The 284,219-nt window shown below is 39.4% G+C and overlaps 22 protein-coding genes and 2 long non-coding RNA genes across 35 annotated transcripts in view; 10 read left to right on the plus strand and 14 right to left on the minus strand.

Annotated features, from left to right (window-relative positions):
- Window positions 1–947: 947 nt before the first annotated feature.
- LOC146470555 (MAM domain-containing glycosylphosphatidylinositol anchor protein 2-like) lies at window positions 948–9,704 on the minus strand (the record flags this gene model as incomplete). The annotated part of the gene is made up of 5 exons (XM_085121874.1): window positions 8,779–9,704; window positions 3,799–3,936; window positions 2,462–2,712; window positions 1,762–1,915; window positions 948–1,082 (listed from the first exon to the last, which is right to left on the minus strand). Coding segments are annotated over exons 1-5 (832 nt in total), but the record flags the coding sequence as incomplete, so codon positions are not given.
- Window positions 9,705–9,760: 56 nt separating this feature from the next.
- Window positions 9,761–14,793, minus strand: LOC146470556 (uncharacterized). The gene has a single exon (XM_085121879.1). The coding sequence runs from the start codon at window positions 14,787–14,789 to the stop codon at window positions 14,085–14,087; it is 705 nt and encodes a 234-aa protein (XP_084978005.1). The 5' UTR covers window positions 14,790–14,793; the 3' UTR covers window positions 9,761–14,084.
- A 2,636-nt stretch (window positions 14,794–17,429) lies between these two features.
- On the minus strand, window positions 17,430–26,514 carry LOC146470557 (GDP-D-glucose phosphorylase 1-like). The gene is made up of 11 exons (XM_085121876.1): window positions 26,378–26,514; window positions 24,391–24,528; window positions 23,310–23,426; window positions 22,758–22,865; window positions 22,479–22,619; window positions 22,299–22,357; window positions 21,425–21,527; window positions 20,984–21,087; window positions 20,170–20,339; window positions 19,766–19,849; window positions 17,430–18,846 (listed from the first exon to the last, which is right to left on the minus strand). Exons 1-11 carry the CDS (start codon window positions 26,471–26,473, stop codon window positions 18,725–18,727), a joined length of 1,242 nt encoding a protein of 413 aa, XP_084978002.1. The 5' UTR covers window positions 26,474–26,514; the 3' UTR covers window positions 17,430–18,724.
- Window positions 26,515–28,047: 1,533 nt separating this feature from the next.
- LOC146470558 (GDP-D-glucose phosphorylase 1-like) lies at window positions 28,048–37,494 on the minus strand. The gene is made up of 11 exons (XM_085121878.1): window positions 37,408–37,494; window positions 35,781–35,941; window positions 35,529–35,645; window positions 34,341–34,448; window positions 33,725–33,853; window positions 32,811–32,869; window positions 31,934–32,036; window positions 30,799–30,902; window positions 30,162–30,337; window positions 28,954–29,034; window positions 28,048–28,645 (listed from the first exon to the last, which is right to left on the minus strand). The coding sequence occupies exons 2-11, from the start codon at window positions 35,886–35,888 to the stop codon at window positions 28,506–28,508; spliced, it is 1,125 nt and encodes a 374-aa protein (XP_084978004.1). The 5' UTR covers window positions 35,889–35,941; window positions 37,408–37,494; the 3' UTR covers window positions 28,048–28,505.
- A 1,737-nt stretch (window positions 37,495–39,231) lies between these two features.
- LOC146470559 (prostasin-like) lies at window positions 39,232–60,610 on the plus strand. 3 transcript variants are annotated; one of them, XM_085121880.1, is made up of 9 exons: window positions 39,232–39,392; window positions 40,290–40,326; window positions 51,489–51,605; window positions 53,317–53,589; window positions 54,288–54,515; window positions 54,739–54,945; window positions 55,358–55,519; window positions 56,271–56,472; window positions 57,128–60,610. In XM_085121880.1, the coding sequence occupies exons 1-9, from the start codon at window positions 39,336–39,338 to the stop codon at window positions 57,366–57,368; spliced, it is 1,524 nt and encodes a 507-aa protein (XP_084978006.1). In that variant the 5' UTR covers window positions 39,232–39,335; the 3' UTR covers window positions 57,369–60,610. The 3 variants fall into 3 exon arrangements, with proteins under 3 accessions (XP_084978006.1, XP_084978007.1, XP_084978009.1); XM_085121881.1 differs by having other exon boundaries at window positions 39,234–39,392; window positions 54,754–54,945; XM_085121883.1 differs by lacking the exon at window positions 39,232–39,392 and adding an exon at window positions 39,977–40,195.
- A 632-nt stretch (window positions 60,611–61,242) lies between these two features.
- On the minus strand, window positions 61,243–69,045 carry LOC146470560 (meprin A subunit beta-like). 3 transcript variants are annotated; one of them, XM_085121884.1, is made up of 10 exons: window positions 68,544–69,045; window positions 68,080–68,250; window positions 66,278–66,395; window positions 65,591–65,766; window positions 64,863–65,084; window positions 64,683–64,727; window positions 64,229–64,360; window positions 63,640–63,902; window positions 62,673–62,793; window positions 61,243–61,506 (listed from the first exon to the last, which is right to left on the minus strand). In XM_085121884.1, exons 1-9 carry the CDS (start codon window positions 68,674–68,676, stop codon window positions 62,692–62,694), a joined length of 1,362 nt encoding a protein of 453 aa, XP_084978010.1. In that variant the 5' UTR covers window positions 68,677–69,045; the 3' UTR covers window positions 61,243–61,506; window positions 62,673–62,691. The 3 variants fall into 3 exon arrangements, with proteins under 3 accessions (XP_084978010.1, XP_084978011.1, XP_084978012.1); XM_085121885.1 differs by having other exon boundaries at window positions 61,245–61,492; window positions 62,689–62,793; window positions 68,544–69,044; XM_085121886.1 differs by having other exon boundaries at window positions 61,246–61,506; window positions 62,706–62,793; window positions 68,544–69,044.
- Window positions 69,046–72,634: 3,589 nt separating this feature from the next.
- LOC146470561 (uncharacterized) lies at window positions 72,635–76,863 on the plus strand. The gene is made up of 2 exons (XM_085121888.1): window positions 72,635–73,191; window positions 76,229–76,863. The coding sequence occupies exons 1-2, from the start codon at window positions 72,769–72,771 to the stop codon at window positions 76,706–76,708; spliced, it is 903 nt and encodes a 300-aa protein (XP_084978014.1). The 5' UTR covers window positions 72,635–72,768; the 3' UTR covers window positions 76,709–76,863.
- Window positions 76,864–80,284: 3,421 nt separating this feature from the next.
- Window positions 80,285–84,087, plus strand: LOC146470562 (uncharacterized). Its single transcript, XM_085121889.1, has 2 exons — window positions 80,285–80,849; window positions 83,344–84,087. The coding sequence occupies exons 1-2, from the start codon at window positions 80,427–80,429 to the stop codon at window positions 83,662–83,664; spliced, it is 744 nt and encodes a 247-aa protein (XP_084978015.1). The 5' UTR covers window positions 80,285–80,426; the 3' UTR covers window positions 83,665–84,087.
- A 1,238-nt stretch (window positions 84,088–85,325) lies between these two features.
- LOC146470563 (uncharacterized) lies at window positions 85,326–88,451 on the plus strand. Its single transcript, XR_014866995.1, has 2 exons — window positions 85,326–85,827; window positions 86,187–88,451. It is a non-coding gene; the product is annotated as an uncharacterized LOC146470563 (long non-coding RNA).
- Window positions 88,232–113,924, minus strand: LOC146470564 (putative ATP-dependent RNA helicase DDX43). The gene is made up of 23 exons (XM_085121739.1): window positions 113,327–113,924; window positions 112,608–112,663; window positions 110,557–110,689; window positions 108,364–108,397; window positions 107,756–107,841; window positions 106,765–106,846; window positions 106,127–106,230; window positions 105,538–105,593; window positions 104,814–104,867; window positions 103,092–103,156; window positions 102,799–102,909; window positions 97,272–97,345; window positions 96,621–96,688; window positions 96,190–96,290; window positions 95,137–95,224; window positions 93,915–93,974; window positions 93,350–93,417; window positions 92,302–92,370; window positions 91,883–91,990; window positions 91,023–91,097; window positions 90,859–90,946; window positions 90,211–90,322; window positions 88,232–89,316 (listed from the first exon to the last, which is right to left on the minus strand). Exons 1-23 carry the CDS (start codon window positions 113,790–113,792, stop codon window positions 89,135–89,137), a joined length of 2,340 nt encoding a protein of 779 aa, XP_084977865.1. The 5' UTR covers window positions 113,793–113,924; the 3' UTR covers window positions 88,232–89,134.
- A 17,457-nt stretch (window positions 113,925–131,381) lies between these two features.
- LOC146470565 (cytochrome P450 1A2-like) lies at window positions 131,382–135,492 on the minus strand. Its single transcript, XM_085121722.1, has one exon. The coding sequence runs from the start codon at window positions 134,112–134,114 to the stop codon at window positions 132,579–132,581; it is 1,536 nt and encodes a 511-aa protein (XP_084977848.1). The 5' UTR covers window positions 134,115–135,492; the 3' UTR covers window positions 131,382–132,578.
- A 4,662-nt stretch (window positions 135,493–140,154) lies between these two features.
- Window positions 140,155–153,410, minus strand: LOC146470566 (ankyrin repeat domain-containing protein 66-like). 4 transcript variants are annotated; one of them, XM_085121752.1, is made up of 4 exons: window positions 153,217–153,410; window positions 148,757–148,913; window positions 143,477–143,705; window positions 140,155–140,722 (listed from the first exon to the last, which is right to left on the minus strand). In XM_085121752.1, the coding sequence occupies exons 2-4, from the start codon at window positions 148,899–148,901 to the stop codon at window positions 140,584–140,586; spliced, it is 513 nt and encodes a 170-aa protein (XP_084977878.1). In that variant the 5' UTR covers window positions 148,902–148,913; window positions 153,217–153,410; the 3' UTR covers window positions 140,155–140,583. The 4 variants fall into 4 exon arrangements, with proteins under 4 accessions (XP_084977878.1, XP_084977880.1, XP_084977879.1 ...); XM_085121754.1 differs by having other exon boundaries at window positions 148,757–148,903; window positions 153,217–153,396; XM_085121753.1 differs by lacking the exon at window positions 153,217–153,410 and adding an exon at window positions 150,170–150,530.
- An 886-nt stretch (window positions 153,411–154,296) lies between these two features.
- LOC146470567 (E3 ubiquitin-protein ligase MIB1-like) lies at window positions 154,297–173,198 on the plus strand. Its single transcript, XM_085121723.1, has 23 exons — window positions 154,297–154,592; window positions 158,244–158,415; window positions 159,278–159,387; window positions 159,698–159,825; window positions 160,046–160,112; window positions 160,585–160,715; window positions 161,299–161,375; window positions 162,438–162,696; window positions 162,934–162,987; window positions 163,371–163,467; window positions 163,741–163,877; window positions 164,655–164,762; window positions 165,616–165,813; window positions 166,709–166,860; window positions 167,554–167,686; window positions 168,014–168,100; window positions 168,687–168,815; window positions 169,358–169,539; window positions 170,155–170,356; window positions 170,598–170,676; window positions 171,365–171,451; window positions 171,942–172,039; window positions 172,773–173,198. The coding sequence occupies exons 1-23, from the start codon at window positions 154,394–154,396 to the stop codon at window positions 172,911–172,913; spliced, it is 3,027 nt and encodes a 1,008-aa protein (XP_084977849.1). The 5' UTR covers window positions 154,297–154,393; the 3' UTR covers window positions 172,914–173,198.
- Window positions 173,199–176,073: 2,875 nt separating this feature from the next.
- On the minus strand, window positions 176,074–188,935 carry LOC146470568 (uncharacterized). Of its 2 annotated transcripts, none has more exons than XM_085121737.1 (14): window positions 188,530–188,935; window positions 188,007–188,377; window positions 186,856–186,946; window positions 185,597–186,445; window positions 184,988–185,079; window positions 184,765–184,833; window positions 184,520–184,627; window positions 183,422–183,562; window positions 181,416–181,467; window positions 180,032–180,870; window positions 178,886–178,957; window positions 178,543–178,633; window positions 177,475–178,014; window positions 176,074–176,775 (listed from the first exon to the last, which is right to left on the minus strand). In XM_085121737.1, exons 1-14 carry the CDS (start codon window positions 188,753–188,755, stop codon window positions 176,765–176,767), a joined length of 3,552 nt encoding a protein of 1,183 aa, XP_084977863.1. In that variant the 5' UTR covers window positions 188,756–188,935; the 3' UTR covers window positions 176,074–176,764. The 2 variants fall into 2 exon arrangements, with proteins under 2 accessions (XP_084977863.1, XP_084977862.1); XM_085121736.1 differs by having other exon boundaries at window positions 188,019–188,377; window positions 188,530–188,926.
- A 136-nt stretch (window positions 188,936–189,071) lies between these two features.
- On the plus strand, window positions 189,072–193,902 carry LOC146470569 (inositol monophosphatase 3-like). Its single transcript, XM_085121747.1, has 2 exons — window positions 189,072–189,355; window positions 191,158–193,902. Exons 1-2 carry the CDS (start codon window positions 189,095–189,097, stop codon window positions 191,962–191,964), a joined length of 1,068 nt encoding a protein of 355 aa, XP_084977873.1. The 5' UTR covers window positions 189,072–189,094; the 3' UTR covers window positions 191,965–193,902.
- Window positions 193,903–196,695: 2,793 nt separating this feature from the next.
- On the minus strand, window positions 196,696–198,078 carry LOC146470570 (uncharacterized). Its single transcript, XM_085121749.1, has one exon. It carries the CDS (start codon window positions 197,984–197,986, stop codon window positions 197,141–197,143), a length of 846 nt encoding a protein of 281 aa, XP_084977875.1. The 5' UTR covers window positions 197,987–198,078; the 3' UTR covers window positions 196,696–197,140.
- Window positions 198,079–200,746: 2,668 nt separating this feature from the next.
- On the minus strand, window positions 200,747–214,630 carry LOC146470571 (uncharacterized). Its single transcript, XM_085121724.1, has 10 exons — window positions 214,542–214,630; window positions 213,434–213,543; window positions 211,051–211,494; window positions 210,349–210,375; window positions 209,557–209,717; window positions 208,841–209,060; window positions 208,439–208,551; window positions 207,968–208,026; window positions 202,958–203,154; window positions 200,747–202,382 (listed from the first exon to the last, which is right to left on the minus strand). The coding sequence occupies exons 2-10, from the start codon at window positions 213,531–213,533 to the stop codon at window positions 200,881–200,883; spliced, it is 2,823 nt and encodes a 940-aa protein (XP_084977850.1). The 5' UTR covers window positions 213,534–213,543; window positions 214,542–214,630; the 3' UTR covers window positions 200,747–200,880.
- A 3,048-nt stretch (window positions 214,631–217,678) lies between these two features.
- LOC146470572 (peroxidasin homolog) lies at window positions 217,679–246,785 on the plus strand. The gene is made up of 18 exons (XM_085121725.1): window positions 217,679–217,971; window positions 226,733–226,804; window positions 227,162–227,233; window positions 227,634–227,705; window positions 232,808–232,879; window positions 233,108–233,179; window positions 233,508–233,668; window positions 234,572–234,856; window positions 235,456–235,728; window positions 236,145–236,420; window positions 237,086–237,355; window positions 237,674–239,332; window positions 239,713–239,950; window positions 241,008–241,216; window positions 241,688–241,992; window positions 242,978–243,112; window positions 243,635–243,724; window positions 244,055–246,785. Exons 1-17 carry the CDS (start codon window positions 217,772–217,774, stop codon window positions 243,695–243,697), a joined length of 4,434 nt encoding a protein of 1,477 aa, XP_084977851.1. The 5' UTR covers window positions 217,679–217,771; the 3' UTR covers window positions 243,698–243,724; window positions 244,055–246,785.
- On the minus strand, window positions 221,910–223,668 carry LOC146470573 (uncharacterized). Its single transcript, XR_014866993.1, has 2 exons — window positions 222,639–223,668; window positions 221,910–222,535 (listed from the first exon to the last, which is right to left on the minus strand). It is a non-coding gene; the product is annotated as an uncharacterized LOC146470573 (long non-coding RNA).
- On the minus strand, window positions 230,255–232,624 carry LOC146470574 (uncharacterized). The gene is made up of 2 exons (XM_085121726.1): window positions 231,681–232,624; window positions 230,255–230,420 (listed from the first exon to the last, which is right to left on the minus strand). The coding sequence occupies exons 1-2, from the start codon at window positions 232,465–232,467 to the stop codon at window positions 230,398–230,400; spliced, it is 810 nt and encodes a 269-aa protein (XP_084977852.1). The 5' UTR covers window positions 232,468–232,624; the 3' UTR covers window positions 230,255–230,397.
- Window positions 246,786–248,500: 1,715 nt separating the features above from the next.
- Window positions 248,501–250,665, plus strand: LOC146470575 (uncharacterized). Of its 2 annotated transcripts, none has more exons than XM_085121853.1 (2): window positions 248,501–249,078; window positions 249,733–250,665. In XM_085121853.1, exons 1-2 carry the CDS (start codon window positions 248,775–248,777, stop codon window positions 250,398–250,400), a joined length of 972 nt encoding a protein of 323 aa, XP_084977979.1. In that variant the 5' UTR covers window positions 248,501–248,774; the 3' UTR covers window positions 250,401–250,665. The 2 variants fall into 2 exon arrangements, with proteins under 2 accessions (XP_084977979.1, XP_084977978.1); XM_085121852.1 differs by having other exon boundaries at window positions 248,938–249,078; window positions 249,351–250,665.
- Window positions 250,666–256,557: 5,892 nt separating this feature from the next.
- On the plus strand, window positions 256,558–264,733 carry LOC146470576 (eukaryotic translation initiation factor 3 subunit E-like). The gene is made up of 13 exons (XM_085121728.1): window positions 256,558–256,691; window positions 256,860–256,919; window positions 258,239–258,296; window positions 259,102–259,219; window positions 260,043–260,085; window positions 260,262–260,366; window positions 260,757–260,885; window positions 261,296–261,420; window positions 262,068–262,287; window positions 262,866–262,975; window positions 263,479–263,581; window positions 263,695–263,835; window positions 263,960–264,733. Exons 1-13 carry the CDS (start codon window positions 256,602–256,604, stop codon window positions 264,002–264,004), a joined length of 1,347 nt encoding a protein of 448 aa, XP_084977854.1. The 5' UTR covers window positions 256,558–256,601; the 3' UTR covers window positions 264,005–264,733.
- A 10,821-nt stretch (window positions 264,734–275,554) lies between these two features.
- On the minus strand, window positions 275,555–281,525 carry LOC146470577 (syntenin-1-like). Its single transcript, XM_085121732.1, has 8 exons — window positions 281,353–281,525; window positions 280,894–280,935; window positions 279,726–279,860; window positions 278,386–278,747; window positions 278,125–278,232; window positions 277,479–277,542; window positions 277,166–277,257; window positions 275,555–276,693 (listed from the first exon to the last, which is right to left on the minus strand). Exons 1-8 carry the CDS (start codon window positions 281,407–281,409, stop codon window positions 276,639–276,641), a joined length of 915 nt encoding a protein of 304 aa, XP_084977858.1. The 5' UTR covers window positions 281,410–281,525; the 3' UTR covers window positions 275,555–276,638.
- Window positions 281,526–281,625: 100 nt separating this feature from the next.
- LOC146470578 (uncharacterized) overlaps window positions 281,626–284,219 on the plus strand; it is a 9,467-nt gene continuing 6,873 nt past the window's right edge. For all 3 annotated transcript variants that reach the window (XM_085121729.1, XM_085121731.1, XM_085121730.1), the window contains exons 1-2: window positions 281,626–281,872; window positions 283,393–284,219. The exon at window positions 283,393–284,219 is cut by the window's right edge. In XM_085121729.1, coding sequence (XP_084977855.1) covers window positions 281,752–281,872; window positions 283,393–284,219 — 948 coding nt within the window. In that variant the 5' untranslated portion in view covers window positions 281,626–281,751. The remainder of the gene's footprint in view (window positions 281,873–283,392) is intronic.

A 284,219-nucleotide genomic window follows, 5' to 3' on the forward strand; every position in this document is an offset into this window, starting at 1 on the left:
CCTCATCCTTTGGTACCACCTTGTAAACGTCATTTCCGCCGCTCCCATGTATTGCAACATCCTCCATAATATAATATTGTAATTTCATTTATATAATTTAGTAACATCTAAACCTGAAGAAGGCTGGTTTGGCCAGCCGAAATATTGTTTTAAAATATATTACGTTGTGTCAGCTTTGCAGTAGTCTTTGGACTTCTCATCGTCTATTTTTCAAGTTTGGCTGATTAGATCTCCTGTGAGATCCAACGTACAAGCAAGCAGGATCTTCGTTCGCGGCTTTTGCAGTTTTTAAAATTTTGCAGAACTTCGAAAGCAGAATACAGAGAGGGTGTAAATTTCGGATTAGGGCATCAGTTAGGGCGGAACGGCAATATATTTGTATCTACCAAGTCATCGTTTCGGATTGAAGAAGAAGAAGAAGAAGAAGAAGAAGAAGAAGAAGAAGAAGAAGAAGAAGCAAAAAACACTGTAAATGTCTTCATGGCTACACCGACACATACATGACATGGATTGCTTACAATAATATCTTTTACGAGTCAAATGAAGCTTGAGTCATGTACATGTCCAGATTGGTCTCCCTTAGGGGTTTAATTCAAAATTCGAATTTTCAGACGAGCACCCCTCTCTTTTCACATGGAAGCCCCCCATCTCCACCCCAGGTTCACAACTGGAGACATATGATGCACTATTAACGGTTTTGTTGTAGTTCTTGTTCTCTGCAGCTTTCGCGTTCAAAAGGAATTGTAATATTGAACCTTTCTTCTCCTTTGTTCACTTTTCCCTGGTAATTCGCAAATCATCGCATATTAAAAAAACAATTTTTTTCTGGATAATCTCGTTGTAGACGAGCTCGCAGCCAGCTCGATGCTGCACGCCTGGATGGCTGTAATTTCATATATGATGTAAAATCTATGAATGATTGTTAATTTTAAGGTCGGCTATCATACCTTGATAACCCGTGTGATCCGCAGCCGGTCCCGTATGTAACGTTCCTGTGGCTCCACTGTTTAGTGTCCAGTCAAACTGATCACCCAGAGGCAAGTTGATCCACTCGCAGAATCCACCGTCAAAATTGCATGATCCTGACGAAAAGAAAGTTTACAACAACAAAACATTTTATAAATTACGATTTTTATTCTATTAGTAATAAATTTGAAATTTGAAAACATAGAGATTACGAAAATTATCCGAATTTCTTTCTCATTGTGCAGACTCGTTTTGATTACGAGGCATGATTACAGCCTCCTGAACTTTTATTGATGATTAATTTATTGAGAACTGTAGAGCATATTTTCAACAAACATGGTACATAGTATGGTTTAAAGCCCGGGGATCCAACAGCCTGCGAAGACAGCCGTATAATTCTGACACGTGACGAGGAATGAGCCCACGTGTCCAGGAACTGCAAAATCGAGAACTGAACTAACGGCAAAATCGAAACTGAACCGCATTTGCGGTGAAATCATTTCGGATCATTTCGAGTGAAAAAGAAAACGACTAGACCTTAGAATAGACCTTAAAGATAACAAGAACTTGGAGAAATGTTTTGTAGGAACAATTTCGAGACTGATAAATCGTTAAAAATGACACAACAGAAGCACTTCTAGTCAAACCTGGCGTTCAAGAGTGATGAGAGGGGCGCCTCCATTCCCAAGTGCGTTGTACGATCCGTCGACGGGATTTGCGAAGGTTAGCTATAGTCAAATTTTACAGCGCGCCCAAACCTTATCAAGCAAATAAATTGTCTATGTCCTCCATTACCTGGCTCTCCTTTTAATTCCTGGGGAAGCGTCATGTTTTGAAGCCTAGCGACGTAGTTGAGTTCCTTTCCATCACAAGTTCCGTTAACAAACGTGATATCGTCTATTGCGATGTCACCCTGATATGACGTGCCGACCCTAGCCGAGAAAATAATCTAAAAAAAAAAAGAATGTTTGCAATCAATTAATGTAAAGTCCTTTTACTTTTTAAGTTGGTTTTGTTTAAGAAAACGGGCCGTTTTTTAAAGTGGACGCCATTGCACAGCCGAAATTCTCCGCACTCGGAAAAATCCCTACTATCATTAGGCATATACATGTATAATTTTTAAGCTCGGTTTGAAGTATTCAACATTTGAATGGCACACTATTTTGAATACAACTTTATATGATGATCAAGTCTAAGAGTATCTAGGACTGACTACGAGTAGTACCTTGTACCCGAGCGCAAGCGAAGATGTCCTCCCCTCGCGCAATTTTCACTTACGTTCACGTGTTTTGCTTGGTTTACTATCCCTGGAAATAATAACAACTATTTGTAGTCTACGCAAGCGTGCGGTAGCTAAGTGCTTACTGAGCATTCGATCGGTGTGAAGGAGGACATCGGTTCACCTCCACTCTGAGATCCAGATTTTTCTTTATTTCATACTCATGACATAATCGTGAATACTACTTCTTTCTTATCAAAGTACAGTCTTCCTTACTGTATAGTTGTTGCCAAACACTGTAGCGTTGCTATATCTCCACACGTTCCCTTGGTTCTTATATCGCCCCCATACATAGTTTTCCATTCCAGTATCAAGATCTCGCATGTAGATTTGTAGGTCCGCAATATGCCTTCCGTACATATGGTAGTAAAATCGCATGCACCTGATGCCTGAAAACGGACCACCAACCAGCCGAGAAGTCTCACCAGGCTTCCGCGGCCAAGATGTCTCGATGTAAACGTAGTATCCTTGGGAAAAAAATAATAACATTGTTCTTCAGTAAAATGACCTAGCTCGCTACTGGTCTTTCTTTACTTTGGTGGTAAGAGCATCCTATGAAATGCAAGGCTCATTGGTCGAACACTCAGGTTACTTCCTTACTTCGTCCTCGCGACTTGCTATAGACATTGCTTATGATGGAAGATGCCTCTGAATTTACAAATAATAATACCTTTATTGACTGAAATGGCAAAAAGATTTGAAAAACTCAAGTTTACAAAATTAGAATAAGACGCATGTAGAAAAGGTAAAAGCTAAAAGGGTCAAAGGCTACGATATTACTATAGTTAAACAGATAAAAAGGAATAAAAGCTAGAAAGAGTCTATAATTAACTATCAATACAGAAAGGAAAGGAAAGGAACACGAAATTAAGTGCAATCGTCTCAGCGTCTCACTGCCCATGATTCAAAGGGATGGCTAATGCTATTATACAACAGCTTAAGACCGTGATTCCAACTCATCCATTTATCAATTCCGTCCACCTGTCTAATGAAAACTGACATTTTAGTGCGGGTGTACGGGACTTTGGGTACTCATCACGAAGGTAACGAACAATCCGAAATCTCTTAAATTTTTTACTCCTAAGATTGCTGCCTTGAGGGAGCGAGATGGTTGGGAGCGCGTGCGTGATGGTTTCCTGCAATGCTCAAGTAGTCATCATCTAGGAATTGACCGATGATCGATCGCGAAGGATTAAATCTCTTTACGGTTAGAGCCCTTGTCTCACACTAAGTGCTTTTTATTAGGCAATACAAGTAGTAGTACAGCCGGTGTAAATGCAAAGTAAGCTTCTTTACACTGAGAAGATAAATCAATATACCGGCTAAGTGCCGGATGTGTTCAAGAGCCATTGAGGACACAGAGGCAGTCTCATCGCCACGCCTACATGGCTCTTTAGGTATGCCGGCCGGTCACATTGAAAAAATCATATGTAATGATGTAACATGAATCTAAGAGAATAGGGATACTTCTGGACGCTTTTTGCTTAGGTTTTTTGGCGCTCGAATAGTTTATGCTTTTCCCCGTTTTCCCATAAAACCCCAGGCTCGTGTACCTTCTCCTCTTCGGTCTTTCCATGGACCTGTCTTGCTACTTGGCGTTTTTCCCTTTCTTCGTGTCCAGTCGAAGTCATCGATCTTGCTTTCATTTTTCCAGTTGCAGAAATCAACGTCAAAATCGCAACCGCCTGGCACTGCAAATAGAGTATGTAAGCACACTTTTTCAGATTTCAGCTTAAACAACCCCACCATAGATCAATTTTTAAATGAGGCTTAACAGGAGCTTTTCCTGTTCCTCTCCTGCAACTGAACCGGGAGCATCTCTGAATGGTCTTCAAGTACCCCAGTAATCTAAAATGTTAGCTGCCTCGGGGGTAAGGGAGAGGAGACGGCTGACGTTTGAGACTAGTACTCTTACTCGGGCATTTGCGTTGATGGGTGATGAATTGATTAGGCGATCGGTCATCGATAGGGTCAGCATTGACTAGTCTTGGTTGTGGTGTTTCTGGAGATCAATTTCTGTCGGTTGAATTGAGTACATTCACTGTCATTACTGTCAGAAATTTACACAAGAGGCCTGATGCATGTTTCCCTGTCTGGTTGGTAACATAACACTCATGTTGATATATTCCTTGTAATCATTCACAATTAGATTAAATTAAAACCTCCACAAACAGGAAACTGGTGAAACTGAAATCCTCTTAACCAGCTGGAACTCTCACGTTCACTTTAGTTTACAAAACCGCCGTTCTTAAAAAACAACTATTTCCGTCATTGCTTCACTGATGAGCTAAAGCATTGCTACTCTTGTCAGAAGCAAACAAAGAGGAAATCAAGGTGGAAGACTTAAAAGATATTAGGGCATTTTGAGTCATGCTGCTGTAAACTAGCACAGGTCGATCTGTCTGGGTTATTTTGATGAAAATTAAAGCTTTTGCTTGAAAACGGTATCTCTTGGTTTTTCTAGTCAGCGAGTTTTAATGTTTCCTGCCATCATACCAGTTACACGTGCCGCTGGGAGAAAAAACGAGAAACAAATTCCTCTCACGGCCGCAGTAAGCTCGTCCATCTTCGTTTCTCAGCAAAGGGGCCAATTTAACCAGAACTGCTCTGAGTTCGTTATCATGTCATAGTCTTTGTGTTGAGTTACTCAAGATATGTTTTAGACCGACCCATCAAAAACCGTCTAAAGCATCGAAATTCCGCCGAACCTACTAATTAATTCAGGTGTTTTTTTTTTTTTTTGTTCTTTTTTGTCAAGCTACAGTCGCTCGTGCATTGGGCCGCCATCTTGGATCTCCAAATGAAGAGAGTCTTTCGGCCACGTTTTGCTACTCTCCCAAGTCTTCTTCTCATCATAATCCAAGATGGCGGAAAGGAATCCGGGAAGAAAACTACTGAACGTTGGTTCGCCTCCAAAGTACGACTGCAGGCTAGTCTATGATATGGACGCATCGCTCAACAAAAAAGGAATTTCATTTAATTCTCTTTCAGTATCAAGATATGTATAAAATTCTGCAAGTATGACCTTTGGGAGTTATTTTTCTCCCAGATCAGAGTGGTTTATATTCAAAGCAAACAAATATCTAGAAGCTTATCTTGATAACTGCGAATTCTTGGCATGATAGAAAGGTTATTGACTTTCGTTCACTTATTATGTCGTGAATTTTCAGACTACTTGTCGCCAAAATAGTCTAACAATATTTTTTTGTGAGCCGATTAAGAATACCTTTTCATTCTTAGACTGTTGAAAATAATTCCCCCACCTCCCGGTGATTTATTCCTCGGATTTTTGACTGGGAGTGTCCTGGTCTCATGAACTATCTGTATTCATATTTTAGCCCGGAATTTTACCAGAAAAAGAACGAGGGAAAGCAATCAGAGAAAAATGAAGGGCAACTGTTTCTTATTTCGTTTGATAGTTGTTTCAATAATGAAGTACATCAATTTATACTTTTCATCAAATTATATATGCTGTCCGCTTTAATTTAGTTCAGATGGTTAGTGGTCCTGACAACTACCTCAGTAGGTAGAGAACAATAATGACAGTATCACTGATCGTGAAATTGCCATTAAATACTGATACATTTTGGACACACAACAAAAAACAATCACACATGCCAGTAAATTAAATAAATGCTCCCGTGATTTCATGGAATGATTGTTAAAATTCAGCAAGGCTTGTGCTGCGAGCCTTAAATTCATTCTGGGTCTTTCTGCTCCACAGGAGACGATGAAGCGAGAATTTGATTTCATTGAGTAACTCTGTTATTGCATTTTCAGGTTTTACGGGATTTCAAGTAGAATAAACTCCATGAAAGAATCAGTGCTCGTATTCTCTGGTCGATAAACATTACTCCACTAATGGCATTGGTAAAAAACAAAGTCTACATGAAATATTCATGAAACAATGAAATATTGTCAGAAGGAAGCCATCAATCAGCTGACTCAGAACATTACAGTAATTGTCTTGGGTCATTAGTAAATCAGTTATCAGTTGAAGTCCTCACGAAAACCGTGAGAATCAAGACATTGCATGACTCTCTAATTGTATCAGATCGATTGTCAATCACAAAAATACGATGATTGTGCAGATAAAAGCGTCATAAAATAGAGACAATCATTCAAGTGTAAAAGGAGAAACAATCTGTGACCGGTTTACTCGTCGTATTTGCAAGAAACATGTTGTAATCGGGTACATCCCAAGCTACAAAATGTAATGAAACTGGGAATGAAATGATGACAAAGACAGGTCTGCTGCTGTGATAATGTGATAGCTATACGGATCAAAATAAAAAAGGGCGGAAAATTGTGCTTGGTTTTGTTTTGTTTGGTAACTTAGTAGTAACTTAGTAACTTGGAAGTGTTCGGGGAGGTGGTATTTAGGCCAGTTCAGTTTCTACTGAGGAAAAGTACAATTAGTCCACAAAACCCACAGCTAACAGGAACTGTCCGAGATAGACCTTAGTAGAGTAATCGGGGCAACACTGAAAATTAGAATAAAGGTTGGTGTGAGAATTCAAATCCCAAATATGTATACTTCAGTGAACATATTTGTTTATTTGTTTGTTGTTGTTGTTGTTGTTGTTGTTGTTTTTCATATCGAACCAAACATGTAAGATAAAGAAACCAGAAACCGATGCCATTTATTTGTATATTTCCAGACTGTTTTATTCTTTATTTATTCCTGTAATTTCAGATATACGTAAAATGTATGGGGAAAACACATTTGAGAATAAAATTCAAAGGAACGGCTACGGTGCCGAAATACATCCTGTTGCTTCTGTGGATTCGTATGTTAGGTTCCGAATGGAGAAAGTTACAAACAGTATATATTTCGAGCATAGATTTTTTGGCTTTACCATGATAAGGTGTAGATCGGTTTCAATTGAATGCCAAAGTAATTACTAGCTCTGACCAATTACAACAGACACGAAGAGCGCAATGAACCAATCAGAACTCGGAGAAAATGCAAGTGACTGGCGTCAAGCGTCGGAAAACACGTGCGACCAAGTCATGGTTGGTTTTCGGTTTCCTTCTTCTTTGTTGAAAAACTGGCGCTAGTTTTGCCAACGCAACTGACGCAATGAAACGCAACGCAACGCAAATTGCTTTCGACACAAAATTGAAGTCCGCTCTCAGTTGTGATGTGGCAAGTTTCGAAATTTAGACAGAGAACATGGCAGGAAATGATGCAATTCAAGAGAGGATGAGCTTGTGCAATTGTAATGGAAGGCCCTTGAGACTCGAACTCAACTGAAACTTTAAGGTATGTATGCTTCTCTAAATCTTCCAGCTGCTACGCTTTGAAGTCAAGCTGCAGCTTCTGGAAACTTCTTCTAGTAACTAAATCGGCGGCAAGAGAGGATGACGTCGGCGGATATAAGGAGATTTCAACGAAGCCTGTTTCGTGCGTGGTGCGAGTCAAATATTTCAATGAATGTCCTTGACTTATTGACAGTATCTTTCATCTCACAGCTTTGGCAAAACTTCACCGCACTTATTACTTTTGTGGTCGTATGATCACGAGAATTACGTTTTTCCATGGCCGTAGAGTATTCAAAACGAAAAACTAATTTCCGATTTTGTAAAATGCTAAAAAAAAAAACAAAAAAAAAAAAACAGGATCCTTGGGAAGTGCTTGTACTCAGTAGCTCTCATCTAAAGAGGAACGTCTTAGGAATTACCCAGATACAGTATAATATCCTGAAACAGCACCAACACGGGAAGCTACGGCAATTGCTTGCGGCTTATCCCCCAAAGTTTCGTTGCGGATGGCCTCTTGAAACAAGCACCCATTTTCAGTGCACATGCAATATGTGATCCCTTTCCATTTTCAAACCATAAAATGCAATTTTCACTACCCATTGTAAGTCCCGAACACTAAACGGATACTCTAATTTAGACATAAGCCCTGACTCGAACCGTGAAGACAGGCAAATGGGATATAGATAACCTGACTTAAGCCGAAGTGTTAAGGAAATACTTTTGACGCGTGAAGAGCAGTGAAGTGCTTGTTTTTCTTTTTAATTTTGTAACACGCGATTTCCTTACCAGATGTACAATGTGCGTTTTGAGTTTGTACAATTTGTACATATGGCATCAGTGATTTTTAACGAGCATAACTTTCCTTTAAGACTTTCCCTTTGCGATGTTGATTCTTCAAACAAAATGACCTCGTGTAATTACGCTGGTGCGTCTAAAGCAGGAGAAATTAAGAACACTGCCAATAATGTTGGCACAAACGAACCTATTCCGTTATCATATTTTGACAGTTGCGCTCGATTTGAAGAGTTCATAAGTTGTCAGGCGCTGCTCTAAGTGACAGGTAACAGAGTCAGCGTTGAACGAATGATACTTTGATCAAGTTTTTTTCGCAATCACCAGTCACTCAATTTGTTGTAATGGTTCTACAGGCCTGTTAGAAAACAACAAAAACGTTTAAATAGGAAATGCTAGTTTGTACCCACAACGAGCACATTACCCAGATTGACGCATTAGGTTCATGAACGCATACACTGAATTACCGTACTTACAAAACTCGAATTCTGTATCCACTCGCACGTCTGTTGCGTTTTCCTTGGAGCTTATGGCATTACTGTCCGTGAAGTTGTCGAAGCCTGACACAGAGTGGCTTCCAAGTAGGACGAAGGCAGTCGTGAAAAAAATCTTCCACGGCGAGAGATGCATGGTGAGACCTTCAAGCGTTGTGCTGCTGAGCTTCCTGACGGGTCGGGCATAAACAATGATCACGGTCTCGCCCGATCCTCTCAGTGGGAGCTGGCCCTGGAATGAACACTATGCGTGATTTCCAAACGGAGTGGGAAGCCGTACACGTCAATAACCGATGGAAAACCAAACGTACGTCAAACGTGGAAATGGAGGCGAATTAGACGTAATTATAAACAGCCGCGGAATACGTGTGGCAAGACATTACATGATCGGGTGCATCTTTTGACCTCAAAAGGGTAAATAAATCTAATATAAGAGGATTTGAGTGAAAGTAGCGACGCAGCAGCCAAATCGATGTTGACGCATCGTGTAACAAGCCCGGGGGGGATACTTCCTTATAAGAGGCTAATGGGGATATGCCGCTGGATGGGGTCGCATTTTCACGACTGGATTGACTATAATGGGGTTGCATATTCAATAGAGTTACTAGAATGGGGTCGCACATTTTCGGATTTTTGGGTTATTACGAAAGGATTCAAAATGGTCTCGGCTAAAAAGGTCAAAAAGTTGTTGTTTATTAAATTATAACAATCACCTCGCATTACATTCCGTTCTTAAAACCACAACTTCAATAAACCAGTTACACAATAGTACAAAACCACCGGTCCAGAACAAAGTAGATTCATAAATAGAAAGTGACTGTTGGGATCGCGAAAATTGCATTTTCCCAAGAGTGACTAAGATGGGGTCTATAACTGGCCACAAAATAGACTATAATGGAGCAGGGGCTATGAGAGCCCAGCGGCACATACCCAGCAAAACTGAACCCAAGTACCCCCCCCCCCCCCCACCCTCCGATGTAACAAGAACCTTGATCCTCTCGTATTATAAGGTGTCAGTTAGGTGATTAGAACGTAGAAATTGGCCTTGAAATTTAATTTAAAACCAGTTTTGCTTTGTTTACAAAGACGGAAAACATACAAGCAAAACGAAGGGAACAGCTGCTTCAAAAAGGAAGAGATTGAATGGTCATTGCAGTCATTGCAACCATCCCCTGAAGAAGAAAAGCCGTACCTTTTGAAATATTGAAAAATTTACTTCCCTGACCGTGAAATCAGCCTTGCTCTTTTTTTAGATTATTCGTTTTACAATTTTTTTTGCTGCGGGGAGTTAGATCCTTCACTACAGGATCCGGTACTTCTATTTTGTCGCGGTGGCCCTTGCAAACACAGTTAATTACTGCTTTTTATTGCAACCATCACGCGTTTGGCTTGGATGGAAATCAGTTTTGCGTTACTTTGCAAATAAAGAGCCGTCTTAATTCTCATAGTTCGTATTTGCAATAAAACAGATATTTCCTCGATTCCTACTAATTGTCTTGAACGTGCATCTGTAGGTCAAACTATTTTGGGGAAAATGAACAGAATGAATTGTAGTTTCAGGTAATTACAAAATGATTTCAGTTCAGGAATCTAGCACCATGGTAAAAGGATTTTAATGATTTTAACTGTCAACAGTTACTTTTTAAGCGTCAAATTCAAATTAATTAACAAAATTTCATAGTTTAACCACCAAACGATAAAAGAGTACATTTGAGGACGAGCATGGTTTGTGGTGAAAGCTGCCCTCTATCACTAATGTCACTAATGCCGTGCCCTTGGGTTTGAATTCCAGACTCGGCCTCTTTGATATCGATTTTTTTTTACGAGTTGTTCCTTCCTCCTCAAAAACTCGCAAACAAACTTGATACTCACTGCAAACTCAGGAAAAAACCTCTTTCAGGCCCTCAAATGACGAAATAACCCTAGTGCACTGCATTATTTGTGGAGCCATACCACAATTCAGCAAAAGGTCCCATCAAAACCATTACAGTCCGGGCTACCCTGGAACTAGCACCCAAGATAATAGAAAGATAAGTGAAAGGATTACTGTTGATTGGCTAGGCGCAGGTGAATTAATTACATGTTTCCTTGGTAACAGCGGCAACGAGGAAAAAGCAGAAATGAGTCTAGACAACTGAAGCCCCATTTACACTACAGAAAATTTTTGGCACGGCTCGGTAAAAATGGCACGCGTACCCAAAAAAAAGGTTCAGCTCGGGTAAATTTTGTAGTGTAAATGATTTTGCCGTACCAAATTTTATCCCTGCCGACCCAAAATTTTACCCGTGCTCGGCCCTTCTGAAAAGGTAGTCCGAGCAAAAGTGAAATTGGTACGCGTTCCCAAAAACTCGGCCCGGCTCGGACGAAATGTGTAGTGTAAACGATTAGCCGTGCCAAACCAATTTTTTCCTGACGAGCCTTCGTAACTGTGGTCAGCACCATCTGTTGGAGCATGTGTAGTAATTCCATTCAACATGGCGGAATCGGCGCGCCCTGCAACAAGCAAGTCACCAAGAAAATCTCACGGTCACTCTAAGAAAGGAAATGAAGCAAAGGAATACACTCCTTGTCCCTGAATACTGTTTCTAGCAACTCAAATCAGTGACCATTACGTGTTAACATCCAAAATCATTGCTCGATAGGACAGTTACAAGCCAGCATTGCTCCTATGACAATGAACATATTTGTATCTTCACGTCTTTTCTATTATTCTGGAAAGAAGAACAGGAAGAGACTAATTTTCGACGTCCCTGCGACAAGATGTGTGGCCTTTTTAGAAGTAGACACTCCCAATACTTCTCACCCGCCATGTTTGAATGAAATAAGCCATTGGCTGCATGCGCCCTATGGAATAATCGCGTACGCTACCAAAGATGTTGAGCCTTTTACCTGTACCAAAACATTTTCTCACGCCGCTTAGCACGGCAGAAAAAAGGACGTGTAAACAGGGCATCAGTGCTATAGTTTTTGGTACGTGTACCATTTTTATCCGAGCCGTGCCAAAAATTTCCTGTAGTGTGAATGGGGCTTGATTCGCCAAACTGCGTTACTGAAAATAGCCGAGTAGCCTTCTATCCACAACCGGGAATGCTTCAGAAGAGTCTTAGTGAAAAACGAAAACGCAAATGTGTCGTTTATAAAAGTGCGAAATTAGGCCAGCTAACATTTTCGGAAACAACGAGCAGCTCGGAAATTCGGGTAACAAGATTCGGTTCCCTAAAAGTTTCAGCGACTTAAATTTTCCAGACAGAAATCCGAACAAATTTTGTTTGCTTACATAAATTTCCTTTCAAAAAAGTGACAAGACGATCTGGGAATACGGGAGACAACATAGCAGGCAGTATTTTTCTGAAATGTTCTCGCTGGGTTATTAATTGCGTTACTTCATAGTTTTAAGCCGTCATGTTGATATTGTGATTCAAGGTCTAGGTCAGCGTTTTCCGTGTTGTCAGTGGCACCCAACGGATCGTCTCGGTAAATTATCTGTTCGGAAGGCCCTTAATCCCCTACAATTTTCTAAAAATAATTTTCGCCTCGAACTTTCGTGATATGGAAAATTTAAGGCCTGGTGTTTTCGGATTGATAAAAATGTCGTTTCGGGTACCCAAAAAAGGTCAGCTAAGATTTTCGGAAAGGAAATAAGACCTACGTTTTTCGGGAAATGGACATAAAAACCCTACTAATTTCGAAAAGACTCAAGTTCCCCTAGAATGACCGAACAGATAAAAAAATTATAGCGCAACTTTAGATGAATCTACAGAGCTTTAAAGGCACTCCAGATAGCCTAAAATAGCGTTTCAAAGGATCTGAGAGAAAACTCCCATTGGGTGCCCCTGTGTTGTCGCCTTCTTGATTAATTCAGTTAAGTCTTAAACAATAGTTCTCAGAATAGACGTGCTTATTAAATAACAGCTCTTGTTGACCTTGGCTTGGGCCACCGTGAAAACTGCTGTTCTTAGGAGCACATTGTACAGTTGGGTGCTTATTGAGCTAGCCTGAGCGGAAGCGATGCTGGAGACGATTGTTGTTTGTTCTACTATATACAATATTGTGGGAGAGGCCGGCAAGTCGTTTAGTGTTTAGATAGTTAAGCCGGATAGTTTTATTTAAAATCACCTCGCAGCCTAAAGGCTGAATTATGTAATTATTTACAAATATTAAAAATTAAACCTGATTACAGAAATAATAGAAAAAATAGAAAAATGTAAATGTGTCTCATCAGAGATGCGTACATTAAACTAAAACTAAAAACTAAAAACTAGAAAGCACTGCCCAGTTAAAGTTTAGCTAAATCTCAAGTTAAATTTCCTCGACATAGCAAGTATAAACGTATTCTTAGTTCTATCAGTACGAAGCCGTGGCATATTAAAATGGTGCTGTTTCCTAAGGTTATAACGTGAATCATCCTCAATGGTGGAAGGATTGCCCTAAGCATGTGGCATGGGCATGAGTATGGTGTTGAAAAGCTTCTGGCACAAAAGCTTATAATGATCTAACATAGGCCTTATGCCCTATGTGATCTGGAGGCACTTCCTCGTTCATGGAATATTCAGTACAGTTTCTTCGCAAGAATTTAAAGTGGATGTTCTCATCATGGCTCATTAAACCCACGGACACTGCGAGTGGTAACGAGTACCAGGTCTATATACAATATTGTGGGAGAGGCGGGCAAGTCGTGATCTGGAGGCAATCCTTCGTTCATGGAACATTCAGTATAGCTTCTTCGCAAGAATTTAAAGTGAAATATTCTAATCATGGCGCCAAGGTAACTCATTCAACCCACGGACACTGATACCAGGTGTTGATTGTTGTCCTACTATATGCAATATCGTGGGAGAGGCCGGCAAGTCGTGATCTGGAGGCACTCCCTCGTTCATAAAATATTCAGTACAGTTTCTTCGCAAGAATTTAAAGTGAAATGTTCTCATCATGGCGCCAAGGTAACTCATTAAACCCACGGACACTAATACCAGGTGTTGATTGTTGTTCTACTACATACAATATTGTGGGAGAGGCCGGCAAGTCGTGATCTGGGGGCATCCTCGTTCATGGAATATTCAGTACAGTTTTTTCGCAAGAATTTAAAGTGAAATATTCTTATCATGGCGCCAAGGTAACTCATTAAACCTACGGACACTGTCACTGGTAACGAGTATCAGGTGTTAACGTTTTGGCCGAAATAGAAGATGGAAATGATAACTACGCTTTCTACTGCAAATAAGGTATTGCATCCTAATCAAATGTTTTCGGGTGACGTCGTCATTCTCTTCGGTATCAATGTATTAACCTTATGACAGATCATCTCTAAGCCAATTGAGAAAGGCAAAACACGGAGCTACCAGAGCTGCGGTGGCTGTAAGTTTACCGATGAGGAAAACGGCAATGGTGTCAATCAACAATAACGTAAGAGAGTGAAAAACTATCACACAAACAATCCACCATTTGTAACTTACCATGAAGAAAGCAATCGCAAATACACGACTGGTCACCATAAATATATGAGTTACAAAGAGAAGGAGTTTGTCAGGTTTCAGGTCCAGAACGCCGATTTCAACATCGTGTAGCATCTCATCAAGAATCACGAAAGCCAAACATAAACTTAGGATTGATACAGGTAGAGAAATCATCTGAATGATCTTCACGGACTCTTCTTGAACGCTTATGGCGTAGAGTTGGATTATTATCTGAGGGGCTGATTCAAGAAGCGCCTCAATCATTGACGCTAACTTTCTGTGAAGAAGGAGTGCATCAGTTTTGACATCGGCCCAAGCCGGCCGAGGAGGCGGTTCACTCTTACTGTATTTTCTATTCCAGAGGTCTTTAAGATTCTTGAAGCAGAAAATAAACGCTTGTGATCTCGCCAAGGCGGGAGAGAAAGGGTGGAAACCGAACAGCAAATCCTTCGCCCTAAGCTTAAATCCACTGTTCAATGCAGCGTTCAAATCTCTCCGAGTCGCACTCTCAGTTGAGAAACAGTGGACGAACCGATACATTAAGGTTGCTTACTACTGTTTTTGTACTGTGCGAGTCTTTGATATGCGCGCGCGCTGCCTAAAGCACGCGAAAGCATAACGCACGAGCAAAATCACGCGAGCTTGCTGAGGAAATCCCGCGAGCACAAAAACAAAATGGCGGCTCTCGGAAAAATTTTCTGGTATTCCAGGTGGGTTTCAGAGGTGTGTTTACAGTAGCTAGATCGTGTTTGCGCTTGATAACTGAAAAAACGTGTTGTCTAATGGTTGCCGTTCCTTAACAGCCTTAAACACTGCACGAAAAAACGCCTTTGCGCACATCAAATGTGTGGTCAAAGATTGTCACAGGCCGCCTTTGATTACCTTTGATTCGAATCAAAGGTGGCAAAGGCCGCTTCTGATTCACGGTGGAGTCAAATTTGTTTCGAATCAAAGATATCATATATTTGATCCACCTTTGATGCGCGTCATAGACGGAGTCAAAGTTGTTTGATTTCAATTTGACGCGCGTCAAAGGTATGGTCAAAGTTGTTAATACATTTGAACTCACTTTTGATTCGAGTCAAAGGTATATGCAAAGGCGTCACATATTTGATGCGCATCAAATGTGTTGTCAAAAATGTTATTATATTTGACCTCATCTTTGATACGGATCAAAAAAAGAGCAAATCCAATTTTTCGTGCAGTGAAAGCCTTTGCAGAGTTGTGATTTTGCGCCAAATGTTTGAACACGACGGCAGCATGCACTCACCAGTTGGAGCGCGCGCGCGCGCTGGAACCCGGGTTTTCCCAGAACAAGCATGCGCAATGGTCTTCTCACCGTAGGTCGCAATAATTATTTTTTCTCGCTTAATTTCTCCAAATCTAGCCGTACAACCTATGTTCAAATTTTTGCTGTTGACAGAAAACACTAAAACGGAAACGTGAACATTTTTTAAAGAAAATCTGTCAGAAAGTTTTTTAGGAATTTTCAAATAAGGCAAAATTTCCCAATTTTGTCATTTGCCAAATTTCTCCCTGACAAAATTTTGTCTTCTTCCCTGTAAATACTTATTTTTGCCCACTTTCCAAATCCTGAAATTTTGAAGTGGGGTCGTACGGCTAGATTTAAAGCCAGACAACTCTAAAAGGTGTAGTTTCCAGGCCCCCACTAAGACTTATTCTTCTGTAATTAACACTTTTTGAGCATTCGAAATTTAATTTCTGACTCAAAATCATCTCTATTGTATTTACTGTTCTAGAAAAAATGCCCAAGAAAATTCCTCTTGCCGTTTTTCTTAAGTTTGATTTAAGGCCTTCCTTCACTCCAGAAAACTGTAGTAAGCCACCTTAAGCATGGCAAGGTGACAAACATTAGTCCCACACCAAACCGGGTATAGTGCTCCGCTCGGTAGAATTCGACCAGTGTGAGTATGTCAGTAATTGGATCCGCAAAGCTCAAACAGGCCAATACAAGAAACAGGAAGGTGTCGTACCAGCGAATGCGGTACAGCTCTTTCAGAGTGAGCTCGAAAGATTCAGACATGGCGGCGTTACACAGGCCCCCCAGAAACAGTCTTTGGTTGGAGAGTATTGAATTTGAATAAAATTGTACACACTGTAGTGGTGCTTCAAAGTGACAACTCTAGAACAATCAAGTTACATTCTTTAGATTACGGGATTATTGAAGCATTTCAGTCATTGAGTGATTACAAGTTCCGTTGAGTTTAACTGAGTCTTGTTCCTTTTACATACGTCTTGAAAGACTACAAATTTCTTCCCGAGTGACTGCATTTTAGTCCTCACCGGTATTAACTGCTAATAGCACGGAGGGCAAATCATAGAGACCAACATCGAAATGAGTTTCCCTTTCAGAGTGAAATGATCTTTCAGAGTAGTCAAATATTTCCCCATTTCTTGAACAAGAAAGGGAACGTAAAATTGCACTACGGTCAGTCCTAAGTGGCCGACATGGCCGGGCCTTAACCCGGTTTCTGTAGCATGAAGCAACTAGGAGTATTGCTACTCCACCCTGGATGGGATGCTAGTCCATTGCTAGAGTTATGAGCGTGCACCACTGCGAATGTCTCCTCTGCTATAAGCGGGCTTTTCAGTATGTCGCGGTACCCATGTATACGCCTGGGTGAAGAGACTGATTGCAGTGTTCGTTCAAAGTTTTAAAATAAACCCGCTTTCCAGACGAATTCGTTGGTAGTAGTCGTACTGACAATGTCAATTCTGGGAATTGCTTGTAAATGGTGTTCGGCATTGTGATTGTTGATGCCACCATTCGAAGTACGTCGTTTGTGTTCAGCAAGTCGAATGTTTGAATTTCTGCCAGTTTCTCAATAAGTAGTCTCCTGTAGTCGCAGCATTTGATCGCGTAAACTGCTCCCTGTCTGTCGCTCGGTTCTTCTCTACCCTTAACGTTTGCCGGCAGTAGTTGTCGCAAGGTAGGTCTGTGATGTTGTAGGGCTATAGGATCCACGCGATAGGTTTATAAGTCCCTTTGATGTAAGGTGGAATCGCTATGATAACAGGTATCGGGTTACTACTACTACTACGAGCAAATTTCGTATTGAGGCAGGTTCCCTTCATAAACAACAACAATTATAAAGAATAAACACACTATCCAAGCTACAAATGTAACTATGTCATTGACGTAAAAAAATTATTGGGAAGTTCTTGAATTTACTAAAATTACCAGCGCTTTTATTCAACGTCAAATATTGTTTTCACAATATACATCATCTAGCATTAAAAATTAAAAATTCCAGTCAACCTGAGTTATTTACCATTTGATGTGGTATTTGGCAACAAAAATTTACCCTGTTCCCCCTAAAGTCGGCGACACACTAGGCGATATGGCACTTCAACCTTGTTCCCAGGCTTCAAGTATTGCTGATATCCGCCATTTTGAAAAGTCATGTGATAAGTCGCCCAACCCGGTTGGTTGACTTTAGTGGCGATTCGCATCGATGAGCGTAGAAAATCGCGGGAACGGGCGAATGCCGGCGAATTTAATCAGCGATATCTGACATGCCATGTATTGGCGATTTTATACGCAAATCGCGGCGATGGGCGAAAATCCCAATCGCTGCACCGGGCACACTTGGCAATTTTCACCGACCGCGGCGATCGGCGTATAAAATCGCGTAGCGTGTCACCGGCTTAAACGTTCCTCATACACTCGATTGAAAGAACATTCTCAGATAAAACCATGAACGATAATATCCAGCAACTTTCTGGAAAACGTCTTCCTGGGAAGTGAGGTAGCCAGTACTCCCATTATTTGTGTGTTACATTGTAAATGCTTTTTTGTAGATTCTGGGGTAAATAAAGTTTGTTGTTGTTGTTTGATCTTTGATCTTGTTTACGTTCCTCTTTTTAGGAAATTAAAGCACATACGGTATTTGGCCTTAAAATTTACATTTTTTCTCGCGAAAAAAAAAAAAAATGAAAGGCGGATATGTGCATATTAATTAGATCGCCCCATAATTCCACCAGGTCGCATCGTTTACGATTTGCACTTTGCACCCGACAACGTTTCTTCACAGTAAACCTGCACCCTTTAAAAGCTCTATTTTCATTGGACCCTGATAACCTGCAGCTGCACTGTTTTTTGGGGTTGGGAGCACAATAAAGAAAGTTTGTTCTGTTGTTCGTTCTTTTGTCCTTTTGACAACCATGTAAGACGTTGCAAATGGTGCAGGTCGCCTGTGTCTTCAATCGAGTGTATATACGCATACGATACATGCTTAATTCACCTCACAGTTCTTGATATTTACCGAGCAGCAATTTCTAAGAAATAGACTTAAGATATGCATAAATAATAAATACATACACTAGCCATTTCAATAGCCATAAATAACAAGGCTATATACCTACCATGGTCTTTCTTGTAAGCTTGTTACAAAAAACTGACCTTAAAATTCACACCCTTCTGCGGGATACGTCTGTAAAATTTAAAAACCTAACTAGTTATTCAGTAATCCCTCTACAGCTTCCCTGTGCTTGAGAAATTCTTCTCCTGGTAGGGTAGCTCGTCTCATGTGTTCACAGAACTGCTCCTCAGTGAATGAGTCATAAGTTTCCCTTGCTAAAAGGGAGAACAAAAATACACTGAGCAACAAATCAACAATAGGGAATTTAAGGTGTAATTGGAATAGGACGTCTGTAGTGAGTCCGCCCATTAGGTCCTCTTGTATTCATTACCCCCTAGCTACGATTACGATCAGGGAATTCTTTTACGCGCAGGAGGCGGAGATGTGAACACTATAACCGAAAGAAAATGCACCCGGTGGGTTAGGTTCATGCAAATCTATATATCACGAGTGTATTGCGGTTAAAACATGAACTTTTTTGTGTGATAAATGTATGTGTAATAAATTGTGCAATGAAACTTCGGGCGCATTCTTTTGGGAAACACCAGGGGTGTTTACGCAATCTCCCGAGCCAGAGGCTCATTATAAAGAGTTTGACAACAATCCAGATAAAACTGGAATTTAGAAATGTTTCTATGCTTTTATGCTGCTGATATGACAATCTCTGCTGGACGATTCTGGCTATTCTTATTCCAGTTCAGGAATAACAGAATATACAAAATATGTTACTAAAAGAACGCAATTCGTCTGATTTCCATTACCCTGAAAAATTTTCCAAAAGAATGCAATTTTGCCTCCTCTGAGTAAACTGTATTCCGTTCATTCACCAGGGGCAGAATGAACGGAATACTATTCCGTTCATTCCGAGAACAGGATACGTTCCAAAAGAACATGAATACCGCCTTTTCCATGTATTCCTGTTCCAGAATAGTTTCAAAAGAACGTGCCTGTTATTAATGTTAAAAAGCATTAAAAGATACCATTAATTCCTATTCTCCTGAAGAATGCCCAAAATTATAACGCTGGTTTTTTTGCTGAAATGATTACACATTCACTTAAACGAATGATTTTTGACACTAATAAAAAATTATCTCCTGGTAATGGAAGGCAAAAGGTGTAGAGACAGATTCTTACTTTCTACGGCCACAAAGCCACCGAATTCACAGACAGCCATGGGTCGCTCATCTGACCCAGCATAAGAACTCTTCACTTCAGAACCTATAATTATTAAAGAACAGAACAAATAATTGTTAGAAAAAGTCATGTTTCTAAACAATTCTATGAAATACGTTCCATTTAATTCAAGTTACAACAACAACAACAACAACAACAGTAGCAGCAACACAGCAACAAGAAGAAAATATGAATTTGTACCAAGGACAACAGCTGATTTCATATGATATGAAAAAGAGTAGCACATGTACAATGGGGCAATTCGAGTACGATTTCCATGTATCTTAAGAAAAAGGGGAAAAAGGTAAAAAGATAAAAGAAAAAGATCATAATGCTAAATTCCTTCTTGAGTAAGTTGTACTTACCAGTCACAGCAATTCGAGGCCAGAGGAAGACTCTAAGAACGGAATGTTCATTTTCACTGTGAACAAACCCATTTTTCAGCCCTTTTGAACTGCATCTATCTCCCCGCATAATAACACAGGTATGAGCTACCTCGTTGTTTATGAAATATGACGACACTTGGTGTATTTTTCTGCAAGCGAAAAGATTCATCACAAAGCATGAGGTAACGCAAGATAACGAAAGAGTGTGTTAGGGTGACGATGACAAAATGTAATGGCGAAGGTTCTGAGCATTTGGAGAAGATGATTTCAAGCAACGAAAACCATGTTGCAGCAAAACTCTAGCCAAGTTTCAAAGACACCGAGTCATATCCGATGTCATTGACGTCGTCGTCGTCGTCTACATCTCCTAGTAGTGGAGAATACGACATTTTCATTATAGCGTCACTTTACTACAACTACCAGAATCCTTCTGGTTTTTCTTTTCTAATGCTAATTAGAGCTATTGTTCTTTGCTGTCCACTGGGATTACAAAATTTACATTTGAAAAGGAAAACGAAATGAATTCTGGTAGTTGTAGTCAAATGACGCCATCATGAAAATGGCCTATTGGGCTGCATAGCCGATGTGTCACGGTCAATACGGTCACGGCCAGTTCTAAGTCTGTCTGTCAGTCAGTCCGTCTGTCTATCCATTTGTCTGCCAATGAATTTGGCCAAACAGCCATTCAGTCGGTCAGTTCCTCTGTCAGTAGTCAATTTTTCAGCCAGTTAAACAGGTCATATTTCCTAAGCGCTTTCTGAATGTTTGCTTGCTTGATTAATTGTTCCCTTACCTTGCTAGTAAATGAGCATCAGTTTGCGGTCCTAACTCAAAGACAAATGCAGTTGTTGCGTAGTCCCTAACTTCAAACACGTCTTCACAAATAGGAATGACAGGCTGTGTCAAATCATCAAAGTGAAAAAGCAATCCGTGTGAGATTCCAGTGGAGAAATCGTTATCTATATAAAAGCCAATTGATCACGTGATCATTAACTCCTTGAGCATCTTACAAACGAAAACTGTGACTGTTTATTACTCAGTCAGCAAAGGTGACCACTCATCGCCTAATTCTTGGATTTGTTTCGTTTTTGCATGACCACTCATCGACTAATTCTTGGAATAGGTTCACTAGGTGGTTAACTCGTATTGCATCACTGGAGTTTATGAACTAATAAAATTATTAAAACGATTGTCAGGGCAGAACATGTTCAGTAATAACCCCTTGTGAACTCACCGCTGTTTCCAGATAGGAAGGGAACTTATTGTACCACATATGGAAATGTAAATGATTCACTGAGCAAAAAGCACAAAGGCTGTTGAATCCCACACGAAAACCTCTGCAAGAGGAACAAATCATTTGTGTCACAGAATGCATCAACTACTGTGCACAGTACATACGTAATATAACAAACTGTCTATTGGTCAGGTTCTACTCTTAAAAGCTCTGTTAATTCCCTGGGGAACTTACTGACTGCACCTCCTTCTTTACTGCAGAGACTTGATACATTTCTTAAATTGTATAATAATTTCTACCAATTCAATTCTGACCACTAAACGGGAGGAATGGGGTGGGACTTTAACGGCCACCTATAGTTGTATTACCAAGACTGATCTAAAGAGGAGGGAGCTGTCTTTAAATCAGGAACGAAGGACTCTATTACAAATCTGACCCTTTCAAAATTTTTTGTAGCTGTAAGAAGCAAAACAGAATAGTCTACAGTGTAGGCAGCAAGGCCAAGTTGCCACCCTGTCCACAAAGGTTATCCAGTGTGAAGGAAAGTGGCAAATACACAGTAATACAATCGACTGTACGCAACAAAACTTGTCAGCTGCTGGCACATTTTGAGAGGGACTGAGAACAATACAGTTATTTATCTGAAACCTCAATGATATGATTTGTAGTCTGGTTTGAAAGAGACTGTTATGCAAAGGTATCTTGATTAAGAATAGTAGTTGCAACCAGAACTAATAACAGTTGAAAAGTACTGACACCTAACTATGTTACAACTACACAGTATGCCTCCTTTGACCAGTGGCAAACTCATTTATGTAGACATTATATATGTCTTGACAGAAATTTTCTTAAACATGTTTAAATCTTCATTTACCTGTGATTACTCAACATGGATGTCTCCAGAGCAAGTAATATTGCATTTTCTGTAAGGACCTACAAGTGAACAATATTCCCATTAAAAAATATTTATTAACAGAACAAACGATCAGGAAGTCGAGAGTAAACAACTGAAAAAGAGATTTCACATGCAGAGTTTGAGTATACATCACTGCACCTGTGGGAGACAGGAATTAACACTTGGAGCCAGTAGCGAGTGTCCATATTCCATGGGGCTGACATTGATTATCATGAGATGGTGGTCATTACTTGAGGTACCTGACACAGTTCTGTGTGTTGGACACAGTTCAAACAAAACCTACAAATATGGAAAGAAAGTAGTGTTAACTGATGGAATAGGAGTTACTATAAAAGATTGAAGATAAGATTTACTGTTTTATTGAATGTTTGGTTCAAAATTAATGTGGGGTGCGAAAAAGAAACATTTAGAACCCACCTCTTTGCTTTGAACTTTGGTGAAGTTAAACTTTTCAGGGTTGAATGGCTGACAGACACTGTTCATTGGATCTGGCTTTCTACGCTTGGTGAATCGCAGCTCATTTAGCTTCCATGAAAACAGAGACAATTTAACAATTTTTAATTTGTTTATTACAACCTTTTATAAGGACTGTAATTTTAATAAATTATAATTATTACAGAATGTCCTGTAAAAAGGCACAAATTAAAGGAAAATGGTTATTTGAAAAATAAGATATAAATACAAACAAAATAAGAGAAGATTTTGGCAGTACAGAGCTTTCCCAGACAAGTTGAAACTTTACATCCATTTTAAGATCCTATTGTACTATATGTGTGGGATTGATTCTGTAGGATCCTTTAAAGTTACCCAAACAGGTTAATTAGTAAGATCTCCAAAAGGACCTTTCCTATAAAATCCCAAACACAAACTTCCAGGATAATGAAAAATCCTGAACTTATATACTTGCCAGACAGAATTTAAAAAACATAAATATTAATATAGATTTATGGTGAAGTGTACGCTAAATACCTGTATATACAAAGCGTATTTTCCAGGTGCAAGCCTTCCTTCCACATTATCAAGTTTGTAAGTGAAATAACCGGCATCTGCAGCAGCATCCCAAGTTTTTTGAAGTTCCTTGTCAAACTAGAGAATTTAAAAATTTAGTGTAAATACTACATTTACATGTATATCACATTCTACAATCATGTACCTTGTACAGCTGTAACTTGATCACACAATAATTAGAGTTTCTAAAGAGCAGCATGCTATCTGGGGTATTCAAAAGTGCTCAGGAGGGTTAATGATTCTTTTGGGTTTAAAGTCTGAGAATCTGACTAGTTATTAGCATACATCTAACACTGGAGTTACAAGAATGAATTTTGTAAACTATTAAATGCATTATTCCTGTTCACTAAATAGTGTTAAAACGTTTACGTATTACTCAAATTTTGTTGTTTTTAGATACAGGAATTCATAAGTTGCAGTGAGCAATACTTTTTTAACACAGCTGGGTTGTTTCTCCTCTTCTTCCCACGGGGTATGTTGAAGCATTATCCCACAGAAAATTTTAAAAAATTGACTCCTAAAAAATTATTCGACCATTTTAAAATAGCAACTTAGATCCCTAATTTCCCTTTTTAATGGGCTATAAAAATAAACAACTTCTCACAAAAATTCACAAAATTCACCTTTATGTAACAAGGCTGCTCAGCTATATTTAACAATTATTCCACGAGCGCGCGTTGGATATGAGATGATAGATAGGCAACGAGGCGCGTAGCGCCGAGTTGGCTATAATCATCTCATATCCAACAAGCGCAAGTGGAATAATTGTTTTATTAAAAACAACCGAGAAATATTGCTAGATCTTACTGATTTCGCTGTGCAAGAACGACCAGAAGGCAATTTAATGGTCGCCATTTCTCGGCCATGGTATAATTGTTCATATACCATGGCCGCTAAGCCAATCAAATCCCTCGAATTGCATTATACAATGATGCAGTTTTTAATAATGTTTTTTACCTTATCTTATTCGAGATTATTACTATAATGTGCATTTATCTAATTAAATGTGAGATGCTAAAATATTACAGGCAGAAGTACTCACATTGCTCAGCTCAAGTTGAGATTTTTGATTTCCACTTGGCCAATGGAAATCTTCTGAAGTATAGCAGAATTGCCGTTCCGATGCTATAATCTTTGAGGAAGGCATGAGAGTGGCTTGTTTATTTTCTAGATGGTTTACCTAAAGAGAAATATTTCAGAGTTAATGGCAACTGTATGTGTGCTGCCGAGCACTGCAGGTGCTCTCATCTGAGTGGGATTGGAGGCAACTTATAATACAGATTTACGAAACACAAGTTGACAAACATTTAGCAAAGGAAGATGAAATGACGAAAAAGCATGAGGCTTAAGGATAATTAGGTTTCCTTTCAAGATTCAAGATTGATTAAATTTTGTGCTTCTATAAAATAAATTAATGTGGGTCAACAAGAAAAAAAAGGGACAAAAATGGAGAAAACAAGATTGATAAGATGAAAACATAACCACACTTCCATACCATAACAGCTACTCACAGGTAGAACTTAAGGTGATTCCGTTGAAAAAGAAGGAGTATTAAAAATTGTCTAAGACTTGGTCCAGTTCATGACTATGTTATGAGCATTACAAAAATGCAATAAAAAATGGGGGTCACCGTGCTCGTTTTTGTGCAACCTGGATGGCTATTATAGTAAATAGATGACCCACGAGGTTTATATTAGGAACGCTAGTAATCAGAAAAGGGAACTATCATATCTATAAAAATTAATTTCTTGCATTAAAATATCGAAGCAGTTCAACAAAATTTACTTTAATCTTACACAACAAACTATTTTAATTGAACTGGAATAAAGATTATGAAAGAAATTAAAGATTTTGCTGCGTGTGCACGTAAGCAGCACTACCCAAATACGTGCTTTTTAAAGCATTCAAATAAAAATATCTCAAAGTAGAGTATTAAACTTTTCTTTAAATCGCGATATATAGTGGTCAACCGTATGACATTTAAATTGATGCATTAAAAAATGGGGGTCACCGTGCTCGTTTAGAAGAAAAGGACCATTTATTTTCCTGCCGAGCTTAACCTCAAGGAAATCCTGTAATGTTGTGCGTGCGCGCGCTCGTGCGCGCGCTAAATGACGCAAAAAAATTATGCGCAGCAAGGATGCGCAATGCAATTCAACGGAATCACCTTAACTGCAGAACATACCAGGCCTATGGGGCAATATCTACTAGCCTCACACAATACCACACCCCTTTAATTTTCCTCTTTTATTTTTCTATATGGTAAAACATGCCCACAATATGTTCATCTTACAACCAAAAATGCCACAATGTCACCAATACCTGCCCGCTCCTCCTCCTTAAATAGAAAGGAAACAATAATAGTTTTCCTTTTTATTTACCCCCACCCCCCACCCCCCGCCACAAAAAAGGAAGAGAATAAAGAAAATCAAACACCAGAAGTAAACAAACCAACAAGATCATGAACGTCTGAACCAAACAAACAACACCGACAACAAAAACAATTATACACAACTTTCAGAGCTTACTGTTTCACTGTACTAGACATACTATACAGCCACTAACAGAATTTCTGTGCCCCCTTGCAGCCCCACCACAAAGAATCATCTGCTCAACACCGTCACAATGGCAACTTAGATTCTGTTGTGATCTCCCGGTTATCGTTTTGGCATTTAAGCCTACACTCACGGCCATCGATTATAAGTTAGTTCGCATGCGAGTTTCCAATTCACAGCAGACTGCAGAGCCCTCCTGTCTAGATCTCTTGAGAATACAATTCTTAGGACAGCTGAAGTTTTAATTTTGTGGCAAAAGCAACGCATAATCCTTCCTATTAAAACAGTAATTCTTCATCCACTGGCACTTCTCTGCCCCCAACTCATCAACCATCGCTAGCATCTTTGCAATGCAAGGATTATCGTCGCTCAAATATCTTTTATTTAGTGCCACGTACGTAACTTAAGTAACTTCTATAACTTAAGCTTACGTAACAGGAATCAAACAGAAGTACCAAGGAGAAAATAACTTACCGTTATCTTATCATTACAACTTTTCAGCCTTTCAAGTCTTATTCCATGAGAGAAGCGGTATTTTGTACAAACAATTCGGCGAAACCCTACAAGCATACCTAAACATCAGGCCGCCATTTTGAATACCGAGAAGCCGCTCGGTCGCTAAGCGGACGATTTTTGTGTTTTAAAAAATGTCACGCAATTGGAAAGTAGAAACAGTGGACTGCAGACTACGGACTACGGACTGAGTATAAAATACGGACCAGGGTATAAAACCCGGACTAGGATATAAAAGTCGAACTAGGGTATAAAACACGGACGAGGGTACAAAACGCGGACTTGGTATAAAATGGCTAAATAAAAATTACAGGTTATTCGAGGTCCCATGTAAGTTTATCGGTTTTTCTAACAACCACCAGAAACGTATAAGATTACGATTATTTTCACAAATAATAATTCTTCGTCCAATTTTGGGGGCAGTACTTTTGACTGGTCCATCTATCAGCCAGCGAATCCCTTTTTTTGCGTCACTTGTTTGTTTACTTGTTTAACTTTTATTTTAGTCAATTCAGTTGTAAACACCAAATGTGTTTGTATTTAGTTAAGTATAAACATACCTACCCGCCTCGACTAGCTTCAGCTATTTGCGGGTTGGTATATAATTATAAACACCTTATAACTGTCTATTTTTAATAAAGTGTTGTTGTTGTCCATGTTTTAGTGACTTTCAAGATACTAGTAGCAAATTTCTCACCTCAGCAAAGTTTCCGCTGCATAGGCTTCTTTGAAAAATATTTTTAACGAACAAGGTGAAAACCTCGGTTAACCTTTAATCGCGGATTAGTTTTGATCGGCTTTCAAACAACCGGGCCCTGGCTTGTAGGTTTGCAGGCGCATAAGAATAATTGCGACTGGAATAAGCTCATGCACTGTACAGCAACCAAATGTACCACACCTCGAATTCACATATCGTACGTAATAACCAAAAACGCGTTGCCTTGAATTATGCGAAAACTTTGAAATAAAGACGTTTGCTTATAAATCACTGTTAGACGGGGTGTATTAAAGTGGTTAAAAATTGTTTGATAACCCTTACCCTCCATATAGTCATCCTTACCTTACCATGAATTATATGCCTAATAGTTGCTTTACATGACCTCAAATGCCAAGAGGCCGAACCCTGGGCCGCTAAAAAATTAAAATGTCGGACACTTATTCTTATTAGTGCGACCTTAATCCAGGGCCCAGTTGTCCAAAGCGCGATGAAGCTAATCCTGGGTTAACGTGAACTTTGGTTCAAGTCTAATTACTTATCAATAAAGATATTTTCATCCCTTTACAGTATTCACTTAAACTTTTCCTTGCCATTAACTTGAAATTAGCTTTTTAAAAAACATTTGTAACCGCAAGCGAAATGAAAAACGCAGTTAATTTTTCATCGGGAATTAGCTTTAAAGGGCTTTCGAACAATTGGGCAGGTGTTTTGGGGGGATAGGCGGTTATGACTAAAGCGCGTCGCATTTTTAATCGCCGGTCGACTTTCGTCGGAAGATCGGACTTTCGGTCTGATGATCGGAGGGTTGGTTGTTCGAGGTTAGGTTCTCAGTCACTCCTCACCCAGGTACATAATGGTACATATTGCTGGCTTCGAGGGTCACTTTGGCTTCAGTGCGACTTTACTATTTCAATAGTCAATTACCAGTAATTTATTTCGGAATCATTCAAAAATTCATTTTTCTTCCGACTACAAATTAAATGAATTGCTACAAAATGTGCCACAATAATAAATAAACCGTTCAGAACCCCTTCACTGCCCACCAAAAGGTTTTGCAGTAACAAAAATAATTTAGGAACTGTGTAAAGACCGTTTTAAAATAACCCTTAGAAAAAATGGGCAGAACTCGTGCAGTCGCCACCAGGAATTCATAACCATGACGATGTACACGCTACCTTTCCCACGCTTAAGTATCCAATTGTAAATTGTAAATTGGCAATTGTAAAAAATGAGAACAAGAATTTTGACAATGGCTAGTTCTTATAGCTTTAAAGCAAAAACCGACGAGTCAGTATCAAACTTATTATTCACATTTCAGTCCTTGTTACGGATACTCCACGTTAAAATCTCAAAGCACCAAGTTTGTAAAGTTCATATTCGTATCCAGCTCTTCCCTTTCAATAATTCTCGTATCGCCTTCTTGTGCTTTGTAAACTGGTCTTGCGGTAACGTAGCTCGTTTCAAGTACGCACAGAAATGTTCTTCAGTAAAAGAATCATACGTTTCCCTCCCTGGAAGACAACGGTAAATAAGATAAAAAAGAATTATTGATCTTCATCTTCGTACTTTTTTAAGACAACAATAGTGTGTGTAGGGGGGAGGGGGGGGTGGGGGGAAGAAGAGGGGGACACTTTACTCTCACATTGTCTCTCTCCACCCAGGAGTACAAGTGTGTACCGGCGAACTGTCAGGGAAATTTGACTTAAGTGCTGGAGAGGTAACTTACGATGGGCTAGCATCCCATCCGGCAGTAGTAAACAAATAGGCTAATTAATTTATTAATTAATTAATAATTAGTTGAAGTGTACAATTTCCTTACTTTCTATCGCCAACGAGCCAGCAAACTCGTAGACAGCAATGGGGCGCCTTTCAGACTCGTAGGAATTCAAATCTTTTGCACCTGTTTGGAAAAAGATTAACCTTTAATCCTGATATCAAAGAACAAAATCTCCTATCTTGTCCTCATACTTTTCTTATAAAAGTACTGGAGAGAAGTTATTAAAATATCAAGAAAATTCACCTTAAGGTGACCATATCCTTAAATCTCATGACTGTAGGAGTTGATAAAGCAATTACAAGGCAAAATTTGATGCTGATAATTGTTGGGGATTAAAGGGTTAAAAGAACTGAGTAAGTTAACGTGTAAAAGCAAGATATAACGTACTATGTAAAATTCATGTTAAAATAACTGACTTGTAAACAATGGTTCACCAGCAGCCCATCCTTGCTAACATACACGTTAATTACTTGATGATTTAACCCTGACTAGTAGTCTAAGAAACAACTGAGAGATAATTCGTTCACATGGCTGAATCACAGACTAAGAGATAGATAAAATGATTTTCATTACGGGTCGTGTGACCGGAAACTATTTTTGTTTTTGGTTTGCATGGAGAGCGTGCGACAACATGCAGTAAGGGAACGATGCCTCGATCAACTGGAAAACAATCCATATTTTTTGCTTTGGTCCATCGTTGGTCCATCATGCAAACGCAGTCTGGAATGATGAGAGACGTTTGTTTTTCTCGCCTCCCACCTCCTTCTGGTGTGGGAGGTTCGCACGCGAGAATCCGCGCATTTGAAGCATCAGGCCTCGCGAGTTCGCGTGTCCAGCGATTCTCGTCTTCCTCTGAGAATTTTATAAGAAAGAAAGACTGTTTTGAAGTCTAATGTCTAGACTGTGGGCGATTTTCCTGTCCTCGCGTGGGCGAGTTAACTTTTATCGTCTGGGCGGCGACTTAAATGTAACTGATATCTTTTCTCGGGTGGGGCATATCAAACGTCGCCCACGAAGGGATGTCGCTGGCGGGATATTAATAAGTAGTTGCAGATGCAGTTCTGACGGCGATATCGTCCATTGCGATCGGTGTTTACAACTGTTATCTTTACTCGTGTAGGCATATCATACGTCGCCCACAAAGGGATGCCGCCAGCAGGTTAATAAATCGTTACAGATGCCTTTCTTACCACAGGCAGTGTTTCTAGGCCTATCGTTTGGACGTCGCAGAGATAATATGCCGCTCTTACCATGTACAGGGTTTCTAGGCCAAAGAAACACTCGAAGGACTGAATGTGGTCCACCATTGTCTTGATGTGTATTTCCATTCACTTGGGAGCTTGACAGGCATCTCCTTCCACGGATGATGCGGAAGTTGTGTGCTACCTCATTTTCTATTAAATATGACGAGACTGTGTGCATCTTTCTGAAAAACAAGAAAATGAGAGCAATGAATATACATACACACTATTATTAAAAATTGGATCATTGTATGATGAAATTCCAGGGATTTGATTGGCTCAGCGGCCATGGTATATATGTCATTTACCATGTCCGATCCGAGAAATATTGATCATTAAATTGTCTTCTGGTTGTTCTTGCAAAGCGAAATCAGCATCAGTGCTTGTTGGATATGAGATGATAGATAGCCAACGAGGCGCGTATAGATCTCAAATCCATCGCGCGCTCATAGAATAATTGTTAAGTTACACCTGTCCCGAGGGTTTTTCTTCGGTTTCTCAATTCTCTGTAACACAAGGAAGCCACAGTTCGTGTAGGTTTTTTTTTTTTTTTTAAATTAAACAAGGTATTTTATGGTCAGAAATACGTGAATTTAATTTTGTGGACTTGGCACTTGTGGGGGAGAAAGTATTAAGGACCACTTACTTTGCAAGACAGGAAACGACGGTTTCTGGCGCCAGCTCAAAGACAAATGCATTTGTTGGGTAATTGTTCACTTCAAAAAGGTCTTCACAAACGGGACTAACCTCCTGTTATCGCCGGATAAGAAAAAATATATATTTTCAATAACAATTTGTTTACCAGTACATTTTTTTTTTGCAATGTTAAGTGCAGTGGAAATAACAGAATGTTGGCAACAAAACTACAACCTGCTGAGATGTTTGACAACACAACACATGCACTGAGGGCATAACTTGCAATAAATTTGAATAGCAAAGTCACGAAATGGGAGCGCACTTTGTAGTTATTGCAAAACTGCAATTGTCTTACTTTGGACTTTCAGCAGCTATGCGTTTTTCCTTGAATGCTATGTGCAAGCAGTATTAGTTTCGTAAATTCGTGTTGTTTCTTAACACACTCTTCTTCTTACATAAAAAAATTACCAAGCAAAAGAAACTACTGGTAGTCTACATGTAGCGTAACTTCTTATGCGAACACTGTTTGCCAATATTTCCTAGTGCCTAAATAAATAAATAAATAAATAAATCACTTTATTTAAGTGTCAATGTATTTAGCGCAGAGCACTAATTGGGGACACTTTTCAGATCGAATTGGAATTTAGAAATGTTGGGTTTTGAGGAGAGGGAAAAACTGGAGTACCTACCCACTGCTCAACACAGTCCGAAAGGAATTACTAAAAAGAGTGGAAATGTGGACCTTCTCGTGGTTAATTTAATCTGTATGATATAAGAATGTCACAGTTTCTAACACCAGTGACATTTACAAACTTTGTTTTAGCCGGGTCTCTAAATAAAAGAGGTCCTGCCATTGTTATGACATCTACAAAAGGTTAAACCTTCACACGTCTTGGACAAGGGCAGCCCCATATTCAATTTGGGGATGAAAAGACCACTGACGATGGAACAGAATCAGACTGTGAACAGTCAACACTCTCACATCCTGCCTCACAGAGGCTCTTTAGGGTCATCATATGACTAGCCTGCGAACGAGACAGAGAGAAGCGACAGCCAGAAATACGTCTACGTTTGCAGGCTATCACGTGACAAGATGGGGAGGAAGTAAACTCTTTGAATGAGTGCAAGCTCCAACACTGACTCACCGCTGTCTCAAGATAGGATGGATGCTCACTGTACCACGTGTGGAAATGCAAATGGTTCACTGAGGCATGCGCACAAAGGCTGTTGAAACCCACATGAAATCCTCTGAAACAAAGAAAAACAGGCACATGTGCATAATTGTCACTGGTGAAATCAGTCTGACTAATTTCATGTCAATCAGAAAAAATGCTCTTAATTACTTGTACGAAATTAAGTCCTGCATTATTTTCTGTGCTACCTGTCTCGATCATGTGTCTTCTCAGATAAGGACGATAAATTGTGGGTCCTGTCTCACAACCCTTGTTCATGATTACTTTGTGGGACGATAAAGAACCCACACACTGTTCGCAAGAGTAGGGGACGTAGTTCCCAGTGTTGTGGTCTGGCCTTCTGTCTTTCACACTCATGCTTGGGTTGAGTGGGTGGGTGGGTGAGATCTAATATGGACCGATAGTGGATGCCAGAGGCGCCTTCACATGCTGATTGCCGATCTCACCCCATAGAATTCTAAACCACAATGAGACTTGGTGATATGTGCGGTATATAAGAACTCATTCAATCATCCATTCATCCATGGGTGTGTCTCATGTTGTGATTCTCAAGGTTGCTAACTGATGCTTCAGTGTAGTCAACTTGTATGTAACCTAGCTACACTGTAAAGGGCTGAGAAGAGCCCAAACAAAGAATGGCCAGTACTCCTCCAGGTTGGTAAATTGCAGTACTTCAGTAAGGAATGACCCATTTACCCCCTGCTGTAAAATTTTCTAGACTACAAGAATCCCTACAAGATCCACTAACAGTTCATGCCTCAGCATGAAGTTTTTGGGCCTGCAATATGAGCCATGTAACACTTTGAGGCTAAGTAAGTAAGTATCTTACCTGTGATTACTAAGCATAGATGTCTCTAAAGCCAACAATATTGATTCCTCTGTAAGTATCTAAAAACTCATCAAGACAAAGCTGTTTACAAATTATGTAGAATTTTCTGTAAACTACATGTATAACATTGCAATGAAATAAAGTGTTCAGACAAATAAAAGCTACAACAAAATAGTAATACAGTTTAACTTTAGTTAATAGTTTGTTTTAAATTAATTGAGTGTCATTAATTTAGCTGAGGAAGTGCGACTCTTCAAGTTCCCACAGTTGATTCCCTACCTCATCTGTTAAGAGCACTGCAGTGTCTATTACATAGCCTGCAAACAAACTCTCCAATCTGGGGTCTCAAGCGAGGGTGCGGGCAGCGAGCAACCCCACTCACCCTGCAAATAAATGTCTTGCACTAGACCCCAATTGGAGAGCTTGCTTGCAGACTATGTGTTACAAGGTGATGGGTTTGAATCCCATTCAGTCCCTTGGGATACAGTAATAGAAAAAAATCACTGTCTTGACCTCAAAAAACATTTTGTAAAGTGGGCATGCACAGGGCCATATGTGTCACTGACAATGTTACAAATAATAATTAACAATTATTCCACGAGCGCGTGTTGGATATGAGATGATAGATAGCCAACGAGGCGCGTAGCGCCGAGTTGGCTATAATCATCTCATATCCAACAAGCGCAAGTGGAATAATTGTTTTATTAAAAACAATCTAGGAATATTGCTAGATCTTACTGATTTCAATGCGAGAGAAGAACCAGCAGACAATTTAATGGCCACCATTTCTTGGCCATGGTATAATGGCTCATATACCATGGCTGCTCAACCAATCAAATCCCTCGAATTGCATTATACCATGATCCAGTTTTTAATAATATGGTTTATCCAGTATAATAATATTATTAATATACCTGTGGAAGACATGAATTCACACTTGGAACTAACAGTGAGTGTCCATATTCCAGAGGACTATTATTAATTATCATGAGATGCTGATCATCTGTAGTTGTTCTGTGTTTTGGACAGAGTTGAAATATCACCTATACAAAAATTAACGTAAATAATATATTTATTTCTAAAAGTGAACTTGGTGGGGTTATTCCTAGGATACTGTATTTTCTGGGTTTGTCTATTCTATTACAATTTTCATGTTATGTTCACACCATTATGTTCCTCTTGAACTGATACAAATACCATACATGTACCTAAATTCTGAAAACCTGGAGACATTACCATAAGAGATTTAGGGTTTCAATGCTCAAAGCATAAAAACTGCAACACTTCAGGGCCTACATGGAAAAAGGAAGAAAATTTGGGATCCCAGGGCAATCCATTCCTCAAGGTATTTTTGTTCACAGCAAAGAGAGTTTGATTAATTGCCCTATAACAAAGAGAAGTCATAACATGCAGAGGGCATGTTATGAGATTTGGGGGGAGGGGGTGGGGGTTAATTGTAACCAAGAAAGACTGGTCAAGAATAAGCTAAAACTTGATAAAATTCTAACAAAACATAACAGCTATACTCACCTCTTTGCTTTGTACTTTGGTAAAATTAAATTTTGCTGGGTTGAAAGGTTGGGAGATACTGTTCATTGTTTGGGGCTGCCTTCTTTTGTTAAATCTCATTGCATTCAGCTACAAGTATGAAAGAATAATATTAGTGACACAAAAATCAAAGAACATTCCATAATGAATTTAACATTGATTATAATTTGTTAAATCTCATTTCATTCAGCTACAAGTATGAAAGAATAATATTAGTGACACAAAAATCAAAGAACATTCCATAATGAATTTAACATTGATTATAATTTATTGAACATGAAGACATATTAGAAAGTTAATAATATGGTGCAAGTAGTTGTAGTCAGCATCAGTGGTGAAAAGATATCAAAAAGAAGAAAAGCTGACACTGGCTAAAATATTTTTAAAAGGTTCCAGATGTTCTGACAATGTAAAGCTGCATTGTTCAATTTCCTAGTTAAAGAAGACAGCAGTACATTGCTGAAATGTCCGAGACCTTTTTAAAATGTTTTGGGCAGTTTCAACTCGTTTACTTTTTAATATACATGTATAATTATCAGAAATTTCTACATTCATCTTAATGTAATAGAGCAGTTTTCAATCTAGTGTGAAACCAAAACCAAAGTAATTACTCTGACCAATCACTGTAGGCATAAAAGGGAAATGAACCAAGCAGAATTCAAAGCAAATACATGGACATGTACCCAGCATCAAGCATGCAAAAACACATGCATGCAAGTCATGATTTGTTTTGGTTTAGATTCCCATTGGTTGAGAAAATGGCGTCAAACTTTGCCAACCAATCACAAAGTACAGTAGAGCAAAACCAGAGCAAATGGCGCTCAGTAGAAAACTGCTCAAATAATAACAATATTGTATTACAGTGTAGTGCAAGGCCAGAGAGATTGAGGGAGCAGTGACTGGGCAACTACATGAGTACGCTTGGTCAATGAATCCTGTATGGTAAATTATAAATGTAACCTGGAGGTACATTAAGCAGTCAATCAATGAATACAGTGAAGTGTAAAACAACATTCATTTTATATTGAGCTGATTAGTAGTTTGAAAAGTGAATGAAGGGGTTCACATAACTGCTAATATATGAATTTCTATTTACTACAAAACAGTAACATGTATTTCATGGTACCATATCAACTTAAAATAGTACCATGCCAACTTTAGCTATTTTACCTGAACAAAAATGTGATATTTTCCAGGAACAACTCGCCCTTCTATATGATCCAATTTGTATGAAAAACAACCAGTATCTACAGCAGTATTCCATCTTTCTTGCAGTACCTTATCAAACTGAAATACAAAACAAATGAATTTACACAATGGTTACCCTGATAAAGTTAGAACACTGGCATCTCATTTTCAGTAAGAATAATTATTGTAATCTTTCAACCTAAATATTTAATCAAAATGTACAGTGTACAATACCTTGCTCAGTCTATGCTCACTTTCTTTATTTCCTATGCACTGCCATTTGAAATCATCTGAACTATAACAGAATTTTTGATCTGATGATGAAAGCTTGGTGACTGACATAGCTACAGCCACTATGGTTACTAAGGAGTCACGTCTACTTCATTGATGCCATGCTAAAAAATGAAATGAAATCTTCATCAATATACATGTAACACCAATCTGATATAAAATACCAAAAAAAAGCCCGAGATTCTCGATGCTCTTGGTGAAAGATCTTTTACAGCATCAGCCCCACAGTTGTGGAACTCACTGCCACCAGCCACAATGAACTTAAGAAACAGCTGAAGACTCTTCCATTTCGTAAAGCTTTTTCATGTTGAGTGATATTATTTTAGGCATGTTTGGCATATGAGTTTATTTTTAATATACCGACTTATTATTGTTGTAACAGCACATTTGATCATTGTTATGCCAAAATGTGCTTTACAAATGGATAATTTATTAAAATTTGTTCGAGAAATCAGAATCTTGAAAATGGAATAATTTTTATCCCGGGACGAGTCCCTTCTTGGAATGAAAATTCTTTATTGCTGACATGAGTGATTTCATCCTGGGATTCCAGATGAACCTCCTCCCACCTATAAACACTTTGAACAAAATCTCATTAATAATTCATAAGCCCGTTGACCTATCAAATGGTTGATAAAAAATCACATGCAGTGGTTTTAAAACCCGATAAAACCACCTCCTTATTAGTATGGGGTGTCTCGTATGCTAATTTCCAACGTTCACAAAAGCATCATTGTTATGAACTCTCTTGAAACATGCTTTTCCAGAAACGTTTTGAAGCCATTCAAAACACTCCCAGCACGTGTTATATCGGGTGTAAAACCACTCGGCTGCACCTTGTGGTTTTAAATCCCGATAAAACAATGCTGCTTATGTTTTAAATAATACTAAGAAGTTAGTAACCAGACACCAAGATGAAACTCATCCCAGGATGAAATCACTTGTGTAAACAGGCCCTTAGTGTTAAAGTTGACTCTACCCTGTAATTTTACAGACAAAAGCCTTAACAATTTCAGGGATCAGGAAAAACTGTTCTTAAAAATTGCAGGGATAAAATTATAAGGGATAACCCAACCACGTCACTCCGAACAGGGTCTGACACTTTTGCATGTGATATGAACAACGCAGTCATCTTTTCAACCACTATTAAAACTAACAGTTTGTAAACAACAAATTTTTACACCTAACTACAGGATACGTCCCATGATCACCCGATCGACAGGGACCTTTAGATTTCAGTGCGAGATTGAGTAAGAAAGTGTACAGTCCATTTTCAAATTTCAAGCAATCACGTTTCCGGAACTTTTGTCCTTCCCTGTTGTTTACCAGAGAAGAAGGAGACTCTAGTAACAAGATAGATTCGACAAGTGATTATCTGAAACGCATGACCTAGATTTGAAAAGTCGTTATGGTACTGGAGCTGAAATGTAAAGGTGCCTAGCCACGCATGAGTGACAAGGTCACTTTATGTTAAAAATTAAGGTTTTAACACAAAAAAAAAATAAAAAATCTTCATCCACTACAAAGATGATGTTTTTAGGCGCATGCGATTGATATTTCGAAGCGATACCTTCAATCTTAGACATCTAATCCGGCGAGTTCTCTGAAAAGTCCAAAAATCTCCTCAGCCAGCCGCCATCTTGAAAGTCGCGAAGAGGCTGGAAACGGGATTTGCAAAAACTGCATGGTTACAAAGCAGAGTTGTTTGGCGGGTTGTCCCGAAAACACCCGCACGAAGCAGGCAAGGCAAGATCTCGAACTTATCGAGGTTTCAATTTAAGTTTGATCTTTAAACTACTGTATAGAAGTCAAAGCATAACACTCTGAACATGGTTAAAGTTGTAGTCAGGATCTCGGTCGATTAAAGCGTTTTTTTTGGTTGTTGTTGTTGGCAAACCCCATTTCCTGCACCTCAACTGACTGTCCCCTGGTCGACGAACACACTTTTCTTTGATAAGAAATAATCCAACGTTTCGGCAAGTGAACATGACGACAAGGAGCACTAGAGACGGGTCAGAGGCCTTTTGAACAGAGTGTAATTTCTCCCAAACATTAATCAATACGTTGGGAAATCATCAACTTTTGCCAGGCATACAAAGTTCAGTTTCCATGACGAGCTTTAACCCTTTCAGTACTACCCAGCGGTGTGCCAAAGTATTTTTATTCTTTGAAGAAAATGGTTCTGGACTCTGTCATAACGAGTTTAAGTGCACGTTCTAAGTGGTCGCGTGAGTCCTCAAGATTGGGTCACAATACATAACAAAACGAAGGAAATTTGTCAACCTCCGAAACGTCTAAATTCAGGCACTGAATTAGACATCTTTTTACTTATAAAGTTTCTTTCCCTTAGCGTTTTTTTTTTCTTTTAATAGCACAACTGAAAGAACAGATCACTAGCGTTCAATTGAAAGATCACAAATCCAGTAGATTCTAATGTTATTGACAATGCCGGCAATATTGACGTGAAAGGGCCTGTCGACTGAAAGTGGGCTGCATTCCAGTCAGTATAAAAATCGGGCTTTTTAAAATGACAAGCAAGACGTGAGTAAGCTCACCACCGGGCAGAACGCCTGGTCTAAAAACAGACAAGTTTAACGCTAATTTAGTGGAGTGATGTTCCATGATGTACTCGAGAAAGCACTAAAGAAAACATATAAATTAATTACAGGAAACCTTGGTTTCAGTATCAACACAAACTGACTTCATAACTTGACGAGCTCGTACAAATATCGTGGTCTAGCCTTGAAATGCTTTTAAAAAAGCCGGCACACAACTTGTGAGCATATAAGCCCGAAAATGCATTATTAAATAAAAGGAACTTAACTGGTGACATTTTATTACACAACTGCATGTAAGACATTTAAATCTTTAATAACTGATGGGGAATTTTCACATGGGCTTATGCCTTTATAGGTTTACAGCAACTTGTAAAGTCAAGATGAAGTTTTCTTCGCTGATCGTTTAGACTTTGAAATATGAGAGGCCACAAACGCAGATACTTAGACCTCTTTTATGATATGTTGTTCACAAGGCAAGCTGCCAGGGACCAGAACTTTCAATTAAATGAAGTTTACTTAGAATTCTCTCAGAGCTGAGAAGGTTGTCATTTTGAGTAAACATTTGTTTAAACAGGAATGTGTAAATGAATGGAAAATGTTCTGGGGTTTCACAACATACCTGAAATGCTCTGAAAATTTGTCCGGGGCAAGACTTTATAAATGAATGTGATTTTTTTTCTTTGAGCAACCTAAGCTAATGAAGGCATTCAGGGGAATGGGAATGTAACCGCTTCTAAATAAGTCATTATTTCGGACTGAGAAGCGGTTAATAAAAATGTAAATATATTGGATGTATGCCATCTAGGACAACTTTAAACTACACACAAACGTCTACTCACTTCAAACGGTGTGCAATTAGTTTCACTTTTGAGGCTACCTCTCAGTTTTGATCGCTTGGATGCCACATTAGACGACCCAAAAGAGAACTAATGGTTATTCAATGGGTATTGGAAAATTAATGTTCCGAAATATCATCGTGTTTGACCACATTTACCAGGTTTGCATGTTTAGCTAAAAAAGTTTTTATCGTTAGTGCTGCTCTAATGAAATTCTTTACTAAGACGACTTTATTGGAACACTTTATTTGCAGTTGTATACATTTGTATCGACAACTCAGTATAGCAAACATGCGGTTTTATTGCACTTTATTGAAACCACTTGAGAAATTAAGAAACATTGAATAGCTCTTCTCGACTTACAAAGGCGGGACACCACCGGTTTCTGCCCTTTCATTGCCTCAAGTTCAAAATAACTGTTTTTTTTACATGCATTCGTTTATAATCGATAGAACAAACTACCCCTCGTGGTTCGTACTCGTAGAAAGGGACAATTCGAGTTGAACATCGCCAGAGCCTGTTGGAAGATTCGTAAGAGGACTTCGATGACGAATTTCCCTAGCAAAATATTTGCATCAGTCTAATGGTGATTAATATTTACAGGAGAGCTAGATTAGATGTTCGATGAGCATTAATCAATCAGCTAGCTATCAAAATGCACCTGCTCTATTCCGCTTGCGATCTGAAATGTCATTGGTCGACGAGAGATTCAGGCATAACGGCTATTTATAACCGTAGAAATATGCAGTCCAGATACTTTGTATTCCCTTCACTCCAAGATGTGTGTAAGCCGTTTTTGGAGCGTTTGTCAAATGGATTTTTCGTGCTATCCTTCACGGGAATTCGGGGACTGATTTCTTAACAGCGGTTAACGCTAGTACAATATCATTTGTGACGAAACCAACGGAGAATTTACACTACAAAAATGCGAGCGTTCGGAGGAACTCTCTTTCTTGCTCTCCAGGTGCGATTCTCCTTAGTTTAACACCAGATATGATTTATCAGTGTAAAACAAGACATTTTGATTGTTCTAACGGAAATATTCTGTTTCGATACAGAGTCTACTGCTGTTTGCGGGCCTTGCTGCTAGTGTTGGTAAGTGTCAATTTTTTTCTTACCTCGTAGGTATAGTCACGTATACGATCAAAATGAATAGCGCGGCTCCAAGCGCAAAGTTTGTATTCGAAGAACAATGTGTGTAGTAAATTGTCCGTCCATGTTATGGTCTGGTTGATTTAATGGCACGATTTCAAACAGATGCGTGAGCTAACGTGGATCATTTTCTTGTTGCATTGTTGATGCGTTTACTGATTCTACACACGAGGAAACTGCAGGAGAAAAGAACCCAGGAGTTGAATCATCGCTACAAACAGCTATTTACTGTTGCGTTTTAATTGCCCAGAGGAATCATTACCTCATTCAAGGCAGAACTTTCTTACCTTACTGTTATATATGTATAACCATCGTCTTTTAAATAGTATGCTTAGTGCTTGTCGCGCGTTTAAAATGAAATGTTATGAAAATAACCTCCCACGCAATGTAAAAAGCATTGTTTTATCGCCACCCTACAGTTATGTTAAGTTTCCGTTTGTAGTTCGTCTTTTTCTTGCAAGTGGATGAAGCCACTCTCCTCGAATTTAATTCGATCTTCCTAAGTAGTTGTCTTAATCTACAGGAAGTCATAACTTTTTTTCTTTCTCCAGCGCTCAGATAGTTGGTGACATACGAATGTATCAATTTATACTTTCATTTGCTGTTACGCATTTACGCAATTTGCTCAACAATACATTAATTTCAACGTTCGTAAGTGCACGAAACCTCCCCAAGTCAGATGGAAAATGATAGAGATTCTTTGGGAAAAATTGGAGCGAGCAAAAGTTTTATTAAGTAAGCTCTTAGTTGATTCAAGAGTTGATTCAAGGTGAAGTGAAAAAATCAGAATTGTAAGATGCGAAAAATTAGTTTTCGATGACCACATATTTTTCAAGCTAGATAACGTTCCCTAGGAATATGTTCCAAGTCACACACGCGAGTAATAACTTAAGATATCAAGACGATTTGGTTTAATTTTGGTCCGAGGCAAATCGAAAATGGATATCTATATATTTCGACTTAAGAGTCGCGTCAGTATTGAATCAAAATAACTTTGTCGTAAGGCTAAAAGAAGGAACTTTTTTATAACGTCGTTTAAATCGATCGCGTTTTTCATAACAGTGTGCTTTAAATTAAAATCGACGCATATATTGCCCGTAACAACTTTCGCCGAGACAATAAATTACTGTTGTGATGAAATTGGTAATTACACCCTTTTATGATTCCAGTGAAATGATATAGGTTCTACGGCCGTTACACCGTATATTGCAGGTCTGAATTTTTAAGTATAGGATTATCAAATTGTGTAAATCGGGAGCGCGCAATATAGTTGATAATGAAAAACACTAAATCCTCGTATCAAGGATTGGCAGCCAGCGAAGTGAGACGAGGCACGCTTTTAAAAAACCGGAAATATCTCAATCTACTTGGATTAACAAATTCCTTCTCATCTGGAGACGATATGAAATTAAAAGGCGGACATATTTGCAGATGCTACCGGCTTGTATTTCGAGCTGTTTTGTATTTTCTGCGCTTATCGCGCGTACATAGCCAAGTCGTTAATAACTCTATGAGTTAAAGACCTTTCACATTCATTTTTCTTTTACAAACTACACGAATCTGCAAACTGATTTGTTTTCTACTCTGATATGCGCTTATATTGTCGGCCAATACCCTAATACTTATATTCACAGGAGAGCCCTTAGCTCTTACCATGACCAGAGTCTTAAATTCTCTTTACAACATCATTGAAACTCCAAGAAATAGGTTAAGAGAATGGAATACGTTATCAACTATGCGTATTATAGCCACGAGATTATTCGTTGCAGACTTCAATATAGATTTTTATCTATCCTACAATACTCTCCAGGCTTTCCCGGCAAAGACCCGCAAAGATGAATTGGCTCAAAGCACGATTGATTTTGTACTTCAGTAGTTCACCAATGTAAAATAACACTCTAGTGTCCCGCCAGTAATCAAAAAAGATAGAACTTAAATCTTAGACGTTTACCTGCGACTAAAATGTTATTCTTGTGTAAATGTGCAACCAATTTTACCTGTGGAAATGATTTTATTAGTAAAACGAGATAAGATGCGATCCCAGTGATATGATTAAGTTACGGCTTATCTCTTTTCATTATATACAAGTCACAGGAAAGCTCCAGAAGTTAATTACTGAATCAGACATTTCCATGATTTTTTGCGTTCCTTTTTCTGTTTTCTCAGCTAGCTCAACAACGTGCCAAAACTTAAGCTAATCAAGGTATTAACGAATTATCAGCCTACATAATGTTAAAACAATTTTGCATTCCTTTGATCTAGTGTTAAGCCATTTTGCGAGTTCGTTGCGACACAACTGCACGAGATCGAGTGCAAGATGCCCCGAAGTGAACATGTCCCGAAATGGTTTGTTTACCGCAGTCGTGGCTACTTCGTGCAACGCTGCCTGCAATAAAAACGTTGCGAAACATTTTTGTTCCAGGACATGTTACACTTCGCAGCGCTTCGTACAACTTGTGCCGTAACAAACGACGCAGAAAAATATTGCGAGATAAGTTGCCAGAAAGTTTGCTTAGTGCAACAGCTTACTTCAACACAGGAAAATGAAAAAGATACTGATTTCAGCTGGAACTTTCTGTCTAATTGGAGCAAACTGGTTTTGTGATGAAGGTTTGAATCAACACAGCGTACGTGCTTGCTATGATCTGCCGATTGTTTGAGAACTTTTCAATAATTTATAATCTTTCTTTAATTTGGATATTAACAACAATTTTCAGGCATTTTATCTTATTCTCGGAATCAGGACGCCGAAGGAGCCAATTAGATCGTTTAAGACGGAAAACATGTTTTCGCTTTTGCAAGAAGTCGATAAAAAGATAATCCAATTGTTTCTTAAGCATATAAGTCGACCACAAGCGGCCTGTAAAATACTCGCGAGGAACGTGGCCACTCGCTGCGCTAGGAGAGTCCATTACTTCCATTCCTCCTCGACAAGAATCAGCGACTTTAAAGTAACAAAAAATGCACGACAAAGAAAAAGACAAGTAATACTGGCAGCAATACGAGAAAAAAGAAAACAAAACAAACACGCAGTATCATCATTAATGGTTGCCACCGGCCGTTTTAGTATTCTACAGTACCACTATTAAAGCTAAAAAAGTTTTGATAGTGTTTAGCATATTCTGCACTAGTCAAATATTACATGTAACGCTGCTAGACTGTTCAACGTTCGTATTCACCAATTATTTCCCTGAATAAATTCTTAACTATGTGAATATGGAGGACTTTAGTGCCGGGAGCGATGAACTTGACCTTAGATATATATTACTTGGGTCAAAAAGGTTGTTTTCCCTTTTTTTCTTCTTACATAACTTGAGCATTTGCTCACGTGCCATCAATAGCCACTCGCGAAAAGACGCCTGAGCAATTTTCCAAAATTTTCACAACAATACAACTCAGGATTCTGGAAAGGTCGTTTGAATTTCGTTCAAGTTAATGCTGTTACGTGGTCAGTAAACAAACCGCAATTCGCATCACATGCACATGCAAGTTTCTCAGTACTAAACAAGACCGCAGGAATAAAAGCTTCTGACTTATTCTGAAGAGCTAGAGCGAAGGTACGCAGAAAGGGAATACTTGTCTAAGAAAACAACATGACAATGCAAAGACAAGCTACTTACACCAACAACCCTCCGGGGATCTGGCTAGCTGGTCAACTCTTTGTTTGTAGCAGCTTTTTTAGTTTCGTCATTTTAACGTGTGCGCGGCAGATAAGTAAACGAATCAACAAGTGTTTTTCTCCCCCAACTATAGACCTAACTGTTTAAACCCCCAGAAGTGACGCATTTATTTTCATCTAACAACGTCACTACTTCATCAATCATGTTGGGTAAAGGGAATAAAGTAAATGATCATCAAAGATAAAACGTCTTGATTTTAAAACAAATTCTTTCAAGCAGAACTATAAAAAACTATAGAAAACAGTGAGGAGAATCTACACATTGATACAAGGAAACTTGCCACTATTTATCATCATGACTCAGAAAAATGAATTTTCACACAAACAGTAACTATGTTTCGTAGGAACACAGTCGATTAAAGTCAGATACAGCAATGTAATCTGCCCTCTGTATGACTTTTATGCCATTCAATCTCAAAGAAAATTTCATTATAAACCTTACTTAGGCTTGAATAACAATGGAGTGGCATTACTGAAATGATTTTATTTAATAGGACGTCAGAAAATCACTGTACATATGGAGTTTCAGCGCTGCATTATGATTTAGTGAGAAGATACAGTCAGGGCCTGAGGGGTATCATTCAACGAGAACATTTTGGAAAAATAACTCAAATACTTTTTCTTTTGTTTCCCAAGATCGCTCTTGGGCTTTTAAAACTACAGGATATTTGTGTGCGCTAACATAGTAGATCTTTTTGGATTCTTTGACTCAATCTTTTAGTTACAGAAAATTTTAAAGAAAAGTATACCATCTCCCGAATTTCAGAGCGGCTCTTCACTTTCCGAGGATATTGCGTGGCCCTTTTTTGCTCTCTTAACAATATTTTGATTTAATTTTCCCATGTTACTAAAGTTAAAGGGTGACGTTACACCAAAAAAACGCCAGTTTTACATCACAATTAAATCCGAATTTCTGTGACGATTTATGCCTTGCAAACAGACTGATACACCAAAAGGAACTATTGAATATCTCTGATACAGTGACTTATTCTCTTCAAGAATGTTCAGGAGCCACAATCACTTTTTCCCATGCAAATCTCTTAAATTTGTGTGGTGAATAGCATTTTTGCATAGCCTAAAAAATAAAACACTCGAATGTCCTGGAATACTGACCTTATTCATACTATATTATTCAACACAAAACTACCTAATCAGATTTCGCCAACATGGCGGCGCTTTCCAGAGTAAACTTTTCTATGACAAATCTCTTAAAATTGTACGATCCATAACTTACGGGCAAAACACCGAAATTTTTCTCTTATACCAAATATTGTGATGTGGTTTTGATTTCTTCGGTAAACCGCCAAGCAAAACAATAAAAGCCGAGGCGACAATTTTAAGATAAGATTTACAAACGAGTGGACAGAGGGATGCTCAAAGTTTATGTGTTTTTATTTTCTCCTTTGCTTATAATCTTTACATATGTACTCGTTATTTTAGACGAGCCAACCAAGCATTTTCCGGCGTTTCTGTCGTTTCAAGTCTTTTCTGTTTTGTTATAAATTTTCCCATATTGTTTCTCAGATTTCCAACAAATATTGAGACAAACTTGAGTATATCCGGACTGACGGCACGCTTTCATGTACTCAAAGACACTTCACACTTTGAAACGAAGTTGCTAGTACAACTAACAAGTGAGCGGATACTTGTACCGCAAAATGTGCGGATGTTCAAAGACGTTTGTATCACCTCTATGTTCGGCATTTTTGATGTCCTACACAGAATAGCTCAGTTCGTATTTGCTTTTTTGTTTTGGAAATTCTGCTTTCTGTTTCTGGTTTTTTTTTTATCCTATACTGTTTCGGGGAATCAGCTCTATTTGTTCGTTTCCTTATCATAAACTGCAGTGAACACTTTTTGAAAGTGACAGAATTTTCGAACCAACGTACAAAGCGACATTTTGCTATTAAACTGAAAACTCTAGCTTAATTATAATTAGGCATAGTTTAATGTCAATATCTGAGCATAACTTTCCAAACATGCAGACACTTCCTGCCGTTGAATGTCAAGGGTCTACCGAACTTTGGCAGATAGTTTTTAAGCTGCATATATATATTTGGTCACTAGAACATTTTGTTAGTATTATATTCTTTAATCTGCTCAGTAATAATAATAAAAATATGACATTATTTCACTCTTATGTCCTGAATTCGGCGAGCCTTTTTGTGAGTTATGTCTGCCCGTTATCCAGGAATGGAAGAATACCTGGCGCATATTCCGCAAACTCCAGGTCGAAATCTGGCTAAGAAAGGCGAGCTCATTGGGAGAAATTAATCACAAACGAAAAGCTAGCCAGAAAATAATATTATCGATCCTGTTGACTATTTCTTCGAACGCGAAATAGTAAATATTCCAAATAAAAGACGTTTAGTCAGTATTTTGTCTGTGTGTTACAAGAACAAAACCACAACGATTCTCAGATCTACATGCAAGGGGTCACTCTCTCGGCAACTAGAACAAGAACTTCAGCATCAATAGTCTATGCTGATTCCTGCATGTTTTCATATTCAGCTGGAGATTTAGAGTTTAGGTTGTTTCTTCTTTCAAAGTTACTTCATGTTTTCGTGACATCGTTATAAGTTTTGGATCTGACTCATATTTACGATTGTAAATATAAATATACATATTAAAGGCCAAGTTTATCTCGTAGATGCCAAGTTTAGACCAAGCCGAGTTAGTATTGGTGCTTAAAATCAGTTCCTTTGTTACATGGTGTAATGTTTTCCCATCCTATCGTAAGGCCAAGTTTAGGCCGAATCACTCCCTACTGCTGTTCTGGATGATTACAGACCGAATTGGACTCCACTCAATCCTATTACTATTATAAAAAGCTATAAACAAGATTTAAAAAAAGCATCTTGGAAGAAATTAAGCTTATTTTAGCTTGTTCCAATGATAACAGCTGCAATGTTTATATAGAAAGTGTTACGTTGTTGGACATTTTTGGTCAGTAATGACAATTATCAGCGGCATTTACATATGCTTCAATGACGTCTGCTATGTCTAGGTCTGCCTGGTTTATAATTAATGACTCCATTTTACTGACATTCTTTTATTACTCAGCTATGAGTTAAAAATTCGGAAAAACAAACCACTCAAATTCTTGCAATTATTTATACTGCCCATCTTTGGTTACCGCCAGATATTTTAGATATTTTATTTACATGCTGACGTCCGATCTCACCCCACAGAAGAACTGTAAACCACCATGTGACAATGTGATATGTGCGGTATATAAATACATTACCATTAAATGAATTATTATTAAGCAAAGTTTGATGGAAATCCTTAAGTTGCCCTATTTGGTAGATGACTTGATTTAAATCCCACCTCTTCACCACAACAGAATTGAATGAATGCTCACAGGTGTTGCCTTTATAGATAAAATCAAAAGTTTAATTTACCGTTAAAAAGTGGAAAAAATAATGGAACAAAAATGACTGAAATAGGGAAAGATTTATTGAGGCAACTTTTTAGTAGAACCTTCATTGTCGTGATCTTTGTCATTCTTTAGATTAAGGTCGGCAAACACCAGGGGACAAGTCCGCGGAATGGGTTTCAGGGACTGGGTCTCGAAGAGTGGCGCTATCATCTAAGCTACTCATTTTCGTTACGAAATCTAGTCACATGAACCAGGTTTTGCCAAGCTCGAGTTTTTGATTCTGCGGATGAAAAGTTGAAGAGTAACCTTCCAAATTTTACTGTGTATTGGTGTATTGTTGATAAAATCCTAAAGAGTAACCATTCAAATGAACGCTTCCTGTGGTTCTAACTATTGACTCCGATGACAAAACCCTAAACGCGACCACTCAAATGAAAGTTACTGAGCAATGCTACCCTTGAGACCTTGTTATATGCTGTTCTACGCGTGTACCTAAAATTGCTGTAATCGTCCAAATGAAAGCTATGGACAGAAATACATTCCAGTGGTATTTCATGCATGTTATTTTAGGATGTTTGTTCCTCAAAGAAGCATCTGAAATAGGAAAGGAAAGCACACTCTTAGATCTATGAAAACTAGTCTCGGAGTAGTGGATACTAAAAGAACGTCAAAGACAAGACCACGATGGATTAAATTGAGGTTTAGATCAAAGGATGGCAAGTTCTTCACAGCTGCGTCGACATTATTCGTGAGGTCCGTCTATGGCACGCTTCAAAGAATTCCTTTGATCTGCCAATATGGCGCTCTCCTTCATGCATTAAACACCTGTAAAAGGTGCATTTTTTACGGATGAAACGTTGATGACCGTCACGTTATGGTTCTTGCTTCAATTGTCTTGCATAGCTTGTAACTTGAAAAGAACACAGAAGTACTATGGATCTTAACGATCACAGCACATCAAACTTTCTACTCTCACACCAGAGACGTCTGTGATTGCACAAACTCGTCAAGGACCATCGGTTTGTTTTTCTAAAGACACTTACGTATCAGTAACAGAGTGGAAAAGCCAGAAAAAGCGACGTGAAAGTTAATTGTCGAGTTCTGGTGTTTGGATAAGTGATTAGTTTGCGAACTGTCAAGGTTCAAGTGCCCAATTCAACTCAAGAAGATAAATGATACATTAGTGACTGACTCCAGACAGTGGAGAATATTGTCAAAGTATCTTCCTTGCCGTAGGTGATGCGTCAATGTTAAATTGGCAATGATCGTTTAAAATGTTCCGAATTTTTTAGGTATTAAGAAAAACATCGGTTAGCTAGCTGTTATAGTTTTGTGTACGTTTATTTGGGATGTTTTGTTTTAAGATCACCAAAATCAGGCCAAATGTGAAAGGAAATTTCTCCTGGGTTTTAGTAAGTTCTTTTGGGTCTTAAATTTATAATCCCATGGCTTAAACACTTAATATATTTTACCCATTTCAGCTCAATGTTAACCCTCTAAATGTTACGTGTAAAACCTCATGTGTCACAGATAAACCTAATTTAAAATAACCAAGAATGTCATGAGCAGACTCCCTCTAGCTGAATCGGTCATGCAGTATGATTTGCGGAAGTTTGTGGTCCTAGGACGTATTAGTAACAACTGTGTTTAAACAGGTATATTTGTATTTATTGTTTTCAATGAAGAAAGAAACAGATATCCACGTCAGCGACATAATATTGTAACTAAAAACGCTGAGTCACTCAAAATTTTTTTTTTTTTTACTGAAACTCGTCGCATTCCTTTTTTACGGAAATTGTACTTGCAAATTTTATCATGGGGCTACTGGACACAACGGAGATTTATAGCCTTCACAAAGTTTGAGAGCCGCGACGCGAAAAATCGATCACACACACAAAAAAGTCAGGGATTTCGACTTAGAATTAACAGCTTCCCTCTCTATTATGTTTTTTTATTCCGTGTTTATTGTTGTTTGAATTTTTTGGTCTTGGTATGCATACAATATAAGGCCCCTTTCTCAAATTCCTGGAAGTCAAAATGATGGAAGAAATACTGCAAACACGAAAAAGTTATTCGTGCTCCTCGAAACTAAACGTTTTTAAAAATAGCCTTGTTTCCTTTCCTGTCTTGTTTATTTGTTATCATTGTCAAAGAAATATCATTTAGGAACAGTTGTTAGTTCGATATATGCGAACTTGTAACACTGATCGTTTTCAAGTTTTCTGCTTTCGCCAAGAATTTGAAACTGGATGAATCATTGTGGTCTGGCTCAACGCTTCACTTCACAGTCTCCTACCTTACTTCGTAAACAAAGTAATAACACGTATTTTCAGACATACCTCATGGCAATTAAAAAAATACACATATACCTGGTTAAAAATAGTTATTAATAATATGTTGATTTGCGTATCATTTACGTCAAGAGACCAACATCGAGATGACTGTCATAGTTCAGATATCAAAACCTGAAAAGATTAAGGCAAGAATTTTAAAATTTTTATTGGAAGTTCGCTTCATAGTTGGCAAAACACCCACATCTCAAAGAAAGTCGCTTTTGTTATTGTTTAAAATCTCTCATTTTCACAAGTTGAAATGAGAACTATCAGACTATTTTCACGTGGTGTTATTTGCTTGAAACTATTAATTGCTCTATTAGTTAAATGCGCGCCACATAAAAGCGATTGTTATTATTAGTTACTAAAATTGTAAATAAATGACATTGTTTAGCTTGAACAACTTGTTTCTACGTATCCAAATGTCATCTCAAAATATGATTTGTAATTGAAAAATGCCGTGATTTATTTTCGATTTATTATCAGTCTGCTATTTTTTCGACTATTTATTAAAATAATTTACTCTGTTGCTATGAAATCAATATTTACAAATACTATGTAAGCTATCTATTTTTCGTTATTCCTATGACGACTATTTGTTTGTTTAATTTGAGCGTCGTTTGATATATTATTTGTTCAATTTAGGCTATTTCTGAAACATACGAGATTACGGTCTCCGCGTTGGGCAAAAAAAGTAAAAAAGCGGCATGATGCTGAAACAGTTTTCAATTAAAGCAAATGAACTGAAACTTTGCAACAATATAGAACACGTCATTAACTAAAATAGCATGTTTTCAGTTTTCAGATTTTGGCATTTTTCATGTTACAAAGCTGGTGCCAAATATTGTTTTAAGTAGATGCATGATGAGATATTTAGTTACGCATTCTGAAAGAGCTTCCACAAAAACTTTTAAATATTTCTCTCCACTCCTGTGAGCTAGGGTTTTCCTTTCCTCTTCCCTTAAAGCTCAAGCTATATTGACGTATTCAACACGGGGTGACGTCACGAGGACGTATGAACAACGTTTTCAAAACGATGGCCGTCTTGTATCTGCCATCTTGAATTTCTTGATTTTTCAAAATCAATCACCGTAACTTAGCAAACCAGTAACGCAAATCAATATAAACACAAAACTGATCCAAAAATCTCAGGAGCCAACTAGTGAATGAAAAGGAGTATTGATGCATAAGTTAAATCGTGGTTAAATTGCCATAAAGTCGTCAAAGATTGTGTGTAAAAATGAGTCACTTAAACGAGGATGTCTGAGCTGTAACTTACGTTTAACTTTACTAAAACAATGTGGCACAGACCGAAAATAAATTAAGTCTATAGACTATCCAGCGCTTAATTTAATATGTAACATAAAAAGGTATTATCTTAACAACCGATCGAGCGAGGGGTTAAGTACCATCCAAGCCTACTTCAAAAACTCGTCAATTCATTCACAAGTTATAAAGGACAATTCAAATAATGTGAGAAATTGCCTGTCAACATATGGTTGCAATGGTAACGTCAAATTTAACGAGGAATGAATGATAGCTCAAATTAACTTGTCTCTAGATAAATTTTCGATTAAGTCTCAAAGTGTGGTAGTTTTGCTTTTATGCTAGTCTGAAAGAAGTCTTTGGTATATAAAGTACGTACGTCTTTTGAGTACATTCAGTAGGAAGCTGTATCTATCGTTCTGATTAAACGTCTTTTATTTCACAGATCACTGTCCAGCCTCGGTACATCCATTGGAGGGCAGATGCAAAATCGACTGTTTGTTGGATTCACATTGTGAAAAATGGCAATACTGTTGCAAAGCTGGCTGCTGGCAAACATGTGGTGAGGACTTACATAATCAATACATAATCACTTGTTTTAAGGACACCAAGTCCGGAACTTTTGAATGAAATTTATTTTACCCGTGGAGAAATAAAAGGGTAGTGTGACTGCATTCAAATGGTTTTGAACTGCAGCTGCAATTTGGCCACTGGAGATTCCCGGGATAGGAATAACTGATGAAAGCATCTTTAGTCAAAACGGCTTAAGTCAAAACAGTTTAAACGCCCCAACCACACCGAGTGAATGGGTTCAAGTCGAGTTGACGTTTCTCGATCGATGATCCCGAGTTCAAATCGTCAGCCACGCTTGTAACTAACCAGCTGGTCTACCTCCTGCAATCTTTGATTCTTAACCTTGTTGTGTTCTCTTTGAAATGTTTGTTTCTGTCTTGTTTGTATCATTGTCCCTAAATAGCTCCCCCTGGGCAAGATGATAATTATCTTAAGTCGTGAGCTTCCTAAGATTTATCTTAGGAGATGTGTGGTATTTAAGAAGTCCTATCAAGAGGTGTCAAGGATAAGAGAGTGCATCCACATACATGTCCTATTCCATACTAGACAATCCGTCTTTAAGCTATTTTTGGAGAAACCCACAGACAGCAAGGTAACTAGGTGGCCATAAAACGGCCAGTGTCATAGGAATTATGTATTGTCTTTTCTTAACTGAATTTGTATTTGAATAACTTGTTCATACATGGATTGCTTCTACAGTGCTTGACAAGTTTAGTTGAGTGTGACACTTCACAACCAAGCCGAAAATCTCCCTCTCCTGCTCCTCTATCCCCTCTCAATGTTGTTTTTCGCAATTCTTCTAGTCAATCTTGTGAACCAACATTGAGAGGACAGGGTGGCGTGATCTGTCCCATCTTATGTGACTTGCACTGTAGGTCACCAATGGGACGAAATCAACTGAAGTGTCAAACAAATAACGTCAAACGGCGATACGCTATTCCCAGTTATTCCTAGGGCGAAAGGGGAGAACGTGGAAACGTCGGGACAGACTCTAACTTGCTGGCTGCAGTTAATCCAAAATAGCTCGAGACGGTTTGCCTATGGAATAGGACACGCGTAGGGGTATACGCGTTTCTCTTCATCCATCAATTTCTTCCCTATATCGGAATTTCTTTTATATTGTCAATTTAGATTCGTAAGTTGTTAAAACTCTCACAACTTCAGACACTTAATATCGATAGAAGATGGCCTTTCTACGCGACTGCCAGTCACTGCCAAAACAATCTTTTACATCAAGAACTAAATTATTTTCTAGCCGTCTTGGTTACTAATGAAATGTTTCCAATATTGCTACAGATAATTTAGTCTGTAGACTTAACGACATTTTAACTCCAAGTTTCCTAGCCGATGTGGCCTCTCTTATAAGCCTGGTGGTTTCCTGAGGTCTCCTTTCCATTACCTTGACTTGTAAATTGAATGATTCCTTTTTTTTAGTAAGGCAAATAAATGATGATGATGATGATGATGATGATGATGATGATGATGATGAATTTTTTAGAGCTCCCCTTTCCCCCAGAAGACTACGTTAAACAATTCATTACGGAAACTGTTTTAAATGAACAAGTTAAAAACAGCTTGACCCACCAAACCCTGATGATCCCTGGGCTCATAATCTGGAGAACGTAATTTTGTGGGGCTTGGAATGGGTTATATTTGAAATTTTAAGGTATACCAATTTTAATCTTTGGTCTCCATGCTAGTTAATTACACCTCATGTCAGCTGCAACAAATTGAGGCGTCGTTACTGAGAAGACCTTTCAGTCCCATTTGCAAGTCGGACGGAAGCTTCAGTGTAATCCAGTGCACAATGACTCCAAAGTTAAAATGCTGGAAAGTGGACAGGAATGGCAGAAAGATTGAGGACTATGACATTACGTTCAACTCCAAACCTCACCCTCAACAACCATCGGGGGTTGGAAAGGAAAAGGAAAAGAGAATCAAGCAACAGTCTACCCTGGATGATGAGGAAATAGGTACGCAAGCTGTAAAACACCAGTAATGTAAAGGAGATTTCACCTGACTGCTTTCATCGTATAATCTTGAGAAGTACCACAAAAAAAAAAAAAAAAACTACCGCACAATTAGTACCCTTCGCGTTATCGTTTGTACTCTATAAGGCCACTATTGAAAGCAGTAGCTTTGCTGTAGATTGGGTTACCCTGTTTATATAAAGATGACCTCTTCTTTTTACACACCGTAGGATGTCATCCACAAACTTAAAGCCCAATAACTGCTATAGATCTGCAGCTTTAGGTTTTCCTTAACGGCATTTAATTCAATTTATTTTCTAAAACCATTTAGTGTTGTTTTAATAGTTTTTATTATCTTTTGATCAATTTTGATGGTTTCCTGTTGCTATTGAAAGATCAAGAAATACGAAATGACGGATTCAAACTGGGCGGCGTTGGAAAATCATGACCTGAGTTCCACGTCACGTAGCATTGTCTGTTTAAACTGCGGACGATAAAATAAAAACTTTTGAATGCAGTTTAAAACCTCTTTTAAGACGTTAACTTAAAAGACTGTCACTATCAAATCTTCAACACTCTTGGAGCTATGAAGATGAGGAGTAATACTTCCTCGTGCCCCAAGAAGACGAAAAAATGCCTGGTCTAAATAGCTGGTTGTGGTTATTACTCGGTAACTGAGTTGTTTGCTGTTCTTTCCATAGACGAAACAACGGAGCCAAGAGGAAAGACGCGTTGTGAAAGAGCGCGTGAACGCAGACTTCAGAAAAGGAAAACACGCTCAGGCGCTTTCGTGCCCAGGTGTAAAGCAAACGGCGAGTTTAAAGCAACACAATGCCACAGAAGAACCAAGTACTGCTGGTGCGTGGATCGCGAGGGAAAGCAGATACCAGGAACAAGAGTGAGGCACAGTAGGCCCAGCTGCAGAACGGGTTAGTAGCATTCCTGTTTCCCCACCAATTAGCATGGACAAGAGTTGATGTGGGGTTCCGACTTCGGGGATGTTCGAGAGAACTGGGAGATCGCGCCCTTTGTGCGCGTTCTGGATACCCCACACTATTCTTGACCTGCTAGGAGGAGGAATAAAAAAACATAAGTTTAGCAGTGATAAAGGAAATTAAATGGTGGCATTACTGACTTAGTCTCTGATCTTAGGAATGATTTCTTTAGTTTCAAGTGACTGTGGACGGCGCTCCCTGTTGTACCCCAGCATACGGAGATCACGCAGAATTGTGGGTGGCCGTGAGAGTGTACCTAATTCATGGCCGTGGATGGTTGCTCTTTTCTTCAACCAAACAAAACTCAGCTGCGGAGGATCCATTATTAAATCTTCTTGGGTCATCACTGCTGCACATTGCTTCAGTAAGCCAATAAAAAATTACGTTTAATTTGTAGCAACCAGTTTGAACTTAGACGTCGCAATAGTGTATCTTGTGTATACTAACTTGGACAAGAAACTAGATTGGCTCAGAAAGATTGTCGTTGTTGAGTACGGCTCAAATTTCAAAACCTAAAGGGAATTCATCTCCAAGTGACCGGTCAAGGGCTTAAGATTAAAAGACTACTACAGACTTCTTGTTCATCTTCTTGAATGGAATTTCTGACAGGACGTATTCAAGCCATTGTTGAAAACCGTTTACCGTCGGACCCTATGGACACAACGAAAGTAGTTCGGGCCAATTATCTGTTCGAAAATAGATGCATTCGCGTTTTCTTTCCTCTATTTAATTACAATTGGGACAGTTCGAAATTAAATGATTTGTACTCTTCCCAGGTGACACCACTTCGAAGAATCCGGCAGATTGGGATGTTCGGATTGGAGAACATTCATTTAGGACAAACGAGGGAAGAGAGAAAAAGCTTGGAGTCAGACAAATAATCATTCACCCGAATTACCGACCAAGTAACACTTCACATCCCGGAGACAATGACATAGGTATGATGACTTCATCTTGTTATCAAGCAATAAGTAAGGCTCTTCCCGTTGGCTTTGACGCCTTACAATGTTGGCTTGGACCACCAGCTTTTTCCTCCCTCCTCTGTCCAAAAAAGGTGTCAAGACAAAAATAGATAAATAAATAATAGGAATTTACACTGACATATCCACAGCGTAGCTCTTCATTCTGTTTCCTGGTTGAATTGGAATTTAGAAGTATTGGTTGTTTTGAATGAAAAAAAAAAAAGGAAAACTCCGAGAGACAACCTCGGAGGCGGTACAAAAACAAACAACACTCAATCCGCATATGGTGTCAACTGTGCCATGCCTGGTCTTCTGCAAGAGGAACCCCAACAAGGGTGTTTGAATAACTTATAAAAACCTGTTGGCAGGCCGGGAAGAGAGAAAATTGTCTCATCTCAGATGATTTTGTCCTGGGGCAAGGACTGGTTGAACCGTTGGCATTGTCTTCTTCATGTTCGTGCACATAAGTTTATATATGAATGGAAAGTTAATAAGTCGTGACAGAGTCATCCTATGATCATAAGTTATGGAGCGGTCTCTGGTTGTATCCATGTGTTTCTGGTGTATTAATTAATAATCAGACTGTAATCATAACTTCAAGGTCTTCCTTTAATGACCAAAATATTGATTGTGCAAAATACTGTGGAATGAAGACCAATTGGAAACGACTCCGTGTGTACGCCGCGTTCTCACCGTTCTTATCTACATTTACATATATCCCAATCAGCTCTAGTGCGTCTGTCCAGTCCAGTACAGTTTGGACGCCATATCAACCAGATCTGCGTGCCAGACAGTTTCTCCTACTTCAGCCCCGGGAAACGCTGCCGTGTTACCGGGTGGGGTCACACGTCATGGAAAGGGAATTCATCTCAAGTATTGAGAGAAGCTGGGATAGATTTAGTATCTAAGCCAGTCTGCAACTCTGAGAGGTCAGTGATTGTAAATGAGTAAGACATTACTATTTGCTTCACCTTGCTGACCAAAATAACTAGCGTTTGACTTCTAAAATAGAAAAGGCTATTAAAAATAAGCAAAGTCCTCTTGCAATCCAGGATAACAAACTTGGTTTACTAAGTTGTTCAGCAATATATGTCTTTAACCTGACGTAGACTTTGCCAAAGTCTGTTATACTTAAGAGTAAGCGGGGCTTCAATATAGTTCTGGTCCCAGTTGTTCAAAGAGCGGATAGCTTTATCCACTGGATAACTCGCTATCCAGCGGGGCGAATATACTCCAACTAATGCTTTTGGCAAGTTTTCCACACAATCCCATTCTTAAATTGACATATGGTTCTAATCTATTCACAAGTTATAGGACTATCCGGAAAATCTTGCACACATTTTATCTGCTGGATAGCGAACTATCCAGTGGATAAAATTATCCGCCCTTTGAACAACTGGGGCCTGGTCAGTTTATGTGAAACACCAATAACGCCTAGCTGATTGAATGCAACTGAAAAGAGTTGGGACAGCAAAACGTCCCTGCAAGTTCTTGGTCTTATTGCCCGCAGCTCTAGCAGTAATGAGAATATAAGTGCAGGGAATCCATGGTGTAAATTAAACCGCGTTTTTCTACTTTTCGTAGCTCGTACAACGGAACAATTGGACCACATTTCCTTTGTGCCGGCTTCAAGGAAGGAGGCACTGACGCATGCTATTATGACAGTGGAGGACCGCTGGCCTGCCCTGTTCCCGATGGTCGGTGGATTCTTGCCGGTATTGTGAGTTGGGGGGAAAAATGTGCTTTACCACACAAATATGGTGTATACACGAATGTTTACGAGTACACTCAGTGGATGAGACAAACCATGAAAATAGATAGATAAAGTGTCAGAGAGCACTGGTAAAAGTATTTAAGGGGGCTAGCTATCGCTCTTTTCCGCGATTAATTACGAGCTCTGAGGTGAACGTAAGAAGGAAATCCGTTCCATGACGATCTTCTCGGATACTAGGAAGAATTTCCTTACATCTCAGACCCTGTTCTGGTCTCATAAAATCTTCTTAAACTTTATATTAAAACCCATGTTACAACGTTTGGAATCTTTTATAATTTTCGACCATGATACACTTCTTCACATGAAATTTAGTTTGCATTTTTCTACCGTTTCAAACCATGTTGTTTAGATGATTCATTTTAAAAACCTCGTATATTTCTTACTTTTCGCCCGACAGTGATCCAAAGATGATTTTTCTATCTCTCGTCCTGTTTTGGTCTATAAACACCTTTTGGTCATTTGGCGTCTTGTATTTACCCTTACTATTTCAACGGGTTTTAATCCTTTTTACAGCTAGCCAGTGTAGGAGTTTAATACATAATTAAATGTACTCTATCAGAACGAAGGGAAAACAAACAAACTTTACAGACTCAAAAGTTGGAGCCATCTTGTACAGCATAATAAACATTACCACGGTGAAGTACTGCTCAGTTGCTTTCATTTGAATGGTCACACTTTAGGATTTCATCCGCACACTCAAATGTTAGAATCACCAACCAGCACACACACACAAAAATTAATACCACACACCAGAGTAAAGTACTACTCGAAAGCTGTCAACTTCTCAGTCTGAAGGATTTCATTCAAAGATACAAAAGTTAGAACTGCACTGAATGACACGAGAAAGATTCTTTTGTAACAGAATCGCCTGAAAGAGCGTTTGCGAGCAATCCCCCTTCATCAGTCGCCACTCGACGAGAACAGAAGAAAGAGTTTTCTTGTGCCGTGAAGGGTATTCACTACAACATCATGGCCTAAAAGGTCGTGATTTTTGCATTTAAAGAAGATACAATCTGTAAATACAAAATACGTTGATATCTATAGAATGCTTGATAATCAAGAATGAAAATGGCTCTTTAGGGCTAAGCTGGCATAACTGAGAAAAGTTAGTGCTTGTAAGGTAATTTGATATCAAATATCGGGATGTGTAGTCTTAGTACGCCACTGTCCAGGTCTGGCCGGCTGGACCACTCAGTTTCTGTCACACAGACTAAAATGGTCTTCTATTTCCCATTGGGGCGACAGCCACCATTAGACAAGTCTTCTATTCCTGCACAAACGACGGAGGCTTCCTTTAATAGAGGAGCTCAAAAGACAAGAGTATTAGATATTCTTTCTTACCACACGATGCAAGGCCAAGTTGCCAATCGCTTCTGCCGGCCAGGTCTGGAATTTTGAAATCGCCCTTAATTCGATTGCGGCTTCCATAATAATCAATTTATATGTTCATAACTTTTCATTTTATACGTTGTTATATGATTTCATGCATGATTTATTAATCTAAACAAACCTGTTTGCTCTCGCATATATGATCTTTCATCCGAAGACCAGCTGGTTCTGCCGCAAGTTTAAAGGAGTCACAAAGTCTGATTTAAAACAAAGGTGTATCTACTGAAAACAAATTTATCAACATTAAAACTGTGAAAATCGTTTTGGATATAGCCACAAATGAAATCAAACCAAATCAATCCAGTGTTTTTTTAGTCCAGTGAGAAAACTCCATTGACACAAAACGTCGGCTGACTCTAGGCGTTGAGCCCACGTAGCACTTCTTTTTGTTAGCGGTTTACTTGACAAAAAAAACTGAGAGCATGATCTTGACATCGCGTTCCTTGTTAAGTCTAAATCATTTTTTATCATACTTTTTCAAATCAGACTGAACTTACCTCATTTATGCTTTGGCACCATTTACCTGGTCTGAAATGAACAGCAGCTTTTAGTAACGATGGTAGAGGAAAGATTGGCTTGTTCTTATAAAGCTTTGGAACTCTTCACTGTTCCTTATTGATTACATATTAATAAATGCCATCAATCATTCATTTATATCATATATTTTTGCAAATAGTTGCGCAGATTAACGCTTTCTACTTGATTATATTTGGCTGGACTTTATTCTTAGTCAAACGTCTTTGTCAGTGCTAGATTTTACAACTGATATAAAATTGAGTAAATAACAAACTATTGTGCTAAGTCCGTAAGTATAAACTTTTGGCTTTTTGTTAATTCAGAGTTGATAAGTTACCATATCTTGACATAGTGACACTTCCCTTGCGTGGACACCCATGGCACCATACTCAATAAAATATTTGTTGTAGAGCTCTCTTTATTGATGGAAAGCCAGAAATATAGTGCTCGTACGTAGCTGAAAGCACGACTAAGTGCTCGCTTAAGAGAGATGTATGTCCGATTGTGGGAGGTGTATGCACCTAGCCATGAATTTGGGTACTTCACATAAAACAGACCTTTCTGTCGTTTTCATATGACTTTACGTTTGACAGAATTATTTGTGTTTTAGTAAGAATTAAGGTTAGGGGACACCTTGTGATGTCTATCATACGGTTTATGAATCTCATTAGCGTGCATTTCTGGACATACGGGAGGTGAGAAGTTTGTATTTAACTGGGACCAGGAGAATGGGTGTTCACATGCGGAAAGTGTCTAAAAGCAGAGGTTCGATTGTACTTAACTACGGTATACCATATTGTGTTACTTTATCCAATAAATAGATACCGACGCGTATCCACTAATCAATTAACTGTTAAGCTGGGATGAAAATGCTGACATAACGCGGCTATTGTATCGTTGATTTTCTTCAACAATTAATACATTGTAATGAGGTATGTTTGACGAAGAATACTTACGATGAAAGATGTACAATATATATTCAAGCTGTTAGTTGGCTGAATGCATGCGTTACTGTGCTGATGATGAAACCGTAAACACATTGATTTGGCTTCAACGAGCGAAGCGGCCAAACGCATGCGTGATGAGGTCACATGAAAAGCTACAACAGACGGTTGACCGCAAAAACACTTGGCTTCTTTTGACTGACCAAAAAAATAAACACTTGACCTATTTAATTTGTCTATGCCATTATTTCAAAGTCAAACTTAAGTGTTCACGGTTTTTGAATTGGCTCAGTAAACGCGCTACAAAATATCTTACTTTTGGCGACTGAGCATCGACTTTCAGACCCTTATCTGTAGTCAGAACGCCAAGAAATTCATGGATTATCATGCATAAGTTGAAATGATAACATAATAAAATCAAGCGTAACATGCATTCTCTAACAATTTTGCGTTCTTTAATCTCTGTTGAAGGGGAAGTGTCTTCTGCTGTAGTGTGTTAGGTTTGAACAGTGACTTAAAATACTTCAGCTGGGAAAAGTTGTACAAACCGTTTCGCAGCTGTCAAAAGGAAGCCTGAAAAACTGTCAGAATTGAACGGGATTCGAACCCATGACCACTGCGATGCCGGTGCAGTGCTCTACCAACTGCATGAGCTATCAAACCAGCTGGGAGCTGTTCACATGCATGTTAATTCGAAATTTACTCGTAGAGATGATGAGGTGGAAGCGAAATATATCTTGAACTGCGGATGAACGAGTGAACAAATGAGAGACGATCGCAGTTCTGTACATAACATAAGCAGCTGCGAAAAGAAAGCATGAAAAATTTCAGGTTTGAACGGGATTCGATCCCAGCGTGACTTCGGCCATACCGGTGCAGTGCTCTACCAACAGGGAGCTGGTCATATTGTGAGATCGTAATATAACCGTAGAAATAGCTCCACTTCTTGAAGCCTAAATTTAGTATAGTGGGAATAAGAATGTCTTGTTTTAATTTTTTTTTCATTGACTTATTGATCCAATATATTTGGTGTATTTAATAGATATTTGTCACCCTGTCCAACCAGGGCAGAATTAAGGTTCAACAATTAAAAACTTGATCGATTTGAATCATTTTGACCATAGCTTTATTTGATAGTCGTACTTGAATACCAGATGAGAACGCTCACTAGCAAAATATGGCGTTGTCGTGACTGACAACAATTAAAATTGTTTTTCCTTCCTTCTATATTTTACTGACGGTCACTTCGGACAGTCTTCGTGGGTTTTTCGTCTCTCATTCGTGCTCCTTTCGTGTCTCATTCGTTATGCTTTTCGTGGAATTCGTCTCTCTTCGGTTTTCTGTCATAGTGACAAATACAAAACAATCACTCGCGTTAAAACCTTCAAACAAAACATTAATTACATGACTTTTGCGGCCAGAAAAGAACGAGAACACTCTTGATATCTTACAAACTCTTGCTGAGTTAGAAATTGTTGTTAACTAACTGGCTAAAACCAGGCCTGTCAAAGCAACAATCTTCTGCTCTTTGCTTTCCAAGACTACAATAACTAGCTGTACCGAGGTTTTCCGTATCGATCGGTACTGATAATATTATTCAATTTATTGTTTAGAAAATCATAATGTGAAGACGATACCGCTTAACTCGTCACCTGTACAGTCAGTACTCGATCGACATAAACAGTTTCATCCTCATCTCTTGTCTTTATGATACACTGATTTATCCCATGCCATAGAGAATACAGCCAATCGAAAGCTAGAAACCCATTGCATATTCTGCGGTATGCAACGGGTAGTATTCCACGAAAAAATCCCGGCGTTTAACGTGCCCTATAAATTTTTCGTGAATACTTAAAGCATTAAAGAGTGACGTTTGTGTTAATTCAATGGGTGGCATGGGATCATTATGCAATGCTGTTTCGTGGTATACCGTGAAATACCCCACGAGTGACTTGATTTCTTTTTTGTATACACACTCGCCTAAAGGCTCGTGTGTATACTAAGAAAAATCATTCGTGGCATATTTCACGGTATACCACGAGCAAACATTGCATAACTATTATATATATTCGATTGAAAAAACGTTGTCCAGTGCAACGAGTAAATCGCAAGGACCAGGCGGAATTATGGTGTGATCAATTAGCATACGCATATTTCGTCTTTTTTTCTCTTTGTACCTGAAGCAATCTGTAAAAACCGCAAGTACTTTTATTTTCTAACAAAAGAATGCAAATTAGCTGAGAAGTCAAACACGTCCCAGAAAGCTGTTTGGTCTGATCATTCATGGTTTATACTTTGGACCTGACAACGTTTTTTCAATCCAGTGTATATGAATGCATACAGTTGCCAATCATGTTGGTTAAACTGAAATTAGTGTACAATTTATCATACCATCACTGGCAAGCAAATAATGCCGTTTATTATCTTATAACAAGTTAAGGATAGTCTTGAAGATGTGAAACAGGCGATGTCAGTTTGAAAAGGTCACTTTATCGCCAAGGAATACCTTCAAAAAGCGAGACTATTTAGTCGTACTTACAGCGACAAGTTCTTCTCTGAGCAACACACACTTCATCCAGAGCAACAATTCCAGTTTGATGTGGAGTTTTGATTCCCTCAATATAGATCTGGAACAACAGGGACTGGCTCTTTACCTTCTATTTTTCATAAACGACTACACTTATCTTGTTGGACCAGTTGTTATTGCTGTTACTGGCTTCGTTTTCGTGATAAAACTAGCAAGAAGTCCAGCTCAAACGTTCCTAAAATGATGGTTGCTCATTACATGATTAAAGCATTCATGCATTTTTATTAGATTTTATTTGACCTCAATTCATAACTGTCTTACAATTGATTTTCATTTTCATTTTGACTAATTTTTTTCACGGTACCAGGTCATTACGTCATAGTTAATGGAACGGGCAGTATCAGTTTGGCTAAGTTCCCGGATGTAAAGTTAAATTGACTGAACATAGACCTGATGGACAGCCACTGAATTGCATGTAAGAAATGTTCTCAATTTTTACCAAAGAAACATTCAATTTGCAGCTTATGTACTCAGGGAAGGTCGAAGCGTTTTTAATGGTAAACAAGCAAGAAACCAAATTTGAACCTCCCCCCTCCACGCTTCCCTTCCCCGACTCAATGTTGTTTTCTGGTTCATGAACAGTTTCTTGGCAATTACCACTTCCCAAATCACATTGTGCAAAAGATGACCAGTTGGCCAAGGAAATTGCAAACCTTAAGAAAACTTGGTGTGAAATTATGAGATTGATTTAAGTACGCATCCCTTCATGTCCTCAGACAAAAGAAGAGATTTGGCCATTGTAATGAAGGGATACTGATGGTAATGATATCGATAATGATAACGATAATGACGATGACAATGACGATGACAGTGATAGTGATCATGATAGTGGTGGTGACGGCGGAACTGTGAACAACTAAGTTAAACAAACATTAATCTAACAAACCTTGTAAGGTTTAATTGCACCTGTAATCGATTTTTCCATCTTTTTCCAGCTGTTACCTTGCGGACCCACTTTTTCCCAAATTAGCACATAAGGGTTCCTTCTCTTTGACTCTGCCTCATTTATAAACACTCTCAGATAGCCGCCAGCACTCATGTGATAGTAGAATCGTAAACAGCATGGTCCAGTGAAGAAACCACTGTACAGCACACCGCTGCTCATGTACTCGGCATGGGATGACGGTTTTTTGAAGAAGATGAAACTCCCTTGATTGAATGAGACAAAATGTGTAAAAAGATAATGATAAAGAAAAATTTAATGTAATCTCGTAGATCGGATATCATAATTTTATTTTGCGTAGCATAAACGTACGAAAACTTAACAAGCCCGAGGTTCCGAGACTGTTACATGGTTTAAAGGGACAACATTAGGCTTGACGCATCATTTCTGGAAAAGCGTTCTACACCTCTCTGGAATATAATTGTTCCGAAATGGAAGTATATTTGTCATATCATAAAATGGAAGAACATCACTGCCCAGAAAGATATAGCATGTGACGTTTGCAACAGCATGATTTTTTGTTTGCTCTTACCGCAAGGTTGTACGTGCGTATTTCCAGAGTTAGACTCATCTCTCAGTCTTCCTATCTTCCAGTCAAACTGGTCTTCCACTTTATTTTTCCAGTTTTTCCAGTTACAAAATCCTCTTTCAAAGTTACAGTCTCCTGTATTCACAGTAGAAACCAACGTCAAACAGAAATAAGGTAAAGCTTTGAGGCGTGCCTACTTGTTACATCACTGAGAACTGCAAATGAGGCGCTGCCGATTGTTAATGTCAGTGATAGCAGCTCGCAAAAATTAGTTTCATGCACTCGTGTTGGAATGTATCAGAAATTACTCTACACAACTGTGTCTTCTATTTGAAGATCACTTCTCATCTTCACCTGTCACTTGCTACATTTTCGTGTGTCTTAATTTGTTTTTATTAGTTTTAAGTCTGGCCTTTTATGAAGTTGTTGTTGTTGTTGTTGTTGTTGTTGTTGTTACCTGAAACTATTTTCACCGTTTCCTTTGTTGGTGCCGGTTTAGGCTCTGTAAAAACATGGAAAAATCAGACAAATCATAGGTTAATAAATCCGCCACATTCTAGAGCAAGTGATAACAAATGATTTAATTGATTAACTAAATGATCAAAATATCACTCAAGCAAAATAATGTTACACCTACTAATGTACTTTTTGCAGTTGTATAACTTGTTGATTTTTCTTAAGTCTAGATCAGAGAATCCTTTCCGCTGACCGATTTGCGGGCCTCCGGGTTTTAGCTTTATTATCGTTGGTATCTTGGGATCGAGGCTAAAGAAAAAGTTCCCATAATGCAGCACGGATCCGTAGTCGTAGGGTTCTCCAGTGGTGTAACCATTCAATTTCTGGAACTCATTTCTTGCTTCTAGAAGAAAAAGAAACAATTCAAGCATTTTGTTTTACCACTGGAAATGCTACAGCAAAACTGTCAGAAAAATCAGTAGTTCACTCCATAATTTTTTGCCAAAAATAAACAAAAACAAAAACAAACAACAACAACAACAACAACGACCAAAACGCTGAGGCAAAAGAATATTAGAAACGGCAGATTGGTAATCCCATACTTTTTGCGTATATATTTATCTTTTAAGTTTACAAGACCTCTTCAGAGTAGTTACTGCTTTTAAAATTGAAATTTTCTTCTCTAAACACCAAGGAAGACTTTCTCTGAAAGCTTCTGAAAACTTGGTTAAACTGTTTGTATTGATTAGTGCAAACGTTACCAGGTCTGATTCGCTTTGTCCCTTTACTTCTTGTAATGTGTTTTCTCACAAAATTCAGTGGCGTGAACACTACGTGGGAACTATAGTCAGAGTCAGATTTATTTGATAATCAGTCAATAAGAACATCTTATTGACCAACTGCACTTACTTGGTTTGATGTTTTCAAAGTTTATCCTGATGAACTGGTCCCGGTCTGCACGGCAATGCTCATGCATCATACCGAGAGCGTGTAATAATTCGTGTATAACCACGCCCTTTCTGCGACATCCTTTACCCAAGGAGAGCAGCTGTTTGCCACCAGACTTACCAGTGGTGGAAAAGCACCTGAAAAAACAAACAAAAAAAACAAGAAAAACAAAACAGCATTCAACAGTGAGAGGAGCGCGCTCTTCACCGTCCTTATGCTTTCGCTCTTTCATCGTTTCAGCGAGAGGCGCTACTGGAAGAGTCACATCTCTAGGCCAAATAACTTGTCGTTTCCTTTCTTATCACACAAATGATTTAAAAAAAAAAAACATTTACTGTTACGAAAATATTTATGAATATCTGTGATAGCCATCACGTGTTCCCGTTAGTTCACATGGCAGCATTTCAACAAAAAATTCTGAATTTCTTTAGAAGCACTTTGTTTCCATAACAAATGTCGATTGCACCGCGCGCATGCAGTGAGCCAGAGGAAGTATTTTCTTTATCAGAGTCCTTTCGACAAAAAAAAAAAAAAATAAATAAATAAAAACACGTTCCGTGATATTGTCTCTCAGTGCTCTTCACTCACTTAACATTTTACTTCATTCAGTTTATCGAAGATATCAAATCACAAATGCATTTAACCTACCCTGATCCACGATGAACCCAGATGTAACTTGTCTCGTTGGTGTGTTTGATGAATCGTATGCAAGTGTTCTTCTCAAAATCGTCAACAGCAGCCTGGAAAGCCTTTCTTCCTGTCACTCCTACGATCACAATCATAATTACTTGAAATTAATGACATCCTTGGGCTCAACTTATAAATCGAAGTTACACATAGACCTGGTAGGCTACAGTCCTGCCTGACATGGTGCATTTAATAAAAAAAACTTGGTCAAATCGTTCTTCTTTCTCCATGCACTCGGAGGGTCGACGTCTCTTAATTTTAGAATGTTCTAAAACACCAGAATCATTCCAAAGTCTGTCACACAGGCATTAGGGGGTTGACTTTAGCTGGGTGTTCAGTCCAAAAACATCTGGTCATTCAGTTGTACATAAATATTAAATCCCTAACTACAGTGGAACCACTCCTTGCGGACACCTCTCGATTACGAACAGTTCACTTAGTCCCTGAGAGACCGCAATCCATCAGTAAAAAGCCTACTTCTCTTAAACCGACACCTCTATAATGCGGACACTTATTCCTGTCCCCTTGGTGTCCGTAATAAAGAGCTTCGACTGTAATTGCGTCGACGAAGGAGACGCTCCTTAATCGAGTCGTCCCAATACTGTCCATCATGCCCAGCGCGCGTGTTCCTTAGCGCGAGAAATCGAGAAAATAGGTTGTATGTCGGTGCAAAATCGCACCGTCACAATAGCATAATGAATATGACAGTCCATCATGCGCAGCGCGTTTCGTACCCAATGCCTACCGCTGTAAATGTTCCTGAGCGCGAGTAATCGAGAAAAGAGGTTGTATATCGGATAGGATTGTTATAAAAATAATATATTAATAATGTTTTGAAAAAAAAAAACAACAACACACACACACACACGCGCGCGCACGTTTCGGGTATATAACCCTTTCTCAGTGTGGAGAAAACCGCTTTTCGTACTTAGAACCTACCTCTGTGCACATGCATGTTATTAAGCGCGAGAAATCGAGAAAAGAGGTTGTGTATCGGATGTGATTGTTATAAAAATAAATATCAAAAGGTGTCAAAAATGGTTTTAAAAAACATAGACGTTTCTTCACAGGGAGCAGAGGAGTTATGCTAGAAATTTCAATAAAAAATCGAATGCGATTGATCGTTTCGAACCGCCATTATTTTGAAAAGTGTCGACCGCTGTTTATTGGGCCAACTGACTTCGTCCAACTGAATACACGGTCCCAATAAACAGCGGTCGACACTTTTCAAAATAATGGCGGTTCGAAACGATCGATCGCAAATGAATGCATATATTTGGTTCGCAAATGAGGTTTTAACTACGCAAAGAAATACAAAAATGCAATTTTAAGAGGTAAGACGTTTTTTTTTATTGAAATTTCTAGCATAACTCCTCTGCTCCCTGTGGCATCTCCGAGGAACTTTTCTTTCACCGTTCATTACAAAAACGTCACAATAGCATCTTGACGTTCCGCGCGTGTCGTACCGTTCCTCGTGGTTTCGCTGCGAAAAGTACAAAACGAAAAGTACAAGACAAGGTAAGATCCTTTTCTCTCTGAAATATCCGCCGCATCCTTGGTAGGATGCCCTATAAATACCTGGGACTGGTAGCATAAAACATTTCTGACGGCTGTTGACAATTTTTCCCAGACCATAACCTAATGTTTTGCAACTATACTTACAGGTTCCTGTAATCTTAACATGATTAATGCAACCCAGTAGGGTGCCTAAGGGCCTAAGTCGACGCACTATAATCTTCGATTACTACTAGTTACAATCGTACCGAGTGATTTGTCCAGCATATATGGAATGGATTTTCGACGCCACCAGAAGCGTTTTTTAGGTATGAAGTTTCGTGCCTTTCTGTTTCTGGTGGGAGTCCTTCTAGCAGTTATATTTGATCCATTGATCTGGATAACGTCTCGTTCTTGGGCGAAATCCGACACACTGTAAACTTTCAAAAAAAAAAAAATAAATAAATAAAATTATAACAGCACAAGCTGTACCCTAGATGCTAGAGTTTATTCATTTATTTTGTCTATGAGAAGGAGCTTGTCCAGTTGCGACATGACCGCGGTCGAAGCCGGGCATGCTATCGGGGCACAAATGATAGAGGAAAATGAAGAACGTTTCTGTCAATGCCATTGATTTCCGCTAAGAAAAGGCCTTAGAATACAGCGTGTGAAGACTGATATGGAAACATAACAACTTAAATGAAACTAAATCAAAACTCTATGAACGACTTACCTGTCTCAGCCTTGCAGCTAGAATCCTCAACGTCTCTTGCCGGAACTTCTACTGTCGCAAACGCATAAACTCCCGATTTGTATGTAAAAAGAAAAATGACTAAGATGATATAATAATATAAATTATGTTTCATTACAAGTTGGACAAATTTTTCTTTGGTCCTTTGCCGAGGGACTTTTTTGACGATTTTTCTCCTTAGCTAATTCGACGCAGATAATTTAATATGTTACTGCATTATTGCATCACTAATCCAATGAAATCAAAATCAATGTCCCGCGCGCATTCCAATTCGAATACGGGCATGCGCCGTCAGGAATAACAACTAGTTTTTTCAGGGCGGGAAAGCTATTTTCCTCGATTCAGCCCAAGTAGGGAGGATAACAAATTAAATTCGAAATGAACCTTGGACCAACAAGTGTCCGGAAAAAAGTCTGGGACCGGGAGAAAGCTTCCTAATGTTAAATTTGATCTCTTTATAAAATAAGAACAGAATATCGAATGAAAGTCGACGATACCGGAACTCTGTGTTAACTCTCGAGAGTTAAGTTTTTAAGACATCAAAGAAGATCTAATATCTGAGCGCTTCGGTAAATTACGGTGACATTGGCTTCTTCACAAAAGGCAATTATTGGTCTACAACTGACCATTCAAATAAAGGTTATCGAGTAGTACTTTCCTTTGATACTCTAGAGTTGTACAATTAAGGTGATTCTATCTTTTGAGAATTTGATGCTGTATTTGGGCTCTTCCAAAGTTCACTTTATCGGTATGCGTGACAATATCATACCGTCACGTATTACTGGTAACGGTTGACCGAACATTTTTTCGCTTTCAACGAAGTTACTTTTCGTTTCTGAAAACGACGCGTCACATGGACCATTGCTGGAGCACACGCTGAAGTAGGTCAGCCTTTTTAAGTATGAAGCAGGAGCTTAGATTCATAATTTCAATCAAAACCTGGGTGTGATTACGCTTTGCATGTCAACGACATGACAATATGCTAATGAGCTCACATTTCAGTCAAACTACTCAAATTTCAATGGCGTTTTATGAAGCCCCCGCTAAATAACCCAAACCAATTTTTTTTTCTGTGTAAGAGGAGTTCTTTGCACACTTTATATCCGTAAAATTAACCCGATTGGAGAGTGGCCACATATTAAAAAGTCAGTTTGTAATTATAAGGTCAAACTCGCTTTACCATTGTCTCCCTCGTAGCCGTTTTTAGTGTCGTCACGCAACGCTCATGGGAGGAGCGTTGCGTGACGACACTAAAAACGGCTACGAGGGATACTAGCTTTACTAAGGCTGTTGTTAAATCTATATCAAAGAATGTGTTTTTTCGCATTCAGAAATATCATCTAGAACCGAAAAACAAACAAATAATCCTTCCTTTCAGTTCAGTTCCTACTTTTCCGATGATATACCCCCAGTCATACAAACGTCTGTAAATTTGTCAAATTTCATCTTACATTTCCTAAGCTGACATAACACCTAATATGCTGAAACTTTGCATGGTTACTAAAGTAACGGTGCTCTTTCCAGTGCTGGTATCAGTCTTTCATTCAGTTCAATTTAAACTCATTCAAATCTGTCGACGCCATTTTGGAGAAGGGTCTATTTCAGAATTTTGATGGTTTAATAACGGCAACGGAATGTCAGCCTCTTTACCATGCACGAGATATAGCGGCCATTAACTCGTCTCCTGGTCTTTCGTGCAAACAAAATAGGTAAGATCTAGCAATATTTCTTGATTATTTTTTTAATAAGAAAATCATTCCACTCGCCCTTGTGAATATCTCCTATCCAAAGGGCGATCATGGAGTAAATGCTTTTCCCACCCACTGAAAAATGGATATCTGTATTAACAAAACAATTTGGGAAAGAATTTGATTAGCATTTGATTTAATTAAATGACTAGGTCTGATTAGGTATCTTAAGTGCCTAAAATTGTTAGCCTGTCGGCTTGTATTTTGGGTGCAGAACCAAGCTGTTTTGTACCTCAATACATCTGATCAAAGTTAGAAAGAAAAAGGAGTTTTCAATTCACCATACAATTGAAAACATTCATTAAAGCGATCCCAGAAAATAGATGAGAGTTTTAACATTGGTTCACACGAAACAACTGTTGTCTCGTGTGGGCGTCAAAACATATGTAACCGTTGAAACGTCACAACATTTGGCCTCAAGGAAAGTCATTCTCAGACCTAAAGTGTAAGACAGCGAACCCTCTCTACAGCCTTAACTAGCAGTTAGCCTTATGAAAGAAAGATAAAAGACCATGTTTATCAGTGCAATTTGTAGTATTCGATAAAGAATTGATTATAGGCCCTCGAATCTTTTATATTTTCTTTCGTCTGTTTGAGTGATGGGAAGCAAATGATGATCTGACACATTACTCACCGCGCTATCAATCAACAGATATGCTTTTAAACAGATTGAATTATCAGGAACGGAGAGATAACGAAGCTTAGGCTGGGTAACGGCGTTTTTTACACACGGTTGGTTTGACAGATTGAAAAATAAAATTGAAAAACCTGAAAACGTTCTGAGAGAAAAGGCCAGACATATAGCCAAATTGTGCATGAAAATAGATAAATAAATAAAGAAGAAGAGGAAGATTGTGCATCAAGTAGATTGTCAGTCAGCGGTGAAGCCAGTGAAACAAACCTTCGCTTGAAACTTTTGCATGGCTTGGAATAATGCTTCATTTCATATAGCAGCATTTTCTACACTCTCTAGTTATCTGTACTCCAAGAAGACTTTTCAAGTGGCTCTTTTAACAATTAATTAATTTCCTTTCCTATCGCCTCTCAGTTCAGCTGCGAAGAGAGAAAGACTACAACTCAAAAACGAATAAAAACCAGATTTCCACTTATAAGCTCTATACTGAAGCCGAGTGAAACTTGTACATAGAGTAGTAGTAGTAGTAGCCTGTGAGTAAGCTCTCGAGGAGGGAGGTCGGGGGAGAGAAGAAGGAACCCACCCCCTCCCCCCGAGAGCTTGCTTGTAGACTAAACATGAAGCACTTTGGTGTTTCTTCGATAAAGGGTCCATTTTAAGTGTAAGTAGCTAAGAATTAAGAAAAAATCTTTCTCCTTTTTATCTGAGGAAATCACATATCCCTGAAAACCACGGTAAAACTGATTGGTTAACTTGATAGTGCATGGGAAGGCATATGCCACAAACATGATTTCGTTACGCAAAAATCCAAATTTAGGACAATATCATGGGAATGCTTGTTGTTTGTTCTCGATCTCTAGCCATTTTGTGGTGAAAGGGCGACCCGTGAGGGAAATGTGACAATTCAAAGCGCTTAAAGAATGAGAAACCAGAAAAGTCTATAATTATTGTTGAAATATAGTAAAACTAAGGATTTAGTTGTCGCATCTGGCACGAAAAATTACAAATAAAAAGTGGGGTAGCTCCTCCCTTCTTTACTCACGAGGAAAATTTTGTAAATGACAAAAAACCTACATATATTTCCGGATAGTGTTAAATGGCGTAGACAAAAAGGCAGCACCTCCCGCTGGGAAATGCGGCCTTATTTACAACAAATACAAACAGGCAATTCTTGTCAATCAATGTGAAATGGAGTTTAATTCATTAAACGGTTTTAAAAAGTGAAGAACACCAAATAAAGAATTTTATTTCATTTTTAGAAGATCGTGAATTTAACAGAATTTTAAAATCGCGAACGAGAAGATTTGTGGCCAAAATAAACAGAGACGGAAGTTTATAATTTCAGTCTATTTTCGTGTTTCGTGACGTGGGAAAATTGCTTTTTAATCACGAGAGCTTGAAAAATTTCCTTGTGCCCCAAGCAAGCCTTCGGGATGTCCAAACGCATTTGAAGAAAATACACACTATGTTTCTCCCTTCCTTTCCTCTCAGAAACCAAACTGTACGCCTATTGTGCTTTGGAGAACGGGAAAAAATCTACTTTATTGTTAAACGATACTATGCCTTTCAAACAGGTTAATGGGTCACGAACACATTTTGCATCCTTTCCATCATTGTTTTTTTTCTGTTGATTATCTTTACCAATCCACTTAAGTCTCGCCCCGGAACATTCCATAGATACTTGAAAGTTCCGACGGAATAACATGATCATCAGTCGATGGTACATTCGATCATATGGTTCATTGAGGGTGACGCCTAAAACTCTCTCTCTCTTCTTTTTAGATTCCTTTCGCAACATTTTAGCAGCAAACAAAAAAGATTCACAATGTCGACCGATGTGTTACTCAAGGTTCGCGAGAAAATGCAGAAAATTAAAGACAAAATCGACGTAGCTGAAGAACGAGAACACAACGCTAAAGAAAGTCTAAAAGAGGTTGAGGCGCAAGCGTACCAGTACGAATCTGACATCGACTCCATGAGAAAGAGGATTGAGCTTCTGAAGAAAGAGTTGGACGAGAAAAATGCCGTACTGGAAGAGAGAAAGATGAGGAGCGAGCAACTTGAAGAAAAATATGAGCAAGAGAGTAATGTTGTCCGTGAGCTGGAGAGCGTCGAAATCGACGAGGATGAGAAAATGCATGAACTGGAAACCGAGCTAGCAGAAACGACACAAAAAGCCGAGAGCATGGAAAATCAATCTACGGAAATGAGGCAAAAACTCGGGCAGCTAGAGAACGAAATTCAAAAGGTATGTGCAAATTTTTCAAACCCCTTGTGAACTTGTTTACGATTATAAACCCCCCTAGATTAAGTTGCCAAAGACTTAAACCTCGTTACAACACGTATACCAGCATCACAAATAATTTTGATTGCAATTGTTCTAAGGCCTTTGCAAAAATGAGCGACGGCCAATTAACAACGCTGAAGAACCGTGTAGCTAGGTCTTTCATTTTCTTATCGCAAGAACCAATTGGCCAACTAATCAGTGCTCGTGAAAGCCCATAAAAATATGTATAGGATATCTGTTGTAATGGATATTACATGATCAGACAGCTGCGGCTCTCCCACATCGATTGTTATGGCTGTGATAACTTAACCTTCCAATACGCCTTCATTTTCGAGGTTTTAATAATCCATAATTATGAAGAACTAGCTTGCCTAAACAAGCTGCCACGGGGTAAAAATACTCGAATCATCAAACAAGTCTCAATGCAGGTCAATGCATGACGTGTCATGTCGTTTTAAGTGACCGACGAGAGCCTCTGTTAATTATCTTTTGAACCAGGCCGATCGGAAAACATCTTGCGAACTTCTTTGTTCGGTGGACAGTTCTAAGATTCCTGGCCTCGCTGTTTACTTGAAATGAAGTTTATATCTATTAACGCTTTAGAACCTTTGGCCACTTGGAAAAATTATTTGATCAGGAGGGGAGGGGAGGAGGAGGGAGGGGAGGAAGAAGCTGAGGAGAGGGTTGATGTAAGTTTGCTCCAAATTAACCCAAATCCGGCTAAATTCGCATGGCCCGTTTTGGATTAGCGATAAGAGTAGTCTAGACATCAGCTACACTAGAATAAACGAGTTTTTTTTATTGCAGAGAAGCAGTATGCAAACTGATAATGTACACAAAACTCGTTATTAAAATGCCAGTTAACCATCCCCCCCCCCCCCCTTCCCCGCCCTCCCTCAACCCCCGTCTCCATCATTTAACCACAAGCTGGGGGAGTTCTTTGGCTTCACTTGTGGCAGACTGTTTACGTGGTGTGACATCACTGTAGCCAGAAACACGAACTACTGCAATTAACACTTCAATCAACTACCAGGTTCTTCGATTCTTTTGGTTACGTCATTGGTAAACTATGTACACAGATCACGAAAGGAGAATAATAGGAAATTTATTGAGAACCGGTGATTCTGACGAAGTGACCTTGGTAGATACAGCATCGTGTAGGCGAGCAGATGTATCAAACTATCAGCTAGTTTTCCCCACCGGAAAGGGAAGGGGATGAGGGTGGGTGATGGACTAGTTCCTTCCATAAACTACATACTACGTATTTCGCGGTTTTCTTCTAGCCGTTTTTGCCGGAAATGGGGTTCTTTAGTTTTTTTTGTTTATTTATTTATTTATTTATTTATTTATTTATTTATTTACGTATTTATTTATTTATTTATTTATTTATTTATTTATTTATTTATTTATTTATTTACTTAAAACAGGATAAAGATTTTTGCCTTTTGGGGTTAAAAGAACATTTGAAAGTTTAAGGTTAGGGCGATACAGTTTTGATGTGAAAACATGGAAAGAGTTTTCAATCACAGCCCAGTTCAAATTACCTCGATAACCGAACTAAATTCATCACTGCCACTTTCAAGTGTAGTTTAATCCATTCATCAGGGCGGCATAATGAGATCAGATTATGACAGCTTAGGATATCTCTGTCCATTACATTTTTGACACGATTTTTATCATAAAATCAGTGCATGTTCAAGCCAGCTATTCAGATACCGTTTTCCAACGATAGACGAGCATTTCTGAGATTTAAATGACCTCGTTGGACTTAGCCTTCGTTATCTTCTTAGATTCTTTACTCTCACAATGTTACTTCCTACCCAGGATTAAACTAATCCCGTCTAATCGAATAGTTTGAATTTATTTTTGCAGCTCAGCGATGATTATTCCTATATTTTGACTTTGGTTACTTTGAGAGTTTGACTTAAAACTAAGCAGTGGAAATTTTAAACCAGGATTAAAAGATTTTATAACAACCAAGATGCGCTTAGCAAAATTTGAGGAGTGGTCCCGTGATTGTCGCAGAAAGGCGTTTGTTTGTTGTGCCGAACTACATTCATCATTCCTTCATTTTCACTTGGCACTTTCAGACCACTGTTTGGTAAACCTAAACCATTGACGCAGACGGCCTGGGTTATCGGGTTTAACCCTTAAACCCCTAATATCAAATAACAATTTCTCCTATCTTGTCCCCATACTTTTCTTATAAAATTATTGTGGAGAAGTTTTTCAAATATCAAGAAAATTCACCTTGGGTGATCATATCCTTAATTCTCATGACCTCAGGTTGAATAAGCATTGATATTACAGGGAGAAATTTGACGCTGATCAAAAGGTTTAACCGTGAACACGGTTGTTGGAAAGTCAGTTAACCAAGATGGATGGCCTTTTCCACTGACATTTTTGAGTCGCAATCAGCCAAAGTGCATTCGAATTTTGACATCTTGGTTTTTGTGGAGGAAGGTAAAACCGGAGAACGTTTAACCTGGCGAAAAACTCATGGAACAGGGTCGAGAACCAACAACAAATGACATCGATCATTTACTCCAGGAATAAGAACCCGCGGGTCACATTGGTGTTAGGCGAGTGCTCTTGCCACTTCGCCATGAAGGATAAACAGGATTTACAGAAACTCGTGTTGTTGTTCAAAACTGAAACTTATCCTGGGTGAGCCTGTGGGTTATAGTCTAACAAAAGCCCGGGTAGGTTCCAGTGAACGCGATAATCCTGGGGTCCATTAAACTACGAATACCTTGAATATCTTGAATGCACGTATCCATCTTACAAATGTTGAGAAGTCGTTACTTTTTCTTCGGCCATTTAGATATTTTACAGTGCTAGCCAATGGAGAAAAACATTCGTTTTTCGATGTTTTCCGTCAGAGTGAAATATGTCAGGCCCAAATCACCCTGAAGCAGTGAATTCAATGTGCAATAAACAGTGGTGATTGAAATCATATATCAAATTTCTCTATTTTATTTCTTCTGTTTGATACCAGGCCTACGAACGAGAGAGCTCCGCTGTGGAGAAAGTCGAGATGTTAACCGAACGCGTCAACCAAGCGGGAGAAAATCTACGAGACCTCGAAGCGAAGGATGAAGACGCGAGCGAACGAGAGCAGGTGAACGAAGAGAAGGTGAGCTTCCTTCAGACCCAGGTGAAGGAGATGCTGGCTGGTGCAGAAGACCAGGAGAGAAAAATACCGCCGTTGGAACGAACGATAGATCAGATGAACACAGATATACAAGAATGGAAATCTAAGGTGGAGGATGTAAAGAAGGAAATGGAAGACATGGAGGCACTGGTGGGTGATTCAATCAGCGACGAGGAGGATGATTTTATGGAGAAGAAAAAATCAGAACCTAAGGCGCCAGCGACAGCAATTGGAAATAGAGATGCAGACGAAGAGGAACCGGTGGATGAAGAAGATGGGCGATACGAAGACGATGACGGAGACGACGAAGAAGACGAGGACTGAAATAAATAAATAAATAAATAAATAAATAAATAAATAAATAAATAGTTGATTTACAGCTCGATAATGGCCTTGGATCAAAAGAAATTGTCAAATTTTGTAAACTTACAGTTTAAAGGTACAGATTGACATTAAATAAAAATGTATTACATAGAGTATTTTTGCGGTAAATGTTGTCTCTACAGCCTTATCAAATGCTGTAAAGAAATGTAACATCCAAATTGTGTTCTTGAAATCCGTTTTCCTGATTCAAAGAAAAGAAATGTCATATCTCATAAGCTATCAAAAATATTTGGATTCCAGATAGACGATCCACCTACAATATTGAGAAACTTCATTAATTCTATTTTAAGTGATAATGAATTAATTTTCTACGCCATAAATGTCGTAAGAAGTCGATAACCTTATGATATCCGAAGATGATAGGTTTATTTTTGAGAATTTTCGGCCGTCTCTTTTTGATCAGTTGGCTATCACAGAAGCATTTGAGTCTCTAGTTTTTTGGATTCCAGATTTTCGATCCACTTACATTCTTGAGAAACTTCATTATGTTATGTTTTACGCCAAAGATATTGTAAGGAGCGGCGATAACCTTACGATAATCGAAGAATATGGGTCAGACTATTTTTGAGAATTCTTTGATCCGTCGGCTATCAAAGACACAACATCTGCGCCTCTTATATTTTGGATTCCAGATGGACGATCCACCTACAATCTTGGTAAGCTTTATTATTTCAATTGATTAATTTCTTTTCTAATTTTCGCCAATCTCTCTTTGATCGGTTGACTATCCGAAACATTTGCGTCTCTTAAGGACGGTGCCTACCAATAAAGAAGTATTTTTGTTTGGTTTATGACTATGCGGAGAAAGCAGATCTTAGCAAAGGCTATTGAAATCCAAAAGATAATTTGGGGGTTACCACGCATTTTTTTTAGAGATAATTAAGCATTAATTTTTCTAAAAAACAGTAAAATAAAATACAAAGAAATGTATGGCGTTTTGTTTAAAATTGAAGCTTTTTATCTCTGAAAAATGCATGATTACCACCAATTTTCTTTTTGGATACCAAGGGGAATTGCTAAGTTCTTCTTTCTCCGCATAGTTTTAAACCATGCAAAAATATCCCTGTATTAGTTGGCACCACCCATAGGAAACTCGAGTATCTCGAGATGCAAAGAACGTATGCGCAGTAACAAAAGTAGGCACCGGCTGTTTTCACGAAAGTTTGCATCCCTTTCTTGTTTCAACAATTATCTAAAAAAATTATTTGAGAAAAATTCGACCTTCCTTCCCTATAAGTAACCTTAATTACTTGTAACATTGAATATCAGACAACAGCAGATGGAAATGAAATTCGACAACGTGGTTTTAGTAGACTGGGAGCGGTCGTCCTATTTTCGTGTATTTCCCTCAGATACTACGCGCGAGCTGAAATGAGCAACTTACGTAAATTAACAGTAAAACGAGGAGGGATTGGGGAGAGGGAGGACCATGCCCACGCTCTTCTTCCTCGACTTTGTTTAGCCAAAGAAATAAATAAAAAATAATGATAAAAAAAAAAAATGGCGTAAGAGATTGCTCGCAGTCTACGTGACAGTTTGGGGGGTATTATCCAGGAAGAACGCCCTCACCAAAAGATACAAGTCAATAGAAATTGGAGACTTGTTTTGAGTTGTACTTGCCACTCCGTCTGGCTAGTTCTTGCATGCACTTGCGCTTAGTTGCGACGGCGTACGTTTTTATCAGTAATGTTTCCTTAGGTATGGCCCGCGAGATGCTGCATTAAGTTTTTCATTTTGATTGTTCTGTTGTTCGTTCTTTTGTCCTCTCGACCAACCATGTAAGACGTTGCAAACGGTGCAGGTCGCCCCTGGACGTTCGGGGAGTTTTAATAAGAGGTGGAGGTATGGGGAAGTTTCTGCAAGAGTGTTTCAGTAAATGAATGGAAAGGTAGGACAAGAAAGGAGTGCCTTTGTAGAGGTAAAAAAATGGCCCTTCTGAGGGGATTTAGTGAGAGAATTTGAATTAATGGATTGGTAGTTATATTTAAGACAAGAAATATATAGCCATTGTTAAGAAATGGGCGTTATGGAGAGGTTTCCATGGGAGTGCTTGAGTGGATGGATGGGCGGATATGACGAGGAAAAATAACTTTATATACAGCCGTGTAGTAGACACTATGTATGGGGAGGCTTGAACGAATCTTCGGTCGAGACAAAAAAGCATGGCCTTTGTAGAAAGGTGGCCGTATTGGGAATGTACCCATAAATGGCAGCTCCAAGGTGAACACATTAAGTATATTGCTGCTTAGGTAGTGTAACGTTTCAGTCAGATCACAACTCATAGCCCTTTTTTTTTTTCATGTTTAACTGCATGGTTATCGAATCAGCTTATCAACTTCAACTGAGTCAGCTCAAAGCCACAGACACAACCGCCTCTGATCGCTCCTGCCGGGCAGGTTACTAAATATTTTTCAACATATTTATACAATCATTTCCGTAGTACAGTCAACTCTCGCCTTGCGGACACCTCACTATTACGTACGGACACCTCGATAATATGGACAGCAGCTAAATCCCCGACGAAAATAAATTTACAGACGCTATTACGGACTCTCGCTATTGAGGACACTAACTCGCGGTCCCGAGAGTGTCTGCAATAAAGGGAGTTGACTGTATTTAGTTTTCTGAAGCGAAAGTTGTACTGCCCAGTCGTTGCGGTTCGTCGCTTTTCAGGAACCTCGGGCGGCTCACTTTAAACACGTCACGGAAATATTATTTTGGTTGCGTCATCGTACGTGATTTTGTGTTTAAAGAGATAAAAAGGTAATGCAAAGTTAGGTAAGATTCATTTTCAAAAGAAACTAGTGTTTTCCTCTTTTACAAAGTTAATTGCGGTTTTCAGTCATTTTACGAATTTATAAAACAAAAAAGAAAAATGTCAAAATAACGCTTCACGTCCCTTCAGCCACACCCTTCCTGAGTAACAATACATGAAATATGCACGCATCAAGTGCTTCGTTCCGAATTTCGTTAAACATGCACTTAACTTCGTTTCTTGCACAGATATTTAACATTATTTAGCAAGATTCCTTTAAGTTGCGGATCATCTTAACTAAATACTGTTTAAAAGTTAGCGATTAGGATCGCTTTACTGTATTTATGCCTTTTCTTTAAATCGATTCACAGCACAAAAAAATCATTAACTTTAATCAGAGGAAGACAAAAAGCCGCAACCATTGGGGCATGATCAGGTCTGTTAGTCGGGCAATTAACTCTTTCAGTGCTGATGAAAACCTAACTTCTTATTAACAACTCTCCGAGCAATCAAGCATTCTGATCATGAGAACATTGCAGCTGATCTATCGGAAGACATTTCTCGATATATAATCAAATTCTCCTTACTAAAACCACGAGAAATGTATGACGACCAATAATGAGAATTTGTGTGTTGCGATATGGTATTCGCACTGATGATATCAGACCAGAATTTAGCCAATGGCGTTGGAAAATATGTCATAAATTTCTTTAAATTTGCATGCGAATAAATGAAGAACATTCGTGTTTATGTTAACCTGCAATATCAACTTGAGTAGTCTTCGAATTCTCAACATTCTCGGAAGCGAGTTTTAAATGTTAGAACACAAGTTTTAAAGTTGCGTCGCATTTTTGCTGTCTTTTTAATTCTGAATAATACAGTTCGTGAGTCGCAAAAATTACGATGTCGAACGACGTAAAAAACAAGCTGCGTGAGCGGATGCAGACGCTCAAGGATAGGATTGACATTGCACAAGATAGGGAACAGGAGGCGAAGGATCAGCTCAAACAAGTGGAAGACCAAACGTACCAGTTAGAGTCAGAACGGACCTCGAAAGAGGGCAAAATTTCTATGGCGCAAAAGCTTTTGAACGAGAAAGACGAGCAGGTTAGAAAGATTGAAAAGCGGCTGAGAGAAATTGAGGGAAAATGCGAGCGAGAGAATGAACTGGTTAAAACGCTCGAGGTGATGGAAATCGATGGCGACGAAAAGTTAAACGATCTGGAGAAGCAGGCCAAGTCGGTGAACGATATCGTCGAGAACAAGGAGTTGCAAAATAAAGAGCTGGCTTTGCGCTTGGCGCAGTTAGAGAACGAACTCGAGAAGGTAAGTGGAAATTCTTTTCAGTTTGTTATGATTTGAAACATGTCATGTTGAAGCAGACCAATACAATTGCAAAATTTGAGTCATGTAATGAAGTCCATTTTAACCTTTTTGAAAAGTTTGTAGACGAAGCAGATAACAGTGGTCATTCAAATGAAACTCGCACAGATAAGCAGTGACTTGTTGTCAAGGGTTGTATTAAAATTGTTGAGTTTGTGAACGAAATCCTTAAGTATGACTCCCCGCCTGAACCTAATGGAGCAGCACTTTCTTTGGATGCCGTTAAATTATGCTGAACAAGAACGCTATATTTTTTTAAGTCTGTGGTTAAAATGGTAATCTATACATACATCAGAGAACTGACCAGAGTTTCCTTGTTGCACTGTTTAATTTTCATTTTCATTTTGTTTCTACAAAAAATCTACAAAATTTAATAGATTGTTAAGCCAGCAAACTTATCTTAACGGCTCATTGATTTCTTTGATTAAAAACAACTTCGATCAGCGGGTAGCATAATCGAACTAACAATCGACTAAAGCGCTGCTGGTCTTACTATTATCTCAACCAGACGTTTCTGCAGACAAAGAAAGTTCAATAAACTAGCTGGCGATTCAGGGGAATGAATTCATCTTATATTCTTTTACTTTTACCAAAAATTACGTGTTCTGTCATGCAGAAAGACAGCAGAATTAACACTACTTATGAATAAATTCGTGACAAGCGCTGAAGTTTACTATTTCCACCATACTAGAAATTCTAATTCCATTCGAAAGGAATGACAGCGCATAAAAGCATCGTTTAATGCTTCTATGGTAATGTTCAACATTAAGTATTTTATCCCCAGAGATAAAAATTTAACAGTAAACAATATCAATGGAAAGTGTTGCTTAATATAAAAAGTTTCAATGAGCATACTTAATTAGAATGTCAGGTGATTCAGTAGCCCACAAGCTTGAACCGCGTGGGCACATCACTGCAGCAGGTACTGCCTTCGATCATGCTCTCTAGATTCATTTGAATATTCACACTTTAATATTTCGTCAGCAAAACTCACTTTTAAGTGAGAAAACGGAAAACAGTTGTTTCATCGCTGACGCTCTCAAACTTTTAATATGTAAATGAATCGAATTAAACACCTCGCTTAAGTACACTTCCTTTCTTTTCAATGAGAAAAGATCTAAATAAAAGGAGACGGCCTAAATTTCAAGTTGAAGAAGAGGATAACGGAAACAACCACAATAAAGTACTACTAAAAATTGAGAGCCATCTTATACAGCATAATAAACAGGGTCACCTGAAATTACTGTTCGCTCGAAGGATTCCCGTGAAATTCACGACATCCGGTAGCGCACGCTCAGTGTGATAAATTACCATTGCGCTTGCTCAGTATTATTATTGCTCAGTATTAGGAAGTAAAGACAAATGCGCAGAAGCGTAGCATTTTTCACCTTATAGCGCATCAGGTTTTCGACAGCCAATGAAAAAAAAGATATTTTTGGATGGACCCAGAGCCACTCGTTCATTAATTAAAAAAAAAAACCTTGGGGCTCTGGGGACGAGAATGAGTTGGCTCTCTCGATGCTGAGCCGTGATCTCGTCTTGGTATTGTTTCTAACAGCATCTCTAAATATCTCATCTGTACCTGAAAAGTTACTGGTTATGGAAATGTGTTTTTGACCCTTAATTTAAACTCTAGACGCAGGACGTACTTATTACGACCTACCACTGAAGACGGTAGAGAATAGTTTTGCCTCGCCGCCATGTACATCCGTTCTGTTTTACCCAGGCTTTCTGAATTTAACACATGTTAACATGCTTCATGTTTTGGAAACCAGAGTACTTTTGCAAGATAATCTAAAATTCTTGTTGTAATTCAATCAGTTGGGATCTGTGAATGTCGAAGAAACAATAATAACGGCGGACTACTTGTGAGGAATACAACCAATCACCAAACTCTTACTTCATTTACCATTTGCGATTGTAAACTTGTATTTAGCACATAAAGGTCAAGACAAATGAAGCTTATGGAAACCGACCTGTAACCAAACTCGGATTTAAAAAAGTTTCATCTTTGTAAGAGGTTTGTAAAATAAAAATGCGAGCTCAACAATTTTTTCTGTGTTTGTGAACTCAAGAAAGTAAACCTTAGTTTTTTATGTAATGGAGCCTTTAAACACTTCCTGCAGTCAGCTGTTAAAAAACAAAACGTTGCAGATTTCCATAAGAGCCGCGATACCTCGAGAACACGTTAGAAAAAAAAAATCCCTCGTTCGGCGGTAATATGTTCTTCTGTACCCTTGTCTCCAACGATCCCATAATCCCTCACACGTTCCAGGAAGTGACCAGTCCTCATAGCTCAGTTGCTAAGTGCCCTGCAACGGTACGGTAAGGTCATAAATTGAATCCCTTTCAGGCGCGAATTTTTGTCACTCCTGGCTTAATTTCTCTACAACTGATGAACATAGTTACACTAATTGCGAGGATGTTTTGTCTGTAGGTAATCAAGAGGGAGGGCGAGGCTTTAGATAAAGCTGAAGAGCTGCATAGCTACATTGAGAGGGCCAACGCCGAAATGGAGGAGCTTAAAGAGAGAGAAGGAGGCGCGTACGAAAGAGAAGACGAGAGAGAAGAAAAGTTTAAATTCCTCACAGAAGAATTGCACAACAAAGAAAAGGAGGCAGAGGACAAGGAGCGACAGGCAGCTTCACTGGAACGAGACAAAGAGAAGGTCATGACAGAGATTGACGATGTGAAAAAGATGACACAAGATATACACGACGAAATGGAAGTACTCCATGACCTTTCTGACGACATATAACCATTAACGTGTAGGGTGGTTTATGGAGACCGTGGGGGAGGGGGCTACCAAAACAAATTGTCATGCACGGACATAGTCGTCATACTTAGTGGTATGGCAACCGCGAGGTGTTGCAAAACATTACCTTAATGACCTTGACATGTTTTTGCATTTTTTTTCTTTTTCGCTCCAACTCACGCTCTGTGTTTTACGCTTATCTTGCGCTCTAGCCAAGAAAACTTTTGTTAGGCTGGCTAACAGTTAAAAGGCAGTTTTGCTCCACTCGCGTTAAATGTTTTGTTTGAAATGTTTAGATTTATAGTACACTTAGTCAAGGTAAAATGATGTAGAGCTTTATGGCAGTGTATTGGAAACCTTACAAAAGTGTAACGCGTCCAATGAACAGATCAGACTATTTTCCCAATAAATTTTGTAAAAATACGATCAATGTTTGATTCTATAATGGTGTTAGCATGGGGTATTTAAACAGAGTCCTTGTACCTACTGTTTCAAAACTTTTAAGGGTCCACAGCATTTTAGATAGATCCCCGTTTTTTAGTGCCCTCGTTTAAATTTAATATAAACAAGAGCATATCCTGCTGCGAGTAACTTTCCTGTTTATTGGACTTCTGTGCCTTTGAAGAAACCAGTGGATCTCCACAGGTTTGTGCTTTTAAGGTTTTTTACGTTTCTTTTGTCATTTTCCTCGTGGTAGGCATGGCAACAACCAGATCAACCAGATCCATACTCGTTTACGTTTAGACACTTGCGCGCTTAACTATTATCTATATAAAATAGGTTGCAAAGAAAGCCCCGTGTGTTTTTGTGATTTCTACAGCGAGACAATTAAGCACTTCCTTCTTGAATGTCCACTTTATTCTGCCCCTAGATTAATCTGCTCTCCTCTGCTGCTCACATATTTGCTGACAGGTGGTTTTCCATGTCTAAAGCACAAATAGTATCAGTTTTTCTGTTTGGATCACAGTTACTTTCTCCTAAGCAAAATAATGATCTATTTTTCATAAGTCTTTTATATCGGAATCAAAGAGATTTTATAAAAGTACCTAGATGTGTATTTTCCACCTGTTAGCATTGCTTAGTGCTGCTTTTTGTTAGTTTTGCTGCCGCTTTGACTAATTATTATTTAATGTTAATTTTTAAATTCAATGTTATTTCGAAGCGAGCCCTCTCGATGAGTTTTTTTTTTTCTCTTAGGGCAAACTTCGACAATAAAATATGTTTAAGGGGGCAATTTACCTAAATTTGAATGAAATTTAAAGAGGTTTTAAGAAGGGATAGAAGAAAGAAAATGATTTTTGGTATACCAACAGACAGTTGATACCCACGCAAGAACCTCAGGTTGCTAGTGGACTAACTTGGTATCCGTCTATTAATTATTAACTACAAATTCTAATTTTAAAACTTCACTAAATCTTCAATATTTCTTATTTCTCTTACTTTCACCAATCCTTCTAAAAAAAACTACTCCTCCCAAATATATCCAAAAATCACCCAAAAATTTACGAAATACCCCACAACACAGATTCACTGGATAATGATAGGGTTTTTGGATTGCTTGAAACGTGAATGAGATATTTCCATTAAAGCCGTGTCAAGTGGCGTAAAAATGGCGTTTAGGTGAAATCCCCCCTTGAATAAAAACAAAAAACAAAAATCATCCAGATTTTGTGCAAACTTAAAGACACCTGAGCTTTCCCTGTAGTCTCGCTGATGCTTGAGAGATCTTCGTTGTTTGCAAAAGAGAAAAGTATTAGCAACATCGGGCTGTCGTAGATTTGATATGATATCTGAAGGGAGTGTAAAAACGCTTTTGATCTGTATAGTTCGATATGTGACGCGTTTGCGTGAGAAAATCTCACGAATCTCAGCGAACCTTTGTTAAAAAAGGCGAACAACAGTGTCTACAGGTTTGAGTCATAAATTTGTTTGTTCTTCGAGGATTTCAGGCTGTGCAGTATTAGATACTTTTAAGCGAAATTAAGGTGAATAAATGTTGCATACTAAAATGGTAAAGCGTTTCCGTGACAAAATTTCAGCATCAGTTAACAATATTGTGCGGGAATTAGAAAAGGAGGTGGCAGTGAAATAACATGACAGTGGTATATAAAATGTCCAAATTTACTGATCTTTCCTGTGATGGACTCCAATGACTGATTTGAAGAGGTTTTAAGAGGAGATAGAAGAAAGAAAATGATTTTGGAACACCAACAGACAGTTGATACCTACGCAAGAGCACCCCAGGTTGCTAGCGGACTAACTTGGTGTCCGTCTATTAATTATTAACTACAAATTCTAATTTAAAATTCACTAAATCTTCAATATTTCTTAAATTAATTTTACCAAATATACCCCTCCCAAATATACCCCAAAATCACCCAAAAATTCACAAAACATTCCACAACAGATTCACGGGATGGTGATAGAATTTTTGGATTGCTTGAAACGTGAACGAGATATTTCCATTATTAGCCATGTCAAGTGGCGGAAAAATGGCGTTTAGGTGAAATCCCCCCTTAAACTAGTAATAATCAAAGATTAGGGAGTGGCGTTCAATGATCTCGATCCCAGGGTCTCTCTCCTTTGCCAAGTTGGTGATAATGTCATCCGCCCCTGCAAAATCTGCGGTGGATACCAAATACGCGTCCCAAGATCCATTCATTCGTTGATTGTCCCATGCAGTCTCGACTCCAAACGTAATTAGGAGTGCGTTCTTTCTACGTCGAACGCAATCAAAATTTAAAAACTCGTCCCCAGTCTCAATTTGAACTCCGGAACGGGCAACGGAGAGCAAATAGCATGTTGTGCTTTCACAGGGTAACCAAGTGTTGGTACAGCAAATTCAATGTTCACACAGGCTAGCGTTTTCTATAGCGCGTTTTCATTCACGTGACTACTGGCCATATTGATTTACTGAAACAAAAGAAAGTATTTGCATAAAAATAGAGTTAAATTCCCAGAGGTTTAGTTTGGGACACCAACACGGCCGCCATTTCTTTATTTTGGGACACCAATATGGCCGTTGTGACGTCATGTGAAAACACTCTATACACTTAAAAACGTTAAGCGCTGTGAAGTATGGCCGTTTCAACAACAGGTTTCACAAGAACCAAAATCACAACATAAACTGTATCAGCGCACTTTGAGATTGCTTTAGCTCATGGATTGTTTGCAGACTACTTTACAAAGGTACTATCTTTACGATGGTGTTTTTTTTTTCTGACACAAAGATGGGACATTGATTATATTAACGCAACTATATTTTTAATTTCCATTTTCATTAAAATCTGTTGTATTTTCTTAATACAATATCTACAGACATAATTGTAATATTGTATTTAATAACAATTTTAGTAAAATGTAAAAATACAAATCATTTGCAATACCGCAAGGGACTAATGACGAGTCTTGCAAATTCAAAGACGAAAAAACCTGGTTCTTGTATGACGCCAACATACCTCCGACACACCTTACGATACTACTGAGAGTACTGTTCCGACAAATTAGAACATGAACCACCGACGTCACATCGGAGGTTATTCCACCCCAGGTCTTTGTCGCTAACGTTCCGGCTAAAATCCACCATACGGAAAAAGATGGCGGCTGTACATTTTACCACAATACCTTGCGAACCTAACACAGCCAATAGGCACATAGAAGGCCATAGTTTTTGCGAAAGTCGTCCCTGCACTAACAACAGAGTGTATGCTAGGTTTGAAGTTTTTAGAACTTTTCTGTGCGTTTTTATGAGCGTTTTCACGGTTTTCGTATGCTAAGAATTATGGGTAAAGGTACCAGTCGCCATCTTTGTCGGTAAGGTGGATTGGAGATGAATTTCAAAACAAAAAACAAAAAAATTCATGAGAACGTACCACAGTGCCACGTCTCCTGCAATTCCTAAGCATCGAATAGATTGTTGATTCGGTTCCAATTATTTGTAGTTTGAATTGCATTGGACGAGACTGAAAATCAGCGACGTATGAATTAAGCCAACAGGAGATAACTAAGACGCCATTTCGATCTGTGTGCGCGTGCTGAGGCACAGTACCCGAACACTAAATGGAACTGTTTTAACAATATTCCTTTTTTTCTTTTTCGAAGGAACTGAGAAGAGAAACTTTTTCTTTCCTTACAATGTTGCTGATTAACAGTATAAGGAATGAGTAAAATTTGGACACCCAGAAAAAAGCATACAGACCAGTGTCCCGGAATGGTGTCCTTGAAAATAACAGTAGTAAGTGGTCCCTGTGGTTCGGGCACCGTATTCATGCACATGCGCACCGAGAATTGTGTCCACAATTCGCTTGTCTGACCACCGTTCAAGCATAAACGATCCTACTGGTCAGTTTTTCCAGCTGTTCAGGATCTTATCTGGTTACTGTGGTTCGTAAAAAAGGCTCCACACTGACGAAACCAAAAATTAGTTTGCCGGCTTTACACTCATTCCCTAGCTTTTTCACTGAGACTGCACAAGGCGTGAAATGGAAATTACACCATATTTAACGCACATAGAAATAACGGCGTTTAAATCTCTATTTCCCATTCCCACAGAAAAATGAACTCCTTTCTCTTTAAAGAATGCCGAGATTTAGTTTGATAAATTTTAATAAAATTTTCAGAAGATAAGAAGCTATCTTCTGAGAGGTCACATTTCAGAATATCTAAAGTCCGCAAACGCAACGGTTGAAACAACCTTTCCTGGAACTGTTCTATATGTACAGCATGATAAACAGAACCGCTACTGAAAAGCCTTTACATGAATTGCCGCCAGACTTAAGGATTTATTTGCAGGCTTAAAAGTAATAAACACATTGCATGATTAATAGTTCGACTCAAGAATAAAGAGTGTTGTAGCGATCAATAGAAATGAGAGATTCTTTAGAACATTAGAACCAAATGTCCAATGTCTTGGTTTTAAAGGTTCGCATCGACAATTCCAGTGTTGTCACTTCAATGATTTCCCAGAATCCAGATTATTCGTAGCTCCGTAACTGCCCATTTACCTCTTCAAAACGGGGCAACGCTGTAAATGCAACTCAAGGAAACGCAATGTTTCAAGCTGGCATTATAAAGAGTTCCGTGTACATCTTTAGGTGTGAACTGAAATAATAAACTGGAGAGTATCTTCCTGGGCTTGTGAAAGTGATAACTACTCTATAAAGTTGTGTAGATTGTACTCAGCTTCTCGGTGCCTCTCAGCTACAAACGTTTGAAGAGCAATGGAGAGAGATGGCAGTCTGTCCAAAATACATCCGTGAAAGCCATAACTTTCAAAAACTGCACAAACCCGAGGACCTGTCTGCTACGACTTTTGATGCAACAAGCCCTTAGACAACGGGGCAAGGGTGGCAAACTGTTCCTTGGTAAACGGAAAAACGTTCCACAGAACTGGATAGACACGAGGGTGTGCCGAGTAGGGTATTCACTTGCATATCCACCATACTAACAAGGGTGGGGTGGGGGTAAATCCCCATCACCAAAAGCCATATCCCATGTCATACCCAGTACTAACAAGACCAAAGTCATTACGCTCTCTTCTGCCACTATCCTTCTTCTGCCGTCCACCTCCACCTCGCCTGTCACCGCCTCCCTTGGGGCACTCGCGAGCAAAATGACCACTGTCACCGCAGTTGTAACAACCGCTGCCACCACCGCCTGCAAAATGAGCAACAGAAAATCAATGCTTTAAGCGGTCAAGCCTCACTCAGGACACAGTCCGCCCACACTAGATAGCACAGGCAACCCACGCCACCTGAACTTAGCTCAATGATGCAAAATAGCCCCAAAAGGATCCGATGAAGTTCCATCGCAGGGTTAATGACCAAAATTATTTAGGCTTGAACCTTCTCTAACTGTTGGCCCGTACTCATTTATAAACTGACCTGACTGAAACGTACTATCTTGGTCACAACACCAGTCAAGCGCACAGAAACTATCGTTATTGGCTAACAGACAGTGAGGATGGAAATTATTTAAAATTTCATGAAACACTGAATTGGCGTTCTGTCGATGTGTGTTGAAAAGTCGCTTAAAATCGTTCGTCAAGGTTTGTTCTCCTTCACTCGATATAATTATATTTCTTAAAAGTTATAGATGCAGTGTATAACAGAGGGCACTTTATCAAAATGGCTAGGGAGATTTGACAAAGAAACCAGCAAAATCCTAGTGTAATAACCCCATTTAAGCTGAGGATAGGTTGGTCTCTTCAATGCTGTGTTGTTTCCTTAGACAAGAAACTTTACCCCACATTGTCTCTCTTCACCCAGGTGTTTAAATTGGAACGGGTGACATACTGTTGGGCGTAACCCTGCGATGGACTAGCATCCCATCCTGGGGGGAGCAGCAATACTCCTAGTTGCTTCCTGCTGCAGAAACCAGCTAAGCTCCGGCCGTGTGGGCCACTTAGACTCGAAGTGCGACTTGACCTTACTTACATACCATCTAGATCAGTCAACTATTTTTACTATTATTTCGAGATGTAAGGACTGCAATCTGTCTAACAGTATCAAAATAAACATAATACAATACAATCTTATACTGTATCTATACCTCCGCCCCTGTCTCCCCTGTCTCCCCTCCCTCCTCCTTCACGATTGTAACCATTCCGTTCACGGAACTGCTCGTATCGCTGCGCCATATCTGCCAACTCATCGGGAACTTCCTGCAAACAGTGCAATAAACAGCGTAAAATTCAAAGAAATAGTCCCAAAGTTTCTGTGTTAACACTGAATAGTTAAATGATGATGTGGTTGACGAGTGGAAAGAAAACCACAACCGCCGGTGTCACTACGGACCGAAAGCCGACGAACGCTGCGACCAGAAATACGAGAAAAAGTTCCACGAAGGGACCATTTTTGAATCACCAACGGTTATATTAAGTGCTTAAATAAATAAACTGGGAGACAATGATATAGCCTGTGAACCGGCTCCTTAGTAGGAACACGGCAAGAATATCACAGCGAGCAAAAAGACCGGAAGAGGGAAAGACGCCTCCAAGCTTCGACCTTACTTGGTTATTGCCCGTGTCGTTCTATTTTCACCCAACAACTCACCAGGTTATCTTCTAGTCTACAACCACACGAAGAGTGGTGGCTAGGAAGCATGAAGAAACCAGGGAGAGAGAAGGCGACGGGGCTATTCCCAACCACGGAACCTTTTCAAAGGCTTCAAATGACAATACACTTTACTACAATGTACCTGATTGGCTTCCACCATGATATTGATCAGCTTATGTGCTTGTCTCCAGTCATCTCGTGTCACAAACGTTAGTGACGTACCCTTTTTCCTGAAATAAAGCAGACATCGTAAAGAACAGACCACAAGTAGTATGGTGCGACTGTGCAAGACACTGACGTACTCACCCTGCCCTTCCTGTGCGGCCGATTCGATGAACGTAGTCTTCTATGTTACGCGGAAAGTCAAAGTTGAGTACACACCTACAAAAATGGATGTATCAAAAAAAGTCTACATCTTGAATTTTCTTTGAAGTTAATACCGTTCTATCTTTTGACTTCTTTAGACAACTTCCTCAAGTTTGACCGCTTAAGAGGGATTGTAAATAAAATACTGTGGAGAGCAAGTTGCGGACAGGCTCTTATTTCTGGAACGCCGAGCGGAAAAAGCGTTTAGAAAGACGAATAAAAGTTTTATTATTGAATACACGTTGCAGTCTATTATAAATGTGCTGCAACCTTTGTGAATATGCTGTACATGTAGGATTGCCATTTGACCATATATATGCCGGCTGAAACTCGGTATGTTGTAAACAGTCTTCAATACATAATAGGATGTGACGGGGAGTTATCGATTTCTTCGATTCTCCGAAAATCTTCGTAAGCAGGCGGCCACGAGTATCTCGAAGTAGCGAGGAACCCCATCCTGTACGTCGCACGCACGCATCCGTCATGTTAGTCATGTTAAAGCAATTATTTCTATTTTCTCAGCACAGCACTGCGATTATTCTACGAGTCATAAACGAATGGATTTTTTTTTGTCAATGAATCAATATAGGATCAACAAGCTGCAGTTTGCTAACGACTTGAAACGGTGAGGAGAAGGTATCCATGAAAGCATCTGAGTGAATAGATGAATGTTAACGGAGTTTAAAGTGTATTTAGTGAACGGATGTACTGTACGGCAAAATCGAAGAGGAATGTTTCATGGTACATTGAAATCAACATGGCAAAATTATAGACACAATATATGAGAAAACCTGACTCACGTGACACCCCGGATATCCAACCCTCTTGAAGCTACGTCCGTTGCTATGAGAATTCTGGCTCTGCCGGTTTTGAAGTCATCCAGGGCCTGTTCACGGTCGGCTTGTTCCCTGAAAAAGGAAATTGGAAAAATAAAACAACTGCCTCTGTGTTGTTGGGAACAAGACATGCACATGAACTGTTCTATAAGTTTGTAACAATATAAGCGTTTTTTCATACTGTAGTTTGCTAATAGTGTACCATTCTAAGCTTCTCATTCATTACAAAGTTGCCTTGACTATTACGTAATAATTTTACTAAGAGCATGTTCACAACAGTGCACCACTCAAAACGTTTTACAAAAGACAAGCGAAAAGCGCCTATCAATTAAGGCATATGGTGCTTCATGTACAGGTCACACAATTTTCCCATGTCAACTGACCTGTCTCCATGTATACACTGAACGCCCTCCACACCTGTCAACATGAAGTCACTTGCAATGTCATCAGCTCTAAATGAAAACATATCCATTTACATGTAGGTCAGTCTTTCCAACTGCTGCCTATTGGTACAACTTGCACTAAAAATCTTTACTCATACACGAAATGCCCCAAGAAAAGATTAAGTAAAATCGTGGAGAGAGAGCAAACCACGTTTAGTTATAAGTGCCTTTGTGAACAGAACTCAAGAAAGTTAACCTAAGGCTTTAAAAGATCAATCCATACCCAAATATCCTTTGCTTCAGTGTCAGATATGGTTTGGGGGCTTCCCACTTTCCCCTTGCATCATTTTTCCCAGCTCAAACACCATCTTTTCTCAATAATCCCCACAATCTAAACACCTCTAACAGGCTACATTATTTATGAAGTAATATGTCAAAAACGAGGGCGAGTGCTTTATCACGGGTTCCAAATACTGAGAAACAGATGAAAGCACGAGGCCGCAGGCCGAGTGCTTTCATCTGTTTCGAGGTATTTGGAACCCGTGATAAAGCACGAAGCCCGAGTTTTTGACATGTCTTCTCAAATGAAACAATAAGAAATTAATCTCATTAAAATGCAAATGTTTGATCTCAGATGAAAAACATGTTTCATCTCAGATGAAAACCTGGTGGTGTTTCATCTGGTGTTTCATTGGGGTATCAAGATTCATCCACCTGACCGAAATGGAGGTCATTTATTGGCTTTTGACTGCATGAATTATTAATGAGTTTGAGAATAGCTGGTCAAATTGACCGTCTGTGAACACAACTTTGCCCAGCTGCTTTTAACATCTCAATCAATAAAAGAACATAATCCAAGTACACTATCCTGCCCAGGTGCAATAACCTCTTGCCCAACTGTTCAAAATCTCAATGAAACCTCTGCTACATGTAGAGTCAGGTTTGGTATTATAACAGATAGTCTGTTATAATTTTCTAAAGTAATTGGATAGATTAGTCAGAAATAATCCTGACTGGTGCAATGCGCTAGCCCAGGATGGTATCTTACTTGACTTTCTTGCCAACAAAAATGAGCACTTTGTCATGGACACTCATTCCAGCAATAAAATCAAGAGTCTGGGAGAAAACAAACAAAAACAAAAAAGCAAAAGACAATAATTAGTATCAAGGGATAAATCTTTGTTTGCTAGTTACATCTAGTAGTGATCATGAAGTCCTCCTTGGGATACCTACATGTTATCCCACTGTAATGTTCCATGGTACATCGAAATAAATTTATTGTAGTATACAATGTAGCTCTTCAAGTATGGCACATGCAGTTGCAATGTATGTACATTAATTTACCATACTTAGAATGGGAAATACATGCACATCCCTTACATGACTGAAATATACAGTATGCTTCCTATTTTACAACAAATGAGAGGTCTGCAAAGAATTAAATGACATAATTATTTGACCTTCTGGTGCAGCGAGGAACTGCCCATAATGCTGCTGCTGGAGATGATGATGATGATGATGATGATGATGATGATGACATTGACAATGATGACAACAACAACAAGATATACCAGTAATAAAATACAAGACACTAACAGGTCAAACATACTTACCCTTTCTTTCTTATCTTCTGGATCTAAAATTTCCACCAGTTGAGTAACATTGTGGCAGGCCTAACAAGGCAAATTCAACAAATTATCAGCACTGTCTAACCCTTTAAGCCCTAACAGTGATAAGCATCAAATTTCTCCTTGTAATATCAATGCTGATTCAACCCCTGAGGTCATGAGAATTAAGGATATGATCACCCAAGGTGAATTTTCTTGATATTTTAATAACTTCTCCCCAGTACTAAGAAAAGTATGGAGACAAGACAGGAGAATTTGTTCTTTGATATTAGGGGTAAATGGGTTAAAGGTCTAAAAGGAAGATGTATTGTCAGATTGACTGCCACAAATTCCATGATTTAATTAATAATCCAGTGTTCAGTCTACAGTTGTAGGTAAAATAATTATTGCAGTGTTGTTTTTGTTGTTAATTTGTTCAGTTATCTGCCTTTTTTAGAACTCTTGCTTTCAGCAATAAATGATGTGAATTTATGTTTAATAATTCTATGGAAATGTTGTGAATTTTAATGTCCAGCGGATTTCAAACCTTGTCTTTAGCGTAAAGATGTACCTAGAACATGATGGCTTATACTCTTCATGTAGGTTCCCATTTATATGTCTGAATTACAAAGAACACAGTAAAATGTCAAGGCCAGGGGTGCATTTCTTAAAACTCCCGAAAAGTATTTGGGTCCAAGAAACATTTTTCAAACCTGTTTCTCATTGATTGGTTCTTCATCTTGTAAAGTTTTCAATGTTTTAGCTTTCAAAATTGTTAAAAACTGAATTTCTGGCAATGAAAATTTTGCCCATATTTTAACAGTTTTTCCAAAGGTAGCCCAAGCTCGAAATATGAGCGCTACTTACGCAACAGTTGAAAAATATAAGGATTTGTATGGGAGAAAAACAGTTTATTTTAGAGGCTAAAAATATGAACGAATTTTTAAATAAAAATCACCCACCTTGCTTCTCTTGTGTATTTCTTGCCTCCTATGTGGTTTTTAGGGCGATTTAGCGCGATTCCAGTGAGTTTTAGTTCCATACAAATCCTTATATTTTTCAACCGTTGCATAACTAGGGCTCATATTTCAAGCTTAGGCTACCTGTGGTTTTTCAGGCCCAAAATGCTTTTGCGACTGTTGAGAAATGCATGCCATGCACGTCTAGATTCAATTGCTTCAACAAATTATGTACACTGTATGTACAACATTATCACTGATACACTTACATTTAAATCCAGTGAGCCCACAAAAACTCTCACAGGATCTTTCATATACTGATCAGCCATTCGCTGAACACCTTTAGGCCATGTGGCACTAAAAAATAAAGGAGCAAAGACTATGATATTCTGGAAATTTCAGATACAGTCAACTCTCGCCTTGCGGACACCTTGCTATTATGGACACCCTGATAATATGGACAGCAACTAAATCCCTGACAGAAATAAATTACAGACGTACAACTGAAAAAAAAAAGTCCTTCTATTACAGACTCACATTACTAAGGGCACTAACTCCCAGTCCCAAGGGTGTCTGCAATAAATGGAATTGACTGTATAATGTAATAGGCTTCTTGTTGACACAACACTACAAAGTGGACTCTATGTGTAAGCTATCATTGGGCTGTTACTTAATCCAGTGAAACACAGAACTCTAACCAGTAGCTGCAACTAAACTTTGAAATCTGTTACCTCTTATGTAGAGGTAGCAACAATTTTTTGTGTTTAATTTTTGAAATGCTCAGATTAGAAAGAAAAGATTGACCTTAAACACTTAAGTGGATTATATCAGCAAGAAACTTTTTGTTTAATTATCAAGTTTCTTACGTTCTCATGCTCAAATTTAATTCACTTGTACCTTTGTCACATATACGTTTCTGTATATTATTATAATATGCCAGCTACAGTATGTTAACATCTTCACAATTGACAATGATGACATGAAGTCATTGAAACATCAAATGCCGAGAAAATCTTGAACGTACAATTTTTATAGAGTGATTTTACTTGACCCATGAAACAGAGAATAACAACTAGTACCAAATAGCTCAGGTAAACAAAACAAGACAATGGAATTAGTGCATAATAGCATGTACACTGTAGTAGCCTTCTACCTATTTCACGGGTTAAGTAAAATCACTAATGCTCATAAGGTAATGTTTACAGTAATGTTGATCTCAACTTTTGTATGTTCAGTGTACTTCCAAAAAAAAGGTCAATAGGTCAATGAAACATGTACCAAAATCACAACTCAAAATCACAGTACTTCACACTGTCCCACACCTGGTCATAATAGTCTGCCTGTCAGGTCTGATATCAAGCAGTATTTTCTTTATTTCTGGTTCAAATCCCATGTCAAGCATCCTGTCTGCCTCATCAAGAACCTGAAACAGAGTAAAACATGGTACAGCAATGAGCAATGAAAAAAACAAGATCACAAAGGAGGTATAAATTACAAGTAAGTTAAGTTTTTCAAACAAACTCCTAATGATTTGAACTTGTTAAGCCTGTATTTCAACGTGGCCAAACTAGCTACAAATTAAATTGGTTAGAATGGCATGCATTCATGTTAAGAAAGGCAATCTGAATGGATTGAAAAATTCACTGTTGTGTGTTTACATTCTCCATTTAACCTTTACTGGAACAAAATGGAAATGAAAATATTACAAATGTATGTTTTGCAAAGTTAGAATGCAGTTGGACAATACTCTTACCAAATATGTGACACTTTTGACATCCATAATTTCATTCATAAGGAGGTCATTCAATCTACCAGGGGTGGCTTATGAAGAGAGAAGCATAATGACATTAGTACAAGCAAACACAGATGTAACATTTGTGTTATGGCAACCAAGCGAATAACAGAGTGTAAGGTAAAGTTACACGACAAGCCTAAGTGGCCATAGAGCCGGAGCATAACCTTGTTTTTGAAGCATGAAGCAACTGGGAGTATTGCGTCTCCACCCTGGATGGGAAGCTACATTGTAGTCTATCGCAGGGTTACCCCCAGCAGTATGTCACCAGTACCCATTTATATACCTGGGTGAACAGAGGCAATGCCTAGCCTAGAACCACCAACTCTCTGATCTTCCAATCATCTTATTAAAACTCCAACCCTAACTGCTACACTGACCGCTACCTTAGTTTATTCCATTTCTGCTGTCTTTTATAGTACATGGGTTTAAGTTTTGTAAACATTCATCACAGAACAAAAACTCAATTGATGCCCGTTTAATTTGTACATAACAATGTACAACCAGTCTGACTTCTTTTTTGTTTTTGACAAATGTCACCATGTACAAGCATGCAAAATTTTATTTTTATGTTCTTTTACATCCATTTTGTACCAGCAAGCATGAGCTTACCAATTACAATTTCCACTCCTTTCTGCACCACTTGAATCTGGCCCTTGCGGCTTCCTCCACCATACACACAGACACTGCAAACAACAGTATTAGGCAGATTACAGTTACAGCCTGTACAAGATGGGAAGCAAAGTGACTTAATGAAACGTCAGACAACTATGGACTAGAAATACGTGACTCGCAAAACCTCGCGAGGCGGGGGCTGGGTGGAAAGCCCTCTTTACTCGTATTGTAGCATCAAACGAGGAGATTAAGAGGCGCATAAGAATTTTTTTTGATGAGCATGGTGTTTTTGTAGTTCCACGGGCTAGTTTGCGGTTGAAAATCTATTTCTGACGCGACATAATGTACAACAGGTGTGCAGCGCTGTCGTGTTCGATGAATTTATTTCCCACGGAAAATTATTGACCGCGGCCACAAAACGTGTAATTTCTTTAATGCACTCTTTCACAAAAAAGATTTCTAAAAGAAAGGGAAAAGATTCTGAAGAGATAGTTCTGTGTCCAGTGAATACTGATGAACATTGCAGTTGAAATTTGATCATGCACGCATATTTTTTCCATGTATGCAAATTTTGCTCCAGACAACGCCAGACAGTCTGACGTCATTGTGCGGACACCTTCAAAGATATAAACATATATAGACATATATAAATATATTTTTCGCTCGAATTCGCGCGGCTTAGCTCGAAGCTAAAAATGTACCTTTGAACACGACATTCGCTTGCCATCTAACTCCAAAACAGCAAGCGGGACTAACCAAACTGGTAGGACAGAGGTGCATAGTGAAATGTAGTATGCAAGGAATAGAGGTGGAGGCATTATGGGACACCGGGTCCCAAGTTTGTGTATCGCGGGCATGGAAGGAGGCTTACCTTCCCCTGGAAAAATTAAAAAGTGTTGGTGAATTGTTAGAAGATGGGCAGGGATTGAGTTTGGAGGCTATGAATGGGACTGACATTCCCTTCGATGGCTGGATCGAAGTGACATTTAGACTATCTGGGGACTCGGATGAGCTGACCGTACCAGTGCTAGTGGGACAACAGGAACAGGAGTTACCCATTATTGGATTCAATGTGATAGAGGAGATTTTGAAGAAACACAATGGAGACCCCGTAGGTGTTTCTGAAAATATAATTCGACAATCTTTCCCCTCAGTTCACTATTCCAAATTGGGGACATTTGTCAATATTGTTCGCACAAGGACTCAAGATGCTGGCACATCTGTAGTCAGGGTTGGCAAGAAAGATGTTGTGGTTCCAAAGGGACAGTCAGTTAGAGTTAAGTGTCGTGTCCACCTCGGGCCTGTTGCAGAAGAATTGCCGATAATATTTGAGCCAAAGGAAGAAGGCGATCTCCCGGAGGGACTTCAATTATCTGAGGAACTGAGTAAGATAGCCCCGGGCACATCCAGCCAGGTTACAATCTTAGTACATAACAACATCGATAAGGACATCCTGCTGAAACGAAGAACCGAACTAGGTCAGATTCAAATGGTTAAGTCAGTGTTACCTATTCCGAAGCCGCCAGACCAGGAGCACGTCCAGGAAGGAGATTCAGTTGATGTTTCCCCATCAGAGGAACAAGCACAGGAATTGTGGGACCCGCCTGTTGGCCTTAGCCATTTGGAAGAAGAACAGCAATCCATTGTTCGCCAAATGTTACAGGAAGAGGCTGATGCATTTGCCAGAGACGAGAATGAAGTTGGGTGCATTGATAATTTGGAATTGGAAATCAATCTAAGTGATGACCAGCCTGTGCGAAAGAACTATGTGTCCATTCCAAAACCTCTTTACGGAGAAGTGAAGGAGTATATAGAAGACTTGATCAATTGCAACTGGATCAGCAAGTCCCACTCGGCATATTCTTCCCCCATGGTTTGTGTTCGGAAGAAGGATGGTAGTTTACGATTATGTATTGACTATCGAGAACTTAACAGGAAAACTTACCCTGAGCGCCAGCCAATCCCACGGATACAGGATATTCTGAATGGGCTGGGGGGTAATAAGTGGTTTACTGTTCTCGACCAAGGGAAGGCATATCACCAGGGCTTTGTTGCGGACAAGAGCCGACCCCTTACCGCATTCGTCACCCCTTGGGGGCTATATCAATGGAACAGGATCCCATTTGGTTTAATGAATGCCCCCGCAGCCTTTCAGCGATGCATGGAGGAATGCTTGCGCGGATTACGTGACGATATCTGTATTCCATACCTCGATGATATTCTAGATTATAGCCGAACATTTGAAGATCATGTCAGAGATGTTCAGCGAGTACTGCGCAGACTTCAGGAACATGGGATTAAATTAAAACCATCCAAGTGCAATTTCTTCCAGCAAAGGGTCAGATATTTAGGTAGGATCGTGTCAGCTGATGGTTACTCTTTGGACCCGGAGGATACAAAAGCAGTTCAGAAGTTGAAAAGTGAGAAACCAAACACTGTGGGGGACATCCGCAAGTTACTCGGATTCCTGGGGTACTACAGACAGTACATTCCAGACTTCTCACGCATCGCCAAACCCCTCTATGACCTTATGGCCGTATCGCAGAGTGCTAATCAAGGTGGTAAATCTAATGCTACAGTCGGGGGAAAACAACAGCTACCAAATAACCACAGGATCAACTGGTCAGACGATCACCAGGAGAGATTAAACTTGCTAGTTGACTGTGTAACAAGACCACCAGTGATGGCTTTTCCCGATTTTTCCAAACCATTTGTACTGCATACGGATGCCTCTCATGAAGGCCTGGGCGCCGTGTTATACCAGGAGCAGGACAGGAAGTTGAAAGTTATCGGTTACGCATCAAGGACCCTAACCCCAGCAGAGAAAAACTATCACTTGCATGTGGGAAAACTGGAGTTTCTGGCTCTTAAATGGGCTGTGACTGAAAAATTTCGGGATTATTTGTATTATGCTCCATCATTTGACGTCTATACAGATAATAACCCTTTAACGTACATATTAACTTCCGCGAAACTGTCTGCTGTTGGACATCGATGGGTGGCAGAGCTAGCTGACTTCAATTTTTGCCTGCGATATAGACCTGGGAAAACTAACATTGATGCAGATATACTATCTCGCCTACCGATAGACCCGCGAGAGTACATGGATAGCTGTACTGCTGGAATGGACAAGGAAGCCATTGATGCAACGATCCAGGGACTAACACACCAGAGAGCGGAAGAGATTCCGTGGTTGACTGCAGTCTCTGCGAATATTAGTATTGCAGACCAAGAACCCATTGTCAGCGACTTAACTCTTACACAATTGGTACCGGGAGAAATTCAGCGAGCTCAGCGGGAAGACTCAGTCATTTCACAAATCATGCAATTCAAACAACAAGGATATCCCCCTAAGTTGACAGGCGGCAGGACCAGGGACAATGAGATGTTTTGTTATATAAGAGAATGGAATAATCTTCACATTTCAGCAGACGGAACTCTGTGGCGCAAAACCAAGAATCGACAACAGTTAGTTCTTCCCCTAAAGTTCAGACAACTCGTTTACCGGGAGCTACACACTGAGATGGGTCACCTGGGTGTTGACCGAGTGTTAGATTTAGCTAGGTCCAGGTTTTACTGGCCCCGCATGCAACAGGACATCACTTATTTCATTACAAACAAGTGCAGCTGCATTCGGCACAAGAAACCAAGTACATCAGTTAGGGCGCCTATGGAAAGTATCACCACTACAGCACCCTTTGAAATGGTCTCGATCGATTTTCTTCACCTGGAAAAGAGCCAAAGAGGATTTGAGTATATTTTACTCGTAGTTGATCACTTCACAAGGTATGCTCAGGCTTACCCTACTCGAAACAAGACAGCACGTACTGTAGCCGAAAAACTTTTCAATGACTACATTCCGAGGTTTGGGTTTCCAGCTCGCCTCCATAGCGACCAGGGTGGAGAATTTGAAAATCAGCTCCTGCGTCAATTAAACAAGTTAACTGGTGTCTCCAAGTCTCGCACAACGCCGTACCACCCCCAAGGGAATGGACAAGTGGAAAGGATGAATCGCACGTTGTTGTCAATGCTCAGGACCCTTCCCGAATTGAAGAAGCGCAAATGGGACGAATCACTTAACAAGATGATTCATGCATATAACTGTACCAAACATGAGGCTACTGGATTCGCGCCATATTATCTGCTGTTTGGTCGTAATCCAAGACTACCCATCGATCTTATATTTAACTTCAATCAGGACAATAATGGTCGAGTTGACCATAATTCCTATGTGCGCAAGTGGCGGGAAGACATGGACGAAGCATGTCAGATTGCTCAGAAGACTGCAAAGAAGGCTGCTAGACGTAGCAAAGATTACTATGACAGGAGAGTGTCAGGCGGAGTGCTTCAACCCGGGGACCAAGTGCTGGTTAGAAATTTAGCCGAACGGGGCGGCCCTGGAAAATTGAGATCACACTGGGAAGAGACCATCCACGTCGTTGCTGAAAGATTGGGAGGGGATAGTCCGGTTTACAGACTCAAGCCAGAGAATGGGCGTGGTCGCGCAAGGGTGCTCCACAGGAACTTACTTTTGCCTTGTGATGCGCTGGAACTTGGAAGCTCAGTAGTTGAACCTGTTCATCAGGCCAGGAGAACCATCACGAGCTCCGCATTGCCACCAAAGACAAGTGATGGGCTGTCCTCAGAGGACGAGAGTGATGACCTAACAGAAACCAGATTAGTGGGATATTCACAAGAAACCGGATCATCAAATTCATCATGCTCGGAGCCAAATGAGCCCCTAGACCAGGCCGAAATTGTTCCCACTACAGATGTGGACCTCATCATCGGGAGTGAGAATAGGTCAGTTGACGAGGAATTTTCGGATCTTGATGTCAGCACCGAGGAGAGCGTGTCAACCCGACCACAACGTCAGTGTAGGCCACCACAGATCTTCACGTACAACTCCCTAGGAAACCCGGAGTACCAGCGTGTCAATCCATTGGTTAACTACGTTCAGATGCCGTGGACATCGCCACCGGCTTTACCTGTTCCCTATCATGGACCTTTCTACTATTGGACCTGGCCACAGGTGCCTTATTTACCACTTTCCTATTGCTGACTATTCCGGGAAAACCAGTTGCGTCATCCAGGACCCAAGGTTGAGGATTATGGATAAGAGATTTTGTATGATTTCTTCGCATGAGAGGACTATGTAACATTGACCTTAACTCTCAGTTTAGTTTGTCATTTTTTTTTCTAGCGTTTCGTTCGTCCATTTGTTTTGGAGGGGGAGTGTGTAGAGCGTGTAGAGCGTGTGACACGCGTGTGAGTGGTGCGTGACGCGAGATTGTCTATACCGTGAAGAATGCCGGGAAGAGCGAGGACGAACCATGTGCTCATGGCTGATGTAATCGGACAGTACGCAGTTTGTACTTGTAATAAAACGTCGTTTACAGTTTAAGCTTGTGGAGTGTGTAACACTCGGGCCGGCTCGGCCCAACAAATTTATTAACCTCGCTACGCTCGGGCCTTCGGCCCTCGCTTCGCGAGGAATAAATTATACAGCAAGAGCTCTACCAACCTTTTAATTCCTCGGTAATGAAACTTCTTTACTTCAGACTCAATTTGTAGGGCAAGTTCTCGAGTAGGTGACAATACCAATACTGTTGGACCACCTCTTTGGTTACGAGGTCTGAAATAACGTCATAAATAGTTAAATAACCATGGCATTGCATGTGATACAAATTTGTGATTACAATGAGCAAGACTAGTCTCTCTTTCCTCAAACACTGCTGCTTAACCCTTGGAGAAATAAATTATGTTCCTGCCCCAAAACATTACAACATGAAGATAATTAGAGTATAAATTACTCACGTTTGTTGTCCATCAATATGTAAAAAGGCAGGAAGAAGGAAAGCTAATGTTTTCCCTGTGCCCGTCTGTTGATGAAAAGAAAAAGGTACAATATATGTATACAACAACAGTGGCAATAACAACAATTAAAGGACACATTGGATGAAAAATTGGAAGGAATTTAAACTGGTTTAATTAACACAACAGACTTTGCAGTTGATCTTTTGTGATCATCCAAGACAGAATATTCCATCAAACAATTCACATTCAGAGACAGACCTGCCATAATGCAGAGTGGTTCTAACTTTAGAGTCAATGGATGGAATCCTAAAGTGTGACCATTCACCCGAACAAGCTACTGAGCAGTACTTTCCTGTGGTGCCATTTGTTATATTGTACAAGGTGTTTCTAACTTTTCAGTCAGTACATGTAGGTGAAATCCTAAGTGTCCTAATAGAAGTATATTAGAATTTGGATGTTTTTTGTACAGTTATGGACTCTAGACAGCTTAAAAAACTGCTGTTGGTGTCTGTAGTCTTATAACCTGGGGGCCAGATTCACAAAGGCCTCTTAACTTAATATTTACCCTAAATATTCTTTCTTCGCTTTTGAAGAAACAATACTTACAAAACCTGTTAACTTAGGAGGTCTCCATGGATACGACCCCTAAGAAGATGCCTTCATCAGAGTAGGAGAAAAGAGGATTTGAGCTGAAGTCTATTGCTTTACAAATCGGTCAGTGTAAAATGGAGACTGCAGACTGCAGACTGGGGGTAAAATGCAGACTCGGGGTAAAATGCAGACTAAATTATAAAGACTGAGACTATCTTTTTAAAGTTAAAACACTCGAGGACTGGGTCGCGACCTCACAAGTCCTTTTTGCCATAAAACTGTCATAAAATTAATATCCTTTGATCGGCCCCCACGTTCGTTCGCCATGTTGTTTTTTTACTTCACAAACCGCAATCACCGGCTCCCGGGCGCAAATTCCAAGCCCACAGTAATTTGGCCGGCAGTAAATATTTTGTGTAACGCAATCATAACGCAAAATAAACTCAGTGGTCTTCGATTGAATTGAACTCAAATTGAACTCTTCTGGACCCTGTCTTTTCGGTTGGAAAATCAAGTTCACGTCAAAGCATTCGGTTTGCAAGTGACGTCATTGCCGTCATGAAAGTTTTCTCAAAGGCTTCTTTTGTTTGTTCCACCGATGTGGCCGGCTCTTCCTTGTCCAGTGAATCTGTGGAATCTGCAGGTAAATTGGCTACAATTTCCACAAATTTTAACATTGAAGTAAAAGACGGACCAAAATGAAAACAGTTCTCACGGTTTAAAATGAATGAATACTTTCCGGGATACAACTTGCCCAACTGAACAAAAATAAATTTTAATTTAGTTTGCATTTTACCCCTGGTCTGCAGTGTTCAGCCTGCATTTTACCCCGAGTCTGCATTTTACCCCCAGTCTGCAGTCTGCATTTTACACTGACCGCTTTACATATCCAGCTTCAGGTCAGGCCCCAGTTGTTCAAAGAGCAGATAACTTAATCTAGCAGATAAGTTGCTATCCAGCGCATAAACTGTATTGGTTGGAGTACATTTTCTCCCCTGGATAGCGATTTCTCCACCGGATAAAGTTATCTGCTTTTTGATCAACTGAGGCCAGATCGGCAAACATGAATCTGGGGCACTGCACGCATACTAAAGCTGTTATATGTCATAGTAACTTGTACAAAAAGTATACCTGAGCAATGCCAATCAGATCCATCCCGGACATGATGACAGGCCATGACTGGCACTGCAATTACAAAAGCACACAAAATAGTTTGCTTCAAAAATCATAAGACATATTTGATTTGGCAGTTTTAAGACTGTTTAATCTCATTAAAAGAGTTTATTCATAGCATGACAAGTCACACATGCATGTGCAAAGAAAGCTAAGTCTTGTGTTCTTCAACTCTGAGAGCTGATGTTGAGTGACTGCCCTACAAACATGTATATAACAAAGGGGCATTTACCGGAATCATCCAATAGGAAATTTTGATATTGCATGGTATATTTATTCACATCACACTACATGTATATGTTGCGGTTTAAAAATTTTTTTGGTTTAAAATTTTTCAAAAGTTCTAGTTTCATTTCTATTTCCCTTTGTGCAGTATTCATCACCATAATCCGAGACAAAGAAAAATAAAAATCAAACTGGTTTGAAATTTTTTAAACCAAAAAATTAAATTTGAACCACAACATACACACCTGTAAGGCTTAGAAGGCAATGCCTTATGAGCCAAGTTGTAGTGCAGTTGTTAATTAACTGCGAGTGTAGCTCACAATAATGCATATTTGTGGTTATGAATTCGCAAACAATAAGAAATGTTTACTTTAAATTGTATATTACTGTAAATAAATTCATTTCCCAGGGAAGACCAAATTACACCTACATGCAACATCAAACCAGTCAAAAGTACCTGAATTGGCGATGGTCTTTCAAATCCAGCTTTGTTGATCTCGTCCATTATCTCAGCTGCAAATTCCAAAATTCAAAAAATTAATTAAAAGCAAAATTAAAAGAAATGGTTGTTCACTATCACAGAACAAAAATACATGTAGCAGCCAGAAAACCTGTAATCAAACCACAAGTGAACTCTGACTGGATACATGTAAGTGATTGCAAAGCCAATAATAAATGTAAGTTACACTGTCTTGTGTGTCGCACTACTGTAGTGGCAATCAAAAAGAGCAGGCATTTACTCTTACCAGTTGATTCTATCATGCAAGTGGATTTGAAAACATTTTCAAAATTGTGGATTTAATCAGACAAATGTTTTTAATACAGGTTTAATTTGTTAAAAACAAAACTCAAAGTCAGAGCAAACCTGTAAATAATTTTATGAGAGAAAATTTGAAATTAAAATGAACTTCTTAAGTCTAATAACAGGCAGCATCCCAACTATAGCGCAAATGCTTTCAACGCCATTCTCACCCAGTTATGCACACTTAGTTAAATTGTACTTGACAAGGAACTAAATGAATAAATGTAAGACGCTGGGGACTTACGGTAATCAACATAAGCTTCCTTGAATGTTCTTATGGGATTGGGAATAGCTCTGTCTTGAACAGACTCTCCATAGTTTTCCACAATGATCTTGTTGTTGTCAAACCTATACATGCAATATAATATGCAGTCAAGACATGAAGTACTTTGTACATCCATTACATGTAGCTAACAACTATGGAACACGGGTGGGGCAATCAGTTGGCTATGCATTCATGTATGATAACACCAAGTGGTATTGAGTGGAACAATGTTGCTTTATTATTGAGACAACTTCTTAAAATTTACAAGGAAGCTTAACCAAGAGAAAACTATCTGTACAAAGGACACCTGTGAAGAAATAGTGACCTTAGCCAATTAAGTACGTTGGATGAAATAGAAATTTAATACATTGTAGATCACACAACATGGAGAAGCATACATGTTCAACTGTTTGCTGCCATTATGGTCAAATAACTTGTGTCAAAGAAAACAAAATTCATCTTTGTGTTTGCAAGCTTCGCAGGATGTCAAGGCAGATTCACGACCTTAAAATTTACCCAGATACATTTTAGAACTCATTAAAAGTCTGTAACAAACAATACATGGAAGTGCACATGAATTGCATAATTTAATTGGTGAGCACAAAGTGTACAGGTACCTGAATTTCTCTACCTCCTCTTCATCCATATTTGCAACTGCAGGTTGCTCTCTATAGAAGACTTTCTTGATAGGAGGAAGGTCTGAACATAATGAACAAAAAATATACTGACATTGCAAGTGTGCAACGGAAAGAAAAAAAGATTCGATACAATTTAACCCATTGATCACCAGCCGTTTCCAGAGGTTTTCCAATATTCGGCTAAATTTGCAAAGTGGTTATTTCCACCCCATGTGCAGTAAAAATACACAACTTATAAGGCAAAAAAAAAAACAACAACAACAACAACACCCCTTTGGTCCAAAATAGTTAAAATAACTAATTATTATGGAATAAAATAAACTAGTTACCAATTAAACATTTTCCAGAAAACAAACTTGAAAGTAAAAATTTCTGGCAAACTTTTGTATCATTATAGTTTTCTCATTTCAGAGTATTTTAAAAAAAACACACTTAACAGAGAAAAATATATTGGTGGAGTACATGATGTCTAACGTATTTTCAAGGGAAGAAAGAGAAGAAGTTCCCAAGTCCTTTCCCAGATTAATGTCCAACTCCTTCAACTATACCTCCCAACCCTTTGTTAGCTGGTCTTGTATCATAAAATTCTAAATTCAAATCTCAGCCTGTTATCCAACCTCCTGTTATAGCCTTCTGTTTTTGTTGTCCAAGCTTCCTCCCCTTGACCCATTATAAAATCATATTGTGCTTTTTTTTTTATTAATTAATTCAAAAAGGGCTACAGAGTAGTCACAAGAACCATTGTGGATGATTCATGAGTTGAACTTCTGTGACCACAAGTGGTCTTCCCCCTCATGGGAGTTCAACTCATGAAACATCCATAGTGATTCTTATAACTATATCTGTAGCCCTATGGATTACACTTGAAAAGGTTTCACAAGTAGTGATTATATCCTACATGGTCAGAACAGTAGCTACACCTTAGTATTGGACTAAAAGAACAATAATTAATAATTTCAATTCATTTTACCTGCCCATCGTGCTGCTTCTCGTTCATCTTTCTCTGCACGTAGCTTTGCCCATGGAATGGCTTTAGGAGGAGGAGGGGGTTGGTGGCTAAAGCACAACAGACAAAAATTAATTTAATTAATAAACTAAAGCTGTTGCTACAGACAGATACTTTAACAGTAATAATAATGAAAGATACTTAAAATTTTCTCTTCAGAATTGAAGCTTCAAACAAAGTAACAAAACTCTCCAAATCTTAAACCTCCAAAGACACCAACAGTTCCTAACATGAGAGTTACAAACAACATTATACCAAAACCCACTTTAAATGAAAATTTAAACATGATTTCACAAACATGTAGGTATATGTAGTTCAAGAAAGATAGTACCTGTAACTTTTTTATGAGAGTATATAGTATATAGGTTGATTGTGCAGTACCAGACAATATCCATACTCCTCCCACAGAAGGTTTTTTGTTTTGCACCCCCCTCCCCCCAGTTTAGCTTCATACTTTTCTTCTAAAAGCTTGGCTTTTAAGATCTCCCCTCCCCCCCACCCAGGAATTTCCAATGACCTTCCATGGGGTGGGTATGGATTTTTTCTGTAACTGCACATTAGAGAAAACACACCTTTCATGGGTGCCACCATTTTCCATGGACAGACCTATAGGATAAAAAATGTACCACTGTGTGAATCTTGAATCATCACATTTCTTTGTTTGCAGGGTTGTAGCTAAGAAATTTGTCTGTCGGTTAGCTGAGAAATTGAGCCGGCTAAAGAGGGTGCGAAGTGCCTTCTGCCGTCGGCGGAGCCGACGGAGGGGTAGTTATGGGAGGGGGTCGCCCCCTCCCATTAGGGGGGTATGGGGGGGCCTTCCTCAGGAAATTTTGAAAATTTTAATTCAATTTGGTGCACTCAGGTGAAATCTAGGGGCTTTTTAATGCCAAAAGAAACAACCATTAAAGAGAAGGTCAGCTGTGGTGCCGCAGTTTGAAACGTGTGGTACAGAGATTCACCATGAATTTATTCAACATTTTCTCCCTCGCTTTGACGTTTCCATATTTCCTTCGTGTGGTTTTCGTTGTTTGGCGTTCCTTGAACTCTCTACCAGGTCTGTTCACTATGCCCCTAAGGAGAATGACAGACCTTCTGAGCAGACAGTGCTTTGTTTTACTTTCGTCAATCTATGCTGTTTTCTTAATTCTCTTTTTGGTGAGCTTACTAGAAGAATAGTTCTTTATTTAAACACGGTAAAATCCATCAGGAGTATAAAAATTAGAAATAACCTAACTCTCCTAAACAAAATTCAAAACCTAACTACAGCTAATCTAATCTAACTAAAACCCGTTTTTCATGAATGCTGTGTATACTCTAACATTAAAAATGAAAATACGTGCGTAAGATTTTCAATATTTACTTAAGTTCTTAACATTAAAGTAATGAGAACAAAAGCTACAACGCTTCCCATTCGTTCCGAAAAGATAAGTGCTTTTAAGTTTGCGCTAGACTATCAGAAAATCGATTCTTATAAACGCTTAGAACTGCAAACAAAAGAGCTGTCCACTCGGTCGTTCAACTGTTCATCCAGTTTCGCGGGTTCGTTCACTCACTCGGTTTCTCGTTCGTTCGTTTTCACCGGCGAGCACTCGGCGGACCATTTACGTTTCTGGTTTTTGGTTTCTGGTTTGTTCAGTTGTTCCTCCGTTTGCCCAATTCTTCTTGCTATTCATGAGCATACACATGTTATAAACAATAAAATTTAAGCGATTAAAAGCTGTATTAAAACATTACGAAGAAGTTCCTTCATGTTTTTTTTTTCTCTGTCATGCGACAGAGAAAGGCTTCTTCTTTCTCCGATCTGACACAAATACCTGGTAACAAACTCGTTCCCAATCTTTCACAACGCCTTGAATGCGGGGGCTACCAAGCTTCGTGTTGACAAGATGGCGGACGCAGAAGACGGAAAGAGGACACGGTAAACAAGTTCTCAAAACAAGACTTTATTTCAATTAATTTATGGCATCGATACTCAAGACACTCAAGGTAGTCAGGAGTTTATTCAACCTTTTCACTTAAAATATATTATTCTAAATCGAATAATTACTAGTGGGTAACTAAAGAACTGTTCATTGCCCTTTGAACCGAGTGTTTGCCACCCAAAATTCAGCCGGCGATGACCTCTTTCCCAGCCGGCGAATTTCGCCGGCAGCCGGCGCTTAGCGACAACCCTGTGTTTGACAAGGTTAAAGACAAAGTTTGAGCCAGGCCCAAGATTATAAAAAATCAATACAGTAATTTACATTAATTAGGAAATCATAAGTATTATTGTTGCGGTTCAATTATTTTTATCTTGGTTTAAATTTTATTTTTCATTGTTTCAAACTCATTATCATACATTACCATGTACCCAAGAACAATAGGAAGATAAAATTTAAAAAAAGGATAAATTTGAACCACAGCATTAACATCCCCATCTAAAGAGTCCACCACATTATACATAAAGACTTCCAATAATAATCATCTTCCAAATGATGGGTTTCTTGTTCATTCTAGGCGCAAGGTGGAAGGAGAAACATGAGAGGTTTTTGATCTTCATCAAAACATCTGCAGAGGTTCTAGTCAGATCTTCATTAAAAAATCTGCAGAGGTTCTAGTCAGATCTTCATTGAAAAATCTGCAAAGGTTCTAGCCAGAACCTCATTGAAACATCTGTAGAGCTTCTAGATCTTCATCTATTCTTCGCAAAAACTTTGCTCCTCTATAGCTGAAGAGCACATTACAGTAGAGCAACAAAGAAAACTCTGCTTTCAGTACTTAATTACCTCCCATGTTGGTTGCAAGTGATGACTCTGGGTTGACAATTTGTTCAATCAGTTCTTTAGCTTTCTTTATTGCATCCTCACTGCCAGAAATTAAAACTGGCGTTTCTGAATTAGTGGCATCATCACTCTTCACCTGAATAAATGCAAAAACAAAATTTACAATAATATTATTATATAAAAAAAAAATATTGTGCCAATGTACTTAGTCTAGCACTCATTTACCTGCACCCTGAACATTGTATCTGCTTTTGGAGATATTTAAAGCCAGTCTAACAAAACAAATAAACAAGTAGTGCCTGTCTATTCACGATTAAGAACCCACTCCAACCACAAAGATTAATGAAACCCTGACCTGCTATGCTGGGTTCTTAGAAAGCTAATTACACGGAATGCCCGCAGGGCATGACGTGTCTAGGTTTTGGTTGGGTATCTTTTTTTTCTTCATTGTATACACAAATGTGCACATTAATTTATGCATTAAAATATGTCCTCCCGTAGTGGGGATGTATTTTTCTGATTGTCTTCAACAGAAGCGGCCCAATCAAAATCTATTTTTCAGGCACATATCACGAGAGAGGGGACCCACTCATCACTTCCTGTGTGACGTCAAATCATTATTTGATTTATTCATTAAACCTTGATTAAATTCTACCCTCTCCCAGAAGGGATTTATTGTTCTGATTGTCTTGAACAAAATCAGCCTAATCAAAATCTATTATCGGCGCGTATATCACAAGGGAGGGGACCCACTTATCTCTACCTGTGTGACGTCAAAGCAAGTCATCATTTCGAAAAGTTGTTTTTGTTCAATGGCGGCCACATGTATGAATTAAAGACTTTGATCTGCCGTTTTCAGAGAGAAAACAAACCTTTTTCAAGCAGTAAATCGAAATAATAACTTCTACATGTAGGTAGTACTCGACAGTTGAAACGGTGGAAATTGGGAGAGTTCACAGCAAAGAAACTCCCCTTTAAAAAACAGATCGAATGATCAACGCGAAGGATTAGAGCTAGAGGAGGCCAGACCAGTTCAGCGGGGTCATGATGTTATTGCATAGTTATTTCTGGTATGATTCCTAGTAACACAACGATAAGTATCACGCAATATATCTGAATAAAACCATTCAGACAATTATTTCAATTGCCAAGGGAGGATAGTTTTTAAATATCTGCGAAACATACAATGGGGAATAATTGGGGCTACATTAAGCATTCCGTGTAATGCCATTAGAGGGGCATCTTGTTGATAATAGCCCACTATTAAAAGTCAATCAAGGTTTTATCTTGCCCATTAAAAAAATTAATGAATGTATTTCAAATCTAATCTTAAGCTAAGATTCACAAATCTCTAAAACATTAGTTTTTAACTGAACGCTGGCAAAAATCTCTTTGAAAAATCTTATCACTAATAATGAAACTCGAATCGAAGTTCATCCTAACCCTGAGTTAGTTTAGCTGTGCTTTGAAAAACTAGGTCCTGGTTAAAGATGAAAGTTGAGATGGACAAAGAGGGTGAAGTGTAAACTGAGCAGCAATACTCAAGTACAACACATAGTCCGTGCTGGTTTTTGGACATAAAATTCAAGGAGTATTCAAGCACTAAAACCTGAGTTTTCAAGGAGTACTCAGAGCAAGTTTTCTTTGTCTTGTCATTGGTCAAGAGCAACTTCAAAAAAGCTTCCATACTGTTTTTAACCAAATATGATAAAATAATACCATAGGATGAGAAAAAGCATACTCAGAAACAGGTTTCCAGTAAAAAATTGAAAATCCAATAAAACACTGGGAAGATTGAAGCGGATTTCTAGATGTATTCAACGCATACTTTTGATTTCGGGTTGAGGTGGACGTTTTCCAAAATTGACAAAACTAGTGTCCAGGTCAGCACGGTCACAAACGTGACTTTGTCCCTATAAAATCTAAAATTAAATTCCAGGGCTTTTCAAGGACTTCAAGGAGTAGCACGAACCCTGACAACAGGGAAAGAGTCCAGCTTCTAGCACATTTTCAGGGGGTAGCGTATGCATGCATACTAATTTTGTTATTCATACCTTTATATAGGCTCCACTTTGTTCTTGCATTTCTCGTATCTTTTGACCACCCTTTCCTAAAATTAAAGATATTCCTAATAAATATGTTCAAGATATCACTAGCCTGCGTTGCAGCTGGACTTGTCACTCGAGACCTATAGAGAACTAGGTTTAGAACTCAATATATCAGGGATTGTATAGACTGCCTGCGACGCAGGCTAGATATCACAAACATAGGAAAAAGAATACATATGTGTCCTTGATGGGAATCAAACCCAGCCAAAGGCACAGCTATCGCAATTAAAGTTTTTGCCACATGTTGCATTGAGCCTGGCAAAGGTACCCCCTTCAGGCAAAGCCTCTCCGTACATAGGGAATTATATAGGGTATTGCATATGATAAATTATACATGTGTATTATATATAATATAGGGTATTGTATGTAGGGTATTATAGGAACCCCAACCCCCCTCCCACCAGGATCAATAGAATGAGAAACTAGATGATATTGTTATTTAGTCACATCCATGCCAAATTAAAATGTAACTTTCTGCAATTTGAAAATATAAACCTACCTTTTGGGATAAAAAAAAAAAAAAGAAACAATGGAATGAAAATATGCCTCGTAGGGGAAGAGACTTAAACAATCATTCTGAATTCGGATTGAAAGGGGGGAGGGGAGGCAAGTGCATTTTGGTACGAATGAAATGGACAAATCCCGATTTCTATTTCAACACTAACCAATAATGTAGCGAACATCGTCTGACGGCACCATCATCTGAATGGAATTTCTCTCCCTTCCTTGACCTCCACGAGCACGTTCAAATCCTCTTGAATTATCTCTAGATCCTCTGTCCCTCCAGTTGCCGGCATCGTTTGATTCCTCGGTTTCGCCACCTCTCCAGCTACGCGAGTTATCACCACGTGTGAACTTCGAGTCTCTGTTTTCGCGTCCAAATCCTCCCTCCGTTCGACCAAAACCACGAGACTTCCCATCCTTGTGAAAGGTATTCCTGTTTGCTGGGCTGTTGTTGTCATCGCTGCCGAAGCGATTTCCTCGTCCGCGTCCAAATCCAGGCCTTCTACTCGGACTGTCAGAAAAATTTTCGTCTCCGGTCCTGTCAAACCATCCTCCCCCACTTGGTGGAATGTAAGCATTCTGAGAAGTGCTGGTTGAAACCTCGTCATCTTCTTCCCAATCGCTCATTTTCGCAGAAAATGGTCTTCTTTGGAGCTGCGAGCGTTCGAGGTTTGGCTGAAATAAATTGTTACTCAACGATTCACGCTTGCCGACAACCCGCCATGTCTGTTTTGTAAGCACCCTATGGATCGTGGGAAATATGAGACCCAGTCTCTCGCATGCGGCTTCTTGACATGACAGGTCCGAAAGACGTCCGAAATCCTTAAAATTTTTAATATTTATTTTTAAAAAATCAATAAATATTATAATTAACCACTATTGAAGAACACTGTTCGCCCAGAGTAGTTTTCAGGGATTAATTCTTTTAAATAGTTATCAGGGCTTCCGAGAAACACACGCCTGCTTCTATCATTGGCTGCTATCGCACGAAAACGATGCTCTTGCTCCAAGCGCTAAGCACTTCCTTTTCTTTGAAAGAAGCAGAAACTTAAGAATTTCCTCTCACGAGAGATCCTTACCCTTTTTCGGAATTGTAAATATATACATGCAAAATGTTGCAAAAATATAAGGCTAGAGGAAGACAGGTGAATCAGAAAAGTGGAGAGCTAATGGCCGGCTACCTGGGCGCAATCATTTGCCCCTCCCAGGGACCCACGGCCATTTCTCGATAGCCCCGATCTCAAGTGTTTTTACGCAATTCATTGATTGGTGCCGTTTTAAGTACAAACTTACAAATGTGTTACATAAAACTGAATGGCAGAGACTTTAAAATTTAGCTCTCAGAAATACGGTAAAGAATGAATCAAGACTTATAATGATCAAGATCATTTTAATATGTGTACCAAGCTTTTCGGCCCCCTCCTTCCTCTCCTAAGGAACGCCCAACCGGTTCAGGTTATGCTCATTTTCTCCTGTATTCACAAACTAGATTTTGGGAAAGTTATTGCGACTTTATAGAAACCGGTCCCCGGCCTGTAGGCGCGTGGTGGCTAAAGAGCGCGCGCTATATGAGGACAAATCGCTTCCTTTGTGACGGGATTGAACGTTTAACGTCATAAACGTTTGTTGTAGCAGACAATATTTTCAACGGTGTGAGCTGAAAAGTTGAGCGCTGCATTTTTGAAGGGAAGTTTCTGTTTTGGTGGATTATCTTAATTATGGTGAGCTGGGAAATTGCAAGGATGACAAGAGGTCGTCTTTTTCTGCCATTTGTACAGCAAACAAAGGTCAAGAGACTTCATGGAATTAACAACGAGGACTTTAATGAGGTTGCTAGTTGTCAAAGTAGCGTGAAGGACAAACAAGCTTCAAAGAGAGGGAAGAATTATGAAATGAATGACACCAGTAAAAGAAACAAGAACACGTTTGTTGCAAGAACATTTGCATGGAAACGAACCCTGGTGACTAGGCGAACACTAGAAAAGAGCGGGAAGGAAACTGCTTACAGCTGTTTACCAGTTCCTGCTGAGAAAGAAGCTGACAGATGTAATTCCAGTTATCTCGGGCGACGAGATTCTCACCAAACGTGGGACACAAAGACTGGCAAGAGAGTGAAAAGCGAGTCAACTAAGCCTGACTTCTCAGAACTGTTCCAAACTTGTCAATCTCCGTTTATTAATGAGCTAGCTCCGCCACTGACACCCGTTTCTTTATACAGACGCCAATCATACGGGCAGTCATGTGACCCAGCCGTCGTTCTTGAGCAAACAAAGGGCAGCTGTGTTCCCACTAATCACGTGACCTTAAATGTTTCGGCGGGTAATGCCTGGGAAGAGACAGAGAATCGCACGTCAATCAAAACAACTGTGATGGGTTTATTCTCAAGATTTGCGCGAGAGAGAAAAACCAAAGTGAAGAAAGTGCGACTCTAAAACATTGCCAGCCTTTATTTTTGGATATTTAGCCGGGACAATGAATCGTGTAAATGTATAGAATTTTGCTATGTTGATTCAGAATGTTTACTGGTCAGCAAAAAGATAAAACTTTTAATGCATGGTTGTAAATAAGTAAATGAAAAAATATTTTAACAGTTATAGTTGTGATTATAGCTGTATAAATCTTAAATTATGGTACAAAAATATTGTTCATGTCATAAAATATATTTTTGAGATTCTTTTTTGACCAACCGTTAAAAAAAAAACTTCTCTTCCAAGTTGGCCGAAAAATAACTAACCATGATGACAATGGACCCTTATCACTCGACGGCCATGTTGAGTCTCAGGGGAATAAAAAGCTTTGTTTTTGCACGGCTAGCCTCGCACTGAATTCGTGTCTGGCCGAGGCTTGCCGTGCGAAAACAAAGCCTTTTATTCCCCCGATACTCAACATGGCCGCCGAGTGATAACGGTCTATCTTGCCCTCAGTTTCGCGCTTGCTATGCCTATAACAAAACTGAAAAATTAGAGGGACAATAGACAAAGGTCAAACGTTTTGGCGACTAAAACGTTTTTTAAAACTTTTGGACCTTTTAAGCACATGAAAAAATAAACAAACAAAAATAACCCTTGTACCCTGAGGAACGTGGGAACGAGGTTGATGAATAGCGCGGCCGGGTACGAGTCTGATATGAGATCACAAGCTATGACCATTCCCGGGATCAGGACTAACATTTGTGTTGTTTTTTCTTTTTTTCCTGTTGTTGCTGTTTTTCGAGGGGGTGGGGGGGGGGAGGATCTGATAGATCAGGTTTTGCAAGTTTGTGGGCTAACAGAACGGCACATGCAATGCAGTTTTGGGATGCGGGATCAAAATATTTTTGATAAATTTCGGGTAAGTGGTGACAATGTACCTCGATCATTACGTTTCTGAGATATGACATGCATGGACTTGCATTTGCCGGGGCTAGTTTTCACATAGGCAAAATAAAGCAAAACGAAAGTATAACAGAGCTTACGTCCACGTAAAAACAGGCCGTAGATAAACATAAACGCTAGCGTTTTTTTTCTCTTCAGACTGAGGCAAGGACAGATCCAGGGCGAGGGTTACGGGCTTTGCAAACCACTATAGGGAATTAAAAATGAGAGATTTGTCTTATGCTTAAACCTACTTGTTCAAAATGTGCTGGTGTAACACGCCCCCTGATCGACCTCCAACAAAACTTCCCACTTAAGGACAACCCGTCTCAAAAACTCGTGCATCCGCCAATATGACGAAGATTCAGATAGCCGCTCTTATGCTTACACCTATGCTTTTGTCGCTAGCGAAAATGGGCTTAATGATAGGTGCTCAATATTTGTTTGGTATAGTAAAAAGAATTAGTCATTCCGCGTGGCGCTGATACAAATATAGAAAGGTTGGTTCATTGATGGAAAAGAACTGCCAAAATATTTGATTTCGGCCTAGCCGCTTTCGTCCGGAGAAGTCAGTTGATGTTCGTGCTGAAATTAACTTCCACTGATCAAGGGCTCTGAATACAAAACGTTTGCATAAGAATGACCATGCAGTTGACACTGCCCGAGAGTTCACCTTCACCCACAAAAAACGCGGAGTCAGTTTATGGCGAAAACCGCAAAGAACCAATGCCAAGGCTAAAGTAAGAGATTATATCTAAAAATCTTGTATGAATGTCATTGCACTGTTAGGTTATATAAATATTTCAATTCAGGACACCCATACTTGTAAAATGTGACCATGTATGGGCATATAGCCTTGTGGAAACACAAGGATTCAATGTCAAGGCCAAAAAGCTGTCGAGAGGTTATATGCTTTCTTTGATCGAACGAACACGCACTTTTAGTTTCTGTTGTCCCGAGGGCACGAACACGTGTGTACGTGCCCATGAACAGTATAACTTTGCTGAGAGATCGTGAGTTGACTTATCGTTTTCTTACCTATTCGCCCGCCGCAACACGTATACAAGGCGAGCAAGAAACCTCTGCAGGGTCCTGCAGTCTGCACGCAGGGTAATTTTATACAAACAGCACGACCGCCAATTCACTAACAAAAATAAATACATCAAGTACCAGAAGGACCGGATGTTGTAAGACCTTACGTATTATCAAATCCTGTCATGTCTGTCTATCCCTTGCTTAAAGACAAGTACTTTTTCTAAAAATATTAATCGGTGATAATTGGCACAATTACCAGCTTTGATAACCGCGAAAGAATGTGTAACAAAGCCCATAGCATGACTCGGGCCAAAAAAGAAAAGAAGTTACAGCCCTCAACCTGGATAAACATGATCCAATTTATTTAATTCGCGAGTACCTCTTCGGGCAAAAACGTGATCAGTAGCTGCACTTGTAGAAAGACAAAAATATCAATGGCGCTAGCGCTTGATTCAAAACTAAAATTCCAGCAGAAACTATTAAATACAATTCCAGATTTCACGACTTAAAAGAAAAAGGAAAAGCCAAGAGCAAAAACTTATGTCTTGCAATACTTTTTGCGACCTCCAAGAAATTGTAAAAGCTATTTTCTTCTCTCAAGGCAATACAGCCGCCAAAAACCATATCCGGTATTCCATTTAAGACCGAAATCACTGGCTCAAAAGCCAAACCTTAGGAGCATTTACATGTAAAGCTAACCTTAGGGAATACACCCTTGCCTTTCTTCAGGTCCGTGATCGAGTGGAGTTCACCGCTTAAATCGCAAACGAACCGCATAGGGACATTAACCCTGACTAACAGGTTTACATAGACAAGTACCGGATCTTGTTAAAATATTGCGGCGCAGTGTCACATCTGACTATCCTTTTTTCATAGGCACGTCCTTTAGATCATCGTTTAAAATATGTATTTAAGTACTCTGTATCCTTGAAAACCGCGGAAGCCACAACAGAACGCAAACACGACGAACGTGGTCATTTGAAGGCCAGGGTCAACAAAATAACAGCATAACATACTACTGAACTGCGGTTTCAGCTAAACTCTTGTCGACCATCACGCACCAAACCGCATATTTCGTGACCTCACACATGTTCAATCGGATAGAAAACCTCAATGGTTATGAAACTGACAAACTTCTTTGTTACATGTTTTTGTTTGCCTTTTTGGCCTTGACAGTGCACAAACAACAGTAGAATTTGGGATGTGTTGGAGTAACTGACCAATCGAAACGTTTTAAAGATATTCAATTGTGGTGTGAATGTTGAAACAAAGGATTGTGCAGGGTCGCGGCCCTTCCAACATACCGGCTGAACATAAATTGCAGCACCATTGTTTTCATGACAAGGCTCCCTAACCAGTCCCCGAATTAACAGTGACCTAACTAAATCGAAGACATTTCATGCAAGAGGAAAGCCCTAGCGATCCAATTTCCAGTCTCAGGCAAACAAAAGAGATAGTTAGCCCGTCCTAAATAGCAACTTGGACCGATAAAAGGACTTGGGATTTCCACGCACTTTTACAATGCTTTTCTGTTCATGTAATTATCACAAAGTGTATATACAAAGCGTGGTGACAGAATATTTATCCGCTATATTGTTTTAAAAACCTGACGATGGGCAATTAAACTACCTGATTTTTCAGCAGCGAAACAATCCTGAAAGAGATAATTTGTTTTTAATTTTCAAAAGAGAGAAGATTTTACAGAAATTCATACTTTTTATTGTTTCATTTTGTTGGGAACTGCTCTACCTTCTTTCGAAATAACACTGCAATCAAAATGTTACAAAGAACCCTCCTAAACAAACTTAGAGTTTTTTGTTTTTATTTTAATTTAGCTAAAGGAGTAAGTGAAACAAACGAGATTCACCATTGATTTGAAGGAACCGCGCGGCTATATTTTACTAACCCAAGAAAAAGGACAATACCACGACTTTCTCACCTTCCCACGAACTTAGCTGTAAATAGTTTTTAGTTCAGTGTGACAACTTATTTAAAGTTAGGTCTAATTCGCTCGTATATCGTTTTCGTTCGTTTCATTACGCCATTAAACCCCAATATGAACACACATATTCTCCACACCGTTCTCCAAATATTTCTTTTGCTACTAGTTGGGAGAATTTGCTTAAACGTCAAGGCATTTTACCTTGAGTGATCATTTCCTTAATTCTCATTACCCATGTATTCGGTCACGGAATGTTTAAGTATGGAGATATTCAATGCTGATCACTGTTGAGGGTTCAAAGCGTAGGTTTTGATAACGAGTTTTCGAACAGTTTTCAGTTTATTCATTTCTGTGTTTTCATCTGCGTTCGGCCTCATACCTTGGTGGTAAAAAACGAACTAACACGCCATCTTGTGGTTACTTGTTTCAATGAAGTTACGTCATAGCTTTCGTAACTTCCGTTTTCCGGGGATCCCTTGGATGTGAACGAAACATTAAACAAACAACAAAAACCCGTCGTTTTTGACAATTACCATAGTTTTCACCCCAAAACTGAGTTCAAAATCTCCCTGACGCTTCCCCGTTAATATCTTCTGATCTCGCTCCGTTGATGGCGTTTTTTCAGCCGCCAGTCAAAAAATAATCCAAGTGTCCATTGGTCCAGTCCATATTTTCGTATTGAATTAATGCTTTAATTATAAATTAAAATAATCCTGACTCATAAGTTCATTAGACACGATTAGTTCCATTAGCATCGAAGGCAGCAATTTTAGAAATATGAAAAGAATGCATGTACACGAAAGAGAGAGAGAGAGAGAGAGAGTCCTTGAGGATGAAAGAAGACATTAACGGTGAAAAAATCATGGCATATTTACATTAATTATAGACCTCACTTGTCACAGTAAATCCATTAATTGACGTTCAATTAATTGTCGAGTCCGAGGAAGTGAACCATGAATGTTTTGTTATTGTTAAATTATTGCTCTAAAAAAGCAACTGAATTACATGTCTTGCACGAACTTATTTCAAAGTATACAAAAACTGATAACTCGTACCATGACTGACTTTACAGGGAATACTGGTTGATATTGTTGTGAAATAAGATTAGATTTTTGAAGAAAATAAGACGGAGATAAAAATTTGTACACACGTACACCACTAAGACAGTTGGTCACCATGATAAAAGCAATATCTCTTAATTATTAACTTCACATTCTAATTTGAAAACTTTCAGTGAGCTCTTCAATATTTTCCAGGGCAATAGATGGCTTAGTTCAAATCCTTATTTGTTTTTCCTTTTTATTTTATTTTTTTTCATCTCAAACCAGGCAAAAGTTGGCCAAAACGATCCCACGAATGACATAATATCCATCGGCCCCAAGCTAATGGGGTCAGCAAACAAAAGGTTTTATCACTGATATACCATGAAAACATGAAGCTGACTGATCAGCCATCGAGAGACGAATTGGCTCATTATCCCGTGATTCTCTAATATTGATGATTATCAACTTCAATCAGGGACATCGGGAGAAATTACAGATTGATCACTGTTAAAACTGAGCACGGTTTGCAAAAGCCATGAGAACCCTAAGCGAGATTGAAAGAGGAACGAGAGCCATTAATTCTCCCAGACTCAAAGTCGGAGCGGGTCAGTTATAGGATCTAACGTACTCAGTTTTAAATCGGTGGACGAAAGCTTTAAGAGAGACGATTCACGCGAAAGCTATTGACAAACAGGATACCATCGCAGCGGTCCTTTTCATGTTACTGTCTTTGTTATGTTGTGTAGAGTGTTTCAGGCTAATGTTTACAGTCTGTGGACTGAAATCCTAAAGTGTGACCATTCAAATGAAAGCTACTGAGCAGTATGTTCCTGTGCTGTTGTTAATTATGCTTTACTAGCTGGTTTTATTCTAACTTAAATCCTTCAGTGTGACCTTGTCAATTGAAATGAAAGCTGTTCCTTTCTATCCAGTTGATTCATACTCCAGTGAGTTTGGAGTAATTTTAAAGGTTAATAATGCCTGCTGGTATAGACACGTGTATTGACGTCACCGTGCATGCGTTAGCGTAATATCTACTCCCACAGCAGAAACTTCAGTTTCCATTCCGTACTACTTCCTAACCGACGGCACACTTAGTCTAAATAAACGTATTTTATTTTAATTAAAATTTTCAAAAAAACATAAACACCCTCGGGGTTTCATGTCAGTAGACACGGTGCCGGCGAGCGTACGGAGTCTTCAAAAGTTAATTCAGTTCCGATACAGGAAGCCTGCATGAATGAAGGACTTCAGGCAAGGGCAAGGTCAGCGTTATTTTGACATTCTAATTCTGTCTTTGTGTTTCATTTGTTTGCACCAAAAAGGTTATCGCGATAATCATTGTTTTCTCCGTTTTCGGAACGTACTAGAGGCTTGTCGTCATCGCTGATGCACAGGAACACATTATTAATTCCCACGTTTGAAGTCAAGCTATTTTTAGCGGCGATTTTTGTAAATTTAACCAACCCTCGAATTCCTTTGGAGAATTTTATTTCAACGTTCAGTATGGGTTTTTTGGGGATCCTTTACAGCCTGCACTTTAAACGGAGTTATCAGCTATTTTTAATGTCACTTTGAATAGTCAAAAAACCTTTTTCGTATCAATGGAAACGTTGAAACGACGGTCCAGTTTTGTTAACAAGTTTTTACCAGACTAGTGAACAGAAATTAATATTAATATATTTGGATGCGGATGACTAGCCCCGTATATCCTTTTTCTACAGAGATTTTATGCTGCCCTGTTTTCACCTTTTAATAGATATTTTATGCTGCCGACTTTACATCTTTTCGCAGAGATTTTAAGCTGCCGAGTTTACAGAAATTTACAGTTTACAGAGATTTCATGATGCCAAATTTACACCTTTTTACAGAGGTTGTATAGCGCTGTTTAAATTTACAGACATAGTGCAAACCTACACAATCTCTGTGAATCGAAAAATAATGACCTATTTATCTTTAAATACACTAGAATTTACAGTCATTTCAAACAAAATAACAAAATAAAGAATCTCTATGAAATCTGTCTTTGAAATGACATTTACTAAAGCACTTTGCGAATAACAAATTATGATCTATCAATTTTGGAGCCATAAAAAGTAAGCAATTTCGTGAACTGCAAATAAATGGTCCACTGAGATTTTCCAGTGTTAGCTAGGAAGACCTAGGAAGGAAATGGCCTTGTAACTTCAAAACTTTGGCCAGTTCTTGCAAGCTCTTTCCATACAGTTTGGGTGAAAAAACGTTTTAAGTGTAATTCAGTGTTTGAATAAAGTAGTTTGTCGAATATTTTGTGCAGTTTTAAAGAGAACACAGCGAAACTGATTCCCATGACAATGGCCATGGATTGTTTTTGATAAAAAACGCACTAATTTCATGTCCGTTCGTTGTAGTATCCAGAAACTGAATGCAAGAGAACTTACAGCTTATGTCAACTACGTTGCTGATTAGATTGATAAACAGACGGTCTGGAGACATTTCCACCACAAATAACCACTAAGCTTCTGTCGACGGTTGGCAATACATTTTTTCGAGCATTCAGTTAGTGAGGCAAAACCACTGAGCACTTATTCGAGCATTTTAGTGGTATTTTCCCTGAAAACTGATTGAGAAAAAAAATACAAAAATATTTTTTTTTGAGAGAAAATGAGGCCTTGTACTCGAAATTCAAAAAAATTTCAAGTGCTACCCTAATACAGCCTACTAGTGGAGACTGAGGAGAAGTCAGGGTTTTAGAGTCAAAGCCTCAAAGGCGGCCATGTTTGTTTTCGCTGTGACCCTGTGATACCTTCGTTTGATAGTGTCAGCGTTAACACCCTGTTTAAATCTCTGTATAATGAGCATTATCCGAGCATTTTAGTGACCATTTTGAGATAGACCGAGCATTTTAGTGGGAAAAATGGAGCATTACGGTAGAGCATTTAAGTGGGGAAACAAAAGGATTATGTACAAAAGCCTAACCATGAATCTCGGGTCGTTTTCAGTTCAAGATAGGTGTATACAAGGCACGGGTCTACCTGAACATTCGCGACGAAAGAGCAATGTGTATTTTTAGGCTTATTCAGTTGATTAAGAACAGTTGCAAGTATGAAGTGATTTTCTCTTGATCAGGTGACGACGCTGGCATTGGTCGGCCAGCATTCCCTCATATCCCAAAGAATAAACAAGCCTAATCTAAACCAACATCTCTGTTGCTCACCTTACTGTTAATCAGTTCAAGACAGGTGGCCCCTATGACACTTGCTACCTTCCTTTGCGTAACCCTCTTGTACTGAAACCTTCCTAATTCCTAAAACAGATTACACGAGGCATTCAATATGATCAAATGAACAGCATGTAATATGAAGAGGAAAAAGTTCTAACACCTTGCATCATTCAAGACTTCAACATTTGTTCCTTACGCGTCAGTTAGAGACGGCTAACATTTTTTCGTGCTTCATGATATTTTTATTCTGTTGAATTCCCTAGAGTAACCTTTTTTTATGGTGGATCATTAATTATGATTCAGTTTTACCTCCATGAACGAATCCTAGTGTTTTTATGGAGAACACATTAGTATAGATTTCGTTTTTGGTAAACACCCTACCAGCTAAAGAAACAAATTAATATAGATTTATTTTTTGGTAAACAACTTCCCAGCTAAGAAAAACAACGCTTAGGCTGAGAAGAAAGAGAAAGAGAGATCGCAAGGATTTAGGGCAATTCACAGCCGGTGTCATATCTGCATGTCACTACGTGCGGATGACTGGAATTGTGCTTAAATCCGGCATTTCCAATTTTAGCTCCTGAGGATTAACCTTGGAAATTAATCCCTTATTTCACCCTTTTCTCCTTATCGTGAACGTGTTTAGGATCGAAACTTGTAAAATAACGCCAAATTATGTTAAGTAAATACCACTACAAGACACCCTTCAAGAGGATACTCAGCTCAAAAGTTGTCCTTTGAATGGTCAGCCATGCCATTCTTATTACGGAATTCTTCCCTGACAAACTAAAAAGTTAAAGCCACGTTACGTAACCTTGGTTTGAGTGTGTGGTGTGATAAAGAACTCAGCGGGATTGGTTATTCGCATCTGTCATAACTTTAAAATGGCGTTTTAATGGTTAAAGCATCTGTCATAACTTTAAAATGGCGTTAGATTGTTAACGAGGAATTTGCTTTAATTGGTTGCTTCTAAATTAAGCACAGGCGAAAAAAAAAAACGCAACTGCTTCTGAGGATACTAACCTTACATAACTGCGACGGTTTGTTTTAATCCTTTCATCCGCTATACAGATATGTGACATTTTGACTTCACTTCATTTCATCCCTTCATCTTCTACTGGCATATTAGGACACATAATTAATGACCAGCTCCCAGTTGGCTTCGACTACTGACTGGCTCATTGATGTACTTTATTTTCCAATTTTTGCGTGTGCACTTCCCCTTGTTTATTGTTATTTTTGTTTGTGCGTGTGTGTGTGAATGGTAAATCGTGTCCTTAGTTCTTTTTTAATGTAGGGTATTTGCAAATTTTTCCGCTTGGCCCAGCCACTTGGCTCGATTAGCTTGCTATTTCTAAGTGGCTGTGCCCTCTTCCTTTAGTTAGTAATTTTTCTTTCTTGAATTTATGTAACAATGTATAATTTCTGGGCACGAATAAAGATTGTTGTTGTTGTTGTTGTTGATAGCTTAGTTGGCAGAGCATTGGAACGGTATCGCAGAGGTCATGGGTTCGACTCCTGTCCAAGCCTGAACTATTTAGCTCTCTTTTCGTAATTGATTCAGTTGTGTAGATAACTGTGCAAGTCATTTATGGATGAAACTAACTGAGAACAGAGAAGCAGACAAAACAATGGTTCGTTCACAATACCTATGCCATTCTAATGCTGTGACAGATGATTTAACCACCTATCTACTCTGAAAAACCAATTTCACTGAGCGCTAGAAGGCATTAAAGCGTTAATTGCATAGTACCTTAGTCACACTGAAATCTTAGCTAATGTATTGTAGCTTTAATGATTTAGGCTGCGGACCGCGAGAACCCAAAGTGTGACCATTCAAATGAAAGCTACAGAGCAGTAGTGACTTTTGTTTTTCGCTTTTTTAACCAAACGCGATTTCATGTTGTCTTTCAGTTCGATCGTGAGCATTGAGGTGAAAGGGTTACGTTCACAAGGGATTAATTTCCAAGGTTAATCCTCAGGTACTAAAATGGAAAATACCGATTTATTCACGAATCCAGTCGTCACAAGCTAGTGACATGAGAACTACCGTGTATTGGTATAAATCCTGGTAAATCTATTTCTTCTCAGCTGGGGAGTGTTGTTTCTTTAGCTGTTACGGTGTTTAACAAAACAACTAAATCTATATGGATTTGTTTTCTAAAAAAGAAAGAAAAAGAACAACAGAATTCGCGGATGGGGGTAAAAATCAATCATGATTACTCAATCATTATGAAAAGCAGATTACCCTAGAAAATCCAAAAGGATAAATATCAACAGTCACGAAAACTGATGTTAGCAGCGTCGTGAATGGAGAAGAATAGGCTTTATTTACAGGGACTCCAATTGCGTGAATGTGAAAGATATACTACAAACACAGTTAACGCATTTTATCCCTGTTTGGCTCCTTTTATCAAACATTGTCGTTGGGAGAGATAAAAGCGGGTTATACCTCAGCACATTAACTTGTTTATAGAACAGATTTACTTCCTCGTATATACTCTTTAATACTTTTACCTGTTAACGTCGCAGACGCCAGGTGTTGATGTGGAAAATGTCCACAAAATAACAGACCAAATAAAAATTCTGCCCAGACGCTTTCCTGAACTACTGATAAGGCCCACTCCAAAGGAGCAGTTATGATCAACCATATATATCACGTGACCGAAGATTTGACCGTGGAGAAGAGGAAGTTTATATTAAGCTCAGTCTAAAACTTTAAATGATCTCATAATGTCTAGCTTCTTTTAATCCGGTTAGTAAGAGCAATCTGAAAAATATTATTTCCGCAATTGAAAAACAATCTTTAAAGGACGACGGAGACGCTTTTTTGTGGTGTTCATGTATGAAGAAATACCATTTCATTTTACACCGATTATTACGGTGTGTGCCTCGGGCAATTAGCTCCTTTCATTTTTTAAGGGAAAGCTAACACGACTCATAGGCTAAGGAGCTTAGTCATGCATAAGGCCGGAATTCGAGTAAGGGAAAAATGGTATCTAAACCAATAGGCGAAAAACACGACCCAGCTTTGAGGAGGCAAACTGGCAAACCTACTGAAACTTAAACTTCATAGTTTGCTTTATGCCTAAATCTTTAAAATCCCCTCCAGAACAATCGTTCGCTGTTCTTGTACTGGGCTACGTTAATCAACTGCACTGATAAAACTAAGCCCTCAGTGGGTCCTCAGTCTTTTCATAACTGCCGTCAGCCCCAGATCATTGGTAAACCAGTGATAGTAATGCACAATACATTGCTGTCAGAAGGTCTAACCCCCAATTGCACTTGGAAAATTATCGAAGCAAGGAAAAGCATACAACAACAAAAACAAAATCGCATGAAACAAATTGCAAACTTGCTGTTGCCAATGGTCCGGCTCAAATTAGGATTTCGTCCCAGAAAGAACAACATTCCAGGACTTAACTACGGGCTCTACTATTAGGCAAGGAACAGTTAATCTTTGTCTTTAACGGTAGTCACTTCATATGCCGAGGAGTTATGTATGAGAAATTTCGAAAACGCTTCGGTTAATGTATAGATGCCACTTTATACTCTTATAGAACTTGATGTTGCTCTATAACATTGACAAAGTATGTGTCATGGCCGGACAATTTATTTAAGGTCCATCAGTGATACAACAATTCCTCAATGCTTCTTTTTTTGGACTTTGAAATGGCTCAGTAGGTGTATGTAAGGCCAAACCGCCTTGGGTGGAGCTCCGTCAACGTACTTGGCAAGGCCAAGGACACAGAGATCGCGTGCACAGCATGTCTCCTTTATTTTAAAAAAACAGGACGAAGAGTGTTCGGAAAGTTTAGAAAAATAACAGTTAATACACGAAAGCTGGGATCAGAACAGGCTCAACAAACAAAGTCGGTATATTCTTTACAGTGAACGCGGCACTCGAGCAAAATTGATTGTTTTTAAAAGCGCAGGTCGGAAAACGAAAACTAGACGATCCGGCTTTGTTTAGGTCTCGACCCAAGGTAATCATTACATGAGCCGTAGTCGTAAAGATTGTGCTGGGTTTGAAAGAGATTAAGGCCAAATCAACATGTCTGACTTCACTTGTGTTGTAAGTGTAACTCAAGCCTAAGAATAAGGAACAGAACCGGCGGCAAGTTGTCACAAGTTGTCACTATTTTGTTTGAGAGGAAGAGTATAGCTTTGATTCTGAACTCAAACTTGAATTTTGTTCGACGTTATATAACGAAATGAGGCGTATTAGTTACGAACTTAGGCCCAACTAAAGCAATGAGAACCCCACGAGTTGCATATGAGCTACAAACAGCAGCGCTGTTTAGCCGGAGAACCCGTAGCTATTTATACCCGAAAAAGCTCTTTAAGCTGCTAGTTTATATGCATGTAAAAAGATACTGTAGTGTTTACAACTACTTTTCGCTTTCAGTCCAAGAAAAAACAAACCAATGGAGTTTAAGAGCCATTGTTGATTTTCCGGAGATGAAAAATTGTAAATTACATGGTTTTCACTTTTAAATAAATCCCGAGACTAAACATTTCTCTCCCTCTCATTATTCAACTGATCAGACAGGAGTTTATCCCGATATTTATCACCATCTTAGAGATTTAGAAAATTCCGTGAATAGTTTGAAAAATTTACTTTTACCTCCCGCTAAAGCGAAGAATGTTTCGGATAAGTTCAAAGCTTCATCCCAAGGTCATCCCAAGACAATCACTTGGAAATTAAGTCACAAAAAAGCGTACCGCTACTCAAGTAAGAAACTAATCCTTTTAGAACACGAGTTAAACTCTTCTTTTTTTTGTCTGTGAATGAAAGCTGGATGTGTCACCATTCAAATGAAAGTATTCTTCAGATGCAGTTAGCCGCAGTCATGAGTGACTCGGGGATTCGAGAATCTCCAGAGCACGTGTGCAAGTTCCTCATTGCATGCGTATCTCAAAACAGTCATGTGGCGTGTGACATGCATGCTACATGCTATCCATCGGATGTAGTCAAGTACCTGACATTACTACAATAAAAAAGGTAACAATTGAACAAAAGAACGCGCTCATTTCCTGTTTAGGCTTCATTAAAACAAACGAGCATTTTCTACTTTCCAAAAGAAAGCCCCGGAGGAAACATTTTAATTGCATTTAAATGCAAATAAACGAAGTCAAGGCCAAGTTGAATGGACTGTTGACGTGGCTCTCACTTCGGTAAATCAATCTGTCTGAAAAGTATTAGTGATAATCAAGCTAACTTTAGAGGGCCATTAAAGACGACACATTCCACTTTGATTCAATCCTTTCTACATGACTCTGTTTCTCACCATTTAGATAGAACGATAAGAAGATATGAACACGAAACTGTACAGATTCAAACTTTCCTGGTGTATAGTCTTAAAGTTGATGGCAATCTAGTGTAAGTGTAAATCGCCGCTTTTCAAACATCACTTCTGAGTCAGGGCCTAAACTCAATCAAAACTGGAGGTTGACAAAATAGACCTTCTTTACACTATAACCTCATTTCCTAATCTACAACGAAATCATAACATCCTACCAAACTGAAACTGTCACCTTGGATAATTTCTTGTTCAGGAATTTTTAAAATGCCTTCACATCACCTGATTCAAACGTCATTACCGTAACAAAAGGCCTATGGCGACTAAAGCTTACAAGGTTAAATGTAATTTAATTTGCGTTGTCAAGAAAGCTCGTGGAACGCGCTCACCTTTCAAACAAACTGTTGTGTATGTTACGGTATTAAAATGTTCCACAATAATAAAAGGTTGACCAACTATATGCTTAAGCACTGTTAACAACAAACGACTTATTCCAAACACACGTGGTCTCTCCTTGAAAACCTTCAATCATTGAACCAATCTTGATTTACCTTAATGCCTAAATATGACATTGTGGTTACTGTATTTTTGGAAAGGTAACTTAAGGAGCATTGCATAAGGAAGTCGAACAACTCTAGACAACCCTTTGTTGCGAAAAAAATAATCTCAGCTGGAGCGTAAACTGAACTCCAAACTCCGTCCTTTTAGAGCAGCTTGAAGATGAAAATAAATGCAACGAAATCCGTCCTGAGCAAGGGCTTTCAATTTATTTGTCCTGAAGGTCCGTTCCTTCCAGCCCTTTGACTAAGGGCAAAACTATGAGTCCTGCATTTTAGTGTCACCGTTTGACACTGCGGCCGTGACGACCATTCGATGAAAATGAAACCTATTGGGCAATACTTCTGTGTAACGGCGGCTGTGTCCGAGGCAAATGTTTTGCATTATGATCAGTAAATTTATCAATGGAAGGGCTATAAGGAAAAGGGTTTTAATACTGATAATTTATTCCAGGAAGACGGCCTGCTTCTCTCCTCAGTCTGTTCACAGACAAAGAACATTTCCATGCAGTTTGACAAATGCAACGAAACTTGTAGATTCTGTTAGAAGTGAAACAAATTCTGTTTTGGTGTAAGGTAGTTAAGCGAGTATCATTTCCATTGTCACATATTATGTCTTTCTGGAGAAAGAAATTCGACCACTTTTGACCTGAGGAGTTCAGAACAGTGTCAACTGATCCTGATCGGCTCTTACAGTCACAGCAAACCTTAAATGCGCACGTGGTTCAGACTCTGTCACCGACATCCTCAAGTGTGATCATCGAATGAAAGCTCATCAGCACTACACGCCTTTACTAAATTTGGACATTTTAGGCGCTTTTGTAATTTGGGTGTGAGAGGGCATCAAGAAGAGTCAAACCTCGAGTTACATCTAGTGGTTCTACCAGTTTGAGTCGATAAAAATCTTCGACCAACTTGAACAAAGCAAAAGAGAGCTTCTTTTAGCAAACCCCTTCCATTGGCGAGTTCTTTTATTTTCCATTTCTCTAAAACAGTGGTAATGAATGAACTTTAAGTTTAAGGAAAAAAGAAACGACTCGGGACACCAAAGAAGAATCTATATGAAATTCCCATCTGGCTTAATGGCTCTCTGCTTCTTATTAATTTGGTGTCGACTGGGCATTCATCTCCCAGCACGTCAATCTCTCATCCGTGAAAATGAAATTTTAACGCCAGCAAAGGATCAAATGAATCTGAGATGTTACCTTAAAACGTATCATTGTGGCATTCCAATCTGGATGCCAGAAAGGTGGACTGACATTTTCAAAGCCCTTAATTAAATACCATCATGAACAAAAGCCGATCAAGAAGGGAAAACACACCTGCAGACTAAACAAAAAGTGGGGCTATCAGTAAATGAACTGTTTCTCGTCTACAATCACACTGTAGACAAGCGAAACCCGCAAGTGAGCCTTTTCAAATGCAGGCTGTTCAAAAGTTTCAGTTTCGTGTGCAAACTCTTGGCATTTTGCGAAAAAATATGGAATTTTAAGGAAGGGGTTAAGACTTTCCAGACCATTCCAAATCAGGTGACTCTGCAAAAGGGGCTAAGATTGGTCCTTCATAAAACAACAGACTGGATAAAGAAACATTATCAAGAGATACCACTCAAGGTTCCTCCACACACGTTCATGCTTGTAGTAGCTTTTCCAGCTGTTCAAAAGTTAACAATTGCAAACTATATGCCACAACCCGTTTACTTGTGTCTCAACGTATTGATTCTACAAATGAACGTCAGTTGCGTTATATCAAAGAAAACTAATTCTTAAAACATCTCAACATTCTTATAATCATGTTTTCTTTTTATTAACATTTTAATCCTTAAGGTAGTGCTTTGGTATTCAAATTTGTGACATACGGCCAGTTTGCTAAATAACCCATCTAACTGAGAAGAACGGAAGTTTAGATTACTAAACATGATAATTTACCAACTCAGTAATCTAACGCTTAATTCTTTTGTTCAGCGCTGTACTGAACACGTCAGCTTACCAACTCGCTTATGGGCCTGTTAAATAAGTTAACCATTTTTCATACAAGAGTAAGACCTTGTGTGTCGACTTTAAGCCCCTACAGTGTGGCCATTCATATGGCAGCTACTGAGCAGTACTTTACTTAGTGGTACTTCTTTTCAGATTTTTCTCCAGTAGAAATTAAAGGAACTTTCTAAGCATTTGAACTTGAGAACTCTAACTATGGACATTCAATGGTCAATTACCCCAGCAGGTCTATTCTTTAGCGTTTAGACTAGAAGAGTTATCTCCGCTTAAAAATAAGCTGTGTCGCAAAAATATAATCAGTTATGTTTCAAGCACGCTCTTATAATTGAAATTCTCTTTGCTGCAGGCAAATTAAGAGATTGCGCTTTAGTAATACTGCAAATATGGGAAATAAGATCCCGATGCGAAACAGAAAGTTGAAATTGACTGAGATGAAAATAGATCTATGCTGTACACACACACTTGTGCTTTGTAAGTAGGGTGACTTCTACGGCATGGAAAACATTGCGTTAAAATTCACCAATACAAACAAATGGCTAGCTTGTGTTTTTACTGCACGGTAGTGCAGATCGTTTCACGTATAGTTGATTAGCGATAATTAAAATAAAGCTCGCTTGGCAAAATATGATTCTAAAACGTTCAAGAACGAAGTGATGAAATAAGGCACATATCCGTGCATTTATCACCGATTCAATATATTATTAGACTAAATTTGACAGTAATTATTGCTGATTTCCAATAATTCTTCATAAATGTCTTTCTCAATATCATTTGTTCTTTTAAAATAAGCCTACAGTAAAGGCCGTTTAGCGTAGTATTCACTGAATCATGTTATTGTTTACTACTCACTGATATCGAAACAATTTCAAGGTTCAAATTCATCGGAGTTTATTGCTATTCACTTGCGAATGCGTATTTGCAGTTTGGGTCCCTCGTGCCTTACAGTAATGTTACACACAACAGTTTTGTAAGGTCTTCTCACTACACTGCTTCAACGTGGATCTGGTACGGCTTAGGGCGAACAGTCAGCCCGAAAGTGTCCTCAATCGGGTCCTCGGTTCCATTGCGAAGTATAAGCTTCTGCAACAACGTGCCCAGCACCAGAAAAAGAACTGATTTGGCATAGCTTTCTCCAGGGCATTTTCTGTCTCCTGCAGAAAAGGCCAGAAAGCAAGGAGATCGGACAAGATTCAGTCTGCTTTCATCCATGAAGCGATAGGGATTGAACTCGTCTGGCTTGTCAAAGTATTGCGGATCTCGAGAACATGCCCAGAGGTTTACAAACACAATGGATCCCTTTGGCAATGGGTATCCCGATACATTGGTGTCTCGGGTGGTGCAGTGAGGTAAAGCAAATGGCATGAAGGCGCTCATTCGAAGGACTTCCAGAATTGTCGCCTCCAAGAGAGGAAGTTTGTCTCTGTCTTGGAGAGATAGTGGGGAAGAGCCTTTCAAACGTTTCAGCTCTTCCTGCAGCTCGGTTTGCACATCTCGATGAGACACAAGGTATGCGACGGCCCAGCGAAGGGCGGTGGATAATTTTTCGTATCCGCCGCCAAAACAGTCAGCTGTTATGTTAATCAGCCTTTCGTCGTCAAAGTAGTTTGAGTTGTCATCATCATCTTCTTCCAAGTGTTCGCTTCCGAAATTTAGAGCCTCCTTGTTTTTGACCACCTGTTCCAACGCCTCGTTGAATGTAATTTCTCCAAGGTTACTGACCTTCGCATCCCTCTTGATGATGTGGTAAATTTTCTTGACAAAGACTATAAGTTCAGCTACGGATTCGTCCAGCTTCTGGACTTGTTTCTTGAACACCACTTTCATCCAAGGCATGAAATCCACGCTGTTTCCCACTGCACTGTTCTCGATGAAATCCGTCGAGCCGTCCATCATGAACTGCGCCTTCTTGACATAAGCGTCTCGCAGCTTGTCACCGAAAAACAAACGGAACAGCAAACTGCAGGCCAAGAGTCTCAGCTGAAATGAGGGATCGAAGCGGCTCTCTTCAGAGTTAAGGAAACTCTTGATCAGAGTGTTCGTCTCCCTGAGGACTGTTTTGGAGAAGTGGCTGTCATTATCGAGAATGGTTCGCATGGCTAGCTCTGTCGCTCGCTTGTTTTTAACGTACTTTGGGCCAAACACGGGCCACGCGACAGTTCTGTCACCTCGACTGGAAGAGATGAAACTGTGCAAGGGAGGACGAGAGGAGAAATCAGTGCCTTTCTGGAGCAGCGCTTCTTTTACAGTGTTGATGTCATTGAGAATGATGACCTCTCGACTGCCAAGTTTCATGGAGAACACTTTTCCATAGTGTTGCGCTAGCTTTGTGACGTTCTTGTGGGGAGCTGAGCCGAACAGGAATATGTTGCCAACGACGGGAAGACTCCAGGGACCGGGGGGCTTTCTCTCTGCTGATGGCCTTACATACCTTAAAGACAGCCAAACAATCACGAGAGCAAGGAAAATAATAAAAAACGAATGTTCCGCGAACGCTTCCACGAGGTATTTCCAAAGCATGTTGGCAATCCAATATAGACTCTTCAAACGTACGTGAACTTACTGCAAACAATATTAAAGTAATCGGACTGTCCAAAACAGCGTCCCACGACTCTTTATATATGTAGATGTTGAGATGTGTTGCACGCTCCAAGTGGTTCTTAAGAGACTCTGGTAACGAGCACGCAAGTCGTTTTATATGGCTGTTTGCGCGAGCTGAATTAGTGGGAGGTGTCGGACAAACAAATTTGATGCTGGCACATTTTGTTTTTCTCTTTGGGTTCAAGGTTGACGCGCTTGACTGATTTTGACAAACAGCCGGATTCCGAACTAAGCACGGGTCAAAAGTTTGTCTGCGAACAAAAGCGAGAAAACGTGAACAGGCCTCAGGGACAGCGGATGCGATCACCTGAGATAATTGGCAAAATAAGGTTTCGATTTCACCCTTAATAAAGGCGACTGACCAACGTCTACATTCACCTAACAATGTAATCTTTGAAAGAAAGTTGGGAGAATAGAAATTATCGTCAACAAAAGGGGTTGACTTCAAGTGACGCATCACCGAACAATCAGAATGGACATTGCTTTTTAGAAATTTACGACGACGGTTAATGATGAGAATTCGTCTCTCGATCGCTGTTTTGTTTTCAAAGGGTAAATATAATCACCAAAGCCGATTTAGCAGTGTTTACCTTTCAATTGTGGTTTACATGCAATGGAAGGATAAATAGCCAATCAAGCGTGCACATTTTCAGTGAACTCGCACGTACTGTGTCTTCCGCAATTCGACATGTTTTATTGCATAATTTCCATTCTCTAGCAAATTTTAAGAAATAATCTTTAGTAACAAGATACTCACGGTGAACAAGGCGGTGTCGTTGAAGGCTCAGATGAAATCTCGTCATGGTTGGCAGCCCTTTGTGCGATTCATTTTTTTTTTTACATATCAAACATGCTACAATTGTTCATTTTACTAATTAACACTTTTCAATGGTAGGCATAAAAATAATAAAATTACACCAAACTTGAGTAAGAAAAATGCAAAAAAACAGCCAGAACCTGACAAAGTTCAGCTTGAAAGTGTTCATTTGGCACTCATTTACAGGCTAAAAAGTTAGAAACAAACCAAATAACCTGTTGGAGATTTGACTTTCGGAATGAAAAGGTTAAATAGGCGTTAAACATGCGTTGAGGGCACAAATACTAGGAAGATACGGTTTAAAAGCGTCTTTAGACAAGAATTGCTCTCATGAATCATCTTTGCTCTTTGTATCTACTCATACTTCCCATTTCCCATTCCTTTCGCCGATGCCATTCCAAACTTTCCACACGTCAGCCAATTCACATGTAACAATGTGTAATGTAGTCATAGCATGAAATGATTGATGAGTAATCAAACTGCCACAATATAAAAGGAATGGTGCGAGGTGTCAGCGATTGTGCCGTGATTTTGAACCAATAAACACATTTAACTGTTTGTTTATTCTTTATCTGGGGCTTTAAATCAGGATTGCGCGAACAGGCCATTTAATACCTTGCGTGCCCAGTTTATAATCGATCTCGATGACCTGGTATGATGCATACATGTTCAGAAATCGCGGATGGCAATCTCTTACCTACCGGATAGAGTTTAGACAAGCGATAAACGGAGGAATTGGATTAGGGATGTTGAACCAATTACCTTATGCTAATAAAGGAAAATGATCACACGTACAAGCCGCTAGATCACGGAGGGAACAAAGTTTCCACCTCGAGCTTTTGTGCAGTGCGTGCAAAGGGGCTCAATGACAGTTCTGATCTGGGTCAGTATTTGAACAGGCGCCCAGCCAATTGTAATCACCGACGGCATGTACGAGAATTAACGTTATTAAACTAGATTTTATCAGCATTTAAACTTTCGCAGGCACTTTTCAAAATACGTGAGGCATTTTTTATTATCGATTTCCATCACCTTGTCACGTAGCCATTTGAATTCACTGCTGGTTTAAAACTGAAATGCATGTTAAGTGAAGCAAACCGAATCGGGAAAATATAAAGAACTGGGCCAGTATCGAAGAGAGACATAGATAGACAACGAAACTGGGTCTATAGTAAAACGTCCCAAGGTTGGGCAAATCAGAAATTAGGAGAGGATTACGAGTGGCAAATGACTATTGTTACAGCATCAAGCCTGGCTCGTTGTGGAATTTCGCATTTAAATGCTTTAAATCTTAAATTCTGAACTTGTTCAAATCTAGCTTGCCAGTGTTGAACAAACAAACTTGTTAAGCAAAAGCCTTGTCGTTTGTAACAAGAGAGCATAAAACTTGCCAAGATAAACTTCTTCTTGTAATCACCATTCTTAATACGGCAGACTATTTCTAACAGTATTGAACTTTACTTCTAATAGTGTTTGAAATTGTAGAAATTGTAGTTGATCGGTAGTTCCTGTGGTGCTGCTTTTTTGTTTTGTTTTGTTTTGTGCTGTTCAAGGCGGTTCTGACCTTTAAATTAAGTACATGCATATTATACAGTGTGTTCATTCAAAAGAAAGTTACTGATGCGTGATTTCCAATGGTACTGTCTGTTTGCTTCATTTTCTTCCAAAGATAAAGTTTTCAGAATTTTTTGGGGGTACGCTTGGAAGCAAAAGGGTTAAAAGTGCAAAGGTAGAAACAGAAACAATGGTTGTTTTTTTTAGTTGATCTACAAATATCGTCCACTTGACGGTCTTAGAGAAGTGTTTGTAGTTATCCAATTCAAAGTAAAAATCAAGGCCGCACAACGGGTGGACTCGCACGCCCAGAAATAACAACGGCTTGACAAGTTGAACAAGTACGTCAGCGCAGAATAAATCCGACGCTAATTTAGGATGAAGGCACGGAAACAGAGGACCCCCAGAAAGAGACTTCAAAGGTACCGCAAGGTCAAGGACACGTTTAAATGTTTCACTTGTTACACGGTAGATATGATATTGTACCGCGCGCAGAGCGGGTGAGTGGGTACCAATGGAGGAAAACAAAAAAGATAGGTCCGGAAGGCGTACATATAAGTATGTCGAAAGTGAGTCGTTTAGGTTTGTATAGAGAGGTTGTTCTTACACTGAAGACAACAACAAGTAGGTTTGGAAAATCCAATTAACTACTCACATAGGGAGCACGTATATATGATATCAAAAGCGTGCTATACCAAATATAACATCAATTCTCCGTAACCGATATGTTATTGAAGTACCGTGGGGCCCGTATTATGAAAATATTAGTCAAGGCAGTTTGGTCCATAAACCACCCCAGCTGAGAGAAAAAGACCAGTTTTTTCGCGATATCAAGTACAATAGAACAAATATCGTGTTGTTTTACGCATTTAGAGTTTCTTTATTATACTGTTTCGGTAAACGTTTAGCAACACTGATAGATGTATATTTTTAGTCAGAGACACAGGCATACTCGGAAAAAGAAAATCCAATTTCTCCCAACAGGATTGGAACCTATGACCTTTCGGATGCTCTACCACTGAGCTACAGGTGATCGAGCAAAGTTCATGTGACAAACGTCTTGCTTACTGCTAGGATTTTTTTTTTTTGCTAGGATTTAAAAATGTCGATGAGTGGTACATGCGCATTGAAATGATAGATACCCACACAAATGTCTGACTTCATACGGACTTTCCAGGGACCAATCAGATTGCTCCTTTTCATGGTGGATCAGTACAGCAAAATAGTACGTGTCGAGTGTGTTTGAAATTGTCACGTGCGATTTTCATTGGCCACCAACGAAATAGCTGCAAACCCTTGTAACCCTCTCTCCAGTGACTTTTATAGCTGGAATCAGTTAACGTGATAAACGCGATCAGCAATTGAGTGTCCAAAGTAATTTCGTGTGTTTTTGTTTTCTTTTATTACACTTTATGATTGGTTAGCAAATCTCGCACCACTCTCTCAACCAATGAGAAGCGAAACCAAAACCGATCGTGACTTGCTCGCACGCGTTTTCCCGCGCTTAACGATCGGCGGTGACATGCATTTGCTTGGAGTTCTGATTGGTCCAAAGTTTTGTTTACGTCTGTTATGATTGGTTAGAGTGACTACTGTGTAATTTGGATTTGGTTTTACGACATTCAATTGAAAACCACTCTACAGTAAATTGCAGATAAAATACTTGGGCCAGGGCCAGAAAGAAAGCTACCCCGCAAACGTTTCATGAGATACTGTTTGTTTAATACTATCTTACAAATTGGTTTTTTTTTTCAGACATTTTTAGGACGAACGCTCTTGACTTTCAATGCAGGGCACATCTGTCTGCACAGTATTTTAAATAAAGACTTATTAATTCACCGCTGTCAACTGTTGAGCCTCACTAACTGCAGTAATTTAGCGATGTGATAAGTCTCGTGTGTGTCTGCTTCTAACTGTCTCACTAAAACGTTTGCATACAATCACGCGATTTTAACCTCACAAGATGAATTTGTTAACAGATTTAAACTTAGCACAGACATTCCTTATGCGATCCTATCAATGAGAGAAAAAAAGTGGGATTATACATTGGATTATATATTTTGTTACCTTGACACTGAAGGACACAGAAAGGATTATAATCGCACTGTCTTTCTCTCGTTTTCTCTTCAACTCTTCCTTCATGGAACATTCAGTGCAAAAGTATTTTTGCCAAAAAAAACCCAGAGATCTTGAACAAATACGTTCAGTTCTTCATCCGCGTGACTTAGCAGAAAAAACATTTCTGGGCGTTTTGCGTGCGGCATTAACATTAGTAACATTTTGACAGCCTCCTCTAATCTTCCAAAACACTAGGTGGTCTTTGTAATAACCCTGAGGCACTCGAGAATGGCCAAGTTCATGTATAAAAAAGAAAAGAAAATGTTTGCAAACATTCAAAAAGAAAAGGAACCCGAGAAAGGAAAAATAGTCGGCCAAATGGCTCTTATTTTAATCGTCACCCTTTAAGACTTCATCCTGATGCACAGACTTAAAAGTTGGAAACTCTGACCTTGAACTGCGTGATAAACAATAACCACAGCAAAGTACTGCTCCGTAGCTATAATGGGCAAAAAGTGGGATTTGCCCACAAACTCAAAAGTTAGAACCATTATGTGGTCAAGAGAATATGGTACAACAACAAACAGCGCCACACTGGTGAAAGTACTGCTCGGGTATCTTTCATTTTCATTTTCAAGAACGGCCACACCTTGAGGATTTTATACACATACAAACTCAAATCAGTGTTAAAACCAGTCAGTCCCCCCTGGATGGTTTAACAAATGGAATACAGTTCCGTCATTAAGTACTGGCCGGATTAACTACAAACAAGATCCACAATAACATTCTTCACAAAAACAACTGACTTATCACTCAAGCTAAAATATAAGCCTTCCCTTTTAAGTTACAAATGTATTTACCTTTTGATGTGATGACATGTTTGAAACTCTGGTTCTAAATTTAGAATTGCAAGGCGAAGTATCTCGTTTTAGAAGCTGAAGCAAACTGTGTGGCACATATGTTTAATATATCATTTGTCCTTCTATCTATTATTTCATTTTTGGTTTGGAAAGTGGTGACGACGCGGAACCCTTTCACCCTTTAATCCCTCAATATAAAAATGCAAATTCTCCTTTCCTAGCTGTCTTCATACATTTATTACAAGCGGCAGTCGGGAGAAGTTTTTACAGCCGTACATGTAAAATATCAAGATAATTCATGTTGGCTTATCGTAACTTAATTCGCATAACGCTGATGGGTCTTAACGATTTAATAATCGCAGGCTCGTTGTTTTCGGGAATTCATGCTTTGACTGCAAAAGATCAAGAAAAGCTTCTTCAGGGTAACCTAATTAATTTAATTTGAACTATTTAAAGACTACTACGCCCTCCGACGATAATTGAGTTAAAGTACAACAAACACAGGGTAGCGCCCATGAAATGTGATAGAATTGGAATGGTAATTGAGTTACCCTAACACTTTGTAGCTTACGATCAGAATATGCCGCGTCTGATCGATTTGAAGTCTGGTAGACTTCAGCTCATTTAAACTCACTGGACTATATTCACTTTTACTGAAATGGAACTTGAGTCACGGGGGTCTGATGTTTATTTTAATCCCAACAATAACTGAACAGCTACATTGACAGTGGTGGCTCTAAACGAGTCGGTCATACTCATTAAACACTTCATTGATTTTAAGTGCTCTGGGAAAATGCTCTGGTCGCGTGACTTACTCCTTACTCCTAAATTATATCAGGAAATGTTCGAGGAAAGAGACGCTCCATTTCACTGGGCGTAACTTATGAGCGGTTGCGTGTGCTCTTGAACTTCCTTACGCCCACCTACAGACCAGACACATCTGGGACAAGCGACTTCCTCTATGCGTAACTAATCGTTGTTTGGCTCACCGGAAGTCACGTCGGATGCATTCCTGACACGCCCTTTTCCAGGTTTTTCTATCTGATTATCAGCTGCTGCACCTTCACAAATTCTAGACTAACTGACAAACTACCAACCATCAGCTTGCTGTATCTGCAACTTTGTCCCGGATACCTTCAAGCAGACCCTTCTCGGCCACGATCCGTGAAATCTTCCTCGTGTTGGAGCGAAATTTGTCGCGAATAAGAAGCTGCCTCTGCACTGCTGATTCCTCAGCACTAAAATAAAGGAAATATGGAGAGAAATGAATGACAAAAGAAACACACCACCTTCATGATTTAAGACTGGACGGAATCGCAAGCAGTTTAGTGGGTGTAACTCAATAAACATGCAAATTTGTTGTGAGCGACCTCCTCGACTCTGGTGGTCGTTTAGGAGAGATTATAGATAAAGGAGTTCGTAAATTAACGTAGTTCTTTACTTACAATTCTGCATTCGACATATGACACACGGTTGTTTCTACATAAGAGAGTTAGTTTCTAAAGAAACTGTGGTGCTGCGTCGGTGGGGGAGTTGAAACGAATATTTGGTTTTATAAAACCAAAGTTATCCAGTCGACCCTTCGTCGATTAATAATAATAATAATAATAATAATAATAATAATAATAATAATAGTAATAATAATAACAATAATAGTAATAATAGTTATAATAATAATTTAGTTTAATAATAATAAACTGTATTAAAAATGACCAACTCTTAACACAACCCCATGCACTCCTAACTAATAATAATAATAATAATTATAACAATAATAATAATAATAATAATAATAATAATAATAATAATAATAATAAAAACATTAAAAAAAACATTGCTTGAAAATATTATCTTTCTTTTTAATCGAAATGAATTGTGAATAGTTTTTTTTAATAGCTCTTTTTTATATACTTTTAACTTATATAGCAATTTGTGTGGAATATTTTAATAAAGAATTATTATTTTTATTATAATAATAATAATAATAATAATAATAATAATAATAATAATAATAATAATATTTATATAACGCCTTATACAAAAGTTCTAAGGCGCTTCACAATAACAGAAGAAAATAAAAATAATAAAACTTAAATTGCCTAAAAGGTAAGATATCGTTTAAAAAGTTTTCAGAGATAACTTAAAGGTACTGACACTGGAGCTACGCTTAATATAACAAGGAAGAACTTGAAAGCACAAACAGAGAATGCTCCGTCTCCATAGGTTTTCAGATTTGATAGAGGAACTTGAAGCTGAAAACTAAATGAGGACCTTTAATCGCCTATTTGGAGTGTATATGCACAGGAGGTTACTAATGTAACAAGGAGCTAAATTATTAAGAGCCTTAAAGGTTATTTAAAGTAATTTAAAAGTTACACGATGTTCAATGGGCAGCCAATGAAGCTCTCTGAGGAATGGCGTGATATGGTCATACTTGGTCGATTAGTTTTGATGAGGGGCTGACACTCAAAACGTCAGCACTCGAATCTCTTTACGGTGGCCAGATCAACTTATCAACCCTGTTGATAAAACCAAGCATTCATGACGTTGCTACAGCCTAAGTACAGGCCGAGACTTTGACAGAAGTCGTCCCGTCAATCTTTACCGATCACTCGCTGTGCGCTACACCTTCCCAGTCTGACATTTAACTGCAATTCAGGCAGAACTTTCCGAAATCGTGCTATTTCCACAAACTTCGTCAAGGAACTGAAGAACTTCAATGTCCATAAATCTTCTGGTCCTGACGGGCTTCCTGTTTGTATTATCTCGCACGGAATGCACTAATGCCATATACAAGTCTGTTACTGATTCCCCTAAATCTTCTCCCTCTCCTTCTTCTTAAATTGGAATACCTCGAGCTCTTGCTCCTGTTTTCTTGTCTAAGTGAGATCATAGACTTGCTTACAAGTCGAGCTCAGAGAACGCGAACGCGATCGTGCACCTTGCTTAGAAGCGCGAAGCGCGATCGTCAAAGCTCTAGCGAGCGAGCGAGAGCTCGTCGCTCGTGCAGGGTCCATTCAACGAGAAGCGAGCGAGCGACTTTGAGAAAGTCTAGTGAGATCAACCTGGACCGCATTTCTTGATTTCTCGCGGTCTCTAATTCTTGGACCAGAGAGGGCTGTACGGTTTTAGATCTTCGGCTCCAACTATTCAAAACAAACACTGTTCAGAACTCTTCCTTTGCACAGATCTGTCCGCTATGGAACTCTCTCCCCTCAGACATGCGAGCTTCTCAATCCACTTCATCATTCAAATCCTGACTTCTAACTCTACTCTACAGAAGGCCATGCTATACTTTTGACCGTACTAAGATCCGTATTTTGCGAATCATCCATCCTCTCTTCAGTCTGCAACTGTTGGTATTTTTGTAACTACCCTTTACACTGTAGTTCTTGCTGTGATTTTCTAGTTCTTTACCATACCCTTTTCACTTTGCCATTATATCATCATCGTCATCATCATCATCATCATCATCATCATCATCATCATCATCATCATCATCATCATCATCATTATCATCATCATCATCATCATCATCACCATCATCATCATCATCATCATCATCATCATAGTCATCGTCATCGTCATCGACATCATCATCATCATCATCATCATCATCATCATCATCATCGTCATTGTCATCGTCATCACCATCATTGTACTCGTCATCGCCATCGTCATCATCATCATTTCATTAACAACGTTAGTAACTTACTGTTTACTTCAACAAAGCAGGTTTTTCCCGTCATAATTTAACTTATTTTACCACGTATACCTTATTTTATTTAGACCGCTAATCCTGCAACAACCAGGCCAAAAAGGAAGCTTGATGTAGAGTCCTGATCCTATTGCCTGTGCTCCCACTGTTTACAATCGAAACGATTGAAACGACGACAATCCACAGCAAATTTTGTAAATAAATAAATAGTTAATTAATTAATTAATTAATTAATTACTTAAATACTCCTTGTAACGGCTAAATAACACGTCACCTTTCTAGAAGTTCAACACATGCCGTGTGTCCGTAAATCTCAGCCACTCTTTTAGGCGTGTCACCAGAATTGTCCGGTATCATGACAGGGGTCTGGTGATCAATTAAAACCTTCAGGACATTTAAGCGCCCAGTCTCTGCTGCGCAATGAGCTGGTGTCCAGCCCCCCACCATGCGCGCTGTTGTATCAGCGCCATATTCCAACAGAAGCTTCACACACTTTGCGTGACCTGAAAAATAAAATGTAGCAAGGGAAAACTTCAAAAAAGAGAAATACTAGTGGTTCATGTCTGCCACAGCTTATTTACGTTTTCAGGGGGACAACATGGGGTAAAGTTTCTTGTCAAAAAGTAGCACGTCTTGGCGCAGAGACCAACCGTGAACCAGCGAACCGCCTATCTCCTCATTCTAAGTCCAATGTGCTAAGCACTACACCATCTCCACGCCTACAGTTAATATATATTGTCAGTTCTCTTCTTTAAGGGATTTCACAACGGAGCACTGATCAACCTGTGCTATAAGCCTTGCAACTACACTTGCAACTGACGTGAGAAAAGTGTCTGCCGAATCAATTGTACTGTCCATTCCCGAAATTGTTTCTCACAATGGTGTAAAGTGGCTTGCAATTCTATTCTGTAGCATCGCGCACAACAATTTAATTCGAGGGTCAAAAATATCAGTCATTTTCAAATCCAGCCCACTCCTTGTCTATTTTTTACCCGTCCCGCGGCTATCCCGCACCAGCCAGAATTCTCATCCTGATCCCGCTTCGGCATGGTGCAAACTGTCGGAATATACACAATTAATTGTTGATTTTCTTATCCTGCACGCTAGTTTTTACATTCCAAATCCTGCCGCAAAATTTCAAGTATACCGCCAGCCCGACTTGTTTTATTAGCCCATTCCACAGTCCACCATTCACCAAAGATTTTTTTTCCCCGTTTTCTTTTTGTTTGTTTTTTTTTTTTTGGTGCTTCCACTTTCGGAGAGAAAACACAGGAGTTCGTTTAATTGCAAGAAGCATATTGCGCAGTGTTGTAATGTTTGGTATGGTGATTTAGTCTGCAAGATGTACACACAAATACTCTGCCTTAGTGTTTTGACATCCTCGGTTCGCTTGTGATTTAATAAATGAATAAATAAAAAATAAATGGAAATTTCAGTGGTACATCTACAGAGTGGCTCTTCGTCTATTGTTTCCAGGTCGAATTTTAATTTGGAAATGTTGGTTTTTGTGGAGGGAGGAAAACCAGAGAACCTGGAGAAAAACCCTTGGAGCGGGGACAAGAACTAACAACAAACTCAGCCCACATAAGACGTGAACTCCGGGAATCGAACCCGGGCCACATTGGTGGGAGGCGAGAGCTCTCACTACTGCGATATCCCTGAGTATTCACACAGTGATCAGTAGACTTGAGTAGACTGAAAACCTATAGCATTTCAACTCTCGACGTCTATACTCTATTCAACATATACATTCAATATTCAGGGGCACCTAACGGTTCATTGCGGTGGAATATCTGTTCTGAAAGGCATTACCCGCCTCAGAAATTCGAATTAAATTTTGAAGAAAAATGGCGTTCTTATTTAGTGAAAAGTTACCTCAAACTTTAGCCACGCTGAACAATCGAATCTTTTTTGTTTTCGCCGGGACAAATACGTTGTTAAAAGTGCGAAAAAACGCCAGCTAGCATTTTCGGAAATCCAACAGCAGCTCGTACATTCGGGGAATAAGATTCCGTTCCCTTAAAAACTCATTAATAATTCATAAGCACATTGACCTATCAAATAGTCGATAATACATCACGTACAGTGACTTTATATCGATAAATCTCCTCCTTATTACTATGCTGTGTTTTATCAGCTGATAAAACACTCCTCATTAGTATGCGGTGTTTTTCTCGTTTGCTAATTTCCAACGTTCACAAGAGCATAATTGTTATGAACTCTATTGCCACACGCTTTTCCAGGAATGTTTCGAAGCCGTTTAAAAAACTCGCAGCACGGGTTTTATCGGGTCTAAAACCACTCTGCTGCGCCTCGTCGTTTTAAACCCGATAAAACACTACCTCTCTTTTTTTAAACATTACTAAAATTTTCTGCAACTTAAATTTTCAGCTAGAGAATCCAAAAGATCAAACTGCATTAGCTTACAGAAAATTGCCTTTTGAAAGGCTATAAAATGATGCGGGGATGCGGGAAATAACTTTTTAACAATTTAGCATTAATATTCTCATTGGGTGGCCATGAATATTAGATACAAAATTATTCTGAGAATGTCGTTGTTTCAGCTTCAACGCTCCATGGGGCGATTGGGTCATCGGCACTTACGTGCATTTAAGCATTGACTAGATATTGACATTGTAAAGACTGATAAAGAAGTTTGAAGTTGCGGTTGTGAAGAACAGTGTGCGTCATTTAAAAGAACTGAAGCCACTAAACCGTAAATGGCAATGAGTGGCTTCATTTCTTTTAAATGGTGCACACTGTTCTTCACAACCGCAACTTCAAACTCCTTTATGATATTAACAGTGATATGATGAAAGCCTCGCATAGTTAAAAAATTCGGCGCCCAAAGTTTTCGTACTCCGAAACTTTGAACAACTTTCAGTTAATTCACTCTATTAGCTGGCTCAAAGAACTGAGGGCTGTTTTGTACCTCTAAGTGCGGCCCAGTGCATGGCAGTTTTGTCTCCCCATTCTTCGTCTTTTGAGTTTACATCGATCTTTCCGCCGCGAATAAAGCTTCCCAACTCTTCCAGTTTCACGTCATCCCCCACCGCACAGGTTTCATGAAGAAGCAAATCGTGGCTGCTGTTAAACAAAGATTTGTTGGCCGGTTTCTCTTGATTTGTCATGTCCCTGCGCAAGACAATCGGCGAGATTTCCACGAGAACACTCCGATCGTGTGCAATTGCTAACGCTAAGTTTCTCGAGTAAACAAATTATTAAAATCTACATCTATTCTACCAGCACGTCTCGAGTGCAAAGAATTTTTTGTTTGAGGATGAGAGGAGTTATTGTTCGCGAAGAGGGTGCAAACAATAAATGTTGAATCGGAGCTCGAGGTAATTATCATGTTGAACTCTCCTGAGGCAATATAAGTAGCTTTTCTTGAATTCGTAATTAGTACATCGATTATGAAACAAAACATTGTCAACGTAAGATTTAAGTCTTTAAGCCTCAGTACTGATGAACATACATATTCTCCTCGTCGCCTTCCTTACATTTCTTATGAAACCAGTTGGGAGAATTTGTTTAAACATCAAGACATTTCATCTTAAGTGATAATTCCCTTCATTTTCGTTATTTATTGATCAAAGAGTGATAATGCATGAGAAATTTCATGTCCCTCACTAACGGGCTTAAAACGTGAAGGAATTCATACAAAAACGCCATTCGACTGGTTGTTTTAATATATTTTTGGCTATTAAATCTTTTTCATTGCCCCTTGCACCGCAACGTGGTCGAGTGGTTAGGGCGCCGGGCTTGAAATCCGGAGATCCCGGGTTCAAGTCCCGCTCTGACCGCTAGCTAGAGTTGTTTCTCGGTAGCTGCGCTTGTAAATAGCCAGCTGGTCTGCCTCCTGCCAGTTGGGATTTTTAACCTTGTTATTTTCAATTTAAATTATTGGTTTGTGAAGTTTAATGCTCGGCCCCACTAGCACTTGTGCTATGAACACTGCCGAGGGTTGGCTTAATGATCATACCATATCCAACAAAGCGAGTGAAATAATTGTTTTATTAAACAACCAGAAAACAATTAAATGGTCCCTATTTCTCGGGCATGGCATAATGGCTGATATACCATCGCCGCTAAGCCAATCAAAACCCTGGAATTGCATTATCCAATGATCATGTTTTTAATAATATATGTTATACCGGTTCGTTCGTCTCATAGCGTTTTCCCTCCAATAAGGTCTTATTGGAAATATCACTTTTCGAACATATTAAAATAATATCAATAGGGAATTTTAGTATATAGCAAATCAAGTACTCTGATTGGCTACTCATAGTCCTGTACTCACGCGCGAGTTTTGTTTTGTTGTGTGTGTGTGTGTTTTTTTTAACTATTTTTCACAAGTAAAGTGATCTATTAGGGCTGACTCTACACTGATTCGTTCTGACGAAGGACTAACGCTCCATACGTCAGCAGAAAGGGAAAGGACGACGGCTTCAGTGTGGCGGCGTGGCCAAGCGGTTAGGGCGCTGCACTCGTAATCCGGAGGTCCCGGGTACAACTCTTGCTCTGGCCACTCGCTGGAGTTGTTCTCTATAGCTCCGAGTTGAACTCCTCCGCTGCGCATGTAAATAGCCAACTGGTCTTCCTCTTGCCAGTTAGAATTTTTAACCTGTTTCTGTTGAATTTGGATTATTAAGGGGCACAAACATGTTCTCATTGCCCAAAGTAAGAAGCACCAAGCATGGTCTTAGGTCTTTCGGTACTTCGCTGCAAAGACATGGAATGCGCTGCCGGACTCGATTCGCGCCATGGCCGGCACAAGGGAATTTTTAAGAAGTATTCGCATGCAGCATTTTAAAATTGTTATTATCGTGGTTAGCTTTTGAAATTGTAAATTTTAATTTGTAATTACACATGTATTGATACATGAATGATTGGATTTCCTAGATATTTTAGATTTTTAAATATTTAGATTTTAGATTGTTAGCTAATTTTTATCTTTCTTTTTGTTTTTGTAATGTTTTTTGTTTGTCGGTGGGCTTCCTGTAAAGTAGCTTTTAGCTAAGTGGAGTGCCACGTAAAATAAAGTTCCAAGTTCCATTATTTGTTTCTTATCGTGGAGTGCCAGAAAACTAGCATGGTATAGCTAAGCGCACCTCCACTATAAACAAAGCATTTAAATTTACATTTTACGACCTGTTAAAATAAATAACCAGCTTATCGGCATCACTCCCCAGTTAATACGAATATGTATTGCGTTCGGATCGCCTACACCACCATAATATGATTTTCGCCAGTTTAAATGTTTGTGCATCAGTAACCCGGATCAGTAAAATGCAAACAAACATTCTTTTGTTAGTTGCCTCCTCTGCAGGACTAATCTCTCTGCTTAGTCACTATCCGGTGTATTTTGTTCTTAAACTATAGTAACTTGCAAGCAAGCGTTCGGTCAGAGTAGTTTTGCGGGAAAACGTCTCCAATATTCTTCCTATGTTAGAAGTGGTCCCTCTTCCGATGGACAAAGGATAAATAGACGTTTGCGCGCAGGCTACAGACAACGGTTAATGTTTATTAGGTAATAGATGAAAAATTGTCCAACCTCTGGAAGCTGCCCAGTGGAGAGCAGTCCGGTCTCCGAAGTCCTCATCCTTGTGATCAATATCTATTCGGTGAATCATCAGCATGCTCTCCAGCGTCTGCCACTCGCCATTAACAGCTGCTTCATGTAGTACTAACTCAGTCATCCCTGCGGTCAGCTGCAATTCACAGAATATGCACGTTAATACAGTTAAAACCCCTGTAAGTGTACATCCCTGAGCCCACACTCACGTGTTCACTTGGGAGAGGGGTCTGTTTATGGGTGTTTTTTATGATCTCGTTATGGGTGTTATGTCTGTAAATGGTGTGTCAATTTTTTATCTTTTTGTTTTATTATATAGAATGCCCCCCTCCCCCCTCCCCACGAGACCTGTGCGTTAGCAGAGGTTTCCACTACCCAACCACCAGCTTGCGTCGCTGGCGATATAGCTGGGAAAAGCAAAATCTGGGTAGAAAAGTCGCGAGAAACGAGCATGGAGACCGAGAAGGAAATGGGGAGGAGGCATGGAATCAAGGCTATGCATGCAAAAGCAATCTTGCATGCATAGTTTCTTCTGGCTCGCTTATCTCTGATGGATTGGAGGGAACGCTCGAAGAGTACTTATCGACGGGTTTATAGATGTTATTAGCACTGAAAGGCTGCACTGTTATTGAGGCAAGAGAGCTCAACTGAGCTAACGGCCACTAAAGACAAGGGAGCTTAGTTGTAATTGCCTTAAAGCCGCGTCTAAACGCGGTACGTGTCAACATTGTTGCGTGAAGAACGTTAGAGCGTTTAGCACCCCATGCTAGATAATGTCCGGCTGACATTGGATGTGACCGTTGTGCAACAACTGCTGTACAAAATTGCCGGTTGGAACGATTAGCCGCGGCTTCAGTGATTTTGCGCCGCGAGAATAATTTGTAATGCATGAGTCTAATAAATCCACACTTGCTTGCTTGCTTGTTTGCACAAAATTTTGCACAAAGAGGTGTGAAAGCCGGTGATACTGGGAGGTGCTAGACGCGAAGAGCATTTAGTTTTTAGCGCGTGGGTCGCAAGGAGGGGGAGAGGGGGGGGGGGGCTTACTAATGTTCCTACAGAAACCGGTTCTTAAAACTACAGCAGTCGTGGGTTTTCAAGGCTCAGTAAGACTTAACTTCAAAGGGGCTAGGTCACGGGGTTTTAGCGTTTTGGCTTGTCTCAGGCATGAAATGCTTCTAGAGAAAACCAATAGGAAGATGTCAAGTGATTTTCTCAGTCGGTGAACAGACTGTAATCATTTTTAAGCATTTTTTTTTAATGTGAAATGGTAAGAACATGAGGAAATTACCCCTGGTTATAACTCATTTCCACCCTGCCCATCCATAACCAAAGGCCTAGATGGAATAAAGTTGTTGCTGGTGGAATGGTCACCTGTCTAATTGAGCTTACCCTTGGCCAACTTTTCACACATTTCGTTACCAAATGTTGCAAGCTGTTTACACAAGAAACTTGTAGTTGTTCCAGCTAGCCAGGTAACCCACCCAACAGGGTCACTGCTTTTCAAAGGTAGGGTGATTGGGCTAGCTGAGGCAACTTTTTCCTCATATTAACACTCTTACTGGGCCAACTCTTTGCGTGTCGCATGTCATGTAAAGCCCACTGAGTTTAGTGAATTATAGAAAGAACTCCAAAGAGAAGAGGCATACTGAGATTATGAATAATTAAGCTGAGCTAGTGGATAATTAATTAGGGTTAACTTTGACTCAGTCAAGATAGGGACAACTCTATAAAAGTTGGAGTGAGGGTGACCCACCTAACGTGGCCAACTTCTGTTCATATAAACAGGCCCTTGTCTATAGTTCCCCAAAACTAGTAGAGTAATTTTAAACAAAACTGAACCATAATTTTTGGGATTTCCTCTGATTACAGTATATCTTTTAGCTTTTTAATTAAAGTGATACTACAAATAGTTGTCATAGTCCCTTTAAGAATTATCTCACCTAGCCTGTTCAACAACCCGTTAATCCGCATCAAGATGCTGGTTTTCACAAGTGAAATGCTCATTCGATGTTTCTACAATAGTCTTTAGACTGTTACTACCCCCAGAAGAGCACTTGCTTGCAGGCTAGAATTGTTCTTATAATTTACTGGTAATACAAAAAAAAGACGACAAAGAGGATGTTACTCGAATCGATTAGCTAATTATAAACAAGATGCCCCTCTAATGGCATTACACGGAATGCTTAATGTATCCCCAATTATTCCCCATTGTATGTTTCGCTGATATTTAAAAACTATCCTCCCTTGGCAATTGAAATAATTGTCTGAATGGTTTTATTCAGATATATTGCGTGATACTTATCGTTGTGTTACTAGGAATCATACCAGAAATAACTATGCAATAACGTCATGACCCCGCTGAACTGGTCTGGCCTCCTCTAGCTCTAATCCTTCGCGTTGATCATTCGATCTGTTTTTTAAAGCCAGGGCCGTAGCCAGAAAAAAATAATGACTGAGGCAATATCCATGGGTGAATTTCCCGCCTAGCCGTTTAGGGTCTTAAATATGATGGCTACGGTTAGACAAAACACTGGGATCAAAGCTTGTTTGATAAAAATTCCGCTAAGAGCCTTAAAGGACATATAGATCAAGAGATATAGGTGTTTTGGCGCGGGGAAGGGGGGGAGGGGAGCTATTTAAATGCTACTTTAGGGGCTCTGTGTTCTGGTATGCGACTTTTTAATGTGTTTGTTGGTGGTTTGTTTCTATATGAAGACCTTAGATAACAACGACCAAAACCAGGTTCGGCTGACCAGCGGTTTCGTGTAAAGTAGGGTCTCGCAGGCTCATAAAACCTGGTCTTGGACGTTCTCGTTTCTAAAGGGCAACGAATTTAGCTGTTAAATGCCAGCGTGATTCACCTGTTCCCACTAGCATCCCATCGCTGTAGAACCTCGAGCGGGTCCACAGGGATTTCGCCGTGGACTTGGGCTAATGCAAGGCCATTCAACCTGTGCTAAAATACTGAATGTGACTGGGCTGAAAGCCTGGCCTTAGCAGTTACGCCCGACATTAAATTTCATGCAACTCACTCCAGGTCTTCAACTTGCGGAGAGCGCTAAAGCTGCGCTCACATGAACAGCTTCCTGCACTTAGTCGCGCTGTCGCCTGTCCGCTTTCCGCCTCTACAACTTCTTTCCCACCATCTCCGGTGGCTTCTTCACTGACATCACCAGTAAAGATGGTCAAAGTTGCTTAGCTAAATAATGTCAAAACAAGCTTAAATTTTGTTTCGATTATTGAGAAGAACTGAAAGCATGTTATGAGAGCATCTACTTGCCGCTTTCTTTGAAAAAAGCTGTTGATTAGATAGAACGTTCCCTGCTAGCAGAGGTCTCTGACGGCAGAGACCTCTGCTAGCAGGGAAATAGAACGCTGCATTTTGATAGATTTTCCTCACTCAGATCAGAGAACACAGAAAACTCGAGAAATGACGTCAAAACACATGAAAAAGAGACAGTTTTTTTTAGGAAGTCGCTGCCTGGTTAGCATGAATTTTTGCTTCATTTTTCTCATCTGTAATTCAGGCCACTGCATGATTCGCGTTATCATTAGACATAATACCATGTTGCGTTAACATTTTTTTATATTTATTTAACTGTTGTCAATTTATTTGCTGCTAGCGCCTTTCTTTCTCCTTTAAAAAAAATCTTACTTTCCCCGAAAAAAAAAAACAATGACTGAGGCAAGTGCCTCGGTTTGCCTCATACTGGCTACGGCCCTGAACGGCCACTTTGTCTGAGCTTAATTGTTGATTTTGGTATTCACAAAGAGGTCTGAGTTACTTCGACAAACTGTGCACTATAAACAGCGATCTCCCACTTTCTCAGTATTGGGAAACCGTTTCGAAGTCACACTAGGATGGCAAAGTTTGTTCTCGTTGTTCGCTTTTTACTTTTTGTGCGGAAATTATAACTTCGCGAACGTACGAACTACCGGGAAACTGAGGCAAGTTTGCGTGACACAGGCATTCGAGACGGCAAGAGCAAAACAGCCCTTCAAAGATGAAGGAACTTATGGGTCACAAAAACTTATTTCCTGTAGGAAAAGGACACAAAGAGCGGTTTTAAGACGCAATTAAAATTAAAGCCTTTATGCAAAAGTTAATCTGTGCTTTGTCGCATAAACAATGGGCCACCATCAACTAATAGTTAGGCATAATGCATAATTGTCGTTTCCAACGAGCCGAAAATTAAGGGCTTATGGCTCGTGTGTTAAAGACTGATTGAAAATAAAAAGTGCTCACAATTAAGCCGTCTCTGAAATGAGCGTTGCCATGAAAAATACACTGAAAGGGATAACTCGGGAAAATTTAAACAGAACTAGTAGTGTCATAAATATTGAACAAAGGCCTTTTGAGTAGCAGTCCGAGAGCTTACGAAAACAAAACACCTATCAACACAAGATCAAGGCGCAGAAAATCATGAAATTCTTACCTTTCCTCGATATTTACGCCGCTGGTTTTGATATCAAATGTTTTAAATGCAAATTCCTTTACTTTTGTATCTTCAGTGGAAAGATCAGTTGAATTGAAACTGTGAAATTCCTTTTCACATTCGACCGAAGGAAAAGCACGTCACGCCGTGACCAGAAGCCGGGCGTAGGAAGTGAAGGAATGTTATGATTTATCGAAAACAGTACCAGTCCTGCTCGTTTCTAAATGGTTTGGTTACAGACCGACACGACTGGAATGGGGCTGGGTGGGGTGGGTTGTGATAAGCGGGGGAGGGGGGTTGGGAAGAGGCAAACAAGTGTCAAATTGTCGTGATTTCCTCGTGTTTTACCCACAGTTTGTCGCACACTCAGCTGACTGGTTACTCTAATTTCATTTTCTTGTGATTGTGTCAAAACTGAAACACCACTCCCCCTCCCACACACACACGTATTTGACCTGAGCATTTTTTCCCCCATTTTGTCAGAAATAAAGTACTTGTGGTTTTTATCTAGCTGGTTTAATTTGATACTGAAAGCGAAACAAAACATTTATTTACTTGAGAACAACAACAGAGCTGTGTCTTATTGCCCGTATATTTATTTTATGATCACAACTCAGAAGGGAAAATATCTCTCTCTAGCAGCTTGGGAAAGATCTATTCTTGAGAAAAGTAGAAATTTTCTGTTATGTTTTACGAAAGTTTTCAACATTTTCAAGAAAGAAAGAAAGAAAGAAAGAAAGAAAGAAAGAAAGAAAGAAAGAAAGAAAGAAAGAAAGAAAAACAAAAAACAGCTGACTGTAGCCGTACATGTGTGGACAAAACATGTCCATGCAGGAGTCCATGTCGAAAAAAGAAAAGGCATAAATAGGTCTAAATAGTCTTTCTTTGAAAGTCCATGAATAGTGGATGGCAAATGTTTTGTGGGTAAATTAAAATTGTAAAAAGGTCTAAATTATTAAAATAAAATAAAAATACATGAGCATCTTGAATAGATTCGCGTCGAGTAACTCAGAGCCCGACCAGGGTCCGGACGGGAAGTAAACAACGTTGGATGTTGGCCGATAGAACACTGGGCACGAAAATAACACATGCACGATATTACATCCAGAAGGCAGGAAGATGAAGGATGACTTCCTTCCCACATTTTCTCGGCTTTTTCGGCATTGCCAGCTTTTAAATGGAGTACGTCGGCTATAGAGTGGTCAGAGGACCAGACTGGAGGTGGGGAAAGCAAGATGGAGGCGAGGGACACGCGGGAACCGTGCGGAACTTCGAAAGTAACCAAGAAGTGGTTGTTGTTTGGGATAATGGTACTGCGGCAAACTATCGTTGCTCTGGCATTTACGACTTGAGAATTCTGGATAGCAGTCCCACAGGTAAGCTCTGAACTTCTTCAGTGTATCTTTGTGATTTTTAAGTCGAATTGTGAACGGGGAAGGATTTTGAAGTGCTCTATTCAAAGACGAAAATTGGCGAAACAGAATTTTGAAATCGATCATGGTAGGAAGGAACGATTATGCAAGTCACTTTATCCATCTTAACAAAACAGTTATTTTTAATTGACATGCGGAATTGATAACTTAGACATTGGATGTGTTTAGAGTTTTTGAGTTTCTTTCATCCTAATAGGTGTCAATGTCATTTAAAGAACCACCCGCGAGTTTAAGCTTAAGTCTTAAAACATAATCGACCATAATCTGACTTTTTTAAATTTATTTTTTGTTGGCTTCCGCTCATGGCTTCAGCCATTTCGTATCGACGTTCGTTTGATGAAAATGTTTAGTTAACTGGTTTCGCGTTATGTTTGATTCAAATTTGCTTTCACCGACGTTTATGGAAGGCTGAAAGTTAAAACAATGTAAACTCTATCTTCTTGTTACCAACTGCATATTGTGAGCTTTATGTAAGCTTACTTTGGAAATGATGTTACATGGTTCACATGAGGCACTTGAAGTGTAACAGAAGTGCACTTAAAAACTACTGCAGTGTGAAGGATGTCATTCAATGTGTCTGCTCGCATTCAGTTGTGTTGAAAATGGTAAAGAACTGAAGTGTTGTGTCAGGCTTACAGTACGGTTGATTTTCCTTCCTTGCAAGTTCACTTATCCAATCAAATTATCATAGACTGAGAAGCTTACTGTCAGTCATCCATGCCGGCCACAGTGTTACTTGGGTTGAAAATACTGCTTCCTGATTTTAGCACTCATGGGAGACTGTTGTTTCTTTTTCTTTTTTTTTTTTCTTTTTTTTTTTTTTTATTTAGTGCTTGTTTATCTGGAGCTGAGAATAACTCACTCAATCAAAATTGAGACCAACTATTTTATGACATAATTTGATATTTTTGAAAATGTATACTTTGTATGGAAAATTGGGATCTCCAGAGCAGTGGGATTGGGGATGTGCTCCGGGCCATAAAACCTTTCGGCGGAAGGATACAAAATAATATTTTCTGAAATAACACAATCAAAACCACTAGCACAATAAAATGGCCATTGAAATTAGAACAGCAGGCAACACTACAGGTTTCTTGTTAAGATAAATAATTTGTGAAAGAAGGTAATATATTTGTAGTAGCAGATGGATGCCATCTTGTTAATTGCTACCAGGGAATGATGAGAGCAAGATAGCTGTGGGGAAAATGTAACCAAATATGGCAGAGCTTGAAGTCAACATTGTTTTTGATGAACGAAAATGCTCCAACCAAGAGCGGTTTTATTAGAAGCTATGGATTTTTAACGTGATAGTTTCTGCTGGATGTTTTTACATAATTTATGGAAAGGAAAGTCCCAAAACAGCAATAAGTTTTTTCAATGAATATACAATGAATTTTGGAAACAGTTTTAATAATTTGGAAACATTTTTTCACGATTGCCGGTAACATTTACGTGAATAGATGGTAAAAATAACTGGTTACTGGCTCCTAATAAGAACCTTGCACTATTGTTGTCACTTCCATTTTGATCAGTAAATTAAAGTTGGCCTTGAAATTGTTTAGTGAATATTTCAACTTGCAGACTATCCATTTAAGGTGGCCGAACACAGTTTTTTAGTGTACAGGTGTTAGAAGACGTTATTTGGAAACTATGTACTTCTGGACGCCCAAAATTGGTATGGGGTAAGACTAACTAAGAAGGAATGTATTTTCGTACGTCTTGTTGACCTTAGTACCGTTTCCATGGCAACGCAGGGAAATATTAAACATCCATAAATAATAGGTTTCCTTTATTTTTAGAAAATGTACTCATTAGATTTTTTGTATTTAGAAAAACTCACAAAACACTGACACAGTTGCACTACTTTCATGCAATTTTAACAGAGTGATCTCCTGTAAATATCGATTTTGCATTTAAATGTTTTGTGAAGTTACCCTCTGTTAGATTTAAGTTTCTCTTTGTAGACGAGTTACGCTTTTAGGGAACTATTTTCATGCCAAATGTCACGAAATTCTAATGAGCAGATCCTTAGAAAACGGTTCATTTCCACGAAAACAACCAGTCACAATTTTTTGGTCTAATGTGCATGCGTGGCCTTAATTGGGTTACGTGGCAAAGATGAGAGCATGCATAATGTCTTAGTGAATGAATTTTTTGCTCGGAAAGAAAAGAAAAAGTGTCTTGAAATGAGAAACTTAGTTATTTAAGATCAAAAATTAACTTTATTATCCAATTCATGTGAAATTGAGGGATAACTTCATCGACCGCCGTATTAGCGTACCACAACCCTAGCGCGCGCTTAATAGCATCACTAACAGAATCTGCAAAGCGCGTGCAAAAACTCTGTTCGGCCACCTTAAGCATGAATATACATTTTTATAAATACAAAAAATCTACCCTGTCAGTAAGCTAGAAAGGTCCCATCTCAGAAAAATAACTAAGTTCAGATGATTCCAGTCCAATAACAAACTGTCATTTTACCTCATCCAGTGGTCTTAATAATCAAGACAAACATGCCATGTGCAGGGTTTTCAAAATGAAAAAAAGTACCAGGAGGAAATGTGTAAGTAGCCGGAGGACACTTGCACCGCGTTAGCGGTGCTGTGCGGCTTTGTGGGGGGAGGGTGCAGGAGGGGGATACCCCCTCCTGCTGGGGGGGTCACGGCAAATTTTTAAATTTTGCATACCCAGAGATGCATTCTGGTGCATTTTCAGGGCAAAAAAGTGTTTGTTTGGAGGTCATTGTAAACTGAATTATAAACAAGAGTTTTCTTCAAAATATCACTCGGATAAATGCAGCAACGATTTTTATTCAGTCGATGCATGGCTTGCTGAAATCTGAATTGAGTACTCACTACTTTTACTTCGAGATTTGGTGCATCTAACGAAAACAAAAAGTGGATATTAAACCTTAAAGTTAAAAGGCGCAGAGAACTGCCCACATCAGTACTCCCGTATTAAAACATGAAAGCGCTTATTCGTGTTTCTTGTTAAATGAAAAGGTGACAGTTAAAATTTGTGCTTCGAGTAAAAACTTCGAGAGGGGTTAAAGTGGGCGTCAAATGACAGAAACTTCACGGAACCTCAAATAGTTTCCGGTTCATGTTAAATGCCGTTGAAACAACCCAAAGACAACGCTGGATAGTAGTTAATGAACATGACGAAGATGTATATAACTATTAATTAAGAAGATATAACGAAGAGACAAAAAATACTGTCTGATGAGTGCGTGAGCACGAAACTCGGAGTAACAGAGAATTTTGTCTCTTCGTTATATCTTCTTATTCAAAGCTCTACACTTAAAAAGTGTATTGAGCACTGTTTAACGGCTTTAGCCACTTTATTACACGTAACTATTAATTATAACAATAAATTGGAATTAAAATCTGGGCAAAAATATCCACGTCCGTAATCACCTACGTTATTGACATAAAATCATACTTTGGAGACAAAAAGTATCCGGCGCAAACGCTAAAAGTAGCCGGTGACTTGCGTCGAGGATCGGGTGCTTTTGAAAACCCTGCATGTGTGTTACTGGTTGGCTCATATGTAGTACACATGTAGTATGATAATTTGTTATAAATTTTTCTTCAGGTATAAAACATGATGGTGGGATGTGCGATGGGTGCCGCATGCAGCCCATATATGGAATGAGGTGGAAGTGTGCAGACTGTACAAACTATGACTTATGCAGTGTGTGTTACCATGGTGACAAACATCAGTTGCGCCACAGATTTTATAGGATTAATGGGCCCAATGCAGACAGGTACATGTATTTAGGTTAGCTTGAGCGTTTATCCAGCTTAGTTTGATTGATCCTTGTACGTTGTAAAGCATACACATAGCAAATACAGAGGTCTCACATTTTTGGGACACAGTTTTAGCCGGAATGCTTTTTATGGTCTCTTCTGCAATCAGAGATTGGAACAAATACATGTGAATGATTAAAATGAATGTAAAAGAATAAAAAATGACCACTTTGAAAGAGGAATGAAAAATGAGGTTTATTCCAAATGCCAATTTGATCTGGAGAGTGTCCCCAATTAGTGCCCTGTCCTAAATACATTCATTTGACACTTATAAATAAAGTGATTTTGAGTTTGAATTTTCTGTTTATTCTGCCCCAAGCCTGAGCAGAATGACTGGAATAGCATTATATCAGTTCTAGACTAAATAAGAATAGGTAATAAAAGCACTGCCAAAAGACCATTGTGAGTTCTGTATTCTCATTCTAGACTGGCTCCCAAAAAAGAACTCCCCTTAGTGCAACACATGATATGTAAAGCCACTGTTACACGTCGAAACTTTTAGCTGAATCTTGTGTGCAACGGTGCTGGCAAACAAGTTTGTGTTGCATGTGTAACATGGTCGGTTTTGTGAAACATTTTTGAACTTCTGTTGTGAGACAAGTTTCACGAAAAGTAGAACCACTTTCTACTTCTGCAATGGCTCACAATGGTAGCAGTGGTGAAAAAACAAGAGTTTCCCTGTGTAAGACCACTTTGTGAAACTTGTTTCGGAGAGTCGTTGCACACAAGTTTCAGCTAAAAGTTTCAACGTGTAACGGCAGCTTAAAGAGCTCTTTCTCTAGTGAACCCTGCTGAACTTTTGTACCTTATGTTTTGTAGCCCTGCACTTGTTGAAGCCCGGAGAAAGAGCAAAAAAATCACAGCCAGAGGAATATTCCCAGGTGCAAGAGTAGTGCGTGGTGTGGACTGGCAGTGGGAAGATCAAGATGGTAAGGGAACATTGCAAATTTTTAGTTTTGTTATCCCTTAACCCTTGAAGCCCTAACAGTGATCATCATCAAATTTCTCCTTGTAATATCATTGTGTAGTCAACTCCCTAGGTCATGAGAATTTAGGGTATGATCACCTAAGGCAAATTTTCATGATATTTTGATATCTTCTGCCCAGTACATTTTGTAAGAAAAGTATGACACATTAGTGCACAAGTTTGACATTTTCTTTAGAGCTGCATCAGCAGGCCCTGTCGTGGTGTGATAGACAAATTATTCATTTTAAGTGATACCTTCTATTTAAATGTAGGTGGCCCTGGTCGTCGTGGCAAAGTGACTGAAATCCAAGATTGGAGTACAACAAGCCCTCGCAGTGCTGCTTATGTCTTATGGGACAATGGAGCGAAGAATCTATACAGACTTGGATTTGAGGGGATGGTATGGCAGCAAAGTCACTTACTTGCATTTTGGTTTGTTACAGAAAAAAACGACAAGACACACGCATTCTTTGATCCTTGGCAGGCCTTTAATTAACACATTGATGGGAAATTTCAGTTTTTTATCACACAAACGCTGTAAATTTGCACTAATGTTAGCATGTGCAAAATTTCACGTTTCCAAACTTATATTATACTGTTGTACCATTCCTTTTCTGTAGGCTGACCTGAAAGTAATAAGCGATGCAAAAGGGGGCTCATTCTACAGAGACCACTTGCCTTTACTGGGTAGGTACACTCTGCAAAACATTTGCACAGAATTTGGATGAGCTGTGGTACAGTGTTAAGCCCTGCTGTTAGCTAGCCCATAAAGCTGTGTCAGTCTCATAATGTAGTGATTATTATTAATAATTAATAATAATCAATGGAATAGCAATATTACTAATTAATACTAACATTGCTATTCCATGTATTATCAATGAACTAATACCCAACTAGGCATGTAGCAAAGTAAAGTAAGTGTACAAAACAATACTTTCTTGAAATCCCTGGAGAATAATGGCAATTGCCCAAAGAAAATTGAAGGAAACCAAAAGGAGAAAATCATGCAAAGTCCTGTTTCTATTTCAGTGTTCTCTTGCCATTGACTTTAAAAATAATATTTATTATTCATAAGAAAATATCGTGTGGTATTTCCTTCAAGTTTTGCAGTCCATGTAAATTTGTTTTGTTTTTTTTATATTCTTCATGTACATTGTAGGTGATACCAGGTCAGCTCGAGCGGCAGGTCAAGGTTTACAGATTGGAGATCAAGTCACTGTTGATTTGGACCTTGAGATTGTGCAGTCCCTACAGCATGGCCATGGAGGCTGGACAGATGGCATGTATGAGGTGGGTGAATATCAAGGTTCACTTAATTTAAGTGTGAAGGATATTTAGCAGAGTGGTAATTGGGCAGACTCCCTACATCAAATTGGAATTTGAAAGTGTTGACTTTTGAGGGGACAGGAAACCAGAGTACCCAAAAAATATCCTCTCAGAGCGAGGACGAGAACTAACAGCAAATTGAACCCACATATGCCACAAAGTTCAGGAATCAAACCTGGGACACATTGGTGTGAGGCAAGTGCTCTCTGCCCCCCTGCCCCCTGCTCTCCTAGGATTGTTTTTTGAAGGTATTTAAATCTCTGGGGATTGATAGGTAGCAATTTTTTCAAAGATCACTTTCAATTGGTAATCACCGACAGCAAGCTACTGGATTGATACCCCTTTACTCCTTTTAGTGGCATTAGTGGCAGATTCAGAACTTCATGTAAGGTGGGGGCAGTGGATTTTAACTTTTTCTGAAGTTTCTAATTCTCTTTGACAGAAAGCTCCCCCCCCCCCCCCCCCCACCTCCACTTCTCCTAGCTCTTCCATGCATTTTCGGTTTCTCGCATATTTCTCACTTTGTTTTTCTATGATTCATTTGCAGACTCTTACAACACCAGGAACTGTGGTTGGTATTGATGAAGATCATGACATCATGGTGTTATACCCAACTGGTAACAGGTGAGAAAGCACTGCTAAAAGGAACAAAATGAAACAAATAGCACACAGCTGAATCTCCAATTTGTTGGACCTGTATATCACAGAAGTGTATTGTTTCAGGGCTAGGGTCCATTGTTTCTGAGTTGTTTGTTTATTTCTCCACTATTGTTTGTTCAGCAATCCTCAAATGGCCATGTTGTGCCCTAAATGAAATATTTGGTGTTCATTTTATTTGTAACATCTAATTTTCAAGACTTGACAGTACTACAAAGATTACTTGACATCTTTACTCCGATTTCGATTTTGCAATTCTAAGATAAGAAATAATACTGTTTTGCAACGCAAGAATTATGGTCATTTTAATATACTGGTACTTTACTTAACTCTGTTTAACTTTATTTTTGTGTGTATTTATGTGTGTTTGTTCTTGTGTCCCTGACCTTAACATTTAAATATCTTTTCTTACAGCTGGCTGCCTGGCATTTTTAACTTCTAGGTTATTTTGGGCAGCCAGCACCCCTCTCATCTATTCTATGTATATATTTATATTTTCTATTGTAATTATAATGGGGTGGAATAAAGTATTGTTGTTGTTGTTGTTGTTGTTGTTGTTGTTGTTGTCTACTTAGTTAATCTTTAGTTCTTCTTGCCCTGCGGATTCCATTCAAGGGTTGATTCATTTCTATGTATAGGTAATGTTGCCCTTTGGGTCTAAAGTAGGTATTCTATACAGTCAGACACCTACATGCACCTTAACCTGGTTTCTGTAGCATTAACAACTAGGAGATGTGAGATTCGCGTTTATGTTTTCTTAAAAAAAAAAAACGAGTACATAATTTTTATATGAATAGTGCAAAATAATTCTGGCCTTTTATGATAGTGCAAAATGACTCAAGTTTTCTGAGAAACTGAAAACAGCGAGCGACAAATGTAGAGTAAACATGGTCACATTGTCACTTCTGCCACTTACTGTTTGCCATAAACTTAGTGCTTAATCTCTCTATTATGCAAATTTAAAAATCTGCTTGATAAGTATCCTTTTCCACTTTTCACACACAACTCTTCTTCTTGTTTCATCTTCAGGTGGACTTTTAACCCAGCTATTTTGACCAAAGTAAACAGCTCATCAGAGACGTCCGACAGTGTGCTGTCCCTCTCCTCCCCCACAATAACATCTCCCACAGTGGCTGTTCCCAATGCTGCAGCAGGAGCTGGTGCTGCGTCAGGGGTGGGGTCATCATCGCAGTTTGTTTTGGGAGACTTGGTGCGCATAAGTGAAGACATGGAAAAGGTCAAGCTGATGCAGAGAGGACACGGCGAGTGGGCCGAGGCAATGCTACCAGTGAGTACAGTAAATACCAACTTGTATATTATTAATAAATCGAGGGCCACCAATAATCCAGAAATATTGCTGCATTTTTCCCTGCTTTGGCTTTCACATTTGAGAATTGTTGGGAGATTTCTTGTAGACTTAAGACATGACTATTTTCAATGGTATGGTCTTGTTTGTAGTAAAACCCTGTAAATATTAATATTTTTGTGAAGCTCACTTTTCACTTTTGTTTGTTCCATCTTTCAGACTCTTGGTAAGGTTGGCAGAGTGCAGCAGATTTATCATGACAATGATCTGAAGGTTAGTCAGTGGCAGAAAAAATGCTTTGCAATTTAATTTTTTTGTTGTTTAATATAATTACATGTATTCCCTAAATTATGTTGGTTTTATAGTTAAATTCATCCATCACTGTTGCGCTGCAGGAAGGGGACTACCTTCAAGGCTACTCATTCGGTCATGAGTCGCTTTATGGAACCTTTTTCTTTACCCTACCCCATCCCTCATCATCCATCTTCAAGTTATCTTTCGTTCCCCTACTACCTTCTTCCTTCTAAATCCAAATCAGGGCCATTTCTGTAAGTGTTTTTGTCTGGTTAAATTCAGATATCAAGTGTCTGCAATTTAAGCCAGTTTCTCTGGGTCGTTTTTATAATGTCAGGCTTTTTTTTTTTTTCATTGTTTAGGTGGAAATCTGCGGAACATCTTGGACCTACAATCCAGCTCTTGTAACTAAAGTGGCCTCTGGCACTGATTCGTCTTCACTTGGGGCTTCAGCTGGAGGTAAAATTTTTTTGTTAAATTTGTGTGTTTTACTTCATTATGCAGATTTTTTTTAGTGTGTTGCAGCATCCTGAGTCATTAAACCCTCAGTACCATGTACATGTAATCATTTTGAAATGGTTGCAGTTATTCTTTATGTTCAACTACTTTTTCTTCAGCCAAACCCCAACCTTATATCAATGACAAGCAATGTGGCTTATTTTGCTTCTGCCTCAGACTATTACGGTAACAATACAGTTGACTCAACTTTGTTTTCTGTTTGTCAACTTGAAGCTGAGAGACTGTCAGCCCTGCTAAAGAAGCTGTTTGAGACACATGTTCCAGGAGATGCAGTAGAAGAGCTGGTCAAGGCTGCTGCTAATGGCGACTCACAAAGAGTGGAAGAACTGCTTCTCAAGGAAGATGCAAACGTAAGTTCAAAAATTCAGTGTAAGCCTACTGGTGTAAATACATAACAAGCAGCCACTTTAGAAATTTTTTCATTTGACTATCTATTCTTTTGCCACGTTACCATGTTACCATACTTTTACCATACTATATAAACCACATACAACCCACAATTCCTTAAATCGCTCTGACGAAGTGCAAACGCTCAAAAAAATCAGCACTTGAATCTCTTTACGGTGATCAAGTTACCTTGTCAACTCTGTTGGTGAAACCAAATATTCGTTTCAACTCCCCCACCAACGCAGCACCACAGTTTCTTTAGATACTTAGCCTCTTACCATTTCAACATGTTGAGAGCTACAGAAGAGGTCATGAAGAGGGTGTAAGCAAGACTCAAGATTTGTGCTGTATTTTAATTATCAGTCCTTGTAGTGCATGTTCTTCTTGAAAAATACACGTTTTTCGCTTGCCCAAGATGAGTAAAGTTCTAGGCCGTGTTGTTCGAAAGCCGATTAACGCTAATCTACGATTAAAAGTTAATCAAGGTTTTAATCTCGCTCTTTAAAAGTGATTTTAAAGCCTAATTTCAAGCTAAAGGTAAAGAAAAATCTAAGTCAAAACTGAGGGCCACAAATCTTTTGGAAGAATCTTTACAGACTAATAATAATATTAAACTTGAATCAAAGCTCACGTTAATCCAGGATTAGCTTAATCGGCTTTCGAACAACTGGGCCCAGGAGAACAGAAAGTTCCTTGTTACACTGTACATGTGGTTTAACCATTTTTATGTAAAATTTCAGGTCAATGGTGTGTTTGCCGGTCACACGGCTCTTCAAGCTGCCAGTCAAAACGGCCATGAAGAAACTGTCAGAGTTCTTATTCGATTTCATGTGGATTTGGAGGCTGAGGTAAAACTTGCTTTGCTGTATTTATGTGTTAAACTTTTTTCTTTTGTTCAATTGGCTGATACGTTTTCTTTGCCATTGATTAGTTAACAAACCTTTCTTCGGCAACGCAGTGATTTCGCTTAGAAGAGATAAAGCAGCATCTTCTTGCCAAGAGATGAGAATTATTCAACCTCAGGCCTGCCATCCTACACTACAAAACGCGAACACATTTGTCACTAGTTAGTTTTATTATTATTGTAAGGTTAGTCCCTTTTTCCCCTCTCCCCGGCCCCTCCTTGTTTTTCACCGTCACCGGAGTCGTTGTTCTTTCATTTCCACTAACCTGCGAGTAAGCTCTCTATTTGAGTCAGCCGAGAGCTTGCTCGCAGGCTACATTTTCACTCGCGTGAAGGATCTGAGGAGAACAGAGTGACTGCTCGCAGTTTATATTTATGAGCGCCATTTTCTTTTCCTGGGTGCAGTGAGTAAGTAAGTAAGTTAAGGTTTCTTGCCGCACAACACAGCAGAAAAGACCAGGATTTGAACCACCTTTCTTGCAATCTCAACATTTGAACACAATGCCTCCCGCTAGGAGACTGGGGCTTCGACGAGAGATTAAGCACTACGCTTACGGCAAATGTGAGATTCGCGTTCATGTTTTCTTGAAAAAAAAAAAATGAGCGCAAAGATAAGAATACAAGTAGTGCAAATCAATTCTGACCCTTGATGCCAATGCAAAACTACTCAATTTTACCGAGAAACTGAAAGCAACGAGCGGCAAATGTGGGGTAAACCTGGTCACGTGGTCATTTCTGCTGTTTACCGTTTGCCGTAAACATGGCGCTTAACCTCTCTATTATCTCTTGTTTTCCAGGACAAAGATGGTGACCGTGCTATTCACCACGCTGCCTTTGGAGACGAGTCTGCAGTCGTGGAACAGTTGATCAAAGCCGGAAGTGACATGAACGCACGAAACAAACGCCGCCAGTCACCATTGCACGTTGCTGTAAATAAGGGACACACAGCTGTGGTGAAGAAACTTCTTGGATTGGGATGTCATCCCAGTCTACAGGTGAATTGCTTTGCTTGAGTCTTTACGTCGTCAAAGTACAAATTGAATCTTTAATTTTCTAACATTGGCAACATTTTAGAAAAAAGAGCGACGGTGCATGGCATGTTGGAATCAATCATCCTCCGACTCAAAAATTAGGACCACATTCTCTATTCCAAGAGAGTTCTAAAAAGTTTAAGGGTACCAAGTGTGTTAATCAGTATCTTTGAACGTATTTTCAATGGATTTGTGAGTTTTGTCCCTGTCGTTCTTAAGGCAGCATCATGAAAAAAGTCCCCTTTGTTCGTTCATGGTTAGTAGATTATGATGTCGGGCAAATACCTGTTTGCCAAAACAAAATCTGCGCACCAAACGAAGTAGCAAAGTGCTCTTTGTATGGACTACTCAAGAACAACTTGTCCAAAGGTGAAGCTGAAATTTATCTTTTCCGCGCGCTTTGAACCCATTTTCAGATTCTTTCGAAAAGGACACGTCTACATGTAAGCCCATTACATGTAAGCAGTCGTTAAAACTGGTTACTAGAGTATCCGTTTTAGATGGGAGTTTTGCGAACTTAGCCCCGTCCACTAGGATTTCACCGATCCAACTTAGCCCAATCAGTAGAATCGTTTGGGTTTACACTCGCTTTTAATCACTTCTCTCGTATTCACTTTTACAACAGGCGTGTAAGAGCTACTTTGAACACATGGAATTAAATGCTTGTTTTATACTGGTACATTAGACAATATGCTTGGTCGTTACTAGTTAATAATCTGTCACGCATGAAGTCTTCTATAGGAGATCTCTACATCTGACTCATTGTGTGGTGCACCCAAACGTCATGGTTTTATTTCTTTTATATTTCTGTTCTCATCTATTCTACATTCTCTCTATATTTGACTTTTTTCCTGTGTAGGATACCGAAGGAGACACCCCACTACACGACGCCATTTCCAAGAAGCGCGATGACATGGTTACCATGTTGCTAGAGGTTAATGCTGATGTCACGGTGGCAAATAATAATGGTTTCAATGCACTGCACCATGCGGCTCTACGTGGAAACCCAAGGTGAATTACTAGTAATGGTATCTAGAGTAATCAAGCAAGTTCTGTTTGCGCCTTTCGCTTGGGCGATCAAATTGAGAGCTGTTCACAATTACCTCATGCATTCGTGTGGGACTGAAAGTATAGTTAGCAATTTGCTATGTGAAAAACATTTTTCAAGAGTTAGCTCAAAATTCTAGTAAGAGAGCAGTTTGAAGTGAAGTTAATAATGGAAATAAGCGAGAAAATCCGACGTTTCAAAGGATTTCATTTTACTTCTATCAACTGTCATTTTTTATAACCTTGAAAATGAAGTAATGATGGCTTCGAAACGTCGGATTTTCTCGCTCACCTCAAAATGTCAGTGATTTATTCAACAGCAAAAAAGCCCTTTCACTACACCCAAGTGAGGCACAAGTAGTGTTAACTAGACGTCAACTTCCAATTAGAAAAGGTTATGATCAGAACAACTTTAAATACGGGATTAAGACTTAAAGTAACTGAGAAAAATCCAAAAGACTACTGCAAAGAACCTAACGGGGGTAGCCTTGACAAAGCCACACTTACCCACACACCCAAGTTTTCGATCGTCACGACAAAATCGTCATATGTGTCCCTTTTCGCAGTTTATATTCGGAAAAACTGGAGATGTCTATTTAGACTAAATTGTGCTATCAGCGACATTCTGTTCTGATCATGTGATGTCTGTTTATCCAGTGCAATGCGTATCCTCCTTACCAAGCTTCCTCGGCCGTGGATTGTGAATGAGAAGAAGGATGATGGGTACACAGCTCTTCATCTGGCGGCCCTTAACAATCACGTGGAAGTGGCTGAGCTACTCGTCAAACAGGTATATCTGGCATATGAAACCTTGACTAATTCCATTCTATAGGACTATTTGAGAGGAAAAATGCATGTGAATTTCTTGCACACATGCTTTCCCTTCCCGCTCCTCTCATTCATTGTTGTCTTGAAGGTTTGATCCTTCAAGGCAAAATAAATGATTAGTGAGGTTGGAAGCGGAAAGAATTGTCAAAAGAAAAGTAGTATCCTGGTCAAATTTATACTGTGTTACAGTATTATCCAGGGTTGTCCATAATAAACTTTTTGTAGGCGATTTTCTACTTTAGTGAAGGCGTTAATTTGCTATTAATTTTGAATGTCTTTTTGTTTAAAGGCAAAAGCGAATAAAGATGTACAAAACTCAAACTTGCAAACGCCATTACATCTTGCAGTGGAGAGACAACACACTCAGATAGTTAGGGTAAGTGTAGAAGATACGAAAAAATATCCCGTTATGAAGTAAGAAGGATACTTTGTCAGTCCCAGTATTAAGTGGTCGTATATTAGCGCATCATACATCAACAGTTTTCGCCAGAGTGTGAATTCGTTACTTCACGGATGAGTGATGTTTGGATTACGCACGAGAAATCCGACCAATGAGCTTGAGGATAAGGTCACGTGAGTAACTTCGTTCGGTATGATCCACCATCTTGGATCAGTCCTTTCATACGTAATAGAAGTTTGGCGTGGTTAATTTGCTTTACTTTTTGCGAACTCGTAAAAAAAAAAAAAGAAACAGCATAGCTTCGGTACATGTTGGCTATAAATGTTTCAATGAATATGAATATATGAAACATATATTTGAATAAATACATTCATCCTTCACGGGTATATTATGAACTCACAATATGACCAGCTCCCAGCTGGCTTGATAGCTCAGTTGTAGAGCACTGCACGGGCATCGCAGGGGACATGCGTTGGAATCCCGTTCAAGCCTGAATTTTTTGAGGGTCTTTGTTGTATTTAATTTATGTTTTAATATTTGGCTGCTCTTTCTTGTCCGTTAGCTTTTAGTTCGTGAAGGCGCCAAGTTGGACCTTACAGACAAGGATGGAGACACTCCCCTGCATGAATCCCTCAGGCATCACACACTGTCTCAGCTGCGTCAGCTACAGGACATGCAGGATGTTGGCAAGGTAGCCACACCATCTATATCTATTGTATCTCATATTTTGAACACGGAAGGAGCCTTATAATTAACAAATCGATGGCAGTTTTCTATGGTCTATACTCTTATAGACCGTAAAATGACGTCTTAAAATGTTCAAGTTTTGAAAGATGTCAGTGACGCGATTTTGAATATCTTACTGGAGGCCTAAGTTCAAATTTCAAGAAGGTACCGTGGAACCCTGCGTTACGACCACCTCGTTCTTACGACCACGTTTTTGTGCCCCGAACGAATTGGAAGTCCAGTCATTTCCTTAGTTTTATAACCTCGTTAATCCGACCAACCCGCTATTACGACCATATTTTCACGGCCCGAAAGTGGTCGTATTAACGGGGTTCCGCTGTAGTTTCTTGGCGAAATAACAGGGATCAATGTCCTCCAGTCACAGCGGACGATGAAACGGACATAAAATAAACCTGAAACCATTTCTCATCCTCATCGCCTGATGAAGACGACCAGTAGGTGATTTGTACATGTATGTGTTGATTTTTTGCTTGTTTTTATGTTTAGCTTCTCATGGGTTTGGGAACACAAGGTGCTGACAAGAAAAGCAGTGCATCAATCGCTTTGTTCCTGGCCGCTAATGGCGCAGATCTCAACATCAAGAACAAGAAAGGACAGACACCCCTGGATCTGTGTCCTGATCCTAATCTGTGTAAAGCATTAGCCAAGTGTCACAAGGAACGTGCCTGGTAAGAACTTGAAAAAATCTCGAGAAACAAGCTCACAACAGTCAAGCTTCTGGGGAGTAGGGATAGTGTAGTGGTGAGAGCACTCGCCCCCCACCAGTGTGGCCCGGGGAGGTAATGATCTCAACTTTAGAGAGGGGAAGGCAAGGGTCGCTACTTTCGAGTAGCTAGTTATCGCATCTGGCGCGCTTTAAGACAAATACAGCAAAACTACAATTTTTTTTTCTCGAAATCTAGGAAAATTTCCAAGTCCTTATCTCCAAACTAAAGCCCAACATCATCCTGAAAATGTCCGTGGCGATTGATGATACTACTTTCCAGAGTATGTAATAAGAATACTTTTGTAAGATTGGATCATATTCTGATTCATCCATGCGCTCCAGGTCGAAATGGAATTTGGATATGTTGGTTTTTGGGGAGAGGGGGAAAACCGGAGTACCCGGAGAAAAACCTCTCGGTGCAAGGACAAGAGCCAACAACAAACTCAACCGACACTTAATGCTGGGACTGGGAATTAATCCCCCTCCCCTCCCCGTTCCCTAAAGTAGCGACCCTTACCTCCCCTTCCAGGAAGTAGAAACCCAGAAAGTAGCCACGCTTGTTTCGTATTTTCCGCAGCGGAACTCAGAAAAACAACGCGAGCTCCATGCAGCTGGCAGACCTGGATGAGAATGAAGGACTGGAAGAGTGCATGGTGTGCTCTGACATGAAGCGTGACATGCTGTTCGGCCCGTGTGGTCACGTGGCCACGTGCTCTTTGTGCTCGTCACGTGTCAAGAAGTGTCTCATGTGCAAGGAGACTGTGCAGTCCAGAACTAAGGTTTGTACTACTCTAATTACTTTGCAACTGTACTGTAGCGGTAGTCCTTGTTGACGCCCTTCAACAGAGGGTTGACACGGCGGCCATATTGGAGGTACAAAACAATAAAATAACAAAAGTACTTCGCATTCAGTTAGCTTTTATCTGAATGATTCCAACGGATTTTGTCCTCAGAGAGCAAGCCGTTGCGTGACTCATAGCTGGATGGAAATGGTAAAGGTTTTATGTGTTCTCGTTTTAGATTGAAGAGTGTCTTGTCTGTTCAGAGAGGACCTCAAGAGTGCTGTTCAAACCTTGTGGACATATGGTCGCTTGCGAAAGTATGTTGACTTTTGTTTTGCACGCGTTGTTTACTTTACCTGTGACTTTTAGCTACAACCTGGTGAATAGAGTTCTCGTGTACAGTCGCTGTACAACAATAACGGCAAAGGAAAGCAATGTGCGAGCAATGTCGCACACGTTGTACTGCCTTCTTGCGAACTCGCGATAAAATACCCTAAAATTCGTATTGAAACCCCCCCTCCAAATCTTAGAGAATTAAATCCCTCCGATAATAAGTCCCCCCACCCCTACCCCATGAGCAGTTAGACCTTTGCTGTTCTAGCTGGTTTTATTGTCAAACCTAAGCAATTTTGAAGCGCAAAATCACTCCATATAAGTCCCCTAAAAAGTCCTTTGTACGCTTTTATTCTGAATTTGACGATAGCGACCGTTTTGCAGTCTGTCTGATATTTTCAATTTCAATTTTCAATTTTTCAATTCATTTATTTTGCCATTAACCAAAAATACAACATAAATACATTAAAAATGATACACAATATTCCTACTATTACAATATTCCTACTAAACTATTTACTAGATGAAATGTGTTAAAGGCTAGGAAGCCTACATAGAAGCCTTGGGTTTATTAACTATAGGCTTCCTGGAACTATAGTAAGTATTGATTATATATAAATTGAATGTTGGCTACTTTTGATTACTTAAATGGGAAGTATTGTTTGTTTTTAGATTGTTCCACTCTGATGAAGAAATGTGTGCAGTGTCGTAACGCGATTGACGAGACTGTGCCATTTATTGTCTGCTGCGGTGGAAGAGGTTTGTTAAAATGCTTTTAACCGGCTGTTAATTACTTGATCCTATTACAACACTTAGGAATAAACCGACAAACCTTTCTTGTTCTCGTTGGCCCCCAAATTTCCAATCGTCCAATGACGATTTTGAGTAAGATTTGTACAAGAGGCACTCTGATTCCAGGATATTCGTAGACTTGCACAAGTCGGCTTCTTAAGGCCCGGAGCATGAGCGAGAAACGATACAGTCACGAGAGACTTCACTCCACGAAAACGGACCTTAAGGATATCCGTAACGTTAATAAACCGTTGTCCTATATTTTATAGTGATATCTATTATGGTAGAAAATCTGCTTTAATCTTCACTAAGAACGTCCGGGCCACCTTGTAAAGCAGTGTAAACAGCACCACACGAAAGTACTGCTCAGGAGCTTTCATTTGAATGGCAACACTTTAGGATTACAACCAGTTTCAAAAGGACGAGTGTTTTCAAACGTTTTCTTCCTATGTTTCAGCTCCAGCTCCTTGTCAGTCGAAATCAAGCGGTAAACCAGAGATCAACCCTCAAGAGTTCACTCAGTTGCAGCAGCAGCTACAAGACATGAAAGAACAGGTGTGAACGCGTTGAATTGCTTTTCCGTATTCTTCCTCCCCTGTAAACCTTGTTGGGGAAGAACTTTTAACATTTATTTCTTGGTTATTCAGCCAGGCATCCAAGGAATAATATTACTTTCAGATGAAGTGTGAGGAGATTGTGTTTTGTCTGTTGGTGTATTTTCGTGTTTAGTTTTGTTGTGCCTTTGGTCCTACTGAAGATGAACATCCATCTTAAGTTGGCCTGGCCTACTTCTCCTTCCGGTTCCCGTTCTTATTACGGTTAAAAAACTCGCGTCTACCACCGTTCTCTTGTTGTACCTCATTTCCCTTTCGTTTCATGTTTTCCCGCGCTTGTCATCTCTAACGTTTTTAAAGGGCTTGCCATAGTTAACTGTTTTTCTATGCTTGCCATCAGTCACATGTTTTTCGCGTTTGTCTATAGTCAGCCTGCGTGGCAGGCGCTAGAAAGGAGAAGGGGGAAGGTTAATCAGACACGCGTGTCACACGCACGAGGGAAACGAGAGAGAGGGAAAAGGATGCACCCTTCCCTCTCCCTCGCTCCCCTCGCGCGTCGGACGCGCGCCTGATTTCCCTTCTCCGTTCCCCTTTCTAGCGCCTTCCACGCAGGCTAATATTTTTCTGACATTACTTTTAACTTTGAGGGCTTATTGATTCGTTACACTGACTACCCTGATGATGCTGTTGCGATAGTTTAACACAGCATTTTACACTCTTTTCTTTGCCTTCAGGCGATGTGCCCAGTCTGTATGGACCGAAGGAAAAACCTTATATTCCTGTGCGGACACGGCGCATGTCAACTGTGCGGCGACAGGATGCAAGAGTGCCCCATGTGCCGCAAACCCGTGGAAAGAAGAATTCTGCTGTTTTAACGAAATATCGCTTCTCTGGATTGCTGAAACATTTTATCGATTTTATGGAAAACGGAAGTGTAAAAATCCCAACGAAAATCGAGAAAAAATTATAGACCGACAATAACGATAGAATTATAGTCTTCTCGCCGAACTTCTTTCTTCTTAAATTATCTAGCGCGAAGAGAAGTACACACATGAATGGTGACGGAGGCATTCGGTTCTGCAAAAGCCGTTAACCATCTTCATGTAAAATGGAAGAATAGATAATAATAATAACCTAAATAAAGACCTAGCACGAACAACAGAGAACACTTCAAAATGAAAAAAGAATCGCTGAGCTTGTAATAAAATATCGGCTTATGATCGCCGGTTAAAGATTACGAAAAGATCGAACCCACTAATGCAGACCCTAAAAAGAGGTCGCAGGGTCCTGTTGTTTCGAGGACTCAAAAGCGTTGTGCTTTTTATTAGAATCATTGCCGATAAAAGGGTATTGAGTTGGTCATGGTGTCAAACCCACATGGCTGAATGCCAGAAAATTAGAGAGATTTAAAATCGCATTTACTGCAAACGTGAGATCGTTCGCGTTTGTGTTTTCTTGAAAAAAAAAAGTACACAGATGAGAATAGTGCAAAATAATTCCTACCTTTTATGCTAACGCAAAACTACTCAATTTTTAATACTGAGAAAGTGAAAAAAGCGCCGAGCGGCAAAATACAGTCAACTCTCGCCTAGCGGACATCTCGCTATTACGGACATCGCGATAATACGGACAGCAGCTAAATCTCCGGCGAAAATAAATTGCAGACGTTTGACTGAAATAAATTCCCGGTATTATGGAGACTAACTCGTGGTCCGCAATCAAAGGAGTTGACTGTATAGGGTAAATATGGTCACGTGGGCATTTCTGCCGTTTGCTGTAAATGTAATTCTAAATTTCTATTATTAAATTCACCTTCCATAATGTAAAAAAGTTCACATTTGGACACTGATTGTATTGCAAGCTGATGAGAGAAAAAACTTCTCATAAGGGAGACACTGAGTCACACACGCTGCCTTTGTAACCTACAGCAAGGGGAGTCCCTCACAACCTCCTTGGTAATACGCCATAAGTCTACTTACAACTGACAAACTCGTAAGTCGGGCTATTAAGAGCAACAGGGGCGTTACTCTGCAAGATGTGCAGTAATGGAGGTGGTGGTTCACAACAACGAGATACACAAGTTTTTTCCTTATTTGAACGAAAACAGTTTCATCGCATAAAACAAAAAATCCTCGAAGCTTTTTGAGAGGCCTCTATCCCACCCTACATCCCTCGGGTTGTTTATCCTCCTCCCATAATGTTGCAATTGCCCGATGATCGGCTTATTGAGTAGTTTTGGGCTGGACACAGCACGCATTTTGACTATTTAATTGTTTTTATAACTTGAAAACACTTGTGGAGCACGAAAACAACTTAATCCTCTCTGAAGACGGCCAAATCGTCTCTATCTAAAAATAAAACTATCTTCACTTTGACCTTCTCTAAGGCCTTGCAAGAATTGTACGAGATATGGCTTGCAATCTACCGTACGGAAAAGATGGTTGTTGTACATTTTACCACATCAATACAGTCAACTCTCTCATAGCGACCACTTCTCGTAAGCGACCACCTCCCGTAAGCGACCACCTTGTAAACAACCGTTTTGTTTCTCAGTTAAATACTGCTTCAAGAGCTCTCTCGTAAGCGACCACCACTCAAATTTCTTAAGGGACCGTTTCCGGTAAGCGACCACTCAACATAATCACGTATGATCGCTTGTAAATCGTCACTCAGAAGTGACAAAAGGTCAATTTTGATGACGCTTCCCTGTACTGCTGACAGATAACGACAGTGTACAGACAGAGAAGATGGCTGTAATTAGATCTGAAGGTAAACCGGAATTGTTACAGTGATCTGTTCCAAAATGAACCATGAACCATGTTATACAAAGTTTCATCAGAAGAATGAATAAATGTGAAAAAAATCAAATAAATAAGTTTCTATTTGCCTAATTTTAGCTGCTAAGGTAATATTTTTGTGTAATTAATTAATCAATCCAGTATTAGGCTTAGTTTGTTGATCTTTCCCGTAAGCGACCACCTCCCGTAAGCGACCACTTTGTCGTGCACCAAGTGTGGTCGCTTACGAGAGAGTTGACTGTACCTTGCGAACCTAACACAGCCAACAGGCACATAGAATTTATGAAATTCGTCCCTGTAATAACAACATTGTGCATGCTAGGTTTGAGGATGTTGAAAGTTTTCTGTTCGTTTATAGGGTTTTCGTAAGCTATGGGTAAATGTATCAATCCCCATCTTTTTCGGTACGGTGAATTGGACACCTTTTCTCGAACCAAAATGTTCGTGAACGTTTCGATACGAAGTCATCCTCGGAGACCCAGGGGCAGATAGTTGGGTCATGAGGAAGTCGAAGCGGCTAAGTTTACAAGAACGTTCGACTTCCTCGTGACCCAACTACATGCATCTGCCCCTGGGCCTCCGAGGATGATACGAAGTTTGCGAACGATGATTTCAAGCGAAACTTGGTGCACAACTCAGAATGCTTGGGATTGTGGGAAGTATGATAGAATAAAACGCGACGTCATTCAACATTCGAAATGGACGGGAGTGCCAGGTTTTACTTGTCTGACATAAGCACGTTCTTTATCCGGCGGAGGTACACACAGGCCCGATCCTGTTTTGAAAAAAATTGACTGCACTATCGGTTGCACTAAAAAATCAACTTTGATTCGAAGGAAATGTCATAGTTCGGAACTTTGAAATATTCCTTTTCCATGAGAGGTTGGCGAAACATAAGGCATGCATTAGAATCTAGTTTCTGTGGGAAGTCTGAGCATACACTATCGTGTTCGTATCATGTTAAGCTGTCCACATTAAAACGCTCGAAAACGATTACGACTGGGTTGCGCTCGGATTTGGACTGCAACCAATGAAGATGCTATATTGACGTCATCATTTTCAAAAGTCTTTGTCTTCCTGTCCACACTAACGAAGTGTTGAGCATCCGTTTACGATCGTTTCAGTGTGGACGCCGTGGGTTGGAAGATAAGCGAAAACATATAACAAAAAAGTATGCGTTTTTACCGAAAACTAATTGGTTTGGACGAGGCCTTAAAGAACACAAAACACACAAACGTTTTCTCCAAAAATCGTTTAATTAATATTTACACTTGCAAAACGAAACTATATAAAAACTGAACAACAGCTTTATCTTAACATACAAAAATATTGCGAGTTGCTTGGAATGGTTACATTCTCCATTTTCACCAGGCAGATCCGTATTTTCAATTTCAAGATAATAATAAAAAAACAATTTTCATAACATGTCAAGAAAACTGCAATTTTTTCTTTATAACAAAGCTTTCTTTTTTAGCGATTTCGGGCAGTCCCTTCCCTCAGCTCAGAAATAATTTAGCGAGAAGAACACGCACGCGTCAAAGCGCGCGTGAGAATCACCCCACGCGCGAACAGGAAATCGTGTGGTCTCGCTGGACTGTCCGTGAGTTGAAAGGAAGGAAAATTCGCAGTCAATTCTTTCGAGGTCGCGATATATTTTTACTCCCACAAAAGGTGGTTGATTTACACTTTTATAAGAAAAACGAATAAGTCTGTAACGTTTCTTTCAATACTATTTACATGCAATTAGAAAAGTAGAAACTACGTTGGAATTTGGTCAACATAACAAAGTTGTAATAAAAAAGACACGAGCAGCACAGTCCTTCCTTATTCAGTCTGAACAAGGCAACTTCACAAAGCAGGGTAAACATTTCAATTTGTCCAAAGTCCTGTCTCTGTTTAACAGTTCCGCATTCAAACTTTGTCCACATTTACTCTTGCTCTGAAAAATAAAAAGACGGAAGTAATGAGGGCTTGGTTAAAACATAAATTGCAGTAAAATGCCATTATTTCAAAGACATTTAGTTTGGTTGGGAAACCTATCGCTCTTTGCCGACAACAACGATCATCTCCGCAGTTCGGAAATGCGGGGCAAACGATTTTGGATTCCGTTCGTTAAGATTTTCTGTGACCAAACTATTCACCTAAACATTCAAACAGAGAAGGCTGTTTTGGCCGGATTATGGAAATATCTGTTAAGAAGACAGTCCGTATTCGGAATTCTTCGTTTTCTTTTTTCGTTGGGTTCCGCTAATCACGTGATCCAGACCTGCTTACAAGGTGAGGAACCGGACCGGAGTATTAAAAAGGAAGAAGTAGGGGAGGGTGAAAATCAGTTCGCCTTCCTACACTGTGCAACGATTTCCATCGAGGTAGCGCTTGTGATTGTCCGTAGAAATAAATACGGAACCAAGCATCGCACTATTGCTGGGTAAAGTCGCACTCGGGCCTGTGGCCAACCTCGTTCCCACTCCCCAGGGTCTCTCTTCTTCCAGAACCTGGGAACAAGGTTGACCTATAGCATGTTTACTGGACCGCAAGTTTCCTAAATAAATCCTAAAAAGGTGCGACTCCAATAATAAAACTCGCATTTAAGCACAAACAAAAACAAGTGCTCAACAATTTCAAGACTGAAACGTACCTTCGTCAATCCGCTCCACAACAGGTGAAAACGACATTAGATTCTCCTGCACCCGAACAGCATCAGCAGTTGAGGGCGGCGCAAAGAACACCGAGTCTCGTCTCTTCTCTTCATTCACAGGCGAATCAAGGTGGAAGGCGGCCAGCTGACTGGATGGCGTCACAGATCCTTGACTCGTCGTTTTTCCCGCCACTCCACCGAGCGAAAGCAGCGGTGAACCCTCATTTTGCGCGGGAATTTGGCGGGCGTCGTTCTCTGGTGACATCGTGCCTAAGCTGTCTGCAAGTGAAGGAGTCTTGCTGCAGTCAGGCGGGGATACAAATATGGTGGTTTTGGGCATAGGTGTGATTTGGCGGGAGTTTGGAGAAGGTGTGTCCATGTCCGAGAGATATCTGAGCAGGTGAATGGGTGTTCTGCCTGATTTGGATGCGCTGTTTGGTAGCAAGGGCTTGATAAAATTTTGGGTTTCTTCAGGTGGTGTAAGAGTTATTTCATCACTGGCAGGGTCCGTTGTTGTCTCTTTTTCTTCGAACACGTTTTCTAAAAACAAAGAATTATTGACATAATTGTTAGAGATTTTTCTTATATGGCAGGAAATTCCGCCGCAGTGATACACACTGTGTCCGGAGTCATGATAGAACTCTTGAAACTGCCCCCTAACAAAAAGGAACAATTTGGACCGGCAACTGGTTCAGGAACTTCTCGATTGATCCAAATTTTTCTATATAGACCAACTGTGTTTCTGTGTAGCACACCGTTATGTACTATCTAGGAGCCTTCCATGTGACTCAACGACAGTTTGGCGGTGTTTCTGTGAGCAAAGGAGGCAAGGAAAGACCAGATTGACGTCCCTGTGGCGCGTGTCTGCCTATCAGTGTGGATGGATAGTAAAGACCCAAAGTAACAATTTAACCTTCGTTGAACTTGCTTGTCCGGTCAGTATTGGTAGAAATAAACTTCTCGTTTTTTTGTTTTTTTTTTTTTTTTGGGCGGGGGGGGGGGGGGGCAAGCCTTAAACTTGCAAAAAAAAAAGACGTAAAGACCTAAGTTCAATAACACCGATCTTACCAGCCGTGCGTTCCAAAGGTTCTTTTGCGCACTCCTCTTCATCGGAGGAAGACGGGTAAAGATATTTGGAGAACGCGTCTTGTACTGAATCCTGTGGATCAAAAATCAGTGTTCAATGCCAGTTTCAGAGGTGGTTTGCGGGGTTGGGGTGAATAACGCGTGAATCTCGTACAGCTCATTGAATAGTGCTCAGCGAATAATACATTCAGAGTAGCTTAATTCAAGAAATGAGTTCTGCGATTCCTCATGATCAGTACAGATTAACAGACAGGTTAACAATTGAAATTTTTTCACTTCGATTTAGCAAGCAATAAAAGTCAATAAAATCAATCAGCTAACTCACATTTCCGGGTGTCCCGCTTGCTGCAGTTTCCCCTGTGGCGTGAAACAACTTCACCGAAACTTCAGCAGGGATCTGTTTAAAAACGATAAAATAGAGATATTTAGAATTACGTTTACGGCAGACGGCAGAAATGACCACGTGACATGTTTAGTCTTCATTTGCGGCTCGCTGTTTTCAGTTTCAGAGCAAAATTGAGTACAGTGTACAGTCAAACCTGTATTAAGCGGACACCCTCGGGACCCTTCCAAGTGTCCGCTTAATACAGGTTGTCCGCTGAAAACAGGTTCCCTTAGAATTCGTCTTAAAAGGGTCATATTAATATTCCTCAGTATTTTAAAAAGGCCTTGAAAGGGCCAAATATCATTCTCCTGAACGTATACGATAACTGTGGGATGCCGTATTTCCATAAGCAATGATGGCAAGTATGTGTGATCATTTGCTCTATTAGAAATGTAGAGCGTAACAGTATCTACAAAGATGGGACAGCTCTTTGGTCGGCAAAGTTAAATGACCGATCTGTTAAAACGTGGGCAAAAAACATGCACCCTTTTGACAGTGTCCGTTTAATACAGGGTTTTAACAATAGAAATCATCAAAAAAGTCAAGTTTAAGGTGTCCGCGTCCGCTTAATAGAGGTGTCCGTTCAATACAGGTTCTTTCAACAGTAAATATGGGGGAGAAAAATGGGACTTGTCCTGCTGTCCGCTTAATAGAGGGTGTCCGCCTAATATGAGGTCCGTTTAATACAGGTTTGACTGTAGTTTTCCTTTATCATGAAAGGCCAGAACTGTTTTTCACTATTCTCATCTTTGTACTCATTTTTCAAAAAAACATAAACGCGATCCTAAATCTCTCTAATGTCTCACTAACGAAGAATGTGCATTTCCGTAAAGGTAACAAGAACTGTAACTAAGTTTCTACAAAAATTGTATCATGAGAGAACACGTACTTAACTTCCATTTCAATAAAGAATCCAAACTGCCCGTTGTTTAAATAAAAAAATGCCTTTCTCCTTGGATTCTTTTCTACGCTGCGCAATCTTTTCCGACTTCAGGAAATTCTTTTTCTTCCAATGCGCTAGAACTTCGTCAACCAAAAAGAAAAATTCAGAATTCCTCTACCTCGCCTTCACAAAAAGCCACTTACCTTCCCTCCCTGGTCAGCCTCGTCCTGCAAAGGTTTCTCATCCCTGTATTTAGATGGAGTTCTTCGAACAGACCTTCTTAATCCCGATCCAGGACAGTGCTCTTTACCTTTGGCGTCAGAAGAATCGGAATCACCCGAGCTTTGGCTTTCACTCTCGGCAGCATTGCTTTCAGCTAATGAGGACACCCTTTTCCTTGGTCGGTCTTGATAGTAGGGTGTGCTGATTCGACCACGGCACTTCCTCGCCATAAAACGCTGCGGGGTTCCCTTTTTGCGACGCGGGACACTTATTTCCATTGGGCTACACACTGCGGGAGAGTCAACCGGCGATGTGGCTATCTCGTGTTCTGTGCATTCCGGCGTTTTCTGTTGGTCTCCAAGCTCAAGTTTGGCTGGTGACTGGAAAGTTACTGAAAACTTCCGGGATTTGTTGTTTGCGGACTTACAAGCTGATTTCAAAGCCACCGCTGCGTGTTGTCCGAGATCGTACTCCATTTCATCGACTTTCTGTTGAAGGTCCACTCCTGGTCCACAACCTTCCTCGCTAGTTTCACCACAAGTGGCTTCCTCGCTATCTTCAGAACACACCTCCTTTTCGGACGTTTCGCCACGCGCAGCTTCCTCGCGAGTTTCTTCAGTGTTCATAACAGTTCCCATGGTAAACATCTCGTTAGGTAGATCAGCATTGTCGGGTGTTAATCTAAGTCCCGGACTATCTTCGCTGATTTTCTTGGGTGTGGTCACTACAACAGGGGTGTTTTTAAGCACGGATCGGTTCAGTGGTGTCTTGCGCGTGGAGCGGCGAACGGGTGTCAGTACCACTTCATCATCACTGCCGTCTGAAAGAGAAAGGAGATGCGTTGAGAAAAGGATCTCTGTAAACTTCCTGTACTCTTCTACTAAGGCCCCGTTTATATGGAGAAAAGTTGTCCCAGGTAGAAGGGTCACTCGCCTACCCGAGCTACCCTGGGCGAGCCAACCTTTTTCTACATTTCCTTACAAAACTTGGCGAATCGTTTAAATGAGAAGCAAAAAGTTGGCTCGGCTGGAAGGGTGACCCGCCTAGCCGGTTCACCCTTTTTCGATGGTAGCGTCACCCTCCTAGCAGGGCCAACTTTTCTCCATATAAACACTTTGGCTCGCCTAGCCGGGTCTTCTCCGTCAAGGCGAGACAATCAGAGCATGCGCAAGCACTGTTGGCTCGGTCAACTTTTTTCTCATATAAACGCTCGCTGAAGTTGACTCGGCTGGGAGAGTGACCCTCTTTCCCATATAAACGGGGCCTCATACAACCTCATTCCCAGGGTCTCTCTCGCTCCCTTGGCTGTGAAGAGGAGAGACCCTGAGGAAAGAAGTTGCTGCTGATATCATTTCTTCATCTTACCACTTTTCTTGCTCTTTTTCACCGGAGTAAGAATAGTTACAAACGCTTCTTCCTGAAAGATTTTACAATTAAAACAGAAAACATGTTAAACCTTGACATGAGTATTTCTACAATCCTGGACTTACTGGGACTGACGAGCTTAAGGTTACCCTATACCTTCAGAGGTGTCTCGCGTTCAAGCGATGTAACGTGTCCAGTTTAAACTGTGGATATCTAAACCCCTACAGCAAATTAAAGCTTATAGAGCTGGCTATCAAACTATACCAAGAATTTTTAAATAAAATGAATTGTCGAATTTTTCAAGACCTCTAAATGCGAGCGTCCGAATCACCTTTTTAAAGCTACAAGTCAAAGCGAATTTTGTTTTTCGCTAATTTAATTTGCTCCTCAGTTTCCGGACCCAAAGCGCTAAAAAGACGTGTCTGCGTTTTGTCATATTCAATCGCAATGAAAAGTTATAGAGCATTTTCGAAATAGGATGAAAAAAATGTGGAGTGATCGTACAAAAATCGCTCTCGGAGAAAAAATAATTCGAAAGAAAAAATTCGCAGACTCTTTTTTGTTGTTTATATGTTAAACTAGCTACTATCCAAATTTGAAGGCTAACGAACAAATTCCTTTTGCGTTTTAGCTCTTTGAAGTGGCTCCTCCAAGTGATAAAAATTGATTCGAGAAAACGGCGCTAAAAATTCGGCAATTCATTTTATTTCAAAATTGTTGGTTTAGTTTGATAGCCAGCTCTATAAGCTTTAATTTGATATAACTAATAAGGGTTCAGGTATCTACAGTTTAAACCGGACGCGCTACATCGCTTGGACGCGCCTCTGAAGGTACAGGGTAACCTTAATGAGCACTGCTTCACTCAGTTACTTCTTATTAAATAGAAGAAAGATCCTCGCAGTTAGTATTCAACTTAAGCAGTTGCAAAAAGAAAGCCTGAAAAATTTTCAGGCTTGAACGGGATTCGAACCCGTGACCTCTGCGATGCCGGTGCAGTGCTCTACCAACTCCAGTTGGCTTGATAGCTCAGTTGGTAGAGCACTGAACAGGCATCGCAGCTCTAGGTCACGGGTTCGAATCCCGTTCAAGCCTGAATTTTTTCAGGCTTTCTTTCTGCAACTGCTTAAGTTGCATACTAACTGCGAGGATTTTTCTTCTATTTAATCTTTTCTCCGAAGTTCAATATATGATGTTTCATATACTCATATTCAGTTACTTATATTACCAACAGATACTTCCAAGTTTTCACTTTCATTTGGCTTTTAAAGTAGCGCGCCGTCAACAACTCTTCGACTTGGCACATTCACGTGTTTTCTGTTCTCGCATGCTTTCAGTCATTCCCGCCTGCTCTTATAAGGTCTGCGTAGCAAACGTTTATTTCCGTGAGCTTTTGTGCGTTTTTCGCTTTTTGACCGAGCAGAGCTTTTTATTCGCTCTCGTCGCCATTTCCGCCCGGTCCAACAGAGAAAATCGCACAAAAAAGGCACGGAAACGCCTGCTACGCGGGCAAGCGCGATCGCAATTTTCGTGGACTGTGTTCTCAACTACCGTCACGCGCTCTCAACTACTCTTACGTACTTGCATGCATTCATCGACTCGCGAGTAAATCAATCAATCAATCAATCAATCAAATGGGAATTTCTGTGGCACAACCACAGAGTGGCTCTTCGTCCACTGTTTCCAGATCGAATCGGAATTTGGAAAGGTTGGGTTTTGTGGACGGAGGAAAACCGGAATTCCCGGAGAAAAACCCTCGGAGCAGGGACGAGAACCAACAACAAACTCAGCCCGGGCCACGAAGGTGAGAGGCGAGTGCTCTCACCACTACGCAATCCCTGCTCCCCCGATCGTACTCTAAACGATTCCCGTGCGTTGGCATGGCTTTGGCACACGTGTGTTTGCATCGATTCTCCTTGTACCCCATCAGCTTTCTCGCTCTTGTCAACTTTCACAGATCTAGTTAATAGACCTGGTTTGTTGTAAAACCCGAGATTATCAATACACACCTCTTGGTGCCGTTTTTCCGCTTTTAGTTTTTCCTTGTCGGCAGCCATCTTTGCCTTCATGGCCATTCTCATTTCCTGGATTCTGTTCCTTGTACTGGCAAGTTTGTTGCTGGCTTTAGCGTCAACTGATACTGCTGGTTTCTAAATTAAAAGATGATTTTGGAATAAGTTTCCATATGATAGTCATTCATTGGATATCGACGGTCTTTGACAATAAACGTCTAAGGACAGTGCCTCTACACATACGTTCTACGCATGTCAGGATGGTCTACTAATTCAAAGGTATTTTTGTATGGTTTATGCCGGACTATATGGGTAAAGCAGAACTTAGTGAGAACTAAAAGCCATAAAGAAATTGGGGGAAACCACGCATTTTTCAGAGATAATTAAGCTTCAATTAATAAAAATTATTATTAAAAACTGAATCATTGTATAATGCAATTCGAGGGATTTGATTGGCTTAGCGGCCATGGTATATGAGCCATTATACCATGGCCAAGAAATGGCGATCATTAAATTGTCTCCCGGTTATTATTGCAACGCGAAATCAGTAAGATCTAGCAATATTTCTTGATTGTTTTTAATAAAACAATTATTCCACTTGCACTTGTTGGATATGAGATGATTATAGCCAACTCGGCGCTACGCGCCTCGTTGGCTATCTATCATCTCATATCCAACGCGCACTCGTGGAATAATTGTTAATTATTGCTTACATGTAATTATCTCTGAAAAGTGGGTGGTTACGCCCAATTTTCTTTAAATTGGATTCCAATAGCCCTTACTAAGATTTTCTCTTTCCTCACAGTCATAAACCGCGCAAAAATATCTCCATATTCTAGGCTTATCAGTACATGTACATGTCCAACACTCACTGCGGTAATATTCGTTATGACAAGTGGGTAACTCCTTTGAGAATTTGTGATAAATAATGGCAAGGTATGCTAATAATCGATTTCCTTTAGTTTAATGTACTTAATTTTAGAACTGACGCCTGGTAACAAAAAAAAATTATCTTCCGGTGATGAAGAATGATTTTTGCAGAGAACATTTCTAGCTAGCTTGTAAGTAATGGGAACCCAGCTCCTCTGCCCATACCTTAGCCTTGGCCTTTCTGGTGACCTTCCTTGCTTTCTTCTCTTCTTCTTTCCAGTTTTTTTCCTTTAACTTCCCCAATGCATCAAATTTTGCATTAACATCTTCAACCTGAGAAACACACTGAAAAAGCTCAGACTAAAGAACAGATGTGATATTTTTTACTTCCATGAATGGCAGACATGTCATAAAATATAAGTGTCTCGTGGAATGCGAATTGCCACAAGTCATTTGTGTGAAGTCCTTACCTGAAAATAGATCATTTCCCAGAATCCCTGAAGATCCGAAGCAGTTGCCTGTTTTTCTGCATTTTTGTCCTACAAAAAATTGTTTACTTTATTATTCAATCAGCGAGTGGCATTTGCATTATACATGTACATGGACAATACAGGACCTAAATCAAGGGTAGAGTTCTTATAAATAAATGACAAAGAGATCAAACTAAATAAATGTTAGAGAAATGTTGCTAACCTCGCTAAGGTCAATCAGACCAGAAAATTGACGAAACCTCTGATCAATCAGCAGCTGGGCTTGGCCAATTGACGTTCTTATCTGTCCAGTCACTGCAGTAGAAGAGATAATACAATAAAATTCTGATGTTCTGGCTTATATTAGAAAGGAGCTTGTTTTCAAAAGATGGAGAACTTGTTATTGGGAAGAATTTTGTGTTTTAAAATGCAGGGATGCTGCTAAGAACAGGCAAATTCTATCGTCTGTAAGAATTTGAACAGAACACAAATACTTGAGGCTAAAAGAGTCGAAAAGAGCTGGCTGACGTTTTTCTTAGCTGCATCCCTGAAAATGGAATGGGCTTGGCAGTAAGAAACAGCTTAAAGAATCATATAAGATTCTACTAGTATAAGAAAGTTACTGGCAGGAACTTCAAGGAAGATCAGTCACCCCTCTGCCCCTTCCCACCTCCAAACATACATGTAGGAACTAATGTACAGTAGAACTACACAACAATGCAATCAATACCAAATGAATTACCTGTGATAGTGACTGCAGTTTGACTAACTGTAGATTGTACCAAACGATATTATAACTGTAGATTGTACCAAACGATATTATGGACCATACCTTCTTCAGTTAGATTTTCTTCTTCAGTGCTGATTTGCTCCCACTTTGTACAGATTTCATTCAGTCTGTCAGTCTCCATTTTCACAAGATTCCTGAAATATGCTGCATCGTGCTGCTCATCACCAGTGTCATGACACTCAGGAACATCACTCTCCTTCGCTGTAACAGCTTCACTATCAACCTCTACAGGCTGTTGCTGAGTGCCTGTGATTTCCATGGTACTTTCAATGTCAACAACTTCATTGGTACTTTGCTGCTTCTCTTCTTCATCGCGTGTTTCCATAGCAACTTCACAAGGTGCCGTTAATGATTCAGCATCAGAATTTTCACTCTGTTGTTGGTCAATGTTTGTGGATGCCACTGGCTTGTTAAAGGCTGCCACCGGATCTTCCGTAACTACATTATTGACTGGCTTCTCAGCTGGTTTCTTGGGACTAAAAAATGAAGATGCCGATGATGGGAACATAAATTCCGCAGCACTTGTTGGACTAAGGGGCTGAAACTTGAAAGTTTTAGAAAAGTAAGTGAAAGTGTTGACACCAGCTGGGGCCATGAACTGAAAGTTGGCAGGAGCAAAAGATGGAGCCTCTGTTCTAGATTCCACACTTGACTGAACCCTTTCCACGCCCTCTGTACTTCCTCTTCCAAATGACACGGTATTCTTGATGGCATCTACAGGTAGGAAACTTGCTTTCTCAGTATCTGAAGTGTTTTCTTTGGGTGGTGGTGTTTGCTCCTTCTGCTTTTCCTTTTCTTCAAGTTTGGAGATGCAGGTTTTCTTTGGAGGTTGATCTTTAAGCTTTTTGGCTTGTGATCTTGTCTTGACTTGGTTCTTTGGTTCAGGTACCACTGTAAAAGAAAAAATAAAACAATACGAAACATCATTACCTCTGTCACTGTCATTACATGTACCTCTGTCACTGATCCTCAGACTGAATTTCATATCTACGAAAAGCAGAGTTTTTAGTGGTTTCAAACATATCTCACTATTATTAAGCAAATGGTCTCACATCTGGACCAAGTAGTCTAAGTTTGTACTAGACGGCCTAGTGTGACTACTATCACTACTATCACCTGGACAGTCACATTTCATTCTGTCCCAGGATGACAAAAACTGACATCATCTCCACCCTAGTCTGTAATGAACGTACATGTACCTCCATAAAACAGAAATAAAAAGCTGTTTCCCTTTCGTGTATCTGTTGTTGAAGCAGTTCAACTGTATCGTTTTGCTGACATAAACAATAATTTATTATTACCTTTACTGGACTGAGCTTTGCCCACTGAGGGTGCCTTCATCCGTAAATTCTGCCGGGTGACTCTGTCAGTCTTTTCTGGTTTTACTTCAGCCTACAAGGTACAATCAAAATGGATTGGAACATGAGATTAGGTAGAAAATAGAAATAACAATTTTTATCATAGTAAGCTTCCTTTGCTTGCATCTTTGCTGGCCAGTATTGTGGTCAGCCCTAGCTAGACTCACACACAGAAGACTTTCAAGATCTAAGTATAGCATGGTACAAGTTTAGCCTCTCACACCGTCAGTCAATTTTTGGGAAATGTGTTACCCTCCTCCCAGATTTGTGTTGAGAAGGGGAGAGTGGTGGGGGTGGAGGTGATACAACTCCCCCAAAAAGGACTGTGCAGGAGGCTGGAGGTACAAGTTCAGGATCTAGTGAGCTAACTATGCAGCGTTTTGAGTTCTGTACCTACCACAATATTAAATGATTTTTTTGTTTTATTGCCTCATGCAATACTGCTATAATGGCACCATAATGCTCTGTAAAATCATTGTGACAAACAGCGATGAGAGATTGATTGATTGAAATAAGATTCAGAGGCTAATGGGATTTCCTTTTGGGTGTCCGCTTACAGGAGCTTCAAACTAAAGGATTTTTAAAGTCTAAACTTTATTGTAAACCCTGAAATTGTCTATGGGAATGTCCGCTTACAGGCATGTGTAAATACAGAGTTTGTATGGGAGTTCAAATGGAGTTTTGTGAAGGCGATCGTAAGTAGAGCTGTCCACTAATATGAGTGTCCGTTAAGAGAGCTGCCGATGTATGTATTTCGCTATTCAAAGTGACACTAAAAGAAGGCGACAAAGCCCCTTTAATGGACTGGTTGACTATCGTGTCCTAGGCAACCAGTACCCTTTAAGTGTGGCATACAGTTAAACTCAAGGCATAATTGGGAAGGGAGAGGGGGAACGGGAGAAAGCAAGAGAAGACTGGGTAATCGGTGATTGTTTTGTTTCACTATGGAGCAAGGCTTTTGTTATTTGCTGAAAAAAATACATGCATTGAGTTAGCAGTGCATAGCAGGGGATATCGGGGAGGAGGAGTGAGAAAAAGTGAGAGAAACGGGGGGACTGCTCCATAGAAAAACAAAACAATCACTTGTAACTCACCTTTTCCTGTACCTTGTCAATGTTTGCAGCTTTAGATTTGGACTCCACCTTTTTAACAGGACGGCTTTTGGGTTCAGCAGCCAAGTTTGCAGATGCCTGTTTTGCAATCCTGGCTGAAGCCCTTGTTGCTGGTTTAGCAGGCTTATTTGCAGTAAACTGTGAAGGCTTGATTAGTGGAGCAGCTCCTTTGGTAGCTTTCTTTATTGCAGTGGTAAACAAACCAGCATCATCATGATCATGTTTGACCTGTCGCACCACAAAAGACTTCTTCTGAGGTTCAGTTCCTTTCTTTTTCATTCTCTCTTCACGCCACTTCAGTAATTTTTCTCTTCTACTAAGCCCTGGTTGAAAATCATTTTCCCTTTGGTCATCTAAAATAGAAAATTTGTAAATTGAGGTCTTCCTCGAAATTAAATGGACCAAATAATTAAGCTTATTTCACGATAATAAGCTTAATTTATTTTTAGCACAGAGCTAGTACCTCGGTTGAAACTTTCTACCCGTCGTGGCCTCAAAGACTTACCATCTTTGGTTTGTATTTCACCTTCTACAGTATCAATCGCGTTTTCATCAGCCAGCGGAGATAGAGGCATCCTTCTTCGTTTTGAAACTTCATCCATTCTGGAAAGATGGCGATTCTCGTTCGCACGCTGGACTCTAACATTTCGATTAGAGGCTCCAAATTTTCCACGCGTTTTGTACGAAGATAGATGGTCGTAACTGAATTTCTTCGTCGCAATATTTTCCATATTCTACCTAAACTAGCCTGGAAAAATTATAATTTTCCAAATCTAAACACTGTTGAGTCGTTCCTTTGCTAAAATCAACTATTCAGGGGGAAAAAACTAGTGTAAAAACTACTCTAAAGTTCACAAAAAATATTATGATTGATGTCGATTGCTTCTCCGAACAAAATTTCACGGCAGTTCGAATTTGGTTCTAACGTTTTGCTTCATTCCGATTGGTCAGATTTAAATGAACTCGCCAATCAAAGTCATGATTTTAAGCCACGTGTGAATCACTGACTGATATCGAGGCCACTCCAGATCGAGGCTCGCTGAAAAGTTGAAGAAAAGAAGTTTTGTTACATGCATGGATCTTTGAATTTCGTTGCTAGAATGGGAGCCGCTCAAATACGGCTGTCTCCTATCGGAATTGTAGTTATAGGACTTGTAGTTGTAGCAATTATCTACTACTTGTCAACTGATGGAGGTATTGGAGAGTTTTCTCAGAGGTATTTTGATGGTGAAGACACGGTCTCGATGAAACAGCTAATCGCTACAGCTATCTTTCTTGCCGAGAAAGGAGGTGATGTTGTCCGGAAAATCCGCCGTGGAGAAGATCTTGGGGTGAGTTTTTTATCATAATCGTTTAACACATAAATGTTCGTTATTGACTTCCAAGGAGGCAATACCGGCTTTATCTGGGCCGTGATTTTATCTAGAAAGTCTGCCTTTGTTTTACAGGTAATCCCTTGTATGCAATATAAAAAAACAACCATGCTGATTTGAAGAATCCTTTCAATTGTTTATTTATTGATAGTTTTCATGTTTCAGTTTAAGGCTAAAAGACCACCTAATATCAGGTTGAGTTCAAAATTCTGGGGTGAACATATTTACTTTGCATATTTGTGTCGTGGCATACAGCGTGTGTACATAAGTTTACTTGATATATTAAAATTGACAACTGACAACGTGTACCCGTCACAATTTGCATAAGCTTATCTTACCTTTTAAATTAATTAATAATCGAGATATATTTGCAAAGAGATTCGGAAAAAAGTTGTCAGCAATTGATTGTTCACGTTTGTCTACCATGTGCCACAAGGCTTAAAAGCAAAAAATTGATATAAGCTTAAGCTTAGATCTATCAATTATTTATGTGTGTGTATAATAAAGAACTTTGTTTGTTCTTTATTCCTCACACTTGTGTGAAAATATAAACTGTGCCATAAATGGTATTTTTAAAGTGTATATGACATAATCTTTGTTATTTGCTTGATCAAATCTTCGTGTTGTTCTCATATGAAAATTGAAAGGAAAAAGTTCCTTATCAATTTTTCTTCCCAGTGTTTGAGGCCTATAAAAGTGTCAAACAGGGCTGTCAACTCTCCCGGATAATCCGGGAGCCTCCAGATTTTGAACCATATCTCCCGGTCTCCAGATTTATGTGTATGTCTGTAATCTCCAGATTTTGAGGCGTATCTTCTGGTCTCCAGATTTATGTCTGTAATCTCCCAGATAATTGACGAAGTTTGCCATTTGCCATTTGCCATTTTTCACTGAGCCTGTGAATTTGGCCTTTGCTGGGGAAGTCTTGTTCTCCATATTTGAAGACGTGTGAGGTTGACAGCCCTGGTCAAATTTCGCTTTCAACTTGGGTATAAAACTGCACAAGATGGGAGAGTGGGGATAGTAGGCCTGTGACATCAATACAGGAATGCTAGTCAATTTCTCAGTTGTTTTTTATGTACAGACAAGGAAAACTGTGTAGACAAAAACATGAACGGTATTGTTGAATACTCAGAATGAAACAACTGAGGAATAGAGAAACTGTGAGACTAAAGGCGCTGTTACACAGGCAATTTTTCTTGCAACTTGTTTGCAATTTTGTTGCGACACAAGTTGGATGAATCGTTGCCAAGTGTAACATGCTCTGAAATGAACATGTCACGCAATTTTGTTGTTGCTGCATTCGTTGCGAGAAGTAGAAGTCGGTTCTACTTCTCACAATGGTGACTGCAACAAAAACATTGCAAGACATGTTCATTTCAGAGCATGTTGTGATTGTAATTTTTATATCGTATATTTTATATTTTATATTTTTATATTATATATTGTATATCTGAGGGTAAAAAAATGTACGTTGAACTACATGTAAGGGATAAGAGGAGAATACCCTGCGAACAAGGTTGAACAGTTCCCTTGGATTGCAGGGAAAGAAGAGAAAAGAGAACTTGTTGTCAATTGATTGATTCAAGCGAGAATCTGGGGGACTTCGACAATAAGTCATTGACTGTCTAAAGTATTTGCATTCCGTATTTTTCGATTTAAGCTGGATTTTGCTATACCATTCTCTTAATAATTTTTATAATTATTATTAATAATAAGTATTAATAATTAATAATAATATACTATTGTATGCTTTGCAGGAAGAAAGCAAAGGGAAGACGCGTGAAGGAGCCAATAATCCTGTGACACAAGGGGACATGCTGTCTCATAGGACCATGTATTATGGCTTCATTAAGGCATACCCTAGACTGGATGTGGTATCAGAGGAACACGACCATGGAGATGTCGATCTGAAAGATGTGAAATTGCCAGATACCTCAGGCATCAAGATTGATGGCAAACTCAGTTTTGACAAGGGAGATGAACTGGTTTCAACTGGGAATCTTTTGGTTTGGATCGACCCTCTTGATGCCACACAAGAATACACAGAAAACCTTGTTGAGTATGTCACAACCATGATTTGTATTGTCGTCAAAGGAAAACCTGTGGCTGGGATCATTCATAAGCCATTTCTTCAGGAGACCTACTGGGCTTGGGTGGGTCATGGATCATCAGACAACCTGAAAGTTCATTCAGAGAGAGAGTCTGCACTAAAGACACCAAGGGTGATAGTTTCAAGGTCACATGCAGGTAAAGTTAATGCCACAGTCAGAACAGCATTTGGTACGAAATCCACTGTGATACCAGCTGGGGGCGCTGGTTATAAAGTGTTGTCGTTATTTGAAGACAAAGCTGATGCTTACGTTCATGTGACATTGATCAAGAAATGGGACATTTGTGCAGGGGATGCTTTGTTGAGAACACTGGGTGGGAAAATGACCACATTAGACAATGACGAAATTGAATATGGCGATGGTAAGAAACCTGCTAATGAGAAAGGACTTGTTGCTGCAATACACAGTCACGCAGAGTATCAAGATAAGCTTGCACACAAGCTGAAGTCATAGGAGCAAATGGATTAAAATAGGGCTAGACTAATATATAATAAAAGAAAGCCAAAGAAGAGCTTCAATACAAGCTGGCCTCATCAGGATGGGGGCAAACTAATGGTGCATAATAATGTGTTATTTATGGCAATGATTACTGGTATATAATAATAATCATTTTATGTTGTGGTTCAAATTTTTGGGGGGGGTTAAAAATTTTCAAACCCGTTTTTATTTCCCTTTGTCTCAGATTATGGCAATGAATACTGCACAAAGAAAAAGAAAAATTAAACTGGATGGAAAATTTTTGAACCAAAAACAAAGTTTTAAAATTACAGTGTACAACATACATTTCACACAGCTGTTTTGACAAAGGTTGTCAAAAAATAGCATAAAAGCATACATGACAATGCCGAAAGGTAGTCTACCCAATAAAAGTTCAGAATCATAATGCCTCAACCGTACAGCAAAGACTTGAGATGGCAGGCAATATGGATTCTGAGCTTTTATTGAAATTTAAATATGGATTCTGAGCTTTTATTGAAATTTATTGGGTGTTTCCCAGACTACCTTTTGGCATTGTCATGAATGCTTTTTTGCTTTTTTTGGACAACCTTTGTTGAAACAGCTGTATTTATCTTGGGGCTGTTACTGAATGGGAGCCATGTTGTACAGGATATGCAAGAAAGTGACACAGGTTCCTGGGTACAGTATTGGTAAAATAGTGTAAACAGCATTGTGGCTCAGTGTTATTCTTTCCTTGGTTCTATTGTTATTTTCTGCTGTTTTGTACTCATTACCATACATTAGCATGCACCAAAAGGAAAATGAAAACTGGGCCAATGATATGATAAAGGTGAACCAAAACATAAACAACTTATCTAAGACAAGGGTAATAAGTTATTGAACTGTCTGAAGTAAAGAGTTGTTTACTGTAACAAAATATTTTAAATGTTTTCAGTGTGATTTTACCAATTCTTAGCTTTAAAGCACTCTTGGGTTTTAAGGGTTAAATAATTATTGTTATTACACTTATCTGGTTTGTACACTGTATCAAGGATTCATTGTGGTAATGATGGGGTTTTGTGTCATCTAGACTTTCTGTTTTTCTATTCATTCATTAGAAAGAGCACAAAATCTCAGAACTCACAAAAAGACTAATTTTGGAATAAAATATTGTAGTGGAGGGAATTATCTTTCTTTATTGATTTGTGTAAGACTGAGTCTAACTGTTTTCTTGCATGAACATTCAAACGTTTTCACCCACAAAACATGCATAGGGTGCTTACTGTATTTACTTGAAAAACCGTGGCTCTGTATGTTAGATCTTGAACTTTTTGATGTGGTTTGGTGATGTAGCTCCCACTTTACTACATGATACAATGTAGCTCAGTTGGGAAGCATTAGCACTGCACCAGTATCACATGATTAGGGTGCAAATCCCATCAAGGCCTCAATTTTTCTTTTCAGTTTCCTTTTCACAACTGTGGTGGTCTTTCACCTATTAAATCATACATCCATGGTTCACATACTATTACATGGCACATTAAATATACTTATTTTCACTATCATTTGAAAGGGTTTTAGAAAATGTTTTGGGGTTTAAAGGCATTTTTACAAAATTGGGGTTTGATAGTTACTGTATGGTAAATAACTTTTTTGTTATGCAACAATGTGAATGAACACTGAATGGTATTGTATTATAGAGGTTTTTTGATGCATTCTTGAAAGAGTAAATCTTTGACAAAATGCCCAGCTGTGATATCCAACTATCTGTTGAGTTTATTGTCTTTTGCTTAAAAATTGGTCAGCTTGTACTTAGTTCCTAGAACTTCTTAATTTATGTAATTTTTGGCTTAGGTCATTGTATCTTGGGGGTAGAAGTACATGTAACAGAGGCCTTTCTGCTGCTGCTGTTCCTCCTTGAGACATTTTTAATTACAAGTAAAAGTCAGTGTAGTAGTCTAGTGTTCAGATCACCCCTCCCTGGTAACTTATTTCTATTTAACAATTAGATTATGAGCTCGAGATTTCTATCGCGTGATAGTTGATGAGGGCGAAGCCCGAATCAACTATCACGCATAGAAATCGAGAGCGAATAATCTAATTGTTTTAGTATAAATCTACTAGTCGTTCAAAACTAAACAAGTAAATTATCTATTTCCTCATCGCAGACACTTCGAAAACGCGAAGAAGCGGGCGCAATTTTGTTGAAAATTGCTACTCACTATCTATCACAGAATAGATAGCGAGTAGCGTAGCCAATCAGAGAACGGCATTCGTGATAGAACACTAGTAGATTTATACTAATTTGGCATAGATGTCATGACGACATCACATAACCCATTCCCAGTCCCCAGAAATGTACTGTGATGAGGGCAAAGCCTGAATCAACTATCACGCATAGAAATCGAGAGCAAATAATCAAATTGTTTTAGTGTGAATATACTAGTCATTCAAAACTTAGCAACAAGACAGGTTAACGTTGTTATTGAATAATGATTTATAAACCACACACTGTTAGGCTATTCACTATCTACAACAGAATAGATAGTGAGTAGTGTAGCCAATAAGAGAACAGTATTCATGACAGAATGCTAGTATACATAGATTTATACTAAAAAAACTTTACAATACATAGCAATGTTACATATGGCATTTTCTCCAAATATGAAGCTTAATTGTCTCAGTCTGAAAAATGTGGGGTCACTACTAATTTTCTTTATGGATTCCAATAATTCTTGCTAAAATCTGCTTTTCCCGCATAGTCATACATTCATGCAAAACATCTTTGTTTTAGTAGGCACTGTCCTTAAGAAACCCAACTTTCTCAGACCATTTCAAGATGTGTAGAATGTATGCGCAGTAGCAAACAGAGGCACCAAGAGTCAGGCTTTTAGCCAGGTGGCTGTCCAGCCGTCCAAAGGACGGCCACTTCTCAGAAATGGGAGATTTTCGACAGCCTGTTTTGGGCGGCCATTTACGAACTTCTGTGCTTAAAGTGCTACTATGACGAAATTCGCGTCTTTCAAATCTAAGCCATTTTAAAACATAAACAAGTAGTCGGTACGAGAAGAAAGATGCTGTTTACTATTTTCAAATATCTCTTTTTGTTCCAGAGATATTCAACTTTTTAAAATATGCAAATTAGCCAAGTGATGACATCATGATATCAACCGAATTTTAATCAAATATTATGAAAAAAGATATCTCAGCCAATTTGTATCAGAAATGCTTGATTCTTTGCAGTGACATTGTTCTAGGTGCGCTCCACAATATGAGCTTATCAGTTTTGTTACCATGGCAACATATTGGGTTCCAGTCCTCCCTGATACTTAAGGCTTTGCTGGCCACCGTTGGCGTTCTGTTTTGATATTTGCCAATGGTGCCCCATCTGCATGATCCAGGGAGTGTATAAATGTGTTAGGTCGACTTCGTTGTCTTGTTAAATGTTTTTCAAGCTGAAAATCACTGAAATATTGAAATCAGGTCGAAGGGGACTGGAAAAGAGTGAGTTGCCATGGGAACCGAATTTCTGATAGCTGTTGGTGTATTGCCTTTAGGACTATTAGCCTACCAGGTTTCAATGGTCTCTGCTGTAAATTGACTGAGATAGCTCTATTTATATGCTTGATTATATATTGAGTTGATACTATGACGTCATCAGTCCTCTCATTTACATATTTTACACATTTTTCAAAGATAAATATCTCTGGAACCAATGCAGATATTAAGAAACGGTTAATGGCGTTTTTAATCTTTCCTAGAATTCTACGTGATAAAACTTAAACTTCAAGAGGTGAAAATTTGATCACAGTAGCACTTTAATGTAACAAAACATTGTCTATAAACTTTTTTTAGCAAGTTTCCTTTCTGTTTTGATCAAATGAATCAAAGTTGAGCAAAGCGATTTCACAGGCACAGCCGCTGTTCAGTGATATTGGCTTACCAAGTCGTCCCCAGGCTATATTGCTATAAATAAATACGCGCGTTGGTGATTATTTATGAGGATATGAGTCTTGTCTATGCCGGGATTCTAATTGAAGACGTCAACTACGATGCAGCTAGAGTAATTTTCGACCGTCAACCGCGAAGAATATAAAATCCAAATAATGCACAATTTAGGCCCATAAAGCAGTTCGACAGTTTAGGCCTTATATTGGTTTATTAAACTGACTTACAGTTGTAATTGAGTAGATTTGTTTTCTTTGAAAAGGTCTTATGCTTTGCACTACCAATTGTCTGAATGTACATAATGACTACACAACACATAAATTAAAGTTCTTTACTGAAAATAATAAAAGATGTTGCATTTCTGAGATTGGGAGACTGGCACTTGTAGACCAGAATGCAGTTCGACCAACAAAGCCACGCATATCTGTTGTTTCGTGTAAATCATGGCTTGACAGCTTTAAATTTCAATCACTCTTCATGACATCTGGAGTTCCTGTCCCAAATATAATTCAATGTGAAACAAGGTAAGTTGAGGAAAGGATAGCTTAGTAAAATTATCAAGGAAAAACAGCGGTTTAATAGGTAAATTGAAAGACGTTTACAGCTGTCAGAATCGCGGAAATCAGGTCTAACAGGCTTCAAATTTTCAAAATTTTCTGGGGGAGCATGCCCCCAGACCCTCCTAGCAGCATGGCACCGCAGGCGCCATGCTATGTGGGCCTTCGACCCCCATAAAATTTGGACTCCCACTTTCAAAATCCTGGCTAAAAGCCTGCCAAGAGTCAATACACAATGCCATAATTTTCAACTTTTTATTAAACTCAAACATTGCCACCTGTTAACATTTTTTCAATTTACCACAACTTTCCACTGTTGGTTTTTCACTGGCCAATCAAATGCCAACTTGTTTGAGGAGATAAACCGACAAAAAGAGCATCAAGCTGATAGATTGCAAATAAAAGTAGTTATTGAAAATAAGCCAAAAAATTATCAACAACTTCATTGTGTGGCAAATGATGTGGTATATCGCAATATATATAATAAATTATTGTGAATTTAAAAAAGTTCAGAAAGGTCCTGAAGAGAATGGAAAAAAGAAAACTAGGAATGAGGCTACAGCCCGGGGGCTATGACAAACTTGAATTTATATTCCACTTCTCAACCCTCTTGCCCAATCATTACATGCACTATACATGAAAACGATTATTATTTTCTTAATTTAATAATAACTATATTATTTCTATTAATTGGTAGCTTCTGTCCAGTTAGGCCAATAGGCATCTTCCAAATAAGACTGTCCACCCTTCCCTTTAATGTCCTTCTCCCACTGGGCCTCACACTTCTTGTACAACAGCATAGCAGCCCTGGCATCTTCCACTGAACTGTGTTCATTAACTTGGATGTCACACTTCAACAACTGCCTTGTGAGACGTTTTAGGGATGGAGTAGAGTTCCTAGGAAAACCAGCCAAAGATCTCAAAGGTATGTGCTTAGATGTGTCTCTGATAAGATCCGGGTAGTGTTTTAAATTAAGGACTTTCAAGTCAAACTGCAAAGCATGACCCACAAGTGTGCGGTTCTTGATGATTCGCTTGACTTTTTTCCTCGCCGAGCGAAACGAAATGGCGTGTTCCATGTGTTTCGGACGAATACCACTCCACTGTGTCCTATAATCCGTGATGGGTTTGTTCGGTTTAACGTATACATCGTAAAGAATGTCCCCTTCGTAGTCAACAATGCTGCATCTCGCCAAAGCACTTGCCTTTTCCTCCCCTACTCCAACCATTTCACAGTCTAATGCAACCGGACGCCGTACTTTCCAGACTTTCGACACTTCGGACTTCTTCTTTGCTATCATTTGACTACTTAACACGCACCTGCCTTCATTTTCGGCATATAAAGAATCGTTTGAAAAGCAAGACAAACTACTATCCACAGAAATCGTGTCACAATTATCCATGTCATCTTCTTCACGGTCGTCGAAAACTTTTCGTTCACAACAGATGTTTAATTTGCTCATATCTCTTCGCTGTCGCTTACAATTTCGATTTTCCCTCCCCGCAAACTCTCTAACTTCTGATGGCTTCATGACGAAAGTGCTCAATGCAATGAAAAAGTCTCAGACTATGAGAAATTTAAAGAAATATGTCGCCACGTGGTGCAATCCTGCATCCGCCATGTTATTTGTTGCGTAACAGGAAGGACTGGGGACAGGTTTAAGATTTGTCATCGGGGTGCATGCTAGTTAGCTTTCTTCTTCTTCTTCTTCTTCTTCTTCTTCTTAAATACTTAATTGACGTAAAGTAAAGAGGATGGCTGCACTTTGGGGTTAAAGAAAACAACCAAAAATAAATAATCATTAAGTGTTTTCCCAAAAACCCTGAGATCAAAAGTTTTTAAACTCTATTTAAATTTCTCGTGAGACCGCGGGAATTTCATATCCTCCCTCTCCCTGTTTTCCCTTCAGCCCCCCCCCCCCCCCCCAAAAAAAAAAAAAAATATCTATTTACTGCTGTTTGGCATAGATGATTAAGACGCAAATGAGGGTTATCGACAAGACCCTCGGGGATATGTGATATATTCCTGGCCCTAAGTGCAGTTGAGTGAGTAGTTGATGGGCTTTCGAAATGCAAACAAAATATTTGTTCTCTCGTGAGCAACCGTCCCACGTACGTTATAAATTGAAAATACCTGTTGTAAATTTGCATTATACAATTCGCGTCGTTGTGAAGGGAAAGACAGAGAGGAAAATATGTACGAAAAATAGTAGTAAAATCCTGATGGTCTTTAATTTTCATAGTTCAACCTTTCCAAGACTACTGGAAGAATGGATTGAATGGCCGTAAGTTTTCTAACGGAAACGGAAAAAATAAGGACTTGCGGTTCAAAAGAAAAACAAGACGTAATGCTTTACCAATTAAGTCTTCACGAGTATTGCAGGCTGCTTTAAACTGTAATAAAGATTACAACAATGAATAAAACAATAACATAAAAAAAAATGATTCTAACAAATATTTTTTTTTTGTTGGTTACAACTGATACGACCATGTTAGTTCTGAAGAAATGGTTGATAAGGTTGTGTTATTGTCGTAAACTATCTGGATTGAATGAAAGTATGTGCATTGACTGTCCATTACTTTAGTGTTATATTGGTATATTTTAAGAGGCCTTTGTGGGGGACTACATCGAGGGGAATATGTCGAGGTGAATGCATTCCATTGTACTGCTGTTACATTTTGTTATTAAAGAGCTATCCCGACGTTTTCAGCTGCTCTCTCCCTAGCTAGCTCAATCTCGTACCCAGAGTCTTCAGGCTTTTTGGTCAGCGGGGCAACGCCGGGAAGACTCTGGGGACATCAAAAAAATTCAATTTTTTTGATTGGCTGTTCCGTAACGGTTTCCATTGTTTTACCGCAGAAATCCTGCGGTGATAAAATTTGATGTCCCCAGAGTCTTCCCGGCGTTGCCCCGCTGACCAAAAAGCCTGAAGACTCTGGGTACGAGATTGTAGCTAGCTAGGCTCGATTACCACCCGCTGCTCGGGAAATGAGCCCGCACTCACTCCCCCTCTCTCCTCGGAGCTATAGAGGAGCTATTTATATTAATCTCGTACCTGTCTCGTACCCAGAGTCCTCAGCCTCTTTGGCCAGCGGTTGGTTTTCAGGAGAGACTCTGGGGAACCGCAGGATTTCTGCGGTAAAACGATGCAGGCCGTTATGGGGCAGCGAATCAAATAATTTAAATTTTTTCGAAATCTCCAGAGTCTCTCCAAGCGACGAACCGCTGGCCAAAGAGCCTGAGGACTAGACTCTGGGTACGAGAAAATTAACCAGACCCGAGTGAGTGTCAGAAATCGAGCCTACGCTCTCCATTGCAACAATCAAACCCACCACCAGCTTCTCCGATCGTCAGGGGTTATTGGATATGATCCATTAATAAGAACAAAGAAAATCAAACCAACTCAAATATAAGCCCATTAATTAACGAGACTTTTATGTGCAGGATAAGCATGTCAGTTCAAATCAAGATCAAACAAAACATGAGTTTCCCAGCCACTCAATTTATTTTCTTAGTAAATGTAATACTCTATAGTTGTAATAACCAAAGTTACTTGACTGTGTTGCAGAAACAAATCCAATAAACTGTTCTATAATTCACTGATAACTTAAACTATATAGTATACCTTGGCCAATGCCGCGCTTAATCTTTAAATTACACCGTTTTAATTTTACATTTCTATACTCTAAAAAAAAATACGATAAGTGGATCGAGCAACCCCGCTACGGCCGGCATTAAGGACACAAGACGCATTTATATATACACGAACGTTCAACTGGCAAAGCAATCTGTGAAAATTTGGGAAGGTTAAGCAAGTTTCTTGACTGACTGCAATAGAGGTCATTAAGATCCTCTCTGATACAGAACTTATAAGTATGTTGTTCGACTTTAAAGCATGAAAATTGTCGTGCGAAAGTGAAGTGAATATCACCGCATAACCGCATGCGCAGTCTACGAATATGGTCGTCATCGACAGAGATCGACGCCGTCTTCAACCCGAAGATTACTTGGGTTTTTCCTCGGTCCTGATTTACTCCACTCAGACGCCGTCGTCGTCACTTCCTGATTACTATAAAGATTCCTTTTATACATTCATACATTACATACATTTCAGCACAACAACGCGATCTCTTAAAGAAAATATCATGTATTTTGAAAAACGTATGATGCTATTCGAGGTTTCTGTTACCATGGAAGCAAAACTGATTTAATTTAGGAAAACTAAAATCTACTGTAAAATCATGTTTCTTATGACCAGCTCTGCTTGTGTCTCTACTCATTTATACTAAGTTAGATATGTACCAAGCATTTTTCCCCGTTCGCCAATACAGTACAATAGTTTCTGTCAGTAGAAACTAGTCCAGTTTCTCGATCATGCATATGACCTCTCTCATTTCGATATCTTTCCAAGGATAAGAAATATTCTTATTTACGATCCTTACAACACATCGGATTACACGCAGGTGCACAGTAGTCTGGGCACGGTGCCGGGCAGGTCTTGGGTTCAAACATCTTTTGTACTGGTTGCCATGGAAACCTCTGTGGGATCTGGCCCGCGGGATAAGCTGGGTACGGCATCTGTGGCGGACGATACGTGTTCACTGGTGGGAGTTGTTGGAAAGGGAATCCGGTGGGAGGATGGATAGGTTGTGGGGCCTGAGATCTTTGCCCAAGTGGACGAAGTCCTGGTGATGCAGGTTGTGGGAAAGGAGGTTGTGCTTGGAACTGCTGGCCGGTGATAGGGAAGGGTTGGGGCACCGGATATCCCTGGTTGAAAGCAGGAACAGGGGCTGGCTGAGGGCGGGGAATAGTTAGAACTGGGCGATAAAGTTTGATCCTCCAGGTTGTCTGAGGAGTAGGTACTTGGTAAGGATACGGGGGAAGAGGAGTTTGTGGAACAATTCCCAGGGGGGAGTATCCCTGGGGTATATATCCCGTGAAAGGATAACCCGGTGCAACCATTCCGACCTGAGGAGGTTTCACGTGAGATTTTTCCGAAGACTCTTTTCCTTTTTCTTTGCCATTCTCTTTCTCTTTATTGTTTGAATGCTTTTTGGGTTGTTCTACTAAGGGTCTAGGTTGATAGTACGGTGATGGCATGTACATAGGGGGCACCGGAGCTGGCTGGTATGGTTGCTGAGCGTATGGGTAAGTAAAAACCATGCCTTGTATCTGAACTGGCGTTTTATTGTCACCTGGACCCTGTCTGTCTTTCTTGCTTGGTGCCATCTGTAAGAACTGAGGTGCAGCTTGTATCGGCATCTGCTGCTGTTGCTGTGGAGGTGAGTAAACTGGCCACGATGGAGTATATACTGGTCTTGCAAAGGGTTGGTATGCCTGTGGGGCTTGACGTAGAGGTTGGGGTTTAGGTGGTACAATTAAGTACTGCATGGGATTTGGCAGAGGGTTTGGTGTGACTTGAGGCTGAGGGCGAGGTGGGACCTGATAGCGATTCTGCTGTTGTTGCGCGGGAAATAGTAACGAATACAACTGTGGTCGAGAAGGGACTGGATATGGTCGTTGTGGCATTGGCCGAGCTACGTATTGGTGTTGCTGTGGGAACTGGAACTGCTGTGGTGTGGGAGGTCGGTATTGATATTGGGGTTGAAGGGGTAATGACGGCTGATACGTCATTGGCCGCGCTGGGACTGGATACTGACCCTGTTGAGGGTACTGAGGTCTGATGGGAAATTGGTTTTGTGGAGGATAAGCTGGAATCTGATTTGCTGGATTATAAATTGGTAGGAGGCCAGGCGAGCTGTAGCCAGGCTGTTGTGGCAGCTGCTGTTGTTGAGCTCCAAACATTCCCCCAGGGGTGGTTGGAAAAAACTGCTGCGCACGTGGATCACAGCACCACGGGCTGCAGGCGACTGGTGCACACTGCGAGAACGCGCAGTAGGCTGGGCACGAGTTACCAATCTGGTCGGCTGGTGAGACAAATTCGTGAAAGATATTAGAGAAACCTCATTGGATTAAATTCGCAACTAATTATGCACTGTAAGGCGAAAAAGGGAAGGTTACTACTCTCTTGCTTCAATTGTTGTTGTTGTTGTTGTTGTTGTTGTTTTTTGTTTGCTTCCTCGTTTCGCAATAAAGATCGAGTGTAGGCTGTTTTTAACTACGCCGAGTTAGGAGCCCATTAGCCATTAGCTTGATTTCGTTAGTGGTTTTACGCACAAACGCGTCAGTCTCCACCGTGTTTAGGCCCGGCTTATTAATATTCTCCTGAGCTCCGTACCCTTGGAAGAGCCTATTTTGGGAATATTGGCTAAGTAAGGTATCAGAAAAGGTTGTTTTCCTTTCTTCGTTTATTCATCGCCAAGATGTTCGTTTGGCGCCCCTCCCTCTTCCCCGCAGCTATGACCCACTCCGTGCATGGTTGTGTTTGGTTCCCACTCCTTTTCGATTCCGATCTTGCTTTTCCATATAACTTACTTATAGCCTTTGGTGGTGAGGATATCGCACTACCCTCATCATTTGATTCTTCCTTTTTTTAGCTTACCAGTAATCAAAGTTGCGTTGATCAGCTGCACTTTCTCTCCGTGTAGAGTACCAGACACGACACTTCTCTTAGCAGAGTTACCATTTCCTTGTCCGCGAATCGCGTCTCGGAGAAGCTGGATTGGGTCGGTTGGGGAATCATCATCCGGAGTAAAACTCAATTTTATGTACGCCAATATCTTATCACCCTCTCCTTTGCTGTTGAGAAAAATAATTTTCGTTATATTCCCAATTTAAGAGGAAAACAACATCCCCACCACCCCTCTCTAGCTGCAGTTAAGCCTCTTCACGAAGCCTTGAATGTTTTCTTCTTTAACTAAAGGCAAAGAAATGATGATGATGATGATGATGATGATACATACATACATACATACATACATACATACATACATACATACATACATACATACATACATACATACATACATACATACATACATACATACATACATACATACATACATACATACATACATACATACATACATACATACGTTTTTGGTTGTTGCAAACGCGCGTTCGAGGAGTTCGGACGCGCCAAAGTCCGCTCCAGTATTTGAATCGATTTTGGTGTGAATTTTACAGTACCAAGTTCCTCATGTCGGTCAAAACGCTCAAGAAAGAGAATGACGAACTGAAATCGAAACTGAAAAGCTTCGAATCAGAGCTGGAGTCGTTAAAAGCTTCGCTGAAGACTACAATAACAAACAGAGAAGAACAAGAACATGGCGTCCAATTCTTAAGCGACGAATATGATGATCTCACAGCGGGTAGAAAAGAGATGTGGGATCAAATTAAGCGACTATCCAGTAAACTCGACACAATTTCATCGCAAGTCGATCGAATTTCTCAAGCCATCGACTCTTTTGAACTGTACAGCTATCAGTACAATGTCAAGATTGTTGGCATTCCACAAGTGTCAGAAACGGAGTCTCCCGAAGACACAACCTCAATATGTCTGAAACTATATTCATGTATAGGAGCAGACATCTCAATTCAGGATATCGACATCGCCCACCGGGTCCCAGCAAAATCAGCTCAGACGAATAGCCCGAATCCTATCATTTGTAAATTCGTTCGGCGACTAGCTAAAGAGAAAGTCATGACGGCAAGAAGATCTGCCAACAATATAAGAGCTGCGGATCTCGATTTGATTAATGTATCGATCAACCACATTGGCATCTACGACCACCTTACTCCGCGGCTACAAGAGTTATTGTACGAAGCCAAACGCTTTAAGTCCGCCAATAACTATAAATACTGCTGGGCTAAAAAATCCGCGATCTACCTGCGCCAAAATGATACATCAAGAATCATTAAGCTTAATAGGATGGATGATCTTGCCACTCTGATACCAGAGAACGCGGCGACAGCCCAAGGATCTGATGCACAAAATGAGGATGAGTAATTTGTGAGAAACTGTAAGAAGTATTAGACGAAACATTGACAATCTGCAAACACATCTTTTAGATGAACTAGACTTTCAATTTTCTGTTATTGGACTCACGGAAACCAAAATTTCTTATGCTAATTCGGATCAAAATATCCCACAATTAAAAGGTTACAACTTTGAGTACGTCCCAACGCCCCTGGCATCTGGAGGTGTTGGAATGTATATCAATGACACTCTAAATTACATGGTACTAGAAAAGACCTCTAATGAGGCCTACCAAGCTCTGTGGATTGAAATTATTTTGGATAAACAGAAAAACATTGTGTGCGGGATTCTCTATAGACAACACAATTCTCCGGAATCTTTTCAATCATATTTTGACGAAGCTGTCGAAAAATATGTTTTCTATGATAAGCCCGTCTATATAGTCGGGGATTTTAACATTGACCTACTCAAGTCGCAATCTTCTAATATCAGCCAAAATTTTTTATTGACCGCTCAAAGCCTTCACCTTATTCCAACCATTGACAAACCCACTCGAGTACATAACACGTCGGCTACACTTATTGACAATATCTTTACAAATGACCTCGAGCAATTCCTTGTAAGTGGCAATATAATCTCCGATTTAACTGACCATTTTTCTCAGTTCTGTATTTCACGTAACCCTACTAATCGAGTCCTATCTCTTCCACATAAAGTGCGGGATTATTCTAAATTTTCACCTGATGATTTTAACAATGAACTTACTCAAATCAACTGGGACATTATCATTACAAACACTCATCAAGACATCGATAAAATTTTCTCGACGTTTTACAATAGATTTAATAAACTGGTCAATAAACACGCACCGTTAAAAAAGCTTTCAGGTCGTAAGGCAAAGCAATTTTCGAAACCATGGATTACTAAAGGCATTAGACGATCAATAAAAGTCAAGAACAAACTATTTTTGTCAGGCGATAATGAGAAATATAAATTATATAGAAATCAAATTTTGACACTAACCCGTTTAAGCAAAAAACAGTATTATTATAAATACTTCGAATCTAATTTATTGAGTGTTAAGAAGACATGGGAATGTATTAATACTTTGCTAAACAAAAAGAGAAATCGAAAATTCATCTGTAAACTCAAGGAACCTGATAACAGCGGTTTTACACAAGACCCATCCCGAATTGCCAATATTCTTAACAGCCACTTTGCCTCCATTGGACGCAAACTAGCTTCGAAGCTACCCCGATCTTTGCACCATTTCACTGATTATTATCGTCAAACCAGTCACCTGAATTCTTTCTTTTTTGTTCCTGTGACCCCTTACGAGGTTCAACTCGAAATTCTGTCCATCTCCAACAACAAAGCGCATGGTCTGTATTCGAGTCCAACTTCAATCTTAAAATGTGCTAGCTCTACCCTCTCTTATGTTTTGGCGAATATATTCAATGCTTCAATTAATTGTGGGAATTACCCTTCAAAACTTAAACACGCAAAAGTCATTCCCATTTACAAAGACGGTGACGAGACAGATCCAAACAATTACAGACCTATCTCACTTCTTTCAAACTTTAATAGAATCTTTGAGAGATTGATGTGTGTGCGCTTAAAATCCTACTTAAGTAAAACAGATATTCTTGTTCCATCTCAATACGGCTTTCGAGAACAACATTCTACCCAGCATGCAACGCTAGATATTATTAACACTATTCAAAATAATATGGATAAAAAGCTGTATACTTGTGGCATCTTCATTGATCTAAAGAAAGCATTCGATACGGTAAACCATGAAATACTGCTGCAGAAATTATATCATTATGGAATAAGAGGGATAGTCAACGATTGGTTCTCTTCTTATCTCAAATCGCGTTCACAAACAACTAATATCGGTCCCCATATTTCTGAAAAGGCCCCTACGGAATGTGGCGTTCCTCAAGGTTCTGTTCTAGGGCCTTTACTCTTTTTGTTGTATATAAATGATATCACTAACTGTTCAGATAAGTTCAATTTTTATTTATTTGCTGATGACACTAGTATCCTTTGCAGTAATAGGAACCTTAAATCCTTAGAACTAGAAGTAAACACTGAATTAAACAAACTTTGCGAATGGCTAACAGCGAACAAATTAACTCTAAATACTAAGAAATCTAATTATGTAATATTTCTTAATTACAAAAAGAAACTTCCTTATCAACCAACGATAAATATTTACGACAATGATAAAGTTTCATATTCAACATTAGAATGTAAAGATCATGTGAAATATCTTGGCATACTCATTGACAAGAATCTCAACTGGAAAGTTCATATAGATTTAATCGCCCTAAAAATTAGCAAGGCCATTGGCATCATAGCTAAATTGAGACATTTTGTACCCTTTTCTATTCTTGTTAAGTTATATCAATCTCTTATTTCCCCCTACCTCATGTATGGAATTAGTTCGTGGGGTCAAGCTTCTCAGTCTAACTTAGAAAAGCTCCTTCTCCTACAAAAACGAGCTCTACGTTTGATGAACTTTTCTACAAAAAGTGAACACGCTATTCCTTACTTCATTAAACTTAACATCCTACCTGTTCATTTTCTCTATGTCGAATCTGTTTCCTGTTTAATGTATGATATCCAAAACAAACTAGCACCTGTTCATATTCAAAATTTATTTAAACATGTCTCAGATATACACTCCTACAACACCCGGTCAGCAACCGCCGACAAATTTTATATCATGTCTTCACGTCTTGATCAACTAAAGAATTCATTTTCTCGATTTGGTGCACGGCTATGGAATTCTTTACCGGATAATATTAGAAAGTCTGACAACAGAAAACTATTCAAGAAACAAATACATGAAATACTAATCAACATTTTAAAAAAAGAAAATGCTTACCTTACACCTTCTTCAATTCTTGAAATAATGAAAAGCTTCTGAATATGTAACAATCCTTTAATTTCTATCAGCTAGCGAATCCCCTTTTTTGCGTCACTTGTTTGTTTACTACTTATTTAACTTTTATTTTAGTCAATTCAGTTGTAAACACCAAATGTATTTGTATTTAGTTTAGCATAAACATACCTACCCGCCTCGACTAGCTTCAGCTATTTGCGGGTAGGTATATAACACCTTGTAACTGTCTATTGTTAATAAAGTGTTGTTGTTGTAAAGTGTTGTTGTTTATTGAAGCTCCCTTTACAGGGCTTTTCAGCCACAATATATTAAAATTACAAGATAAGGCGAAAGAATAAAATGTAATAACTAATGAAATTAACTACTAAGGGAAATAAAGATAAATGAATTTTATGTTAACAGCATATTTACAGCATATTTATTTATGATGATGATGATGATGATGATGATGATGATGAAGCCTTCTCGTTTCAGTTGTATGTTCTCCGTTGTAACAAGGAAAACTTCTTTTCCAAGCTTAACCTCTTCTAACAAGCTTTCTAATAGAGTCCCATTTACAACAGCCATGTCTTAGAAAAATCCCACAATTATTCTCTTAACGTTCCCTCTCTGTTCTCTTTCTAACAATAAAGGCCAATGACCCCTTTGAATTAAATTATGGACTTCAAAATTCTTTATCAGGTCCTTTAACATGCATTTGAAGATCTCATAAGTATGTTTACCTGAAATGATCCAGAGAAACCTGTTCAAACCAGTCGAAGTCCCCATATACGGCAAGAATCTGTCATTGATTAACAAGAGAAAGCGATTATGAACATCGATACGTCGATTTCAAACACTGTAAGTTTAGGGATCCAGAGTCCCAAGCAGTCTTTTTAAACATTTGATTGCATGGCTAGGGAGCCCTAGTCTCGTCTGCGTGCGGATTTTGTTCTGTGTTTGACGAAGAATAATTAGGACTAGTCAACTTATTGTCAGTTACGGTTCAATCGATTGTAATAAGCCATTTTCGAGTTGCTTTGAACCTTAATATGAATGCGGTGCTAAGTGCAAAGTTTTTATTATGAAAATTAGTTTTCATTCACATGCAAACAAAACTAATTTTCATATGAAAAAGTTTTGCACTTAGCCTTGCTTTCCTAACGAGGTTCACAGCGACTCGGAAATGGCTTATTGTAGGCTATTCCGCTTACCGCTTCCTGAATGTGTCTGCTGAGAGCCTGTTGTCTTGGGCTTCCTGGGTAATAGAGATTGTCTGTCCAGAGCTTATCTTCGTAACGAATGAGTACCATATATAGAGAAACCCCTACGATATAAAGAGTGTTAAAATTTTTAATCTGAAGAAGTCGGTGTTGTGTTTAATGCGAAATAGGGATAAAATCTGATGAGTTTCCGATGCGTGCATGCTGTGTTCAAAGCACTTTCTGATATCTAAAGCTCGGGACCCTGCCTAGCATTCTGGATAGATGTCAAAAGAGCTCCCCACTCCAAATTTTCATAAAACCTCGGCTTCAGCATGGAATTGCTTTTAAGATTCGTTGATAGAAAAACTGATTTTTTTTAATTTTATTTTATCACTGTAAGTGTTAATAGACCTCTTAGGGGACGCTTGCAGACGAATCCTCTTGCTTTATCGCATGGCTTGTACTTCCAATTGAAGTTGGTGTTGATAACGCCGCATTTTTTGCCAGGAAAGTTCCTCTGGAAGAAATCCCAGTTCATGTAGTGATTTGGAGTTCCATCCAGCCATGACATGACACCGGCATTATTTAAGTCGCTTATACCGATCCAGGCATCCGACGCACCACCGGATGTCTGCGGATAAAGTGAAAAGCAGTTGGTATGAATAAAAGAGAAGGAATGGTTATGGCCTGCGTGGCAGGCGCTAGAAAATGGGGAGGGGGAGGGAGGGGAATCGAGTGTGAGTACAAGGTAAGGGAAGTGCGGATAAGAGGCAAGCCCGCTCACTCGCTTCGCGCGCGAAGCGAGGATGAGAATGTTCGAAAACGAACCCAGAAAAAGCGCGTTCTGAAACGGTTGCAAGAAGTGGAGACTTTGGGAAACGGCAATTATTATGTGGACGGAAACAATGATTAAAAGCAAAGATTTTTTATAGGGTTTGGTCCTCTCTCTAGAAGTAAATTCTAAAAAAGATCACAGCAGAGGTTTTCTAAAACATCAATGAAGGCGCCAACTTAAAAAGAACTGTATTGTACTTGTTCCTTTCTATTATTTTGTTAACCTGGTTCCAGAACTGAACTGTCCAGAAACAGAGCGCGCTCAAAAAATTAATTAAGTTTATTGAACTGACCAAAGTAGTTTTGATGAAAATCTCTTCCGCTTGACTCTCGATCGACGCCAGGGACGAAAATTGTTCGGTGCACTTCTCTGAAGCCTGGACCCAGTTCACTGGTCCCGGGAAGTACTTGTAGCAAACATTGTTATAGAGATGGTATCCATCGGGACACTTCGCTGTGAACAGAAAGGGTATTTTCTTAAAGGTGCATTATCAACAGTTTAATTTACCCTTCAACACTGTCAGTACCCTCAGATATGAGAGCCGGAAGAATGAAAGAAATTTCCCTCGGTTTATGACAAAAACAACTTGTTATAGAAAGCGGTTTATTTTGTTTAGAACTTTTTACCTTAACTGCGATGAAAGCCTTGACAGGAGTTATTCTGAACTGACTCTTTCATAAAATTCAAAGTATAGCATTAAAATTCTAGAAGTTTCTCATCTCCCATTCTGGTTTTGAGACCGTATAATGACATTTTTCTTCTAACTCCTGCCCTCCTTCTTAGCCGGCCCATAATTATGGGTAGTTCCGGCAGATAGTACTTGTTTTATTTCATCATGTGACCTAAGTTGTAATGTAGCAAATATTTGAGCTCAAGAATAGGTTGTTATGCTGGAAGTGGTAATAATGGCAATCTAGTAGGATTAAATTTCTTTGTAATCGCTTTGTTCAATAGGCACAATAATAAAAGGGAATAAAATAAACGAGGCGCACAATAGTCCAATTCTGACCTTCTTCTGTCACGCAACGCTACCCGTGCGTGACAGAGAGAGGGCCAGAACTGGACTGGGTGCACAACAACTTACATGGTCCTCTCTTTCCCACGCCGCTACCTGCATGAGTATGGAAGAATTATGATCGGTGAATTCTTGTTTATTCAATGTAACGCAAGAACATAGGTACAATGTCAGTAATCATACTCTTAGCTATCAGTCCAAAGTTCAATTTCGTTACAATTGTTTAATTCAACTGTGGGTATTTGATAAAGTGCACCTACATAGTTAGTCCCTGTTGGCGAACGGTTTTAGTCATTTCAGTTGTGTGCTTGACTAAAGTAAAAGAACAGTAGGTACGCAGTGCATATTCACGGCTATTGTGTTTCTTATCGTACAGGGTGTATGGCGGATTTCTTGAAAGACAGGCCACAGTAACACTTGCATAGCGAGGGTACATTCTGCTCGAAAATGATTAAATAATAATTAAAACTTGAGAAAGCTTTTCTTTTTTTGTCTACACCGTGAGTATCTGTTCTTTCTCATACCTTTCACACATGTACATGCCCACACAATAACCTTGACGAATATCACTACTCTTTAATGTGGGTTGAGTTTATTGTTGGTTCTCTTTCTTGCTCAGAGAGGTTTTTCTCTGGGTACTCCTGTTTACCCCTCTCCTTAAAAAACCAACATTTCAAAATTCCAATTTAATCTCGAAGGTGTCCCCAATTAGTGTTGTGCGCTTACTGAATGTATCAACACTTAAATAAAGCGATTTCGTTTTTCACCAACCTGTTACTGGCCTCACATTAAGGAGATAGTCTCCCTTGTTCCCAGGTGGGTTGAACAAGGCCACAATATAGGTCTTCCCGCTTCCACTTACAGCCTTTCCAATCCCAACTTCCTGCGATCCAACCCACACGAGCTGTGTAAAATAGGCAGACTTTAGTGAACCCTTCGCGCTATGGAAATCGTAAAATCTGATTTCATTGTACCACGAGCGCACACTTCTGACAGCAAGGTCCTTTGTGTCCTTGGATGAAAAAATGTTTTGGCCATATTTGGAGTTGACGTTGATTTTCTCTTGATCCTTATTGGCAAGTTGCGTTGCCCAGAGTTCTGCTTTGTTGGTGAGGTCGAGCGAGACTTGGAGAGGAGCAGCACTATGCATCAGACGGTATTCGTTGATTAGTTGCACTTCTTCCTTCAGGAACAACTGCTCGTTGTTGCCAGAAGCTGCAGAAAAATTACGCATTTGTTACTATTCAAAATGGGTGCCATGACTTTGATTGCTGGGTAGGGATTTAATGGCTAAAATAATGATGGTTGTTCAATCCTAAGAAATTTGTATTTAACGAAAATGGATGGCTGCATTTTGACCATCTTCCACTAGATCGGATTTAATAATGTGGCCCTTTAATGTCACATTATACACAACTGTTTCTTGGAATACAAATAAGCTATTTCCGTGTTGCTTTGAACCTCACTGCAAAAGCGATTCCAAGTGCAAAATTTTTGTTATGAAAATTAGTTATTTTCAGTCATGTGCAAACAAAAGTAATTTTCATTTAAAAAAAACTTTGCTCTTAGCCTCGCTTTCACAATGAGGTTCAGAGCAACTCGGAAATGGCCTATTCTCTTCATTTATGATAAAAGTTGGGAGAAATTCAGTGTTTATCAGTAAGATAATATATTTTCATTGATCATTCCTGTTATTCTCATAACTTGTATACTTGATATCGTAGGAATATTAGTATCTGTAATAGGACTACATGCTGCCCAATTTGGAAATAATTGGATGAGAAAAATTCCGAGGACTGCCAAATTTGGCAGTCCGAGGAATTTTTTGAATCCAATTATTTCCAAATTGGGCAAGCATGTAGTCGTATTACCTACCTTATTCGTACTAATTTTCGCGGGCACTTAATTTCGCGAATTTGGAACACGAATATTTCGCGAGCATTAATTTTCGCGATTTTGCAAAAAATGATAAATCTAGGACATTTAATTTCGCGAAAATTGACAAAAGACAGACTTAGAAAACCGTTTTTTATTGAATGATCACTTAAATAACGATTGATTTACAATCATGATTTGCAATTACGTAATAGAAATAGCGTTGATAATCAGACAAATCTCGCAAATGCTGCAAATCAATCAAATGCTACTGCAATATGGTACTTAATAAAAGTCAATGTAAAAGTCAATTGTAAAAATATGATTTTAAATACCTATGCCACACAGTTCGATGACTGCACGAAAGATGTTTTGAAAGAGCTACATGTACACGAAGAAGAAATGAGTGATTCAGATGAAGAAAGTGCTGAAGTAGAAGATAAATAGACTGGTGACAATTACCATGTATCTAAAAACGCAGTTAATCATTGATTAAAGCAATTATAGAAGTGTATTAAATTTCGCGTGTTTAATTTTCGCGTATCCTAATTTTAGCGAGTCTTTAATTTCGCGATTTTTCACAAATCGCGAAAATCGCGAAATTAAAGCCTCGCGAAAATTAGTACGAATAAGGTATTAATTATATTGTGTATTATTTAAGGGTAAAAAATAATGCTGATTTTGTCAGGAATATATTATTTCAAAATATCTTCGGTATCCAAATTAATAGTTAATTTGGATCGGTATCCAAATTAACAAATAATACAATGGTTGCTTGAATGGGATTTCTGACTAGCAATATAATTAGAATGAGAAATTAGGTGATAAATGCCGATTGCTGTTGGGTCTTAAAGGTTAAAAATCAACTGCGGCCATTTTCAATAAGATGTATTGTAAAAAGATCGTTCTTTGCCAGTGCTTTGCATTAGCAGGAGAGTTATATCTCAACCTCGTTCCCAGGGTCCCCTCCTACTCGGCCCGAGTAGGAGAAGACCCTGGGAACGAGGTTGGTTATATTTTCCATGTCTCGAGTCAGAAAACCTTGGCAGTGCCTCACGCAGGTGGTACAATTCAATGATGAGCATCAAATTACAATCAGCTGTAGTGAACTTACACATCTTTTCTAATATTCTTTGTCACAAAAGCTTTTAAAATATATACGGTTTTCTATGGCTTGGACTAAAATCCTAGACGTAAAAAAATATTGGAAAATGGCTGTTAAAAATTCCAATCAGTCAGATACCGATAAAACTATATATCATCTGTTTTAGTTCGTTACCTGCTGTCGTAGCAGCGAGAGTAGTGGGTGGAGAAGTGGTCTGAGCTTTGACTGTCGTCAAAAAGACAAGTAACACTCCAAAATACGTCTTAAAAGACATAGCTGACAAGCTACAATGATAAAAAAGAAAATCAATAATTTTTTCCCTGTTTCCCAATGGAAGGCTGAGCAGGGATGGCACAGTGGTTAGAACAATCGCCTCCCACCAATGTGGCCTGTTTAGTTGTTTTCCCCCGGGTTCTCCGGTTTTCTGCTCTCATCAAAAACCGACATTTCCAAATTCCAATTCGATCTGGAGAGTGTCCCCAATTAGTGCTCTACATTAAATACATTGAGACTTGAATAAAGTTATCCCTGGGAAAAATAAGAAGACACTCGTAGTCTGAATTATAAACTTACTTTATCCACCTTGAATTTAAAATGCAATGGATTTCCAGTATGTTAGATAATACGACAGATATAAATAGCAGATATAAACAGATATAAGAGCTTAAAGAAAACCCAACAGTGTTTGTGCACGATCACAACCTTACAGCACTCGTTAAGAGAATATGGTTAACCACCAGTTGGCATTCAAACAGGTATTTTGACGTTTAGATCAGTGTTAAGAGGTTCTTAACATTTTTCTCTCGACAGCATCCAAATTCAAAACAGTTCTGATTGTGGGATCATTTCGTCCAACATTGCACTGAAACAGCTGTTTCATTGAGAAATACAAATATGTTTGTTGGTGTGACCAAGGTTCATCTACGGAGCCGTAGAAACTGTACTCAACTGGTCACCTGATTCGAGGTTGCATGGTGGGTGCTAAGGGAATTGATCAATGATAACATAAAGATAATATGGTCTTTCTTTTCGTTGTCGTCGCCTAAGGCCTTGACGGGGAAAAACCATTCCCTGGCCTAAGTAAACACAACAATAATTATGTGCTCTATCAATTATATCCGGCCCTGACTTATTGAGTGTTTAGTCTAAAAGCACCCCCCGCTGTGAGATAATGAATGGGAGAGGGTGATATACGCTAATCGGGCAGCGGGATGGTAGCAGTCAATAGGATAAAAATATCAAACAATAATTGTCGAGAATATAATTGCTAAACAAGACGTACCTTCAGCTGTCACCGAGACTTCTCCCGGCAATCCAGTCAATACGGCTTCTTGACGACCGGTAGACGAAACTCGCAGCCCACAAGCCAATAAAGATATGAATTAATTATGATTTGAGTCAAAAGTGGACAACAGACAATACGGGATCTAATTGGCTGCCCAACCGTACCTGCTCGGAGTCCACTATCTGATGATTCATTTGACAAACATTGCAGTTGCTATAAAATTAAATCACTAACGGTGCATTTTAAGTTCTTGACATTGATAACCAGACTACATGCACCGTAACAAACTATATACTTGGTTTGGAATCTCAATTTATATCGGAAATCTGCTTTTCACGGCAATCTGGTTTAATAAGATGGCGGAAGGGAAGCTCAGTTGTCTCATAAAAGTTCCTCTCGAGGGTGCGAAATACCAGACACGCGTGACGAAATGAAATTTCACGTTTTCTTTGTCTCTCTCTTTGTCTCTGTCTCTCTGTTTTTGTTTCTGTGTGTGTGTGACTGTCTGTCTGTCAGTCTATCTGTCTCCCTGAAACACTCAAAGTGTTATACTTTAAACTCACAAGACCAGCTCCCAGTTGGCGTGTTAGCTCAGTTGGTAGAGCACTGCAACGGTATCGCAGAGAAAATACAAAACTGAATGCAAGGCTGGCACTACGGCAAAGGGCAGATTTATTAGTGGCCAATATTTCGACTAATGGAATTAGTCTTAGCTCTGGCCCTGAGGAAGACTAATTCTATTAGTCGAAATATTGGCCACTAATAAATCTGCCCTTTGCCGTAGTGCCAGCCTTGCATTCAGTTTTGTATTTTCACGTTCTAGTGACGCCTGACCCCGCGCCTGACACGAGGTCTTTCACAAGAGAGATCCGGCAAAATTACCAGCAAGTTTAATTCCTGCGTTGTGTGGACCTCTGCATTCAAAAGGTTTTTTTTTTGTATCGCAGAGGTCATGGGTTCGAATCCCGTTCAAGCCTGAATTTTTTTTTTTAGGCTTTCTTTTCGCAACTGCGAGGATCTTTCTTCTGTTTGATCTTCCATCCGCAGTTCAAAATATTTGTTTCATATGTTCCTAATCATTTGTTACAGGCTTCAGTAAACATGATAATCTAAAGTGGTGGTCGAATGGTCCCCTGGCAACTGAAAATGTATATGCATGGGAAATTGACGATCAAAGCGTTCTTTGCGAAGTTAATATTTAGTTTTATTTGAGCCTGTTCGAGAGCTGACATTTCGAGCGCCGGTTGGTCCTACTCTTTTACAATACAATACAAACTTCAATGACACTCTCTAAAAAAGGCTTTTCAGTGACAAAAATAATTAATTTACAACACCTTTCGTCAGAACAATAGTAAATCTAAAAGTTACAATGATGCAATGCAATGATTTATACAAGAAGAGTAAAAATTAAGCAAAAGAATGGTCGCTAAAAGTAACAAGATAAAATCTTTATGTCAAAGCTAAGACAGACTAGAAAGGAAAGCGGCGAATAAGTTGGCTTGAAGTTTACGCTATAAAATAAGAACAGAGTTACAGAGTTTAAAGGAACTGTCCAAACTGTTCCAGAGACTTACTATACCGCCGGTAACAGAATTTCCTTTGTCCAGATTTAGATTTAAATATAGGGGAATCCGCAAAAGTTGAGAGCTTCTAGTCGTGCGACCGCTTACTTCACCACGTGTTAGAAACTTCGATGAGAGGTAAGTGGGGGCGGAGCCAGTCATACACTTGACAGCAAGCACGGCGTCATGGAGATTGAGCTGTGATTTAACAGGAAACCAGCGCAGTTCCTTTAGCAGTTTGAAAAAGTTCAGTTTGAGTTTGTTTAGTTCAGTTTGAAAGAGGGATCCCTTTCCGGGTGGAGCCTAGCCCCCGTATAATCCAACAACAACAACAACAACAACAACAAGCTTTATTTGCATGACTATAACAAATACAGTATTGCAAAAGCTATTCATAGCTAGTTATTGATTCGTTAACTAATTCCTAAGATAACTTAAAATAGAATAAAATAAAATAAAAAATTAATAAATAAATAAATAAAAATAAAAAATAATGATAAATAAAGTAACTGAAGTCTTTGCTTATTTTAAACTTTTCATACAGTAGAAGTAATCATTCCGGAGAGAAGTTTATCTCTCAATTCGAAGCACGAGGAAACAAATGAAGTTAATTGAGTGTTTATAAAATAGTCAGTTGAGTTCATTATATGCGATAATAAAGTTTCTTTTACTAATAGTCGTGTAAATGGAATCCATTAGAGGGAGTACGTATCCCCCTCAGCTCCGAGCATCTGATCTTGCTATGTGGAGCAAAAAACCGTTTCCCCTAGACAATTCACATTAAATTTCGCTAAGGGAGGTGTCTGCATGGTTAAATTTTTATGAAACGCTGAACTTTTACAAAATCTGGATTAACAGAAGATAGTCATGTCGACGTTTACCGAGATGTGTAGCTGTTGCTTGCTCTCTCTCTCTCTCCTCCCCAGAGGAATCCTTCGCGCTTGAACGGAGATAACGAAATAACGGACGGAAGGGAGTGAAATAATGTGGAGCTCGGGGAATGCTATGTATATTGCAATGGTGTCATTTACATTTGCAAAACTTACTAGGGATGTTAGACGGTGTCTAAAAAGCTGTCCAAGTTCCCCCTCCCAGTCTCTCCCCAGGGAGGGGGAGAGGGTAGCGCCTGCTCACCTCTTGATAAAAAAAAACCCCGTTTCCCTCGGACAGGATGCTTAGCTTGTTTACTACTCGACCGTATAGGCTTCATTTTCTTGAACGAGTTTGCGTTTCCTTTGATCGGGAGTCACCTGTATGACGTCTCACTTATAGATACTTAAAGATTTAAAAATTTTGTAGCTCTGCCCCTAGGTCACGGCAGCTAAGTACTACTGTAGTTGAAATAGTGACGTAGTGAATCAGTTTGGTTGAGATATAGGTCTTTAATAGCCTTATTAAAGAATGTAACGATGGGTTTCAGAATTTATTGTCACCACAAAATGCGTCGATTGATCTGAGTATATGGCACAGCCAAAGGATTTCCTCTGAAAACAATCTTCCAGTTGTCATTTGAGAAGCTTGATTGATAGATAGCAAGAACTTGTAAAACGTAATTCGACCCGCAAATCTCGGCATGCATCACTGAGACTTCCGATATTTTTGTGGCGAGCGAACTACCTTTTGTATTTCGGCTGACACCAACGTTTTATTTAGTCGCGTGGATCCATGGCGCCCGACATGTTTTCCACACTCCGCGTTTCGGCCTGTCGCGTGTTTCTCGCCGTTATCGTTTTGTATTTAATCAGGAAAGGGGCGCCATGCCCGGAGAATTGCCTCTGTTACAGAACACAAGCCGGGCCGACAGTTCGCTGCAATCACCACTCTCTGGCGCGAATACCGATTGTTCCGCCAACAACAGTTGACTTGTAAGTAGCGCCTTTGAATTTTTTTAGTGTAAACCCACGCAGAATTTTCCACTTTATTAAGAACTTACTGTTCATCGACGTTTCGGTGCGTTGGAAGTATTTCTTAAGAAAGCTTTTAACGGGATTTAAAGACAAGTGGGATATCCCATGTTCGACTCGTAAATGTTGATAAACTAGAATTCTGGTCCAGTTGGGTCGAGTCCAAACTAAACAATACCTAACAACTTTAATTCCCAAGATTTTCTTTTCACGGAGAAATGCTGGATCTTGTTGGCTTTTCTCGCAGGATAAAAACCTTCTTTACGTGACAAAGCCGTTTAATTGTTAGATCTTAGTTCCAAGCATAAATACAAACGTCTTGCATAAACCCACTATGTCGCCCAGACGACCTTCATGACATCAAGAGTGTTATTTCAAAACACACACTGGTAGCATTTGGTCACGTCTTACTATCTATAAAGTCATCAATTGGTTCTAAGACAACCTTAACCACTTTCAATTGTTACAGTATAAAATAAAAGCAACATTGATCGAAATTTTCAGAAGTTTGTGTGTGAGATCCTGAAGTTTGACAACGTTGCTTTGCAAGACATTTCCGGTAAAGGTGTTTTATCGTGCTAAAACGGACACATCTTTGCCTTCTTTCATAAATAGGAATCAACCATTTTCCTGCCACAACCTTCAGTTGGTCAAACATTAACTGTCACAGTACTTTAATAGATTAAAATCTATTAAATGGAATTTTAAAAACATTTGCTAACTCGTATGTTGACACCTTAGCTTCATGGCTGAAATAGTTCATGAAGCTGCATCCATCGTAATGGAAGAAAATCGTGTCTTTTGTGTGTTTCATTCCGTGACACCTAAGTCCCTAGGGGTCCAGTCAATACGATAAGACCACTAGTTTTTAAAAAAATGAAAATTTTCAAAGCGCTTTATCGCTGACGTTTCACCCGCGAAGAGCTCAGTAGAGGAATGCATTTCGATACACCATTCAAGATCACCACCCTGCAACATTGATGGGTGGGGGGGGGGGGGGGGGGAACTCCCTGTTATGGTATGCTGGTACTACCGAATTTGTCGGGAAGTTTTAGTGTTAGAGAGGGATATTTAGATTGGGCTCCTGTTTATATTTAGATTTATACTAACAAAAGCGTGAGCTTAAAACAGGGACTGTTTGAAGTCTGAAGAGTACCACAAGAACGTTTGTCTTGACAAGTTCAAATCTGTTTTAAGCCGAGATACCCTTTACTAAACGGACACCAAGGCAAGGAAACTCTTTAAATTTGGTGCCCATATTTACTGTAAAATCTCTAAAACAGTACTTAAAAATGAGATCTCAAATGGGCGTTTCAACTGTCAAAAACCCGTGTTAACGGACCCTTACATCTTGTTTCTACTGATGAGAGTCTTATTGCTAAAAATAAAATCCAAATTATTGTGGCGAATTTCACATCTCTGATCACTACTCTACGGATCGTGGATGTGGATTACCTGACTGAACCAAAAAGTACATAAAAAAGCGAAAAAAAAAACGTTACACTCACAATAACAATTCAGAGGCAACGCCAAAAGATATTAACCAGGAAGAAGAGCAACTACGAATAGTATTGTCGGACTCTGTTCTACAGTTACACAGCACCACAAGAACACTAAAGCGGTTCTTTTATGTTGTTGTTTGCTTGGTGTAAGCTTTTTATTTGACCTTGTGAACTTTGCGGCATGTGCAAGTCTATCGGTCTCTTTGTCGCTTTTAATGAAGCAAACAGACAATAACGCATTTTTGAACTTTCCAGCATGTTCAACGTTCAGACAGTAAGCACTTGATATCAAATATCTCTCGTTTTTTGAAGTCTATTGAGCGGACACCTCGTTTAACCTCAGTTGTGACAATCATCTAATTTCTCCTTACAATAATACTATTTGATCAAGCAAACAGGTCATGAGAATTGCAGAAATGATCACCAAGTTTCTCCAAGTAGTGCTATTAGGAATATGTGGAGAACACTGACGAAGATATACAGAGTGATACTTCATGTTGTTATATCTTTTTGGTTGGGAAGAAGTTCCTTTGTTGTGAATTGCCTCAGTAACAAACAACATCCTTGAGCGTCGCGAACTGATCATCGTCGAGAAGACGTCCTGTCAAACAACCACAGAATCGGTTTTAATTCGTTAAGCAAGGACAGGGTCACCATTCCATTAGCATGGTATTTTTTCCAGTCCCTTCTCAGCCGTCGCTATGCCTGGAAGAACCTATGCCGCGTTGCCACAGAAGGACTTCAGCGCTCTCAAGGCCATACGAACATGACAGAAAATGATTGCAGCGCTCCAATCAAAATTCAGGAACAGTTCTATTTATTTTTTTAGTGTAAACGACTAGTTTGACCAGACGTTTTGGACCATATGGTCAGTCTGTGGTCCCAGAGCGGGACGAAAAAAATAATAGTGGGTTTTATACGGAATGCGTTACCGCTGTATTAGCCATTCCAGATTGTTTGCGTCTTTTCTTTGCCTTTAGGTCATGTAATTGTTTTTGCATTGAGCTCCACGAACCGGGCCTTGTGAAGATAAAGGTCTTTGTCACCCATGTCACTGAGTCAGAAGATTCGTATGCTTCCAACTTCACAAATGCAAACTGTAAAGAAGCTTACAATTTCAACTGTTTACAGGGACATTTTTTGAGGAACTCGGAATTCCTGAGGTCGAATCATCAATTTTTAGATTATAATCGGTTCTAAAAGCTGTTGAAAAGATCAATTGACCCATGTTTACAGGCAGTTATCTTTTCTCTCAAATATCATTGAATTTCCCCTGGAGGCATATTATTATGGTCATTCTTCAAATTGATGCGGCCGGTTTCTTTTTGTGCCTTTTATATTTATTTCGGCTTGAAGACAAGAGTTTATTCCTTGGAAAATTTAAAGTGATATGGATTGGATATTAACTGAATAACATGGTTTCAAAATTTGATGACTACATTGAAAACGGAAGGTTGGTTCAATGAAGATCTTATCAAGTCTGTTGCAAAATGATAAACAAAAGTTTATCATTGGATCTTGACCTTGGCCAATAAAAAATGTGTGGAACTTGAATTTATATCCATTACGCGATAAAAGGCCATACTGAAATTTAAAATCATTCATTACTTGCTTTCAATACGCACCGGTGGGTATTTCTTCCTCAATTTGTGTAACATACTGATAGAAAATTCAAGTTGCTTGGTAGTAAACGACGTTATAGCAAAAGGAATTACATATTACCCGAAATTTCTGCTAGTCCCAGATGTCTCTTCGAAAATAACTAACTTGATTATTCTTATTGGTTAACCGTAACGGGAAAAACCCACAGGCGGGACAACAGTGGCTCCAGGGTTTTGTACTCAAGTTTGCACAATGGTTTCTCAGTCTTTCTTCCCTATTCCAAGTCGCCTCTCTGACGCTATTACAACATTGAAAATGTTAGGTATTTCCTCCAAAATACCTTTGAATTTCCACCGCGTATAATTCCCTGTAAAATCCATGTATTAAGACATTAACTTCTACTTCTAACTTCTATTAAGTTCTTTTCACTTGTGGTATCTTACTGCAAATCTGGTGCTATTTTGAAAAGTCAGGTGGCGCATTTAGTCCCTTTTGATTCTGCACTGCGGTCTATTAGAATATTGTAGTCTAGGGACGAGCTCCCTTTTTCACCGCTTTCATTTTCAGCTTAAAAAGTTGAATCATTTAATGTGGTTCTAACTGTAGCAGAAAGCTTAAAGTGTGACAATGCAAATGGAAACTACTGAGCTGTTTTGAGTTCGTGCTTCAATATTTCACCTGACGATGTTCGAGAATTTTTACAAGGATGTTAGCTTGCAGGGGGCTCTTTAAACTTAAAGGATTAAATTAGCCTGTTTACCCCGTTATGATCGGATAACTTAGTTGTCCGCCAGATTATATTAAAACTAAATGTCTTTATTGGCCCTATTGTATTTCTTTGGAACGCCTAACCAGTAGGAATAACATTCCCTATCATTTCAGAAATTTTTGTGTTGATATTGGCTCCAGTATGGCACGTGCCTTAATCTTAGGTCTGTAATTCTTAAGAATTAAACATGTGAGCATCCACATCTAAGTTCGAATTGACATATAACAGGGACGGATTGAGGATCGTTAGGTGCACTCGAAGAATTATCGCTCACTGAGTGAACCAACAGAAGCGGGCTCTGAAGACTGCTGACACTGATGCAACCACTGCTTCTGTAAAGTTAACAATTCCCAGTCTGCTCCATAGGCAGCAGGTAGCTGCACCCACAGTTCTGTACAGAATGCACGCAAGTCACTGGCCAGCAGATCTTCGTGTCATGCTCCCTCAACCGTCTGTGACACGCCGGGTCACTCGTACGAATGTTTCCATGCCCCTCCACTGATGCACAATTCATTCTAATCAATAATACAAACACCCTGGACAGAAGCTTCATCAATACTGCTGTGAAGGTGAGGAACAAGTTACCGGAAGATGTTGACAGTGTCATTCAAGATTTCTTTCAACGCCGAGTCCATGGCCACCGTTTGTTGCCCTGAGAAAGGGTTGCACAAAGAAAAACATACTTAAGACCCAGCTAAAGCAAACTTCAATTCAAACTCAAACACATCAGATTCATGGACAGCATTAACACCGACCAAGCCATGCAAGTGATCCAGACAAGGTAACAGCCATTATATCAATGGCTGCCATTGAATGGCACCATCACGAAACAAAGTAACGGTGCAGAGATTCCTCGGAATAGCCAACTACCTTTCACCCTACTGCTCCAATCTAAGCACCACCATCCAGCCTCTGACTTGCATAACTCACCCAGTTAGACGGCCGCTTGGTGTGGGCCCAAACTCAGGACGAAGCATCCCAGGGCGAAACAGCTAATCGCTACAGCACCAGTGCTATAAATACTACGAAGTTGCCAAACCAGTGTTGATCCATGTTGACAAAAGAGAGGAATGCCTCGGCACTGTTCTTTTCATCCAAACAGCGAAGGCAAGCTGCAACCAATCGCCTATACAGCAAATAGTGCCAACACTACCGAGCAGTGTTACCATCAAATGGAAAAGGATTGGCTAGATATCTGAAATGTTTTCACCAAATTTGACCACTGGTGCATGGAAAATCCCACATTGCATTGACGTCCACACGCAGAGACGGAACTTATCTCAGCGAGAAAACCAAGACATGTATCCTAATGGAAGACACAAAAATACGCTTTCTCGGTGCGACCAAAATAGACGAACTACTCGAAATCGCCATTACCATTCTCCAAACATGGTCAGCCGACAGAAACCAAGTTTAATAATCCTTAAATGGCTTCTGGAACTGCAACCCAGAACGACCTTATCTACAAAGAGGTACAAGTGCTGATTCCCCAGACCTTGCGCCCTTAGATGCTGCACAGAATCCATGGAAACAACTTCGGTCACGAATCAAACGCATGGCACGTACGTGAGACCTTCCTCACCCCAGGCTAGAATAGTACCATTTTTGACATGTGCTGCATCTGTTCCAGCTGTTCTCAATACGGCTCAACCTTGACCGAGGGTCCCATGACATCATTGGCGATACCCATACAATGAAACTATTTTCACACATCTTTAGCAAACCTGCCTTGTCACCATCTAACACGTTTCCGTTAAGACTGAAGTAGATGAACTTAAAGACACCCTAGCAGCTACAGGCTACAAAACCAAAACCTAAGGATAATGTTCATATATTTGGGGGAATGGGGGGCCGGGGGGGGGGGGAATAAAACATGTCATCTTATTCTTAAATCATTCCTACCTCCATTGGTCATATAAAAAAAAAAGACTTAACGTGACACCATCAATTCATCCTTGCTACATATTAAAGGATAATTAACGCACTTGAGGTGATAATATCATATGACTCTTTTTTGCGACGCACTATGTTTAGGAAATCCAAAACTGACAAACCTTCGCTAACTGATATTTTTCCAAACCGCAAAACTTAACGAATAAAAAAATTATTCATCTCAGCTTGGAGCTTCCTCTTGACGGATGTGTGTGTGGCAGTGTGAGCCAGGAAAAAGTGTTTTTTTTTTGCAAGGCGTATCATTTATTTAAACTTGATACGATCGGACCGCGAAAAACGGTAGTTGGATTTTGTCCAAGCAAACGCTATGCGCATGTGGCAGGCAAATGCCAGTTTCGTTTTTTGGTGGCATTCTCTTACACAGAGAGAAAAATCTTTTATAGATAAGTATTTTATTGTGCCTTCAGGTGAATGCTTTTGCCGGTCACGTTAGTTAAGAGGACACAACTATAAGAGAGGCTTAAGCAAGCTTATGTGTGTTGCCATCTTAATTGGATGGCGATGTTAATCTCAATCTATTTTAATCCTCTTCTTAGGGTGTGTATAACTAAAACGATCTAATTCCTCTGCTTCATTGTATTTCCCTTGCAAGCTTTAGCGGTTGTAATATTTGTCTAGTATTGCTTGTGCACATGCTTGTAAGCAGAATGTCACTCTCCTTGCAATACACAGTTCCAATACTGGTGTTTTAATTAAACTGAAGGAATTAAACCCGCAACCAGAAAGGGAGGACTGACCGTTTTTATTTAAGGCGGAGTTGTAGATAAGGTGTCATTGTTCAAATTCAAAGAGGCCTGCTTGGAGATGCATTGTAATTTTCTACATTTTACGCTTTATATGTTTACGAGTGAAGGTTCGACCATCGTATTCTAGAATGAACTGTTCGTACAAGTGCAATTGAAGAATTAAATAACAATTTGAAATGTTAAAATAAAATTAGCTCAACTGCTTCTGTGGAAAACGTGCTCTCGATACTGATGGGAAGTGGTTTTGGTTGAGACTTGCGTGGGCCGAACGGAAGGGAACAACTTGTCACCCTTTCATCCCTCCAGAAAATCCTTTCGTTCGACGTCGAATATCGCTCAGAATGACAAAGGGAAGGTTGAAGTGACTGCTATCTATTGATTTCCTGCCGGTAGTTTCCACCTAATTTGCATTACATCAATCTTTAACCCTTTTATTGTCAGAGTCAATCATAATTCACTTTGTGTGGCTTTGACGTTTGATTCTGTAGTTGAGTGGAGCCATTCAAATGAAGTCTTGTAATCAGTGCTTTCCTGTGGTGCTGTTTGTCCTGCTGTGCCATCTGCTAAAGGTCAGCGGTAAACTGTGGATGAAAACGTAGAGTATCACTGCTTTCAGCGATACCTTCCGGTGGTGTTGTTTATTTTCCACTATCTGCCAAAACCGAATTTGGAATTTTACCCATTTTCCAACTGTTGCGCTCTTAAAAGTATGAATAGTATACTTTTCTTGTAAAGGAATTAATTCATGTTAAGTTTAGGTTGGATAAAATGCAAAAGGTATAGCGAATTAACTGAAACCTAAGGAAACCTGACTACAAGACACTCGTCCTTTTACTTTCCAATGTTGTAAAATAAATGGATTGGAACAAGAAAAAGTAGGCTTAAGTCGATACTGTTTTTCTCCATGCCTTGTTAACCTTATGTTTTTTCCGGTTGAACTTTTATGGCTAGATTCCGTCTCCAGAACAACGAGTTCTATGTTGGTACGTTCGACATAGGCAGCTTAGTTGTCATCCAAAGCTGAAGATTAAAGATTGAATTTAGAGGAACAATGCCATATGGCCTGTTGACCTCGACTGACAATTGTTTATTTTGGTCAAAGCTTAGCTAAAACAGGAAAAAGGCGATTTTCACTGAATTGATGCCTTGTGGAGCCAAGAGGCTTGAAAGGCCCCGTAATAGGATTATTTTGCCACGCTTTTTCACTTATTTTGGCTTCGTGCTCATAATCCGCGCTCGTCCCCGACATCGTGTCACAACAAAACTGATCGAGCGCCTGATACCCAGGATTAATCCGATTATAGTTATATTTTCGTGTTGCATGTGTTAAACAAGTAGTTGTTATTGACCTAGCGTTCATTCCAGGTGTAGAATAATTTTACCCTTGCTTTGTCTTTGTTCACACGTGGCCTTTTGTACTTGGCCTCTGTGGGAAGAGGAGAGAACCTGGGAACGATTTTGTGTTTACATCTGGAATCTAGGCTTGGTTAAAAGCAACTATATATTGACTGAAGGTTAACGTTTACGTTTGCCAACTTGGATGTGCCTGTGGATAGCTTTTGAAAGAACTAAACTCTTGAATGTCAAGGTGATTGAAGTGCAAGAGTGAAAAAAAAAATCCTTCACTAGTACCCTAAATAAAGAAATACAAACAGTTCAATAAGGAGGTTCTTACTCAACAGATATTTGATTGACAGACTTAAAAGTCTTAACCTTTGGCCTTTTCATGCGAGAAATCTACTCGGAATATTCCTTTCTCCTGGTGTTACGCATAGAAAAATTGCGAGAGAAGCTAGAGAACAAAGAGACTGTTTTGAGTCAAAAGTAATTTGTACAGTATACACCATAACTGGCCAAAGCAAAGCCCAAAACAGTTTGCCTGCGATTGGCATCGCTGCTGTGTTTTTTGCTGTCAGTGCTATTAACCAATCAGGGCAAAGCATACAGCCATTCACGATTTTAAGTCCGTCTTTCCGCGATTGCTTTCTTTTGTTCGGTTACCGGAAATGTGGTTTGTTTAAACAACAACGAACGAGAAACAAAAATGAAAAAGCATAACCTACAACCAATTAACAAGCACGCGCGTCATCTCTTCCCTGATTCAAACATCCGGTTGCTTTATCCAATAATATTTTTCGTCTTTCTGACAGGGATCTGCGCTTCAACAACATATCAGTGATTGGAGATGGGGATTTGGCCGGACTACATCAACTCACTACATTGTAAGTATAGCAATGCCTTGTATTACCTTTTGCCTTTGTACTAACTTTTTAAGGAAGCTTGAAACTCTCACATGATGTGGGCATTCTAAGTGTACGCCATCTTTAATTTCTCGAAACTTTCACTTTGTTAAAGCTGCGATTAACGACTTACATTTGTCATAAAAAAAAAACAAAAACTAAAGTTAAGTTTGGGGAAAAACCTGTCAAAATATTTGAGGTCACTCCACCTCTCTTACGGCTAAATAGGTGGGAAAAGCGGCGTTCCTTTCGCCACCCACCCACTCTTTTCCCTCTCTTGAACGTTTTAAGTGATTGTCAACAAATTTTAATTTGTTGTGGTCTTTATTTCCTTTCCAGATTTCTTAGCGGTAATAATATCCACACAATAGAACCTGAGGCCTTCGGTGGATTGACGTCCCTCAAATATCTGTGAGTTGCTCCTTCTTAGTGCTGTGATTCAATATAACTAACCTTTGGCATTGACATTGATACTTGACTTATTTTAACACGGTTTTCTCATCAGTCACACCAAGCTGCACAATCTATAAAGTAACAAAAGTAAAAAAACAAATCAAATAAAACTGCTTTACATGAGAGTCGTGTTAGATTTAATGACTAGAAGAAACTGCTACAGCCAGAAAGGAAAGATCTTAGAGTTCCAGCTTGACACAACTCAATTGGTAAGCTGTTCCACAACACTGCACCACTATAGCTAAGCTATTTTTGGGATAATTGTCGCGGAAAAATCGAAAAGAAGTCGAAACACATTAAAAATTTGCGCCAATCATTTTCAACAACGTATTTTTGTTTGTTTGTTTTTCGTTTTCAGTTATCTGTTCAATAACAAGCTGACAAGGATACACGAGAACGCTTTTAGTGGTCTGATAAATCTTGAACAGTTGTAAGTACAGAAAATTAGCTCTTCTTACGTCCGATTATTTTCCTTCCACCTGAATGTGAGGCTGTTCATCGTGAGGTTACTCCCAGAATTGTGTTTGGGAGTGTTAAGTTTTTGTGACGTATGGTTTGGTGGGGTGATTTGCGGAAGGGCGTGCGAAAAACATGGCTTCAATGGAGGAGGTAAGGAGGAAGGGGGAGGGATCAAATCAAAAAATAAGGGCCCTGGTGGTCCGATGCTCATTGAAAACAATTTCCAACAGGAATACAAAAGTCGTTTACTTTCATGTGAAGTATAACCTTTTTTCTTCTCTTTTCTGTTCCTCTTATTATTTGAGGACGACGGTCATCCGAGAAAAATGGAATTCCCAAGGGGTCAAGGAAAACTTTTCTTAACTGATCGACAAAATCCCACCTCCTTCCCCTTCCGCAATCTAAACGTTCACCATCATGTATACACCTTGGTGGAGAAAAGTGAGTGATGTGGAACAAAGCTTTATATTCTAATTCGCTCACCCGCTCAACCGAATATAAAACATTTATCATGTAATAAGCAACCACTTATAGGGTGTGTCAACACGAGCCGTGTACGAGGCGAACTAAAAGAACGGGAAATAAATTAAATACCCAATGACAAAGAAACTGACAATAAAGCAAGAATATTATCCTTTATGTAGCCATCCTTAGCTTTATCTGACTTCCAACGACCGTGTCTCTTAAACAAACGATCAGAAATCTGGGCATTTGCTGCAGCAGAGGCGCCTCCCGCTCTAAGGCTATGAAGACCATAATCTAGTTTGGAAAGGCCAACGGCCTCAAAAGCAGAAAGCACTATCTCGCGCGCCCTGGAATACGACAATGGAGCAGAGCCGCGAAAACTGTAAGATCCATAACTGCTGCGAAAAGTAAGAGGACGGAAAATATAATCTTCACTGTCTTCCAAAAATGAAGCTACTGCAAAATAACGAAGAGTTAACGTTACAGGACAAGTAGGCTTAAGAGTTTTAGCAATGACCACCCAAGCCCCATCTCTATAAATGTCCATCTTGCTACGTTGAACAAAAATTCTCATGAAGGAATCTTCAAATAGAAAATCACACCTGCGCAATTGAACTAACTCGTAAAAGCGGAAAAACCCCGCGTAACCCAAAACACACAAAATGAGCAAACGTAAATCAGACAAACTAGCGGAAGCAGAGCCATAATGTGCAACCAAGCGCTGAATAACCTCAGGCGTTACTGGTTCTTTCTTTTTGACTGGAACACTGAGAAGCCTTTTGGCAGATTCTATTAATTGAGAAACAAAAGGTGAATTACATGGGTCGGGTTGGCCCGCTAAATCATGAAACCACTTAAGCCCGTAGTGAACTTCATCAATAATACTACAAGAAACCGATTCATAAATCAGACTAAGAAAAAACAAAGAAACATAAATACTAGAAGCGGGAAAAATTTTAATCTCTTTGAACTGAGAAGCCCACTTCCTCCATGAATTGAAACCTCTTTCATATTTCTTGGCGGTGTTAGCACTTTTGCTCTTTAGCAGCACTTCAGGGAGATCCTGACTTAATGTCTTAAGGCGACTGTCTTCCACATGTTGAAAACTAGGCTGCAAAGCCCCTCTGACAAAATCTGTGAGAACAACGATAACATTGCAAAAATAAATAAATATAACTTGCAATATAAAAGTTCTGTACAACTCTGCACAAACGCCACTCGGCGACAATTGAATCAATGAAGTAGAAAACAAGCCACTCGGCAAACTAGTTTCATTCGAAACACAGTCATGAAACAAGCTAACAAAAACTCTCTGAGCTCCTAAGGATAGTCGTTGACCAGTGAGAACAAAATCACTGCAATCAGAAGCCACTCGGCATAAAGGCACCATGCCTAAGAATAAGAAACGTAACAGCTAGCGTCAAATCTGACAGCTAGAACTGCACTGTTAAACTTATGAGGGCCAATAAGCGAATCCTTATAACAGCCAAGAGCAAATATCCCCGAGGGATCTGGAAAGTAAATGGACTCAACAACGTATGGTTGATGCTGGAGTGGGCTTGCAAAAAGAAATGGCCAAAAAGCATTAGACGGCCAGTAAGGGACCACTAAAGTCCCATAGGCGCGGCATGCAAGGAGATGTTGGATAACCCTTGTGATACAATGAACCGGCGGAACGAGCCAATTATTCTCTGCTGTCCACGAAACTGAAAAAGCATCAACAGCCTCTGTGCCCGGTACACGAAACCTAGAATTAAATCTAGGGAGATGGGCATTGGATGCATTAGCAAATCTATCAACAGTATGGGGGCCCCATACTAGATCTAAATGGGCAAAAAACCACTGGGTAGTATACCAATCGTCGAAATCGATAATGTTGCTAATCTCATCAGCACAAACATTAAGCTCTCTGGGAACCCATTGAGGGACAAACTGAACATGAAAAATCCGACAGAAATCAAAAATCTCAAGCGCGATAGAATGCAATTCTGCGTTAGGACTCCCTATCTCAACTATACGAACAGCCCCTTGATTGTCAGAGTGCCATTTAACTGACTTGCCCTGAACCGAATCCTTGAACGACGTTAAAGCAAAATGTACAGCTTTAAGCTCTCTCCATGTAGAGCTCTTTTTAGCCTCACATGGACTCCACATACGATGACATACTTCCTCAGTACCAACAAGGAACGCGCCACAGGCTACGTTACTAGCGTCTGAAAAACTAAGCAAAAAAGGCGCCTGGTAAGGCACTATAGCTCTAGAATTAAGACTAACAATATTGTTTTTCCAGAAAAATATTTCTGAAAGACAATCGTTATGATGCCCGACATTGAACCGGGAATCCCATGAAGATCTGGATTCTATAACCTTGTACAAAAACCGGGTCTTAAGACGAGTCAAATTACCCAATACCGGTGACATTGACATAACGTGGCCTGCGATCGAGGCACAATCCCGAGCAGTAACATACGGGGCAGATAGAAGGAATTTCTCTATAAGGGCAATGAAATTGGAAATACGCCTGTCGATAATAGAAAACGAACCAGAAAAAAGATTCCAGTTCAGACCCAACCAGACAAGCGACTGCGTAGGCTCCCAAAGTGATTTACTGGAATTCGCAACAAACCCTGCATTACTCAACGATGTCTGAACAAAAAACGAGTGCTCTTTAGTAATTTGCATAGATTCACCCTTACCACACCCGTCATCGAGAAACACAACTATCTTAATGCCACTAAGCCTCCAAAACTTAACAAGCGGCCTGAGGCATTTGGTAAAAATGTACGGGGCCGAACTAAGCCCAAAAGGTAGAACTGTAAAACAAAAATATTTGACAGTACCAGAAAAAACCCAGGAAAATCCTAAAAATGTCTGATGATCTGGGAAAATATCAAAATGGTGATAGCCAGACTTAAGATCAAAACTGAAAAGGAAATCACCCTTGTTGACATATGATAACAAGACCCTCCAATCTTCGCACTTGAACTTTTGCTTCCAAATAGACTGGTTGACAAGTCTCAAATCAAGAATAAGCCTTTTCTTGCCTGACGATTGGATTGACACAGAGAGCGGGTTAACAACATGTGGGACAAAAGGTACCTCAACAACCGAGTGATTACCAACTAATTCAGATATAGCCGACTCGACAAAAGACGCATTATCCGAAGCTGACTTATTGTTATTCAAAAACGCCCTGCAAGGGGTACTAATAAAAGGGATGCGATATCCGAACTTAATAGTATCAGTAACAAAGTTATTAGCGCCAATGGTATACCAATAATCAAGCTTAGCCTTAAGTCTGCCCTTGAGTACAGGCAATACAGAATTCTGTTCGTATTCAAATAGATTGCGATCGTAATCGAAATCGACTAATGAACTAAAATCAATCTCTCTTAAAAATTCTAAATTGGAAAGATCCATTATAACAAGATATATGAATACTTAACTTAAACGCCAAGTTCTTGGGAAAACTTTCATTTACCTCCAGCGTTTGAGGAGAAACCAGAATTCGTCTGGCTGGAACTTGAAGATCTTGGTTGAGAGTTACCACGGCACTCGGACCTCCAATGACCTTGCTGACCGCAGGCGAAACAAATATCACCAGGCTTTGCTTTGCTAACAGACGTATAGGCACGAGAAGTGGAAGCAAAGTTGAAAAGACGCTGGCCAGCAAATGAAGTGGTGGTGGCAGAAGGTTGGCTTTGCTTGACTGCGGACTTCCCTTTCTGCTGTTGACGATCTTTACGTTTGCGAAGGGCTCTCTGCTCTGCACGCCGAATACGCTTCTCGTCCTCCGATCCACTAGCCAATTCGTCAGATAGATACTCGTTAACCAAATCCCAACCAGCGGCGGATTTATCTGCCAATCTGATAAGCTTGTTGCGTTTCTTGATGTCAGAATCCAATTCTTCTAGGCAACTGCGAACGACTTCAAGTTTCCTTTTACCTAGAGCGGTGGAAGCCGATTGAACCTTCTCCGCAAGGCCAGAATTGAAGTAGAACTGCTTTTTGTTCCCTTCAAACTTGAAGGAAATTTTGGACTCTTCTTTCAGCTTCTTAGCAATAGAGTCGCTGTTGCTTAAGGAATCTTCCTGGATGTCTCTCTTTAACGCGGTCAACTTCTTGTCAAAATAATCTTTAAAGAGAGCGAACGTCGAGGCTAAATCAGTAGACTGCTCAGACGTAGAAGGCGGAGTAGAAATCTGCTGCGAAGCGTCGCCACGAGGAACCTCGACATTTGGTTCATCGACGTTTTCGGTGTCAGACATAATTTAGAGGGCGAACTGAGTGCGGTCGTATGACTCGAATGAATACAAATCGAGGCCTCAGCATATATATACCCGACGCCCCGCTAATGAAGCATTGTGACAAAGTGTCACAAACACCCAAAAATGAGGTTACGTAACCCATGATAAATACATTTCTTTCTGAGGAAACAACTCAGTAGCAGATATCAGGCTCAACATCCAACTGTTGGGTTGTAATATCTTCACGTTTAGCATATAACCACCGTGCTTACGCGTCAAGGAATCGTTGTAGGAAGCGAGTTGTTGGGTGAGGACTCATGTACGTACGAAAATTTTCTGAATACTATTTTTCTCTTTGTAGATATTTGCACTTAAATAAAATCGAGGACATCCCTGCAGAAACATTTAGTGATCTTTATGCCCTGGAGCGATTGTAAGTATCCTCAGAAGAATTCAGTTTAAGTTGGCGTTCTGTCTAATATTGTTTCAGTGGTGGGTTCCATAGCCATCGTATGGCGTTGGTACTGTTTTAAGGGACTAGGCGAAATTTCTGGAATGTGAATAATCTGAATACCTTGCAGTAATGATCGTTTTGCTATGTTTCCGTGTGCTGTTATATATTACGATACTACAGTTAAAATATCCTTACATTGTTTTGCAGATATCTTCATCATAACAAATTGAGGTCGATACCAAAAGGATTGTTTAAAAATCTCCCTTCACTAAGAAGACTGTAAGTTCTTGTTCTTTGTTCTTTCCTATTCACAACCTCGTCCCCAGGTTCTCTCCTCTCGCTCCCTGGGACGTGAAGAGGACAGACCCTGGGGACGAGGTTGTCCTATTCACTGCCTATGAAGCGTATGCACGTGACTTCATAGCTGCCATGTTGGTATAACATCAACAACAGGTTTCTTATTAGCTTCTGTCGTTATCAGACACTATCACCAGCGTCATTTGAATCCCTAGGGATTGCTTGCATACGTTCCATTAGGTTGTTTGTTATGTTGTACAGAGTGGCTCTAATTTAATCAAGAAGATACATTTCTTTGCGCTCTCTACAGCCGGCTTGATTCAAACCCGTTAAACTGCACGTGCGAGATTCTTTGGTTGACCAGGTTACTGAAACAGACACCAAACACTGAAAATGCGGCAACCTGTGGGGAACCAGAGAATCTAAGAGGAAAATCGCTCGTAAGACTCACACCTGAAGACTTCAACTGCAGTGAGTTTCTTTGTGTTGTTTGCATACAGAAAACAATGCTATCTTAACGGAGGCTACAAATAATATTGACACCCAGACCTGTCCTGAAGTGTTTTCCTTGAACATGTTTTGCTTTCTCGAACTCAATATCCTACCAACTTTTCGTGGCCTAAATTAACACATAACACAAGATATAACATATACTGGGCTAGCTCCTACGTGTCCCCTGTACTAAGCTCAGTGGTAAAGCATCCGAACAAGTAATCGAAAGGTCATAGGTTCGGCTCCTGTTAGGAGAACTCGGATTTTCTTTTTCCGAATATGCTTGTTTCACTAACTGAAAAATTCATGTATCAAGATATAACATACTGAGTGAAAATGTACTCGAACCTCGGTCCCTTGCATTCAAGGCACACATGAAACCCACTATATCAGAAGCGAACCTAAAGCAGGAGCGGATGAAATAGTACTGCTATTTGGTAATTACGTCGCCAATATCACACTCACTCAACACGTAGACTCCTTTATCTCGCACTTCAGTAATTATGACAAGAAAAACTGTATTCAAACAAAGCAAAGATGTAGGTACGTGACGGAAGACGAGCCTGTGACAATGCATGAGCTAAAGTCAAGGAAGGTGTGTGTGGGGACTTAATTAGTGATTGGTGATCGTCACGGGACAGTATAGGTCCCATTCATAAGGTAGCAACCTCGGTCAGGGAATGACGGCTGAACGAGCACCCCGCGGCTCCTGGTGACTTTTAGTAATTTATTAATTGATTATTAATTTGGATTGTTTTTTGTTATTAATGTAGAGCGGTCATTTATCAATCATTATAACCATCATACTCAAGTGCACATTTGAAATACTGCACTAATAGTTCGTCCTCAGGTCTCGCCTCTTTTTGATGTTTTCTGTCACAGCTCTACCAACTTTTGTGAAGACGCCAACCAGCAGTGTAGAAGTCTCAGTCACTGATCGCCAAGTGCTATTAAGATGTCTGGCCACAGGACATCCAACCCCGACCATAACATGGTGGAAAGACGGCGAGCCCTTACAACAGGACCACTGGCATGTCGTCAGCAAGGAGGGCACTTTAAAAATTATCGATCCTAAGATTGATGATGAAGGAAATTACGAGTGTGTGGCACAGAACTCTGCTGGGGAGATCGTTAGCAAAGCGGTGTTGGATTACTATGGCGTGGAAGGTAAACAAGGGTGCTGTTCAATTTTGGACAGATTATCTAAAACCCAGTGTACATACCACTTCTCTGTTACATGACCAAAGTTTATGACTCGTGGGAAATCACACCAACTAGATTCCACTCAAAATAGTGGCTGAGTTTTCTATAATTGCTCCTACATTCTTCCTTTACATGAAAAGAATCTCGTAGCGTTCACGTGAATCCACGAGCTTACTGGTCATGCATATGGTAGGTCCTCTATGTATAGGATCGTGGTGATCGGTAGTCGTAACGGTACAGTATAGGTCCCCATACACAAAGTAGCAATCTTGGTAAGGGAATGGCCGCTGATCGAGCATCCCGCAGCTCCTGTTATCTCTTAGTAAAAATGCAATCTCGTACCCAGAGTCTTCCGGCGTTGCCCCGCTGACCAAAAAGCCTGAACACTCTGGGTACGAGATTGGTAAAAAGACTGAGCAAAGAATTAAAAAGTCTCGTTTTGATTGTCGTTAGAATTTTTTCTTTTAACTTAGCCGTGGGGTCATCGTCAGCAATTCCTCTTATTGAAATAGAGTAAGTGCCAAAATATTCGTTATATTTACAGTTTTTCTTTTATCCTGTAGCTCCACCAACGCTTATTCGGTACCCTCCGTCTAGAATAGAATCAATAGAAGGCAACTCCGTCACCCTTACTTGCCGCGCCCGCGGTAACCCCAGGCCTCATATTGAATGGAGTAAGGAAGGTCTACCGCTGGCCTTTGATCCTCGTTATGAAGTAAGACCATCCGGGGACTTGTTCATCCGGGTTGTACGCAAGGTGGATTATGGTATGTACAGATGTCGAGCTACTAACAGAGCTGGGGGAGTGACTGCTTCCACGAGGCTGGTAGTAACAGGTAATTGCAACTTACCCGGGACTTGTGGTAATTGTTCACTGTTTGTAAGTGTCAGAGCAGTTTTCAATGAATGTTGAAAGTAATTCGCGTTTTCTTTGGTTTGGATTTACTGCGCTCTAAGTGGCTTATAAAACTTTCGCCATAAAAAGCAATTCGCCCGAGCGTCCATCATTGCTATTTAACAATGTTGCAACTTTCAGCATGGGCTTTATTGTCCCCAGCCACACTCCATACTGTACCCATATCACAGTACACCGTTGTGAACATCAATACCTCTTTAGCACATGTAGTATTTGAAGTATCTGTAGTATCTGTAGTAGCTACTAGCCCATCAATGTATGCTCCTCAATAAGCAAACCCAGGTTTTCTAATGGAACTTGACTTGTGTAGTTTTTGCGTGTTTGTAATCCTCACAGCCCCACCAAGAATCACCGTAAGTCCTCAGGACACTGAAGTACTGGAAGGCAGCACTGCAGAGCTTGATTGCCGAGCGAGCGGTTACCCAGTGCCAGATATCGCTTGGACTAAAGAAGGCGACCGCCTTCCATCTCAAGACCGCCATATTGTGCTGCCATCAGGGTCCTTAAGGGTGGTGTATGCTTCTCCGAACGACCAGGGACAATACGAGTGTCGAGCCATCAACGTCATCGGAGTGGTACTGGCGAGAGCGTTCCTCACTGTTAAACCAAGAGGTCAGTAAAATTATTATTAAAACAAATATTTGGGTTTATCAACTGAGTTCATAAGGTAATTTGCCGTAAAGAGATGCGATAGCTGACGTGTCGAGCGCTAGCCCTTCGGGATTCGCCCTGACGAAGAGCTAGCGCGCGAAACGTGAGCTCTGAAGTCTCTTTACGGTTATGTTAAACGTATCAGTTACTGTGAGCCAAAAGAAATCTACCGAAAGAGTTAATTAACAGCAAGAAGTTACTTCAAGGTCGAGTGATAAGGCAACCGAGCAGTTTTCTAGTCGTTACCGCAGATAGCCACAGAGCAAATATCGAGATGGTTCGTCAATGTAACCGGTACTTTATTTTAAGTTGTAACATTGGTTTTGTTTATTCTGTATTTCATTTTTAGGTTTCTAAGAATCCACAGTTAACTTTGAAAACGGTGTAATTAAATTAACGGTTAGCAAAACAATGTACTCTAATGTATTTTCGTCTTCTCGCCCTTCTTCAACAGTTCCTCCTTCTATTGTTGAGTCGCCGACAGACATAGCAAAACAATGTACTCTAATGTATTTTCGTCTTCTCACCCTTCTTCAACAGTTCCTCCCTCTATTGTTGAGTCGCCGACAGACATAGCAAAACAATGTACTCTAATGTATTTTCGTCTTCTCACCCTTCTTCAACAGTTCCTCCCTCTATTGTTGAGTCGCCGACAGACATCATTGTCACAGCTGGACAAAGAGTCGAAATTCGCTGCTCCGCTTACGGTGCTCCTAAGCCAATCATAACGTGGATTAAAAATAATGTGCATATCACGGAGGCAAACAGGTACTCGGTTAGCTCATCCGGAACTCTAACCATCGAAGAGGTAGGCAAGACTGACGAGGGGCGGTACGAGTGTGCGGCTCGCAACAGTATTGGCGCGGCTTCTGCGCAGATGACACTTACAGTACAAGGTAAGATCTTTGTTTTTTTTTTTGATTTCTTTTAAACAAACAAGGAACGAAATAACCATTAGCGACCGTTTGATTGGACATACTTGATCATTTTATGGGCAGACTCAGACTAGATCCCTTTCAAGAGTGTATACGTACGTAGGAGAGTTGCCTCAGTGTTACATCAATTCAATCGGTCGAAAATTGTGTACTTCCTCTTTACACCTTCCCAGTATTTCATTGGTGCTATGTATTAAGCACAGTTTCTGCTTTTAATGTCACACGACAATAAGACAGCAAGAAAAGGAAATGACTTAACTTCAGATTTTCGCTTTTCAGTGCCTACAGATGAAGACCTGATTGGCATTGATGTTGTCAACTCATCCCTTGCTCAAGCCAGGGACAATGTAGACAGAGCGCTAAACGCCAGCATTCAGAAGCTGTTTTCATCATCCCAACCAAGAAAACCCAGCGATCTTCTCGCTCTGTTCCGCTTTCCTTCGCCCGCCGCGCAGGAGATCGCCCGAGCCGCGGAAATCTTCGAGCGCACGATTCATCTTGTACACGAGCACGTGAAGGAGATGGACAAAGTGAACGTTAGTAACGACAAGTACAACTTTTTCCACTTACTTTCTCCAGCTCACGTGAATATGATCGCTAACCTGTCGGGCTGCAGCGCACATCGCCGCATGAATAACTGCACAGACATGTGCTTTCATCGGAAATACCGCACGTTCGATGGCACGTGCAATAATCTTCAGCACCCAATGTGGGGCGCGTCTCTGACGCCGTTTAAACGCCTGTTGAGCCCAGTGTATGAGAACGGCTTTAATACTCCTGTGGGATGGGAAGAAACTGAAGGAAAACCCAGCGCACGCCTCGTGTCAACGCAACTGATTTCGTCCAAAAAGGTTAGCGATGATGAACAGTTCACTCACATGTTGATGCAGTGGGGGCAATTTCTAGACCACGACATCGACTTCATTGTCAGCAGTTTGAGTACGCTGAGATTTAGCGACGGACTGGACTGCACTAAACAATACAGCACTTGTGATAACCAGCCACCGTGTTTTCCTATTCCCATTCCCGAAAACGATCACCGCATCAAGGGGCACGGTTGCATGCAATTTACGCGTTCGAGTGCAGTCTGTGGCACGGGCACGACTTCCGTGTTTTTCAGCGCGGTGACCCCACGAGAACAAATGAATCAGATAACATCTTATATCGATGGGTCAAATGTCTACGGCTCATCCGAACAAGAGATGCTAAACCTCCGCGATCTTGACAGCAGGGGCTTACTCAAGTCGAATTCAAGCTCCGGTAGAGGGAAGCCGTTACTTCCTTTTAACCGCGACACGCCCATCGAATGCCTTCAACCCGACGACAGCCCCGTCCCATGCTTCTTGGCAGGAGATTTCCGCGCCAACGAACAGCTTGGCCTGCTGTCAATGCACACAATATGGATGCGAGAACACAACCGTATTGCCAGTGAACTGGGAGAAATTAATCCCCACTGGGACGAGGATAAAGTGTACCACGAGGCGCGTAAAATAGTCGGGGCTGAAATGCAGCACATCACTTACACAGAATGGCTACCTAAGATTCTTGGCCCTCAAGGAATGTCCCTTTTGGGGACCTACGGAGGCTACGAACCCAGCATCAATGCAGGAATTGTAAATTCGTTTGCCACCGCGGCTTTTAGATTCGGCCACGGATTGATCAATCCTATAATATTCCGTCTCAACTCCTCGTTTCAGCCAATTGAACAAGGCAACATTCCCCTTCACAAGGCCTTCTTCTCGCCATATCGCCTGGTCACCGAAGGTGGTGTTGATCCAATCCTTCGTGGACTGTTCGGTAGGGCCGCAAAAAGCCGCGAGGACAAACACGAGCTTCTGAATACGGAACTCACAGAGAGGCTCTTTGAGATGGCTCATGAGGTAGCCTTAGATCTTGGTGCGCTTAATATTCAGCGAGGAAGGGACCATGCTCTGCCAGGTTAGTTTGTACTTTATATAAGAGAAAGCAAAACTAACTCACATTCAATATTGTAGTGATTACTAATCGGAGCCTTTAGATGGCTTAGATCCACTGAACTTAGAACTAAAGTGAGAGGTCCATCTCTCATGAAGACATCTATGGGGTCATCCATTCTCTCTTTGTAGTGTCTCATCTGGCCTGTGCTTGGTGTATAATGAAACGACTAAGAGTTTTGCTACTTCTTTTAGGCTCAGTGTTGCGCTAATTAAGTTGCTTCATTAATTCCTAGGCCAAATATCCAGCACTCTCATGCATAACTAGACTAAATTGAAATCAAGGTTCAACCTCCGCTTGGGATTTTCGCATTCGTCTGAGTTTGTCTTTTTCGATTCCTACAGGGTACAACAGCTGGCGAGTTCTCTGCAATCTTTCGGCGGCTGAAACGTTCGATGACTTTAAAACTGAAATAATCGATGCAGACATCCGGGAGAAGCTACAAGAGCTGTACAAGCAACCTTCAAACGTCGATTTATGGGTTGGGGGGCTGTTGGAGGAACTCGTGCCTAGTTCGCTGCTGGGATCTACATTCACTTGTATAATAGCTGAGCAATTTAGACGGTTAAGAGCTGGAGATAGGTATGAAATTTCTGTGTCTGTATGAAATGCCTGTTTATTTCTTAGTCGGATTTGACCCGCTCCAAGGTGAACGTTATTTAAGTGTCAATGTATTTAACGCAGAGCACTAATTGGGGACACTTTTCAGGTCGAATTGGAATTTAGAAATGTTAGTTTTTTAGGAGAGGGGAAAAGCGGAGTACCCAGAGAAAAAACTGGGAGTAAGGACCAGAACCAACTCAATCCACATATGACGCTGAGTCCGGGAATCAAACCCGGGCCACATTGGTAGTAGACGAGTGCTCTCACTACTGCGCCATCCATTTGTTTCCCGGGGATTTTCTAAATTTGCTCTCTGAGAAATAATATTGTGACTGACGCAGCAGAACTGGGGTAGAATTTCCGATATAGCCATCTTATGATCATAACCCCACGATGTCATCCCCGGCATTATTTATCGTTACTTTTAAATGTGTGTCTGTTTGAGTGCTGTTCCTCAAAAGTAAATCATCAAGTCTTGATTTTTTTTATGATCCGCATAGCGTCGATTCTCAGCTACCTCTATGTTGTAATTCATTTCCATCCTTCCCAGCTTTAGACATCTTCACTCCCCAATGGATTCCTTTTGTTGTTGTTGTTAATGATGGCGATGATGATGATGACGACGATTATTGTGATAGTATGTTAAATAAGGCATTGTGGCCAAATAAGCTACTAAGCTGACTGATGCGATACTAACAATTAGGGTCCCAAAAGGTATTTTGAAAGTCCATGTTGCAATCCATGCAGGTTTCTGTATTTACCCAGGGTTATCTACAAAGTCAACCTGTTGTTTGATTGTCTGCCATCAGCTGGGTTTTTTTTTACCGATAAAGAAGAAAGAGAAAAGTAACTTTTCTAGTACAATGGAATGTCGATTTAACGAACCTCTATATAACGAAGTTCTCGGTATAATGAACGACATTCTCCAACCCGGGCTTTTGAAATGTATGGAAACGAAACTCGATATAATGAACCAATTTTCAAGTCTCGTTAAATCGAGGTTCAACTGTATTTTACGAACATCTTCCCCCATCAGATTCTGGTATGAAAGTCCGTCCACGTTTGATCACTCTCAGCTGATACAGATCAAGCAGACGTCACTAGCCCGCGTCATTTGTGACAATGGAGACAATATCGATCGTGTTCAACCTGACGTGTTCCTCCGCGCCACATATCCCACGGGATATGTCACGTGTTCTTCCATCCCTCGTATGGATTTGCGCATGTGGAAGTATTGCGAGGAAGGTTTGTATACACCTTGATCCCAGGGTCCTCGATTTCTGTCCCCATAAGAGCTAAGACTATATTTGGTACGTTTTATTTTAACTACTTTTTGGGAGGCAAGACGGGCTATCAAACGTATTGAGTAAGTCATCGTTTCTGGAGGGCTTGCTTATGATTGCAAGAATTAGTGATTTCTCTTTATTTGAAATATTTAATAAATGGGTAATTTCTGAAATGTTTGCATGTATATTATTATTGCTGTAATTTCTAAGCAACATTATAATGAAGAGCGAGTAATGTCGCACCAATTTTCGAAACGATTCATCGAAGGTAATCAAATAAGTGACCTGATATCGCAGAAAATCACGACAGGAGAGAAAGAACTTCTGACTGGCTGATTTCCAAATGGAAGACAGGAATAAATAAACCCTACACAAAAACACCTTGTTGTCATATTTTAACTCTTCGCTGCCTTCATTTTGTCTTTGTCAGCTCACTGTGCCGTGGACGATAGTACTCCTACATTCAGCAGTCATATTCAGAGCCGTCGCTTTAGACGTGCGGTTGAGGAACTTTACATGCCTGAAGCGACAAAAATGAAAAATAATGACTTGCATGATGAAAATCAGCCTGTTATCTCTCTTGTTGAGATGAAAAGTGAAGAAATAGTCAGTCCCACTTCAGAACAAGACGAAGTGAGTTTAGAGGAAAGAGTTGAAGCTCTTGAAAAGAAAATAGCTGATATGACCTCGACACTGACCAGTCTAGGAGAGGCATTCAGCGATCTTCAAACTCAAGTGGGTATTTTCTTATATTAAATTAAAAACAGCGCAGAGCTTTTTAACTCAGTACGCAGTTACAGGGTGGACAGAAACTGTCCCATCATGGAAGAGTTTTAAAATAGCCAATAGTCCTTTTTCATGGTTATTTAAAATTTTGATGTAGGCCGTATAACAGAAAACCATTGACACCACTGGAAAGAGTACCTTAAAATTAGTAAAAAGGCCAATTTTGAGAGCCTTGTCTTTTAAAATAGCGAAGATGTAGTTCCGCGAATTTACGATTTTTTGCAGACGTTTGAATGAAGACGAGCGAACTTGCCCATTTCCATACAAACGTCTATAAACAAAATTCAGACTTAACAAAACTATATCTTGCTATTTTAAAAGGCAAGACTCTCACTGGACTTAGCCTTTTTTTCTTATTTTAAGTTGGTCTTTTCAGCAGTCTCAATGGTTCGTCTCTGGCCTTCGTCAAAATTTTAACTGAATTACCATGATAATGGTCTATGACCATCTCCCTGTGAGGCGGTAAGAATAAAGATGGATACTCTTTACTCTTTAAAAGCTGAATAGACCGTTCTCCAAAATGGCGGCCGAAAATTCAAATAAGTTAAAATTAAAAACGCATCCCAGCACTAGAAAGAGCACTTTTACTTTAGTAACCCTGCAAAGTTTCATCATATCAGGTGTAATATCAGCTGAGAAAATGTAAGTTGAATAATGAAAAATTTACAGACGTTTGTATGACTGGGGGGATGACGTATACGCCCAGTCATACAAACGCCTGTAAACTTGTCAAATTTTATCTTACATTTCCCAAGCTGATATAACACTTAATATGCTGAAACTTTGCGAGGTTACATAAGTAACGGTACTCTTTCCAGTGCTGGTATCAGGTTTTCATTCAGTTCAATTTTAACTCATTCAAATCTGTTGCCGCCATTTTGGAGAAGGGTCTATTCTTACTGCTTCACGCTTAACTCTTCGGATTTTTTAACAGTTAAATAAAGTTAAACAAAAATCAGGGAGAAAAGGATCAAGAGGAAGGAAAAGCTGCGGAATTGTTCAAGGCACTCTGCGTTACGAGGGTGACTCGTGGCCAAAGGACGCTTGTACCCATTGTTACTGCATTGCGGTGAGTTAGGTTTTATTTGTTTCTTGTCAGAGGGAAAAAGAAGTGAGTTCAAGTTATTACGTTCTAACGTTTAGTTCTTTGGATGAAATCCTGAAGTTTGTGTCACCGTTCAAGTGGAAGGTATTGCACAGTACTTTCCTATGGTACTGTTTGTCATGTTGTATAAGAATCCTGAATCGTAACCATTCAAATTGAAGTTACTGAGCAGTATTTTCCTATGGTCTTGTTTCAGTTGTCACGTTAAATAAGAATCCTGAACCGTGACTATTCAAATTGAAGTTATTACACAGTACTTTCCTATGGTACTGTCTCAGTTGTCATGTTATATAAGAATCCTGAATCGTCACTATTCAAATTGAAGTTACTGGGCAGTACGTTCCTATGGTACTGTTTCAGTTGTTATGCTGTATAAGAATCCTGAATCATGACCATTCAAACTGAAGCTACCTGGCAGTATTTTTTGTAGTAGCGTTCAGTAATTGTATTTGAAAAAAACACTGAACACTCATCCATGTTTTTCAGAGAGGACAAATCCGATGTCTACCAGTAGCAAAGTGTACAGATGAATCTAAGGAGGATCAGTAGTGATAATCGGCTTCCCTCGTTGCTTAGGTAAGGACTACCTAAACTGTAGTTAAATTGATATCTTTGTTTTGAACTGTGGTGTTCGTTATATCGGTGAAGTTTGGGAGCTGTTCGGGAACCTAACGAAATTCTAGGCAGTAACCTTGGAATAGAATATCATCCTTTGGGCTTCTAAACTTGCCTTAAACCTTTTTATTCCCAATAGCGGCTAGCATATCCATTTTCCTTACAGCATAACCACTTGCTCAAACATATTGGGTTGTAAATAAGTTCTCTCAGGCAGTAAAGGAGAATATACATGTTGATACTTTGCGTTCTGTGGAGAAAATTCATACTATTTTGTTTTCTATTTGACAGAGTAAATCATGACGCCGTGGCAATTGCCAAGATGAGTCAGTTGGTATAAATAGGCAACCGCTCAAACGCGGCTCTTACTGGCCACTCCTGAATCGCAGTTGGTTTCCAATTAGAAGCTATTTAGGACGGCTTCGATTCCACGCATCGCGGAAAATGAGACCGAATGCTTGTGATGATGATGATGATGATGATTATGATGATTGGCTATGAGAAGACGTGTATGAGATAAAAGGCATCGGCTTAATGACGTTGTCGTCCAGTAATTTAGGAGTGGCCACAAAACCGTTTTGTATCCTTGTATATTATGCTATGCTTGCATGTCTTAAGTAACGTAAAAATTCCGAATATAAGCCCATCCTCAAATGAACCCCCAAAATCTCAGCCTCAACCATTCTTCCGATAATACGCCCTATCGAATATACTACCCATGGACTGCCAGGGTTAACTGTTTTAACCTGTTAGCTCTGACAAACCAATTTTGAAACGCAACATTTCCTCAAAAATTAAGACCCTGGAAGCGTCCATTGAATGAGTGTCAACCATGGGCTTATATTTGGAATTTGCTTTTCGATGATTATTTGTCGTGAATTGTAAATGAAAGGAAAGGAAACAAAACATTATTAAAGAGCGTATTAGGAAAACAAAAGGAAGCCATTGTAAATTTAGCAGCAAAACTACACGCTATTGACATTTTCAGTCCAAAGCTTAAGAATTTAATTCTCCGGCGTTATTAATCCTGCTATATTGCAGTTTATGCTGTTTAGAGAATTTGGTAGTGCATCTTGATAATATGACCCAGTTGAAAATTTTCTTTAGTTTCTTCACGTATAGTTGATGAGAAATTACTTTTATTTCTTTTGAGGATTAAAGGGTTGAAAAAAGCAAGTGATCTAATAATATGGTCAAGCGAAGGAGCAACAAGATTGGAGTGCGCGAACCACGGGGGTCGATCCTTGTTTTCCATACTGGGTTCAATTGCTCCAGTATTCTCGACGATGTTTTGCTGCTTCGCTAGCTCGCTCGCTCGCTCGCTCGACTTGGCGCTTTGTATTTGTCAGAACTGGCAAGCAAAACCGCAATTCGCAGACAGTGGTCAGTGGTCAGCGGACGCTCTCAAAGCGGACACCACTGTAAGGCGGGCAGAGACGAAAACCGCTGTAAAGCGGACATCGACAGGTTAATTGCATGGCTTGGGCCGAATTTCACTTGTTTTTCTGTGCCTAAACTCTTGTTCAGCCCGGAAACCTCTTTGAGGCAAACAGAAAGAGTTTTAGTCACAAGGGCTTCCGTCGTAGAGAAAGTTAACTAAATAAAGAGTGAATATCTGAAACATCGTAGATTTGATCTGCGGAAGGAAGATTTATGGTGGCTGGCATCTGTTTCCAGCATCATGTAAAGACGAAACGTTTTGCAAAGATTTTAAAAAAACTGCAGGGAGGGGCACCGAGCCACCTAAACATTTGGGGGTCACAGAGCTCGTTTTTCAGTTCTATAAGCCAAAAGCTGACATGTTGTTATGACAACCTATTAAGTGAAAGAAAAATGACCATAACGTGTTTACCAATCTAGGCATTTGTTTGATTCCATTATTGTTGCATCTATTGAGAAAGAGTGGTAGTAATGATCGATCAAATTATGACTAAAACGAAGTGTTGGAAACCGTTGTGAGCCACCTTACATTGCAGTCGTCAAAGTAGTGACTTACGCGGTTGCGCAAACGAAAGCCTGAACAAAGAGACAATTAAGAGAGAAAGTTGATTAAACAACTAGTTAAATGCCATTCTTTGATTTAATGGCTTGCTAGTTCTAATTAATGGAAAGCGCCATTAGAAAGGGACATTCTAATAAAACATACCCTTGCATCTGCCAGCTATTTATTTGTTACACTAAGTAATTAAAACAATTATATTTTCGTTAGATGCTCAGAATATCGACTGTTCAGCTGCCGTTGTTGCTATTAATATATTGGAGAACTTTCGTTTTCTTTTCTTTTTCTTTTTCTAAGGTATAAATTTTGGCTATCATGCGTTTTTGCAGATGTGCATAAGTACTTTTAGTTCTTTTGTTTTTCTGGTTCTGTCAAACGCGGGGAAACACGGAACCAATGTATAGTTGATCATGGTGATCAAAACCTTCAAGGTAGTTCCTTTTTCTTCTTTAGGTAGTTCCGTTTTCTACTTTATTATCCAGACGGTCCAATATTGTTTAAGTGATTGTCTGCGTGTTCAAGTTCCAGCCGGAATTCGCTGTAAACCCTATTTCAGTTGTAACGTATTTTTGCGGAAGCTTCTCGTTTAAAAATGTCCCTAATAAATGACGAGAAAAAAAAAAGAATGTTAGTGTTACACGTGTAGGAAATTGCTGACTTTAGTTCTCAGGATCGTGCGTAGGCATGCGCAAAAGAAAGCAATGTACGCAACCTGCCATATTCCTTCCTCTTTGCGCATGACTGATGGCGGAACTTGCACAGAAGACAGGTGTAGGGAGGGTAGGGGACAATTTTGTTGAATGAATACATTTTGCGTGGTCCGGGAACTTTCAAGACTTATAGCGAACAAATTAGCTCAATTTCGGGTTTGAATATTTTACTGAGTAAAAATAGTTTGCCGCTGTATGAAAATAGCGTATGATGAAGTTCAATAAATATTACCGTAGAATGAAATTGGCACGGATTGAAATTAAATGCAAATACATGGCGTTGAATGAAAAGTTAAACTGTTAAAAGCAAAAAGACCTTGTTGAAAATAAATATAAATTGATGGTTTGCATGTGACGTCATTGCGGTCATGTTGGTGGACAGGAACAATGAGATTTTTCTCCTCTGGGAGTTACCTGCCATTTTTATGCAAACTTTGTGAACAAATTTTCTTTTGTTTTGTCCACCAACATGACGGCGATGCAAACCACCTATAGTTGAGTAAAAAATCATGCAAGTTGGTGAATTTTGCAACAAAACGGTTAACCATATCAAAATAGCTTTATGATGAGGATATGAGATATCCACGTAATGAACTTATTGATTGATTTAGGCTTCAGTTTCTGATGGAGCGAGAAATACGAACAGCTTGCCTTTGTTTTCACCATTTCACTCCCATAGCCAAACTTTGAGTTTTATAGAAAAACTTTTGAATGCAGAGGTCCACACGTGCACAACGCAGGAATTAAACTTGCTGGTAATTTTGCCGGATCTCTCTTGTGAAAGACCTCGTGTCAGGCGTCACTTGAACGTGCATTCAGTTTTGTATTTTAAGTTTTGTTATATACGTTGAACCTTTTTAGTATTGGGATGAAAATCTAGTGAACATTGAAAAGAAATTTCTTCATCAGCACTTTCGCGTAATCCTCTTTGCTTTTCAGCATTTTACAAAATAAACTATGGTTTCACTATGGGCGTTCTTGAAAGTATTAGATTGCATTGTATACATAATATATTTGAAGAGGAGGACCGTGAGGTTAGCCCTATGTAAAAGTCCCGTAACAAAATTTAAAAACTATAAAAATACAAAGTATAGATTCAGAAATCATCCTCAGTAATATTTAGATCAATTGAATGTAAAACTGAAATACGAACTATAGTACATTAATTATGCCCATTTACGTGGATTTGTTTAAATCTATTGATGCTGAGATCATGACCAAATGGGTAGTTTGATAAATTGTTCCAATTTTTGCTGATTCTTACAAAGAAGGGTTATTTTAGGGAGTTAACTTTTGCATGCTGATTTCGTTTGGATCTAATAACAGTACGTAACCAGATTTCTTGTTTACGAGTTTGACTTCCGTTTGAGTTCTCGACCTCTTTAGGTTTCGAACCGGGCATTAAATTATTTCACTTTTGAATTAGGGTATATTATATTTAACAATTATTCCACGAGGGGGCGTTGCATATGAGATGATAGCGCGCCGAGTTGGCTATAAGTATCCCATATCCAACAAGCGTGAATCAAGAAATCAAGAAACATTGTTAGATTTTGCTGATTTCGCTTTGCAAGAACAATTAGAAGACAATTTAATGGTCTCCATTTCTCGGGCATGGTATAATGGCTCATGTACCATGTCCGCTAAGCCAATCAAATAGTTCGGCGTATTGCATCATACAATCATCTAGTTTTTAATAATTGCTTTAAGCCTGGGGATGGAAACCTAGTGTGACCATTGAAAAGAAACCTCACCTTGGTGTGTCCTTTGTCTTTCAACATTTTACAAAATAAACTTTGAGGTTTTGTTTTAAGTTTCACTATAGGTTTTCTTAAAAGTGCTAGATTGCAAAACTACTGATCAGTAAAAAGACTTCCTTTGCGGTTTGTACCTGTTTACGAGTTTCTCTTCCGCTTGAGCTAGCGCTCTCGACTTTCGAACCATGCATTAATTTATTTCACTTTTGAAGTATCGTCTTTTTAAACTGAGGAAGTCAAAGATCCTTGAGCAATCCATTCACGGCAAATGGCCAACGACAGAAATGAGCACGTGACCATGCTTACACTATATTTGCCGCTCGTTGTTTGAGTTTCTCAGTAAAATTGAGTAATTTTCCCGGTGAGCATCAAAGATCAAAATTATTTTGCACTATTCTCATCCGTGAACAAATTTTTTCGAGAAAACATAACCGTGAATACCAAGTTTTCCGTTTGCCGTAAACGCGATTCTAAATCCCTGTAATCTTAGTACCAGGACGAACCCAAGGGCAAAAAAACCCGGCTTATTTGGAAATCAGGCAAAAATGTTAACCCACACCATCGCAGAGATTTTTGGCCACCTCCTATTCGGCTTTACTCGCAGTGTCGCCGAACGTTACAATTACGACGAATGTGAGAATCCTTCAGAATTGTTTGACTACAATGTTTTGGAAGACACAGGCAAAGAATGGTATTGCCAACCGGTAGACGAGGTTATTTATCAGGAGTACAGCAACGGTGAAGCTACCGCCGGAGATTATCTAGCAAACGGGAGCAATAATATCAGGATCATAAACGCGTGTTCAATAGAAGACAACGAAGAAACTCAGGAGGAAAGCATGGAAAGAGGTATGGCATGGAAGCGACTAAGGCCATCTATCTTCCAAACACTGTGGAGTTCATTTTACTTCGGATTTTTCATTTCAATTTTAAGTGCCACTATCGTAGGATTTATATCATTTCCTGTGTATTATTTTAGTTATCAAACTCAGCTGAACTGTGAAATCCATCCCAAGGAATCGATCCCAACGCAACTGCAATGGGTGATAACCACCTCAGAAATTTTCTCCGTTGGCTTTCTTTACTACTGGCTTCTTCTCGATTTGTTATTTTACTTTCAGCCGTTTCAAATCTCTGGCCTTAAACTGACTATGGTCCTTCTGGCTGTGCCGTTCTACCTCTCCGATTCTGCTTATCGTATTGCCATGCAAGCGTTTGGAATCTCGCACTCCAAGCTAACATCTTTGCAGCGACTTCCTCCTATAACGATATTTCATCTTTTCAACTGTTTACAAATTTACATTCTCAAGAAAGATTTTTGTCCAACAGGGCCGAGAATCCAACAGGTCAAGTTTATTTTACTTTTCGTGATTCCGTATGTTTTAACAGAAATTGCGGGAGTTACCATAGCTTTTTCTATATTTCCTGCTTACAACAAGCAAGACAAAACCGGAAAAATAATAATTGCAATATTTACGCCTCTTATTATGATTTTTCACAAAGGAGCTTCCCGTCTCTGCATTCAGCAGTTTTGGTGTCAAATGAGCCATCCGGGAACTTCATTCGTGCTGTTGGCGCCCTTGTATTGTGGCTCAGCGGTATTGCTAAGATTGTTACAAGTCGATCTTCAGAGTTTGGAATCAGTTGCACTGATTGGAGTGATTCATGGGATTGCGGAAGTCATTGAACGTAGCACCATGGTCTTCTTAGACCATATTTGTCATCAGGTTCTTGAAAAGAGAAGAATGCCGTGGGGCGGTTTTCGCACCCCTCGTCGAGAGAGACTTGCGGCTGACATTGCGCTTATGAGCATGCTATATGAATCAAGCGCTGTCATCTCCGTGAATATCTTTCTGCATTTGTATGAGTATTTTTACACGCGCATGAATTCCCCTATCGAACTCCTTCAGTCGTTTGCCATCACCACCTCAGTTCCACTGGCTATTGAGTGGCTGTTCACAAGTGTGTCTATAGCAATCGAAACTCGCTACCAGAACATGCCATTAATGGCTGTCTGGCGAAAACGATGGAGAAGATACATTGCTGTGGCGTTAATTAACATGGTAATGGTATCCATTTGGACCACTACAAGTCTGTTAATTGCTGTGCAAGGACGTTTTAAGGACAATACTAAGGACTACTGTGAAATGCCATTCACCTCGGGACTGTAGTTTTGGAGCATGCGCAGCTTCTTGGAAGCCAGTAAACAGATAGCTTATTTGATCAATTTACATTGCAGCTAAATGGCTAAATTGTGTAAATTTACAATTGGCTGATATTATTACAAAGCAAGTTAAAATTTACAAATTATCACGGTAATTTACATAATCTAAGAGTATCGATAATATGAAATATATAAAATATCTTACGTTGCTAAAGAAAAGCGTTCTATATGATATCATGGCTCTCTGTTATTAAACATTTTGTTCGACTTTGGTTCCCTTCGTCTTATTTTAGACTAGCCTTAGTTAAATTTGGCCCCGGGCAAAATTTAGACCGCTTCCGTGAAGTTTCAAACGATTTGAGCATTCGTCCTTGTTTGAAGTAGACTACGAGCAATCCCTTATTTTTCTCTACCATTTACATGGAAAACCCGCGGAAATTCTAGTTGTAAAATCAAATGGTACGCATCATTCCATTTGGAGTACTTCTAAAATTATGGGCTTCTCGTCAAAGTGATGCATTTTTGTTACTCCTTTTGGGATTTACAGCTGATGTTCAAACATTTTGCATGTTATCCATCTTCAGTTAAGACAAGCTAAATCATTTCGTATTTATGCCGAAAATTTCCATCCGGGTGGTTTGCGTAAATGGTAAGCACCCATTGACTCCACCTTCCCACCGCGCGTCGCATCTCGCGGGAAACAATTTTCGCGCTCGCTCGCGTGGTTCGAAGTTCGGAGACGAAGAGGGCCGCGACTGTCTATAGGGAGTTTCATTTTTTTTAGGGATTTTAACAGGCACTCTCTCCTTTGGCAAGTTGGTGATGATGTCATCCGCCCCTGCAAAATCTGCAGGGGATGCCAGATACGCGTCCCAAGATCCATTCATTCAATCAACTTCGTCCCATACAATCTCGATTCCAATCTGTATTAGGAATGCGTTCTCTCTACGTCGAACGCAATAAGACGGACATGATGTACAAGCGCGGATCCCTTCCCTGAGGAGGCTTTAAGGGATCTTTGGGGAGGGGAGAGCGAACCTCAGTTGCAACCACTGCGGAAGAAAGCACGCATGTGTTAGTCTAGTGGTTAAACGTGTGCGACTGTTCTGATGGCCGGTGACTCGAGTCCTGGCCTCTATCGTCGTTTCTTTAGACAGAAACCTTGCACCACGTAGTCTTTCCTCAGCGAAGCATTATGTAACCCTCATAGCAACACTGGGGTTGAAAGTATTACATCCGCAGAAAATGACAAAACTTGCTGATGCAACAAAAACCAGTCTCACCCCCTCAGGTGAAACGCGTGCAGCTTAGTACTTGGGCAACCTTGTTCCCAGGGTCCTCTCTCTCTCCTGAGAACGAGGTTGGTACTGCAGGATATAGCGATCATGTCACAACAACTAGAAATATTTGTCCCTGGTTTTTGTCTTCAGCGGAAGTGGAATTATCGATATCGATTCACGCTTCTTTACTCTTTTTCCTTTCACATTTCACGTGTGATCACGTGTTAAAAGAGTATTTAGGGCCAGTCTCTACACCTCCTCAAAACAGCCTGGAGGCCTGGGAACAAGTTAAAATTTTCCCATTATTTTAAAGACCAATTTTCGCACATACTTGCCTACGAGAATAAAACAACTGAAATTGCATTAAGGGATGAATTTATTCCCTTAAGCCTTGTAGCCAAGTTTAGAATTTTAATATTCACTCAAGGATTGGTCTGAGGTAGAGGGTCCCAAGTGTGCGTGCAGCTGTTAACACAACAACAACAAGAGGTGTGTAAATAAGAGTCAACTCCACTTTATTCCACTGTAAATGACATATTGTTTGAATTGTACTGAATTCGATTTTTAAAGATGAGGTTTTTAAGCCAACCTAATTAAATTAACTCACCATAAGCCCAAACATTTTTAATACTGGGTACCATTTTAAAAGAAATAGGAAGATTGAGAGACAGTTTGCCAAAATTATTTATACCTGTAAATGTCACGCAGCTTAAACAAGGCAACAACTTGGTTTTTAAATCTTCATGAGAGAAAGTGTACAACTTATATGCTGGTACATTTTAGGACCACAAAGCTTGGCCTTTTTTAAAGGTATTGATGATGATGATGATGATGATGACGATGATGACAACGATGACGAGGATGATAATAATGATTTGGACAAAAGAACAACAAAATGTCCATTTTTCATTATTTTAGCTGGGAAATTAGGACCGGGCGTCAGCTTATATGGGTACAGCTGTTGCTATCAGTCCATTTGTTGTTCCCACCCCTTTATGGTTGTGAAACAGGATAAAGTGAATGAACAAATGAACAAACTTGATAGGGGTACATTTTCAGTCAGTGACATGGCCACATGCAGAAAAAGAAAATCCAAGTTCTCCCAACAGGAGATGAACCTATGATCTTCCGATGACTAGTTCAGAAACTCCATTACCACAAGACTTCATTCACCGGGCAACATAACATCACATTTCTTTTTCAGTTTTATCTCTTGTTTGGGGCAAGGAAAATGATGGATAAAACTTCTTTTAAAGTTCCAACCATGATCTTCTTTGCAACAGGGTACACTCAACTACACAGTTAAATTGCATCACAGGACACTTGACCAAACAGTGGAGCTTGACTTGTCTGGAGCTCTATTTCAAGTTCCCCCCCATGAAACTTATAATCTGCCATACAGTTCAAAGCTCCAAAAAACTATACTGTGAAATTGCAATTTGTAAAATATAGCTGAATAATGAGAGCATCATCATCAAATCTCCACGCCCCAGTAGGCGCATAAGGCCGAATAATGAGAGCATGCACTTGTTATTAGTAAAGATACTGATTCCTGATTCTTTCATATTTTATCAAATTTTGAAATGAGTTCACTTATCAGAGTACACCAGCTTTTGGTTCCCAGCATTTAATCTGTATAGACATGTTTGTCCCAAATAAGGGACTCACCACTATGGATGGGGGGCGGAGGGGTGGGTAGGGGCTTAGGGAGTACCAGACTAATTAATTTAATTTAATTTACAATGTCGAAGAATGTGAAATCTGATAACGTTATTTACACCCAACTCAGTGATATCTCTAGGTTCAAAACCAAATTTCCAAAAAAGTGATTAATAATGCTTATAATAATATTATTATTAATGGGACTGAAATTAAGATGTTTGAATCTATTTCCTTCTCAAACATTTCATTGATCAAATTAACAGGCATTTTAATTTTGATCATTATTAAATAAGGAAGTTTTAGTTAAGAAGACCATCTTATGATATATAATGAAATATGTGAAGTGTAACCTTTTTGGGGAGGGGATACATTTAGTTATTCAAACATAATTCAATCAAATTCCAAAATGCAAAAATTATATGAACACGAATCCTCTGGCCTCACCAAGAGAAATAAAGCATAAATAGTTAAATTAAAAGTCCTTTTAACACTGAAATTGAAATAATTATTGACATGATTGACATAAAGTCACAAGTTAAACTTAGTGTTACAAATAGATGGCCTCATGAACTAATAATAAATTAACCAAACAATAATTATGATCAAGTGCTGAAGTAAGGAACATACATTAATTTCAGTTCTAACATTTTTATTTACATGAACATTTCAACTTATGTGATAAAGATATATGGCCTCATGAAAAGAATTATATTTAACATGGTATCCTTTTATTTGAAGTAACAGTTCTCTCTTGATCATCTGTTACTAATCATGATGTTCTTGATCTGAATGACAAGTTTACATCTTAAGTTCTACAGATCTATGACCTCATGACCAGTAATGATGTAATAATAATTGTTATCAATAAACTAACATGAACTCATGAAATATGACAGAAAGATGGCACTACTGCAAAACAGTTATCAGTTAACATTTTTTTCATTGTTTCTGTTTTTTGATTTTTTTGTTTTTGGTTGTTTACTTTCTTCCCAATGTTTCTTGTTCCTGTCGTATTTGCCTACCCCTCACAGATCAGCAGCACCTGGTTCCACATGTGGTTGCCCCATGGTTTCAGGAATGTTTTCTTGATTATCAGAACAATTTGCCCCTGGGGATATTTGCCCCCTGGGATCGTGATCTGCCCTTGGGCAGGGTTCCCTCCTGGGATCATGATCTTCCCCTGGGTGTGGCTCTCCCCCTTGGTAATGCATATTTTCTCCAAACATTTCAGGAAAAACATTTACATGATTGCACTCCCCACAGCCCATACCTCTCACTCCGAAATATGGTGGAAAACCCCCACGACCTCTGCATTCCCCACGCCCGCGCGCCAATCCCGCGTTTGGGATTCCTCGAGGGAATCCCGCACCACCTCGAAAAGCACCCGCGAAAGGAGCAAAACCACCACGTCCGGGCCCATGAATCATCGATGAGAAATCTTCCGCCGGGGATCCAAATGTTTCGGGAAACGGGCATCTCTGGGGGAAACCACTAAATCCTCGAGGACCAAATCCCCGGCCACGGCTTATTGCTGGGAATGGGGCTGTTGATGGGAAGTTCGGCCGATCATACGGTGAATGGGGGCGTGGATCAAAATGGCCTCCTCGAACAGCGAACCTACCGCGCGGGCAAGAAAGATGCGATGGATGACGATCAAAACCACGGCCTCGCGAGGTAAAACCACCTCTTGGACAAGACAGACGATCATATGGGCTACATGGTGAAACACGGTCTTCGTCAGAGCCTCTGGGATCGCAATTTGAACAGTGAACCACTTTTCCGCAGTCGAAGCATCTAAAGAAAGCTGTTTCGCAGCTTCCGCAGATTCGTGGCATCTCTTTGCTGTAGACTACCATCTTGATGACTTCGAAATTCTTGTAAAACTCTTCTAAGCAGTACTCTTGATGTCTTCAATCTTCTTGATTTTGAAATAATGTCCTGAAAATATCGTTTCTTCCTTTTATTCGATTCTCTCCAAGTGCAAGCTTGCATGACGAGGCAGTTCTAAATATGGCTCATTACATAATGCGTTTCAGAATAACTATACGTCATTCAAATGTGCAAGCATTCAATGATGTAATCTACGATTTTTGCCGATTTATTCGGAGGGCTTTGACACATGTGGGGTAAAGGCCGAAAAGTCGTTCCTTTATTCATTCACTTTTGCCTAAATTAGTGGCCTGCAAAATGAAATAACCCAAGGCCTTTGAATTGAATAAACTGGAATAAACTTTGACGTGACATGGGATACCATCGAGTCACGCTAACTTCACAGCAGTTTATACTGTGACTTACCAAGGTCTGTGATGTCAGCTTACAGTGTGATTATTGCGTGCAGTGTCAAGGGTTGTTGTGCAATATAAACGTGGGTTTGCAGATTATGCTGCCTCATATTCTTGCCACAACCAGTCTAATTTGGGTCATTTCATCATGTCCATCCTTACTAGACTTGTTTTTTGTTCGCTATTTCGCAATTTTCAGTTGATGTCCGGCTTGGGTCTTGGCGGTGGCAATGTAAAGTAACGATAAAACTCTGTCTTTTATCTAAACTTTTGTTAAAAGTTTCCGATTTGAATTTTAGGCGATATTGCTCTGATAACGTATTCCAACATTCCAATCGGCCTAGCCAGGTTGACATATGTATGTCAGTGTTCCGTTCAGTCTACCTGAACGTGGGTCATTTCGTCACACCCGTCCTAACCATACCGTCCCATTTAGCGTTTTTCAGATTACAGTAAAATATACTTGAAATATCATATACGTGAACTGTCGATGAACGATTAAATTAATGAGATGCCTTCGCAGTTTTGTAGGCAACTTAACTGGCAGCTGCAACCGAGAAAGCTTTCAAAAAATTCAGGCAGGGACGGAATGTGAAGCCCCGATGTACAGTGCTTCCCCAGGGTCCCCGTCATCCCCTTTCTGGGCCTTCCTCTCTCCAATTACACCCAGTTATCACTTAGGTGTTTGGAGTTTAGAAAATTTGATTTCCCTCGGCCTCAGAAGTAGCTAATTTAAGTTTCATCTCGTTGAGATTTAAACTCGGCTGTTATTCAGTTTTCGAATTCCTTCAAGCCGTGATACATAACAACCCAGGTTTCCGTCATCAATGATGTCCCAAAAAGCACATGCACAGTTTGCTCTAAAATGGGCTAAATTTCTTTTCCCATTCACTTCCTTTTCTTTCACAACTGATTCTTTTCTCTCTTTGAGGCAAGGGTGAGGGGTGAGGGCCTGGTAACAACTCAAATACCACGTTTTTCAAAATGGCGGAACACGACCTTACTGCCCGAATGGGCTGCTTTTTAGACCGGCATCTTGTGTTTCCCTTGCTGGAATTTCTGTCTGTCAAGGAGGTAAATAATTTACTGTATTATTATTTTGTCGTTTCTTTACCTTCTGCCAAACTCACACGTCGAAATGTCCTTAAAATGCTTCTTTCATATGTCGATCTATGGCGGATCGGTGAATCACCTTTTATCAAACACATACCCAAATGTCGTTTTACTTTCCTTGATTGTCAGATATACGATGAAAAGGAATTACTTAAAGGCAAACTTGATCTTCTTAGCAACACAAATATGGTAAGTGTTAACGTTGTAATCGCAAAATTATGACCATAAAATAAGGTTTTATGGTATTATACCATTTATTTGCATGAATCAAAATATAGATCGTTCCTAGACACAAAAGGGTTTCACAGTGATTAGATTTCTTCGCACTACCTTCAGTGTCCTCTTTTAAATCCTTTGAAGGTGGACACATGCGATACGTCGAAAACATTTCATTTTCTGTTCACAAAAGTAAGAAGATCTTAAATCACACAGGATGCTATCCCTTTGAATCACATGATTCAAACGTTTTTCAGATCAGAAGTCAGTACGTATGGTTGTGGTCTTTAACATAAACCAGCATAAGACGGAGGTAGTACCTGATGTAAGATTGCCTAGGATTTTGTACACTTCGACCATTCAAATGAACTGCTGTTATCCAAATATATCCAGGATTTCTCTCCCGGGGTAGGATTTAGAGTCTACTAGGCAGTTGTTGGCCACTGGGCGTAGAACTTTGAAACACTTGGTGCATCTTCAGCGTGGGATGTACACAGAATAATTGCACCCTGTTGTGCCACAACTATTACTGTACATCAGTGCCAGGGATATACAGTCATTTGATTTTCAACTAACGTTGTTGGTTCAAAGCATGAAGCTAAAAGACAAGACCGAAAGTTTACGTGGGATTTTAATGAATAAATTCATCAAAATCAGTCATGCCTGGAGAAAGCAATAGGTTGTAATTAGCAGTTCAATGACCTGCACGTGCAGGGATGATTTTGATGAAATTATTCATAAAAAATAATCCCACAAAACATTGCGGTCTTGTCTTTTAGCTTGATTTTAATCCGACAACGTTAATTGAAATAGCTGTATATAGCTAAAGAAAATCTCAAAGGTTTGTTAATAAACCCGGCTGGCTCTTTTGGATTGCACACCTTTAAAATTAGCTTCAATTATTTGTGTTCTATTGAAATTTCAGCCAGTGATTAGATTTCATTCAGATGGTGAAATTTGCAGGAAGCTGGCTCTTAGCAACACAAAGGTTAAGAGGTTGAACTTCCTGGTGAAGCTTCCCTTAATGAGTATCCCCCCCCCCCCCCCCACATGCGCCCTAGGTATTAATGTACCAACTCCCAACTAGATGCCTATTGGCCGCTGAAAGCAAGAGCACTTTTGTGTTTATCTTTGGCATATTTGAATAACAAAAAGGATGTTTGTCAATGGTGAGCTTTATCATATGCAAGTCACTAGTCATTGATAAGCATTTGTATGTGAAAATCAAAGTATTATTTATGTGTCAGTTTTTATTTAAGCAATTTGAAGGACAGATTATTTTGCTTGTTCAGGTTGATTTTGCTATGGATGTGTTCAAAAATCTTTACCCAGACCAGGATGTTCCAGAAGGTTTGTTTATTTTATTATTATTTTGTAGTTGCATGTATCATGGCTGTTTTAGAAGGGCAAATTTGCGACTGTGTTGAACTGCATTATCACAACTGACATAGTTGTATACTACCGTTTTGTCATTCCTTTCCTGCCTACCCTATTTCATTTTTTCCTTGTCTTTTCTCCTGTGTTGCCTTTAAAGAAGCTCAAAAAAGTTCTTCATTATTTTAGTCCTCCCAAAAACCTTAAAGTTTCCTTATTCTTGTATCTTTGATATTATAGATCAGTCTGCCTTCTTAATTAGCAAATAAATTTATTCTTTCTTTTTGTCTAAATTTTTTGTAAATTTATTCTTTCTTTCTTTTTTTGCCACCTAGATTAGCTATGCTACCTGCGGCGCCAAGAAATTGTAAAATAATGTAAATTAAAAAAAAAAAAACACCTAAATTATTAAGTTGAAGTTGAAGTTGAAGTTCACTTTGCTCAGTCCCTTAGACTTGGGGGAAATGCAGTGGCCAGAATAAATGGTTTATTCAGTAGAATTGCTATCATTTCTTTACATATCACAAAAAGTGCAAGGCAGATTGGAAAAAAGCAGGGTTTGCCAGTTTCTAGTCCACATCTTGGTGAAATGACTTTTATGTAAATATTGTGGTTTAAAATTTTTTTCAGTTTTGAAATTTTCAAACCAGTTTAATTTTTTTTTTGCTTTGTGCAATAGTCATTACCAAAGGGAAATAAAAATCAAACTTGTTTGAAAAATTTTAAACCCCCAAAAATATTTGAACCATAACATAAACACTATATTATTTTCTCTTCCCAGAACTTGTACAAAAAAGATCAGAAGTTGTTACACAGTTGAAATATCTCCAGGCTCAAACTGAACCTATTGTCAAGTGTTTTGAAGATCCTGAGGTTAACAATCAGATTCAAACAACAAGGTAAAATGTTCTTTAGAAATGTACCGTCTAAATCATTCTGATTTGTATTTTTGGCAAATTGTTTGTACAGGTTGATGTTGAGGTTTAAATATGTTTTTAGGTTGAGAAATTTCAAACTAGATTATTTATTTTTCAAGCTTTCTTTTCACAACTGCTAGCTAAAGATTTTGTACCTGACAGCAATGATCTTCCATGTTTTTAAATCTTTCGTCAGCAGTTCAAATGTATGGTATTTCATACATTGTTTTACTCTAATTCAAGTTTTTTTTTTTTTAAACAACACGATCGAAAAAGTAAAATGCTTTCTTGTGATAATTTGGTCACTGTAAAGAGATTTGATTGCTCATGTTTTGAATGTTAGCCTTTCATCAGAGCAAATGGCGAAAGGGTAATGCTCTCGAATCTTTTTGTGGTAGCCAAATTACCTTAAGTTATCAACTCAGTTGATAAAACCATATATTTGCTTCCACTCCCCCACCGATGTAACACCACTGTTTCTTTCAAAACAAAACCCCTTTTTTATCCAGATTGATTGAATCCAGATTTGATTTATCCAGATTGATTGAATCCAGATTCAGAGAAGCCTGAGAAAAACAATTGCTGCACTTTCTTAAAAACAACAAAACCTCTAATCACATTAGATACCAAATCTGAGGTTTAAGTCAGGGTTACATAATTTGGTAGGAGGGCTTGCCACTTCACCCCCCACCCCCCCCTCTCATTTTCATTTCTTCTCATTTCTTGTTTTATGCACATGCACTTCATATGTTATTTATAATTTTAGGGAAATTTGCTGCTGATGATTAAATGTTTGCTTTTCTAGGGATGGTAGATCGCTCTTTGAATATCTCGAAAAAAACCATGAGGTATGTTTATTCTGTACACGTTATTCCAATTTCACATGACAAATTAATAATTTTGTAAAAGAGTTTATTAGTGAGATAGCACATTTGATGTTGTTCCGACTTCTACGTCTCAATTTCCTGATGAATTTTACTGTGGTTAAATAAAGTTATTGTTGTTGTTGTTGCTCTGTTTTCAGATCACACCAGAAATGCTGGACACTCTTTATAAATATGCAAAGTTTCAGTACGAGTGCGGGAACTACTCTGGTGCCGCCGAATACCTGTACTTCTATCGTGTGTTGGTGAGTTCTTCCTCTTTTATTGTTTTCATGTAATATATCAAATATGAGGAACAATGTTTCATTCCATTTCTAACTGCCAAAAAGTGGGTTGCCAAGTTTCTTTTAGCCAACTTCGAGTTGTTTGGAAATTGGATGTCAAAACACAGACTGTCAAGTGTTTGGTAATAGCTTCTCAAACATTAATAATTCTTGGATAAATTCAAACCATGGCTTACCAAATTTTATGATCATTAAGATCACATTTCAACCTCCTTCACAGGGATTTTTTTTCTTTTCATTTAATGCGTTTGGAGAATTAATATTCTTAAGTTTTAGGAATTCATCTTGCTGTTCTTCTCATTCTGTTGTGTTAAAGTGTAAAATAGAATGACCATATTTCTTCTCTCGCAGGCACCAGGAAATGATGATAGGAATACACTGTGCGCTCTTTGGGGTAAACTAGGTTCAGAAATCCTCATGCAGAATTGGGAAACTGCACTGGAAGACCTTAACAGACTCAAGGATGTCATTGAGAGTAATGTGAGTTTTGCTTTTAAAAGCATACCATGTAACTATGTAATCATCGTTATATGCTACGCTCCAGAATAATGTGTAATATCATGCCCGACATATCTCTTGAAAGTGTCCATACTTTTTAATATGCAAGTAGGGACCTTTAGATTTGACTACGAGCACAAGACTGATTACAAGTATGACTTTTCAAATCCAGTTCACGTCACTCATGATTGTCCCGGTAAGGTATAAGGCCACAACCATCTGCCATCTCTCTCAATCATTTGCTATCTTCCAGTCCAGTCTAGTACCTACCCCCAGTTCACATGTTCAGTTTCCCTAGAAGGTTAAAAAAATCGGTATTCCACTGTCAGTATCTATTGTATACCAGTGACATGACACTTGTTGAACCATTTCTCTTTTCTTTGTTTTGTTAGACTCAAGCTGGAACACTGCAGTTGTTACAAGAGAGAACATGGCTGATTCACTGGAGTCTGTTTGTGTTCTTTAATCATCCAAAAGGAAGAGATCTGATTATTGACCTCTTTCTTTACCAACCACAGTAAGTTTTCACAAAAAAAGAAATGAACTCCAAAGACTTGTTCTAAGCCATAACATATGTGTTACACAAGGCATCAACCCTTTATGCTCCAATATGAACAAGCATATTCTCCTTACTGCCTTCCTTATAAATTTTTATGGGACTAGTTAGGAGAATTTGTTTGAACATCAAGACATTTTATCTTCAGGGATCATTAATTTTTCCTGTATTGTCATTACCTGTGGTGTTGATTTATCAGTGATATAGTGAGGAGAAATTACATGTATATGCTTGTCACTGTTGGGGCGTAAAGGGTTAAGTCGTGCAAGTTGCTTTATTTCCTTGTTAAGCCACCGTTACACATTGAAACTTTAAGCTGAAATTCGTGTGCAACGGTGCTGCAAAACAAGTTTCAGCAGGCATTGCACGGTGTAACATGGTCATTTTCGTGAAACTTTTTCGAACTTCCGTTACGAGACAGGTTTCACGAAAAGTAGAACCACTTTCTACTTCTGCAATGGCTCGCAACGGTCTCAGTGGTGAAAAAACAAGAGTTTCACTGTGTAACACCACTTTGTGAAACTGTTTCGCAATGCCGTTGCACACAAGTTTCAGCTAAAAGTTTCAACACATGTGTAATGGCGGCTTCATTGTCTGTGTTTCCATAGGTATCTCAATGCAATCCAAACTACATGTCCCCACATTCTAAGGTACTTGACGACAGCTGTCATCACCAACAAGCGTCGGCGGACAGTGCTCAAGGACTTGGTGAAAGTGATACAGCAGGAGTCTTATACATACAAAGATCCGATCACAGAGTTTCTTGAATGCCTGTATGTCAATTTTGACTTTGATGGTGCTCAGCAAAAGCTCAGAGAATGTGAAACGGTGAGTGATTTGGCCAAGTTTTTAACTCAAAATTGAAATTTATCGCATTTATTACCATGCATGATGTCATTTAAAACAGTAATCATAATAGGCCATTTCCAAGTTGCTTTGAGCCTCATAATGAAAGCAAGGCTAAATGCAAACCGTTTGGTGTGAAAATTAGTTTTGTTTGCATGTGAATGAAAACTAACTTTTCATAATAAAAACTTTGCACTTTCATAATGAGGTTCAAAGTGACTTAGAAATTGCCTATTAAAGAGAATTTGCTGATAACACAAAACTGAACAAAGGCAACATACATGTTTTTAAGATAAACAGAATGAGTGGAATCTGTATGGAACAAGGAGGAAACAATTTCTGTTATTTGTTTTCACATACACCTATAAACATGTGGAAGCAATCAGGAACTTTCATTCACTTGTGAAAGTCCTTCTAAAGTTGTGCGAGCATGGTGTCATGAGGATATGTCATGGTTAGAAATGTAATTCCCACAAACCGGGAGCTCATTCACTTACTTCAAAGAAAGTCTAAGTAGAAGATTGTGTAATAATAAAGTGATTTCTCTGTTCATTTTCCAGGTTCTTCTTAATGACTTCTTCCTGGTAGCTTGCTTAGATGACTTTATTGAGAATGCCAGATTGTTTATATTTGAGACATTTTGCAGAATACACCAGTGCATCAGCATAAGGTAACCTTTAAAAGTTTATATCAATATAAACCCTCCATGTAAATAAGCCCTAAATCTCAGATGTAAAGATCACTCTGGGAATAAGCCCCACCCCCCTCTACTCCCGAATATAGTAATCCCCTGGACTGTTGGGAGTAGCTCTTTTAGGCTGTTGTCCAGTGTATTGAAAGAAATTTTTGTTTCAGAACAACCAAGCTTGCCCGAAAAACGACCCTTGAATAAAATTAAGCCAGGGCTTACATTTAATGCTGTAGGATTTTTATTAGTCCTTTTTGTTTTTCACATTAATAACGCCACCTTGTAAATTGCCAATTATATGAGAAAAAAAGATATTTCTTCATTATTATTTAGAATTTTCAGGTATTCATGCATGTACCCCCACCCTCCACCATCTTGCCCTTCTTTCTCCTACAATAAACTTGAGCTTCAGACAGCAGCTACTTTCATAACTGAAATAATGTTATAGTTAATTTTGTTTGTTTGTTTGTTTGTTTTTTCAACAGTATGCTTGCTGAAAAGTTGAACATGACTCCAGAGGAAGCTGAGAGATGGATTGTGAATCTGATCAGGAATGCCAGATTGGATGCCAAGATTGATTCCAAACTTGTAAGGAAACCTGTCTTTTTATAAAGTGCATGGCAATAACATTGTTCACAAACACTGTGATCTTAAATTTTTATGACGTACATTGAACCCATTCTCTTTTTTGTTGCTTTCAGGGTCATGTGGTGATGGGTACCCAAGCTCCTTCAGTTTACCAGCAAGTGATTGAGAAAACAAAAGGAGTCATGTCGCGCACCCAAGAGCTGGCTCGAAACATTGAAAAGAGGCTGAATATTGACAAGTTAGGTTATGAAGGGGTAAGTACAGGATAAAGAACTTGAATAGCACGTGTTGTGGATGAGATTGAAAGACTAAAGCATTACTAAATTGGAGGGAGATAAATTTAAGTCAACTGTTTTTTTTATTTTGTTTTCTGTTTAGGGTGCCTGGGATGCATACGACCCATCTGGATTCTTTAAACATTAATACCTTACCAGGAAAAACAAGATGATTACTTTTACAATCCCCCAGCTGTTCTCAGCGTTATATAGTTGGGTGACCTGTGCCATTTCGTAGGTTAATGTCTGTCAGAGAATGAATGTCATATTCCCGCCCTTCTCAGAGATATTTATTAACAGGCAGGAGCACATTATTGGAAGCATTTCATCGTCTGTATGCAATAAGTATGGGTTATAAGACAATTCACGGTTCGCGTTTAATTCAAGATTAAGTTGCAAAACGAGTAGCAAATGAATTTGCCAAACTAAGTAAAGCAAAAATGTGAAGTTTCATGGAAATCTGTTTCAACTTTGGGGAAATATAAAATTAAAACAAAATGCAATTTTTACATCTAAGAATTGGTCAGTAGTAACCTCGCTGGTCACACATTGTTTTTTTTTTTTAAACTTCTACATTTCCTCGAGTTTAATGCAGATCTTTACGAAACTTCACTCCCTGATAAATGATTCTTGGCAAATCTGACTCTGTTTTTCATTTAATTCCGTGTTTAAAAAATGTTACACTCACCGTGATTGTGCTACTAGCTTCTTGCAACAAAAACTGGTCGAGTAGTCTAAAAGATGGATGCTTCTAATATTGGCTATTGCATTTGTCTTAACAACCTAGAATCTGGCTGGCCTCTTATGGGCACGAATTAGATAAAACTGAGAGAAAAACTATGAAATAAAAAAAGTGAAAACAAGAAATTTTGCACAAGAGCGTTATATAGTTTTATTTTACAATAAATTATTAATTATCAATTATCCACTATTTCTCAAAAGGCGAACTGAACACGGGTGTGTGTTTTGCAATCATCTAGACAATTCTATTGTATTCCGTGCTACACATACAGATATAAAGCACGTACTTTGTAATCATCTAAGCATCTTTTGTCCCAAATAGAAAATGACTTGGAACAAGTCTATAGAACATCTTACTTAAATGAAGAATGCGTGAAAAACCTGTTTTGGAATGGTGAATATTTTATTACCCCCATCACTGCCATTCCTTGAAAATCCATTGAGAACAATGTGTTTGTCAAAACAGGCTCTTTGAAGCTGACGTATGTGACAAATACCAAGTTTCCAGGGTTTGATAGCTAGGGAGAGACCAAGAGCCCCCAAAATAATCCACCTGTGGTGTAATGATTAAAGCAGCTTCAACTGATTCATATGGGAAGAACTTTCAAATGCCTTTGCAGGTGATAAGACTGTTTTATTCTAACTGATGATTTCACCAGATATGCCTTCGATCTCTGTCGTAAAATAGCAGCCCATTTTAAAACAAAAAGCTCAAAAGCAGTTCACAATCTTGATTGTTTCGCCATTTCCAATCTGTTTACGCCTTTCTGCCTTTCCGCCGATACATCAATAGCGCCATTTTCAGATTCGTTGTCCTCGCCGTGTGTCCTTAGTATAACTGTTTGTGAGGGTGCTATCTGTTTTTCGCAATTCACTTTTAAAACAATCCCACATAATCGCCATTCAAACTGCGCATTTACTTGAGATGCAGTAGTTACATACTTTAGTATGCTATAGCTTTTATTGTAAGGACGGCAACGCATCAATAACTAAAACAAGCTGATTGCGATTCTAAATTGTGTATATATTCACTTCTCTTCGTCATAACTGCCAACTCGACTCGAGTCGCGAGCAAATGAAACAGTGCTCAAGATCACCTACGGAATTGTTGATACTGAAGCGCACTTGAAGATCAACAACCGAAACAGCGCTGGTCTCCATTCGTGTGTTTGCACTCATTCTGTTTTTCCACTTGTAGCTGTACTTGCAACCGACTCAAGATCGCAAACAACTTTTCTGCGATGAAACGGTCCTGGAGATCGCCAAGCAAATCGCCGATTCTTCAAATGAACAATTATAAGAGAAAACTAGTCGTTATAACGTAAAAGGGCAGCAGCAAATCCACAATAAGTAAGCTGACACCAGACACACAGTTTGAATTATGAAGAATAATTCTTGCATCATGCTACCCGCAACAGAATTTCAGGCCGGCGAGCTAAATCCACTACTATTCAGCTTTCAGTTGGCAATTTTCTGTTTGATTATATTAATACCTCTTGAAATCTTATTGGTTCCAAAAGCATCAAACTTGCGTAAATTTTTGTGATGCATGGGAAGGTGTAATGGTAAGTGTCGGGCCAACTATGCAACTAGCTTGCGATTTACATAACTTTTGGGGGAAATTGAGAATTCATTATTTATTGTAGCGTGTAGTGTTGCAGTTGACTTTTGATGTCTCCGAACGCGTGAGCAATCTTTTAAGTGCGCGCGTGTGACTTTGCTGAAAAATAGGACAAAACGGGGAAAGCGGAGGTTTGAAGGAAGTCCACGGGTCTTCAAAACGAAGGTTGATGCTCAAAACAGCTCCAAAGATCTCTCGATGGCGATTCTTCCCGTTTTTCTTTGCTTATTTTTTGCCCGGCGCTGTCCAAACTCAATAAAACAGGCCGAATAATGAAGAATGTATAAACATAGCAGCAACTGAACTTTGTACAGATAATTTTATTTGGCGTTGTGCCACGGCTGTTTTTGTAACAGGGAACCTTACAACGACGACGCCAACAAAGTTAATCACCTTTTTTTAAGCAGTAACTGGGCCGATTAATCCCTTTGTAGATGAAACAGAGCCAACTTTATAAACCCACTCCATTCTTTGGACACTGAAAATATTCCTTGTTGGGAATTTTGCAAAAAAAAAAAAAAAAAATCCTAAAAGGGCTAGAATCTGTAGTTTTGTGGGCGTGACTCAAATTCATGTTTTCATATTTTCAGGCTTGCATTGGCTTTTAACCCGCTAAAAAGTGTTTGGCGAGTTGCCCCCGGTCACTTTTATATGGGAATCTCCCCAGATCAGTTCTCGAACGTACGCTACTTTCCATATTTTCTGGATCGGAAAATCCTTAGAAAAATACCAACTCTTGTCCAGTAATTGGCAAAATTAGTGGTACTTTTCAAGAATTAATCACCTCATGTTAGCGTACCAGATCGTACATGCTATCAACCGACCGGACGACTGGTCCTACGTGCGGCCTCAAACGTTATTTCACTAACTTTGGCATTGCGCCTATCAAAGTTACACCTTGTTTCCATCCCAGAACCGGCTCTATCATTCAATCTACTTCGCAGTTTTTCAGAGCTGGACGGTGAGAAGGTTAAACGTCCCACGTGACGAGCCATGGGTGACCCACAAGGCCAGATCTCAACCTGTTTTCTGTAGCATGAAGCGACCGTAGGGGTACTGGTACTCCCCCCTGGATGAGATGATAGTTTATTGCTGGGTACCCCTCTCGGTATGTTGCCGATACCGAATTAAACACCTGGGTGAAGAAAGGCAATGTGGAGCAAAGTTTCTTTTATACGGAAATTAACAACATGAAGGGAGAAGCTATGCTTCGAAACACCACTGAACCTTTGGATCTGACATCAAACGCGCTCATCTCTGCACCATATGCATCGCAAATTCTTCAGTGCGCGAAACAATTTTTAGGGTGCACACACTGTCATGTGCAAGAATACATGGAAATCGTACTAACGCCAGCTAATTATAAGGCATAGGAATCAAAATAATTTGTTCATTGTGATTAAGATTGCATGGCGAGAAGTTAGTGTATGGACTGTTGTGGTCGCGATTTTGTTTGCTATTTTGCTGGCGTTGATAGTGAAAACAAGAGCTTGCTAAAATGCTGATTTATGCTTTGAATTTAATTGAAATGCTTAGAATGTCAATACAACGTTTACTCTTTGCGAGATCAGTTACCGTTTATCGTGATTTAAAAATGAAACTTTCTGTATGCGACTTTGTTTTCAACCTTCATGGGCCTTTTTGCTAAGTGAAACTTCAATCATATTTGAATGGCCCAGTTTTACCCTCAAATGTCGACATGATGTTCATAATTAATTTAATAGGTACAACGCCTTAATTTTTAATGCTCTTTTTTTGGCTGCTTCTTGCCTTGCAAACATTAATATTATTTTTAAATACTGTACCGGCATTAGTTATCCGCTATCAAAGCTGGCTTGTCACGGCACGCTATTAACGAATGGCCATAGTGCTACTGTGTTAAAACTCTGAGTTGAGGAAACGAGAAAGATGAAGCCTTCTAGAATCTTTGATCATGTTGGAGTACGTGTATTTTGTTTTTGGAGTGCTAGTAGTTTATCTTGTGGCCGCCATGTGGGGGATTTTTCTCGGCAGATGCATCTATGATCACTGTTTTAGAAGCTTGTAGGTGGAGGACTATACAACAGTAACTGAGAGGCGCAAGTTCAGTCTACTACCATGGCACCTGAACAAGTCTGTTTTCTTCGCTTGAATCCTGTCTCTTCGTTTCAGGCTTTAAACACCACTCTGAGTTTCGTCTTTCACCTTCCCATTATGCTTCGCGCTTCCCGCTCGTTACCAGTCGCTTCCAATTATTTACTCTCGTTCCAGTTGAAAGGATCTGTACATGTGGAGAAACGAAGACAACTGGAAGAAACATTCGCAAATTTTTCGAGTGCTCCTTCGGGGATTTATAATCAGATTCCCTGGAGGATACAGATTGTCGGGACAACGTTAGTCATAGGAGAAATTGGGATCATAGTTGAAATACTAATATATTCTTGAATGGGTTATCACAGGAGCCCACTTGATTGATTACAAAGACTCAAGCAAATGTAATTCGAACGATTTGATTGGCTTAGCGTCCATGGTATATGAGCCATTATACCATGCCCAAGAAACAGAGACCATTAAATTGTCTTCTAATTGTTCTTGCAAAGCGAAATCAGCAAGATATAGCAATATTTCACGATTGTTTTTAATAAAGCGATTATTCCATTCGCGCTTGTTGGATATGAGATGATAGCCAACGAGGCGTGTATCATCTCATATCCAACGCGCGCTCGTTGAATAATTGTTAATTATACCATACACGAGAAATAGAGACCATTATATTGTTTTCTGGTTGTCCTGCAGAACAAAATCAGCAAGATCTAGCGATATTTCTTGGTTGTTTTTAATAAAACAATTAATTTTCCACTCGCGCCTGTTGGATATGCATGGTATGATTATAGCCATCGAGGCGCTAAGCACCTCGCGTGCCTATATCTATCAATCCCATATGCAAAATGCAACACGCGCTCGGGGAATAATTGATGATTATTACTTCTTTAAGGGACCGCAACCAGTGCCGTTGTACACCCACACGGCTCAATCGAGATGAATGGCTCTTGGAAAGAGATTGGCGATTTGCTGGAAAATGTTGTTCTTTGTATACAAGTTAGCTTAACACACAGCCGACCTTCGTGATACATATGGTGCCGCGTGCGAAATCAGTCGACCTCATCGCCTGATGAAGGCTAGCAGTAAGCAGTCGAAAAGTCGCGATTTACACCTCAAAGTGACTACATCGTGAGACAAACGATCGATAATACACTTTATTATTATTGTATCTACCACGACAACCAACAACCTTTTCCTCGGCGGACAAGCTAACTTACGATAAAGTTTAAGTTATTTTAGTATGACCAAACCCGTCTATTTGAGGTAATGCAACGAAAGTAACTTTTCAGCAACACGCGTACGTTAATGGTGCGTTCTTTCAAGAAACGTTTTGTTTTACAAAAATGAGAATTTTCACCACGTGATATAGGGCATAGACTGAGGGATAGCGTATACGAAGAAAATATTAATTCACACTGAGCGTCTAGTTTGCGGTTTGCCACCCGTATAAAAACAATGCCGCTGTATTTACATTTAAACAGAACTGTTCAGTGATAAATGCGGGGAAGAATTCTTCAATTTTACATATAAACTATATACATGTCAGATGAATTTTCGAAAGTAACACAGGTTTCTCAACCCAATACATTTTGCTGGAGAGCTATTGAAAAGGCAACTCCTCTGTCAGCCACGAATTTGCTTACAGTTCTGTATACTCAATTGGAAAAAGTCCGTTGTTGTGTTTTTGAGTCCTTAGCCGGCCGAGGACTCAGTATGGAACAATAAAAATTAAGCCCCGCTTAAAAAGTTTCATCTCCTTCAATTAAAAAAAAAAGTAAATAAGCAAAAGTAAAAAAAAAATCCTGGCACATTCCTCTTTCAGTGACTGCAGAGCCTCTAACACTTAACTCGCTGCTTTCAGCTGTGTCGTAAGCGCTAAGGACTTTGCTTTTCCTGGCACACGTACGCGTAAAGCGATATATTTTCTTCAAAGGAGTTAAAAGTACAAACCAAAATGTTCTTCTTTAAAAACTCTACTATTCGCTCTGTAATTCATCATACAAAGTACAAACACAAGCTGTATAAAGTCGACCGGTCTCCGAGCTTTTCAGTCTTTATTCATCTCTGAACATTTCCCTTGATTCGGTGTTCCACGCCAATGAAATGTCTTGTCATTGGACTCCAGGTCCAGTTTGTTCCGTGTGTTTCGGTGTTGTGTTGTAACGTTTAATATTACAGCTAGTCGCGAACTTATTAACCACTGGCGCCGTTTAAAGCATCTGTACAACATTAGCAAACAGCAACAGTCCAGTTTAGAAATTTTAGAGCAAAATATTCAGCTGAAGGTCTAGCATTTTAACGCCATTAAGTCTTGCCTTGAATATATAGCAAATGTTATCCACGTAAGCCGTATTGAGACTGTTGTCGATATTCGATTGAAGAAATTCATATAGATGATATTTTGTGCATTCAAATATGGCTTTAAAGACAGTGGTTATTGATGTATCCGTTTTCTTGTGGCTGTCCGGCCCTAAAACACTGGCCAATAAAGTATGCTTGAATCAATGCTAATGCTCCAATTAGGCCAACAGCTAACGCAGCAACGAAGATTGTGAGTGTCCCAGCCATTGACGAATAGTTAAGGATCCCATACGAAGCTTTCCAGCAACCGTTTCTTCAAAGGTTACTTTAATCCTTTGTTTTTGTTTGGCTTCGGATCTTTGTTATCACGAAAATTGCATTCACAATTTGCTGGCGTGTATTCAACTACGTACTTCTTTTTAGCTTCTTTTTCCTATTCTTGCAATGCATGCTTGATTACAAGGAACGCTGTTTTATTTATATCTGAATTCAATTGTTATGATAATCGCGCTCTCTGATTGGCTTTTTACAACTGGACTATGAGCACATATCCAGTTACCAGTAAAAATGTCGCTCAGGTAAATGACTGGACACGATGTTTCTTTAAACGATGATATTTGACTGAGTTGGAAAATAAGTAAAATTTCTGATAATCCAGGTACATAACCAGCATTTTAATCACAACTGTTTACTCACAGCCAGCTGACTCCATCAATGTCATTTGTAACTATGCAACGATCTTCACGACTCGAGTTTAGGGAACATTAGGAAACTGGCCTCAGCGTTCTGTGGAAGTTGTTATGCTGGTCAAACTGTAAATTCTCGCAGTTTCATCATGAATCAGAAATATTTCTTACGATGTAAAATGTCATTAACAGCTGAAATTAGGGAGCCCGAATCGAATTCTACAGTACAGTCCAAACGTCAAACAGAAATTCCTTATTTGAAATTATGGCATCCATGCTTGAATAGTGTGTTTACTGTTTGGGACGCATTTGAGATTACGTTTAAAATCGAGATAACCTTGTAGAACGTCAGAATAACGTTGTTTTCATGAATATTTCAAGCCTTGCAAATTTGTAAAATGTCATTAAATCTTCTCAAGAATATAAACAGTTGGGCAGGTGACGGATGACTTCACCATAAAAACATTCTCAGTTGATATATGCCATAACGCAAGTTCAGTCGTGCAACTGTATTCATATCTCTTCATATCTATGTTTAAGAAAATGGCACTTCGGAATTTTAAAATTGTACGGAGTCACGGCTGAAAATCGAATATGGGAAATTTTGAGAGAGGAATTCAAATTAAAATGAAATAAAAGCTTTGGCCTTTTGCCAAAACAATGCTAGAAACTGACAAGGTTTCAAACTGTCTGAAACGATGGACCAGAACCTTCTGTGACTAAATACTTCTTAACCATTACCATCCCATTATATATATTTTTCGAATAATGACGCGGTTTAACAAAAAAGAACAGCATCTTTAACAACTTGCAAAATACCCAACTCTTTATTACTATCAAACGTTGCATAATTATTTCAATACCTTAAGCTAGTAAACATTTAATCATGCATTAGCTGAATGCATGGCTCTCAAATGAATTAATAAATGTTAATATCTAGTTTACAGCGGTTTTTGGGCATCAAACTGCTTTGTAGCACTTCACTAAGTTCACTTTATGCCAGTTTAATAGTCTTTAAATAAAACAACGTTCGTACACCACTAAATATGTCTACTTTAACCAAAATACAAAACAAGGTCTGAACAACGTTTTGTTCGTTGTAAACAGTGTGTTCGCAACATGTAGAATCATAGCCCATATTGTGCTTTCATAAACTCATAAATCTTCAATTTCATTACATCTTTCAGCTGAAGGAACTCGGTAATAAACTAAGACACATGACAAATATACTCTCCCAAGGTCTCCCAACACCGTTTGATATCTTGAATCTCCTATAATAATAATAATCACAATCTGCATTTTCTTATATTTACTTTCTTAAATAAAAATTACAGTAATTTCAGTTACTCAAACTCTGTAAAAAGCTTCATTAAACGTTCAGTTGCTGAAAAGCAATCGACGTTTCAAATACGTGACACATTAATGTTCTTCAGCTTTCTTCACGTCAGTTCAATTCAAGCCCTTGCTTTCAACATCTTCTTCACTCAGTGGTACATGCTTATCTCCTCTGGGTAGTACCTCACAATATAGTAACCTCCAGGGACGCGATAAGTGTGTTCGCTTTTAGTGATGGGTCCTCTGGACATGCAAAACCTCCTGAACAACCAGACCTCCAGCAAAGTGAAGGCTGCAAGAGCCCCGATGAAAACTATCTCGCAGAAAACCATTTCGATACCAATTTACTCAGCTGCGCACGTCAATTAAGGATCTCGACCAATCTAAATTGGTTTCGTTGCGGCTTTACGTGGGCTGAAGTGTAGCTCCACTCGTCAAGGGTGTTTGTTGTCTATGCTTGCGTTTTAATTTTGACAACCGAGGTTACTCGAGTAATATCCTTCTACGTTGCCATGAATGCCTGAAAGGCATATTGGGGCCTCATATCATTTTGGTAAACTTACAACAATTGACCACCCTGATGGCAATGTTAAGACTTCTGACAGCTGATGAATTTTTATAAATTTGGAACACAATTCATTCTGAATATTTTTGCTATGCAAAAAAAAAAAAAAAAAAAAAAAAAAAAAATTCGCCTTGGACTGTAGTCGTCACATATTATTGAGAATGGCTATAATCAATGTACTGCTGAAAAGAAAAATTTGGTGGGCTATGAACTAGCTGCTATATGTATTATAAACCCGGACTTAAACGCCATTTGTCAAAGGAATTTGTTTATTAGGAGACTGTTGTTAAAACGGACGCTTAGTTTTCGATCAACTAAACCGTTCAGTCCGGATAATAATTGTCAAGGTCGTGCCTTCACTCATCCCCCTCCTTCGACGATCCTTTTTTGTCCATCCGTCTTAAGGTTACCCAGTTACCATTAAATTGTCAACGGTTTACTAAGAGTGGAGCAGAGATTCTTGTTTCTCGTCTGAGGAAACAACGGGATGCCGATCAGACTAGAATCATTGACTTATGAACTGAAAGCAGAACACGCCAACAAGTCATTGGTTTTTTTCGAAGGGAGGGCATGCATGATCCCATAGGCGATCGAGTGTTTTTTAGGCGGAGGGCTCTTGTTATGTTATGAAGCTTTCAGTGTACTTTCTCGAAACGAGAAAGTTGAAAGCCGAGGGCGTGACAATGGCTTACACCCTAGACCGTATGTGAAACGCATAATCGATTCTCTTCAGTTTTTTATTCTTGTTTTCCTTACTGTCGATGATTTTATGTTCGTTCTCGAAAGCGAAACTAAACATTTAAACAAACGAAGGGATGACAATGGTTTGGAAGACAAACTAACATTCCAGGCCGGTGTAGTTCTGGGCTACGCCCGAACTAGTTATCGACGAAAGTTGTCGAATGCTTGTGCAGGAGCCGACCTGAAAACCAAGCTTCAGCGACTCTCGCGCTCAAATGGGCTATCTTTACAAATGTGTGAATAAAAATCATGTCAGCTATTGCAGCTAAATAATATGCATAAAGTAATCGATACTCTTAATTTTTTTACTCCCGTTTTTCCACTGTCTATGATCTTATGTTCATTTTCAAAAGCGAAACTAAACATTTAAATAAACGAAGGGATGACAATGGTTTGGAAGACAAACTAACATTCCAGGTCAGTGTGGTTCTGGGCTACGTCCGAACTAGTTGCCAACGAATTTGTCGAATGCTTGTCTGCGTAGTTCCTCGCCAAGAGGCATACTCGAAATTTCAGCGACTCGGGCTATCTTCATATGATAAAAATGTTGTCAGGTATTGCAATTAAAAAAAAAATTAGTGTGCGTTGCTTATTCATTTAGAATGATACGTTGCTTGCACTTGCATCAGTGCTTTGACAGAGACAGTTCATTTTCTTCGTCGTCCGCCGTTTACTTGTGACTCAGTGAAATGCAGCATCCGTACGTCATCGAGAAGGCGGTTTGTTCCCGATTTTCTCTCCGAAAGGTCCATAATGTTCGGGTTTAGAAGGAAGACATTTTGCGTTGCAAAACCTTCTGATCAGGTAGACATCCAAGACAGTGAACGCCGCAAGAGATCCAAGAAAAAATAACTCGACGATAGCCATCTTGTGTGATGCAGTTTTCCAACCTCAAACGTTAGCTACCTACTGGCAGAAGACTAATGGCGAATCGCAGAGCACACGTGTTAAAAATGAAGCTTGTTCAGACCTCTCCTAAGCAAGTTCGTGACAACTTGAATCTTTTAAAACTGAACGCTATATTTGTAAGAACAAAGGCGAATAACTTAACCTTGGACCGAATGTCGCTTGTTGCTAAGGACGCCATTGAATGGCGATAACGAGGTTTGCTATATCAAGTTAACGAACAATAGACCACCTTCCAAACTTTAAGTTGGATACGGGACAACTGCATGAGGCCAATAGTATGGAGTTGAATTGAATTTCATATTTTACATTGCTACTTGGGTTGGCAGCTTAAAAGGTGCTTTTGAGATTTAAGTTCCAAGTTAGCTTGTCACTTGAAACAATATACCACCATGCACCCGCCAGTTCATATTGACAGTTCTTAAATTTCCATCAGCCTTGACAATTAATTCCGGTATAATATTCGTACGCCCAGGGCTGGAAGAAGGAGTTCGATTGCCTAGTTCCTAGGCCTCTGTTTTTCTTCTCGGTCAATCCCCCCCTGGGTCACGTGCCTCGGTTACGTCACCGAAACGAATTGATCGTGAGGGCCTTGGAGAAAGGGACTAGGCAAGGACTACGAAGGGAAAAGGAAAGGGAAGGGAGAGAGGGAGAGCCTGTCTACAGTTCATCCGGCCATTCAACAGATATTGCCCAAAACTCATCACTGTTAAGAAAAAATACTACATCTCATCGTGATTTATTTCTATTTACATTTATAATGGCATTCATTGTAAACATACAAAATTACTTTGTAGTTTACACTGTATCTCATGAGCAAGAGCCAAGAGATTTCTCCCAATGAACCATTCTTACTTTTCTCTCTGACTGATTATAAGTAAAATAGACAAACAAACAAACTTGTAAACAAACAAAAAACTTCAAAATGTTCATATTTTGTTAACAATACTTTAGGTCGTTCTAATCTGTTACAGCCCAACAATAACAAAAGGCGTTTGTAAATTAACTTAATTGTAACATTATTGGAGTTTTATTTAAAATCAAGACGTCTGCTCTATTTTCCTTGCAAGCACAAGAAATCAAATGCCTGTTTTCTATTTAATTAGCAGCTCTATTTTTTTATTTTTTTTATGTCCAGGATTGGACATCAAGCAAAGTTTTTTTTCCTCTAGAGATGGTTGACTGAGAAATGAAACTCAGTGTTACACAAAACAGAATTTTCACCATGCATACCCTTGTGCCAGAGGTTCCTTTCTTCTCCCTCCACAAACAGCAATGGGTCATTTCCGAGTTGCTTTGCACCTCATTGCAGGGTTAAGTGCAAACCGTGTCACATGAAAATTAGTTTTGTTTGCAAGAATGAAAACTAATTTTCATAATAAAAACTTTGCACTAATTAGCTTGCTTTCATAATGAGGTTCAAAGCAATTTGGAAATCACTGTTTGTCGAAAAAAGAATGAAAACCTCTGGGATGAGGGTACACTTTAAGACATATTGCCATCCAATCGACGTAACTAAATGCTTTCATTGATATCACCACAATATATGACAATTTAGTACATAAAAAGAAGAGACCTGGCACTTTGACCTGCCATTGTACACTTGAAACTGAACCATCTTTGAGAGAAATAAGGAACTGCTTGTTCTCTCGTCCAGAACTAACTAGAGAAATGCCCAGAAACATTCACTATAAAGCTATAAATTACACTTATACTTTTACATTGTTTAATGGGGCAAATGTATCTTTATATGTTAAAAAGGTAAGATCCTTTTGAGAAATTCTCATTCTTTGGGTTTTCTTCTTTACAAGTCTGGAATACTGTGATCCATGGTTTTCTTGATAAGTCCTGCACCCATGCTAGAGTACAACAAATCACAGAGAAAAGGTCAGTAAAAAAGTTAAACTGTTAATTTTTCTACTTTTTTATTTTTGTTTATCCAAGAATGGAAATTATCACGCACCATACAAAATCATCATACAAGCTTATTCTAATTTTACAAGTAAGTAAAAAAGTTTTATCAAGTTCACCCCAGCTGGAACAACCAAGTTACTGATAGGTTTCATGGGTGTTTTCATGGAAATCTTGCGTACCCGCGCTTCTTCTGATAAAACCAGGTAAAACTATATGTCACTGTAAAGCTTATTAATTTATTGAAGATTGCAAAAATATCAAGGTTGTTAAATTTTATTGGATAAATAAGCGCTCAGAGGCCTGCAAACTCAATATTAGCAAGGTGTGCTTAACCCAATTACCCACTGTCAACCTACAATTTAATCCAATCCTACAATTTCAGCTTGGATAGGTTGCATTGAATGAAGCCTTACTTACCACTTGATCATGTGGTCATAAATGAATGAGGGGACGATAGTCAATGTAATTGTCCTCTCGACCTTATCAAGGATAGCTTTGATGTCATTGTCCTATAAAACAAGGAAAAAACTGTTAAACCCTGACTATATATGTGCATGTCACTGGGAATCTCACTTTCGAGTTGAAGAAGAAATAGTCTGTAAATTGGACAATACATTCAACTGAATGCTTTATGGAGGTACTCTCTTGATGTACTATAAAGCGTGTGAGCTGCATACACCGTAGCGTACAACGGCAACTTGCCCAAACCAGTGAATGCCCTTTTACTTACCTTAAGTCCAACAACATTCTGTCCATTTACTTCCACAAGGTTGTGTTCTGTTAAGAGCCCATTTCTGTGTAAGTTAACACATTCAGAGACAGTATGTTAACAAAATTGTATTTGAGAAACCATTTATTACAAACCTAACTGTCTATTAAATTAAGTTACAGTGTACTTAATAAAAACCTCCCCAAAATAATGGGTATCATTGTTGCAGAAACATCCTTGATGTTTCTTCTTTTGCATGCACAGGAAACATATTTTGTTGTTGATTTGACTGCGCATACAAGATTGAGTACAAATGTATGACTTTTCAAATCCAGTTTGTGTGGTTTTGATAACGCTTGTCATGACAATCTTGTTTCTAAGGTCTTCTTATCTGGTGGTAAACAACGGGAAGGAGCAAACGTTTTGGGGAAGTGACTGATTTGAAATTTGAATGTCGTACTCGTACTCTGATCTGAAGGTCTCTATTTTTGGCTCTGATTCATTTCAGAGACTTCTTGTTTGTGCATTTTTTTAGAAAATTAATGTTTCCCCATTTGTGCATCCAAGAAATTTGTTTGGTAAACAATGTGCCTACTACAACATTGGGTGTTATTAACAACCTTTTATTTCTTAAGTTGTCAATAATTACAGCTCCAGGTGAACAAACCTTGCAGCAGAGGTATCCTTTGCAATCTGTGTGACTTTTCCATTTTTGAAGACAAATCCTACATGGCCAGAACTGTCCTTCTGCAGAACAATGGTTCTCTCAAATGGTCTGAAAATAACAGAACAAGACTAGTTAAAAAAAAACAAAACAGTATTGACACTCACTGCTCACAAATTTAGCCACCCCTGATGTCAATATTATTGATATATGTAGCTGCTGATAAAAACTAGAATGAACCTCATAACAAGTTGAACTTCTAACCTGTCTCGGATGGCAAATACTATTCTCTGAGCTGAAGCATTCTTCAAGATTTTCATGACTTTGTCACTGCTATATCCAGCCAAAGTTTCACCGTTGATCTGCAGAATCTGGTCACCAAATCTCAAACCACCAAGGGCTGCAGGAGAATTGGCGTGCACATACTGCACAAACACTCCCTTGTTTATATCACGCACTCGCAAGCCAACCTTTCCTTGACCATCCTTGCAGAGGATGACCTCACGGACACCTTGCTTGATTTCAGCACGACGGACACCCAGGTTGTTGTCGCCACTCACAGGAGCAATCATTCCGCTGGTCTGAGGTACAACAGCACCTTGAGGTCTTGGGACTACTGCACTTGTCTAGGGAAAGAGACAAAGATGAAAATGAGTTAATTTGAAATGAATCATTTCCACTTACTGATGGCAAAACATTGTCACATACTGTCACATATTGCATTACATAAGTTTGATTTAAAATGAATAATTTTCCCTGAAGATCTCTAGACGCGTTGACAGAAATACGATCACTTGATTTGGCAGATTCAGTAGGGCATCGAAGCTAGTAGTGTTAGGAGATTAATAGAAGATATTTCGTAGAGATTCTGGAGTTTTTCAGAGCCCTTTTTGTTGTCTTTTCACTTATATGGAGCCAGTAATTATAACGCAAGTCCAGACCTTTATTATTTGCTTTAATGTTAGACTTTGGTTGATTATAGCTATTTTCTTTAGTAATACGAATCAATGTAATTTCAGTTCTTATCGCATGCCAATAATTGTGGATGGATTAAATCACTTGTAAATTCATATGTATTCGAAGTGTGTGGTTCAACTCTAACCCGATACTTCCCCGAAGGACTTGAGTTGGGAATGCGATACCCTTAATCAGAGAACAGGGAAGTGCAGAACATATATGTACATCAAGATAGATTTGCCTATAAAATTTCTTTCTTATCATTCTTAAAATTTACTTGAGAGGTAATAGTTTAAGGGTATGGTAGTCAGTGACAAATTCCTATACTACATTTTACTTTATTCCAATCAAGCCTTCATTATGTCTTCCTTTGGAAAATTCCATTTTGTATTGAGGTGCTACCACTCTAAAAGGTGTCTACAAACATTGTCGCAAGAGTAACTTAAATGTCAGAGTCCCTTTAAGGTATAAACAAAGCATATTAAAACTTGAAAACACCAAATTGGAAACTTTGTTTTTACTTTTTGAAAAAGTTCAGCAAGTCAACATTTTAAATGGATGAACTTGCTTAAAGGAGACCTTCAGTTATAATACACGTATATCAGAACCAATATTAATAGTATTATAATTGTTTGCTTTATACTTACATAACCAGGCACATGTTGCCTAACAGCTTCCTCTGAAACATTGAGCCCCATGAAATCATTAAGCGAAGGATACAGGCTGCTACTGGCACCAGGGGGTGGAGCAGATGCTGGTGGAGCTCCAGGCAAAGGCTGTGGCTTCACAGAAAAAAAAAATTGGTTTGTTGCAAGTTGACACAAATCAGGTTAAACTAAGCAAGTAAGCACTGTAAGAAAAGTGGTGGTCACTAAGTCCAGTGACCAATTTGCTACAAAATTAACCCTTTTACCCCTAACATCAAAGAACAAATTCTCCTATATTGTCTACATAATTTTCTTATTAAAGTACTGGGGAGAAGTCATAGAAATATCAAGAAAATTCACCCTGGGTGATCATATCCTTAATTCTCATGACCTCAGGGATTGAATAAGCAATTGATATTACATGGAGAAATTTGATGCTGATCACTGTTAGGGCTTAAAGGGTTATTTTTTAAAGCATTTCTGAAGAAGTCAATACGTCACAAACTAAAAAGAAGTTTCATGACTATTTCTTGTTAGGAATTTTTTGGCACGAGGCAAGATGTCCTGTTTCACAGCAGGGTTTTCCCTCAACTTCAAACAAAAATCAGAATTTTCTTCAATCTATGGGTCTATAGTACACAATTAGACTTTTTTTGGAGGGAGAGGGAATGAAGCACATTGCTTTATTTAAGAACAATGAAACAAGGGATTACTTCTTTATACCCTTTACAATCATGCAGAAGAAAGGCATCGTTATACTCCCCACCCTACCCACCCCCCACCCACATCCCCAGCAACCTTGTGTGAAGGTGAAGAGGTAAGGAAGAAAGTGAGAAAGGAGGACTAGATAAGTTGGAATGTAAATGTGAAACATAAACCCAACTGACTACAAATCACAATCAACACAGTCTACCAAACGTAAGTTACAAATTTATATACCACTTGACTTGGACACACAATATGGACATTTTAATTTCGATACATGATGTCATTCCGCATTCAGGTGACACACATACAACAAGCCTTCATTGTCAACGCACAATGGCACGTCCTTCGATAAGTTAGGCTGAATATATGACTACATGAGCGACCATGACTATAGTGTAAGACATTCTTAAGTCAAATATGCATTTAAGTAAGTCTTTTCCCTGTAAACTAATTCACTTACTGCGTAACCAAGGGCTGGCTGTTGAGCTCTGGCTTGCTGGGCCTGTACGAAAAAAAAAAAAAATAAAACAAATTAATTAATACACCTAGTTAACAACTTTTCCCCAAGTCTTTTTTTTTTTAAATCGCTTATTGCAGAAAACACACGAAGCCTGCAACTAAAGCGGAAAAAATTCGAAAATGTATAAACCCGTCAGACATATAAGTAAGCTAATCATACAAAAGCTTGCTGAAGTTCTAGGATCGGATTCAAGCTACTACAGCCTACAAATTCTTACGAATAAAAGGTAACTCTTAGCTTAATTCACAAATAGAGGTTGAACTGCCTTTTCACCCCCGAAGAGGCCTCCGCGAAATCGCCGTACGCAAACAGCTTGCAAAATTCCTGACCACCGCGGAAGACGATCGAGGCATCCATTTAGAAAGACCTACAAAAATTTCACGAGTATTGAACGAATACCTGAGCTTGAGCCATTTGATCGACTTTCATATCTTCCAGTGAAGGATAGAGAGACATCCTGAAATATTTCAAAACAAAAACGAATACTAAAACTGCAAATTGCACTCCCAAATGTTCGATGGGAACTGACGCTTTCGAAATCAGCTTGCAAACTTATCGATTTCTATGTTCGGAACAATGACGTCACTTTTTCAAATCACATGATTCCCACTTTCCCAGTTCCGAAGTTTGTGACTACGTAACTGTTCTTAATAGGGTAATTCTCGTGACGTTAAAAAATTATCGATTGTATTCGTCATTGCCGAAGTTGCCCCGACCTTTCAACGAATATGGCGGGAAACACTGGGGTTCCTTCATAACCGGCAGGTTTTTGCGACTTTCACCTATGTTTTGTTGAAAATGGCTGTGTCAATTGGGAAGGGACGCTTTTATAGACTTTTCTCGGATAGTCCACAACCGACGCGATTGCTTATTGAGGACATCAGCGAGCCTGGAGTGCTGTGCGATGAATACGTGCAAGGTTTGTAACCGTTTACGTACACTGTAACATCATCATGCGCTTTTCCTGGACTCAACTTTATGTTGGGTTCTTTCCAGTTCAGCGAACCATGAAATAGTGCCATCACGAAATCACTTGCATAATTGGTATAAAGTCCCGACCTTAAAAGTAGCCCATATAAAACTTACTCTAGGCTTCCAAAAAGGCTTGCGCGATGCTAGTGACCAAAACCGTAATAATTATTCAATTTAGCGCCCTCCTTCTTGAGTGCCCCCACTCCAACAATATTAATAACCACCCCTATTGTACAATCGGTCCTATTCCATAAACCCTCCCATAATTTGCATAAATCGCCCCTATGCCAATGAGCTTTCTATATTCCAGCAATAACAGCCTGTATGGTATGACATCACAAAATCACTAGCTGTCATTCAGCGTCCTTTTTATTGGTCACATCACCACTTTGCAAAAGATCTGGGGCACTTTCCTTTTAGCCATGTAAAATGGAAAGACTGTTTTCCAATTGTTCCAAACTTGCAATCTCATTGGTACATCAAAAAATGTACATGAAGATGCAAAAAGATAACAACAAGGAAATGGAAATTTTTTTTGCAAAGGCAGCGGTAATTGGTTGAAATGGAAAAAAAAAAGTGGAATACGTCCTAAAGTTGCCTGCTTGTTGAAGAAAATTACCATTTGATCTGCGCTTACCATTTAGTGCATTTCAACCAGTACAGTTAAACCAAAAATTTTTGGCTCAAGACAATGAATAGTGCCCCAGAAGAAAAAAGATAGAAGAAAGGCCCTCCCAGTAATTTAAGCAGAAAAGAAAGCCTGAAAAAAATTTCAGGTGCGAACGGGACTGTAATTCTGGTGCAGTGCTCTACTGACTGAGCTATAGCCAACTGGGAGCTAGCTGTTTGAATTCTTTGAGATGTTGCTGAGAGACTACCCCCTTGCGGAGAACTTTGCGTGCGCGTGATCACGTGACACGCGCGCGATATTTCAAATTTTTATGGCACGTATGATTTTGTTGACGCGTACAAGTTTTTGCAGTTTTTTTCTAGAGTTTGTAGTTTTTTTTTCACACTTTGTTGTTTACTATTTTCCCGTTTATTTATTGGGACTAAATTTTGGAGTTGAGCCTACCATTCAAGGAGAACTTTTTCTCAACACTAGCTATATTGTGAGTTTGTAATATACCCGTGAAGGATGAATAAATAAATGTAAATATTTTGAACTGCGGATGAAAGATCAAATAGAAGAAAGATCCTCACAGTTGTTTATGCATGCAACTTAGGTATCAGATTATTCTGGGCATGTACATGTATTTTGGATAGAGTACTAATTGAGGATGTACTCCAGATCAAATTGGAATTTGGAAATGTTGGTTTTTGAGGAGAGGGGAAAACTAGAGTAGCCAGAAAAAAACCTCTTGAAGCAAGGACAAAAACCGACATGTAACTATGTACATGTCTCCCTATGTATGCTTTTGCATAGATAGTTGCTATTAATAATGAATTGTACATTTTCTCTTTAAGGAATTGTTGAAAAAGTCTACCCCTTAAAAAGCTCACCAAGATATGGAAAACTTTGCAAACTTGTGTTAAGGGAAGATTTGGAAACAACAACAAGGCATACGCGAGCTGCCATCATCAATGTTTTTCTGTTAGGTGAAGTGGCAGATGAAGGACGTCAAATCTGTGAGGGTGATAGGGTTGTTTTATCACAGGTTATTGCTGAGTGTTCTCCTACTGAGGAACATCATTTTCAGCTTGTTGTGTGGAGAGAAAAATCTCCAGCAGCAATGTGGGTTATTAATAATAAAGGAAAGGTTAGGGCCAATACAGTGGATGGAGTGACGACATTGCCAATCTCGTCTGAATCAGAGGAAAGGCTCAACACACCTGAGACCTGCAATGATTATTCTGATGAAGAAGGAAATGTTCTCTATGAATCATGTGAATACGACTTTTCACAGCAAGCAGCTGATAAGGTGCAACCCAAGGTTTGCGGAAAAAGACAGGGAAAGTTTCAGCTTGGACCTAGAGGAGTCACTCCTTCTAATGTAAAAAGAAGTGCAAGTAACTTGGTTGTCTTACTTGACAAGAACGAGGTCAAACAGTCCGGCAAAACACTTCAGCAAGGAGAAAGCAGTAAAGACACATCTACTTGTACCAATGTATCTACAGCAACTGAGAGTGTAGATATGGGTGCTGGGAGCCCAGTGTTCAATAGCATGGGTCCAAGCATAGCAAATAGCATGGGTCCAAGCATAGCAGTTGAAGCAGGTACGCAGTCAATGGTTATGTCGCAAAGACCTGCTCCTGGTGGTAATGGGCAGTCGCTAAGCCTTCGCATTCAAAGT

Source organism: Pavona decussata, unplaced genomic scaffold (assembly GCF_977016875.1).
Source record: "Pavona decussata unplaced genomic scaffold, jaPavDecu1.1 SCAFFOLD_113, whole genome shotgun sequence".
Taxonomy (NCBI): domain Eukaryota; kingdom Metazoa; phylum Cnidaria; class Anthozoa; order Scleractinia; family Agariciidae; genus Pavona; species Pavona decussata.

Excerpts from the sequence above, each read along its gene's own strand:
- LOC146470567 (XM_085121723.1), top strand. The coding sequence starts at position 154,394 with ATGGAGTACGTCGGCTATAGAGTGGTCAGAGGACCAGACTGGAGGTGG. Across the intron at positions 168,816-169,357 it reads ACATGCAGGATGTTGGCAAG|CTTCTCATGGGTTTGGGAAC; the intron begins GTAGCCACACCA and ends TTTTATGTTTAG. Across the intron at positions 170,677-171,364 it reads ACATATGGTCGCTTGCGAAA|ATTGTTCCACTCTGATGAAG; the intron begins GTATGTTGACTT and ends GTTTGTTTTTAG.
- LOC146470572 (XM_085121725.1), top strand. The coding sequence starts at position 217,772 with ATGGCGCCCGACATGTTTTCCACACTCCGCGTTTCGGCCTGTCGCGTG. Across the intron at positions 227,234-227,633 it reads TTGACGTCCCTCAAATATCT|TTATCTGTTCAATAACAAGC; the intron begins GTGAGTTGCTCC and ends TTTCGTTTTCAG. Across the intron at positions 241,993-242,977 it reads TCAGCGATCTTCAAACTCAA|TTAAATAAAGTTAAACAAAA; the intron begins GTGGGTATTTTC and ends ATTTTTTAACAG.
- LOC146470569 (XM_085121747.1), top strand. The coding sequence starts at position 189,095 with ATGCATGGATCTTTGAATTTCGTTGCTAGAATGGGAGCCGCTCAAATA. Across the intron at positions 189,356-191,157 it reads GCCGTGGAGAAGATCTTGGG|GAAGAAAGCAAAGGGAAGAC; the intron begins GTGAGTTTTTTA and ends TATGCTTTGCAG.
- LOC146470560 (XM_085121884.1), bottom strand. The coding sequence starts at position 68,676 with ATGAAACATAATTTATATTATTATATCATCTTAGTCATTTTTCTTTTT. Across the intron at positions 68,251-68,543 it reads TAGCTGCAAGGCTGAGACAG|TTTACAGTGTGTCGGATTTC; the intron begins GTAAGTCGTTCA and ends TTTTTTTGAAAG. Across the intron at positions 64,728-64,862 it reads CAACTGCAAAAAGTACATTA|AGCCTAAACCGGCACCAACA; the intron begins GTAGGTGTAACA and ends ATGTTTTTACAG.
- LOC146470575 (XM_085121852.1), top strand. The coding sequence starts at position 249,381 with ATGGTCCTTCTGGCTGTGCCGTTCTACCTCTCCGATTCTGCTTATCGT.
- LOC146470566 (XM_085121751.1), bottom strand. The coding sequence starts at position 146,333 with ATGACAAATCAAGAGAAACCGGCCAACAAATCTTTGTTTAACAGCAGC. Across the intron at positions 143,706-146,134 it reads GCACTGGGCCGCACTTAGAG|GTCACGCAAAGTGTGTGAAG; the intron begins GTACAAAACAGC and ends TTTATTTTTCAG. Across the intron at positions 140,723-143,476 it reads TGTGTTGAACTTCTAGAAAG|TGCTGAGGAATCAGCAGTGC; the intron begins GTGACGTGTTAT and ends CCTTTATTTTAG.
- LOC146470556 (XM_085121879.1), bottom strand. The coding sequence starts at position 14,789 with ATGTATCGGTTCGTCCACTGTTTCTCAACTGAGAGTGCGACTCGGAGA.
- LOC146470568 (XM_085121737.1), bottom strand. The coding sequence starts at position 188,755 with ATGGAAAATATTGCGACGAAGAAATTCAGTTACGACCATCTATCTTCG. Across the intron at positions 186,947-188,006 it reads TTGACAAGGTACAGGAAAAG|GCTGAAGTAAAACCAGAAAA; the intron begins GTGAGTTACAAG and ends TGTACCTTGTAG. Across the intron at positions 178,634-178,885 it reads CAAGCGGGACACCCGGAAAT|GATTCAGTACAAGACGCGTT; the intron begins GTGAGTTAGCTG and ends TTTGATCCACAG.
- LOC146470574 (XM_085121726.1), bottom strand. The coding sequence starts at position 232,467 with ATGTCTGACACCGAAAACGTCGATGAACCAAATGTCGAGGTTCCTCGT. Across the intron at positions 230,421-231,680 it reads TTTCTCCTCAAACGCTGGAG|TTTTTCAGACGCTAGTAACG; the intron begins GTAAATGAAAGT and ends TTTTTTGCTTAG.
- LOC146470557 (XM_085121876.1), bottom strand. The coding sequence starts at position 26,473 with ATGCTTGTAGGGTTTCGCCGAATTGTTTGTACAAAATACCGCTTCTCT. Across the intron at positions 19,850-20,169 it reads GCCTCGAATTGCTGTGACTG|GTTCTGAAGTGAAGAGTTCT; the intron begins GTAAGTACAACT and ends TAATAATTATAG. Across the intron at positions 18,847-19,765 it reads TGGCTTTGTGGCCGTAGAAA|CAAGGGAAACTTATGACTCA; the intron begins GTAAGAATCTGT and ends TCTCCCTTTTAG.
- LOC146470561 (XM_085121888.1), top strand. The coding sequence starts at position 72,769 with ATGTCGACCGATGTGTTACTCAAGGTTCGCGAGAAAATGCAGAAAATT. Across the intron at positions 73,192-76,228 it reads TAGAGAACGAAATTCAAAAG|GCCTACGAACGAGAGAGCTC; the intron begins GTATGTGCAAAT and ends GTTTGATACCAG.
- LOC146470558 (XM_085121878.1), bottom strand. The coding sequence starts at position 35,888 with ATGTCAGTCACCAAGCTTTCATCATCAGATCAAAAATTCTGTTATAGT. Across the intron at positions 30,903-31,933 it reads CATCCTATCTTGAGACAGCG|GAGGTTAGTCCCGTTTGTGA; the intron begins GTGAGTCAGTGT and ends CGGCGATAACAG. Across the intron at positions 30,338-30,798 it reads GTCGTTTCCTGTCTTGCAAA|AAAGATGCACACAGTCTCGT; the intron begins GTAAGTGGTCCT and ends CTTGTTTTTCAG.
- LOC146470577 (XM_085121732.1), bottom strand. The coding sequence starts at position 281,409 with ATGTCTCTCTATCCTTCACTGGAAGATATGAAAGTCGATCAAATGGCT. Across the intron at positions 279,861-280,893 it reads AGCCAGCCCTTGGTTACGCA|CCACAGCCTTTGCCTGGAGC; the intron begins GTAAGTGAATTA and ends TTTTCTGTGAAG. Across the intron at positions 277,258-277,478 it reads AGAATGTTGTTGGACTTAAG|GACAATGACATCAAAGCTAT; the intron begins GTAAGTAAAAGG and ends CTTGTTTTATAG.
- LOC146470570 (XM_085121749.1), bottom strand. The coding sequence starts at position 197,986 with ATGAAGCCATCAGAAGTTAGAGAGTTTGCGGGGAGGGAAAATCGAAAT.
- LOC146470576 (XM_085121728.1), top strand. The coding sequence starts at position 256,602 with ATGGCGGAACACGACCTTACTGCCCGAATGGGCTGCTTTTTAGACCGG. Across the intron at positions 259,220-260,042 it reads AATCAGATTCAAACAACAAG|GGATGGTAGATCGCTCTTTG; the intron begins GTAAAATGTTCT and ends TTGCTTTTCTAG. Across the intron at positions 260,886-261,295 it reads AGGATGTCATTGAGAGTAAT|ACTCAAGCTGGAACACTGCA; the intron begins GTGAGTTTTGCT and ends TTGTTTTGTTAG.
- LOC146470565 (XM_085121722.1), bottom strand. The coding sequence starts at position 134,114 with ATGCTTTGGAAATACCTCGTGGAAGCGTTCGCGGAACATTCGTTTTTT.
- LOC146470559 (XM_085121880.1), top strand. The coding sequence starts at position 39,336 with ATGGGTATTGGAAAATTAATGTTCCGAAATATCATCGTGTTTGACCAC. Across the intron at positions 39,393-40,289 it reads TGTTTGACCACATTTACCAG|AGTCTACTGCTGTTTGCGGG; the intron begins GTTTGCATGTTT and ends GTTTCGATACAG. Across the intron at positions 51,606-53,316 it reads TGGCTGCTGGCAAACATGTG|TTAATTACACCTCATGTCAG; the intron begins GTGAGGACTTAC and ends TCTCCATGCTAG.
- LOC146470564 (XM_085121739.1), bottom strand. The coding sequence starts at position 113,792 with ATGAGCGATTGGGAAGAAGATGACGAGGTTTCAACCAGCACTTCTCAG. Across the intron at positions 112,664-113,326 it reads CGATGTTCGCTACATTATTG|GAAAGGGTGGTCAAAAGATA; the intron begins GTTAGTGTTGAA and ends CTTTAATTTTAG. Across the intron at positions 90,323-90,858 it reads TCATGGTGGAAGCCAATCAG|GAAGTTCCCGATGAGTTGGC; the intron begins GTACATTGTAGT and ends CACTGTTTGCAG.
- LOC146470571 (XM_085121724.1), bottom strand. The coding sequence starts at position 213,533 with ATGTCTTTTAAGACGTATTTTGGAGTGTTACTTGTCTTTTTGACGACA. Across the intron at positions 210,376-211,050 it reads TAATGTGAGGCCAGTAACAG|GTAGCGGCGTGGGAAAGAGA; the intron begins GTTGGTGAAAAA and ends ATACTCATGCAG. Across the intron at positions 203,155-207,967 it reads GTTTCTCTGGATCATTTCAG|CAAAGGAGAGGGTGATAAGA; the intron begins GTAAACATACTT and ends TTTTCTCAACAG.
- LOC146470562 (XM_085121889.1), top strand. The coding sequence starts at position 80,427 with ATGTCGAACGACGTAAAAAACAAGCTGCGTGAGCGGATGCAGACGCTC. Across the intron at positions 80,850-83,343 it reads TAGAGAACGAACTCGAGAAG|GTAATCAAGAGGGAGGGCGA; the intron begins GTAAGTGGAAAT and ends TTTTGTCTGTAG.